At 40.0% G+C, this 207,720-nt stretch overlaps 14 protein-coding genes and 1 non-coding gene across 40 annotated transcripts; 8 read left to right on the top strand and 7 right to left on the bottom strand.

The window, feature by feature from the left end:
• Positions 1–399: 399 nt before the first annotated feature.
• On the bottom strand, positions 400–3,180 carry LOC113012597 (syntaxin-11-like). Its single transcript, XM_026152891.1, has 2 exons — positions 3,134–3,180; positions 400–1,571 (listed from the first exon to the last, which is right to left on the bottom strand). The coding sequence occupies exon 2, from the start codon at positions 1,567–1,569 to the stop codon at positions 718–720; it is 852 nt and encodes a 283-aa protein (XP_026008676.1). The 5' UTR covers positions 1,570–1,571; positions 3,134–3,180; the 3' UTR covers positions 400–717.
• An 8,669-nt stretch (positions 3,181–11,849) lies between these two features.
• On the top strand, positions 11,850–22,498 carry akap12a (A kinase (PRKA) anchor protein 12a). Its single transcript, XM_026152613.1, has 4 exons — positions 11,850–12,222; positions 13,941–14,040; positions 14,198–21,091; positions 21,171–22,498. Exons 1-3 carry the CDS (start codon positions 12,115–12,117, stop codon positions 21,061–21,063), a joined length of 7,074 nt encoding a protein of 2,357 aa, XP_026008398.1. The 5' UTR covers positions 11,850–12,114; the 3' UTR covers positions 21,064–21,091; positions 21,171–22,498.
• A 49-nt stretch (positions 22,499–22,547) lies between these two features.
• Positions 22,548–27,162, bottom strand: rmnd1 (required for meiotic nuclear division 1 homolog). Of its 4 annotated transcripts, none has more exons than XM_026152617.1 (12): positions 27,062–27,162; positions 26,297–26,720; positions 26,104–26,209; positions 25,950–26,025; positions 24,574–24,613; positions 24,375–24,475; positions 24,187–24,293; positions 24,032–24,096; positions 23,815–23,891; positions 23,520–23,640; positions 23,314–23,430; positions 22,548–23,190 (listed from the first exon to the last, which is right to left on the bottom strand). In XM_026152617.1, exons 2-12 carry the CDS (start codon positions 26,690–26,692, stop codon positions 23,158–23,160), a joined length of 1,239 nt encoding a protein of 412 aa, XP_026008402.1. In that variant the 5' UTR covers positions 26,693–26,720; positions 27,062–27,162; the 3' UTR covers positions 22,548–23,157. The 4 variants fall into 4 exon arrangements, with proteins under 4 accessions (XP_026008402.1, XP_026008400.1, XP_026008401.1 ...); XM_026152615.1 differs by having other exon boundaries at positions 26,297–26,723; XM_026152616.1 differs by having other exon boundaries at positions 26,297–26,723; positions 27,009–27,075.
• Positions 27,163–27,644: 482 nt separating this feature from the next.
• Positions 27,645–30,886, top strand: ccdc170 (coiled-coil domain containing 170). Its single transcript, XM_026152614.1, has 8 exons — positions 27,645–27,714; positions 27,867–28,040; positions 28,243–28,524; positions 29,023–29,223; positions 29,314–29,487; positions 29,639–29,881; positions 30,131–30,334; positions 30,517–30,886. Exons 1-8 carry the CDS (start codon positions 27,697–27,699, stop codon positions 30,766–30,768), a joined length of 1,548 nt encoding a protein of 515 aa, XP_026008399.1. The 5' UTR covers positions 27,645–27,696; the 3' UTR covers positions 30,769–30,886.
• Positions 30,887–30,970: 84 nt separating this feature from the next.
• On the bottom strand, positions 30,971–106,233 carry syne1b (spectrin repeat containing, nuclear envelope 1b). Of its 11 annotated transcripts, XM_026152602.1 has the most exons (148): positions 106,172–106,233; positions 104,860–104,941; positions 97,665–97,726; positions 95,111–95,206; positions 93,148–93,231; positions 92,153–92,245; positions 91,708–91,886; positions 91,409–91,605; positions 90,696–90,805; positions 90,263–90,313; positions 90,080–90,112; positions 89,702–89,809; positions 89,486–89,623; positions 88,872–89,036; positions 88,668–88,780; positions 88,399–88,567; positions 88,224–88,320; positions 88,089–88,109; positions 87,594–87,796; positions 87,275–87,439; positions 86,993–87,145; positions 86,766–86,909; positions 86,180–86,347; positions 85,900–86,058; positions 85,651–85,815; positions 85,356–85,490; positions 85,003–85,161; positions 84,609–84,817; positions 84,033–84,141; positions 83,699–83,863; positions 82,985–83,152; positions 82,693–82,869; positions 80,755–80,895; positions 80,447–80,607; positions 80,104–80,254; positions 78,974–79,201; positions 78,773–78,871; positions 78,471–78,658; positions 78,169–78,292; positions 77,909–78,075; positions 77,661–77,814; positions 76,129–76,754; positions 75,847–76,026; positions 75,550–75,700; positions 75,266–75,424; positions 74,816–74,998; positions 74,600–74,701; positions 74,291–74,494; positions 73,952–74,159; positions 73,685–73,797; positions 73,101–73,306; positions 72,869–73,018; positions 72,463–72,754; positions 72,173–72,345; positions 71,780–72,089; positions 71,457–71,621; positions 70,433–70,789; positions 70,214–70,350; positions 69,829–70,006; positions 69,561–69,743; positions 69,304–69,447; positions 68,655–68,810; positions 68,162–68,326; positions 67,892–68,064; positions 67,545–67,698; positions 67,271–67,414; positions 66,900–67,064; positions 66,476–66,793; positions 66,075–66,230; positions 65,726–65,896; positions 65,231–65,557; positions 64,960–65,112; positions 64,577–64,744; positions 64,275–64,451; positions 64,008–64,154; positions 63,803–63,928; positions 63,315–63,491; positions 62,772–63,037; positions 60,376–62,536; positions 59,924–60,261; positions 59,675–59,819; positions 59,370–59,588; positions 59,004–59,272; positions 58,725–58,890; positions 58,372–58,527; positions 58,111–58,263; positions 57,801–57,983; positions 57,567–57,704; positions 57,172–57,357; positions 56,890–57,012; positions 56,587–56,769; positions 56,194–56,337; positions 55,812–56,000; positions 55,430–55,570; positions 55,153–55,266; positions 54,783–54,944; positions 54,380–54,574; positions 54,077–54,253; positions 52,947–53,138; positions 52,580–52,711; positions 52,115–52,215; positions 51,816–51,969; positions 51,596–51,724; positions 51,328–51,483; positions 50,848–51,057; positions 50,527–50,628; positions 50,290–50,409; positions 49,961–50,161; positions 49,667–49,840; positions 49,098–49,229; positions 48,693–48,889; positions 48,462–48,594; positions 48,044–48,226; positions 47,745–47,894; positions 47,278–47,454; positions 47,008–47,163; positions 46,775–46,930; positions 46,451–46,621; positions 46,150–46,283; positions 45,839–46,043; positions 45,447–45,629; positions 45,214–45,360; positions 44,956–45,110; positions 44,599–44,746; positions 44,414–44,508; positions 44,085–44,319; positions 43,670–43,864; positions 43,320–43,445; positions 43,012–43,167; positions 42,260–42,418; positions 41,951–42,117; positions 41,700–41,862; positions 41,160–41,347; positions 40,910–41,060; positions 40,549–40,731; positions 40,196–40,333; positions 39,785–39,976; positions 39,370–39,697; positions 38,957–39,025; positions 38,147–38,274; positions 37,749–37,875; positions 37,386–37,597; positions 36,994–37,194; positions 36,750–36,878; positions 36,426–36,638; positions 35,665–35,757; positions 34,718–34,776; positions 30,971–32,071 (listed from the first exon to the last, which is right to left on the bottom strand). In XM_026152602.1, exons 2-148 carry the CDS (start codon positions 104,924–104,926, stop codon positions 31,828–31,830), a joined length of 26,430 nt encoding a protein of 8,809 aa, XP_026008387.1. In that variant the 5' UTR covers positions 104,927–104,941; positions 106,172–106,233; the 3' UTR covers positions 30,971–31,827. The 11 variants fall into 11 exon arrangements, with proteins under 11 accessions (XP_026008387.1, XP_026008386.1, XP_026008396.1 ...); XM_026152601.1 differs by lacking the exons at positions 104,860–104,941; positions 106,172–106,233 and adding an exon at positions 98,710–99,212; XM_026152611.1 differs by lacking the exons at positions 88,089–88,109; positions 106,172–106,233 and having other exon boundaries at positions 104,860–105,093.
• A 1,632-nt stretch (positions 106,234–107,865) lies between these two features.
• Positions 107,866–110,000, top strand: myct1b (myc target 1b). Its single transcript, XM_026152393.1, has 2 exons — positions 107,866–108,040; positions 108,901–110,000. Exons 1-2 carry the CDS (start codon positions 107,986–107,988, stop codon positions 109,395–109,397), a joined length of 552 nt encoding a protein of 183 aa, XP_026008178.1. The 5' UTR covers positions 107,866–107,985; the 3' UTR covers positions 109,398–110,000.
• A 445-nt stretch (positions 110,001–110,445) lies between these two features.
• tulp4b (TUB like protein 4b) lies at positions 110,446–124,378 on the top strand. The gene is made up of 16 exons (XM_026152575.1): positions 110,446–110,529; positions 111,140–111,420; positions 113,235–113,504; positions 113,992–114,120; positions 114,283–114,444; positions 114,616–114,796; positions 114,890–114,997; positions 115,093–115,259; positions 115,618–115,842; positions 116,103–116,337; positions 116,785–116,908; positions 117,032–117,176; positions 118,311–118,404; positions 118,496–118,639; positions 118,744–122,174; positions 122,401–124,378. Exons 2-16 carry the CDS (start codon positions 111,403–111,405, stop codon positions 122,515–122,517), a joined length of 5,550 nt encoding a protein of 1,849 aa, XP_026008360.1. The 5' UTR covers positions 110,446–110,529; positions 111,140–111,402; the 3' UTR covers positions 122,518–124,378.
• Positions 124,379–125,200: 822 nt separating this feature from the next.
• LOC113012577 (MFS-type transporter SLC18B1-like) lies at positions 125,201–131,949 on the top strand. 2 transcript variants are annotated; one of them, XM_026152862.1, is made up of 14 exons: positions 125,201–125,421; positions 125,620–125,780; positions 126,600–126,695; positions 126,799–126,872; positions 127,852–127,999; positions 128,172–128,328; positions 128,445–128,581; positions 128,675–128,776; positions 128,856–128,947; positions 130,260–130,355; positions 130,476–130,550; positions 130,633–130,726; positions 130,797–130,846; positions 130,975–131,949. In XM_026152862.1, the coding sequence occupies exons 1-14, from the start codon at positions 125,253–125,255 to the stop codon at positions 131,021–131,023; spliced, it is 1,500 nt and encodes a 499-aa protein (XP_026008647.1). In that variant the 5' UTR covers positions 125,201–125,252; the 3' UTR covers positions 131,024–131,949. The 2 variants fall into 2 exon arrangements, with proteins under 2 accessions (XP_026008647.1, XP_026008648.1); XM_026152863.1 differs by lacking the exons at positions 130,476–130,550; positions 130,797–130,846; positions 130,975–131,949 and having other exon boundaries at positions 130,633–130,693.
• Positions 131,950–137,617: 5,668 nt separating this feature from the next.
• On the bottom strand, positions 137,618–142,174 carry LOC113011935 (ubiquitin carboxyl-terminal hydrolase 29-like). The gene is made up of 15 exons (XM_026151812.1): positions 142,029–142,174; positions 141,775–141,830; positions 141,405–141,477; positions 141,211–141,294; positions 140,652–140,707; positions 140,351–140,410; positions 140,119–140,250; positions 139,904–140,027; positions 139,667–139,818; positions 139,462–139,561; positions 139,245–139,321; positions 138,957–139,065; positions 138,314–138,371; positions 137,987–138,144; positions 137,618–137,900 (listed from the first exon to the last, which is right to left on the bottom strand). Exons 1-15 carry the CDS (start codon positions 142,053–142,055, stop codon positions 137,895–137,897), a joined length of 1,272 nt encoding a protein of 423 aa, XP_026007597.1. The 5' UTR covers positions 142,056–142,174; the 3' UTR covers positions 137,618–137,894.
• A 1,664-nt stretch (positions 142,175–143,838) lies between these two features.
• Positions 143,839–166,531, bottom strand: ahi1 (Abelson helper integration site 1). 4 transcript variants are annotated; one of them, XM_026151807.1, is made up of 27 exons: positions 166,394–166,531; positions 165,997–166,075; positions 165,114–165,232; positions 164,264–164,844; positions 164,085–164,173; positions 163,798–163,984; positions 163,380–163,572; positions 163,201–163,296; positions 162,922–163,107; positions 162,672–162,824; positions 162,409–162,541; positions 162,091–162,214; positions 161,599–161,828; positions 160,906–161,015; positions 160,701–160,819; positions 160,441–160,571; positions 160,197–160,337; positions 159,906–160,099; positions 159,775–159,820; positions 159,637–159,689; positions 159,045–159,162; positions 158,683–158,741; positions 158,500–158,565; positions 158,253–158,415; positions 158,100–158,170; positions 157,444–157,532; positions 157,090–157,327 (listed from the first exon to the last, which is right to left on the bottom strand). In XM_026151807.1, the coding sequence occupies exons 2-27, from the start codon at positions 166,004–166,006 to the stop codon at positions 157,147–157,149; spliced, it is 3,642 nt and encodes a 1,213-aa protein (XP_026007592.1). In that variant the 5' UTR covers positions 166,007–166,075; positions 166,394–166,531; the 3' UTR covers positions 157,090–157,146. The 4 variants fall into 4 exon arrangements, 3 of the variants coding, with proteins under 3 accessions (XP_026007592.1, XP_026007590.1, XP_026007591.1); XM_026151805.1 differs by having other exon boundaries at positions 157,090–157,330; XM_026151806.1 differs by lacking the exon at positions 166,394–166,531 and adding an exon at positions 166,271–166,377 and having other exon boundaries at positions 157,090–157,330.
• On the top strand, positions 148,246–155,153 carry slc18b1 (solute carrier family 18 member B1). 4 transcript variants are annotated; one of them, XM_026151808.1, is made up of 14 exons: positions 148,246–148,465; positions 148,668–148,819; positions 149,356–149,451; positions 149,555–149,628; positions 150,587–150,734; positions 150,903–151,059; positions 151,182–151,318; positions 151,411–151,512; positions 151,600–151,691; positions 152,786–152,881; positions 152,999–153,073; positions 153,156–153,249; positions 153,320–153,369; positions 154,422–155,153. In XM_026151808.1, exons 1-14 carry the CDS (start codon positions 148,435–148,437, stop codon positions 154,468–154,470), a joined length of 1,353 nt encoding a protein of 450 aa, XP_026007593.1. In that variant the 5' UTR covers positions 148,246–148,434; the 3' UTR covers positions 154,471–155,153. The 4 variants fall into 4 exon arrangements, with proteins under 4 accessions (XP_026007593.1, XP_026007594.1, XP_026007596.1 ...); XM_026151809.1 differs by lacking the exon at positions 152,999–153,073; XM_026151811.1 differs by lacking the exons at positions 152,999–153,073; positions 153,320–153,369; positions 154,422–155,153 and adding an exon at positions 151,820–151,839 and having other exon boundaries at positions 151,600–151,708; positions 153,156–153,212.
• Positions 166,532–167,158: 627 nt separating the features above from the next.
• Positions 167,159–173,061, top strand: LOC113012459 (vacuolar protein 8-like). 2 transcript variants are annotated; one of them, XM_026152691.1, is made up of 13 exons: positions 167,159–167,420; positions 167,633–167,752; positions 168,393–168,512; positions 168,668–168,787; positions 169,065–169,184; positions 170,917–171,125; positions 171,211–171,256; positions 171,337–171,470; positions 171,682–171,813; positions 171,920–172,034; positions 172,130–172,264; positions 172,349–172,474; positions 172,579–173,061. In XM_026152691.1, exons 1-13 carry the CDS (start codon positions 167,231–167,233, stop codon positions 172,722–172,724), a joined length of 1,713 nt encoding a protein of 570 aa, XP_026008476.1. In that variant the 5' UTR covers positions 167,159–167,230; the 3' UTR covers positions 172,725–173,061. The 2 variants fall into 2 exon arrangements, with proteins under 2 accessions (XP_026008476.1, XP_026008477.1); XM_026152692.1 differs by lacking the exon at positions 167,159–167,420 and adding an exon at positions 167,427–167,518.
• LOC113012458 (ensconsin-like) lies at positions 172,914–179,351 on the bottom strand. Of its 5 annotated transcripts, XM_026152687.1 has the most exons (16): positions 179,284–179,351; positions 178,753–179,016; positions 178,023–178,118; positions 177,842–177,913; positions 177,560–177,723; positions 177,353–177,452; positions 177,050–177,166; positions 176,680–176,831; positions 176,444–176,577; positions 176,123–176,361; positions 175,860–176,037; positions 175,616–175,784; positions 175,415–175,519; positions 174,580–174,630; positions 174,203–174,431; positions 172,914–173,789 (listed from the first exon to the last, which is right to left on the bottom strand). In XM_026152687.1, the coding sequence occupies exons 2-16, from the start codon at positions 178,877–178,879 to the stop codon at positions 173,779–173,781; spliced, it is 1,944 nt and encodes a 647-aa protein (XP_026008472.1). In that variant the 5' UTR covers positions 178,880–179,016; positions 179,284–179,351; the 3' UTR covers positions 172,914–173,778. The 5 variants fall into 5 exon arrangements, with proteins under 5 accessions (XP_026008472.1, XP_026008473.1, XP_026008471.1 ...); XM_026152688.1 differs by lacking the exon at positions 179,284–179,351 and having other exon boundaries at positions 176,680–176,807; positions 178,753–179,257; XM_026152686.1 differs by lacking the exon at positions 179,284–179,351 and having other exon boundaries at positions 178,753–179,257.
• Positions 179,352–184,160: 4,809 nt separating this feature from the next.
• On the top strand, positions 184,161–202,756 carry LOC113012551 (otoferlin-like). The gene is made up of 42 exons (XM_026152828.1): positions 184,161–184,256; positions 185,301–185,370; positions 185,902–186,028; positions 186,415–186,469; positions 186,558–186,689; positions 186,784–186,846; positions 186,954–187,038; positions 187,128–187,287; positions 187,364–187,550; positions 187,669–187,855; positions 187,989–188,212; positions 188,513–188,621; positions 188,854–189,031; positions 189,172–189,292; positions 189,378–189,478; positions 189,563–189,653; positions 189,744–189,860; positions 189,972–190,124; positions 190,237–190,426; positions 191,139–191,263; positions 191,369–191,503; positions 192,396–192,557; positions 192,648–192,767; positions 192,864–193,025; positions 193,158–193,320; positions 193,408–193,481; positions 193,560–193,586; positions 193,703–193,834; positions 195,135–195,207; positions 195,798–195,916; positions 196,014–196,151; positions 196,264–196,395; positions 196,680–196,807; positions 196,919–197,089; positions 197,953–198,113; positions 198,429–198,571; positions 198,689–198,777; positions 198,926–199,024; positions 199,131–199,372; positions 199,539–199,717; positions 199,962–200,062; positions 202,408–202,756. The coding sequence occupies exons 2-42, from the start codon at positions 185,325–185,327 to the stop codon at positions 202,586–202,588; spliced, it is 5,382 nt and encodes a 1,793-aa protein (XP_026008613.1). The 5' UTR covers positions 184,161–184,256; positions 185,301–185,324; the 3' UTR covers positions 202,589–202,756.
• Positions 202,757–205,160: 2,404 nt separating this feature from the next.
• On the bottom strand, positions 205,161–205,233 carry trnaa-agc (transfer RNA alanine (anticodon AGC)). The gene has a single exon. It is a non-coding gene; the product is annotated as a tRNA-Ala (tRNA).
• Between the last annotated feature and the right edge of the window lie 2,487 nt (positions 205,234–207,720).

The raw sequence follows: 207,720 nt of genomic DNA on the forward strand, positions 1-207,720 counted from the left end.
GTATTTAAAAAGCTGAAGTTCTCGCAATGTCAAATTACAGATGATAAAGATCAAGCTGAAATGAAGAAGCGATAGTTACACAAGGGTTTTTTATTATTATTATTTTACTTAAGGGGGACAAGTCACACAGACTTAGTATAGGCTGATATCCAGACTGCTGACACTGTCCTTTGGCTGGTATCATACAGTTACAGGAGCAAAGGCTTTATCAACATTTGAACAGAAATCATTAATTGTTACAGTCATACCAGCCTGTTAATGGCTAAACTTTTATACTTCCATCAATAAAGGCCGCATTACAACTTCACATAAAATCACATAAAGTCTAAATATACCTAAAATAACAATCTAAAATCACCTAACTTAAGTATTTAAGGTTAAATATTAACAGTTCTATGAGTCTTTACATTAGCAATTGCCCTTTGCTTTTACAGATAAATGCCTTAAATAAATATTTTACTATAGATCTATTTTTAAGCACCTATACAATTCAGGCTTGCAGGAAGTGGAGCTCTTCCCAGAGAAACGGAGAGTCAGCCAATTGGTGGGTCTTGTTTTATGATGACCAGCGCAACTTGGCTTCATCACCATCAGTGTTCAAACCTTTCTATTAGTGGCGCCATCTACTGTGCTCCCATCTGTGGGTGTATCCTGGAAGCCAGTGCGATTCATTAAAAGTTTCACCATATTTCAGAATCAATAAAAGCTTCATAAGACCTAATTGTGATAACATGGAAAGCAGGCGCAAAACAGCTTCTTGAAGGGGTTGTTTTTATCAGATTTAATGGCATTATCCAAATAGACCCTGCTTTCCAGAATGATCACACCAACATTTTGAACATTTTTCTGGATATTTTCCACTCCTGTTCCCTGCTCCTCCATGAGGACAGCCACATCTAGGAACAGTTCCTGGATCCCCGCGATTCTCTTCTCCAGCTCCTGCAACTCACGGTGCCGGCTCTCTATCTGCATTAGTGCAGACCGGGTAGATTTCCCTTGTATCTGGATGCTGAACACAGTCAATTCTTCACCCTCCATCATCTCCTCCAGCTCCTCCATGCTAACCTCCTTACCCACTATCTCCATCTGTCTCTGGATCTGCTTTTTACAGGCTTCCCTGTGGTTCATCTCTGTGTCATTGTAGCTGAACATCACCTCCCGCAGAGCGTTGCTCAGGCAGTGGTACTGTGTTCGAGCAATGCGCACTGTGGGGTCCAAACTGCCGCGTTGGACCTCCAGTTCACCTCTGAGGTTATTTAGCATATGCAGCCTCTGCAACACAGCTTCACCTCTGCGTTTAATATCTGCCCCAATTGCGTTGGAGTCCCGTTTTATCACAATGGAGTCTGAAGTCTTATTCAAAGCCTGATAGTTTACGTCCTTCAGATCTCTGATGTCATTTTGGATCTGCTGGATTTCCAGACGTATCAGCTGGGCCTCCTTCAGGACATCATCCAGCTCATTATCTCCAGCTGTTGCTTCATGATCTGATAGGTTATCTAGCTGCACTGTACTAAAACCCTCCGTGTCAGTCTGTACCTGATGCAGGTGTCCCAGTCTGTCTCTCATGGCTGGAAGGAAACAGAAAAAAGGTAGATTTACTCATCTGGGAGAAAAGGTTCATCCGTGACTTGAAAAAAAAGCATCACATCCAATATATTTAGTGTTTAGCAACTTTTAGAGGCAATGAGCAACCTTATTCTTCATTTGTAGTCATGTTTGAGGCCAGTCTTCAGCTTCTAAGGGAGGTATTTGGCTCTTTGGCTGCTAAAGTTGAAATTAAACTATGTTGAACAGCTAGGTGTGTGTCTGTGTGTGTGAGCAGACTGCTTTTTCAGAAAAAAGCAGTCTGCAGCAGTTCAAAATGATGACGATGGGAGAAGTGAGTGTCTTAAAGTGAAAAAAAAACCCTCAGCGTTATGAAGCTGAGGAGATTATTATCATCTGTGGGTTCGTGAGTACGTGCAGTGCGTTGTGTAAATTGAAATAAATAAACAGTAAGCTTTGCAGCTGCTTTTAGTTTTTATTTTTCCAAAGTAAATGAATAAAAACATTTCAAATTGAAATTAAAAGAAATATTTACTCCTCAAACTTGGTTTAATTGATTACAACTAAACATCTTACTGCTGAACCGACCGCCACCGCCTGACCTTTTTACCCTGAATTGGCTGTAACATCCCTGCTGAAGACATAAATGCTTTCTGTTTTACAAGCTAAAACAGAAAAACATCAAGAGAAAGCTGTTTCCCAGCTAATGACTGTAAAGCTTTTATTCTGTTAAGCTCATCTTACAAAATAAAACACAAAGGTCTTGTAATCAGTGCATAGCACTGTGGCACATTTTCTACATCTCCAGTATCGAGTAATCTTAGATGAATTCTCCTGATCCACTAGGACGTGTAGTCTGTCAAAGACTTGCCAAACAAGTTCTCAAACAGAGAAGCTGTTGGATTTTTTCTTTGTTGCAATACTTTGAATTAAAGTGTTTTAAGCTTTGGTGACGGTTTAGCTCCCAAGCAGATCAGGTAAACATGAGCCTCAAGGCTGAATGCAGCAGCCCAGGTTTGATTTGGACTTGAGGAACTTTAACACTCTCATTTCCTACTTTCCTGAAAAGCCCCACCCCCCAAAAACAAAAATAATAATATTAAAATTATTTTAAGCTTAACTCAACAAAAACAACAGAAGAAAAGCAAATCATGTTACTGATCACCATCATACAAAGCAGACATGAACTCAGTCACAAGGAAGTCTGGTTGGATTTAAATGATTTTTACAGTAGATAATACAAATTTTACATTATTGAAACATATAATCTATTATTCTGAGCACTGAAAAAGCCTTATTGGGATGTGAATACTTTCTGTAAACATTAACAGTGTAAAGTACATGGACATAGCTGTATGATTTTGCCAGTACTGGCCCTTTTCTTTAAATCAGTAGTAAATCACGCATCATATGATTCATCAAGACAAATTCGCCCTTTCTATCAGATGCAGGATAAACTCACTAACAGTTTAATGTCTTGTATCATGATGCTGTGCTGACAACAATTGCACTAAAAAGGTCCCCTGAGCAAACCTAAAGAATATAAAACCTATGAAGCTATGATTATAGAATTATTATATCTTACTTGTATTGTTCTTAGTTAGCCGTAGATGAGTTTCAGATACTTCCTTGTCCTCTGTAGTTAAAGGCGATCATGAAAATGGGAGTTCAGTCCAGTTAGTAGAGCGACGGCTGCTTTAAGAGCAAGTGATTTTTTAAAACTGTTAACCATCGTCTCTGATAGACCTGCTTATGAGGAAAGGTTTTTAAAAACAAAACTTTCTGCATTCCTCTCGTGTCACGTGGAGACGTGAGGTGACGTACAGTAGGACAAAGCCATGCTTGTTAACGATTTAACATAAAGATGAAACACTCGTGCTTACATTTCACCTCTGTTATCATCACCTTTACCAAAGCAGTGCGGTTGTTTTCTATCAACAGAAATGGCAATGAAGGGGGTAAATGGCTGTGCTGAGGCCTTGACAAAGCACATATAAGATAACATCAGGGATAGAGGTCACTGACTTTGGACACACGACATGTTAAAAAAAATAAAGAGGAAGTATTTGAGATAGCTTATCTTCCAGAGGGGTGGGACCAAAATGTTCTTATATGATAAAAACTCAAGTCTAAAAAAAAAGAAAAAGAAGAAGACATGAAACACTGCCTTCTTTAGTTAATACTTCTACATCCTTTCCTGTTTCATGAAACACAATCTAAGTGTGAAGCCACCAACCATCAAGTGATTTTCAGTCATGCAGCCAGAAAAAGAAACTCAAGCTGAATAGATCATTCGGTGCATAGGCTGCATGTGCATGAGCAGTAATTTCCATCGGCCTACTGAGTTTCTGAGTCACTGGGATTGTTTCTCACGGGGGATTTTTTTTTGAAGGCCAACGTGTGCCCTATAGCTGTATAAGCATAACTGACACTTTACTCTTAAGACAAAAGCATAAATGAAACCATGTGAAGTTAAAAATTCCCCACTAAACCACAACCAGCAGTAGTGTTCTCTTTCACCGTTTCTGTTTTTAGCACATTTCTCACTCGCCTTCTTAAGACCTGGTGTCATGGGCTAATGGAGAGAGGACACAAATGTAGTACATAAAGAGAAACTGGGTATTGACTAAAAAAGGAATAAAAGAAAGCTAAACAAAGGGCAAAAAGATTACCCTAACACAGCACAGGAAGGACAATTAAAGAAAGACAAGGAGAAAGAGGAAGACTGGACTATATATAGACTGTGGACTAAATGGGGAATAACAGACAGAAGAGGAAAAAGACACAAGTGAAACACAATCACAACATCCTTTACTTCACAAAGGGGGAAGGAAAATTAAAAAGCAAACTGTTAAATTTAAGCAGAAGACAGCTGATACTAGACACTAAACATGATAACACAGAAGGTGGAAGAATATGGAGGGGAAACATAGACAAGGGAAACACTGTGGGAACTAAAAACCCCAAAAGAAGAACTTCCAAAAACCACACAGGAAACAGAACTCAAATAAAAAAAAAGAAGCTAAAGCTCAACATCATTAGAAGAAGACGCCAAAACAGGATTCCAGAATTAAACCTTCACACAAAATCCTAGAAAATCCTTAAAGACTAAGAAACCTGGTTCATTTTTTGTGGTCGATGACAAGAAGCAAATTCTAACACATGCATTTGTTGGTCAATTGTCTGTTCAAATCACAACAAAGCAAAAGACCAAAGGATCGACCCCTAGATGGCAACAAAACTAAATCGTTCAGTCAGAACATCTCAAATTAGAACCTGAACTTTGTTTTTCTAGTTTAACTGTCACCTACAACTTTGAGCAACGGAAATATTGACCACTTTATTTCAGTTATCTCTATACAAGAGTGAAAGGGAAGTTTTACAAGATGCTAGTGAGACCTGCTGTGATGTATGGTTTGTGACGGTGGCACCAACAAAAAGACAGAAGGTGGAGCTGGAGGTGGAGGAGCAGAGCTGAAGACAGACCAGGATGGACAGGATTAGAAAGGAGTGCATCAGAGGGATGGCTCAGGAAACAGAGTTAGAGAGCCATGCAACATCTATCTGGGTGGTGCAGAGAGCTATTTTCAATATACCAGATCAAATGTTTTTTACTTGACAAAAATTCACAGTCAATAAGTGTAAAATGATCCGATATTTCATGAAGAGCCAAGAAAGTAAAAAAAAAAAAAAAAACACATAAAAAAACAAGTAAAACAAAGATTAAACACAACTTTAATGAAAAAGCCCCAGAATGCTTAGGATTTAGTGGTTCTACTAGTGGTTTTGCTGACATGGTTATGCTCAGTTTGTCCAGTTAGAGGGAAGGGATGATCTTTTAAGCACTACCTCTTCTGCTCACTCACTTCAATCTTCTTCTTCTATCCAGCTTGCTGTGCCTTCTTTCTGCCACACCCTCACGGGAAGCAGAGCTTTCAGCTGCTCTGCTCCCAGGCTGTGGAACTCTCACCCCCCAGATATTAGAAGCACTGGTTCTCTCCCCCAGTTTAAATCAACTCAAAACCCATCTGTTCAAATCTGCATATTCACTGTGAATTTATTGTTTGTTTATTTTATCTTGTGCTTTTTGCTTTTATTGTTTTTCATTGTAATTGTTCTATTATGTGTTTTATTCTATTGTTAAGTGTCCTTGGGTGTCTTGAAAGGTGCTTTTAAATAAAATGTATTATTATTATGAAAATTTTTCTGAAATTGTATTATTTATCGTAAGAATAACAGTCTCTTCAGCAGTGTTACGGAGACTTGGAGACCTATGCTTTTTTGTGACATTTTTCTGGCCCGCTTTACTCCCCCTTTAACCATCACAGAACCCCTGGAATAAATCCTGAGACCCACTGGCTGCTCAGACATCTTGCATCTTAAAACGAGCCACTTTGAGGTGGTTTGGATGCCTCCTGGAGGCCTTCCTTTGCAGGTGCTCCAGGCAAGCCCACCTGGGAAGAGAATCTTGTCTAGCTTGGGAATACCTTGGGAACCCTCTGGAAAAGGAATATTAAAAGTATTGACTTTTTTAAATTTGTTTTTTCTGCATAACAATAAGTTCTTTTTTATATATCTTGTGTTTGTACTTAAAAGGCGACTTCACCCATGAAACACATTTCTTCTTACACATTTTTCTGTTTTGGATCTCTAACCTTGAGAGAAGTCTAATACTGAATAAATGATAAATGATATTAATGGCACTTAACTTGGTGGTGCTCAAAGCTAAAAAAAACAAAAAACAAAAAAAAGATCTGAAAGCCCCAGCTGCAATATCTCTTTCTAGAAACCTTGAGGGCAGTTTTATGTAGGAACTACTTTTATTTCTATTGAACTCTTCCCCCTGCGCCTGAGGACAGGCTAGTGTTGGTGACACTGTGGTATAAACAGTGATGGCTGAGCTGCACGTTTCTTTTGGTTCAAGTATGTAGAAAGAATGATGTACACCAAAGGAAAAACATATCAATTAGAGGTGAACTTCTGCCAGAGATTCACTTTTGCCACATTGTCTGTGCAACATGCCTCAAAGTCTATGCAATATGTTGAAGTATTTATTATATCCAGCAGATGTCAGTGATAAAACAATCAGGTCTCAGGGCCACAGATACAACAGTACTTTAATCTGCTCCAGCAAAGCTCATTAAGTTTCCAAAAAACACAAAAACAAAAACAAACAAACACATACACACAACCAGCACAAAACGAGCAACTAACTAAAGACTAAGCTTTATACTTCTCCAAGTCATATGTAAACATATGCAGCTTACATTATTGTTTTAACAAATTTCTGTTATTACCTTTTGAGACAGATGGTGATATTAAGAAACATCACATAAGATTAAAAAGCATGTGCATTATACTTATGGATCTTTATTTTTGTGGACAGTTTTTATTTTTAGATATTTTCCCAAAGATGTTCAGGCTTTTTATAGATTGCAGTGTTTAACTTATTTCCAGCACCAGATGCAGCTAATAAACAAAAAAAAGGGGGAAAAAAGAGAAAATACAAATTGAAAGTTCCAGTTAAATTCATGTAATCTGTTTTTTTTCAGTCAGCTGGTTCTAATTTAAGCAGCTACTAATCAATAAACCATGTTGCATGAGATTCATATGTACATTTCCCTGGTCACAAGTTGTGATCTGGGCATGTGATCAGCAAACTAACTCTTAACATCAGACTCTAACTTTGACACTCTCTGCACTGTTTCTCAAAGGTCCAGACCTACCAGGCTCAGTTAAAGAAACACTGGGAAACTGTTCATTGTGAACTAGCCAAGACTTCTTATTCTTAATGAAAAGCTGCAAATCTGCTAAACTCAATGACAAAGGTCTACTTTGTGCACTTGGACAGTTGAACAAACCATAACACTGTAACACTTTGCCACGTTCCTCTGCAAATTTCCCTTTTTTTAAATGGAAATGTGAGTTTTATCTACAGAACGTTTTGTTACATAACGGGATCGCAATGTAATGGGTCAGAGCATAAAAAAGTGCCTTCTAAATTCTAGGTTTTACTGATAAGATCCAGTAACTATAACCGTCTTAAAATATATCTGAAATTCCTATTTAAAGTACAAAATTGGTGTCAAATTAATCAAATATTTACTAACTGTGATAAGATGATTACCTCTGTAGAACAACATGCTTAATGCGATATATTACAGTTGCTGTCTCTGTGTGTTTTCCCCAAAAGCAAGCTGCAGCCATGTTTATAGTATACTGATTTACAGTTAATCACATTTTCTGCAGTTCTGTAACATATACGGTGCAACTGTGCAGTGCAAAGATTAAAAAAAAATAGCTGTGTTAAAAAAAAATTTTTTATACAGTGCAATAAATTCCGTTCAGACATAAAACTTGAGTCATCTGTTAGGTCTGAATTTTATACATAGTCCTTTATGATAGCACAAAATGCACAGGTAGATGAAGAGGACATGTACACACATGCAAGCTGACTCACGGAGACCCCCTGCACTTTTATTACATTATGTAGCATTAGGCCTCAACAGCTAGGCTGCTGTAATCAGTGGAGAAAACATCAGCTGTTTTCACTTATCCAAAGTTGTGACTCTAATTAAGTGAGCTTATTAACTTTGTACTAAGGTTCACATAACAGCACCAGTGTCTCAAAGAGTTTGATCAAATCAACATGAATGCCTGTCATGGGTTTGCAGAAGTTTCTCTGCTCTAAGCTTTCCCAAGGTCTCATTTTATCCACCTTGGTGACATATCATACTGCTTTTTCACTGAGGTGAAGAGAGGACGTCACTGCTTCTATTACAATATGAAGCAAAATTAGTGCACATATTTAATGCCTTTTAGGTTTAGAAGTTTAAAGGAAGATTTAGAGCATATGTTTAATAATCAAAAAGCTTTGCAAGAGGAAAAATCTCACTTCATTGTTGTGAATGAAGATGTTTTCTTTTTAAATTGATACAAATTTAATAAAAATAAAATTGGATCTGATCAAAAAAACCACAGACACAAATGATAGGATTTTCCTAAAATAATCAGCTAGAGACAAAAACAAGGATTTATGATACCACATCATAATAAGAAATTATGAAAGGAAAGTTCTAAATAAAATGTAAAAACATTAGAGAACCAATTATAAACTGTAAATACTGAAGATGGATTGTTTTGCTGAAATCTTAAAACTGATGGACAACTATGTAGCCGGGACTGTTTGCCAGCAGCAGTGTTAAACCGTCTGTCCAGCACGGGCAGTAACAAAGGTCAGTCCACAACAAATAATAGCAGAGAGATTCAGTGTCCAGTAGGCCAATCAGACCAATCAGTCTGGTCCTAATTCTTTTTCAGAAGAGCATTAACAAGTTTAATCTTTTTATGAAAGTTAAAATGTGGGGTAAACAAGGCAGGGTTTTTTTTCTTCCTATCTCCAGCATTGGCTGAGACTAATCTGTTTAAAGTCCCACAACAATAAAACCTCACCTCAGTCAAAATAAGCAAACCGTTTAGAGCTGGAATATATTATTTCATGCACTTGTTATAGGTGTAAGTGACTCAGCTGGTTCCTTTAAGGCCTCATTCCCCTTTAGCATGCTCTGTGTCTTGAAATCTATTTTTGCATTAGCTAATGATTTTCATCTTGTTTTATGTCTGCAGTTTCTGGCAGAAACAATTATACCTATGCTATATTGCACTTACAAACATGTTTTGTTTTGAGTGAACAATGCTGCATCTCCAACAAGAGCTGCTCAGCAAACACATACGCTACAGGTTGGTGAGGAAATAAATTGAAATCCTGAATGAGTGGAGTGTATAACAGTATATAACAAAGGCTACTACAGCTTTTCTGAAGACCTTCCTATATATGTTGACCAGACACTTTATTAGGCACAGCTTGCTAACATTAGGTTAGACTTGCTTTTGCCTTCAGAAAGGCCTTAAGTCTTTGTGGCACAAAATCAACAAGATGATAGCATCACACAGTCTTACATCCTTCATGCAATCTTACAACATTGCAAAACTGCTCTATTGGATTGCGATCTGGTGACTGTGGAGGCCACTTAACTGCACTGAACTCAGTGTCACATTCAAAAAAGCAGCTTTTGGTGATCTGAGTGTTGTGACATGGTGTGTTATCCAGCAGGAATCAGCTCTCTGAAGATGTGGTCATTAAGGGATGGACATAATCTGCAACAATATTTAGGTAGACTGTGATGTTTAAACAGTCCTCATTTGGTACTAAGGGGCTCAAAGTGTGCCCAGAAAATGAACCCCACATCATTATAGTCTGAAATGTTGACACAAAATCGGATGAATCTATCCTGTTCTAGGGTGACAAGAGTGGCACCTGGTGTGGTCTTCTGCTGCTGTAGACCATCTGCTTCAGGGTTTGTTGTGATTCCGAGATGCTCTTCTGGATACCTTGGGTGTTACGACTGGTTATTTGAGTTACGGTTGCCTTTCTAGCAGTCTGTTCAGTCTTCTCTGACATCTGCTATCAACATGACATTTTCTCCAAGAGAACTGCTGCTCGTTGGATAGTTTCTCTTTTTTGGACCCATTCTGCTTTTGTGGGAAAGCAGAAGATTATTTCAGTTTCTGAAATACTCAGACCAGTCTGTCTGGCACCATCAAGCACAGTCATTTAAATCACATTTGTCCTTTTTCTGATGCCCAGTTTGAACTACAGCAGGTCATCGTGACCATGTCTACATGCCTAAATACACGGAGTTGGTGTTGGCTATGTGATTGGCTGCTTAGATACTTACAGGTGTTCCTAAGAAAGTGAGCAGTGATTAGGGTGTGTTTTATTTATAGTTGCCTAAAATTCTGAGTTTGGCCTTACTCATTACTTTGGCATCTAAGTAAAAAATTGCCATGACCATCATAAAGCATATGTGTAATACTGAAGAAAAAAAAAAAGCTATGGAACAAAGACACCCCCCCCCCCCCCCCCCCCCCCCCGCCGGCCAAAAACAAAACAAAAACTAAACTAAACAAACAAAAAAATCATCTACCACATTATCTTGCCTAAACTGGCATTATCGTGTAAGCCCAAACACTGCAGTGCTAGTGCTCATAAAAGAAGTTTCAGCAAAACGCTTTAATGAAAGAAATGCAGCTTAACAGATAAACACATTATTAGTTTATCTTTTATTTTTTCACAGTCAGAAGTCAGACTGCAAGGGGTCAAGCTTTTGAAGCAGCCTTTTCTAAAACGAATCTTGTATTTTAGGCAGACTGTTTTGTGTTTGTCTGCCCTGCTCATGATATTCTGCCCACACGCCTCAGTTTAAACACCAAATCGAATTAAGTCTGTTTTGCTCAAGAGGTACATTTGACCAGTCAGCTGATTTTCATTTTCAAGAAAACTTTTTTGCCAGCTTTGAAATATTTGATCATTTCCATACGCTCTATGCTGTTATGAAATATTGTTTGTGTTGGACTGGTAACAGATCAGCTGATCAACACTAAATACCAAAAAAGAAACCCTCAGAATGACATGTTGTGCATTCAGAGATGCTCTTATGCATACTATAGTTGTAATGAGTGGTTATTTGTCTCCCTATCAGTCCTTCTCTGACCTATAGCATCAACAAGGCATTTTCACTCAGAGAACTGACATTCACTGGATATTTTCTATTTTTAGACCATTCTCTTTAAACCCTCAAGATAGTTATACAGGAAAATCTGAGCAGATCAGCAGTTTCTGAAATATTCAGACTAGCCAATTAGTACCAAGAAACATGCCACAGTCAGATATGCTTTAAATACCTTTCTTCCCCCATTTTGATGCTTCAGCAGGTCATCTTGATCAGGCCTACATTGTTTGGCTGATAAATATTTCATTTTACAAGCAATTAACATGTGTTCCTAATAAAGTGGTTTGTGGAGTGAACAGTAATTAACCAATCAATGAGCAATTGAGTAATTGGAGGAATACTATAACTATTATATATATAATAGCCAGCCAGTAGTTAATTTTAACTATTTTGAACTGTTAACCATTTCTATAAAGATTTAAATAGTTGTTTTTTTTAAAGAACATTCCTGGTTTCAAAATTCTTAGGTTTTGGGGGGTTTTTTGTTGTTGTTGTTTTTTTTTAATAATAAAACTAGTTATAAAATCCACTTTCCGAATAACCAAAGTGTTAAACAGCAACAGACTTTCTTATTTAATGCGGCATGCATTTGCAGCATCTGTTTCCGATGAAAATATCCTTTAAATCTTTAACATAGCCACTCGTCGTTCAGTGCATCTGCGGGCTAGTGCATCCTCACCAGTGCAGGTTTATGCTTGTTGCTGGGACATTCTCTTCAGTAATCTGAGAGCAGGCTGTTTTCTCTGCAGTTCTTTTTTTCAATGCAGAGAGAGGCGGGCCGAGCCGGGCCGGGTCAGCTGGCTCATATGGCTTCATGTGATTCTGCAGGGAGGTGTTAATCTAAGAGGAAAGAGTTTTTCCAGCATCCAGACTACACCATTTGAGAGCTGACCGCCTTCCGTGGCTCAGCTGAGCTACCGGCCTGTTTTTCTTGTGGGATATCCGTTTCACTCGTGTGGCTCATTCCGGATAGCGACGCGCTGCAGTTCAGATAATGGGAGACACTCAGTCTGCGCAACGTGCGGGCAAGAAGGATGCAGAGGAGGAGGAGGAGAGCGCAAAAGTGAATGATGTTCAAACTGTGCAGGATACTGAAGACAAGGTAACATATCCCAAGAGCCCCAAATTCTTCCTTTATGGCTGTATTAACTTTGCAACAAGGATTTAGCCTGTCCTCTTTTCCAATCAGTGGTTTTCATTTGATTCATTATGGTGACAGAGAACAAACAGTAGGCGCTTTGAAAGATTAAAAAAATGCTGAGGCTGGATTTTGTTGTTGTTGTCAGGACGGTGCACACGCTGCATGCCAACACATCAATTAACGTCAGAATAAAAGGAAAGTCCTTGTCCCTTCAAAGCGGATGAGTGCATCCAGCAATACTGGGACACTGACGAGCAATGTGATTATTTTTAAGCTTTTCTGTAACAGGAAGCATTATTGATTGCTTTATATATTGTGCTGGGTGCACAACAGCCTAGTGTCATTTCTCCTTAGACATAAAGACAAAGAAAATAAAAGGGGAAAAAGTCTTATATGTGATGCATTTCATATGTATATATGTCCCACATTGACTGAAACTCTTTTTGGCCCCATTTTCCTTATACAGCAAGATTTGCAAAATTGGAAAAAGAATAATAATTGTAAATCATAGCCTGAGTCTTACAACACAAAACTTAAACCATTTACTGTAAAAGTTGTTGTTGTTGTTAAATGGATTGTGTGCAGTGCCTCATGTTGCAATTGTGAGTAAATTTAATGGCCCTTGACTGCTGGCTTTTGGCTCTTGAGGCTACCTGATAACTTACATAGTATTACTCTTCTGAATAGTCGTTTTTCACTATTTCATTGATGGCGCAGAGGTTTTCATTTACTGTAGATGAAAGAGGAAACAGCATGGAGGAATGATGACCTTTCATTCTTGGAGTGAACCAAATAAAGCCCATGGGAGAGATGGAATTTCTCCCCTGCTGGACTAAGCAGAAAACAACATTGATTATTAGTGTACAACATTATAACAGCTCATGCCGATGAGGATGTCAATTAGCACTGTCCTGTAAGAATCAGTAGAGAAATTGATGCTTTTTCTTGGCGATGTTGTGTTGATTTGATGCTATATTCGAGCATGCTGATTGTTATTAAGGTGGAGACATGACACTGCTGGAAGAAATCATGTGCTTAAGCTTGGAAGTGGGGTGTTAAAAAGAAAGAAAAAACACTAATCCCAATAAGTTGTATTTAAATTGTGATAATGGGAGTTGATGATGATTATGGCCTTTAACTATCTAAAACTAGGTTGTTTTGCCTTCAGTTGTTATTATTTTCGGGCTCTTGGAGAGCTCGGATAGTCAGTTTAAATTCAGTTTAAATTAGATAAAGCACTTAAAATAAGGTAACATTATAACATGAGTAAAAAGATAAGCAAAACTCTGTACATCTAATAAATTGGTTTAAAAAGTTGAAAAATAAGCTTAACTTGGAAATAATATTACCGTCTGATGTATTTACAGTTGTTTATTTAGGTTTCTTCGGCACACTATTGGGTGCAGTTAAGTTTCTTATTCCCTAAACCCTGCTCAGACATTCCCAACTAATCTGACTCATGGATTTAGGATTGGAAAAATCAGGAGCGTTGACTCTAAGGCTGCCACAAAACCTAGCCAATAGTAACTGGTCTATACTGTTTCTATAGGTCTTTGGCATCCCTGTTAATTACAGATGGAAATTCTTCAGAGGTTCAAACTAGACTTGTTAAATTTTTTTCGTGCCATGCACACATGAGCAGAGATTTATTGTACATTCAGTTTTGTGCTTTTTTTCAGCCTCTCAAAACCAATGGGCAGATCTCTGAGATAAATGGAAAAGCAGACAGCTCTATAGCAGCACTCAATGGTCACTGCAAAGACGAGATTTCTGCAGAGGGTGGGTATTCATAATTTGTGTATTTCTGCCAGCATGGTTTCAATAAAAGCGCAAGTTGTTGGGTTCTAAGTGAAAGAATCTGTTAGCACACTAAGCCGATTTTTCAAAAGTATTTTAATGATTAATTTAATTGTTGATTTAACTATCCTTTCCTCAGACAAAGATGTTGCAAAGACAGAAAAGTCCCCTAAAGAAGAAAAAACTCCAGTGGAAAGTGTTGACATCAATGCAAAGACATCACCAGATGAAGCTGATGCAAATGAAGTTGAAAAAGTAGAAATTATCGAAATGGAAGAGAAGCAAAATGACATCAATGAAAGTTTTAGAAATTTTTTCAGCAACATTGGTTTGAAATTGACAGTTAAAAAAGGCTCTGGTGAAGAGGCTGAAACAGATGTGCCCGAGGAACTACCAAACATACCAGAGGAGGTCAAAGATAATGCACAAGAGGTCAAAAGTGAAAATGAGGAACAGAGTGTGGATGTAAACACAGCACAGGAAGCAAATGAATATGATTCAACAACATGTCCCAGTCTGACAGATGGAACATCAGAGAATATTGCAGAAAATGCAGACATAAAGAAAACAGAAATCAAAGAGGAAGCTGAGCGTGATAATGATGATGCAAGAACAACTTCACCTGCTGTAAATGAAGATGGACACCAGGATACCACACAGGAACTGCATCCAGCATCACCAATGATTACTGAAGAAAAGGTGGTTGAATCTCCATTAAAAAGGTTTTTTACCACAGGAATCTTTTCTAGTCTACGGAAGAAAAAGAAACTTGCAGAAGATGAGGTGACCGAGAAAGAACTGGTGGATATGGGGGAAAACGAGATTGCTGAAATAGCAGAGCAAGCAGTGGAAGAACAGGATAAGGAGGAGATTACTCTTGATACTGAGGCAGCTACAACTGAGAAAGGACTTGGAGAAGCTAAGATCGTGCCTGCAGTAACCACTCAGGATGATGTTAAACCACCTTCCATGAAGAGATCAGATGGTGAGGGTGAAATACTAAACTCTCAAGAAAAAGAAAAAGTTCAGGCGAGTCCACTGAAGAAGCTAATGTCAGGCTCTAGTTTCAGGAGTCTTTCCAAAAAACAGAAAACAAAGAAATCAAGTGACACAAAGATCACTGACTCTCAAGAACAAGTCTCTGATCAGCTGCTGTCTTCAACAGAGTCAGCTGAAAATCAGAAAGACGAAAGTCCTGCACAGCCCTCTGCCCCGGCAGCAGAAGAAGAGGACAGTGCATGGGCAACCTTCAAAAAACTTCTGACTCCAAAAAAACGTAACAAGACGCCTTCATTGAGCAATGAACAGGCACAAATCTCAGGTTCAGTAGATGAGGCTAAACCAAGTGAAGGGGGGGAAATATCAGATCACAGCACAGAAGAAGGGAAAAAAAGGAAAGACTCATCTGTGTCATGGGAAGCTGTTTTGTGTGGATCTGGAAGGAGAAAAAGCCGAAAATCATCAGACTCAGAAGAAGAAACACCCCCAAATAGCAAGCAAGACAGTGGACTTAAACAAGGTGCAGAATCACCACTAGAAAGATCTAACGAGGCCCAAGAAATTAAAGAAGGAAGTCCTCCAGAGAGTGATGGGGAGTCAACATGGAAATCATTTAAAAAACTTGTCACCCCCAAAACAAAAGCCAAGGATCTGGATGAAAGCAAAGATATCATTCCTTCTGACAATGATGTTACTCAAGCTGAGTCCACATTTTCTATTAAGAATCTCCTACCTGGAAGAAAAAAGAGAAAGCCTGCTGAAACGCTAGAACAAGTATCTTTAGATGAAGCTGACAAGGAAGCTTCAGGTGATGAAGACTCTGAGACTCCAGCTGTGATTCCACTGTCAGAGTTTGCAGATGAAATGGGAGAAACCAAGGCAGATGTAGAAAGTTACATACCAGAAGTAACAGACAATGAAGTCCAGCAGGACTCCACTCCACCTTGTGATAGTCTTCCACTCGAAACACAAACGTCCCAAGACAATGAGGAAGCTTTAGAAAATGAGGTTCCTAAAACACTGGCTACACCTGCTCCAGTTGAAGAACCAGATGACCTTACAGAATCAATCAGTAAACACCAACAACTCAGTGATATTCCAGAGGAGGGAGTACTTACAGAGACCATGGCCACTCCGGCTTCAGGCATTGAGGAAGCAGCAAGAGATGACACTATAGCAGAGGACCTGGTAGAGATCACATCTGAAGCCATAACAGCTCCAGAGCCTGCTGATGTTACTGTGACAGATGAAACTGAGATGATCTCTGCAGTTTCCCAGTTATCAGACTCTTCAAAAACATCTGGTAATGCAACACCTGTCCCAGCTGAATACAGTGTCAACAACACAGAGTTGTTGCTAGAACAAGTTGCTGAAACCATCTCTGTAAGCACACATGTAGTCCCAGTGACTTTAGAGGAGCCAAGTTCAGAAAGAATAGTTAGTTCTGTCTCGCCTCAATTACTTGAAACATTTGAAAAAGAACAGCCGAAAATCCTGGAAATACACAAAGGATCAGATGAAACAGTGGTAAACGCAGAGCTAAATGCTGAACCAATTGATGCAATTAATGAAGTTGAGGCAACAGCCCAAACAGAGAGCATACCTGATGTTAACAAAGCTGTTTCAACAGAGATTGTATCTGAGATTGTATCTGAGGAGATTGACAATGCAGAAGTCACTGAAGATGAAGTTCATGAGGTCAGTGTTACACAGGTGCAAGAAAGCATGAAAGAATTAGAAGTTACTGATGACAGCCAACATGTGCCAGAATGCATTTCTGAAGAAAAGGAAGAGTTACCTCAGGAGACATTACTTGAAAGTGATGAAGTTGCTCCAGATAAAGGTTCTCTAGTTGTGGCAGATCAAGTAGAAGAAGATGCCTCAAAAACTGAGGCTCAAGAAGCAGAGTCAGCTCTTTTTGTGGCTGATGAAACTAAAGATGGAAGCATCGAGCAAGAAGCCCAAAGTTTGTTCTCCATGGGGGATCAGATCAATCAAAATATTACTGAGCAAAGTCAAATTGAAGCTGAACCTTCTGTGGTGGTGGATGAGTTGGAAGCACTGGAAAATGTAGAAAAAGATGTAAAAGCTTCAGAAGAGGATACTGTTCAGTCACTTGAAGACGAAGCACCACACTTAGATGACATACCAGCAACAGAAATAGTTACAGACGATTCCAAGCAGACAGAGCATCTTGCTGAAGTGACTGTTGAGCCAGAAGATAGACACAAACAGACTGAAGCTCCAAAAACAGAGGATGATGAAGTGAAAGATGTAGTGGAAGTTGAGCAAAAAGCCACAGCAACTGCAGAAGAGGACAAAGTTCAATCACCTGAAGAAGAAGCACCGGCCTCAGAAGATGTTCCACCAGCAGAAAGTATATTTGAATCCAAACCGATAGGAGAGCATCTCACTGAAGATGAAGTTTCCATTGAGCCAGAAACTAAAGAGACACAGTCTGAAATTTTTGAAGTTACAGAAGTGCCAGAAGGTATTCAAGCCACAGCATTACAATCAGAAGAGGATAGTATTCAAGAAGAAATACAGCGCTCACAGGACATTCAGTCTGCTGAACCAGTAACAGATGAATCCAAACATACAGGGGAACATCTCATTGAAGTGACCGATGAGCCAGAAACTAAAGAGCGACAGTCTGAAGTTTCTGAAGTTACAGAGGTGCCAGAAGATGTTGAAGCCATAACATTTGAATCAAAAGAGGACAACATTCAAGAAGAAATACAACCCTCACAGGACATTCAGCCTGCTGAACCAGTAACAGATGAAAACAAACAGACATCAGAGCATCTCACTGAAGGTGAAGTTTCTAATGAGCCAGAAACTAAAGAGCCACAGTCTGAGGTTTCCGAAGTTACAGAGGTGTCAGAAGGCGTTCAAGCCACAACATTGGAATCAAAAGAGGACAGTGTTCGAACAGAAATACAACCTTCAGAGGACATTCGGTCTGCTGAACTAATAACGGGTGAATGTAAAGAGTTAGCAGAGAATCTCATTGAAGTGACTGATGAGATTAAAAAAAAAGAACCACAGCCTGAAGTTTCCAAAGTTCCAGAGGTACCAAAACTTCTTCAAGCCACATCACTGCATTCAAAAGAAGATAGTGTTCAAACAGAAATACAACCTTCAGAGGACATTCAGTCTTCTGAACCAGTAACAGATGAAAACAAACAGACAACACAACATCACACTGAAGTGGCCGATGAGATTCAAAACAAAGAATCACAGCCTGAAGTTCCAGAAAAGGTAGAAGCTGTACAAGCAGCCATATTAGATTTAGAAGAGGGGAGTGGTCAGTCATGGGAGAAAGAAGTAATATCAGAGGATGTTCCACATGCAGAAAAAGATCAGCCCCAAGAGGCTAAAATGTTACCAATCACTGAAGATAAAGGTGAAGCACTGGATGATTCCATAACCAAGGATGTTCAAGAACCAGCAGTGTTACAAGTGGTACAAGTCGTCACATTAGATTCAGAGGAAGGTCAACCTCAAGGAACTGAAGATGAGGTGATATCCAAGGATATGGGGGCAATGGAAACAGTTACAGGTGAACCCAAGCAGAAAGCAGTTGACCTAATGGAACCAGAAGCATCACTGCCTGATGCAGAAAACAATGTTCCTGCAACTGACCGTGAAGCATCCAAGTCTGCAAATGCAGTTGCATCAAGTGTTGAGGTGTTTAGCACTCAGGAGCTTGAAACTGAAGCATTGCTAGAAGATGTTCCGAAACCAGACACTGACCGCATTACAGATGAAACTGAGAAAAAACAACCAGGCCAGGATTTAGAAATAAACAAAGATCAGAAAACCGAAAGCATTCCACAAAATGATCAAGCTGAACACGAAGATAGAAAAGGTGAAGCTTTGGAAGAAATGGTACCAGCTGCTTATGTGCCTTCTGCAGAACAAGAAGAAGAACAAGCAAGTAATGATCAGGTGCATTGTGAGACTTGTGTTGACAGTGCTGAAGCTTCAGAAGAACCCAAATATGACGAGGATGTTAGTACAGCCCAAGTAAGTGTTGATGGAGAAAAAGCTGGTGAACTTCAAGGCACTGAGGTAATCACTGCTGCCACTGAGCACGCTGTAGTGATGCAAGTAATAACATGTAATCTAAAAGATGTTTCAGCAGTAATACCTGATGTTTTGATTGAGGAAACAACTGAGATTCGAGAACACTTGATAGAAAGAAAAGCAAGTGTGATGGAGGTAAAGGACACTTTTGAGAGCACAACACCATTAGAGAAGAACAATGTCATTAACACAGCAGAAGAAGGCAGTGTGGTTGTTATGATGCATGTTCCATCACTAGAGTTTGACGACAATCACAGATTCCAAGTGCAAGTGGTGGATGTTGATATCAATTCAGCAGAGAATATCGTCAACACAATGATTGAGGTAGGGGTTACAGAAGCCAAAGAAGTTATTGATGTTTGTCATGAAACTCTTGAAAAAGTAGAAAATCTATCTGCCTCTACTGCAATCGAAGAGGAAGTGAATAACGAGGAAAACAATCGAACTGTTCAAGAAGTTATTCAATATGTAAAGGGGAATTTACCAGAGCCCACTCCTGAATCTGTGCCAGATAAGTTGGAACAAGAAGTTATAAAACAACCAGATATTAGCGAGACAGTTCAAAGTGCACCAAGTGAACCAGAGGATGAAAAAATGATGGACAGTTCTGGGGAGCTCATAGAAGAAGAGGATGAAGGACATGGGATCCCAGCTGAGCAGAAAGAGTCTGAGGATCAATTGCGAATTTCTGATTTAGGTTTAGATATCTCTACCCATGATCACACAGAGGATCTGGAAGAAACTCAAGCTGAGCAGCAAAAATCAGAGGTATGTGTGACAGCGGAGGATGCAACATCTGAAGAATTAGCTAAGAAGAAAGATGGCGATACCACCACAGAAGCACAAAAACTACAAAGTACACAAAGCCAGATTGTTACACCAAATAACACAGGATTAGTAGCCCCCCAGAACACAGGTATGATCTCGTCAATAGGTAATGTAGAGTCTCCTTCAAGCCTGTCCTTAGAATTCAAACTTAACATACAGTTTGGGCAGCTAAAGGCACCAGCATCCCCACCACCTTCTGCAGAACCTGTGAAACAGCTTAATGTGTCCGAAGTTGCTGTTCAGGCAGTAGAAGCAGTGGAACCTACAAACCTGATAAATGCAATGCAAAGAGCTGAGAGCGAGAAACAAATGGAGCTAATGGAAGTCGCTATTCAGACAACAGAAATCACTGAATCAGAAGCTGTGGTCTCCCATCAGCCTAAACTTCAGGACGTTGCTGTTCAAGAAATGGAAACAACACAACCAGCAGAACAAGCTGAATCAGAGGAACCAATAATCTCCAAAATCCAGGCAGCAGAAACCACCAAACCGCTGAAGCAAATCACAGAGCAAGCAGAAAAATTAGATTTAACTGAAAGAGCTAAGATATCAAAACAGCCAGTACTACAGGCTGTTAGCATCCACACAATAGAAACAATAGAACCAGTGGAACAAATTCAGTCAAAGCAATCGATAATACCAGACATTCAGGCCACACAAACGACAGAACCTGTGATGCAAAAAGAGAAACGAGGCCTGTTGATCAGTCATCCTGCAGTCTTCAAGGCTCGTAGCAAAGAAAAAACAGCAGAGGAGCCCATTAAACAAATAGAGGAGGAAAATGATGACGTGTGGCTGGATGCTGAGGAAGACATTTACACCCAAGAGGAAAAGGGGGCATCCCACATCAAAGTGGAAGAACCCACGGAGCCTCAAGCTGGAAGTGCACATGAGGGAAGAAGGAGGGAAGAAGATCCTGAATCTGAGTTTGAAATGGCACCTGATACCAAGAGTGAGGATGAGGAATATCATCAGAGATTGCATGAAACAGGAGGAATAGGTGAAATTGAGAGTGAAGGTGAAGATTTTGCTGTTGCCCTGGAGTACCCAGTAATCACAACATGTGTCACTCAGGCAGAATGGGATTAACCTAACCCAGCTCAAGTGTTACTAAGTGGTAAGCCACATCTTATTCTAAATATTTCCACAATCAATTTCAATTAAACGTATGCCCTTTTTTGTATTTCTTTTTGTAGGTGGAACAATCAAAAAGTAAAAGGAAGAAAGCTTCATAAAGCCATCAAAGCCTTTTATTTCACATTATGTTGCACCAAAATATTCTGATATTTATTAGCGAAACTAGCCTTAATTGCTAAGATTATCTTATTATTATACAGTATATGACTTAAGAGAGTGTTTTGGAAAGTGTGCATTGAAAAAAAAGGTTAATCTTCTCAGGGGGCTTGAATTGTGATTTTTGAATGATTTTAGAAGTGTGACAATGAGCTATTTTACCACGCAGGGGCCTCAGTAAATTTAACTACCTGTTTGTCATGTAATGCAACTTCATTGCTAATTTTGTCAGGTCTCTCCACTCATAATTCATACATTATTATGCCTAAGTTTTTGAATAGAATGTATATGTCAGTAAGTCAATAAGAATATCATAATATATTTGTTGAATCTTTTCACCTTTTATGGTAAAAACCTTAAAAAACGTTCAGGTGTTATTCACAGACCACATTAAATCATGATGTATGTTACCAGTTACAGCACATAGAAACACCTTTTTATAAAAATTAGCAAAATGTAGATATTTCCACAACACATTTATTTGCAATTAGTATTTCACTTATGCCACATGATTTAAAAAGTCAGACCTGAACATACTGAGGATATATATATATATATATATACATATATTATTATTATTATTATTATATGTGATCTTGTACATAATGAATATTTTAGTGATTAGAATTTTTACTGTGAGCAGTTCGAAAATATAAGCATGGTGAGAGCATGGCATGAAGCAAGGTGCGACAGTGTTTAATTTAAAGCTCAACTTAATTAAATACGCAGTTAATCCAATTTTAATCAGCAGTGCCTTAAGCAACCATGTTTACTCAAACTTTTCTGTTCTCCTGTTCTTTAACAGGCTGTTTCTACCACTGAAAAAAATAAAAAGTGGAAATTTTGATTGTCTCAAAATTTCAAGTTAAGCTGAGAATTTGAGATACTAACCCTGAATTTAGACTTAGAGACAGGAAAAAAAAAAATCTAAGTGCCAGAAACAAGCCTCCTCACTAAGCTTGATGCCTGAGGCTCAGTAATCAAACTGCAACAGTGAGAGAAATAAGCTTGTGAAAAGGTATTTATGTTAGCTGTATGCTTTTACTTTGAAATCTCATTTCCATTACTGTCTGTTATGGACAATCCTTGCTTGTCTGATGTCACTAATATTGATTTATGTGTATTTATATGTTTTCTGATATATTTACCAGTGTTTAATTAATAAAAACTATTTTATTTGAATAAATTAATACATATAAATTAAAAGTACTTCAGTAATTATTTGTTTACTGCAAAAGAAAAGAAATCTGTTAATAATGTTTAACATCCAAACACAGAAATATTGTATATAAATACTTTATTCCCATCTTTTATAACAGAGTTACAGTTGGTGTTTGGGACTCAGTAAATCTGGATGCATTTCTACATCTCTCCCCCACCCCCCACCCCCCCTTTTTTTTAAATCAGCTGCAAGATCAGTGTCAAGGTGTGGGAGTCCCTGCCTTCCCATGCAAATAAGACCTTTTAAAAATGCATCTTTGACACTGACAAGAAAACATAGATGCTTTCTCATGACGTAAAAAGAAAATTAAGAACATAAAGACAAAAAAAGTCCCAAAACATAAAGGTCAGATCATCACAAAAGATTAAAAATCTTTTTTTGCCTACTTTGATTTTTCTTTGTTTGTTTTTTTTCACAGTAATAAAGAACAAATGTGTGTAAAATACTGCTCCCGCCCGCAGCCAAGATCCTCAGTAACAATTTGTGAAATTCTTGATTTAAAAATAATTCATGGTTTTCAGAAAGTTGCTGATGTAACACATGAAGAGTAAATACATTCAGCGTGATCTAGGTCCCCTTCATGACTCAGTGCCTTCGCACAGTGCAGCATTCTTCTTTCATAGCTGCTTGTGCCCTTTTTAGAGTTGTTGTAGCTTCAGAGCAGCAATTTAGAAGATCATTTTTGCGAGTTCAAACATAACCTACAAGAGAAACAAATGAGATGCACTCATTATTAAACATCTCCCTGTTTTTTTTAAAGCATGAATAAAGGTTTGTTTTAAAAATGCTGCATTCTTTGAGGCTTCTTGCTTGACCTCTTTTACCTCAATCGTAATCAGGATGACTATCATCCACTCCAACCTCAAGCTGTGCTTCTCACTCAGGTGGCTCCTCATCAAGTCTGTCAGCTGCGTGCAATGTTCCAGCTTCTCATTCACAACCTAAAATGAGATAGATTATGAAGCTACATGGGCAAAAAAAATGATTGAGTGTTAACACAAAGACCCAGCAGCGATAGTTTATCCTTTACATTGACTCTGCGGTTGATGCTGAGGAACTGGCACGTCTTATCGTAGAGTTTTTCTAGGTTTTCTCTGTCCCAGTAGAAATCAGGCGTGAGGAGAAGGTCAGATCTCAGGTTTATACAGTGTCTGTCAAAGCAGAGTGTAAATAAAAATACTAAAGTACGGTAATACTAGAAAAGCAAACAAACAGCAGTTTTTGCATTTAGAAATAACATGTATAATTACACAAAACTCAAGGTGTATTACTTGCTCATAAATAGTGAATACAAAAATAGAAAGGATGTACTTTCCTGAATTTACCTTAATGTGAAAAGCTCTCCTATCTTCTGCATAACCTCTGCAGAGGACAACTTGACTCTTTTCCCAGACTTGAGTGTCTGGGTGGGAAAGGAAAAAAAAATTAGCATGCTGGCATTAGCATTTTAGAAAAATGCTAATGCCACGTGCATCTCCTAACACACAAACAACCATTATAAATAATCAATTATTCATTCTTGCTGTTAATTGTCCACTGTACCTCTGGAATTGATTGAATGGACTCTACAAAGTTGTCTAATGCTACCTCCCATATTGCCAACTTCACTGGAAAAGAAAGCAAAGAGAAAAGGTTAGCAGTGTTCACAGGAAACAAATACATTTTTTATGATTCAGACTGGAAATACAGCTTCTCACCAGACAAACAAAGTGCATTTGAAAATGCAAATTTCTCCAAAACAGCTTCCTCTTGATCCATATCGTCACTCAGAATAAAGTTGCCACGCTCAAGCTTTGTATTTCCCCTGAGGTGGAAAAAAGTGTCTGTTTAGAAACGTTACAGAGTCTGAAAGTACTAACAAAACAAAGCTTGAGGCTCATCGTACTCTCCCACAGTGTAGTTAATCTCCTCATTTTCCCAGTGGACTAACGCTACTTCATAAGGCTGGATCTCATGGTGTTCCAGGATTCTCAAAATGTTTTTCATCTGTAAAGACCGAGGGGAAATTACAGAGTTTAACAATAGTATAGTAGAAAAGTGAACTGGAAATTAGATTAACTGCATTAATGGTGATGTTTGCTTACCGTTTTCTCCTCGACATTCCAGAAAACTACTGAGCCTTCTCTAAAAATTTAGAAAGTGGAACAAGTCAGTGTTTAGCCCTTCCTCTCATGTTACAAAACAAACTATCAGTTCAAGGTAATCATGAGGCAAGCAGTCAAACAAAAACTCTAGATGAACAAAACAACTTTTAAACTTAGAAACTTTAGACTGAGATCAGGCATTATGGGGCCAAAGAAAAAAGCAGCTGTACTAAAGAAGTATTAGTAACTACACTGCTGAAAAATGCTAAAGGAATGCTTGATTGTCAGCGTATAACAAAAAAGTCAGCTAAACTTCAGGGATAGCAACCTGTAAGTTAGAAAGCATAAACTATTAAGACTCAGTTTCACCTGCTCTGGTGCAAATCAAAGGGACAACAGGTGCAGGGGAAGACAACAACAAGACAACCCCCCAAAAAGGGAATGGTTGCCACAGACCGTTTCTATCTCCTTGTCCTTGCTACCACTAGTAACATGAGACACTATCACCATCTCAGCCAGGTTGCACAAATAGTCCAACTCCTCCAGGATGGCAAATCCACACGTGCCATGGCAACAAAGTTTGTGCCTCTCAGCACAATCTCAAGAGTGTGGTGGAGATACCACAGGGAGATACTACAGCAGCAGGACCAGTATCTGCTCCTTTGTGAGAGGAAGAACGGGAGGTGGCCTACAAAACCTCATGTGCATGTTTTAGATCAAACTGTCAGAAACAGACTCCATGAGGGCGGCATGAGGGGCTGACATCCATCAGTGGGACCTGTGTTCACATACCAGCAACATGCAGATCGAATAGCATTCACTAGTGATCAACAAAACCAAAAGGTCCATCAGTGGGGCTGCATTCTCTTTACAGATGAGAGCAAATTCACACTGAGCATATGTGGCAGGTAAGAGTCTGGAGATGCTGTGGCGAACGTTATGCTGCATGCAACATCCAGCATGAATGGTTTAGCAGGAGGTCAGTGATTGTCTGAGGAGGCATATCCTTGGAGGATTACATAGACCTTCACAGCCCTCCCTGACTGCTTAGACACAATGCAGTGGGGCCTGGCCTCACGTGGCAAGAGCATCAACAATTTTAAAAGGCACCACTGATTAGCCTTGTGTAATCCAATCGACAATCTCAGCAATTGCATGTTTAGATTTGTGTGTGCATCTGATGCTGAGAAATAGATCACTGATATAGGCATACAGGCAAACCAAGGTACGCCTGTATCACCGAGTACTGACCAAACCAATTATCAATAATCCTCAAATTAAGCCATATTTTTGACAATGTTTGAACAGAACTGACCTTTCTACAACAAAATAATACCATTGGAGACAAAGTCTAAACCAAAGCGCATCAGCATTACCTGAAGAAGAAGATTTGTGCATTATCATCTGGTTTTGCAGCCATGTCTGTGCTTATCACCAGAACATTCGAGGCATCTGAAAATAAAAACACGACGATCATGAAAGCCATCACTAATAATCTAATGCACAGCTGTATGACCTTTTCACTCATACCTCTGGGCAAATCTATCTCATGGAAGCCGTGGTTTATCAAGTCGTGAGAAAGTGTTGGCAAATGATACTGATCTGCTGTTGCAAAAGCAATGCACTGCATCATATCCTATGGAGACAAACAATTGAATCAACACATAAAACAATACCAGGCGCAGCTAAATAAAACATTTCACTACACTAAAGGGTAAATCACCTTGTCTTCACTGAGGGAAGGCTGGTTGGCTCTGGACGGCTGCTTCGTCCGTGGTCCCTTGGGTGCCCTCTTCCCAGGCACTGTGGCTGGTTTCAAACCTGGTTTCAACACTGACTTTACGAGGTTGGTTGAATACAAACTTGTTTGTCCTCTTGCACAGTTTGAAAGTCTCCCAGGGTCAGTCAAAAACCCACTGCTAAGACTTTTACATCCACTCAAAGCAGGCAAAGAAACATGTCTTTTCTGCTCGTGCTGCTGATGAATATAGTTTAAATGGCAGGTCCTGGAAAAGCTCCACGGAGCACAGTGAGTCCTGGCCGAAGTTAAAACGCAGCCTGATCTGCTCCCTGCATGCAGCTGGGCTCCCAGTCTGGACCACAACGTCCGGAGAAGCATCTTCCATTCACACTCACCTACAAATAACCTGCTGCCAAAGGAAAGTGCCTTTAGGTGACTGGAAGCACAGAACTATGTTAAACAAACAGATCAACTTAGCTAATGGACGTATAGTTATATTGTTACACGTTAAATCTAAAGTATAGACAACAACAGGAATCAAAAGTGCATCAGCAAGCAAAACACTCGTATATCCTGCAAACTAATTAGGATAATACATTCAGCAGTACTGCGGCTCCATGCCTGGAGCTAACTTCTGTATACATGCCAGCCGCAGACAATTCAGTGAGTAGAAAACGTCCGTTTCTTCGCTTACCAGGTTAGAAAAAACAAAATACGGTGTTAAATTAATTCACAAATTCCAGCTACCTTCAGTGTTTACAGTCTTGCATACATTCAAAGGCGGCGTGTTTGTTCCTCGTCGCTTGTTTCCTGCTCGAAGTGACGCAATACAAGTAGTCACATTAAGCTCTCAGCTCTGACTTGAAGGTAGAGCGTTTCCATTTTAAGCTGAACTATATTACTTACTAAAACTTCAAAACACAGCAGGAAGTACCTTAAAAATACTCAGTCGTTTATATTTAGACAAACTCGATCAGTTTATGAGTGGAAAATGTCCGGTAAGTGAAGCTCATACTGGGATTGAGCAGAAGGGCTACCTGACAGTCTAAACTCAGGGCTAACGTGGTGCTCATGGAATGACCTTCACATTGTTGCACGTTCAGCGTGACTTTGGATTTTTTTTATGTTACTATATAAATTAAGAAATCAATTTTACTAAACTAAACTAAACTAAAATAAAATAAAATAAAATAAAATAAAATAAAATAAAATAAAATAAAATAAAATAAAATTCCACCAACTTGATAAACGAGTTGATGCCTGACAGGCTCAGCTACATCGCCCCCTTCTGACTGAGCCTGTGTTTGCTGTTGCCAGGAGACTTCTTAAAACAGAGGCAACATCTACTTAAAGTTCACTTCTCACCTCTCTTATTTGGAGTTATGGAAAACTCTAACGAGGTAGGCCTTAAAATATTTTAAATGTCTACTGAATTCAGTCATAGCGGAGGAAAAAACTAAATTGATTCCTATGTTGGCAACTTTTAAAAATAGATTTAAAAAAAACATTTAATAACTATTTAGTACCTTTCTTCAACCTCTGTAATTAACAGTGCAATGAGAAGGAGAGGCTGAAGATGAGGGTTGCTGTTTTAGAAGAGAGTGTGAAGTCCAGTGAGGTGGAGTGCAAAGCCAGCAGAGAGACGGTGCTGAGGCTGGTGGCAGAGCTGGACCAAGAGAGGAGGAAGGCTGCAAGCAGTGTAGCAGCACTTGATTCACTCAAAGTGGTATATACACAACTTAAAAGAGTAGTTACTTTACAGTACAAGATTTCACATGTCTGGACGGCTTAACCCACGAACTAAAGGATTTAGTAGCGTTGTGTAAAAACTACTGACTTCTGTACGAAATTGTTAATTTAAAGATTTTATTACTTTAGGAGTAACTGCTAAAATTGCCCTATTGTTGTGGTGTTTGTATGTCATTTAGGAGCTTGATGGTCTGGCTGTTGGGAGAAGAAGTGTCGAGATGGAGAAGCAGACCCTAACTGAAAGACTTGAGGCCAGTAAGAGAGTAATAGAGGCAGCCAGGCGAGAGTCACACTGTCTGGAGAACCAGGTGGAGGAGCTTGAAAGAAGGATCCAAGAAGCTGAGAGCAAGCTGCAGGCATTCTTGGAAACGTTGGTCGGCCTCCTGGAGAAGAGGTGTGAGGACGTCATCCTGCCCACGGAGAGAGATGTTCTACAGACACTGGATAACCTCTGCAATAAGGTGAGGAACGTTGGGATTTCCAACAAAAAATGCTTAAAAGCTGCTTTAAAGCTAAATTTGTTCTCCAAGGTGCAAATGTGGCTCCAGCCAAACAACACATTTGCTGACAATTATAAATCACATTGTATTTTAGCTATTAGGATTACTTTTTGTTAATCGCTATATGTCATGAATGATCAGTTACTTGTGTAAAATGAAACATACTGGTTGATTTTTTTTTTTACCAATAAGCATGCAGGTAGCACTTTAATCTCAATACTTGCAATACAGCTAAATATTTTTTTTATTTTAATTTGCAGACTAATAACTACATCGACTGGATAACTCTGTAAAGTAGAAGAATACGTCCCAAAGCACAGCAATTGATGCAGTTACTTGTATCTTTATGTTAACTCTTCCTGTTCCATCTGTCAAGGACTTAGTCCAGCTGTAAGATAAAAAGGAGTGTGCACACAATAGTTTATGTTACCACACATTTTCACTATGCTGGTCTTTCAGAGCTTGCCAGAGGTGGAAATGAGGCTGTGTTGTGTTTCTGAAAAGCTGAATGAGCAGACAGAGCTTCATCACATTGCACAACAGAGGGCTCAGCTTGCAGAGCAGCAAGTCCAAGACCTGAGGGGAAGACTGCAATGTCTGGAGGCCGAACTGCTGACAGCAGACATGCATTGTGACCGATTGCAACACAGCAAACAGGATGTGAGTAAAGTCATGTGACTAAGCATATAAGTTACAGATACAGGTTGGTATAGCGACACATTCCTATGATTTGTCTCTTTTTTTTAACAGTATGAGGAATTCTTGGAGCAGCTGTCCAAGACGATGAAGGTTGAGGACTTTGACATTGATCTTGACTTCGAAATGAAGCTAAAATTCATTCTGTCACGTGCCGAACAACTTGTTAGACAAGAGGGAACTGCTTTAGTTGAGAGTAAAAGTCTGACTTACAGCTTACAACGGAAGGTAGTTTTTTTGTTTGTTTTTTGTTTTTATCATTCACAAGTTTATACAAGTGGAGAGTGGTGCTGAACAAGCAGATAATTTACCTCTAAATGCACAAATGCAGCTTAAAAAAATGTATACAGTTGATTTAAAATATTCCCATTCCCTGTAGTTGAAATCACAGAAGGAACAAATAGAGAGCAAAGGACTCCACATCCAACTACTGAGGAAAAAGGTTTCAGAGCTGGAGGAGGAGAAGAAGACCCGATCAGCATTGGCTGCGGAACAAAATGATGCACAACTGCAGGCTGCGAGGCTGCAGAAAAAACTGGAGTGTCTTCAAAGTGAACTGAAAGCAACCAAACTTTCCAACACTGAGCTCAAGGCCCAGCTCTCCCATACCAGCGAGCTCAAGGTAGAGGGGAGAAGGGTTTGGGCCCAAATTCACTCCAGAGGGATTTTCACTTCATAATGTTTTGTGTATTTGTGTTAATTTTGGGGCATGGGTTGGTGGGTCATTGAATCATATGCATATGCAATCAATGCATGCTTTCAAAGTATCAGAGTATCTTAGATTAATAATTTGACATAATTAAATAAAGTCACTCTTGTTTTACTAAAACCCGACGCTCACTCGAGTCTCTGCTGTGCCTAAAATGCCAAGCTGAAAGTCGCGCAACAGACTCAGACCATGCAGGAGCAGAAAAAGAAGCTGAATCTGGTGGCGGATGAGAAGGCAAAGGTGGAGAAAAAGCTGAGCGCAGTTAGCTCAGACCTGCAAAGCCAAGAGAAGAAGACAAGAGACGACCTACAGGAACTCCTCACCCTCAGACAGAGCCTTGCTCAGCTGTCTGAGAGGCAGAGAGAGGTAAGAGTCAAACGACAAATAGGAAAACTTGTTTACCATGCTTTCATCCACATCTCATGACCTTGCACAGCAGATGTTTGTTAGCGGTCATAGAGCTCATTTAATGTTGTTTGTTAATATAAATAAAGGAAAGGTCACAAGATTTCTGAAAACTTTTGAACCAGGTAAGTTTCTTTTTTCAGTTGGTGGATTTCCGCATGCTGGTTTCTCAAACGTTGGGCCTGGATGCCACAGCGTTGGCTCTTCCAAATTATGAAATCATCAAATTACTTGAAACCCTTCTTCATGGCCATTGTCACCGTCACCACCTTCATCATCATGCTAACATACCTCGGCACTACTCGACTCACCAGAGACCTCACCTGCAACAAGTCCAAGAACTATCCGATGGCTCCAACCTGGATGTTACCACCTGCAGATCTCACGAAACTTAAAATGTATTCACTCCATTCATACCAAAAATAAGTTGAAATGTTGAGAAATAGTAGAGATATTAATTACTTTTGAAACATAAAATAACAATTTAAAAGTTTTCTTTTATATTTGTGTTTTCATGGGAAGATCAATATAAGTATGATGCACAAAGGGTGAAATATTAAAAATGCTAACTCACAAATAAAATGACAACTTTTAGAATGAAGGTTTGGCATTCATTGTTTTTGAGAGTCGCATATACATACATTTCTCATATTATTTCTTTTTGCATTATATACATATGTTAAATAACTCTCGACTGTTATACATTTGATACTGAACTCACAGTCTTATAAAATATGCAATAATTCTATTGGTCATATTTCTCAATCTTAAAGACATATTTCATATCCTGAAAAAATAAAACAGCAGAATGTATAAAGACCATGGATGACTGTTAAAGGTTAAACTCCTGCGTTGCGTCTGACTTGGATATTAAATTCACTTGACTTGGCTTAAATGACTCTTGCATGAATCCATGTGGTTCAAGTTAAAAATGGACCGATTACCACAGACACAACGATGGATGTAAGTAAGTAAAAGCAAAGATTAAAACTGCATGCCAAAATACAGGTAAAAAAATAATTGCAATGTAAGATATATTAAATGTTTTTGCTGTTTACAAACTTTTAGTTACAAGCAAATTCACAGGCTATATTTCAGCGTTTAACTTTGGTGCTATCGGCTTGAGAGAAGTTACGTCATGTTTACACCACTGAGTCGACACGTCGTTTATCCAGCAGATGTCCACTGTGGGCAGAAACCTCCAGATCCGTTACACCAAAAATGCAAATTAACTGACACAGCATTACACAGAGTAACATAGTGAGATGCTTGATCCTATGTGCTACACACAAAGATATTAACTGTAGATGGCAGCTGTTATTCTGCAGTAAAAATGGACGAGCAGGATTTGTTTTTGCTCCCAACGTGATTAACCGTTTCAAGGATATCAACATGAATCCCACTAAGGTCATTCTGGCTCAAGAATACTAAACATCAGTGGTTTTTACGTCCATCTACACTGGAGGCGGTCCGTTGGTGTAGCTCAGCATCGGGTAGAAGGAATGAGCAAAGTTGTTGGACTGAGCACAGTAGTCCTCCTCAGACATTGGCAGCAGAAAGGCAAAAACCACTAACAGGAGCAGGAAGAGCTGGAGAGGCAGTGCGACCCAGAAGACGCGCCACAGAAACGAGGACCTACGAGATGATCGTGTCTCCGAGTCAGAAGGGAAGGAAGCGGATCCAGCGTCGCTGTGAGGCCTGCTCACACAAACACAAACATTCACAGCCCAGCAAAAACAGGATTAGTCAAACACAACTATGGATTATAGACTTTTAAAATCTCCTTCTCATCTGCACTACTGCAAATGTGTTTCCAAAAAGACTGTGGCCTGAATGTATATAAAAGCAGAATGCAATGGATTTTAAATCATTTAAACCCAACCTAAATTAATTATCAATTAAAGGTTTTTTTTTTATTAATTAAAAGAATTGGCAGACCTATGTCTAAATTTCCAGTTACTTTTCTTAATTTCAAGCTTGCGTTAATCAGTCGAAGTTTCAGACAATAACTCGAGCTTTTGACTCTGAAATGATTTTTTTCAGTGACAGAAACAAGCTTCCATCCAAAACATGTAACATGCTGGAACAGAGTTCTTTAAATTGTAACTTATACTATAGTCTAACCAATCAAAGTCTGAATTTCTTCATGGAAATGATGGATAGTTGGTCCTTTGGCATAAAGAGAACATGAGCCAACATCTATTATATGATAATAACAGTAGATGTAGCTTTTATAACTTGACCATCTGTGACAAAAGATACAGGATAAATGAAAAAAGATAAATGCAGGTTTTGAAGCAACACATGCTGCCATCTAGATATCAGCTAGCCTTGTTTATTTTAGCAAAACCACAGTCTCTGTAGTAGAGACAGTTTGGGTGATACTCACTAAAAACTCTTGATCACAATTATAAACATGCCCTGCACCACCAATTTGAAACATGGGGCTGCTTTCAAAATTGACTGAACATATATAAAAACATAGAACCGAATTTTAAAAATCAATTTACATGCATTTCATCATTTGATTTCTTTATATTAAATATAATTGAGTTTAAATGATCATTGCATTTTTATTTTATTTACATTTTGCACATACTCCCGTCTTTGTTGGAAACACTGTTGTACTTCCACGGCAATATAATAAACCAATCTTACATGTACAAAACTGCTTCTCTTTGCTACAGAAATAGTAAAAATTACAAACAAATCAAATTAGTCTAATCCAATAAACAAACTTCCCTTTAAAAATTATCCTAATTTAATATCCTTCTCTCCCCACTCTTAACTGTTTTAATGTTGTCTGCATAGTTTCAATCCAAATAAGATCTCAGTCCAGCGACAGTGGATGTAAGCACCATGCTGTGTTTGAAAGACATTGCCAACACAGTGTAAAGCAATGTTAGACAATGTTTAACATTGTGATCTACATGCTGACTGAGACTGGGGTGGATCAACACAAGTACGAATACGGTCACAAAACAGTTTTCACGGCATACATTCTGCAATCCTGTGCCAGACAAAGACATTTAATACGAGAGCTTGCATTTCTTTGCAAAAGGCGTTAGAGTAAAAGGCAAACAGCATGCTGCAAGTAACAGCTGAATTTGAGAATACTCTTTTTATTCATATAACAATGGAGTCTTTGAAAGTTTGTGTCCTGTTAAAAAATGCAAAGCAAACGGAGGCGGGAAGAGCACGGCAATTAGAAACAGCATCTTTGACCCTGGTAGTTAGCTGCGTTTTCTTAAATCAACAGTTTGGGAAATCCAGTTCACTTTCTAGATTTAGAGTTAGATGAGATGACTGAAATCCCTTTGTGAATTAAGATGTTAAGATGAAGCTGGGACAGAGCCTAGTTTAGCATGGACACTGGGAGGAGGAGGAAAGAGCCAGACACGCTGGCTGTTTCCAACTGCTTCCACGTCCAAAAAAGAAACATAAGGAAATAAGCAAATTCACAAAATGTCATACTATGAGTAGTAATGTGTCATTTTTCTGTCACCATCACCCTCAGTAATACTGTCTTCTTATAGCCTCAAAAAGTTAGAAGACACGGTCAGTTGAAAGCAGTAATATAGGGGTTTACATATGTATGTATTGTAAAAAATAAAGTATTCAGAATGTATTTCAATTAAGAAAAATCAAGGCTGCTTTGCTCTCTAAATGTATTTTTCCCTCAATCCCAGAATGCATGAACAAAGTGACTCGAGCTGCCCTGTGTTTTTACCGAAAGTGCCCCTTTACCATTTCCCAAATGGAGACCTGAGAGGCAAGACTCACAGATGACAGACTGAGGGGGGGGAGATGGTGGATACTCAGTGAGATAGCAGCAGCAGAGGGAGAAGAAATGTAACACACAAGAGAGAGAATCAGCGCAAGAGAGGAAGAGAGCGGCCTTTGCATTGTTCATTGCAGACATTTACTGGCTCGGCAATTTGAGAGCAAAAGGGTGTGTGTGTGCGCTCAGTATCAGCGAGGAAGTTAGATATAGAGAAATATTTGTGTTATTCATAAGAAACGCCCTCTGGTTAGCAATATTAAGCAGCCAAGGACATTGGCAGAGAGGAGGCCTTGCACCTTTCCTTGTGAAACTCCTGTCTCGGATGCGTGGGCTACCACTCACCTGATCGCCTAGCCTACACAGAGCATCTAGACTTACAGAAGATGATGGAATTCATTATCATGAGCTGCTATTCTGGCACGAGCGTTAAAAGCTGAAATTCTGAATATTTGTTCCTTAAGTGTTTCATTTCAAAGCTGAAATCAACTGATCTCCAAATGCATCATGGGCTGCTGAGTTCCATTATCTTCTGGGTGTGCTAGAAACCAACAGAAAGGTACCTGTGGTGTGGACTGCTCACAGAGGGTCCAGGCTGTGACAGACTACATTTGCCCCGTTGCTGTTTGCAATGAACAGGGGGGGGGGAGGTAAAAGAAAGAAAGTATGTTTAAGTCCAGGCAAATCAAGACAAAGCTATTGATGAAAAGAAAACCCAAAATGAAAGAAGAGCAGCAACAAAATCATACGTGAAAGTGACTGATTTTGTAACCTGTTATAATAAGGAATCTGGCTCTTCACAGAGCACAACTACTTTGAATTGCTTCAGCTTGGGAGTGCAATAAAGGGACTGCTACAATTATGCAATGTGATGCATGAATCTCTTTGGAACAAGGACATTTAGTAACATACACATAGTATAAGCAGGGACATGCTTATTTGGACTGATGTACAGTTGAATAATGAGAAAATAATGCTTTCTCATTGCTGTTGTTGATGCCATGCTTGCTCATTAAACCAGCAACAAGTTCTATGCTACACTTGAAATTAAGCAGCTGCACAATAGCCAGTAATCCTAGCTATAATACTACGAGGATCGAAACGTATCTACAGTGAGAAGAAATTTAAGGGAAGTCTGAGAAAAAGAAAAGGGTTTCAGAAATACTGGAAGAGAAAAAGAAACAAACTGGGCAGAGCTAAAAAGCCTGCCAAGAAAAGGAAGGAAGAAGTAGAAAAGTTAGAAAGGAGGACATCTCAGGAGACTGTCTGGAGATTGACAACATGCAAGAAGAGCAAAAGGCTGGAAAAAAGTTCAAAATCCAGAGGGAGGGAGCGTAACGCTGGTTGTGGAGGTGGAGAAAGATTTGAAGAGCGTGAGGAGAGATCTTGGGATGACAGGGGTGAATCTGGCCTTCACTGGGGCATTTGGGGCATTTACTCTATGTGTCTTAGGGGTTTCCAAACACCTGGTTCTCATATAGCAGCATGTACAGGTAGAGATAAACATTACCGATCGTCTGTGACTGGGAGTACTCCTTCCTGATACAGGACTGAGGGAGCCAGACGTGTCCAGCTCATCAGCAGACGACCAAGAGGAAAGATCCTGATGTTGGAAACAATCGCAGATACAAAGAGAGACAAAGCAGGTGAGAGTTAAGCAAATAGTGACCCCTTTTCTAAATGTGGCCACAGACTACACAGAGTGGTTGGCAGGTGATTAGTACTTAAAAAAATCTAACTGAAGGACACAGCCAAACAATATAATACACTCAAGTAAAATTAAGTGTATCCTGTGCTGAAACAATCGTTTATTTGCAAATATGATATTTTTTATTCAGTGCAAAAATATGCTCCACATGAGAGCTAAAAATGTAAAACGATTACACACTTACAAGATTCTGGCAAATTGCACCATCACAAGTTTGCTCCCCACCTTTGCTAATATTGTACATTAACGGTGTGAGTAACACATTTTTGACTAATGAAATATCACTGAATATGAACCTGTGAATTTTCAGCCTGTCTGCGTTTCACAGTTCTTTCTTTTTTGAGCTTTTTTTTTTAGATTATAGCCAAATGTATTCATTTTATTTTATTTTATTTTTACAAAAACCACTTTAAACTTGAAAATTCTGTTTTTAAAAAAATCTGACGATGGAAGAAATTGAAAATGTTTCTGTCAAATGCTTTTTGACTTTTTAAATGCAGGTGAATATAAAAGAAAGGTGTTCAGGTAACACATGACAGGTACACAAGTGACTGAGGCTCTACCTGTTGACTGCTTGTGATGTCCAGAATCTTGGCCAGCTCTCTGAGGTCTCGGGTTACTTCCTTTAGCAGGAGTTTTAGGCGGTTTCCTATGACGTGAACCTTCTCCTTAGCCTCCAAGCAATCACTGCCCTGCGAGTTGACCAGCAACTGGAGGGACATGTCTTGTAGTGAAGCAACTTTAAGCTGTGAGTCTAGCAGCTCCTGGCGGATTTGCTGGAGAGAAAATTTAAGCGATACATTCAAAAAAGAAACCTTTTACAGAGTGGATTTATGGAAGTAACACGGAAAGACGCACTTAAGTTTAAGAGTGTGACAGTTTGGTACCGTGAGTGTTTTGTGATGCTCATGGAGAGTATCACTGTCCTGGATGGGATCAATGGGAACCACCTCATTCCTCCTGCGATCGATGTTTTCCAGCCAGAGCAGCAGACCGTGACTCATCTCATGAAATTCCTATTGATCAGATGAAATTTGGGAAGGTGAAGACCCAACTAGCATATCATAGAAGGATATTCATACTCATGAGCAAGTCGATCTGTTCAAACAGTCCGACTTGATCAGCACTCACTTGACACTGCATCAGAGCTTCCTGTAACGAAGACCTCCATTCCTCCAGCGCGCTGCCGAGTTTATCCCAGTGGTTGTTCATGTCTTTCAGTTTGCCTTGTAGCTCTCGGGACTCGTCTGTCTCCGAATGCAGAAACTCCGCACTGCACAAGTTGATGGAAAGCACTATAGCTTTGCGCTTGTCATACGCCTTCTGCAGCTCCTGTAGACAAACACGCATGTCCATGGTGACGTACAAGTAATGCAAAAAATTCCCAATTTGATGACAAAACAAGGAAACAGCAGGAATAAAGACTATAAGGTATATATTTATAAGTATTCAAGTAAGAAAATAACAAGCAGAGTAATAAAAAAGTAAAAAATAGGGACTTTACTACTAAAAAAAACCTGTACCTTGAGCTTTTTGATACGCAGCTCAATCGTCTGGATGTCCGTGCCAAGCTCCAGTCTACGCTGCTGCTCCAGCTCTTCCTCTGTTTCTCCCAGCCAAGTCAAGATTTTGTTCAGGTCAGAATTCAGCTGCTGCCACTGCTGCTCGTTCTGCTTTGTTCTCATCTCCTTGCTGAGGTCCTGAGCCTGCAGGAGCTCCCAGCGCTCAATCACTCCTAGATTGATGGATGTGAGACCAAAAAGATTATGTTAACTGAATTTACCAGCACTGTAGCCCAATGGATAATTCATATTTTTTTCTTTAACAAGCATAAATTAACATAAATTAAATGCTTATTTAAGATGGGGGATAGTTATAGGTATTACCTGAAGTCTGGGACTCTGAGCTGCTGGGATCTGCCAGTCCAGACACCGTATCCTCTTCCTCCTTCAGCTCAGAGCCCATCCTCCTCACTGTGTCAATACTTCCACGACACTCGCCCATCAGTCGCAGCTACAGAGCAGTTAAAAGACTGGTTATTGCAGGCAGTGTAACAGGATTATACTGACTATTTCAAAATTGGAAAAAATATTGTTAAACTGAAGAACCAAGTGAGTTCTGCGAGGAGAAAATAGATTATTAAAAAAATGTGAGCAAAAATAAACAACAGCAGCATTCAAATAGACAAAGCAGAATTAATTGCAGTTAAATGTACAGTCCAGAGCAGAAAAGCTTTAAAGAATAGATTGTTCTGAGCTCTAAGCGTAATATGAGTAACACATACATATCCCATGTATGAAGAGTCCGTTTCTGTGCTTGCAGAAGTGCGGCTGCGGCTGCTGTCCGTTTGTTGCAGGTGGAAACGGCTGACATCCAGAGGGTGTATATGAGAGTCTGCAGCAGCAACCTCCCCTGTTAACACAATATTAGCTGATTATATTTCCATAATATATTTATGAAACATGTTTAACATCAGAAAAGAAGGTAAGCCCCCCTGATTTAAGAAAAATAAAATGTGGAGAGCGAAAAATGAGAAGTAGACAGGAATGCAGATTGTTTGTTCTGGCCTTTTGTCACAAATCACAGCACTCCCTTTGTGGCCCTTTGCATCGGGAGCTGCATCCCTGATTTGAAATAATACATTTAAACCCCGTGTTTTTTATGTGATTTGCCTTTTCGTGAGACGTCTAAACAAATCTGCAGTCCCTTCTATAAGAATCAATACATTTCTTTCAAAGAAAGAAAAAAAACATGCAAATCAACAAATCCAAACAGGTTAGCTACAAAGAACAAGTCAAGTTAAAAAAATGAATAAAGCTAGTTAGAAAGAAGGGTTAGGCTGAATTCCATTTCTGTTCTGCTGAATTAGAGCCCAAAGCAGAACAAGTGAATAGAAGGAATAAAAATGGAATTGACCCTATTCCCCAGGGTTAGAAAGTGTTGCCATTTGTGCCCAAAGTGTGTTTAAGAGAAGAAATGAACACAAATCAAATTCCAAGCTGGTGAACAGACTACTAGTGTTTCATCACTCAGAGTGTGTCTGTTATTTCTGGCCCCAAACACATGTGGCATGCTGGGGTCTGCTGTTGCCTACCAGTGGAAGACCTCAGTGTTTGTTCTGTTAGTTTAACAAAGGCCTCAGGGCTCTCTGGGATCACTACATCTGGAAGAAACATTATACAGTACACACATTTAGCAGTGGGCTTCAGAATGACTCAGTGAACTGATTATCCTGGTATTCAACGGCACCAAGAAAATCCTCGCCATAATGTAATCAGTCACAGATAAACCCTTCACTAACTTTCTTGTGTTCCTTATGTGTTTTTCTGTCCCCTATGGGAACTTTTGATGTCATTTTTTGGACTTCTCAAAAGATGCAGAAGCACAGTCGTTTAAGATATCGCTCTTCTAACGTTTTTTTAACAGCTAACAGTGATAAAGAAAAGTTATTATTCTGAAAAATCTCTTAAATTTCAAGCATAGTTTTGCACTGGTATGGGAACCTACCTGACAAGCCTGAGGCAGGGCGCTGAAGGAAGTCTCCCCCCTCACTCTGCTGCTCTCTGAGAGCCCTGCTTGCACTCTCAGACCCACGGCTCAGGTCGTAGTCGTGGTCCCATTCCAGAGGAATGGAGTCCACGCTTGCTGGGGTGTCTCTGCCCGAGCGCTCAGTCCGGAGCTGGGCAGCCAAGGAAGCTGAGCGACCGGAGGACGGCAGAGGCGACAGGAAGCCATCCCCCAAACGTTCACTCCACGGCAGACTGGACAAATCACAATGCTCATCTAGCTCCAGCTCACGATCGGACAATGACACTTCAGTGTCGTCATCTGCAAGCTAAAGATAAAGGACTTTAGTATGGGAAAGATTACATTTGGACCCAAGCCACAGATCTGTCAGATTCTCTCAATTTTGAGGTCTTACAGGAAGGCGAATGAGTTTCTTGTAGTAGCGCTCCACTCGACCAAACACCTCCTGACAGTAGCGCTGCAGCTCCTCCAGCTCTTCCTCGATGACAGCAGCATCCAGAGGCTCACTCTTCTCTATCAGCGCTTCCCCCTGGTGGAAGATGTGCTCGATCTTGGCTGTTGTTAGAGAAATCTCCTGCTGGAATGACTGTGAAGCCGGAGAGAGACAAGCTGTTAAAGCTAAACACAAAGTTGTGTGTGATGTGTATCTCACATTAATTATGAAATATCCATTTAGCTGCTCTTCACAAGTGCAAACTGACTCTAGAAATGAAGATAAAATGAACATATGTAAGAGTCAGTAGAAAGCAGTGTTTGAAAAATGCACAGTGGATTTTCTTGGTCTGAAATATCATGACAGGCTTACCCTGAGTTGTTTGATCTTGGCCTGAATGTCACATTCAGAGAAGTGCTCGATGTTGGTCAGCTGAAGGTCCATCTCTGTCAGCCAAACCAAAATGCCATCTCTGGCTGTCTCAAACTCCTCTCTCTGACTAATAAAGTGCTGCACGTGTAAAGAGGGACACTGGTGTTAGAGTCTATGCTTTCACATCATGCAAATGGAACAAACCTTTGTTCGGGCTTTATTAGTGAATAATAAGCAGTCACAGAAAAGTTAGATGAAAAGAAATGAATCCAGAAATGCATGACAGAAATTTAAATTAAAATATACAAAAATGAAATGGAAATAATATATAAGTACTAGTAGAACAATTGTACCTTAAGCCTGCGGAGGATGGATGCCACCCTCTTCTGCAGGTTGTCCCATCGCTGGTTGGCATCATGTGCCATCTCCTTCAGCCGGCAGGAAGAGTCAGTGCGGTTTTCTCTGGCCAGGCGGCGGTATTGCTTATTGATTAACTCCAACTGAGTCAGACTCTCGTGAACTTGTCTCTGGAAGGCCTACAAAAACACATTCATACATTTTCTCAAGAAATTTGCTTTTGTGTTTTAGCTTCGTGTTTCGTTTACATGTTTGCATTTGAGAGATAGAATTTTCTTATTTAATGCTGTCCTACTAGGTGAAAACAGTAGGTAGTTTGATCATTTGTACAGAGTACACAAAATAATTCTGCAATACCTCAAATTTCTTTAGTTCCTCCTTGGCTACAGTATACAGCACACCAGAGGAGTTGGGTAGAGCAGCTGTATTTTCTGAAGTGGCCAGCCACTCCTCAAAACGTGCAAAGTCGTCCAGGAACTTTTGCCATAAACGCCATGTCTCCTCAATCCTAACAGAGGGAATAATTTCAGGAAACAGTTATAACAGTTACCTGTTATCCATAATAACGTATGCATTTGATGCTTTCATCTAGTGTGTAACGTCTTACTTTAATCTCCTCTCCATAGACAAGGCACAGATACTCCTCCAGCGGCGATCAAGGCTCCGCGTTGCCTGCTGGATGGAGTCGCACTCTGCATCGGTGGCGCAGGCGTCACAGTCATGCAGAAGCACCTCACATAGATTCAGCACAGACGCCACTCCTGTACTGTGCTTCTCTATGTCACGCTGAAGCTCCTGACGGGCAAGAAAAGAGTGACACAGTAAGTAATAAGATGAGAGACAGAAGGAGAAGGAAGAAGCTTGATAGAAAGTTAGAGAATGACTTTTTGAAAGTGGTTACAAACTGTACAACAATAACTTTTACTAGTGTATTATATCACAAAACCTGTTTGCATAGAATTGATACTAATAGTTACATTTTCATTATATGATTACAAAAATGTGAATGTTTTTAGAAATTTCAGCTAAATGATTACAAAGCCCTGTTGCCTGTCTGCTATTAAAGAGCTTGCATTTGACACAGACTGAATGATTCCTGGCAAGCTGCACATATGTATTTTAGGTCCTGTTTAGTATATTATGTCACCTGCTGCAGATCGAGCTTCCTCTGAATCTCTTGGGCATCACAGGAGTCATAGGCGATAGGTTTGGACAGCTCTGTTTCGATGTGGGCGAGCCAAGAGCGCAGGCTGCTCATGTTTTTATCTAGCTGCTGCACAGCCACTAGAGTTTCTCTCAGTTTCTTTACTCTGTTAAAAGAATTTAACAGATTAGTTCCAAACAACCCAGCATGGGATAAAAACACAGCTGCATAGCTGTGACTGCACGTCTGCTCACCGCGCTCCAATGAGATTGAGGAGATGCTGCCAGCGGTCACTGACTTTGTTGAGTTTTTGTTCGATTTCAGTGGCTTTGCTCTGGTGACTGGCCCTGGCCAGGCGCTCTCCTAGCTGGTGCAAATGTAGCTTGTTCTCCTCTGCTACTGTGATCTCCTCCTGGTAGTCCTGGCATACAACGCAATGCAAACAGGAAATTTGAAAAAACTGCACTTGTAAAAGAAGCAGAGTAGGAAAAACACAACGTAACTGAAATACAACAATTAAATAACACTGTCAAACTTTGTAAATATCTGAGGTGTGTGCAAACCTTGCGAAGCTTGTCGATCATCTCCTCAATGCTGACGTCTCCATTCTGGGACACCTTGTTCTCCATGTTAGTGAGCCACTCGCAGAGCTCCTTATACTTCTCGTTGAAGACAGTCCACTCATTTAGCTTCTCGCTTACCTGCTGCCTCCGCAGTGACAGCTGTGGAAGAACAGCAATACATGACAAGTTAACTGCACCTCTCTGCAAAGCACATAAAAAGTGCCAACGAATGCATGGCAATTTAAAACAAAAGCTAATAAAGATCAAGAAGGCTCAAAAGGAAGCCGTTCAGACGCTTTCATTTGCATCACGCAGTGAGCGAGTGCTGTATTTCCTGTGTGTGCAGTTTATCCGCTGCACACAGGATGCCACTGTGAAAAAACGAAATCACCTTGAGGTTTCAGCTTTTCTTAACTGACTGACTGATTACATTAACTTGTCACGCTAACTGTTCCTCTCAGTGTATTCCTTTCTCAAAATTGTTGCACAATGGCACATTCAGCAAAATCGAACTACTGCTCCAACCATTTAAAAAAATGCTGAGCAACATCTACATATACAAATATATGCTTTGTATCGTATAGTGAAGATTGACATTAGTAACATTGTCTCCTGGGACTTTTAACTGTTACACAGTAAATATTGTGTAATATGTAGAATGTAGCTATAAACTAATTTTTGAGAATCAGACTTTTAGCACACAGTATATTCAGAGAATCCAAAATAGTAAGCGACTGTGCCAAGAGTTGTACCTGGTGGCAGATTTCATCCCACTGTCTATGCAGCAGCTCAATACGCTCTTGTAGGACAGAAAGGTCCTCAGCACTGATGTAACAAGAAAGTGACTCTCTCAGTAAGGTCAGATGGGCCAGATCGCCTGTCCAGCCGTCAAATGTATTTTCCAAATCCTGGAAAAACAACAGTGCCACTATAAAAACACTAAACAAGCACCTGAACAATGTAAAACATCAGCTCAACATACACTTAAATAACTCTACATATATGTCTTACACCTAGATGCACAAAGAAAAGTCAATTTTGAAAATGTTCAAGTTGTTACCTTGCAGCGGATCTGTTCAGCTTGCAGATCCTCATTGTGATCGGGAATAGGTTGAGAAAGCTGCTTTTTGAAGGCTCGAAGCTTTTCCAGTGATCCACAAATCCCTTTTTCACTCCTCTCCCAGTCCTGCGTTCAACAGATTACAAACACAGGCAAAATTACGAGTTGCTCTAGAAAGCTGTCCTCACTGAAACTACAAATAGAAGAGATTGGTGTATTATAAGGAAATCAATGTAAAACTTTATACATACAATGGAGATTGTCCATACAAATGCAAGAATTATAGGAGCCATCAAGGTATTCTGAAGTGGCCTGGAATTCAGAACATGCTAGCGTATTGTCGTTTTTACCTTTAACAGAGTGGAAAGCTCTTTCTTCTGTTGTTCCAGCCGTATGCTGGTTTGTTTCCATCGCTCCTGGACATCAGTGAGCTCTGCCTGCAGGGTCGCCTCTGCTCGGCTATCAGCTGATAAAAGCAATTGCCTGCCAGCCTCCACCGTCAAGATATAGCTGCCCTGCTGATGCTGCAGCACCTTTTCCTTCATCTGAAAAAGGAAGAAAGGATTCTTATCAAGCTACAAGCCTGTTAATTTACACAGATAACGCCCAACCCACAATTGCAGTTACATGTTTAAGGTTATCAGATATTATATTTTTGGTTTATTACATGAAGAACATCACATTGCAACAGCTTCTTAATGTTAGCTAGCCTTTGCTGTCACTGCTGTATTAATGTGTATTACAGTCAGGTTTGTCACTATGTACCTGGACCGCGTCCAGCATAGTACGCGCTTGTTGCAGAGGAACTGTATTCCCTGCCTGAAGGGTCTCTGTACGATGGGACACTTCCAAGAGCCATTTGCGCAGCTTGTCCACCATTTCTCTATACCGCTGCCACTGGCGGATGAGACCATCAATGATCCCGCGCCTTTGCTGAGCACGTCGCACTACGCCCTGCCACTGGTTACTCAGCAGAGCCAACTTCAGATTGAACTCATCTCTGTAGGTGATTTCAGAAAGACAGGAGACAAAGAAAGGCTTGCAGTGGAGTATGGTGGTAAACAAAGATCTACAGAGTAGTCGAATAGGTTTACCTGTCATCTACCTGACCCTGCTCTAACATTCTCTGCCCATCACTGATGATGGAGTGGAGGATCTGCTGCCGACTGAACATCTCAGCTTGGAATAACTGTAAGATAAAAAATATTAAATTTGTTATATGTGTTAACAAAATTAAAATATACTGCTTGAGGATCCTTTTCTTCAAATGGGCCCTAACCTCATGGGTTTTCTGCTGTTCCATTAAACTCTGGTAGTTCCCTGAAATTTCTACAGCCAGATTCTCTTCTGTTTGGACCAAGAACTCCATCCATGTTTCACACTTTTCAAGGAAGGTCTGCTGCTGCAGCAGGCATGACTGAAGCTTGCTGCAAGGAAACAAACAAAAGGTGATCTTATATCTCAGTTAGATGGGGAGAGTGGCCTTTACCGAACATTTGTACTGTTTTTTATGGTATTTGTGCCAGTCCTTCATTCATTCATTATTGTATTTATCTAACCTTGTTATTTAACAGAGTATCTTGAATTAGGATGGCTTTAAACCTTTTCAGACTGGCTTGTAATTTTCTTGTCTTACCTGAATCTCTCTGTGGTCTGTGCTGAGGCGGTGGACCAGCTTCTGTTGAGGTTCTGCACGCGCTTAATCTCAGAATCGTTAAGAGGGAGCCGGTAACCAAGCTCATTAAGACGCTCTAACTCAGGTGCCATACTGCTGAATTTCAACATGAGCCTCTGTAAAGCCCAGAAATTACAGAAACATTTCAGCTGTCGAACCAGTACGTGATATTCTGTAATTTTGTTCACCAAACTCAAAAAAGAAAACAGTAAAACAAACCTTGAGGTCCTCCATGCGGTCCTGGATGACCGTTAGGTCAGTAGAGCCATTAGGATCTTGTGCTTTCAGAGCCTCTTCAGCTTCAACTACCCAGGACCCCAGTGATCCCAGTTGATGGTTAAAGGTTTCATAGTCTTGAACTCCAGTCTAGTATAGAAGAATGCCAAAATACTGGCTTGGTAACTGATTGCCTATACAAAAAAAAAGTATGTTTCATAAATCTTTTTTTTTACCTGTAGAGCGGTGAGCTGTCTAGTAAGAGCCTGTTCCACCGCAGCTAGCCGCTGGGTGAGAGAAAGGTGATCGGACTGGATAGCAGACGCTGCTGATGTATCCACCTGCTGTTTCAGCTGCTCTCCCAGTTCTTGGAGAACTTGAAGTGAGGCCTGGACTGGAGCTTGGGACCTGAGCAACTCCTGAAATAAAACACCCATAACATTCAGGGCAATATGTCTTCATTATCAAAACTTAATCATAACATCCAACTGCACCAAACACGTGAGGGGATGTTTAATATATTAAACTTTTCCTTCATATCCATGTGGGTTTCACAATGAGGCTTTAGAAGTAAAATACTGAGGAGTTTTTCTGTTGTTGCAAGTTGCAAAGCTGTGGCTTGACTCACGCTGCATTCTTGAATCCAATCAGACACCTCATCGTCAGCAATGTCCTTGTTGCAGGTGGTCTTGAGGAGCTGATCTGCTTTTTCCTCCTGCAGCTGGATGCTGTTGCAGCTCTGCTCATAAAGCTCATTGTAGCGCTGCCACAGCTGAAGCAGTGCCTTGCTGCTTCTGAGACGCTCTCCAATCTCCTCCAGTAAGCCAGTCCATCTAAGTGCAATGACATGGTAATACGCTAATAAATGTCTTAAATTCGTTAAAGAAACACCAGTAGTAATGATAGTAATAAGCATAGCACCATGCTAATTAGGTTCACCTTGCGTTGACATCTTTCAGGGCATTGTTAAGAGAATCTGACACTGAAGGGTGACACTCCCTCAGCAGTTGGTGGGTAACAGCACCAAATTTTCTGAGACTGCTCTCCTGTTTTTCCAGTTCCCCTTGCAAATCCTTCACAGTGACAGATACAGTGGTTAATTCACCAGCAGTTAAATGATCACATTAAGAAACATACCCCTAACATTGCTACAAGATTTCAGAAACTCATATCTATACAGTTAAAGGCTTTAGTCAGTAAACATGTAAAATACACTGAATGCCCCTTTATCTTAATATACCTGCAGACTTTGCACTTGCAGATGAACAGCCTCCAGTGAGCCTGTGAGGAGGCGGAAACGAGACACAGAGTACCTTCCCTCCATCAGGTAGCCATTGATCTCCTCTGAAGCGTGTTTGTATAGAGTCCACTGGTCCAGCACTGACTTCAAGCTGATCTTTAGCTGCCCAATCTGTAGAAGGTGAAATCAAAAACATGCATCTACATCCAGTAAATTGCAAAATCAGGCCAAAGTCAGAGCACGAGAGGGATGGACAAGCGAGCATAGAATAAATGGGTCTAACCCGGGTAATAAAAAATAAACAAAAAAGAACAAGGAGATTACCAAGTGGTCCAGGTTAGCCCAGGTGTGATTGACACCTTGGAGTGTCTCCATGACGATAGCACAGGCCTCATCAGTCTTATTTTGAACAAGGGCACAGCCTTGCTCTTCGACTCGCTCCAGCTCTTTCTCTTTTTCTTTTACCAGTTCCTCCATTTCCTTTAAAAAATTGTTTTTATTTAGCAAATACAAACACAAGATGAAGGGCAAGAATATCTTAATCAGATCTACAGTACCTGGCAGTCTTTTAGAGCATTCTGCACAGATGTCAGATCCTCTATCCGGTGTTTCCTCTTCAGCCTTTCTTCTTGAGTTGCCATCCAAGACTTCAGGGCCTGAATGCTGCTCTCATAATCTAACCACATCTCCAAGAGGCTCTCAAGGAACTGGATCTTTAAGAATTTCATGCAAAAAAAAAAGTTAACTTTGGATGTTGCATTGATAAAGGACATTGGGTGAATATGCTGTTGGTTTTATTGTAACATTATCAATGATTACGTCCTCACCCTCTCATTGATGCGGCCTTGTAGGATCTGCCAGCGCCTGTTCATCGCTCCCAGACGCTCAGCAAAATCTGTTTTATCACTGCGCTTGCTCTCCACATCCTGACCACTGAGCTGCAGCACTGACTGGTTGACAAAGTCCACAGTCAGCTGCTTACAGCTTAAATCTACTCTGAATCCCTAAAGTGAGGAAACAACAGGAGATTTTATAATAAAAGATCTACAGTTAGAACCAGTAGTTGCATCACCATTATGATCAGGTTAGGAAAACTCCATGTTTAAAAATCAAAATTTTAGCTCTCAACACAAGAAGAAGAAGAATTTTATCTAGAAAAAAACCTTACTTGCAATGGCAAACCACAAAAAAACCAAAACCATTCAAACCAAAAGTTATATTTTTGATTTAATAAGAGTTCAGACCATACATGTAAACAAAAACTGTCATGAATCAATAAAAAATGCTCCACTACCTTATATTTTTGCAAATAGTCTTGAATCACACTTGATCCCACAGAACTCTTGAGGTTTTCTTCATCCTCGTCAATGACACTCTCCATCAGCGATATCCAGTTAAACAGCTCACAAATGGCATGACGGGAGGCCAGTTTTTCCATTTGGATCTAGAAAAAAAAAAAGAAACCGATATGTTGGTAGTTTAAAAACAAACTGCAATGAAAACTTTTGCATGCAAACTGGAGAAGCAGAAAGAGGTAATCCTATTTGTCCTGAAGCAGGTAAGCCTTTTTAGTCTGGCTGCATGTGACGATACCTGATGCAGCTTCTCCTGGACCACTGGGATGCGTGTGAGTAGCTCAGCCCACTGAGTGTCAATCCGTGCCAGGTCAGAGCGCAATACCACCGTGTCCACTTTCTTCAGCCGCAGCAGCTGGTTGCCCTCATTAACCACTGAGCTCTTAAGGCTAGACTTTCCCTCAACTTCTTTTGAAAATTCCTAAAAAAGAGAGAAGTGGAAAATCATCCAATCAAAACTATGTGGACCAGACTGCAGCAAAACAGTGCTACTGCAGAAGATAATAACAATATTAAACAAATACAAGTAAATTTGTAGTATATGCTACAGTTGAACTGAGGTGTTATGTTCATGCCTACAACTGCCATTAAGTGAGGCAGCTGGTTGGCCAGCAAAAACAAAACAAATCAACCAAATTGATTGTCTTTGGCCTCACAAGGAAAGCAGAGAGATGATCTCTGACTGTTTCCAGCTCCTGTGGCACTAACACCGCCTGCGTGTTCCAAAACTCCAGACGCTCCAGAGCAGACTGCAGCCATTCGCTCATCTCTCCACACTCCCTTTGATACCTAAAGAAAAAACAATTGAAATTAGACCGTGCACTCATTTACCGGATATTTATATCCAAAGCCTAAGAAACAGTCCTTATTTTTGAAGTCTTTCTGACCTGGTCCAGTGTTTCAGAATAGCCTCGAGGCGTTGTAACTCCTTGTTGACCTTGGCAGCGTTGTTGAGCCAGTGTTCCCCCAAGAGTGCGAGCTGATTCTCCAGCGAGGGGCAGCACACTGACAGTAACAGATGTTTACCTTCATCCAACACCTGGTAGAGCTTGTGCTGGTGCTCCGCTAGTCTCCCCTTCAGACCCTTTGCAAAGAAGAAGAAGAAAATGTGTTTCCAGCTAGATAAATATATTTTTCTACTTTGCAGCAAAGACAGGAAGCCCATTTTGACTTGAACCTTTCTTTAAAGCTTAATCAGCATGTAAGAGAATTTAAGTGGCTTCTTCCTTTGTCACAGCTAAACAATTAGCCCGATGTAGTAAATTTACACCTGAGCTCATGTGACATTGTACCTGGTATAATGATATTCTGTCAATAAGCCTTTCTTCAGTTTCTTCAACCAGACCAACAGAAGGAATACTTTCTTCAACAGCCTCCAGATGTTGGTTCAGACTCTGGTAGTCCTGCACCAAACGGCACCAAGTCTGAAAATAAACATTATTATAAATAAATATTTAAAATTCAGTAGTCTGACAAGTACATCTTTGCTCTTTTAATCAGCACACTTGTTACTATGTAACTATAATAATATTTTTTTAACTTTACCATTAATTTGATTTTTTGTCCTACAGTACAACTCCAACTCTCATAGCTACCAACTTTAATATGTAATTTTTTTCAAGGTAATTAAAAGGCTTTTAAAAATGTGTTTATATAGCTAGTGATGTTCTAATATATAACATTTAAAAACTAAGTAAATGTCTTTCATTAAACATGTCATATCTATTATATCTACATGTAATAAGATACAGTTAAACCAACCACACTTGGAACTGGTCACAAAATTATCCGTTATCAGAATTTTTGTGACTATGTTAACCTTCCTTTTACACAAATATGGCATATATACTCCTTCACCTACCTCTAGGATACACTCCAGTTCAACTCCTTTACTGTGTGCCTCTTTGAGGACTCTCTGAGCCTCAGCTAGTGTCTCTTCCAAGGCTTGGTTTTCTTTGGGAAGCATCAGGCCACTGATCTTCCTGAAGTATGTTTCCGTTAGAATCATATGGGACTCTAGACCCTGGAAGAACTCCTAAAAGAGGCCAGAAACAAAGACGATCAGCTCTATTTGTCTCCTGCATCACAACAAATTGGGTTCAACACGTAACCTTGTTGATTCTTTAAGCCTAAAGGATTTAGCAGGTGACTATACTTTATGTTTGTCCAGGTGATTCTGGACTTCCTCCACAGAGCTGGCAATAATTCTCTGATCGGCAGCCATCTTGTCTTTAGCTGTGTCCACCAGGTCTTTCAGGTCCTGCAGAGCACGTTCATACTGCTCCTTCAGTGCCATGTTCTGGTTCAGCCCACTGCGCCGGGAACCCACTGTCATCACCAGCTCCTCATAAGAATCCTGGAAAAACACAAAAAATCAGTTTCCGGTTGTGCATCTTTTGAATTTGACGGTAATTTCTTCACTGTACATTCAGAAGTAAAACCAAATTGATGATTTCTCCATGAGCCATCAATCATGTATGTTACCTGTAGTTTGAGCAGTTTGTTTGTTGAGATCTGATCCGCGTGCAGTGCTGATCCTCTGGTTTTAAGTTCTGTGATTCTTTGTTCAAAGTCTTTCAGGCTCTCCTCTGCACTGGCAATGACCTGAGAGAAACCGATTAGATGTATTAAAGACATTCACAGTAATGTTCTTGTTTTCTGCAAGCTTTAATGGAAGATGGTTAAAGCTTCAGGAGGAATATTAGTCAACTCTTGCATTACCTCCAGTTGTTTTGACGCTGGTCTATCCATTGCTCCAGCTAGGGCTTGCAGTATCTGGCATTTGGTCTCAATTAAAGCAGTTTGAAGAAGCTGCAATTCAGTCTGTGTAAGACACGAGGTCATTTATAGGAAATTAAGACAAAATGCAAGCATGTCTGGTTTCATAATATAAAGATATAAATGTTGTTTCCTATAGGCTTGTCTTTGTCTTCTGCAACAGTGGCTTAACTTAATAAAAAGAAGCATTTCCCCAGCGGCTGTCTCTTTAAATCGTCAAACATTAAAGGGCTTGAAAAACAAAAAGCACAATATGAGGCAAACCTGATAGGATGTGAGTTCATGTGCTCTGCTCCTCATTTGGTCACAGCGTTGTCCCAGAGCACAACCCAGAGCTCCTAATCTCTCTTTGAGGCAGTTAAGGTTGTCTTCCAAAAGTACTCGTTCTTCGTGCCTTAACGCTGAAGATGAAGTGAGCAGAGTTTGGCTGAGCTTCACCTCCTCCGTCATATGCCTCACATCGTTCTCCAAGGTCTGCAGAAGAGGTCAGAATCATCAGCTTGATTTATACTAAATAATTACAAGGTGAAATCTGTAATATGGGAAAGCATTTTGATTGACGGTGTAACACTGCAGTTAAAATGACATAGCTTTATTTTTATGCACCAGCACCATGCTTCCCACCCAGAACTTTAGCCGCATGCTGGTGTAGACGTTACCATTTAACCCTTCTGATCCTGTGATTTATTCATTTCAGATTTCCTGCAATATTTACTGAAGCTCCACAAATAAGGCCAATTGTACCTCCTGCTTTTGTAGCTGGGTCTCTGCATTTTCAGCCAGCAGCACTGAGCCAGAGAAGACGTTGTTCTCCACATTATCCAGCCAGGAGGCGGTGGATGACACAGCTGTGTAGAGCTGTTGTTCCATCTGCGCCACCTGTGTCTCACCACCACCAGGCTACATACACATGTACATGGGAAGAATGTACGTTTTCATTGAGACCACATGCTTGAAATAAAAAGTCGCATTTCCAACATTGCATTACAATATAATAACAGATATGCTAAACCTGCGGGGTGACGTCTTCTACTGTTTGCCTGAAGCTATCGTACAGAGTCTTCAGAGAGGACCTGTCAGCCTGGGTGTCTCCTTTAAACACCGGCCCAGATGTGGACACACGGGAAGCTCTCGAAAAAACCTAAAGGACAAAAAATACATATTAAACACTCTGATTTTTTTTTTTCTATTGAGTGTATGCTAACAGGAATTAAAAACACAGGGATATGTACTGGCTGCTTGTGGTCCTGCTCCAGGGTTTTCTGCAGGAGCTGGAGTTTAGTTTTGAGCTCCAGTCTCAGACTCTCCCATCTCTGCCTCATCTGCTCCCGCCCAGCCTGCGTTTCCCTTTCAGCCAAGGCTGCCGGTGAAAATGGTTCTGTCATACTGCAGGATGACAGAGAATAAATTAGTGCTCTGTTACATTACTTACATTTATATTCTGCCATAAGAATGAACCTCATACATATACTTCATATTTTATTATTCAGTTAATTATTATTCATGTATAATATAACTGTTATTAAGAGACCTGGCACTGCTGGGTGAAGCCTGCAGGATGAGGATCTCCTCTCCTCTGCTGGCAACTGACTGAAGAAGCTTTTTCTGCTCTGCAAGCTGCTCTTCCAGTTCCTACAGTAGAAAACAAGCAACAAAACAACAGTGTTAGACTGTATGTGGCATCACAAAGAAACATTTATGAAGTTATTTATACAAATGCTTGTTAGACCCTTAGGGATACACATGTTTTGGTGAGAAGCACATATTTTTGGCTCCTGTGGGGACATGTCATTTATTGCACACTCACTCCTTTTTACATTCAACTCACAGATGAGGACTGACCCAAAAGACAAATTAAAGTTTGTCATCAACATTAGGATAAGAACATTTATTGTGCATTCCTGGGTAATAGTCAAAGAAATCCAATGACAAACTATGTAAGAACGTGTATTTAAGTCTATACTGAATTTAATGAAGGTTAAAAAAAGAAAATCACCTTCTGTCTCTGAAGACTGTCTTGGTGCTGTTGGGTTCGTGTGGTTCGGGCCTGGGCCAGCCAATCTTGTACACTGGGACTCTGAGAGAGGCTGGAGTCTGATTCACTGTCTTCCTGCTCCTGCAGAGAACCCTGTCGGATCAGAAAGTTAGATATAAGACAAATGCTTCAGAAAAAGTAGTATTATCAAATACAACAATTCAAAATTTACATGTGCATTTGTTGTAGACCCATTGCTGATAAATACACCAGTGCAAACTTTGCAAATATGGTAGTCACAGTGAGGACCAAACACAGAGTCAAATATTCTGCACTACATGCACACACATTAGCAGATGACAACATTTAGCCCATGCAGCAACCTCACCTGGATGTTACTCTGTTTGTCCTGTAGCATCCTCTGCAGCTCCAACAAACCACCCTTCAGTGTGCGTAACTTCCTCGCCAAATGTTCAGCTTCCTCTCTAGTGTCTGTGCGGCCTCCCCGCAGCAAGTTCTCACTGTGAACTGACAGCTCTGAGAGGGCCAGCACCTTCTCTTCAATCTCCAGCAGCATGTTCTGCAGCAGTAGGAGGAGAGACGCCAGATCAAACATCGTGTTTCACCGCCTACAGGAGCTCCTCCATCTACACGACAGACTCTCCAGCTATGGATGAACCCCCTTCACCAGCAGCTTTCCCTGTCCAAAGGACAGGGACGGCTCTCATCCTTGGCCCACCTCTTCGGCCTTGCCTCCTGTGCAACATATTACCGCTAATCCTTCAGGCTCCGTGCTCTTCAGCATACATGCTCCCCCTCAACTTACAAACCAGTTTGTCTGTGTAGAACACCATTCTAATTCCAGACCAGCTGTCAGTGCCCATCAGTAAAGATTATCCAGATGTTTAAAGAAACATTTGTTTTTTGATATTACTGACATTCCTTTGCAATCGTTAGAGTCTGCATGTTATTCTACAGCAGAGAATCGCTTCCCACCCTGCTATCCTACACTCCCTGTACTCTAGGATTCCCCTACTTGGATATTCTAGCAGCTTTGTCCCGAGCACCAATCCAGGTAGCGAGCTCTGACTACACAGCCCTAGGCTTCTAACATGCCCCTGTCGCACAGAGAAATCTGCATAATCTGCTTAAGACTAGTGCTACAGTCACTTAGGTCCAGCCATGTGAAGGTCCCTATTACTCCTCTAATACGCTTGTTTACTCACTGAAAGGCCCCTGACCCCCTGAAATGATCCATGTGTAATAAGGACAAAATACTGAAAGATGAGACGTAGGTAAAAATCCACTGACAAATCTGATTTGCACTAGTGTGCTCAGAAAAAAATCCCTGAGCATCTAAAAAGTAATCCCAGACATCCACCTGTCATTTCTGAAAATTTCCTGTGACATGCATTATTAATTAACCCCACATTTATATTCACAAATCCATTAATATTCTCAAGTACAGCAGTGTTTGAGGCTGCATTACTGCAGGTGAACAGCAGGGGGAACTCTTACTTGACATTCAGCCAGTTGATTCTCCATATCTGTCTCCTCTGGAAGTTTAGGTTCAAGGAGGGACAATACAGCACTGCGCATTTTGCCCAACCACTGGTCCAGTTCATCTGCCTGGGTGTGATAGAGCTGTACGGCCTGTTCCTGAAGCTGACCCTCCAGGCGGTCACTGACACGCTCCTGAAGGATGCCACATCCAATTTGAGTTATTATAACAACTTTCTAAGTTGGTATTCGAGAAATAACGTTTGATTAATTAATAAAACAACTATTTCTACTATTTGATATGATTTTCGCAAAAAATACCTCTAATAATTGTTGTTTCCCTGAGGCTTTCATGTGGATGGTGGCCATCCTCTCAGCTAACACAGCAAGGGAGGACTGCATGGCCAGCTGGTCAGCCATGTCTGAGTCCACAGCATCAGTGGCCAAATCTTCCGTGAAGCTTGTCTGCAGCCGGTCTATTTCTTCCTGCGCACTCTGAATCTCTTCTATCAGACCCTTTACAAAACAACCAAAAGTTAGCCTACTCAGTTTACAAGCAAGAACTGAGATAGTGATGTAATGTTTACACAAAATACCATAATCCTATAAAAATAATATTAAAGATTCAAAACAAGGTGATAAATACATCTTCGACAAGTCTGACTTTCCTCAACTCAGCTCTCTAATCTTCACAATATGCAAGCCCTTTCTGTATGTGACAAACCTTATGTGCCTTTATGTGGCTATCCGGACTTTTATCTCCCTCCAGAGGCTCACTGAGTTTGGCTTCTAACGCCTCCATCTTGGAAGAGATTGATTGGAGTGAACCCTGGTAATGCTGCTGCTTCTCGAGAGCTTCATACAAAGATCTTTGCTTCTCACTGATCTGTAAGACAAAACAGAGTATAAAAAAGGTCTGAAATACCATTCATACACTAGTAATGATAACCATTAACAAGGAATAATCAAATACCAAATTCATAACATTGTTTCTAGTTGCTGAAAATAGTGTTTTATTAAAAAATGTTCAAATCTACGTGCTCGTAATCGACATTTTTTATTAAAAAAGCATGAAGATGAAGACTTTCACATACCACATTCTTTAAACTCTCCCAGGAGCGCTGCAGGTCATCTAAGTTGGCCACAGACTCAAAGGTTGGGTCATACAGTTCTTGAATGGGAGCTCTTGTGAGTGTCCCTCGTCCCATCTAAAGGGAAATTTAAAGGGTGTCATCAGAAGTTATGTTATTAAATGGATAGTAACCAGACAGAAATACTTGCACGAAGATGCAAATCTAATGTCATCTACACTACACAAGAGAATCTTTTTACTCAGCAACTTCGAACAAAAAGAAGAGAGAAGGCTGAAACCTTGGTTACAGTTGCTTCAGTGTGAGTTATGGGAGAAGGAGAACGGCACACAGGAGGAGAAGAGATCTCGCTGTTAGTGCCCTCCTCACCAGACTCCTCAGTTACAGGTGACAGCAGGGTGTGACAGCGTCCAGCTGTCATCTGGCACACCATGCAGGAAAACAGAAGAGCAGACATGCAAGGTAAATCGGAAAAGATGATGCATAGGAAAGGCGTAGATAAAAGTAAAAGCTCCACAATAGACCTGTCAGGAGCGAATTAAAGAAAAATATCCGGGCTATGCTAAAGCTTTAAACAGTAGAATAGGTCAACATATTTGTTTATTATCCAGCACAAACTTTATAGCCATCAGCACATTATGTTGTGCATGATGTTCTCTTACCACGACAGCTTGAGCTGCAGATTTCTTTGATTTCTCCCCATCCATCTCCTGGAGATCCTCAGGCAGACCCTCTACATCAGTCACTGTCAGGAGCATGGTGGCGTGCTTGGCCTTCACTGCCAGCATTTTGCATTTTGAGTTGAGTGAGGCGATTTGCTCCTGGTAACCTTTGATCTTTTGGGCAAGTTCCTAGTCAAAAATACAAAATACACACAGCAGTTATGGGTTACATATAAAGCTCAGTATGAAAGACAAGCAGATATCAGGATTTTTTTAATCAAAATAACAAATACAGCAGTGAATACAGCACATGTTCACACAGTAGGCTCCTGTTTTTCTTAAGAAGAAAGACGGGCAAAGTGAAAGAGTTAAAGTACTGTACTTCATGGTGTAGGATCTGGGCTTGCAGTTCCTGGATGTTGTTGGTGGGGATTGGTCTGTCCTGAATGACCCGGTGCGCTTCCTCTATCAGCCCCTGTAGATCTCTGACTTCCTGTTCATACTGCTCGTACTGCACCACTGCCTCCTGAAAAAAGTGAAGTGAAATAAGTTTTAATATTACATAATTCGTTAAATCTCAGAATGTAAAAAGAGTAAACTTTTCAAATCCAGTGCGTATTAAAAATTGAAAGAAACTTTGGTTACAACTTTGAAAGGACTCAAAACACACCTTAAAGGTGTCAAGTAACTTTCTATCAGTACCCAGCATTGTTGCATATTTTCTGTGAATACAGTGTTGACGTTATTGTGCTGCAGCAGCAGCGTCCCCCTGTACCTGTAAGATGTTGCACTGCTGAATGGCTACATGCTGCAAGTGACTGGCTTCTTGCTGCAGGCGCAGAGCTGTGCGACAGATAGCAAGGTTAGGCATCACCTCCTCTGGGACCTGCAGTGCACTCTGACACAGCTGCACGGCCTGAACCTGCTGCTTGAAGCTCTCCATATCCGCCAGCAGACGCTGTAAAAATGTAAAGTTAATATTGTATGAAAATGTTTAAAATACACAAGATGAAAAGTGAACATTTGAGGCTCTTTATTAACAATAAATAAATAAAAGGCATTCATATTTGTTGGTTACCTGTCTCTGAGCCAGCTGTTCTTTGAGGCTCTGGCGTGCCAACTCTGGTGAAGTCAGTGTAGCTTGGACCTGCTCCAGAGCAACATGGAGGGCCTTCACTTCATACTCCAGGGCTTCCATACTCTGAAGACAGACGTCCATAAGATAATTTTCACAAAGTGCTACGAGTATTAATGCTCCTTTGGGTAAATTCTACTAGTAAAACATGATTTTAAACTAAAATAGAGATTATCAAAAATCTTAACAAGTGAAACAAAAACAAAATCTTTTATTTTTCTGTACCTTGTCTGCATCCTGCAGACTCTGCAGTCGTGTCTTGATGCTTTGCTGAAGCTCCTCGGTGTGTCGACTGAGCTCACAAACCTGCTGGCTCATAGACTCGACCTGCAGCACCTCAGATAGAAGCTCTACTTTCTCTGCCATGGATTCAAGGTCCCCGTGGAGCTCTCGAGACTCACGCAGGACAGCCTGAGTACAGAAAGAGAAAGGTTAGTGGTCACAGCATTGTTTCGTACAACAGCTAACTTTGCCATAGACAAAAAAAACAGAACCCATTTATGACTAAATGTGACCACGTTTACGTGTATATGCATCAATCCAGCTCAAGCCATGTCCACCCATTTAGATTTTGCTTTTTTAGAGAGACTAATAACACTTTAAAAAACACGCCAACTCACCTGGTACATCCGTATCTGTTCCTGCAGATGAACAGAGGAGTTCCAGATGATGTTTGCCCTCACCAGGCTTTTGGCTTTTTCTGACCACCTCACAATGAAGTCCAGCATCTCATTATACTCATCTAAATAACAGACAGCCTGAAAAGCCACAATAAGAAAATGTAAACTCTCTTTACCTTTATTACTATGTTGGACTTATATAACTTATTGTTATATAAAGGTTTACAAACAAACCTTTTTGAGCCAGTTGTTTCTACAGTCTGCTAGTCTTGATGTGTGATGATGCATTTCTGACAGCTTGCTGATGGCATCACTTAGCTGTTTGGCCAGCAGGGGGTTTCTGCGGCCAAACTCTTGTACAGCTGCATCGAGCTCTGCAAGAGTGCGACCGCAGGTATCCAAGTCTTCAAAAAGACTCTGAGAAAAAAAATCGGTGCATAAAAGTTTATATCAATCATTGTTCTCAATGAAAAAAAGTGTAATTTTAGAGTTTCCTTTATCAACAACACATAAAATACGATCAAACACAAAGTAAGCATTCTACCTTGACCTCTTCTTTGGCATGGTCAACATCAGGAGATTTTTCCTTAAATTTAGTGGAGATGGCTTTGAGTTTCTCTGACATGTCATGGATTCTGGAGCTGAAGTCCTCCTTTATTTCTCTGGTTTTCTGATTTTCTCTCTCCTTGGAAAGAACCTGGAAAATAGATGAGAAAAGAAGTGACAGAAGTGACAAATGCTACAAATATGACCGATGCCCATTGATGTCTAGTTTATATTCAGGGCTGTGTGTGTTGTAGAGTACCTGATCCTCAATAGCACCCAGAGCAAGTGAGACCTCTGCTAGTTGCATGGAGATTTCTGAAGGGAGTATAGTGTAGAGGTCCAGGTACTTGCTCTGTTGTTGCTCTGCTAATTTATCCACATTCTGACGATAAGTGATCACATCTCCATGCACAACCTATGCGCAATAAAGAGAAGACCTATTTAGCCTTTTTTGGCATCAAACACTTTCACTGATATTGGCCATTAGAGAACAGAATATTTTGGAGACTTAGTCGAGGTATAGTGTGAGCAACAGTGTTCTTTTCAGACATATTTAATTCACAAATTGGACATTTCTCTGTGTAGACGACAGATTTTAGATGGCAGATATACCTCAAGCTCCTGCAACAGAGAATCAATGTCTGGAGTGGGATTGAGAAGAAGTTCCCTGGTCTCCTGTATCCAGGCTTTTACAACACTAAGTTCCTTCTCCACTTCCTCTCTGTCCCTCAGCTCCTGAGCTGCCTGAGCTCTTTTGGTCCTGGACTGTGTCAAAAGGCTGAAGACAAATAGATAATTAATTCATCTTATATTCTGAACAGCAACATAGATCGCACTTTTTCATCTCTGATCGCTACAGATGGACTTGTTTAAAGTTTCTCATCCTCCTACCTTTCCATTCGGTCTTGTACAGCTCTGATCTCCTTCAGGCTGGGCAGCTCATCTTGTCCATTTGTTGGTGAAGGCACTTCCACATCATGCAGCAGACTGAGTGCGTACTGGCGCAGCAGCATCAGGGATGACAGTTCCCGCTCCAAGTCTTGGCTCAACAAGTCATGCTGGTCTAACAGAGACTGCAGAGTGGCTTTGGAAGCCTTCTCCACAGCACTGTCAGGGAAACGACTTTGGAGCTCATCGCAGACCGCTTTAACCTTCACCATCTATATAAAGAAACATAAGTATAGATGTTTTCTACTGCAAATCTTTATTTTTCCATACTTAGCAAAATATTATTTCTCCCCATTGGCTGCAGTGTACCTTCTCTCTGAAAGTCCTCCATTCCTGTGCGGTGTCCTCAAGTACTCTCTCCCGTCCCCGTGCTACACTGCGTAATCGTGTCCACCGCTGCCACACAGTGGTCATGGAGCGACTGATGGTGGCCTTGCTGGCGTCACTCCCCACCAGCTCCAGCTGAGCTGCCTGTTCCTCTAAACCACTCAGCTTCTCTTGGAAGCCATTCACCAGAGATACAAGGGACTGAAAAAATTGAAAGAATGTCAGTAGCATGAAGCATTCACAGAAGCACCACCTATTGAATAAAATAATATTATAGGCTATCATACTCTGTGACTGCCTAGCTTGTCTTCAGCCTCTTGGCTTGTGGCTGCCTTTGCAGTAGAAAATTCAGTCAGTTTCTTCTCAGCCTCATTCATAAGCTCAATGACAGTCTGCCTTGCTTCCTGGTATGACTTCCACTGGGCCACACAGCTGAGAAAAACAGAATATATTCAAGTATAAAGTACCACTATAAAAGACCAACAATAAACTGCAGATAAAGGGCAGATTGCATGATCGGACTCTTTTCTTATTACCTGTGAAGGACTTCCTGGTGACACTGGAGCTGATCTCGAACCTCCACGCCTCTCTGCTTTGCCGACTCCACACTCACCCGTAGCTGCTCTTTAGCAGTAGGGTTGACCAGTTTCTCCAGCTGAGGAAGGAGGGTTTGCAGTTCCTCTAGGTGGCTGAGAAACTCCTGCTCTGTGGCCATGATATCTGCCTGCTGCCTCAGACACTCTTCATAGTTCTCCACATCCACACCCAAGCTAGCTTGCTGCAGGAAAGATACGGCATCTTCGAGCCACTCGCACGCTGCTTGCATCCTGAAGTGGTATTTCTGACACAACACCAAGGCTTCCTCCAGAGTAATCTTAATCAAAAAAAATCAAATGAGAAAAATATGAAAAGGAAACGTCGATCTAATTCACTGAACAGCTAACAACTTCAAAAATGAAACATTTACATTCACTAAAGATGTTCCCACCTGTTTGGCAGTCAGTGCCTTCTGAACATCTGCCTGTAGCTTTGCCATTTCTTCAAGACTTGTATCTACGTGGGCTGGGACAAGCTCATTGGCACTGATAAACTCCTGCTTTTCCCTGCTGCTGAGAGCAGCCACAATTCTCAGCCTGGACTGCACTTCTTCTTGCATGATTTGCTGCTTCCTGATCTCCTCCTGGACCTTCTCCACCCTGACATCCACAATCACAGCACAGTCAAGATCATCCCTGACTAGCTGCAGCCAGTCCAGGGTCCTTTTCATCTCCGTCTCAAAGTCTTTGCTTTGGATAAACCTGTTCTCACATTCTTCGATCAGCTCCCCTACTGCAGCTTGTAAGGATTGCAGCTCCTCTTGCCAGAGCACCACTTGCTCTTTCGAGGCATCATGGGCTGCTTGGTCCACACGAGGAGCAAGAGTGTCCATCTGCTCCATGAGTCTTGACAAATGAGAGTTGGCGCTCTGGAGACTCCCTGCCAGAGCATGGTAGTTCTTTAGCCTCTCCTCAGCAGACTGCGTTTCTGCATTCACTTTAACCAGCTGCTCTTTTGTGGCCTTTAACTCAGAGTCAACCTGCATAGCCATCGCCTTGTGGTCCTCAAACGACTCCAAGGTTTCGTCCAGATGCTCCACTTTCTGTTCCACCAACCTCTTCAGTCCATTGTACAGGCTCACGAGCTGGGTCATTTCCTCCGGGCGCCACGGCTGGCCAGTGCTACGAAATCCCTCTTTCTTCTGGTTCAGTTCACTCACTGCTAGACCCAGGTTGCTCAGATCTTTCTGAATTGCTTTGTAATCACTCTGCAGGCTGACAACTTCTTCTGTTTGCAAGCCTACCGGCTGAGTCCCCAGATTATTATACTGTTCCTCAAGTTCTTTCAGTGCTTTGTGAGTGATATCTATGAAAGACTTGTACTCGTTCCTTGTAATAATGGCCTGCTGGATTTTCTCCTGTTTCTCTTTGGCTAGTGCTAATATGCTGTTATACTGCTGAGGAAGGGTGTTAAGTTTTTCATCTAAATAGCAGTGGTCAACTTCATTCAGAGTCGGCAATATTTCCTGGCCAGCTCTTTGGACAATTAGGAGGAGGTTCTCATACTCAATTGCCTGCTCAACTATTTGTTGATACTTCAGCAACTGTGCTTCCAGTTCAGCATCTCCAACCATCAAGTTTATTTCAGGAAAGGTGACTATATCAGCTTGCTTCAACCACTGGCATATTTTCTCTAAATCAGCCTTGAAATACTTCCTAGAGATAAGCACTTTTTCAAGTTCTTGAAGTTTCTGGCCACATCTATGAAGGGTTTTGTCAAAGATACTTTGCAGCTCCTGCAGCTTTGTGAGAATCTCATTCCTTTCTTCCTCACTCGCATCCCTCATCAGGTCTCTCCCCTGAGACCAGAGGGATGTCAGCTCGCTCTGATAGGCCTTCAGACTGCTCTGGATGTTGCGACAGGTTCTGACCTGCTTGGCTAGGTCATCAGGTAACAAAGCAATGTACTCTTCTGCCTGAGCCTTCTTCTCATTCTGTTGGACCCAGGAGATGGACTGACTTACAGCCATCAGGAACTGTGTCCTCTCAGTAAAAGCTTTGCTGAGGTGTTTTCTGCGCTGCGTCACCTTCACACTCAAAGATTCTACCTCAGATTGTGTGTCGGAAATCAGCTGCTGCAGATGCTGTCGTTCACTGAGGCCCAGCCGCGCTAACACCCTGTCAGCGTCGGCCATGGCCTGAGCCAGGAGGAGCTGCTTCACCTCCAACTCACTGCAGATGCTCAGGTGATCAAAGAGAAAGCTCTGAGCTAGCTCAGGAGGAGGACTCATTTTCATGGCCTCAGACAGGGCAGGCTGCTGCTCTTCAGCCCAATCTCGAGCCTCTTTCAGACGGGCCTCCACTTGATGCATATCCTCTAGGGTCACGACTGAGTCTTGGATTTTTCTTTCAATTAGGTTTTGCATCTGAGACCACCGCTGCTCAAAGTGGCTGATCTGCTCTTTAACCAGCTCTTTGTCATCCAAGTTCAAATGCTGGATGACTTTCTGTTTCTGATCCTTGAGGTCCTCAAGAGTGCCTTTTTGCTCTTCAAGAGTTATTGCAAGCTTCCTCAAGGCCTCCAAATGCTGAGATGAACTTTCGGCATCCGTTCTGTGAACACACACACAAAAAAACATTTCCTTAAATTTGTGGACACATAAAGATTACATTTTCTTGATTACGGAGCTGAAATTCAACTCTAGGAAAAAAACTCTATTTTTGATGAACAATTATTCTCGACAGTTTCTGCCCAGAAGACAATATTTACCTCCCAAGTTAAATGTAAATTTAATTTTCAAAAGCTGTGTTATTCCTGAATTGAAGTATAGTTCATATAAAAACACACCTGGCCAAATTGTCCCACTCTTTGGACACCTGTTCAAACAGCACCTCCACTGCAGCGATACACTCATGGTATTCTTTAGACCTCTGCAGATCTTCCTCTCTCTGGCTCTGGAGCTTGTTGGCCTGGTGACAGAGCTCGAGCCAGGAATGGCTCAGACGGTCAAGCTCTGCATGCTCTGGAGACTCTTGGGCGCCTGTTAATCTGCTCACGGTTTCAGTCATCTTGGTCAGGATACTCTGCTTAGACTGAAGTTGCTGGCTGCATTCCTGAGTGAGTATAGGGAATGGTCACCGGAAATACTTCCAAATACCAAGCAGATCTCACTTTAATCCCATCAAAACCCAGGCCACAAATGTTGCAATCACAAGGGAACAGATCAAGATTCACTGTGCTGTATGGTTAAAAAGCAAGTGAAAACATACAGTAAAACCTAATTTAGAAATATAAGTACAGAAGCAAGGGATACTTGATAGTTATTATTGAAAAAGAGTAAACCTATCTGTGCATTAATGAAGGACTGATGATTATGATAGTGTATCCTACCTTGGCTTGTGACAGCATGTTTTGTGCTATCTTGGTCTCCAGCTCTGCTGGCCTTCTGGAGAGGCTGAGAAGCTGCTGCTCCATGTCCTGGAACAGGCTGGTTAGGTCTTGCTTCTGTTCCTTGATCTCTCTCCAGCCCTCTGAAAGCTCTTGAGCACTGGACATCCGTTCCTCTATCTGCACAAACACATGGTAAATCTTTCTATGGTCAGTACAATACTTGCAAGATGATTCATTTTAAAGTGTATATGTGTCTGCACTAGCACACTGCATGCCTTATTAAAGCATATACTGAGTAATTGCTTAATTAACAGCCAAGTTGCTTTAGTATGCTACAATATTTTGCACTTGGTCTGAAGTTCTTCAACATACCAAAAAAATTGGTCGAGCTTATTGCAAAATAGAGTGACTATTACCTATATTATGATTATATATCCACACTTTATATCCACTTTTATGTTGCAACAGGAGGTAAAAAAGATACCGACCGTGAGTTTGACTTGCTGGACCTCCGCAGCTGTCACTCTTACGGCGTCATCGGACAGGTCACACACAGAGCAAACCAGGTCTAGGTAAGTGCTGGCCTGCTCCTGAAGTGCTCTGTAGTGCTTCACCTGTGTTTGCAAAAGTAATAATCAAAATAAGTTATAGAAAAATAACTGAAAGACTGAAAAACTGTGCAGTGCTAAATACCTGCTTCAGTGCTTCCTGCAGACCAGATGGTCCCTGATCATTGAGCTGAAGCTCCTCTTGTACAGTAGAGAGCCACGTTTGACACTGCTGCAATGTGTCCTGGTGATTAACATGTTTCTGCAGTTCCCGATCCAGACTCTGGTAGACCTGTGGAATATGTTTTGCATTACATACTTTATCCTTCAGTTTTGATTTGCTTTCCTTTTTTTTTTTTAAACAAAACACTCGAGAAACAAAAGAGTATGGTCTTCGTCTTCAATTACTCACACGTTGGGCAGTACTGCAGATTGCAGAGTAGCTATCACTGGTTCCCTGTATGTGAGCCTGGACCTGCTGACTGATCTTGGTTTGAACTTGGTCTGTACAACTGGCAACAAGACCTTCTCCCTTCTGCTTCAAGCTGGCAAGACGCTCCTCAAAACTGGCTATTTCCTCCATTATAGCCTAAAAATGATGACACAAGAGCAAAGCTGTTGAATTAAGGAAAAGCAGAGCTAACTTTGGACTACTACTTTAAACTGTAACATCAATGCTTTGAAACTTTGAACAAGAAATACGAAGTTGATTACTTTGTGTCTGGCAAGCTGTTGAGTGGCCATCTCCATACTGCTGGTCTGCATGGAGTCTGAGGTCACCAGCCTACTGGACATCTGCAGAAGCCACTTCTCAGCTTCCTGCAGCTCACTGTTGTAATCCTCATGTTCTTTCACCCACTCCACAAGGTTCTGGACCTGAGCCTGAAACACAAAAAAACCCATTTCTGTGTATTTTTTTTAAATTACGCCTGAAAAAGTATAGGCTTTGGACCAAAGTTTGACTTTTTTAATGTTTGCTCATATATTATAATAAAAATAGCACAAGCAATGATTAAAATGTAGGATATTGGACCTATTTCACACCCTTCATTCCAAGTTATATTAGTTATATCTAAGTAGGAAACAGTTAAAAATACCTTAGCAGCCAGGCACAGATCCTGATAATCAGCCTGCAACCTTCTCATGTTTTCGCTGATAGTTGGATCGTTTACTGTATCAAGCAGCGCCTCTCCTTTCTCAGTGACAGATTTCACTGCTGACTCATGAGACTGGACTGTCTGCTGGATGGTCTGTGTGCATAACAAGGAAGAAACATATTGCATGTAAATCAAGCAGTTGTCTCTTTCTCTTTCAAGTTCATTCTCTCACTGGTGCAAAGCTAAAAAGGATTTAGCGGTATGAAGTTACCTTGTACTTTGCCAGCTGAGCCTTCTTCTGGTAAAGTTCAGCTTTAGGCTCTACATTTGATGCTAAAAGGTTCTTGGTCTCCATCACCCACTGGGCCTGGGCCTTGTACTTATCCATAAAGTCTTTGGAGAGGGAGATGCACTTCTCAAGGGAGCTATGCTCTGTGCGCAGAGCTGCCATAAGTTCCTCAAGCTGGAAGAGTCGTGTGCCCACCTCCTCTTTGAGCTGCTCAGCTTCAGGCTCTTCCAAGAATGCCATTGCTCGCTCTGTCTTCTCCCTCATTGCCTTTAAGTAAATGTGACCCTGCTCCATGTCAGCCTGAAGAGCCTGAAATGACATGGGCTAGCATGAGTGATCGATGTCTCTATTGTGACATAATACTTCCAGCGTAAACAGGCTTTAGAAAAAAACAAATTCATTTCTGTATTAGGTCTAATCCTGTGAACGTCTTTATAGATAGTATAAGCAGAAGAGATGCTATTTAATAAACTATACCTCTAGTTTCTTCATCTTTCTCTCCATGGCAAAGCGGTCCACTATATCAACACTTATAGCCACAGTGCTGAAGTTATTCTGAGCTGTGCTGAGCCAGTCTGAGAAGGTCGTGAAAACACACTGTGCCTCTTCGATGCAAGACACCTCTTCCTGGAGCTGTTTGATAGTCTCCTGCAAAGTAAAAAAAGAAGTAAACATAACAAAGAAAAAGTTAAAGAGGAGGCAAAAGCTTAGGGTAACTTAAACTAATCAAATCTTATGATTATCAGTCTAAATATAAATTCACAATGTCAATAAAGGCATAGTAATATTTGCAGTTCCAGTGACGTTGTGTTCAAAATCACGTTACCAGTAAATGCAGAAGCAGGGCGTGGTAGCGGGCTGTGATCTGGGTGGCTCTGGTACTGATCCTGCTGCTAATATGTGTCTCATCAAGAACCTGCTGAGCCAAAAGACTCAGGCCCTCCATTTCTTCTTGATAAACCAGCACTTCCTCCTGCCAGCTCTAATTAAAGAAGCATGCTATTAATGTCAGGACCAGACTTGGATAATTCGATTTTATTATATTCATTACTTGACTGCAGAGCAAATTAATTTCTTCAACATTCAGCCATGAAAACTAGAAAACCTAAATGACCTGATAGAGGAGACAATGAGTGACACAATAATATGAGCAACTAATTATTTACAAATAACACTGCAGATCTGTAAGATTGTCACAAGTCTACCTTTTGTGTATACTACACTAACCTTTATGAGCTGAAGCTGAGCATCTTTAGTGGCACGGTCAGATCGCCGATGACTACGCAGTTGTGCTTTGGTCTCCATGCCCTTTAGCCAGCTGTCAAGACGCTGGAACTTCTGCTCCATCTGCCGAAGTTTGGCTAGAGCACTGTTGAGCTGGGCTCGGGTGTCTGATAGCCGGGCCTGGTAAAGCCGCCACTCTTGCTGAAGGGTCTCTAGAGCTCTGTCTTCTAGCTGAGGCAAGCCCCAGGGAATGACCAGCTCTCGACTCACCAGTAGAGTGTTTAGTAAAGCCTGGCCCTCTGTGCAGTGAAGCTGTAGTTCCTGTAATTGTATAAACGCTTGCTTTCACATAATATACTCCATGCTAGTGTTTTCTAACCATTTAATCCTTATTGAGTGATAATTTCCACAGTAATAATTGCTGGACCTGTAGCTTTTGGAGAGTCTCTTCCAGCATATCAACATCACCCTCCAGCTGGGTGTAGCAGCCAAGCTTCTCTTGTTCCTGTTCTAGCCACTCTTCAAATGCATGAAGGCCCCGTTGATACTCTTGGTGGGCTTTCACCAGCTCCTCAGCTTTGCCAACAGCCCTCTGAAGAAGTGGAGAGCGATAAAAATTCAGCGTGAGCTATTATTTTTCTTAAATTAACCCACAGATGAGTCTCACTTGTAGTTTTTTATTAAAAAAAGCATTCTTTTGCAGACATCTTTAGGTTGATTTTTTTGTATCAAGCTGTAACACTGAAACTGAAATTCTGCATACGATTCTAGCACTGGTCAAATGTGTTGAGTTATTACCATTGCATTGTCTTTGACAGTGTTATAGCGCTCCTGCAGATCTTGGAGTTCCAGCTGAGTGACATAGTTCTCAGTGATGCTGGCACTCTTTGCTGTTATGGTGTCCAGTAGGGTGTTATGGGTGAGCACTTCCTCATACAGTAACTGAAACCCCAAAATTAACAATCCACTGAAAAAATATGCTTGTAAGACTATTAGAGCATAAGGTTAACACAATAAATTGTATATTTAGCACACAGTATGTAGTAGTTGTAATAGTAGAAGATTTCAGTGCCTTAGCTTTGCTCAGATTTGCAGTTTTATCTCTCATCTCTGGGCATTGTTTATCAGCAGGATCGAGACTCTCCTCAACATGCTCAATCCAAGCAACAAACTGGCGTACATCTTCCTGGTAACTGGTCCACTGAGACAGGGAGCCCTCCAATTGACTATCAAATTTAAAGATTAATATACCGTGAGACAGTGTTTGATGCAACAGCGGTAATACGACATGAAAAAACTGAAAATACAGATGCAGCCTCAAAGTAAATCATTTACACTCTCCATGGAAATACATTTACTAAAGAATGCACTATAAAGCAACCAAACAGTACTTGCTGTTACTTTTGGTAATGCACAAACCTTTTGCATTGAATAGAAGCAGAGAGCAGAGCATCCCAAGAATCTTTTAGCTCCTGTATTTGTTTTTGAACCGCAGGCACTCCCTCAGCTGAGGTGTTCCTCTGAACTGATTCTCCTCTTGTGATCAGCATCTTCAGCTGAATTTCCTTCTCCTGACGTGCAGTTAGCAAAGCCTGGTGCAAAATCCACCCATGTGCATTTATTAAGATCCTATACTGGTATTAAACATGGTATGTTTTACTTTTGAAAAACAATAGTGACTTGGTATACCTCCAGCTTGATCATCCTGCTGTCAAGAACATTTTTGTCAGCTGTGGGAGCACAGTAAGTCTGCAACATATGGCTGGTGTCAACCACCCAGTTCTGCAGCTCTTTTAAACCTTGGGAGAAAAGCTGGTGCTCAGTGACTATCCGATCAATTCGTGATGCCTTCTCCTGCAGAACCATAAGGCAGACACAACCAGCAAGTTACCAGACAGATGGAATCCACAGCCGCTTCACACTTTCAAACTTCAAAGTGCACATGCAGATTTAGATATCTTGCAAAGATACATTTAAATTAGTTTGTATAACCTCATTTAAAAGAGCTGCAATAACAAAACAAAGGAATCAGTGTTTAGTTAGGTAAGTTAGTACCATCACAGTTATGATCTGTAAAACATTATTAAGTCAGAGCTCTGTCCAGTCTAGTTCCTCTGTCTTCTCTCCACGCCTACCCCAGAAATACCCCAGTGCTCAAGCAGTTTGGTAAGCATTACTTTACCTTTGTCAGGTTGGTTAAAGCTAGGTACTGAGCAGAGAGCTGTGACACACGGTGCACAAAACCCTTGCCGGCAGCATGTTCGTCCCACAACAGCTTGGCCTTCTCTTTCAGCCTGCTCAGCTGAACCTCTTGAGAGGCTAACTCCTCAAGCACAGACTGGAAAAGCACAAGCAGGTTATCAAAGACACATGCAAGCTGGCGCACAGATATATAAGACAGTTAAATTCAGACAAACAACAAGGAGTTAGAGATGGGAACATGACAAAAAGGAAAGCGAAAGAGATATCGTGCCAGCGCTAGTCTCAATAAAGCTCTTGGTCATGACATGCAGTCGAGCCCTCAGAAAATAGTCAGTGGACAAGTTTAAATAATGAAAAATGTTATAAAAGGTCTTTTCATAGGTTAAATATATTAACTCATATTAAGGACACTGTTAAAAAGACATATGAGTAGCAAAGGAGCAGAAAGTATTTGCAGTTAGCATAAGCTCTTGGCAGTGCATCTAAAGTGAAGAGCAGCAATGCTTTAACTCTGTAACTTAGCTGGAATGGAGAGCTTCTGTCAATGGAAGTTAGGTTCACACTTAAACTGAGTGGCATAATTGGCCTTTATGTGTGTTCCAAGTCTGGTTGATTTTGAACATTAGTACCTGTAGCTTGTGAAGCTCCAACTTCTTGGCTGTGAGATCATGAAGTCTTGTGCTGCTCTCCTGTACAGCCAGCTCTGTGGCGTTTAGGAAGTCCTGAACAGGTTCTGCACTCGCCTCAAAGTCCTTCATCTGTGACACAAGATTCTGAAACACACAGGTAGACTGATGCATCACTTGGCATAAATCTGATTTCTACACTGATGGTTTTAGGGAATAAGATGCCCCCAGTTACTGACAAGGGGTGTTTGAATGCTCACTTGCAGACATGTCTCTCTGTTGTGCAGACTGGACATCATGTTTTTCCAGTCCTCTCTGGCAGTGTTCATTTTAGCCCGAACTGCATCAACTTTATCTTTAGCTGTGACACTAGTGACAAGCTCACCGTTCACAACCACAGCATTCAGCTTTGACTGACCTTGCTCCCTATCACTTAGAAACTCCTGTTAAGGAAAAAAGGAGATGAGAAGATCAATTATTAGGCTGAAATATTTGATATAGATGCTAGGTCTTTAGTTAGTTCTATACCTGAATTTTCTGAAAGCTAGACGAGGCCTCACTGAGATTTTGAGGTGCATCAAAGCACTTCGCCGTGTTGATCTTAGCATTAACCAACCACTGTTGGAACTCTCTGAAGGCGGAGCGGAAACCTTGTTCCAGCAGCTTCTCTTTGCCCTGGCACTCCCTGGAGGCTTGGAGACTCAGACTAGAAACAAATCATGACGAATTTAAGAATTTCTTTCTGTTAATGTCATTATTTCCAGTCAAATCTGAAATTGTTGATTGTATTTTCTTATTTTTTGTTATAACTTTCTTGATCAATCATTTTTAAATACATGAAAAAATGTATCACACAGTATAGTGTATAAAATAATGGTCTACATTGGAATAAAACATCATTACTTTTACTTACCTATTGTATTCCTTGATGAGAGCAGACACTCTCTCTGACTGTGTTCCCATTTCTCTGGAGAATCGGCACAGATCGTTTAGTTTAGTCTTCAGACTATCAGACATGGGCTCAGCTTTGACAAGTTCCTCCAAAGTGTCCTAAATGGAAAACAAATATGAAGTTATGGACCGTCAATTAATATTAACTTATCATTGGAACCAAACTAAAGCCAAGACTTGCCTTTGCTATCTGCCAGCCCTTAACAGCTTCTTCTCCATCATTTTTTCTCTCTGCTTGGGTCAGCCTTAGTCGCCAGTCCTGCAGCTGTCGGTTGAAGTCCTGCAGGTCCTGCTCCAACTGTGCTGACAGGCTGTTGAACTCTTGTTCAGAGCTTGCTATCTGTGAGAGTGTGGTCTCTAGACTTGCACGTGTTTGTAGTGCTGCCCGCTCCCACTGTTCCCATGATGACAACAGGGCTGCTTCCTCTCGCTCTATAGTCTCATATCCCCCCGATCCGGTGTAGTCTCTTGCCACTGCTCCGCATCTTTGAACCCGGTTCAGCCTCTCTCTGCCTCGCTGCTTAGAGTCAAGCAACTCCTGGAAAGATCCAAAGGAATGGCAAACAAATTAAATGCAAATTTCTACTAATTAAATCTGTAAACAGCAGCAAACTGTGCCCCCGCTGGATATAACGAGAAGATATCTGTCAACTGAGAAACCTGTAAACTCAGTAGTTAATGTAGCCCGCTTTTAATATTTGTTTTCGGGATAAATCCATGCGCTCAGTGAACCAGTTGTTTGCTCAGTCACACTCATGGTCTGACAAATTAAACAGTGTATTAATTCCTTCCATCTGATTCTAATTTTAAATATTTTTTTTCTGCCTGTAGGACCTTTTTATCAGGTTGACAATCCCACTCCATATTTTAGACACTTTTATAAATAAATATAAAATAACAATTTCTTAGGTTTTAAATGGCACAGCTGACTGGGTAACTTAATTATACTGAGCTCTTGACTGTGGCCAAAATCATAAAATTATTGCTACCTCTGGCACAAAAAACTGGGATTCATGTCCAGCCCTTATTTGATGCTAAGAAGCATGGAGGAAGAACATCTTGATTCCTTATGGTTGTCTCCCTAGTGCTTACTTGGGGAAGTTTTCAGGCTGGAATATGAGACGTGCATCACAGTGGAAAAACTAAATAACCTCAAATACTTTTTGCCTTGAATATAAGCAATTATGGTTATTAAGCTTCCTCACCTGCACTTTGGAGAGCTTTCTTTTAATGCAAACTGAGTCTCCTGACAGGTCAGACCAGCGCTGGAGTTCCTCTTTTGCTGAAATTAGCCAGTCGTTGAAGTCTCTCACAGCATCAAGATATTGCTCATGCTCAGACACGATGTTTTGCATGGACTGTACTTTACCCTTTGGGGGAAAAAAGACAATGAAAACACTGTCAGTTATGAATGAGTCAGCTTCCTGGATCCAGACTCTGTTTAGCTGTCCCGTTTTCCTGTACTGATGATCAACGATTCAGTAATTATTTGTAAGCACCATTTAGCCTATGCCTGAAGTTAAATCACCTTGACAACAGCCGAGATATCAGCAAAGTGTGCATTGAGCTCTGCCCTTGACTCTGGTCCAAAAATCTGATCACCAGTTTTTTCATGCAACTCCACCGCTTTGTCTGTTAGGCGTGACAGGACTGCTGCATGAGTGTCCACGTCAGCCTGGATGGCTCTGAGGCGCTCAAGTAAAGCCGACTTCTCTTTGAGGCCTGGCTGCTGAGGCAGAGTCATCCCCACCTCTTGCTCCACTGACTCCATCCACTGCTGCAGCTGGCTTTTATTTTCCTGATAGCTGGTCCACTGAGCCACTGTCCACTCCAGACGACTATAGAAAAATGACAAAATTTCATCACGTAATGTAGATAATGTAACTTTTATCAGATGCCGTGTAGAGGACATGTTTCCTACCTGTGACAACTCATAGATGTCATTAACATATTAGCCCAGGCATCCTTCAGGCTCTGGAGCTGCAGACAAATAGCTTCTTGCCCTTCCATTCTGTTGTGCTTTAGAACCTGTTCACCTTTTCCTACTGTCATGTTGAGCTTCACCTCACCTTCACCCTTCATTAGCAGGATATCCTGAACATATGAGAAAACAGTAAGGAAGATCTATGAGATCGCTTATGCACTTCAAAATGTGTCCAGACAACACTGTGAACCAAATAACTGCATTTCTGGTACACATTATTTACTGACCTGTACAAGGCCTAGTCTTTTTTCCAGAGTCTCTTTATTTCCTACTGTGCTGTTGAGTGAAGCCAGGCGCTCCTGGACACCATTGAGCCAGGTCCAGGTAGCCTGCAGTGTCTCTTCAAAGGCCTGTTGCTCTTGCAAAGTGAGCTGGCAACTGCGCAGCCTCTCTCTCACACGCCTCAGCAAGGCCTGGTGTTGTGATTGAAGCTGAGCAGAAACTCTTGTCTCACTTCCATCACCTCGCCCACCTTCATTAAGTGCCTGCCCCTCTTGACAGAGACGCTCAAATGAATCCCTGCATGTAGGAAGGTAGGATGTTTAATTGCTTTGAATCTTTTGGGCACATTCAGAAACAATGATAATGCACTAAGCAGTCTTTCCTTGGCAAATAAACGTGTATAGTTAGCACCTTTCTTTGAGCACTTCCTGCTGGTATTCCTCCACTTGTTCCAGGACAGCCTTTTCAGGACCACGTTGCTGGGCTTCAAGCAGATCGGTGGTCATTTTCTTTTCCATGTGTTCCAACCACCATCTGAGCTTCTTAAGGCGACCCTCAAATCTACAAGGAAATCAAAATGCCTCGCTTATAAATAGTGGGCTTACAAAGGGCTTTACAGATGCAGTTCAGCAGAGGTGCTCACCCTTTCATAAGAGATGCACTGTCTACCAGGATCTGTTGGTTCTGTCTGCACTGCTCCACAAAGCTGTCCCAGTCCTGCTGGATGGATGAAAGATGCTGCTGGACCTGCCCAGCGCTGGCTTTGGGAAGATGAAGTAGGAGCTTCTCTCCTTCCTCACAGACCTGAGTCAGACGTACCTCACCCTCCTCCACACGATCCATGGCACCCTGATAGATAATCCACATCACTTTTAGTTTCGAACTCCTTCACATGTGAATCATACCATTACACAAGCAGCATCCAGAGCCAGAGGAAAGACATTATGCTTTTAACCACAGATACTGAACATACAACCCCTTCCTGTGGATGCTACATCATTTAAATGATCAAGTAAAACATCATTGTAACATCCTCTAAAAACACTTCTTTGGCTGTTAGTCAATGCCAAAACTTATGAATACAAGTGGCAATTTTGTATTTGATCACATCTTGAATCAGTGACACCTACTTATGATTTTTACCTATTCAAAACCTTTAAAGTCTTCACTATTACTATATATTGAAAGATTAAAGATTATTTACTGTAGTGGTAGTAGTCACTGTACCTTCAGTTTCTGCAGTTTGCGTTCCACAATTTGAGTGTCTCCTGATCGGTCAGAGCATTCTTTCACTATCTCCCTCTGCTCTGAAAGCCAGCGATGAAACTCCTGAACTAGGTCTGAGGAATTGGGGGTAAAGAGAATTAACATCAGGTGTAGACTTAGACAGAATGAAATCTAAACAATTAATAAAATAATAAAAGTTTACACCGAGCATGGATTCCCATTAAAACGCAGTATACCTGTACATTTTTATCCAGCCAGCCTTCTTACCATTGAACTGCTGCTGAAGACCGTTCTGCAGTGAGGCAAGTGTCCTTGCAGAAAGCTGGTTTGCAGACTCATAAGTCTTGATAAGATCAGTGAGAGCTGAACCCAAACCAGCCAGCTCCTCAGATGGATATTTTCTGCACAACGTGTTGAGGCTTTCTCTGGTGGAGTCAATACTCCCTTGCTGATTTTGCAGCTCCTTCTGGAGATCCTAAAAAACATGTTAAAAATGTAGTTTTGATTATCACTGTAACTTCTCAAATTTATAGAAACACATTGCATTCACCATCAATATTTTTTGTAAGGGCTATAATTTTAAATTGCTTATTATTTAGACTGTACCTTCACTCTGCATATGTCCTCAGGATCTGATCCAGTTGGAGAAGAAACTAGAGAATCTTCCATACTTTTTAGCCATGCAGACATCTGTGAGATGTAGTCTTCAAGCTGTTTCCGTTGGGAACTGAAGTCCATTAGATTTCCCTTAGCCTGCTCATGTAGCTTCTGGACAGTGCAGATCTTTTTGCGCAGGTCATTCTCCAACACCTAATACAATCACAGTATTTACTGAAGAAAGACCAGTTCATCTGCAGCGCTTGAGCTAATATTTGTTTGTTCAGACCCACCATAAACCAGAGTTGTATTTAGTACCTGTAGTTTAGCTGGAGTCTCTTGGTTTTGACTGCACTTCTTCAACTCTGCCACTTTACTTTGCAGGGCTTCAAGTCTCTGCTCCTTCTCGCCAAGTTCCACCTGTGGCGTTGTCGAATGAGAAAAGCATGTCACGCACAAGCTCACCTACAACAACCAAACCCAGGTAAAACAAATCCTTGCCAGTTTTCCAAGACATCATATATCTTACTGTACCTTCAACTCTGTAAGCCTTGCTGATATCTTCTGGCTGTTGTTTAGGTTGTTCAGGCTTTCATTTAGCTCAATCACACTTGTGCCAGTCCAGCTCTCAATATCATCATTGATTTTACGCACATCATCCCACAGGCCCAAACACTGGTTTAGTCGATCAATGTTGTCATCTACCCTCTCAGACACCTGGGAAATGGAATACACTTTACCATTGTTGATTAAACTGGGTGGACAGTAAACCTTAATCCACAGTAGATTAAATTTATGCTCTGTTGTACATCTTACACAGAGTATAGCTTGCAAAGCTCTCTGTTAACACATAGACACAACACAGATAGAAGTCCAGTCTTTTTCTCCGATTTAAAAAAAAAAAAACCCAAGTAGAGAACTTTATTGTTAACAACAAGGCATAACATTGATGCTTCAGAAATGAACTCTTAAAGTCAGGCTTACATCCAACCACTGGTCAACAAGTGTCTCCATATCCTTTTTCATCATTTGAGAGTCACACTCGGGGACCTTCTTTAGTTCAGTCACCAGCTGTTTTCCTTTGCTGGAAAACTGATCTAGTTCATGCTGCTTGGCAGCCAGATCCACCTTCACTGCTTCATGCTACAAATGAAGTAAAGACAGCAAAGTACTTAAGTAACACAATGTAGTCTTGAACCTCAATATAAGAAATAGAATAGAAGCATAATTCCTAAAAGCGATATAAAATATATATATTTTGTTCCAACCTTGGTTAGTGACCTCCTAGTTTCCTCGTGGTCCTTCAGAACAGAGCTTATCTCAAGCAAAGGTTCAGCACTCTCAATAGTGCTGCTGAGGGAGGCTTTCAGGATTTGGTATTCTCTCATAAGCTCAGTAAGGACACTGCACTGCTCCTGTCTGTCAAACGGAAATGAGTTCGTTTCATTTTAACTGTAAATTAACTGGAAAATACAGTAAATTGAAGAAAAATGTGTTTAAAGACACTCAAACACACTTAAAAACATGTTAGAATGAAGGAATCCCCATTGCTTTTACTTCTGTACCTCTCTGCAATGAGCCTCTTGGTGTCTTCCCATGTAGTCTCTAGCAAGCTGATTTCCCTCAGTACCTCTCCAGCCAACTCTGCATCCCTCTGAGCCAGCTGGTTGCCTTTGTCCCTCAGCCACTGCTCCTCATGCTGGTGTGACTGGAGCTCATCCTCTAGCTGATTAAAGAACCGAAGTCTGACACACAGGGGGATAATATGTATAGTTATTGACTATGTTCAGTTGTCAATTTCACCACTTCACATTTGAATTACATCAGATATTGCTGGAATACTTTACCGTTGCTGTAAGCCATGCAGGCTGGGCTCTTTAAGGCTCTGACGGTCTGCTTTTTCTTCAATATCTTCCACGGCTTTCAGAAGCTGCTCTTTCCGCTGTCTAAATGAAGTCCACAGAGCCCCCAGGGCTTCTGCTTCACTCTGCTTAGTACCAAGCAAGTTCCTCACTGCATCCAGCTCAACACTAAGTGAATCCGCCAGCATGCGACATGACTTAGGAGAACCCTCATCAGCACCAATGTGAAGATGACTTTTGCATAGACTGCTGTCCAGACTGATGGCTAGAGTCTCGAGCTGACTAATGTCTGGGACAATAGTTGTCAGCTCTTGCTGCAGCTCCTCCACTCTTCCACGGTCCCAGCTCCCAGCACTTTCAACAGTCTGTCTCAGACCCCGCAAAACTCCAGTCACCACACTGTGGGTCTGCAAAAAAGCCTCGAGCCTCTCCAGGCACTCCAACTGGAGCTCGGCTATATTGTGGGCCTCCATGTAGGGCTGCAGACAGCTGTCTGCTCTGCTACGTAGGAGCTGTGCATCACCAGGCTCACAGAACTGACAGAGCTTCTCGGTTTGCTGCTCCAAACTCTCTCTCACACTGGACTGCTTCTGCAGGGCCCCCTGCATCTCCTGTAAGATGCAAGTTTTAGAGAATCAGCTGTTGCTCTGAAAGCTCAATTCCTCTGCCTATTTCCTTTTATCTTGGAGAAAAACATGTTGGTTTTGTCAGTCATAGCCTTTAAAAAAAGGCCATTGAATGTTACATTCAGTTCAATTCATATTTAATTTAAATAGCACCAAATCACAACAACAGTCGCCTCAATGTGCTTTATATTGTATGGTAAAGACCCTACAATAATACAGAGAAAACAGAGAAAACTGTTTGGCGACAGTGGGAAGGCAAAACTCCCTTTTTAACAGGAAGAAACCTCCAGAAGAACCAGGCTCAAGGAGGGGTGGCCATCTGTTTCGGGGTTGGGGGTTTACATCTAAATTTAGCAAAATTTGGGTATTTTAGAGACTTGAATTCAACTTTTTCCATAATATGTCTGAAGTACATCTAAATAGTAAATTAAGGGGGAAAAAAATCAGGTTAAATTTGGTTCAAAAGAAAAATTTTAATAGTGTTCAAGATTACACCTTGTATTTTTTTTTAAATATTTGACTGATTTGATTTCCTTTTTTTTTAATATGTATGTGTGGTTGTGACTTTAAGATCAAATAGACATACAATGTCACCCTGCGCTACACAGAAAAGGTATGCATCTTATACTTCAATAAAGACAGATAGCAGCATCAATAGATATTCAGTAAATGGAAAAGTTGGCATGGTGGTAAAATGGTCAGCAGTGTTGCCTCACAGCAAGAACAGCTTGAGTCCTTTTCTTTTGATTAACCAGAGTTAAGAGATAAAGTGATGTATTTTTGTGTCTTAAAGGGTGGCTTAACAATGTTTAGGTAAACCTGTCTTTTCAGCATGTCTTTGCCACGGGTGTATTAGGGATGCAAATGTAAGAAAAACATTTCAGTTCTTACCTTTACTTGTGTTGCAGCAGGTTGCAGTTTGCCGATATTGATTTGAGGAGATGAGTGAAGATTTGAGAGCATGTTCTCACTCCATTGGCAGAATTTAAGCAAGGCCTGGTCAAACTGCTCTACCAGTGAAAGGTGGCTCTGAAGCTCTGAGATTCTGGAGTAGAAAAAGGCTCCATGGTAACTCCACAATTTAGTTAGTGCAAGACAAGCTTTAAAATTTAATTTGCAGTCAGACTATTTCATTGTACCTTCGAGGGAGAACTTCATTTTGGACATGCAATCTCCTCTGCAGGGTTTCAAGCTCATCTTTCAGCTGACTAACTCTCTCTCCCTCTGCAGTGGGATACAATGATGTCCCCAAAGATGCCAGTTCAGCATGAGCCCTCTCAAGGGATTGAACCTCAGAGTGCAAGACCTGCAAGGAAAAAGTATTCATCCATGTTGTTACAATAATATATTATTAATTGAATTCTGTTTCATAGTTAAACTGTGTCTGTATAAATTGTACCTGCAAATCCTGTATCTCGCCGCGGAGCTTGGCTTTATCTGCTGACAGGAACGGACTTTCTGGTTTGGACGCAGATTCACTTCTCTCCAAGCAGGAAACAAAGTTTGAATGCTGCTTCTCATACCTGAAGGACATCAGAAACATTGGAATTGTAAGATTTATTTACAGAGTTGGGTGCACTTTGCTTCAAAGGGAGACACGGCTCTGTTTTGTCTATTGTCCATATCAAATGTAACTATCAGCATTTCTTAATTTTATCCTAAAGCTTTTAAAATTACTATGCTACATACAGTAATCCATACTTTTGCCAAAGGGAGAGCAGGTTTTCCAAAGTGCTCTGTTTGTCCTTTGCTTCCTGTACATGCTGGTCATAGGTGGTGTTTAGCTCTGTCACAGTCCGCTCTGCTTGCTCTTTGTCACTCAGTCGACGGGCGCCAGCCGACAGCGACAGCAAGGTTCCTCTCAGCCGTTCCAGACACTGACAGGCATCCTGGAGAATAATAACACATGGCAGTGACCAACAAAGCCTCAACCTGCACTCTAGTACCATTACTGGTATTTAAAGTTAACTCGCAAAATGAGCAATTGTAGAAAGAAATAATACCATGTGGTTTTGAAGGGCTTTGTAGGTCTCTGATGAGGAGGTGCAGGATTTGATAGGATGCTCCAGGTTTGTATACAGCTCACTAAGAGATGCTTGTACCTGACAGAAAATTAAGACCCGATTAACTCCATTAATTATTATGTCTCTAATCTTTTCTATATACCACTGTTACTGCAGCAGTATCAGTCAGTGAATATATACCTCCTCTAGGCTCATTTTGAACTTCTGCTGGTGAGAAGAGCTTTCCTCCAGCTGTCCATCAAGCTGCTGAACGCTCTCCTTCAGCTCCTCCCAGTACCTGCCGATTTGGGTCAAACGAGCCTTGATGCGAGCCGCCTCCCCCGAAGACACAAACTGAGCCAGGGCTTGGGAGTCTGTCTCCAGCTGAGAAAGAACCTCCGCTCGAGACTGAAGTCCTGCCGCAACAGCCTGAAAAAGCAAGACAATTAAACTGTAATAAAGTCCAAATAAGATCTTTATGACTCAATCAGTGTTCCTCCATCTAAAAAGAGGTCCTGCCCACAATTAAATCACCAGCAGTTACTGTTTTTTTTCAGTAAGGACTAATTAGCAAGGAAGCTCTTTGTTGGGCTAGTAGCTGTTAAACATAGTCAGACAGAATAAGGCATTCATTTTTATAATCCCAAATTAATAATAAATAGACGATGTGTGCCTTTTATTAAAAGTAATAAGTGACTAATTAATGGCGATACATGCTCGAATGTGAGTCATCAGATCACAATCTATTTCTATTGTCTCATCATTCAGATCTGATGTGTGTATCCTCAAATGTAGTAATCTTCTATCTAATGTGTATTTGATGCACATATATGATAGCCAGCATACAGTTTATAAAGATTTCTGACACCATCTTGCCATCACAATTTGGCCCCTTGTTAAAGTTGTTAGGATACTTAACCTCTGCCATTACTAAACTGTTCAAGTGTTGCCCAATATATCCTAACGGCCAATATTTTCTCTGGGGTTTTGTGCCTTAAATGCCATCTTCCAGTTTTTCAGGAAATATAAGTTTCACCCTCAAGGCAAATTTGTCAAAACTGTGACAGCTTGAGGAAGTCAGATACAAACCACAGACTTCATGAGTAGCTCTTTTTCTCATCTTATTAAAGACAGGGGGTTGCTGTGGGTGTCAACGAGAGAGACAGTCTCGATGGGCAAAGCAATATTGCACTGTTGCTTCCAATGGCCTCTTCAGACACCTTATCGATTTTAACTTTAATGTCTTGGCTTTGTGGTTGTTGTTTGCTGGCTAATATTACTTGGTTTTATGGTTTTAATGGGTTGGAGCGTTATAATACACACTACTGTACCTTGACTGTGTCGATCTGTTCCTCCAGAGGCAAAGTAGAAGACTTCATTGCATCCAGCTGTTTTTCCTTTTCAGATATCCATAAGGAAAAGGCTTCAAATCCAGCTCCAAACTGATCCCACTGGTCTTTCATTTCTTCCAGATTTTTGACACTGGGGGAGTAAAAATGATAAATTATATAACTTTTAGCTGCAAGCAATGCCTGATATTCATGTTAGGTGTAAGACAGCTAAATTTACTACTGCACATGTCAGTCAGCACATTCTCAAATGCACCAATGTGTGTATGCGTATGTGTGTTTCCGAACAAAATAAAAGCTTTAATCAATGAATCTATTTTCTTACTCTTTTTTCAGCCCAGACTCTACTTTATCCACTTGTTCGCTGAGAGAGCGGGCTTGCTGTAAAAGCAGAGTCTTGTTTTTGGGGCCCAGCTGGATTTCTGCTGATCTCTTCAGCAATGTGTTCATATGTAAGGCCTTTGCTTCACATTGCTTCAGCAGCACCTGCTCACAAAATGGCAACATTTAGTATAGTTTTCTACAGTATTTATCTAACCCATACCTTTCAGTTTAAATGTTAAGAGTCAACCAAAAGATATTTTTTGGTTTTGTTTATTTGTTTGGTTTTTTAACTTAAAAAAGAAGACTTACTCTGGCCTGATCAAGTTCAACTGCCAGACTTTCTGGACTGCTGAAGTTCAGGTCTCTCTCCATTGTTGAGCGTGCTTTGTTAACAAACTCATGAACTGCTTCCTGTTGGCTGTCAAACTCCTGCCAGGCTGCCAGTGTGACCTGGGAATGACAATCGTCAAACTCATTAAGGTCAGATCAGCATTATTTTTAGATCCATTCATTGTGTTTAGTGCTGTTATCAAACCTTCATATTTAAATGTTGTTGCAAGATAATAATCATCCCCCAGTGGCAGAAAAAACACGTAAAGATCACACTAACAGAACACAATGACACGGCACTATACCAAACCTGCTCGGTATGACTATTATGTATGCAAATGACACCATAGCGTCTGCACCTATTAGCAGGGGTGATGAGTCAGCACTGTTAACACTTGACAAAAACCACACCATACAAGGCAGCAACTGCACAAACATTAAATTCATCAGTGTTTACATTACTGATTATCAGTATAACCGCTAGCATAAAAAAGGCTGAACTTAAATTTCCATTTCAACACTAACCCCTCATCTCACAAATAGCAGCACCATTAAGAATAACATATCTGACTCACTGCAGCGAGGCATCCTTAGAGCTGTAATGCTTCTCAAAGAACAGTACTCCATTAGAAAATATCAGTCAGACCTTTCAATCCTCTATACATAACATTTTCCTTTACTTACTTCATTCATTTATTTATACGCAGCAACACACATTAGCTTATATAATATATAGTATAATGTAACTGTGTCAGAGTCCTGGAGAGAGTAAACATGCAAAACAATATAAAAACACATAAAGGGGAAGCACTGTGAATAAAAGTAAGCTTAGAAATAAAAAAGGCCTCAAACTTCACAACAACAGATGCTGAACTGAGCAATACTGAGGACTACGCAAGAGTAGAGAGTCAGTTAGAGCAGAGAGAAAATGAACAATTTGACTATCATCAGAAAAAACTTCTTACGCAATAAAGTTTACTTTGACTTTGACTCACACTTTAACAAAATAATATGAGAGCAAAGCAGTGGAGCGATAATGCGTGCTTCCACTTGGCAACCTTACGTGATATGATAACATTCATTACCGTAGTTACGCAGATGATACACAGATATATGTTTGATCTACTCATCTCATTAGCACTTGACATTAACAAATTGATGACTATAAACGCCTTAAAACTTAATAGAAACAAACTGGAATTTTCTTTTTTAAATTGGCCCTAAAACCAAACATGATCTGCCTTTTCATGAGTTGGGGACATCACCTGACGTAGTACAGCCACAAATTAAAAGTCTTGGGCTTTATTTTAGATTCTGGTTTGAACCATTATTGGTTCCACCATTCTTCCATCTTAGGATTATCGCCAAAGTACGAAGTTTCCTGCCATGACTCTGAAAAACACCTTCTCAGTAGACTGCAACTTATCTAGAACTATATGAAATATGAAGGTAATGAACAAAAACAAATCATTCCAGTTTTAGCAGGGCTACATTGGCTTCCAGTTTCTTACAGAGTTAATTTTAAAATACTCTTACTTGCATATAAAATCCATTTTTTTACTTCCTCCTTCTCCTCCCCCAAATATTTCTTAATATGGTTTTATGGGCGTAAAACCCTTACTTATACTTATACTAGGTTATACAAATTGAATCGAATTAAATTGAATTAAATTGAATTGAATAATACAATTGCTAAATTGATCACTACACCAGGATTAAGCTCAGATCCTGGGAATAACTTTTCACACCATATGCTCATTTCACCAGAATTATTCAGAGCACAGTGTCACAAAAAGAACTTTATGACTTTAGTGGGTGAAGAAGCATGCATCAAAAACACTGTTTCATCACTTTAGCCAGTGTATCAGTGTATCAATAGCTTTCGTTGCTTTCAGATCAGTCTTAAACACTGCTCACCTCAAGGCTTTGCTCCTGTGAATCCATATTCTGTTCCATTTTGCTAAGTGTGTTCTCTAAACTCTGCAGGTCCTGCTGCAGAGTCTCCCCCAATCCTTCCTCAGCCTGGAGTTGCTGGCCTCTGGTGAAAAGGTGCTGAACATCCTTCCTCTTTAGTTTCAGGCGTTTTAATAGTTGCTATTGGGAAACATTAAAATTGTTTGGTTATCAGAGTCAAATTCAATAAGAAAATCAAGCAAAAACAAAATCCAAAGCACGGTAATGTGGAATTATTTGTTTGGTCTAAGGATACCTGATGAACAAGCAGCATCTGTTGGGCTTCTCTAGCAGTTGAGCAGTCCAGTATTTTAGTAACCTCAGCCTGAGCCTCTTTCTGCCCCTGAAGCAGGTCTTCCAGTGTAGTTTGTACCTCTTCTCTGAATTGTACACAATCCCCAACAGCCAGCACCATCTTCTCAGCCTGATTAAAGACATCAGAGAAAACGCAACGCTGTCACAAACAATACTTACGCTTGGATATTGCTATTGTCTGCTTCTGTTGGCTGGAAAATGTCAGTTTCATGATGTCAACTGTAACAATATTTAATAACTCATATCTTAGACTGTAGCTGATGAGAGATATTTTGATAAAATTCAGTGGTCTCACTTATATGGTCCATAGGCCAGAGCCATCCTGTCAAGAGGATGACTGCACAGCATGAAAATTTATATCTTAAAATTGGAGGGAAATCATTTATAATCCCAATTTTAACTGTTTTTCTGTTAAAAAGTAAAATATGACTGTGATTTAGATCTACATACGAAGTATTTGTGCCTAATTTTTGAATAAATTACTGGTTTGTTAAAGACTAGTAGGTCCAACTCAAACTGGGTTGCATGTGGCAAGTTAACTAAAATGAGTTTCACACTCTTCATACTATATCTGTATTCACAGTTTATTTTTACTGTATGGTATTTTAATTGTTTTTGGCACCTTAAGATAAAAACATGTGAGAACATCACTTACCTCTAACAGAGAAGCGAGAAGACCCTTAAAATCAGTGGAGAGCTTGCTCAGTGCACTTCCTTGCCTCTGGGCATCGCTGTCAGCACAGATTTCAATCAGTACAGCCATACGGCTTTTCAGCCAGCCAAGATTCCCCTCCTGTAGCTCTGCATCATTCCTCAGCTCCTGCACACAACAACAGAGTGTGATACGACCCGTGTGGACAAGAGTCACCTGACCCGGAGTGTTTATACAGTAACAGCTTCAGACACGACACTGAGAAGATGTGACACACCACAGAAGAAAGTGGGAAAGGAAGTAAACAGTTTGGACTTTAGGAAGAGGACTAACTCACCGTTATGGTAGCCTTCACCGTGCCATATTTATTGGGGTCATTAGCTCGATTTCTCAGCATCCTTAGTTGGCTTTCTTTAGATATAAGCCAACAGGAAAGTTCAGCGTATCTGTTTGACACCAAAAACAAATCTCATGAAAACCTTGAACAGCACTTTAAATTCATACAGAAAATGAGTACTTCTCTAAAAATATATATATATAATTAAATATCAGATGCACTATGGAAGCTGGGATAGACTCCAGCCCCCCGTGACCCTGATAAAGATAAGTGGAGGAGAATGGATGGATGGACATAATTTGGAATCTGTGATCTTTGCACCAAAAACTGAATACACTCGTAACTGCTACAACTACTGTTCTTTTTCTCAAGTGAATGAAAAAATGTTAACATGATTACATCGGGTATGCCAGGAATGTGTGGCACTGCACGGCAATGACAAACACACAGTTTTATTGCTGCAGCGCCACAAAACACGAGGTTAAATTCTAAAGTATGTGCGTATGTGACATTTACAGAAAGTGTTTACACTGAAAGAAATGAATCATAATGACTAATTTTATAACATTATTGCACCTTTTGTTGTACTCCTTCCATTTATCTTGGTGCTGCATTAGCTTCTGGTGAGTGTTCTCAATCTCCTCCCGGACCTCAGCAAAGTCCTTTCTTGCCGTCTCCAAGGTCTGGTGAGCCAGGTCACCCTCGGGGAGTTTTTGACAAAGTTCCTCCATCAGCTGCAGCCTTTTCTCACATATAGACTGTGGACCCTTTTCCCTAAAGAAGGCCTGAAGGCCATTTATATAAAGCAGAAAATGCATGTAAATCCAAGGCAAAACAAAATGCTGCTAAGCTGGGTGACAGGAAAGAGCTTCAGCTCTTGACACACTTACTGTGCGAGGCAGTGAATTGATTCACACTGAGTTAATCAATACATGTAACCAGGCCAGCCAGCCATCTACACTGTGCTTACCCTGTGCTCCTTAATGAGCCTTTCGCTCCCCATGCTAGCCAGGTGGCGGTTTTCCCTGGTCAGCTCTGCCTGGCACTCTTGCAGTGACAACATCAGCTTGCTTCTTTCCACCTCCACCTTCAGATGCAGGAGATGAAAGGGAGCATCTGTCTGTATATCCTGAAAAAGGAGAAAGACAACAGCAAAGCTGTCAGACTCTGAGCAGCACAGTTTGTTTGCACCAACTTTTTGAAAAGCTGCAGAGAGAGTTTCAGTCATTCCAGTACATTTTAAGAATTTCCTACTATCTTATAAAAGTCATATTGAGATTGAAAACATTTCAAATTAATGGATTAAACATCCTTGACACCAACCTTCCAGTGTTTATGCAGCTTTCTAACTGTTTCCTGCAGTGACTGCTGCTCCTGCTCCGGCAAAATGTCTGTCAGCTCATCACAAGCTTTCAGGAAAGTGTTCAAGACCCGCTGGTCGAGCTGTCCAAAGAACTCCTGAAAAAACCCATAACTGCTCATCATGTTTAACACTTTGCACAGACTATACTTTGTTTCATTGTTGTACATGTTACTGCACTGGGATTCAATACCATGTATACTGTCATAAACTGATATGAACGATCTAAAACATCTGAATCTGGCAAAGTACACTCACAGTGTGTTTCTTCAGCAGCTCTTCTGGGTTGCCTCTTTCTGTCAGAAAGTTCTGTGCCATTTTAAGAACCTTCTCCAGCTCTATCCGTGACTCATCAAATCTCTTCATTAGACTGCTGTTGGCCTCCACATGTTTTCTCCACTCTGTGGACTCTTTAATCAAGTTCTAGGCACAAAACAAATCATTTTTAGTGCTAAAATAATTCAGTCACTGATTACGGTGGAGAAGACAGCAGGTCTTGATGTTTACCTGTGATGAGGTCTGCAGGTCTGCTACCCGTTTCTGCAGTAGACCCATATCCATATGCTCGAGGGTTTTACTACTGTTCATTATTTTCTGGATGGTCTGGTGGTCTTTCTCTATTACTGTCAGACACTTCTTACAGCTATGTGTGAAGGTTGCCAGTTCCTGTAGAATTAAATGACAGGTAGGGTGTTAGCTTAGGTTAGTTAGTTTAGGCTAAAACATACATAAATCTGCTCGAAATCCGAACTACTAAAATGCCTCAGTGTATTTCACAGTTACTCACCTGGCATTTCTGTTTAAAGTCTACTGGTCCCTCCGAGTCGGTGGTGCTGGTGATATGACTAGCCTTCTCCAGAGCTTGGTAGAAGCCTGTGATATTCTTCTCCATTTCCTCCAGTGGAGGTAAAAGCGATTGAGACTCCCGAAGCAGAGGCAAACATCTCTCCCGTATCTGATTGGAGGAGAGAAATGGTAATAATATTTCATCATAAGAAACTTCATTATCCTTAAGTTCAATACAGGTTATCCATCCATTATGATTTTTTAAAAAAAATGTCAGTATGTAAAAACAAAATGTTCTATTAGAGTAAAAAAGCAGTTTAGCTTTTATTTTCTTAATAAAAATGGTACATTTGATGTTGTAGGAAGTGGCAGTTCTTGATTTAATTTTAATAAACCATGGGCTAGAAAATCTAAGAGGTTAAATCTCACAGCTTGGATTTCATTTAAAGACCTCCTTTGCTCAGGAATACAAAGTAGTGCAAAAAAGCTAATAAAGTAAGTAAGATGCAGTGGTGTTAAGCAGCAGGATTTCTATTTTAATCACACATTAAAGTAAGGCCATGTAATCTATATAGACTTGTACACACGTTACTCAGCTGCTCTTTGATTGAAGCCATCACAGTCATCATCTGTGAAACTTCCTCTTGTGGAGTGTCTTTGGTTAACAGCTGAGCTGTGCGGCTTGCTGCCTTACAAGCTGCTTCCATAGCTGGCAATTTGTGCTTAATTTCCTAGAGGAAGTTGAAAAAAATTATGATATATCATATAATAGAGAATACATAAGGATTTATCTAAGTTGAGAAAGCAGATTTACCTCAACATCTTGGACAAAGGCTCTGCAATTTAGAAAAGATACTTGGATAGGAGCTGTCATCTTCTCATTGGTTGCATCCATGAACATCTTCAGTGTATTAATCCCGTCTTGGTAGTCTTGCCTCAATTTATCCACCTCATCCGCTCTTGCATACTGCAAGTGAAATAAAAGATACCACAATATTTTTGTCCAAATCGTTAAAACTTGCAGCTGTTTGGATAATAAGTACAATTCGATATTTTTTGGTGGTGAATGTGTTGTTCCAAAGTGTGTTGCATTTACATGTTTGACTTTAACAAACAGTTCCCTCCATCTCCCGTTCAGCAGCAGAAGTTGCTGCTTTAGATCCCGTGAGACCGTATCGTCACACGTCTCAATGAGAAAGTTCCCGGCATCGTTCATGTCCATGTGCTGCTGGATCCAGTGGGAGAAGTTTCTGAAAAAGTCCTGTAACAAAGAAAAATACAAAAGGCAACACAACTTTAACTGTACACTCCTTGGCCAAAGAGAAAAATATGCTTTTCTTTCTATTCATGTTTTTAAAAAATCAACATAAATTGTACAGAAAATATTGTTTTTTCTATTATCTGAATGCACTTACACGTTTGGCATTCTCTGACTGGCTGAGCATCTGCTCTGCATCCTCTAGCCAAGCCTGCAGAGCTGCCACTGTGCTGCTGTACTTCTCCCAGTTAGCGATCACCTCCTCCAGCATGCTCCGTACACTGCGCACCTCCAAAGCCAGGTTCTTCCACTGAGCTGTGGTATCACTGAGGAATTTACTCACCCCCTCTGCTTCATCAACTTAAAACAGAGAATAGAAACAGTAGTTCAGTTAAACCAAAATCTACATGGTTGCCACCTGTATACAAAGCATTTGATTATGTCCGCTGATGATTTGGCCTCATGGTTGATGCTGGTGTGTTAGGTCAGAAAAATCATGCTAAAAAAGCATTCAAATTATTGTTACTGCATGCATTATGCATGATTTCATAGTTTGGGGATTTTAAAGAGAGAGAAACGAGAAGTGCAGCCCCCTATTTGCAGACAGAAATGGCTCAGGATCAGGCAAAGTTTGGACTGTTTTTGGACTTACCTCTGTTACAGGTCTTAGACCCTGTAACGTGAAATCAACAGTAAGTCTGTTTACTAGAAGCCCAAATTAAAACACTTGCATATAGTATGCACAAATAAAAAAGCAGCTTAGAAATAAAAATGCAAAGAGACTTACTTGAACTGTCAGATTTAACATAAACCTCTGCAGCTTGCTTGAGACCTGTGAAGATTGTCTCATACTGCTCAAAAAATCTGTGGCCTTCAACGAATGTCTGAAACAGAAAGAGAAACGCTCGTTGGTTTGATGTCTTTTAAAAACCCAGACTACAATTCCTATGATTTCAACTTACAAGGTAGCTTTGCAAGAGGAGTTCAACTGAATCCCGTCGGCCGTATTTAATGATCCACGACTTGAGTTTTGATTCAGCCAACATAAGAAATGCCATCAGTCGATACTTCATTTCCCAGAATTCCAGCTTAATCAAGTGAGCGTGTGATGATGTAGACACAAAGTTGAACCTGCAAATTAAACAAATGGTCTGTTATTATTTTGAAAAGTGCAAAAAAAGAAATCATGAAACGGTAAAGAAAAATGCACTTATCCTGACAAAGATCTTACCGTTCTGCCATATCCTGGAGCTGCTCAGGTGGGACAGGTACCCCATTCACCGATCTGTCCCTGTGGATCTGCTGAAAGGTTTGCCTGTGGGACTCCAAGCTTTTCAATACCTCCTGCAAAATTAAACAAGCGCCTGTTTCTTCATACCGTCCAAAACAAAGTTAACCCCACAACACGTAAAGGCTAAAAGGTAAGCTATGCTACCTTATGCTGCTCTAGTTTTCTGTGAAGAACATTGGCTGTCTCCTCATGAGCATGTTGGATGGGAATGTCCTCTCTCAGAGCCATCTCGGCTCTGTGCAGCCAGGCGCCAATCACTCCCAGAGGCCCAGGCAGGGACTTGTCCAGATGGATGTGCCAGTCGAGCAGCTGCAATTGACACTCATTAAACAAAACCACTCTACCAAAGCAAAATCCCACCGTACAGGAGGCTATGCTGGGCATAACATTTCCACATGGTCACAAGCAATCAGGCCACAAAAGAGTGTTATGCAAGTCTAGACAAGCTGTGGAGGTCTCGAGGAGTAGACCACCCCGTGAACAAAATCGCCTCTGTTCCCATCTCCTCCCCCTCTGAACAAACCGCTTGCACCCCACTGAACTTTCATTGGCAACGAGTAAATAGATGAACCCTGACTGGTGTTTCTCAGAGCCTCCAGTGCATCAATCCAATCTTTTTAGCCAAGAAAAGGACAACAACTAAAAAAGAATGATTATTGCTAATCATCAGGTTTTATTTAATTCATGTGTGGTTAATTATCACAAATTTTCCTGCTGTCTATGTGGCCCATAATGAATTATTCATGCAGTACAATTACCCTGGTAGACACACGGTCCCAGGCCTGCTTGACCAGAGCTTGATCCACAGAGAGCTTGCCATCCTTTTGGACTGGCTGTAAGAGTGGATCTGTCTGCTTTTTCTTCATTTCATACTGGACACGGAAGTTCTTAAATGCCTAAAAAAAGGAGACACACATTGCTAAATGAGTTTTCCAAAGAAGAATGCTACAGTCCATTTGCCACACCTCACTAACCTGGTACTTGTCAGCAAGGCTTCCCTCTGTTCCTTGGGCCCGGAGCACATCTCTCTCCAGCTGATCTAAAAACACCTTTAGTTCTCTCAGCATCTTCCGCTCCTCTCTCTGTCACAATCAGCACACATACAGCTTAGATTGGGAACAGACCTAATCTCTTTCATTATAAGCAGGCCAATGGGAATCTCAAGTAAAAATGACATGCCGAACACACACAGTTAAAGATTAGACTCAAGACTCAACTTGCAAAGAGACCCACACGCAAACACAACCTCTAAATTTAAGGACTAAATAGTTTTAAAAGTTAAGGTAGAAGAAAAGGGTGTACAGACAGTATCTTGTTAGAAACTCTGATTTAGTCTTTTAAGTTGAACATACCTCAAGCATTTGCTCTATATCTTGGGGACCAAACTATCCAGGAAAGCGGAGAGATGCAAATATGTGATAAAAGCATTAGAACAGCAAGGGAAAAAGAAATAAAGTGGATAGAAAATGGAACAAGATCGAGGTGGACATTCACTCCAAACAGGAAGCATGCAGCGCCGTGACCTGAACGCTCACCTGGAGCACTGGCACTGACAGTGCAAAAGTTGGAATTGAGCCAAGAAGCAGCTTAATGTGCACAAAAAATAAATTAAAGAACGAAATTAAATGAGCCCATGTTGATGGAAAACTATATTGATGATTATATTTATGCTGTGATCATGCAATGATTGCTTTATCTCACTTAAGCTTTATGTGATAAAATGACAAGAATCACATATAAGCAGACACAGCTATTCAAAACTTTTGCTCAGCAGCAGATGAAGCAACTTTCATTAAGTATGGACTGTTCTCTGTATGTCGGCAGTTTTTGGAAAAACTGTAGGCACTAAGTACAAATTTAAATGTAGTAACGTATGTAGTTACACATTCATTCTAATCCCCATTTTACCCCAAACTATCACTGCCTACATACACTTGAAAAATAAATGATAAATTTAGGGTTAGCTACCTCATCTTGCTGACCGTCAGTCTCAGAATGATGGGGGTTCGGATAGTGCTTCAGAAACTGCGCCACGTATGTCATGATGGATTTCTCGTCTGGCTTGTCTACGTCCACATCTGCAGATTAACATAAACATTGTCCACTGCACTTGTTGAAAGAATACAAAAAGAATCATATTAAAAATGGATGCAAATATATTGAGACGTTTAATAATCCTGTCAGTATTAAAGGTAAAATGTGCTCTGATGAGGAGGATATCTGACATAGTCATTACTTTTGGTATTAAGTCAGTATGGCACATAAATACTTTGTGTCCTTAGGATAACTCTCCCAAGGCCTGCCGGCTAATTATACATGTCTTTTTCATTTCCATCCTTGACCTGATGTTTCTAGAAAACGGGGTCAAGCTCCTGTAAAAGCAAAGGCATTTCAATGTGTAGCTGCAATAAAGCATCACGACTCTGCTACAGAAGACAGGACTGCAGAGCTGCTGCAGACTGCTTCTACACAGACTGAAACTCAGAGCTACAGATAGCACAGAATATTAATCCTCTGTAAGGTGGTATTTTCCACCACACAACTTAGCAGCACAATTTCCTGTGCTAAAACACTAGCAAACATACACTCAACAGTTAAGCATGCATGCTCAATACCACTTTGCAAGAATAGCCTGCAACTCTGGAATAATTAATGCGAGCTGTTGAAAAGGTCAAGGACACCTTCTGGATCCAGCAGACGGGGAATGCCCAACTCGTTTTCTGCGAGTGAAAAGGCCTCCTCCAAATTCTCCCTGTTGCTTCTTCGCCGTACCACCTCCATGTCCACCAGGTCAGGTCTGATGGCGTGCACCACTGACTGGAATGCAACGCCATCACGCCAACTGGGACCAAAGTCCTTCACCTCAATTCCAAAATTCCTTAAAAAAGAAAAATGTGAAAATGTTCATTTTGCAGACTTTGCATACACGAACCTTTCCGATATGATATATATCATGATGATGATTTTTAAAGTGACATACTTGGCTGCTGTACACTGCACCCATTGGAGCAGTGCCTTCTTGGCATTGCCCTTAAATTTGTTGACCACCTTTCTCTTCATTGGAGGGCTTCCTGTTCCAGAGCTGGTAATACTCTCCACAGAAGAGTTGCTGTTGGATAGAGCCTGAAGGGCTGGCAGGTTACTGGTTAGCTCTTCAATCTAGTTGAGAGAAAAGAAGAGAAAACAAGGAGAACATGGCAGCATGTCTTGAGATTTCCCTGCATCTGTAATTTTTAACATCACCTTTAAGCTGCTTGACTTACATACTTTGTTCTTTGTAAAGGTTAGACAGCATAAAGATTAGCAATACATTAAATGTTGACCATAAAAAATGATCAGAGGGTGTTACTTGCAGGAGAGCAACTCACCTTGGAGAGAGACAATGTAATAAAACTTTTGGGATTTAAAGAGAGATGAAGTATTACCTGGAAGTAGAGGATAATAGTCCATATCAACCCAAGGACAATTGATGGTCGGCCATCTGCGATGTCAGTTGCATGAATGTTAACAAGTTTGATCTGAAACAAAAGCCAAGCGAAAGGTTATTATGAGAGTTAAGTCATATTCAGGCAGTCTAGAAGTGAGACGTTCAACCCAAAGGAACCCTTTCAGTTACACAGTCCAAAGAAATCTGCAAGCTTTTTTTGTTCAAAGTCATCAAAGCCACGTCTTTGATGCAGTTAAGTATTGTCACTGGCAGAAGGCACAAACAGCCACAATGAAGAGTCAACCAGATGAACAAAAGAAAAGTATTCAACTAAAGGTTAAAGCGAAAGCAGATGCAACACAGCGTTTCAAACCCTGCATTGAAGAACTGCTACAATTTGTCATGTTCGCATCTCTGCTTTTGGAATTTAGGGAGCCAAACATACCAGTAATCAGTGGTGTAGTCAAAATGCTTTAAACACACATCAGTAGAAAAGCTTAATGGCTACATTTATAGAAAACAAATGATTGTATCCAAGCATTGCATAGTCTACATCGTGCATCAAAAGAAAAGGATGCATACAGCATATGATCACACAGGGCGTTTACTGGCGACTGACCGGTGATCCTCGATACACAGACTGAAGCCACACGTGATGGGAGAGAGATCACAACAATAGAAGTCTCAGTCCTGAGGGAACTCCAATGAAAGTGGGACACAGGCTTCAACAGAGCCAAGAGATTTAGAGATGGCTTATGTAATCAAGAAGTCCCGTTTCCTGCTTCTCTAAACGTAGTGCATTTTCTACCGACAGCTACCTCATGCATACTAACCAAATAGCCAATCAAAAGCTTTTTCTCGGGGGTTATTAGCCATACCTTGACTTCTTGAAGACATGTCACATATTTCAAGTATTATATTCAGTTGTGGAAGAAAAATACTTGACAAAATTTACTGTGAAAGGTCAAATTGTCATTATGACTGCATGCTTACCTTCCTGCCTTCGAGGAATTTGAGTGCAGTGCCGATGTTGGAAACCCAGTGGATCCTCTTCAGCTGGCGGCCTTGCTCACGAGGCTTAAGACAGAAAGGACAGAAAGTCAAAATTTAGCTAGCTCATTAAAGTTAAGGATATCTTCATCCAACCATCTGCCATCTAATTTGTAAAATTCAGATTCAGATAACTTTATTAATCCCACAAAAGCTGTGTTTGTTTGCAGCTACCCTTGACTCACTGTAACACACAGGGAGTGGTCTGTGAGAATTAGCAGGACTTTTCGTATATAAATTAACAGCAGAGTGCCAAAGTTGCTTTGAGAAAAAAAAGTACAATCCCAAGCTTTAAAGCATGAGTTAGAACCAATCATATCTGTCTATATTAAAATCTTGGCTGATCTAATACGACCAAAGCGGTAAGTGAAATCCTCAAACACTGTTCACCATGAAAAGAGTGAATGACTCATTTGCCAACCAACAGCTTTACAGATGACATGGAAGTCTGTATCAAGACAGGTCTAATCAGAACTTGCAAAACAGAATCTGGGTCAGCGCGTGTGTGTGTGTTTCTGTATTTCTGTGTCAGGAGAGAGTGAAATAGCGGCACTGTAGTACTAACAGCTCCTCACAGCGGGGAGGCTGAGATCAAAATTAAGTCCTTGTACAGTAATCCACGACTAAATGTTTACCTTTTCAATGAAACTTAGTTGTCTAAGTTTACAGTATAGTATATACTACTAGATTTGCTTGTTGCTTTAAACACAGGACAAAATAAATCATTACGTAGGTTTTGCTAGCATCTTCATTTAACAGAATAGAACATTAACATTAAAACCCCACATACTGTATGGTCCTGTAAAATCCTAAGTACACGCTTAGTGGTTCCATATTAATTACAAGGTAAGTAGCAGTCAATTGCTGCTAATCAAATCCACTTTATTAACTGATTATCAGCAAGTGTGACCACCCCAGTAAAAGCACATATTTTGGCAGGTTGCAGGTCTGGAGCATTCAGATGTGTGTTAATACAATGTCAAGGAGGAAAACATTAATAACTACATAAGAGAAGCAATTGTTGCTGAACATTAGTCTGAGAAGGGTTATAAGGCTATTTTGAAGCAATTTGAAGTCCATCATTACACAATGAGAAAGTTTTTTTGCAAGTGGAAAACATGCAGAACTTCCCAGAAGTGGACTTCCCTGCAAATTCAGCCCAAGGTCAAACCATGCAATCCTCGGAGAAATCCCAGAACATCCAAGAGCTACAACTCAGAATCTACAGGCCCAATTCAAGAAAGACCAAACAAATAAGGCTTGTTCAGAATGGTTGTCAGACGAGAACATGGCAGCACAGGTTAGGTTTGAAAAGTTGGATCTGAACAACCTAAAAGACTTTTAGAATAATGTTCTTTACACAAACGAGACCAAAGTGAAGAGTTCTGCCCACAATCACATAAAAACAAACACAGTATTTAATTTTGAAGTACAGTGGCCATGAACTCCTCTGTATTTTAGAGTCAAATGTGAAACCATCTGTCCAACAGCTATAGCTTTACCGAAAATGGGTTCCATCATAGGACAATGATCTCAAGCATATCTGCGAATCTACAACTTGAATGGCTTAAAAATAAAAGCATCAAGGTGTTGCACTGGTCCTGACCTCAAGGTGACTAAAATGCTGTGGTGGTACCTTCAGACAGAATGTCTGCAACCCTCACTGAACTGAAGCAGGATTAAAAGAATGGGCCAAAATGTTCTCACAACAAAGTGAGAGATGATAAAATCATAGAGAAAGCAATCAAAGTTATCGCTGCTAAAGGTGTTACAAGGCACTGCATCATGGAGCGCAATTAGTTTTTCACAGGACTGTAAATTGAAAGTCCTGTGCAATCTTTCTTTTTCACATGAATGTAAATTCATATAATTTATGCCTAGATCCTGAAAAAAAATAAATACTTACAAGTCTTTGGCCAGACAGGACCTCAAGCAGTGCCAAGAGCTTCACCCCATCTTTGATGTCCTCAAACAGGTCATTTACCTCCAGTGGTGGTTTATGCTGGAGGAGAGAAGACGGTTTTAATGTGCAGAAGCAAAAATGTCATGAAAATCTGCAGTAATTAGAAGCTAAACCATTACACTATGAAGTCTGGCATATCGAAGGATACCAGCACATTACAGCAAAGAGGAGAAACCAAAGGCTGTTTGTGAGAAACAAGCTTGTTAGCAACAACTACACAGCCTCCCTGCAGCTGAAAAGATGGTGCCTTTTCCTCAGCAGTGGCTTGGTGCCCAGTCCTGAGGCGATGGTACTCATTTAACCCTAACCGGTTACTGTCTCCTGATAACATATCCACACTTTTACAGAACTGCAGATTCTCCAACATGAATGACAGCGTTATGACGTACTGTTTTACACGTTCAGCACAGAATAAATAACCAGAACACATGTTTATTTATTCAGCACAGTGAAGCTGTAATTAAAAGCAAAGCTCACCATGGGAATTCTTTATTTGGCACTGTATACGGGCCATTTCACAACTCAACATATTCCATGACAGGATGCTGTTGGCTGCCTATTTGGGGCAAAGCAGCATGAAGAAGCAAGCTACTGTCTTGTTACTGGTTGCATGTACTGTTTTGTCTTTTTGTCACAAAACAACATTAGATAATCTCTTATTGTGCTCAGCTCTGTATGATCTAAATGAAAAATCTCAGTAAATGCCCAGACAGTATAACACTGCGTGGGATCACCATTTGGGTTTTTCCTGTGATTTTTCACCTCTTTATACAACCTAATTAAAATGCACATTGTTCCTTCAACACTGCAGCTTAATATCCACATTGAAGTATGAGACCCAATTTTAGGAATGTAAGTTTAAAGAGTTTTATCTATATGTCGTGATCTATTCTATTTCTGTTAGATAAAAAGAAAAAGCAGCCCTTCAGCATAAAGCAGCCTTTGTAGTTTGGAAAATCGCACGTACCCTGGAAACTTAAAAATTACTGCGCTATCAGCAAACGCTTAGCAGTGGAAAAACAGTGAGAATCACTGGAAAGTTGCTTAGTAACACAATATCAGAGGAAATGGGCACAAAGGCTGAACGGAAGTGTGACAACTCGAGGAAGTTCAAACTTTGATAAACTTTGTTCAACACTCATCTATAAAAAGCTAATTTAATTCAAAGCGATTCTTAAATATTTATACACGAGTGCACCAAATCTTTATGTAGAATTTTTTCATGACAGCAAAAAAAAAATTGAGAAGAAAAGTCGCCACTGTTAATTCTTCTGGTAAATCAGGCGGTTGCTCAGGAGCTGCTTGCAGTGCAAACCTGACTGTGTGAAATGGCTTTCATGATGTGGCTTATGCTACATTAGTCCTATTGGTATGCGCAGTGTGTGAGCTTGAGCGCAGTGCATGAATAATGATGAATAGACCAACAGCGCATCCCAACTCTGGCCCACCACATTACTCAGATTCTTCTAAAGTTTTAGAAGCCAAGCTTTGAACTATCGTGGGCAGATCAGGCTCAACAAAAGGCCCCCTCTAAACCAAATCCTTTGCCAGATCCCAGACTGAAAACAAGCAGCGTTGCCCCATGCTACACATTTTGCTGTGTCATCTGCAGTTACATAAAGATTCCCAGCTAGTTATTTATATTTTGAGTAATTTCTGGTATGCAGTACATCAACGGACGCAATCTAATTTAGCTCCTGACGCATTCCAGTCCCACTGTGATGCAATACAGCATGTGGGCATGTGTTATTGTTGTGCATTAGGCCCTTGTAATTTACATGCATGAACCTTATAAGCAGACGACGGCCTGCAGGGAACAGTCCTCACCCTCTTGCTCTCCATCTGCACACTGCATCACTGTCCCTGCCAATCCTCTCCGCAAACACACACACACGCCGACGCACACACAGAGTACATGAATAGCCGAACACCAACACACATACTTACGCACTCTTAAACAGAAGACACACAAATGCTAAAAAAACTACAAACACATAGCTCAAACGCCAGTTTTTAGTTAATCCTTAAATCCATTTCACTTTGACTATAAATATTCCAAGTTTGATTCTTTAAAACTGAACTGATCTTTGTCTGATCTAACCTGAAGAATCACAGGTTTGTATGTATGTGGAGTTTGTCCCTTCCCCTTCATTAGACCAATTGTAAAACAACAGCCCAGTCTCATTAAACAGGATTTTGTTTTGAGTGCTTAAGCATCTTGGTAAACGATGTCATTATTTACAACTAACTGGATAAATTCATTTGTCTTGTGCAGTGTTATAAAGGCTGGTGTTGTCACGTGGCAAAAATCATTTCCTTTTATAGATCTGACAGGTCAGCAGCTTGAAAATAGAAGCTACATAAATATGACAAGTTTGACAGGTTGCTTTAAGTGAGTTTGATCAGCCTGTAAATTACATTTCCGATAGTTTATAAGTGATTTAGGTTAGTTAAGTAAAGAAAGCAGTGAACTGCATGGATGGAAACTCACACTTACCTTGGCTAAATGAGAATTGATCCATTTTGTGAAGGTTCTCTTCTGCACTGCCTCTTGCTCATCTGGAAATTAAAGGAACATAGTCCATGTCAACACATGATCGCTAAATCGCATGCTCCGATACATTATGCTCCAACGTTAGGCTCACCAGAAGAACTGGTGATATTTATAGTGAACAAACCACCAGATGAAACAAACACACATAGTAAACTACTAAAAAAAAATCATAAAACACATAAAATAATAATCTCGCTTAAACTTTTGTGACTTGAAACCATTTTTGGACTTCCACGGTCAGAATAATATTTTGTCATAACTTACACTATATAATGTCTGGTAGCATTGGAGCACTCCTGCACCGTGTATGTCCGCATGCATAATTTGTGGACTATTTAGATGTGTGCGGTTGATTACCAGGTCTAGTATAAAGGATCCTCCTGGGAAGTGCGCTCCAAAGGAGGTCACACCAGGAGATTAGAGGATGAGTAGAGAGGCAGTTTCTCACCCCGCAAACCCTGCATGTCCAGCGTTAACATGTGTGATTGTTTAGGTCACCCTCAGCCTCTCTTGTGGCCTATTAATATATTCATTCCAAATCCCTCATGCATTATTCAGGATGTGTAATAAAAACAACACATTTCTTTGCTTTGGCTGTTGACACGGTGAGAAGTGATTTCTAACACTCTGTCAAACATACCAGTTGGCTAATGCTGCATGCCACACAGAGTGGCCATTTTCAAATATCCACCCTTGGAGATATAGACAGTGGTCACGTGTTTAAGGAGGCATTGCGAACACTATAGAGGGAGCAAAGATATCAAGTTAACCCACAGGCAAATGCTTCATCACTGATGCACTAGGGATGCCCACTGAAGCATAGCAAGTACATACAGATGTGAACATGCAAGGATGCAACACTGAGCTGTGTTTGGGCAGCAGGCTAACTAGTTCTCAAAGCAGGGATTCACCTACAAAGCATTAGGATATATTATGCCCCATATTAGCCACATACGACCACACAGACAAGAGATGATGCCCTACTTACCACGAAGATACTGAAAAAATCCAGTCACCAGATTTAAAGAAGTCTTCCTGACAGATACATCCTTATAGTGAGCCATTCTACACCCCACTCTCCGGCTCTCGCCCTGTGCATTTCATGAGTTCCAGTGTGCATATATGTGTGCGCGAGAAAATAAAATCCAGAGTGGAAAAACTGACACAAAAACACCCAGATGTCCTTGCACCCTTTTTCCAGCAGGAAGCAAAACAGATCTGGCTGTCTGGTTTCCCAGTGAAAGCAAAAGAGCTGCTGGAGGCTGTGATGAATACGTCCCCTCCTCCCTGACACCCTCAACCTGACACACACACACACTCACACAAGCACACACACATACACACGCGCACACAAACGGCAAAGCAGAAAACCCTAACAGAAAGGGTGATTTACAATCCCATCCTTCCTTCTTCCTGTGTTTTTCCCATCCAGAGGAGCCATGCCTGTGTGGATGTGCACAGCCCCCGCTCTACTGCCTCGCTGTATCATCGTACCATCTGAGGCTGGAGGGAGCTCAGCTTGAAGCATGGCTCCACCAATCAGCATGCGGGAGGCGGTGATGTCACAGCCCTGGATGCATTATCCCGATTTAAGCTTGGTTTGTGTGTGTGTGTGTGTGTGTGTGTGTGTGTGTGTGTGTGTGTGTGTGTGTGTGTGTGTGTGTGTGTGTGTGTGTGTGCGTTTGGCTGTATTTGCCTCTTAGATTTGCCTAATCCTCTATGAGACTGACACATTTAAAAGCATTAAAAAGCCAAGACAAACTAAAACTAAAACTTCAACAAGTTACTTTCTTCACAGCACAAATAAATAAATTACATTTAGGTTTATTTATTAAAGAGCAAAATTAGACTTCTTCACAAAGCTCTCTATGCTACAACTAATCTTAATAATTAATGCAGTCTAGTGAGTGATGTCTACCACCTGCTCTCTCAGTGTCAATGCTATTGTGACGTCAAAGCAGACACACCCACGCCGGGATCCCCTTTGTACAAAAAGAAGCATGTTAAAGCTCTCAAGCGTGCCCGTATTGTTCTATTAAGACCTCGAAGAACCCCCTCAGCTCTGACCAGTCTGACTACCACTCAACTCTCCTGTATATAACATACAACAGTTACTAAGTATGGCACATGATACCTTCTCAGCTCCTGCAGAAAAATCCCTTTATTCTTTCAAGACCACCAGCATGCTAAAAGCCTCTCTGATATGTTAAAAATAGGCCTGAGGTTGCCGTTCTATTATTATCGCTCTATAGACTGCTGGTGAAACTGGCCCAGAAAAGCTATTTGGGTGAAAATGTTTTTCTGTTTTTTATCTAAACATCAAAAGGTTATCGGTACTCTTAAAATGACGCGTAAAGCTGCCCATACTGAGAACAATAAGCTTTTAGAGGTACTAAAACTATTACTCAGCTCAGCTAAATACCAAACTCTCCATATCAGACAGGTCCAACCCAGGAAAAGATCTCAACTGCAAAGGAAGTGATCTGTTTTTGTTCCTATCAGAGGCAACTAGGGCAGGAATCATGTAAAAAAAATATTGGATACTAGTGCCAATATGGGTGTGGTTGAACAACTTAACATATAAAGATGTTTTTTCTGCTTTTTTCTTCAGTCTAAAGCCGCTCAAATTATAAGTGTTGTTTAAATGAAAGGCACTGTTTTCGATAAACTCCTGCTTAGGTATGAGTCAAACAATAACTGTATCATGTTAAGAAGCCAATCATGTGTGACCAATATTATTATGATTATTTGTGGAAAGAAAATGCCATATGGAGTGGAAAAAGACTTGGGCCTGAGACTGGGGTTTGGGAAAGGCATCAGTGAGACTGGCAGCAGCTCGCAGGAAGGGCAGACCCCTAGTACCAACCGGAGAAGGTGAACAAACCGGCATGTGGGGCAGGAAGGTTTGCGAAAACATATAACCAGATGCGGAGCCTGGGAGAAATTCAGATAAATTATCTTCAGTGAGTTAAAACAATAAAAATCTGGCAATCAGTAGCAAGTTCTTGTTATTCTATGCAAGGAAACAAAAGTACTGATGTTCGATATCCCACCCCAAAAAACAATGAGAACATCAAAATGAACAAAACAATAAACTTAAGACTTATTGAACTTTTCCTGATGTTCCAGCTGTTCGGTGCAATGCTCAGCATGGTATTAAGGAGCTGTCCAGAGTCCTGAACTCTCACCCCAACCGGTCGCAGCAGATGGCCGCCCCTCCCTGAGCCTGGTTCTGCCGGAGGTTTCTTCCTGTTAAAAGGGAGTTTTTTCTTCCCACTGTCGCCAAAGTGCTTGCTCATAGGGGGTCATATGATTGTTGGGTTTTTCTCTGTACCTATGAAGCGCCTTGAGGCAATTTTTGTTGTGATTAGGCACTATATAAATAAAATTGAATTGAACTGAATTGAATTGTTTAAAAGGCTCATTTCCTGTAAAAAGATGCAGGTAGCGGGTAGCTCACACCTTACTATCTGGATTTAAAAGCTCTGCCTAGGACTATTTAAAACAGCATGCAATCATGAGTCGTTATGTTTGTGTCATACTTAATCATCAATGACATAATACTAATAGATAAGTGGCAAATAAAGTGCATACACTCAACTGGAAATAGCACACAACACATCAAACCACTAAAACACCTGCAATTCATGTGAGTAATGAGGTACTTAAGGTGATCTTAGGAGAGATGATACCACTGGAAATACTGTAGAGTCGGTGCTCAGCTTCACTGGCTAACGGTGGTCACCTGGGAGCACTGTAAAAGCTTACTTTTGTTCCATTTAGTCGGCAGCAGCCCTAATTGAGCTCCAACAGGCCAACAACAATCAAGTAGGCCAAGAAATGATGTGCAGTTGGACTCAAGCCAGCCAGCCCCATATGAAATGCATGAGTGAGAATGTGTTACTTAGAATGGCTTACTTATCTTCATAGTAATATGGCAACGGTGTAATCTAATTTTCAAAAACAAAGACATATAAGCATAATACAAGCTGTTGCAGAGAAATAACTAGCTTCTACAATGTTAGGAATCTAAAACAGCCTGATGCGGAGAGTAATTAGGCTCCTTGTTCATGAGGTAAAATGAGTTTGATGGCTGTCTGTTTGCACCAGCTGTCAGTGACGCAGCAGAGTAAAAGCATCTCTTACGGCTGATGACATGCATGCTTCTCTTTCTTTCTTTTTCATTTACTTGCCGTCACTCTGTTGATGATGTAACGACAATCCACTGTGGTGCACACAACGGGTGCACTCTTACATCAAAGTGTGACCACTGGCAACATGTAAGCTGTGAATATGTTTTAGCAAAAAGTATGATTTTCAGAGCTCAAAGAACGCGACACACGCTAAACATTTATTGCTCTAATGTTACTCACTGGTTGCAGTCCTTTACATGTGAGCATTTATATCTAATTATATCTTTTAATCTGGATATCTCTACATTTTGGGCTGCTGATCTGACTGAAAAATAATTTGAAGACATGTGTTGGTGTTGTTCCTGCATAATCATCATAATGTTGGTCCAGGATCAACATCGCAACTGACCAGTCACCCTGTTGTGATGTCATAGCTTTGAAATTTGGAGTAAAAAAGAAATATTTTCCTTTTTTTTTTAAATGTAAAACTCTCTTCTGGAACAAATAACAGGCATTTCAAGTATGTTGTTTATTGATTATTGGAATGTAACAAATATGTTATCAAGTTAGTGTTACTGTTAGTCAAAATTAGTTACTCATGTTGGTTTGCTGGCGACAGTTCTAATAGTATTAGCTAACGTATTGGCTAATGCTAACAGAATGCTGAGACAACATGATTGGTCAGTTGCAAAGACGATACTGGACCAACATAATTATGGTGATGCAGATCGTGCTTGTTACAAGTTTTTGTTTCCACTCTTGATATTTGTGTTTGTGGCATACATGTGTTGCCAACAAACACATGTATGCCAAGTTGCAAAATGCTCCTTGGTAAACAAACTTTGCAACATCAATATCCACAACATGATTGAACGGTGTTTGCTCTTCATTTTTTAAATGATCATTTATCCATCCACCCATTTTCATCTTCTTCTGCATGTCTTCAGACTGTGATGAAGCTAGAATACCCTGTGAAATCCCACAGTACATGCAAACTACACAGAAAGGCCGAAACCTACGCACGCAATTCACTGCACACAATTTACCAGCTGTGTTTCCGCATATCCTGTTTGACACACGGTCTCAACTAGAGTGAAACCCACAAGAAGTCAGTGAGCGTATTATGAAAGGAACACGCCTGTCACGAATGCTCCACCTGGCAACTAACAGGCATCAATTATACCCCGAGGGCATTTAAGGTTGCAAGGTGAACCATCATAAAGATTTTGAATGAAAGCGACAAACAGCAGGAAACCATGATAGAAGCAACACGTTCTTAATCTACCTTTTTACATAATGGCTTTGCTGTCAATAATGCATCTGTTGCTCCATTCAAAGTGAGTGTGCAATAATTGTCTCTGTAGGATACTTTAATTGACAGGAAGCTGCATATGATTTCCAGTGGAAAAACCAAGAGCACCTTGCCGATTGCCATCTAAAATCACCGGCTCGCTAATGTCTTCCAGATGTGACTAATATACACTTCCTGGCATGAAACACAACAGCGGCTGGCACTTTGCAGTGCAGATCGTGCCATCTGTGCACTGATCATGTGAACTTTAACAGGATTTTTATCATTTTCTTTGTAAGACCTAAGAGATCAGGGTACAGCTCAGCCAATATGAAGATATCAAAACAGCCACACAAAAGTGTTCTTTGTCACACATTTATAACCTTCTTTTAGTTAACATACTTTACCATTAAGCAAAGTGAAATAGCTGTGCAATGCACAGGAAATGAGGTTTCTCTGCAGCAGGAACTGGGCAGCACTGGCACAACCACAGACAAACCTTTCATAACAGTATCTATGGCGACACGCCATAAGGTGTGAAATTTCCTAGTATACTGTATATCTGAAATACAACTAAACCTGTGCCAGACTTGACCAGACTTGTGAAATGATGGTTGTGGCCTAATGCCCTTGTAACAAAAGGGGGACGCCAACAAAAAGAGACTCGCGTTATCGACCTATTCTCTTACCAAGGACAGAAAGGGTGTCAGGTTTTAGTCTTGTTCAGTGCATTGTCTGTGCACTTGTGTAGGCACTGTTGTTACGATTCAGTATCTCCTATCAAGACTCGAGGGAGATTAAATGTTTCTTGCAATCATTATCTTGTCTCAAAAAATAAACAACAACCAAAATAACCTACAACTAAAGAGCAAAAATCAGTTCACTGAAAGAACTTTTCTGACTAAATAGCATTCTAGCACTTAAGAAGCACAGCGTTCTCTGCATTGGTGACAAGACTTGATGCTACTTGACATGACATGATGTCAAAATGTGTGCCTCTTTACTAAGAGTTTGACCTACTAATACTCACATGAAATCTAACGTGAAGATGTGAAGACAAACTGATAAAAGAAAATGAATCATGTGCTTTATTTCACCGTATTCACAAAATAAATCAAATTGTGTTCCTCCAAATAACTTCTTAATTACCCAGTCTGGGTCACCAAACAACGCACTATGTCTTCTTGTAGTGTGGTCACAAGATTTGCAGGAATCGACATTATTTTTTCTTGATGCTCTAAATGTGATTACGTACTACCTGGAAAAAAAGCCTTGGACAAAAGGGACCATGTGCACACTATATCAAATTAGCCAAATGTGTGATTCTGTTATGCTTTCAAAACCTACAAATGCTTGAGAACAAGTCAGCTGCAGTGTAGTGTAACTTTGTACTGAAACACATATGTTATAGTGCAAACTTTGGGCATTTTAAAACTATTTAAATCAACCGGCAACACAGTTTGCAGAGTGCCAAGAAATTTATTTTAAGAGTAGGTTTACTAACTGTAAGCACACATGCTCACATACTACTTTGTAAGTGTGTGAGCATGTATAAATGTAAGCCTGCATGTGTGAGCATCCTGGATTGCAAATGTTGGCAAACTTCAGATGGGCGTGCAGCCAGACTTTGAATCAGCACAATATTACAGTGCAGCAGTGCAGGAGCAGAGGATGTTGTGTCCGTAAACCAGCTGAGCAAAAGAGTGCCACTTACCCTGCAGTCTCTGCATCACATTAGCTATGTCCACAGACGATCGACCTGGCTGCCTCGGAGAAGCCATGTTGTCTCCTTGCAGCTGTAATGACAAGGTGGTGTCACTGATGCTGAGAGCAAAAGATCCTTCACAACTGTCCCGTGTGGGACATCCCCTCTGCTCCTCCCTCCTCCTCTCTGCTTCTTTCTAATTTCACTGCAGGAGAAGGCCCAATTGAATCTCAGGTTTCATGAAGGGACAAGCAGGTCTACTGTCCAATAGAGGCACTTCTTCCATTCACCGCCTTGGACAGAAAGGTATATCACTTGAGACTGAACAGAATTATTTTGCTGTATTGTTCTACTTAAAACCTAAAAGATGAAACGTCTCCAAAGATTTCTTTCACAAGAGCCTGTTAGTTAGTTACTTTTAAGTTCTTAGTGGTCTTAATAAGATAGATATTTGCAACAGATCAGTCAGTAAATGATTGTGATCAACAGTAACTCATCTCTAAGTGCTATTTACTCCTTAATATCATTCAAGTATCCTTTGAGACAGGCAAATTCATTCAAAATAATACTTGATTGCATTTAGTTTCCTATGTTTTCACAGATAACTAAACATATTATTGCATCACAGCCAGGAGGGCACACGTATAAGGACAAGAGAGCCATGGTTTATGGTATTAGTGACACTTGTGCTTTTCTGACTCTCAAGAAAATGCATATATAGGATCCTATAAGACTACAGGTGTTACAAATGGGGGGGGGGGGGGGGATGATGACACAGTCTAACAGTCAAATATTTGCTTACATGATAGGTAAGCTACAGACTATGAAGACATTTGACTGAATTTGACTGCACTTAGAAACTGGCAGGAAGTCATAGATACAGATTTAGATATAACGGCTAAAAACGGTTTCTCCTTGGCTGATGCTTTCATTTATCTAAAGCAAAGTTTTTTTTAAAACAAAAAAGGAAGTTAAACTGTCGACTGAGGAAATGTAAATTAAGATTAGCTCAAGTAAATTCTGAATTTAGCTGGACACCAAGCTTTGGATCCAAAGCTCCCATGCGTTACTAATCCTACAGGCAAGTTACTTTACTCTTAACTAGTGTCTATCAAAGTAGCAGAGCTGTAGAGCTATCTGATGTATGTGCATGTGCGAGTTCGACAAGAGAGGAAGTTACTAACATTACAGAAGCAACACACACAAGACCGAGCACGAAAACGCCCGAGCGCACAAAATACAGGTAATTAAACAGGAGGATAAATGAATGAAACAAAAACAATCAAGAAATCTGCAGCAGCTTCTTGACATTTCATCTTACCGCATTGAGCACTGAAGAGCACAGTAACTTCACAGGGGAAGTGCCTGTGTGCTGCGCGTGTGTTGCCTCGTTGCCATTGGTAACTCTGAAAATGAAACATGGTGGCGTGAAGCGCTGCAGCCGCCAATAAGTTCGCGACCGCAAGAAGCTGAGCGGCAAACTGCTGGCAACAAGCTGCACCACACGCTGCAGGAGGAGGGTTCGGGAAAGTGTGGTCAAGCTCCTGTCATTCCTATTCTATTCTAATCTATTTGTTTGTTTGTTAATTAATAGGAACAATGGGTTTGTTTTTCTGCAGAACACAGATGATTCCCGGGTATATAGCCCTTTAAATATAAATTACTTTTGATGGCAAAGTGATAACATTTTAAAATGTTTAGCAAATATGGTAAATGGTAAATGGCATAAATGAAAGAAACACACTGTGGTGGTTTAATACAGTGCATGCACATCAATAAACAAGGCTATTAAAGATCATCTGTAATCTGTAATTAATTACTTTATTAATATTTAATGTGCTTTGCTTTATATGCTACTAGAGCTATTTTCAGGTTGCCAGATTGTTAAAAAAAAAATCCTCCTCCAGCGTGAACCTTTAGAGGGACCTCAGTAGACTGTTTAATCACTTCTGCTCTACAAAAGGGCTGCTTATTAACATTTACAAGCTTAAAGCATGAGCATGTATTGGTTTACATGTATTACATTTAATTCATGATACAAACACACACAGAGCTCATTACTTAAACTTAGCAATCAAAGTAAAGAAATTAATTTGTGTTTATGTCTAAATTTTGCGGAACACCACCTTGAAGTTTTCCTAAACGTGGCATGCTTAGAGCAGACACCCACTACAGCCAAGAATCATTGTCACTACAAAGAAATAATCGACCAAACACACATTTGTGCTAAATTTAAATTTATCTTTATTCTCTAGAGACTTGCACGAACCATTGCTTGCCAAAGTTGTTTGTCCCCTAAAGGAAAGCAAGTCTGTACACTATCATACCTTAATATGTTTCAAACCCTATGTGCAAACCAAGTGCTCGAAATAAAACTCATTACAACTACTCTGGCGTCACCTACTGGAATTTTCTGTGACATGACAGTCTTACAAACGAGCATCAGCTCATTTACCTAGAAACAACACGTTTTAACTAAATGAAAGCTTGAAACGAAACCTTAGAAAACAAAACAGAGGAACACAAAAATACAAAGACGTGCTGAGCTCCAGAGAGCTGTGGTTCAGGCTGTGCTTTTGGCCTGAAAGCTCTTAGGGCAGGAATGAAGTGGGAACACAGCAACAATTGAAGGAAATCCCCACAGAGACTCAGAGCTTGATACCCTGCAGACTCTTAAGCGGATGGTTAGGTTTTCATTATCCAGAACCTTGTCAAGACACTTGAAAACTTTCTCAGGCATATGAGGAAAGACTATTTATTCTGACTTGCCTGAAAATCCATGAAAAACTTTCTATATGATACTGAATGATCTGAATAAAATTGTTACATAAGTAATAGATCTCTTAAACATGGCCTGCTTTTTAAATGTAAAAAAAAGTGTCAATAATGGCTCGTTAAAAAGTATTGATCGTAAGGAAATGATGTAAAAGGAAACGAGCTTGTTTCCCTGTGTTATGTCCCACACAGATAAGCAATGCATTTGCTAATTTTAAAGACAGAGAGGGAAGGAAGCATGACAGCAAAGTTTCCGCCACAGCAAACACTGTAGGGGGGAAAAAGCAAAAAGTCTGTCTTGGAAAAAGCTCAGTGTTTCTCCGTCTGTGTGGAATCTAGAACTGGGCTCATAGTGGAATAATGGCACAAAATAAAACGGATCCCTCTTTGGAAATAGACAAATCATTCAATCTGGGTGAGTGTATCTGCATTTCTTTCCCAAAGCTGTAGCCTACACTGTGTAAAAGTACAAAGTTTTGTATTTTAAAATATAGATGTGATAGTTCTTCACTTGATTCAACACATACAGTCTCGCAGTAAAAAACCTGCAATCCAAAATTAGATCACTAGAAAATACTAAAATGCACATTATTTTTGGATCAGTCAAACAAGTACTGAATGGTCTGGGGCCAAAATAGAGTCCTGCTGCTACTTCAGTACTATTCAAGTATCTTGGATGCAATTCTTTACTGCAGACAGAGTCAGAACAGCAAGTATACAGCACTTAAAATACCCCCTTTGAGTTTCTTATATTTTCTTCTATAGTAGAACATGTTTTTATCTGTGATAGGCTTTGTTTGCCATAGCTGTCTTGATGTCTTACATAACATATGAATTGCTTTCTATGCGGCTGTCCAATTTTAGTATGTGATTTTAAAAGTTTCCATTGTTTCTGGACAAGAATGACGATGGAAATGTTGAGTAAATCTTTTATACATTTGACATAAATGAAATGGTCTGTTTGCACTTCATCACACTGACACTACACAGACTAAAAAACCCACACACCAGGTATGATGTAAGGTTTTATGTAACATTGTAGCCCAGTATAGCGTTTTCCAGAAACAATAAATCAATACACCGGAGGAATATTTCAAAACAACTCTAAGATCTTAGCTGTTCCTCTCCTGAAACTACCATTTGGATATATAATTTACCCATTATGAGAACAACACAATCCATCCTATCTCCCTCTAAACTAAATATTTCCAGCCATTTTTTTTTATCCCTCTGCAGTCCCTTTTCTGAGACTTTGCATGATTTCTCTGTTTCCAGGCGATATGATTCTAGCCTTCTGTTTATCTGTGCTTGTGGGCCTGCTGCTGGGTGCTTTGATCTACGTTCTGCTGACCTGGGCATCCAGGCGCCGGGCTACAGCCAGGATCACCAGGCACTCCAAAAAGAAATCTGGCGCTTCACAAACAAACGATGCCACGAGCAGCCAGCTGGGCCTGTACCGAAGCACTTTTTTGAGCGTCTACAGACAGCCCTCTCTCGAGCCAGTTGGCCCCCTGGGGAGTAAGCCAGGTGCAGAGACATCCACGTTTCGCCCACTGCCCAAGAAGAGCAGGCCTGCCCTAGATATGGGAGATGACACCCAGGTGTCTGAGGATGCAGCGCCTTCAAACTCATCTGATTCAGCATCGCTTGTGTCAAACAAGAGGCATTCCTTCTGGCTGGGCAACAATGGGCTTAAAGGTTTTCTACCCTCGCAGACGCCCCCTCCTGCATATGACACTGTTATCCATGCCTTTGAAGAGACTTGCACCTGAAAAACTCCACATAAATACAACAAGAACTGAAGCAGTTCGGTGGATAACAATAGACTTTCTGGCTTTACGTTGTTTTTAAAGGGACAGCTGTCTGTGCACGATTCACTTTGAAGCAGTGTGAAGGGGTTAGAGACATGAAGTGTTAGCTCAGCTTTTGTTTAAAGACACGAATAAGTGTTGCAGTTTCCATAATTGATACATTTGCACATTATTTTCCCTGTAATTCACTTTTTTTCATAAAATATCAGCAAATGACAAAATAATAATGGCCATCTTATTTTGTCTTCTCTAAATGTTACATATCCATTTGTGATGACCTATAAACGGACACAAGAGGCACATTTGCACACCGAGGAAGATTGGGGGAGCTGTTTTCGCTTTAGCTTGGAAGTGGTTCACTGATTAGTTAATTATCAAAAACAGTCAGTGGGTGATTTTCTTTAAACTGGTTAATTGTAACATGACCTCTCATAACCTGTAAACTACCAATTGTGTTTGTTTTCTTTTTGTTGTTGTTGTTGTTGTTTGTTTTTAAAGGGTCTGAGAGCAGATTCTGCCCCTGATTGTGTGTCCATGAGAGCCAATAAAGAACAAAAATAATTATTTTTAAATGTCTGAATCTGTTGTTATAGAATTCACACGCATGTGAATTTAATGAAATTCGTGTCTCTTGTTTGTGATGCTGATCATGAGGCAGAAAGGTGGGACAGTGGGTTACCAGCGCACGCATAAAATCAAGGTGTTGTGTCAAGAATGTCGCCTCAACTTACGTCGCAAATATCGGGTGCGCCTTGTGGGGTTGCCATCATGAAGGATACACGCTTTTGAAGTGCAGTGTTGAATCTAATGTTTATTATATGCTAACAGCCGGTGGACGAGCCTCCATGTCATAAGATACCTAAATGAACTGCACATAGTCACCTCCAGCGCTTGTTAAGACGATTATCATGGGTGTTGACGCTTTTATTTTGTACTAACTTGAAAACATTGGTCTATTTTACGTGCTACCTGCCTCATGGCAACCCGCGTTAAAGCCACAACCCCAAAGTGCGCCAGCGGAAAAGTGCCTGGCAACACTACCGCACTGTGCGCCGACTACATTTGGATTAGTACGTGATTACAGCGGTGTCAGGTACGTACAACATATAGGATATATTTTTCTCCCCACAGTCGCTTTTATAAATGAATACATTCATTTACCACCGCAGTTTGTTTTTGTCTCGTAAGCGCTTAATCATTCAGACTACTGCATGCGGTGAGACGCCTTTGAATGGGAAAATCATTTGATGTAATGTGTCATGTAGTGGGAGACCTTTATAAAGGAAAGGATGGGTAATTTATTTCGACTGTAATCGGGTGCTAAAGTCTCAAACCTGAGTTTGAGTCATAAGATGCAATTATATTATTGTTAGCTACACTATGATATGTTTTGGGTCTGCTTCGTGTAAAATATTGGGCATTTTAGTTCTTATGCTTGCCTGGCTGCTGCTGCTGCTGCTGTGGTGGAAAGGAACAGACAGTATCAGTACCCATGGAGACTGCGAGTGCCTTGGTCTCCAATGCAGTGTTGCTGTTGCATAGAGACTGAGAAACACTGTGAATTTCAAGGTTGATGCACTGAATGACAAGGATGCTATTTAAAGCAAAAACCACCTCTCTCTCTCTCTTTCTCTCTCTGATTACCTTACTTGTTGAATAACAAAATTCCTCTTTTCCTCTTTTTTTCATCTTCACTGCAACAGGATTGCACAACTCTCTGGAGCCACATCAGGAAGACATGGGATGGGCTACTGGCACAGAAGCCTCAAGTCATTTAATGGCAAACTCTGGAGCGTAGAGCTGCTTGATTTGGGTGAATGTAGAGCTGGACACCATTTGGCTGTATGATGCATTTTACTTCCCCGTAGATTTTATTGTAAGTATCAAGAGCAGAGCAGCCACTACCCTCCAGTGCACCATCTGAATGGAAATATGGACACCTTCAATGGAGGAATTTTGACTCAACATGTCCAGGAACTATGAGGTATTTTTTATATTTATGTGCTGCCAGACTAACTTGAATGTCATTTTTCACTTTAATTAGCCATATTATAAAATGCTATTACCTATTATGTAGTGTGCTAGACGATACCACGTAGGATCTAAACCGTTCATAAACAGATCTTGATTTTAAATTGCAGAAGAGACACCCAAAAACTAAAAGCAAACCAGACTAGATTTGTTTCTGTCGTACTTGTAAAACATTGTGTTCAGTGAAATTAGTATTATAGAATAGCATTGTTTAAAAGCTACTACGGGGACCTAAAAGAGTTAAAATAGCATTTTAAAGGTCCTCCAGGGCTAATGTGGGAAATCTTTACGATATCTATGTGAGTGAGCTCTTTCAGACATTTTCATGTAAATCCAAATGAGTAGGAAGGTTGCAAAATGAATGCACCCAAAAATGAAATGTGTCTAACCTACGTTGTGGAGACAGGATTTAAAAATACACTGTGGTTTACATATTTGTGCCCTAAATTGCAATTCACATGTTTCGTCTAGTCCTCCTCTCATTTTCAGTTTGAATATGAAGAAATAAAACACAGACTGTCGTGATGATGTAATCTAGAGACAAATCCTGGAGCCACTCCACGGACAGTGAATAATAGAATAACAGCTAGAACACTATGAGCAGCAGACATCGTGATTTTACTGGTGTCAGAGCACATTTGGTGATTCACTTGTGTACTTGCGTAAAGTCTGTTCACAAATGAAAATCATTAGGATGGAATTTATCAAAGAACCTGTAAATGATGTAAGTGCCTGGTTTCACTCGCCAGTCTGGTACCTGCACATAAGCTCAGGAAGATGATGCCCACTGATATCCATGAATTCGTTAATTGGGTGTTTTTTCAGGGGTTTTCTCTTAACGTGCAAATTTACGCCTCTGGGAGGCAACATTTTAAAGCTGAACCAACTCTCTGCTCATAACTTGATAACATAGGTGACTCATCTTGATGATCTCTGTGTAAAAGGAACATACACAAAGCTGTGTTTTTATTTTTATACAGAAAAGTCTCACCATATTTGTGATTATATCACTAGCCCAGGGGTGGGCAATCTCAGTCCACGAGGGCCGGTGTCCCTGCAGGTTTTAGATGTGTCCTCGAACCAACACAGCTGATTTAAATGGCTAAATTAGCCCCTCAACATGTCCTGAAGTTCCCCAGAGGCCTGGTAACGAACTAATCATGTGATTCAGGTGAGATCTAAAACCTGCAGGGACACCGGCCCTCGTGGACTGAGATTGCCCACCCCTGCACTAGCCCCTTGTTTATCTTTGTATATATTGAAAATCCGTTTTTTCTCTCTTTACATTAAAGACTTCTTTCCAAAATCACCCTTAAAGCTGATGTTGAAAGTTCAATCTTTGTAGCTGCTTTGATTAAACTCCACCCTAAAAAGGCCTTTGAATGAACTGCCAAGGTCCAGAAGTGCTCAGAAAAGAAGGAAATTTGTACCGGGCAAACAGCAACTGCCCATTAAGATTGTATGATATGACTGGAAGCATCAGGAAAGCTTGGATCTTGTATTGAGATTGTTCTGTCATCTTGTGTTTCAAAGGTCAATAAGCTTTTAATCTAAACTATTTCATATTTTACATTAGTAACCACAGCCGAGCTTCCTGTTGACCATGACAGTGTTCATACCAGAATGCCCTGAGCTTCACTGAAAAGGCAGTTTTAAGTAAATGCAGAGTCACACACTGACATAAACTGAAAACGTTCATTATCTAGCTTTATTACAATTGAAAGCATGGTGTTATTTGAAACTCTCTTTCTTTGTTTCGCTTGCCAGCCTGGTCAATCAGTAGGGATGTTGGCCGCCGTGGAACATGGTCCCATCCTCTGCAGCGACTCCAACATCCTCTGCCTCTCGTGGAAAGGCCGGGTCCCCAAGAGTGAGAAGGACAAGCCAGTGTGCCGGAGACGGTACTATGAGGAGGGTTGGCTCGCCACAGGGAATGGGAGAGGAGTCGTTGGGGTGACGTTTACATCGAGTCACTGCAGGAGGGATAGAAGTACACCTCAGAGAATCAATTTTAACCTGCGAGGACACAACAGCGAGGTGGGATTTTCTCTTTTTTTGCAATGAGTTGAATGTATAAATAAGAATTTGACCTCTGCTCTTTCATTTTACACAACTAAAACAATGATCTTATTACTGATCCAGCCCACTCGTAAAGGAACTTTTGCAACAGCAGAGTAAAATCAAGAAATTACTGTTTGAATAAATAAATTAAAACAAAACAATCCTGCATATTACAGAACTAAATTGGGTTAAATGCACACTATATTTACAGAGACTATGCATTAGCATACTTTGTAAAATGATTCATCTCGCTGAAATGCTAATTTTTATTACATTTAAATAAATTAAAATGCTATATGAACAGAGTGCATTTTCAATATTGTGTGCCATTAATATTTAGACACATTTACATTATTTTTTTCCTCTCTGTAAGTTGATTTTTCTTTGAACTACATTAGCTTTTATATCGATGAATGTTCCTCTGCTAGTGAAAAAAAGCTGATGGTGTTTGGGGTATTTGCAGGTTGTCTTGGTGCGCTGGAATGAACCCTTCCAGAAGCTGGCCACTTGCGATATGGAAGGAGGTATATTTGTGTGGATTCAGTATGAAGGAAGATGGTCTGTGGAGTTAGTGAATGACAGAGGAGCCCAGGTAGACATGAATTTTTTTTGCAAATATGAGCTAAAATTGCTTTGTTTTCCATCTTTATGGTATTTAACACCCTTGTACTCCAACTGATGCAACAGAAAGGCTCTATCTTCTTGGCGCTGACCTCTTGTGTAATTACACTAATGATACAAATCTTTAAATTAGGTGAGTGACTTCACTTGGTCCCATGATGGCACTCAAGCCCTCATTGCATACAGAGATGGGTTTGTGTTAGTCGGCTCGGTCAGCGGTCAAAGACACTGGTCCTCTGAGATTAATCTGGAGAGCCAGATCACCTGTGGCATCTGGACCCCTGACGATCAGCAGGTACCTATGTTTGGCTGAATTTGTACTACATAAAAGATAATTACAATTACGTATAATTCAAAAATGTAAAGGTGTTGTGGAATAATGTCATAATCTTGAAGTGAGTGAGTGAAATGGGTTTGTTTGTTTATCTAATCAACTATTAAAGTTTAATGTGCAATGTCCCCTCAGGTGTTGTTTGGAACAGCAGATGGTCAGGTAATTGTGATGGACTGTCACGGAAGGATGCTTGCCCATGTTCTGTTACACGAGTCTGATGGGATTGTGAGCATGTCTTGGAATTGCCCCGATTTCCTAGTCGAGGACAGCACGGAGAGCGACACAGACTCCGATGACAATATTCTGCCTTTAGGTACTAAACCGGTTTGCCCTTCGGCTCATGTAACTTAGTTAAAAGTGTTGCCTGAGGAAGACTCACATGTGTACTTTTCTTTCTTCCTCCAAGTGCGGCGAGTTAAGCCTCTGTTGACTGTCACCTTCTTATCAGGAGATATCAGTTTGATGAATAACTATGATGACCTCTCTCCTAGTATAATTCGCTCAGGGCTTAAAGGTATGAACTCTGAACATAAGTATGTTAATTTGCAACTTTAGTGATATATACTGTTAATCATGTGAAGTAAATACCCTTTTTTCTTTACACCAAAGACGTCGAGGCCCAGTGGTGCTCCCAGGGAGACCTCCTGGCTGTGGCTGGCATGGAGAGACATGGGCTCCCTTCTGACTCAGCTTGTGCATCCATCATGAGGAATGCCCTTGTTAAGTTTTATAATGTCCAAGGTGAACACATCTACACTTTGGAGACACCGGCGCAGGTTAGTCCTTCATAAATTAAGGGATAGATGTCTTGCTTAAAAAAATTATAATAATAAACATAAACCTTGTGTCATATTTCATGAAATCCACACAAGTGAGGACCAATTAGTAGAAATTGTCTTTCAATTGTTAAACATTCTCAGACATTCTTGAAAGCAAACTACAACAAAGATTAGGATTGACACTTTGCCAGATACAAGGGTGTAGATTGTTTGTTTTGTAATCTAACCTAAAGGGTGTTAATCTTTGTTCCAGCTCTAAGTCAACAATAGGAAGTAGCATAAAACAGAAACTAGCGAACCTGCTCTGCTATTGACGCCTGCAGGAAGTTTCTTATTCTCAGTGGTTCTTTTTCAGAGGCCCATCACCACCATTTGTTGGGGTCACAGAGATTCCCGTCTGTTCCTCGCATGTGGACCAGCTCTCTATGTGGTCCGTGTGGAGCACAGGGTGGCCAGCCTCCAACTTTTATGCCAGCAAGGCATTGCCAGCGCCCTGCGAGAGGAGAAAGATGTCGGGAAACTAAACATGCCCTCGCTTCTCTGCTCTTATGTCACCACTGCTTTTATCCCCACCATCAAGGTATTAAAGTTTAATGTGCAATCCTGCATCAGGTCTTTTTTGGTACAGCAGATGGTCAGGTGTTACTGATGCTTTTCACCACTGCTTTTCATATACACCGTTGCAGTGCAATGATCCCTGTTTCATTAGTGTGCAGTGACTGTCAGAGATAGGTTTCTTACCAACTTTATTGCACAGCGAGTAAAGGAAAATTGCTGACAGGGGCATGTTTTCATTTGAGTGTCCAGCAGTCTTACAGCTCCTTCCTTTCTTTGTTCTAGCCCCCAATTCCTGACCCCAACAACATCCGCGACTTTGTCAGCTATCCCACAGCAGGGAACGAAAGGCTCCACTGCACCATGAAGCGAGCTGAGGACAGTCCTGAAGCAGGCGGACCCTGCTACACGCTGTACCTAGAATATTTAGGAGGACTGGTGCCTATTCTCAAAGGAAGGCGCATCAGTAAACTTCGGCCCGAGTTTGTTATTATGGATCCAAAAACTGATGGCAAGGCAGGTGGGTTTAGACCTGAAAGAAAGCACTTCACCTAAATCTTTTAAAAGTCGCTATTCATTTTGTCTTTAGCTGCAGTGAAAACTCTGCACAGTTTGGAATGGTCATGAACCAAAGTAACCACAAAATGCATTAGGGGTGGAACAGAAAATAGACCTGCCCAGGGTCATTCTGTATGCACCTTGTTTTTGTGCATATTTGTGCTGTGCGCTCGTCATTCACCTTGAGGAAGAACAAGTACAGAGTGTGGTGATGAGTGTTGTTTTCTGATGCAACATGGTCTGGGGCCTGATACAGGAATAGAGTATATCGTGACCTGGCTGCACTCGTGTTACATTTAATGTTATTCATGCAGAGCTTGCCCACTAATGGCATGTTAGTTGGTGTATTGTAGATATTTTGTTCAAGCTCAACTTTATTTCTTATTTTTCTTTGCTGTGCTTCTTTCAGAGGAAGTTTGCGTCAATCCCATGATCTCATACACCGACAGCTGTAACTGCTCTGACTCCAGTGACATTGAGCTGAGCGATGAGTGGGTCGGGAAGAAGTCACCAAAGTTATCTCGCGGAAACAGGTCACCAAAACACGTCTGAAGTTATATAAATGTTTTTTATTTTTCTGCACATTTTCTCCAGCAATGTTTTTTCATCATTCCAAGTGATTTTATGAGGTGTAAAAATGTGTCTTTGTTTCAAAGGTTGAACATGGAATCAAGAAAATCTCCCAAACTTTCACGTGCCAATCAAGAAGGTCAGCGATCACCACGCCTACCAACAAAGAAGCCTCCCGTTCGGTCACCCAGCCTGACACGGCGTGAGTTTTCTATGGATGGAATTACGGAGGTAATGACCTGCCAAGTATATGTACTGCCAAGTATTACAGCTCATGCTCATTAGCTAGTAATACTGTAGTACCTGCATTATCATCACTGTGTAATTCACAGAAACTTATGTTACAATATGTTTTCTTTGTTACTGGGCTGCCATATTTCTTTAAGATCCTTTAATGATTGGCAAACTCACAGTTACTGCCATAGTGGAAATACTGACTTTGAATTTAAGCTTTAAAAAAAAGAAAAATATTTGTTTATCTAGGGCAGCATAGGCCAGTTATCCCTGTTGCCTTACAGCACAAATCCATCATCTGGCCATGGCCTTTCTGTGTTTGCATGCTCTGGGCTCTTTCCAGGTACTCTGGCTTCCTTCTGAAGTCCAAAGACATGCATTTAGCGGGGTTAGATTAATTGGTGATTCTGGTGAATGTGAGCACAAATGGTTGTGTGTCTCTCTGTGTTAGCCCTGAAACAGATTGGTGACCTGTCCAGGGTGTACCCTCTCGCCCTGTGGCAGCTTGGATAGCCTCCAGCCCCCTGAACTATCAATACATCCATCCATGGGTAGAAGAAAAGCATTTAGTTTAGGCAGCCAACTGCTATGATGAAGTTCAGCACTCAAACGGATGATGGCCACTGTGTAACAAATGATTTGACTGTAGAATATATGCTCACCTGTCAGAGGTAAAGAAAAATACAGACTGTGATTTATTGTTAGGTCCACATTAATCTTGTCTCTACTTCAGCAACATTTAAAGTAAGGTACACAAATTTAAGTTTCTGCTGATGTGCCAAGTGAGCAGATGTGTGCAGCCTTTAAGGACTCTGCTCTGCTGTAGTTAACTCTGTGAAGCTGCAGATAATTAACTGCTTTAGCTTCTATTTAAGTTTTTTAAACCCAGATTACACTCTTTACTTGATTATCTCTTACATGTAGGTGTGCATTTGCTCCATGATCAGGCAGCAGGGCAGGGGAAAATCAGGAGGGAAAACTAGCGAAGGGGCACTGTCATCAGTTTAATTATTTATCATGGACTATAACAGTCAATAGTGTGCTGGAAGTAGGTTCACATGTGCTTAGCAGCAAAGCTTTCACACTTATTATTCACTTTTCCCCCTTTATCTTCAATTTTCTGCCTCACAGCACAATTACCTTGCACAAGTGACATCTAATATTTGGGGGACAAAATTCAAAATTGTGGGACTTGCTTCGTTCCTCCCCACGAATCTTGGCGCAGGTAAAAAACAAAAGCAGCACATATACATGACTTTACTCAAAAGTTACTTTCTTTTTCCTTCTCGAGTCAACTCTATTTTCCTCTTTTTCAGTCATCTATAAGACCAGTTTGCTTCATTTGCAACCGAGACAGATGACAATCTACCTTCCAGAAGTGCGAAAGATTTCTCATGACTTTATGAGTCTGCCGGTGTTCAACCCCAATGTGTTCAGCGAGGATGAGGATGACTTACCAGGTAAAAAGGAAATCCAAAAAGATGCAAATAAATTAGTTTGCATGCCCATCAGTTTATTATCATCCTAAGTCGCTTATACTCTTCTTCTCTGTCTTCTTATATAGTGATGGGGCCGTCTGGAGTGGCTGGAGACAATCCTCCATGTACAGTCAACATTCCCATTGCTCCCATCCACAGCCCAGCTCAAGCCATGTCCCCAACTCAGAGTATTGGTCTGGTTCAGTCTCTTTTGGCCAATCAGAATATTCAGCTTGATGTTCTGACCAACCCGACCGCCACTGCTGCAGCAGCAGCTGCAGCAGCAGCAGCCTCTGTCCCTGTCACTGATCATGGTCAGGATGCTGTTGCGTCACCATATCCCGTGCCAACTAGATACACCAGCCCTGGTCAGATGATCTTCAACGGGTTGGAGATGGGTCCTCTTCTCCCTGGCACTTTACCTCCCCCACCTCCACCTCACCATCTCCCACCACAGCCTCATTCACAGCGTTCTCATTCACAGCAGCCTCGCCAGCAGCCATCTAAACAGTCACAACAAATACAGACACAGCAGCAGCAGAAAATGCACCATCATCAACAGCAGCAAGGGCAACTGCAGCAACAGCAACACCATCACCCGTCCCAATCACAGCAGCAGCTGCAGCAACACCAGCAGCTGCAGCAGCAGCAACACCAGCAGCTACAGCAGCTGCACCACCAGCAGGGGCAACAGCAGCAACAGCAACACCATCACCCATCCCAGTCACAGCAGCTGCAGCAGCATCAGCAACTACAGCAGCTGCACCACCAGCAGACGCTACATCAACAACAGCAACATCAGCAACACCAAGTTCAGCAACATCAACAAATGCAACAAGCGCAACAGCAAGTGACGAACCAACAGCTTCAGCAACAGCAGATCCAACAGCAGCAGCAGCAGATGCAGATGCAGCACGAGCAAATGCAGCAGCAGCAGCAGCAGATGCAACAGCAGCAGCAGCAAATCCGACAACAGATCCAAGAGATGAGGCAGCAGCAGCAGCAGCTCCAGCAGCAGCATCAGCAGATCCAGCAGCAGCATCAACAAATGCAGAGGCAGCATCAACAAATGCAGCAGCAACTGAAGATCCAAATGTCATTGCCCCCTCCTCCATCTGGCTATCCAACCATTTCCTTGCAACAGATTCATCTTCTTCCCCAGATGCCACCTCCCACCACTGAGCCAGGGCTCGACAGGGGAGACCATGGACACACTCTGAAGCCAAGTCTGCCACGTACATTACCTCCCTCCTTTAACGATACAGATGGGTCTGTAGAGATTCAGATGAGGAAAATAAATCCCCCTCCTCCGTACCCTGGGACTGTAGTGTCTGCAGCAGCAGCTTCAGCTGCTGCTCCTCCTCAAACTCTCATCACAAACTGTGACAGCCCAAGTATCCTGGCACCGGACCCCTGCCTGAAAAAGGATGAATTTTTGCTTCATCCTGTCACCTTACAGTACCCAACACCTCTTGGGTATGAAAGGATCACGACCTTTGACAGCAGTGGCAATGTGGAGGAGGTGTGTCGGCCACGAAGGCGCCTCATTCGCAACCAGAATGCATACGCTGTGCACAGCATTGGGGGCTCAGCTACCCTCAAAGTCACTTCCTCAGAGAATAAAAAAATTCAGCTTCCATACAGTTCAGCAACATTAAGTCGTCTTTCTGTCCCTCGATACACAATACCAAGTGGAGACCCCCCTCCTTACCCTGATCCAGCCAATCAGGTAACAGCTACACTTCCTCCTCCCCAGAGAATTGATAGCAGCCTCATTCATGCCACTCTACGTCGTGAACGAAGGGATGTGGGCCTCAAAGTGCCACAGATGATGGACAGCTCAAGGACACTACCGACTAAAGCTAAAATCAACAGTGCATTAGCCCTTTCCTACCAGCAGAGGGTGCCCACTGCCTTATACACATGCACACAGTGCAGTAGTAACAGCAGCAGCACCAGTGTTAGTGTCAGTGGAGGTGGAACTACCAGTAGTGGTATTGCAGGTGGAACGGTGGTGAGGCAGGACTTCCCATCAGGGAAAGGTGCGCATCACAGTACCATTATAGTGCACTCCAAAAATGCCTCTCCAATGGCATCTCAGTCATCTTACAGTCTACTGGGTGGCGTTGACAACAGTCGGGACAGAACAGTGTATGTTAACTCTGCATTTACTGAGGACGAGACTTTAAATCAGCAGTGTCACCTTGAAAAATCAGTACGTCAGCTGACTCTTGGTGATGTCAGTTTGACAGTAAAACGCCCTCCGCCTTACCAGTGGGACACCTCCGCCACAGAAGATTTCTGGCTCACCCCGGATCAAACAATGTTAGCTCCCCCACCTCATAAACCGCCTCCCCTTATTATCAGTCAAGCTCAGCACCTTGATGTGACTCGGCTTCCCTTTGTCCTCACAACTAAACCTCCAACCAGTCCGAGCACAAGCACTCTTACTTTTCCATCAGGTTACCAGATATCCCTGTCACCCTTTCCTCCAGGGGTGGGTCACAGTGGACCCCCACTTCAGACTTTGCAAAACCCTCCGCAACAGTGTTCTCCAAATGAAGTGGTCGCTCCTGTCCCTTTTGCTCAGCAGGACCCCAATTTGGTCTTGCCACCGGGCTACCCCCCAAATCTGGCCAACTTGGCCTGCTGTCCTCTCCCTCCTCTGTACCCAGGAGCAAGCTCATGTGCCGGACTCCAACTGCACCCGGTCAGCCTCCACCCTTGGAACCCTTACCCCTGCCCACCGCCCATGCAAGATCCTCCCGCGCCTCCACTCCCAACCAAAACTCACCAGATTTTGGAGAAGCCAATACTGTCCCCGCCTCCTCCTACTGCACCACCTCCCCCACCTCCTCTTCCCCCTCCTCCCCCACCTACCGAGTTGCCACCATCCAAAAGTGCCACAGAAGATCTCGCAGAATCTGCCAATAACTTTCCAGAGCCATCATCCTTAAATGAAAGCCCTGTCCCACAAGAGTCAGAGCGCTTCAACAAGAAGAGCCGCAAAAGGCTTGACAGCCGGGCAGAGGAGGCCAACATGCCCACTGTGTCTGAGGGCAAATCCAGAAAGGAAGGGCGTGCACTGTCTGATTTCAACACTCTCATTGCGAGCCCGAGGCTTGGTAGCAGAGAGAAAAAGAAGCCAAAGGGGCAGAGAGAACAACTTAATAAAACAAAGAAAATGAACAGGACCACGAATGAGTTTCAGGATAGCTCAGAGAGTGAGCCAGAGCTCTTCATTAGCGGTGATGAGCTAATGAACCAGAACCAGAGTAGTAAGAAGAGCTGGAAGAACAAGCGCAGCATGCGTATGGCAAGTGAGCTGGAGGAGATAAAGTGTCGCAAGGCAAATGAAAGGGAGGACCGTAGTTTAGGCAGCCAAGGGTTTGTGTACGTTATGGCCAACAAACAGCCACTGTGGAATGAGGCCACCCAGGTGTACCAGCTTGACTTTGGAGGTCGAGTCACCCAGGAGTCAGCAAAGAATTTTCAGATCGAACTGGATGGTAGACAGGTAATGATAAGCAACATTAGTGAATTTAAAAATGATTTGTCTTTTCATCTCACAGGGGTTTCTATTTTTCTATTTTTGCTTCAGCCCTTAAAGCAAAAACACCAAACACGTGTGACATCATCTTGTACATCTTTGGGCTTTAGCTTTAAAAAAAGCAGCTTCACGATGCTTATGTTTTGGTTACTGCTTTCTTTCTGAAATATCTTCTTCTTCTACAATTTTTTAGGTGATGCAGTTTGGGCGGATAGATGGAAATGCTTATATCTTGGATTTCCAGTATCCTTTCTCAGCCGTGCAAGCATTTGCTGTTGCCTTGGCAAATGTGACTCAGAGGCTGAAGTGAAAAGGTCATTTGGTGTTGCTGTGCACTAACTCAACAGAGCTGAGTGGTCTTACCTTCCAACGTGTGGGGCTACGATGGAGAAAATGTCCTGTTTTACTTAGAAGAGATTAATATATGTACAAGCTAGTCTTGCACATGGAGGCAATTTACAATCAGTGTGTTTAGGGCAAAGTCACTCCAGGTTGGTGTTGATGAAAGAGATTTAAGTGAATCCATAATTTCTAGTTCATATATTAAATGTAGTCATGTAGTCAAAGTATTATAATTATTATGATATGGTATATATTAGATTAAAGAAAACAAACCTAACTAACTTATGTTGCAGTGACTTTTAAAAGCTGTCTGGAGGTTTAGTGCCATCTGTAGTATCAAACACATTATCTCGCTATCGAACTGCAAATTAATAACCTTGTCGTGTTTATAAAGAAATAAGCACAGCAAATATATAAGTCTGAAGTGGCATTCAAAATTTATATACACGTTCACTAAGCCATACCGTGTGTTATATAAAGGCTGCACTATTTTAAATCCGTATTAAGAAATAAGTAGATATATTATACAGTTTTATTATATCACACTTATAGGTATTTAATTACATTTATTTATAATCTCATTTGGAATTTTTTTCAGTTGAATGTCTTCAACATTATGTTCAATTTGCTGAACATGCAATAGAGGGATATATAAATTTGGTAGCTGCAACATGAAAAGTTGAGTACAGTTTGCCATAGTTTATATATTTTCTCTTCATGCTACTTCCATGAAGTGCTGCAATGAACATAGTTAATCGTATTATTTTGGCCTCTGTACATTCAACCCATTCAACACCTGACGGTGTGTTCATTTTTCCACTTGTAAATTGAAACACATTTCGATTGAAGAAACATTATTCTCTATTTCCTTGTTGATTTCAGAATCAACTATTGTGGATACAGTTGTCAGTAATCGTGTACAGTAAGTCTATGGGTGCCATATCTAGCCAAAGGCATTTGGCTGAAAGGATGCCTGCTAGAAAATTAGCAGAAAATGATGTCATGTAGATCTCATGTCACCCAGAATAAATCTACACAGTAACGATTAAGATCTTTTCAATCAAATTCACTTGGTTGGCTCTGTTTTGTTTCCACTGGGTGTTTATGATGCTACTTGAATTCTGCATTTGAATGTGAAGTACAGTAGTTTGCCTATTTTGGAAACCAGTGCTGCTTTAGATAGAGCTTGTGTGCAATAATGCTACCTACACAGAACTTAATGTCGTACTTGCAAAAGAAAATGTAATGCTGCTTGCGCTGTGTATTTAGTGACCTAACATTATTATGTGCTTAGAAAAATATGTGTGTATGTTGCTAATTTGAATAATTTTGTATTTCACCTTTGCTTTAACATTGCACCTTGAGTTGGGGTTTTTTTTGGGTTTTTTTGTTGATGTTACAGAAAAAAGAATGAGAGCATAAACATGCAGAGCTATTAACTACAACATACTCATAAGTTGCTAGAGATGACCCGTTAGTGGGAGTCAGATTCATGTAGATTTGGTGCTATTGTATAAAGAAAAAAATGTGATCATATCTGGAAATCTGTCACTTGTTTTTAGAAGTTTATTTTAACTGGAAAGTATTTTGCAAAAAGTTACAGAACATTTGGTGCAGATGTTTTCATTTCAGCTTTTTTTATTCAGTGCAGCTTCAGAGATTTTAGCAACAGTGCGTGTCAGTTATTATCAGCAATACTGCCTAATAACCGAATGGTTTGCTGCCTGATTGTTTTTCTCTTATTTTGTGATGAAAAGAAAAATATGACTGTAGGTTTTCTGGGGACCTATAAGCTGGCCAAAATGGAATAAAAATCTATGGTTCCAAAATGTTTTTTGTTGTTTTTATTTTATTTCTTTTCATATTAGATCTTTTACTAACTAATGCAATGGAAGTGATTGCAAAAGACCCCTCTTCACTTTCCATTAAATGTGAGAGAAATATTAATGCAATTGTAGATATAAAACATTTAAATTTGTTTATTTACTTTTACATTTACATTACATTTCGCAGAGAATCACTAATTAATCTAAAACGCATGTCTTTGGACTGAGGGAAAAACCTGGACTGAGGGAGAAAGACATAGAGCATATGGAAACTCCACACAGAAGGGTTCCCGGCTAGTGGCTTCAAACCCAGGATGTTCTTGCTGAGAGGCCAAGGAGTAACCTCCATGTTGTGCTTTGATAAGCTCCATCAAATTAAGTAAATAGGGATCTAGCCTAAAACAAAAACACAACTTACCTTTAAAATACATTATAGTTGTGGTTATAGTCATTGTTGTAGGCAATAGCATTAAGCTACAGTTTGCATTAAAAAAGTACGCATATTTATGTTTTAAAGGGGTCTTTAAAAATGTTAAAAGGTACAAGCAATTTGCTGTCAGATTCATCAGTATTAGCATCAGAGATCAACTGTAGTCGGAGATTTTAGCATAAACCTAAGTGATGCTTAACATAAAGGTTTGTTTGTATATATTTAAACTACATTTATAGATTTTTTTTTCATTTTTTGTTAAAACTTTGTTTGGCCATCATAAAAAAAACATTCATTGAGTTTCTACTTTAATTGTGCGACGACTATTACAATTCGAGTTTCCAATAAAATAGCAGTTTAATATGTCAAACTGCGGAGGGCAGTGATGGGATGGGACTAAGTTATTACTAAGAAGAAGAAGAAGTCTGGAAATGCTCCGGGTAGACCATGCACATGACTCTAGTCGCTTGTAGCGGAGGAGGCTGTCAGAGGCATTTACTTCGCGGCTGGTGCTTTCAGGATTTACCCTATCCTTTTTCACTTGTTCTGTCATCGTCTGCATTTCTCAGCCACCGGATGTTAAAAATGGACCAGAATCCCGATCTTCCGACGACAGGTTTGTGACCTTTGTACGCTGTGTAAAAAAATTAATCAATAAAATAAAACTGTTGGCAGTCACTCAGCTCAATATAGCTGACTTCTCTTGACTTTATTCCCTTACCACTGCGATAATTTTAACCACGAACTTTATGTTCTTTCAACTCAGCATGGCCTAATCGCATTATTCATGTTTCTCCTCCCGTTTTCTCTTCAGAGATGTCAGATAACAACACAGATAACAACACCACAGCTGAATCAACAGATCCTCCTCAGAGGTTCACAAGGAAAGAGATTCTCACCTTAATATCAATGGCGTCTGTCAACTTTGGCTCTATGATTTGCTACTCAATATTGGGCCCATTTTTTCCCACCGAGGTAAGCTCAAGGAAGCCAGCATCATAGGGTACAAATCACATGTTACAGCACAAGAGGTTAAAGGTTCAAGATATTAAAAGTTTTAAAACTTAGCTTATGAATGCAGCTTTTGACTGAAGAAATAAAACACGTTCTCTCATACATGCAAGTCCTATATCTGCAAACAAATCTTTTCTTGCAGTAGGAAACGTATTTGTGCTCCCATGTAGTTGTACAGTTCACAGATTATGCTATTGTTTACCTTAAGAACTCAGTAATGTCTTCTGAAGGGAATGAATGAGTAGTCATGCGCTACCAACAGACATCCTCCCTGAAGGCCAGTGAAGACTGGCTCTTTTGTAATCAGCCGTTCAACTTAAGGTCTGTCAGGAGCTAGAAATGCAAATGTCTGAAGAGTGGCACAACAAGCTGGCTAGTTAAAAAGACATTTGTCACCTTAACATCATAATGCCTACTTTATCATATTTGATACATGTGCGGGGGGACATTTGATACATCATCAGTGTGATTTCTTTTCTTTTCCTCCTCAAAAAATCTAAAATAAATTACACAATACAGTTTTAAGCAATAAATTAAATGCATTAAATAAATAAAAATACCAGATGTAGCAAATGTAATAAAAATTTAAACATATTTAATTTGTCAGGAGGTTCAATAAACGCTCGATTGTTTAAAAAAAAGTTGAATTTCATGTCAGGGTTATTCATATATTTATAGTTTATACGTTATTTTTGAGATTCACTTTTCATTATCCTTGTTGTTTTTGTTGCTGTTATGTAAATCCCCTAATTTTATCTGTTGTCCTGTTTTGATATTTAGGCAGTGAAGAAAGGAGCCAGTCAGACTGTAGTTGGCCTCATATTTGGGTGTTATGCTGTCTCCAATCTAATTGGTTCATTGGTACTGGGAAAATATGTAAGTATAGTGTTTGATTTCATGCCATATGCATGGCAATTTGGAGCACAGGTGTAACCAGAGAGTCTGTAACAGTGCAGCTGACCCATTCTTTGTGTATCAGATTGTCCAGATTGGTGCAAAGTTCATGCTTATTGCAGGACTTTTTGTATCTTCGTGCTGCACTATTATATTTGGGTAAGTGATCTGTGTTTCGTATTATGATAATATTATGCTAAAAATAATAACTATGACAAAGATGAAGCTGGAAAAAACATTTTCTCGTTATTATTTCTCACAGATGTTTATTAATGTAACAAACAATATTTTTTGTGCTGAATGAACAGAATGAAAACACATTAGCCACAATGTTTTAGTACAGAGTTGTGTATTTAGTGTTATCCCCATATACATGTTGGGCTGCTGTAAATATTCATCACTGTAACAAGTTTTTATTAATCCACAGGAGAAAATAGATCCAAACTTGTGTAGGCAAATTTTCTAAAAACTACTGTGCCACGCCGCTTAAGAAGGAGTCCAGGAATTCACCGATAATTAAAGTACACAGTTATAATCCAGTATAGCAGCTCTCAAGCAGGCAGATTGTGGACCCAAATCTAAGACTCAGGAAGCAAGGCATAACAAACTAAGACAAACTGTGACAATATAACAAAGTTCAAGGGGAAAGATAATGACATAAGATAGCAAGGGGAGAAGTAACAGGTGGAAAGAGAGATTTAATCACCAATCACCAACAATAATCACCAAAATAAAACAAGGAAAGAGATATAACTGAATCAGGAGAAAATAAAAACAAATACAGAAATAAGATCGGAGGAACGGAATCAAAAGTGGATTAAGCTAAGAACCGAGGGCATATAATAACAATATAAGGAACATCAGGAAATAAATAGGACAAAAACAAAAACAAAGAAAATAACAATGTGACTAGAAAGCTAGAATACAGTAAAAATAGCAAGAATACAGAACCCTAATCCAAATATAGCCCAAAATACAAAATGAGAAAAACCGTAAAGTGAAAAACTAAAAACTACGAGTTTAAGACCCAGAGACCATGGCACAATCACCTTTGTTTCAGATCACACGCAGTTCCTCTGAGCTTCTTTATTTCATCTGCATTTCCTTTAATCTTGGCTGGCTCTTGTCTTCTTTGCAGATTTCTTGATCGGGCTCCTGCAGGACCTATATTCATCAGTCTGTGCTTTATTGTGAGGTCGCTTGACGCTGTCGGCTTTGGAGCTGCTATGACATCTGCTTTCGCCATGACTGCAAAAATATTCCCAAACAATGTGGCAACTGTTCTGGTGAGGGTGGACAAACTTGTCAGACTGGCATGCTGTTTAGACATTAGAATCACGAGAAAACAGAACGACCGTTATAGGTTTAAGTTGTTATGTATCTCCAGAAAACAACTGGCTCTTGGCTATGATGTAAGAAATTCCCACAGCATAGTAATCTGGGTCACTACTGTTTTAGGGTAGTTTGGAGATTTTCACAGGACTCGGCCTTATCCTGGGACCACCACTGGGAGGGTGGCTCTACCAGTCTTTTGGTTACGAAGTCCCTTTTTTAAGTCTTGGATGCTTGCTGTTGATTATGGTTCCTTTCAACATTTACGTCCTGCCGTCCATTGGTATGTAAAACATAAGATTTGGGTGTATTATTTGTCCATTTGAAAATTGCCATTTTGTGTTTTTTCATTTTTCTCACATTATAACTGAGCCGTATTTTGTGCTTCCCTCCTCTCAGAGGCAGTCCCATCGAAGGATTCATTCTTTCGACTACTCACCCACGTGAAAACAATCCTGGTTTGCTACGTGGTATTCACTCTGAGTGCAGGTCTGGGCTTTTTGGATGCCACTTTGTCACTGTTTGCTATTAACAGGGTAATGATATCCTTTATAATCAAATTAGCTTACGTTTGGTAGAATTTTATGTGGATTGCATGAACAACTTTTTTTCCTATCCATCATCCTTAGTTCGGTCTCTCAAATGGCTACGTGGGACTAATAATGCTTGGTTTATCTTTACCATATTGTCTGGCATCACCGCTGATTGGGTATTTCACAGATAAATATCCTGTATGTATCCAAGCAATCAAAATGATAAAATATAAATGAATATGTTGATTTTGAAATTAAATTTGATCTTGTGCACCAGGCCACTAGGATGGCGGTCTTGGTGACAGGTGGAATCGCTGCTACAATTGGCTTCTGTCTTCTTGGTCCCGCCCCTTTTCTTCACATCCAGAGGTTAGTGTGGGATTCAGGTAAAACTAACACTTCTGTATTTAAAAATGATGGACATTTTAAGAAAGATGTGTATCCCATTCTGAGCCAAGAGTCATATCAGAGGAGAGATTGGAGTAGATTTTCCCAATCTCATTTTTACAGTAATGTAAACAGTCGCACCTGCCAGGAAACAGTCCCACTCTGAATAAAAATGTGATCTTACCATTTGAAGGTGTTTTAAACCTGCACTCTTTGTAATGGCCAGCAATAATATGTGGTTAAATATCCTCAACCAGACACTTCTGGTTGCCATCAACATGCTTCTGGGATCATTTTAGTTGCATTCTTGACCAGTTTATAGCGTTGAACTGGTTGGTTTCCTGGTATGGATCTGGCTTTCAGTTGTAGTCAACAAATGTTCAATAGGGTTGAGCTTAGGGCTTTAAAAAAGCTTAATGTTAGCTTCTTTATCTATTCCAAAACCAGTTTAGCATCATTGTCCTGCTGGAACACACAATTGTGTCCAAGTTTCAACGATACAGCTGTTGATTTGAATTAATGAATGAATTTGGAGGCACACTTATTAAAATAGCATATGTACATAATTGGCTCTGTGTAAATGAGGAAAAAACCTAAATAAATCCAAACGTGTACACCCAATTTATATTTTTTCAAAGTCATAAATATATATCTATACTATATATATCTATAGATATAAATATCTATACTGTACCATCATTCTGCCCTGGAAAAAGATAGTTAAAAGCCCTAAATTGCCATGACATTCATGCCCTTCAGTGTGGTTAAACGTCAAATCCCAATGTAAATCTTTACTTTGCAGTCATATGTTCATAAGACTTCATAGTATCTTACACCATTTCTTCTTTTTTTCTTCTTCTTTTGGCTGCTTCTTTTAGGGTTCACCACAGCAAATCGTCTGCTTCCATTTCAGCCTATCCGTAACATCTTCCTCTGTCACACCAGTCCTCCTGCAGTACACCCATGAACCTCTTCAGTGGTTTTCTTCCTTTCCTCCTGCCTGGCAGCTTTATTTTTAACATCCTTTGTCCAGTTTATCCACTATTCCTTTCACTATTTCTGTCACAAATCACCCCTGAAACTCATCTCCACCCACTCCCTCCTGACTGCATTCTTTTCTTCGCCTCTCTTGTGCACTGTGTTCCTTTCGATGATTAAGCCCAGATATTTAAACTTTATACCACTACTAGGGAGGTATTCAGTGGGACATATTGACAGCTTATACACTATTTCATCTCTTTGCCTTAAAAAGTCTAACTTCTGTATCTTTTTCTGTATTTCTGTTTTGATTTAGTCACCTGTGGTTGCTGGTCGTCATGCTTGGTCTAATTGGGTTTTCTCTGGGTATGAGTGCAATCCCCACGTTCCCTGAGATCATCACATGTGCATAGTGAGTTGCTTCACATAATGCTCAACATTCATGAGCTGTATATTGTTTTGGGGTTTTTCTTCTTTTCATAAATACGGATGGATGAAACAAATGTTCTGCAAATTTTGTTTTTCCTCATAGTGAAATAGGATTTGAAGAGGGGCTAAGTACACTTGGAATGGTGTCTGGGTTATTTGGTGCAGTGTGGTGCACTGGGTGAGTCCCTAATATATTTGTTTCCCGGCATTTTTCTTTTTAGCGCCTTGATGTTGGTTCTAATTTTGTGCTCGTTTTTAAGGATGTTTTATGGCCCCATTGTGGGAGGAATTATTGTTCAACATCTCAGCTTTGAATGGGCTGCTACAGTTCAAGGAGCGTTGGCATTTTTGGGTGTAAGTATCAGTGACTGCAGCGTTTAGATATTTTATGTCAATACAATGTTAATGATCACTCTGTCCTCAGGCATTTCTCATCTTCATGTACTCTGTCTGTCAACGGACAAAACGACAAAGGTAGGCCTAAACTTTAAGTTAACATAATAATATTTGTCATTTCAACCACATAGAAAATTTTTTTTAACCTTTGTGCTGTCTGCAGCAACAAAAACATGGTAACTCTTTTTTTAACGTTTAAATTTAAGGGTCCAAGAAAACAGCCAACAAGCAGATGAAAGAACCCCTCTCCTATGATCCTGTGCTCCAGCTCCAAGTTAAACATCTTATCAGCCATTTTTTGTTATCAGGCTGATATTGTATTAATGTTGTGAGTCCTTTGGTTATTTATATGTGGTTCTAGGGCATGCGTTGTAGTAGGAACTACCAAACAGGTATTTTAAGTACTTTTGCAGGTATTTATAACTCTATAGCCTGCTTCTTATCAATGCAGTAACACTGTGTAATGTAAAATGGAGTGGGTCCAAAAATAATTTGGGGAGCAACACGGATATTAAAAATGAAACCAGAAGTTCACTACACGAACCCAGCTTGATTGTGATCTAAGTTAGAGCCCTGTGCAGGTAGGAATCCACAGACACAGACTCCTGCCAAAGTATTTAAAACTGCCTGATAATAGTTTCTTCAACATTGCCACGATGACTCACACACAATGACACCAGCCACTTGGTTAGTAAGAGTGAGTTTTATAAACAGTGGTTTAATTGTAAAGTAGTGCAAGTGTACTGATTTAAGGTGGTGCATCTGAATGTAAGTGTTTCATATGGGTGTGTGAGTATGACTTTTTTTACTATACTAAAACAGTGCAATTTACCTAATAATCACAAACTATTGCCGACCACAATTGTGCCTTTTGTAGAGATATTCATAGGATTTCTACATCAACATAATATCAACCAATATCAACATCTGATTACCTCATTCATAGAAATGTGAAGAAAACCATGTGATATAAGGATATCTTTGCTCATAATGAACCTTTCATACTGTACTAATTCTTCAAACAGGGAATTTATTGCAGATTTCACTGCAGTTAGAAATGTTGAATGTTTTGCCTTCTTTTCTGCCTGCATTATAGATTTATTTAACACTGATATTGAGATTTTTTTTCACTCACTGACAATTTAAGGGACTGCAAAGACTGATTATGAATAAAAAATGGAAATAAAACTATAAATTAATTGTTTTTGTTTTTGTTGTAGAGAAATGAATATATATATAAATTCTAGCTCTCTTACAGGGTATTCAAGTAGAATTACAATATGACATAAGTTTTCTTACATGGATAAGTTATTCAAAAAAACTAAATTACAAAAAATATGCTCATCAACTTTACATAATTACAATAATTTTGTTTTTCCCAATTCAGCTTTTTAACTTTTCAGTACTAAAAATATATCACAGTAATAATAATATCACAGCAGCACCACGGTGAATGGTCAATTCATCAGAGACATAAAGAGAAACAACCTATGAATGGAACAGAAAGGTAGGACCGTTGAATAAGTGTGAAATAAGGCTGCGGCTGAGCTTTAAATTACACTGGATGCTTACTACTTGCTGAACAGGGGCAGAATCTGTTTCCACGTGGATCCCTGAAGAGTCTGACAAGGAAAAAAGGACATTATTTAATTCTTGTAGCAGCAATTTTAGAGAGCAGACACCACTGCAATCCTTGCGTATCTTAGCAACATTAAAATTAATTGGAAACATTACAAAATCTTGCCGTCTGTAGCCTAAAAAACGAAGCACCTTTTAGAAGATAACCGACAGGACTGAAACCACCTAAAAGTATAAGAAAAAACATCAAGAATTGACACTGCAGTAATATTTTATTACAATTGCCAGGAGTCCATCTGTGTTTCTGTTCATAGCATACATGCTGCACAGTGCTGAAAGGACTTGGCCCATGTTGTACGTGGCGCAGTTAAAATCTTCATAACTTTTTGCATTCATTAAACGACTCGGCTTTCCTCCCATTTCCCAATATGCTTGATTAATGCGAAATAAAGCGTATTCTGCCTTTCTGTTGTACAGTACATTCAACTTATATTTAACTTTAACAATTTTATTCAACGTAACTCCGTCTTCTGTATGGGAATGTACTGCCTCAAGTGCCTTTAATTTGGCTTCTAACGTAATGATATTCTTGTTAGCTGCCTTCTTTTTAAAGGAAGCGTAAGAAATTGTCCTCCCCCTTAAGTATGCCTTCATAGCATCCCACCAAGTAGCCAATGTAGTGTCCTCTCGATTATTTGTCTGTTTGTAAAATTGTATTTCATCTCTTATCAATTTAATAAACCCAGAGTCTTTAATTAAGGACACATATAAATGCCATCTGCGGCTTTGAGGAATCTGTCAAATATTTCCAAGACATAGAAAAATTGGCACATGGTCCGAGAATACTATATTACCAATACTTGAATCTATAGAGTTATTCACTAAGGCTTCAGAAATAAGAAAGTAGTCGATTCTAGTATAAACATTATGAGGCGGAGAGTAAAAGGAATATTCCCTGCCTTCTGGATGCATTGTCCGCCAAATATCATTCAGACCTAAATCTGAGGTCATCTGCCTTATGGCAACTACAGATTTACTCTCTGTGCCTCTCCTAGGAAGTGATCTATCTAGGTCTTGATCCAGTATTTGATTAAAATCTCCTCCTACCACTATTTGTGCACCTTCTAATTCCAAAAGATACTGTGACAGGTTTTGAAAAAAGGCGAGTATGTCTGCATTAGGTGCATAGATATTACATGAAATTATTGGTGTGTCTAGTAGTTGTCCATAAACCAATATAAATCTACCTTCCTTATCTGTTATTATTTTTGTTTCAGTAAAGCTAACTGCTTTATGAATCAGAACCGACACTCCTCTACTTTTACCAGTTCCAGGACTGGAAAAGACTTTACCTACCCAGGAACATTTAAGTTTTAAGGCTTCTGACTTACACATGTGCATTTCTTGAATAAAGGCTATATCAACTCTTGATAACTTTAGATATGTTAATATTTTCTTCCTCTTAATCCCGTTATTCAACCCCTTAAAATTCCAGCTGGCTATTTTGAAATCTGTCTGTCTATCCATGTTATATGTTGTCTCCTTGACCTGGAGACAACATATAAGATGACACCGCCATAGACCTCAACCAGCAGGCTTTGTGTTACCTGTTTCTTTATACAGGAGCATGTCGGGGTGGACTGCCTTTTTATTTGATTACCCTTTTCTCATGTTTTTCTTAGTTAGGGACATTTTGGGGACATTATACTCTTACTTGTTAAACACATGCTCCCATCCACTCTCTTGGTCCAGAAGCTCCATAATCCAAGTGTCCCAACTCAGGTCTGATAGCATTTTTTCAGTGGTGTTTTTAACCTCTTGGGAACTTTCACTACATTCCTTACTTGATGCAGAAAGAAGAAATGAGTCAGGGATGCATAGCAAGCACAACAAGACACCAGCAGCCCAGACCTTTCACCAACTGAAGACATTTGCAGCACCATAAAACATGACAGAGAAGAGCTGGGACTATGCGAAAGGGTGAAGTGCTGCAGTAAAGTTGCAATGGTCCTATCTTTTATACAGTCTATGGTTCACTCTATTAAGATGTGATTATTTCCAAGGTCCATTTAGTTTTAGTTAACCAGAAGTTAAAACGAGATGGTGAAAAACATTTTTAGTTAATGTTACGACTGTTGTCATAATGTTGTCTCATATGTAAATCTGAGTGTGCAGGTGCCTTTCCGTGATTGGTGCATCCATGGGACGGCCCATACAGATTGGCTAATGACCTGGAGACAACATATAAGATGACACCGCCATGGACCTCGACTGGCAGGCTTTGTGTTACCTGTTTCTTTATACAGGAGCATGTAGGGGTGGACTGCCTTTTTATTTGATTACCCTTTTCTCATGTTTTTCTTAGTTAGGGAGATAAGACATTTCATTTGGTTTTATTCTTTTCATAAATAAGTTTTGTATATCCTTTAGATACGGTCCCTTTTGTTTGTTGTTTTGGGGTCCACCCCGAAGCTATAGTTCGCTCCTTTCCTTTGTTAGAATTCAATCACTGTGAAAAAAAATCACCATCAAAATTGTACTGGTTGTGTGATGTGCTGCTTGGGGTCAGACAGGGGTGGATCACCCTTATATTAGAAAGGCCATAACACTAACTAAAATGAAAATGAAAACTAGACTTATAACTGGCTGGTGTCCTTACCAGTGACCTTGGGTCTGAACTGTAGGCTCCTCTTTCCAGGTGTTCGTACTGCCTGAGTGGGACCAAGATATGCTGTCTTGCCTCTTTTGGGTTTTCTGCATGTTTCTGGCTCTACATGCAAGTATCCACTTCTTGACGTTCGTTGTTGGTTGCAACCACTTGAGGTTTTGGGCTCATTTGGGTTCTCAACACTGGGTGACTTTGATGGGAGTGAAAGCATCCTCACAACATAAATCACCACACTACCTGCTTTTGTTTCAGATTTTTTTTTATCCTTGTTAACATGTTTAGGTACTGGGTTTACCTGTAATGCATTTTGTGCTCCAAAAGCTGTTATTTTGTGCAGCTGTGCTCCAAAAGCTGAGGGCATGACCTTTTTTATCATTAGATTGTGCCACACCAGCACCTGAGAGAAAAGCTTTGAGTTTGATTTTGTGTTTGTGTTTTGCAGGCACTCAGGAGAATAAGTCATGATGTTTCTTGTGTTTGTCATGTTAGTATCTCAGTGCTTGTCAATCACCAGTCAACAGTGTCACCACTGTGAACAACATCCTTCGACTGTTCGAGCCAAAACCTTCGAGAAGTCCCTGCAGCCGCTTCAAAACTCATCACTGAGCTCGATCTCTCTTTTAACACGCTGGAGACAACAATGAAAGATGACTTTCTTTATGCTGCTTTGAGGGCTTTGTTCGTGAATAACAACAGAATCAAAACCATCCATGAAGAGACATTTCACCCGCTGATTAATTTGGAGAAACTGGACTTCCACAAACCAGTTGGAGACTTTGTCTTCTGGATGGTTTCAGAAGCTGATTTCTCTCCACTATTTCAATCTTTTGGGAAACAAATATACAACACTGGGTCCGGGAAACCTTTTCCTGCCACTGAGGAGCTTGAAGACCCTCTATTTTTGAGGAGCTTTCCTTCAGTCTGTCAGTGAAAGGGATTTTGTTGAACCTTGAAACTGCCGTGACCCTGTCCAAAGACCAGCTGGCCACCTGGCCGGGTCAGTCATGGATATTCACAAATACCCCATAGTACTGGTGGAAAAGAAATATCGAGAGAAAATCCATGTTCAGACCATGTTCAGTGTGTCGTGACACTTGCACGAAGGAAGAACACACCCACTTGTTGGTGCCAGAAGAGCCACTGAGAAATTATTGTTTTAGCTGGCTCATTACAAGTCGATGGCTGGTCACCTGGAATAGGATAAAACTCTGGAGCGAATAATTGCCTGATTTTACTGGCCAGGAAACTGTTTAAGACTTAGAGCTTTTTATTGTCATTGTGCAGTTTCTTGCACAGTGAAATTGGGTAAGTGGAGAGCATAGAGCCGCTGTATCTGTGCGCACCACCATCTTGCATTTTTTGCATGTTTGGATATGCGCCGATGGTGTGCGTCCAGTGGTGTCAGCTGGTGAACCAGCTGGTCATTCAAAAAGCACCTTTATGCCCCTCACCATTAATGGAGGTCCCATTTGAGCGCTTTGGCATGGACCTCATTTTATCGATGAGAAAAAGAAAGTCTTTAGTTCAGCTGTTGTTAACTGATCTTGACTTTGTTAATTAAACATTGCAAACCTACCTTCAGTGTGTCCTGTACATGAGGCCATTTAGTACACCACAGCACGGTGAGTTTTTTTGAGCTGATGAAGTTCAGCCAAAACAGGAAACTTGCAGCAGGAGACAGTAACTTGTTAAAATGTTATAAAAGGTACAATTAAAGATTTTCACTCTACAGGGTTGTCAATGATCCAAGGATAAATGTCTAATTTGGTCAACATTTTATAAGCCATTTCTGGAGAGACTGCAGTGGAAATGTTGTCACTTTTGGACTTTGCTACCTGCAGCTAAACATTTGCAGCTAAATCATTTATTTAAAAGCAGAAGCTGCAACTGATCGAGGGAATATTTGTCTGAAAACTTAAACTGAACTCCAAGGGTACCATTGCTCCAGCTTACCATCTTTACCTGAGTGAATCAGTTTGTTGAACAATCTAAATGATTCAGAAACTTCTGTGACATCAACTTAACTAAGGCTCATTACAAATTTCACAAAACACTGCTGAATACTTTTAATATTTTTTTATTAGTTATTTTTGTTTTTGTTGTTATTTTGATTTTAATCAAACAAAATAAAATAAAGAATTAAATCATTTCTTTGTTTTTTTTAATTTTATTTATTTTACAAATAAATTAATAATAACAACAAATTAGTGCTGTCAGCGTAAACGTCATTGGGTAAAATGACGTTAACACTGACAGCACTAATTTGTTGTTTCCAGAGAGCAAGCCAAACACTGGTCCAGAAAAGGACGATCTCTAGTAGTGCTGCACTACTAGTAGATTTTGTTTTAACCTCCTAGGACCTGGTGTCCACATATGTAGACATAACATTTTGGGTTGTCTAGACCAAAATACAAAATTTTGCTCTTCAAAAACCTGATATCCACTTATGAGGGAGGACATTACACTGCCACTGTTCAATCGAAATTTAAAATGAATGTCCTCATATGTGGATCTCATTCTTTTGAGAAACAAAAAAAAGATAGTCCGAATCTGATGTCTTTGTTTTTACATTCATCAGGTCCCAATCAACCCAAATGGCACAGAGAAATTAAAAATGCATGCCATGAAAGTTCAGGTCTTAGGAGGTTAAAAATGTCCCTGCTGATGAGACCAGTGAATGTGGGGCGACGGTGGCAAGAAAAAACTCCCTCCTGGAGGAAGAAATCTTGGGAGGACCAGGCTCTTTGGGAGGACCCTTCCTCCTAAGGGCAATACTTACTAATATTTGTCCTCCAGTCAGCGATGGTGGACTGGGACGACTGCTTTTCCTTCTCAGCATGATGATGACCTTAACTTCCTTCCTTCCTTCCATTTCCTGTTTCAGAACTGAGAACGAAGACAAAACTGGTTAACAAGGTAACAGGACATTTAAAAATTCTCTCACTTCAGGATGAGATGCTGTGTCTTCTTACGTTTCTCTTGTAAAACAGGATGTAGGCCGATTGCTGCTGTTCCTCACAAACTGCAGATCCAGTTGTGTGGAGCACCTGTGCGTCATTATAGGTGAGCCAGCGATCTGATGTAGAGTGCTGACTCTCCTCAGGATGGACAGAACTACAGATGTAGTGTCCTGAAATCACATTAAGACAAATGAATCCAACTTCTGGAAGTCAACTGATTCAAGCAAACAGTGATTTTGACTTAGTGCTTCTTAGAACATCAAAAGCTTTTGTGTGTGAGTCCTTCACTGAAAAGTAGCAAGTTTTCATTTTCTGTTTGTCACAAGTCTGTTGTTTTACCTGACTCTGTGCCTCCATAATGACTGATGCTGCTGACAAGACTATAACAGCCACCACCCTGAGAAGGAACAAATTCAAAGAGTGTTAGTTTCATAAAGTCTCACATCAGTGCCATAATTAAGCTGATTTGCTGAGGCTATGTCCACACTCGTTTTCTCTCCACTTTGACCTCCCGTCCACACTGAGACGGCGTTTTCCTCAAGGAAAAACACAGCATCTTGAAAACGCTCTCGAAAACGCATACATTTCAAAACGGAGTTGTCCCGTTGCAGTGTGGACACTCGAAAACGCAGACTTTCTAAAACGATGACGCATTTTAGTCATGTGATGCAGTCATGTGAGCAATTAAACAAAGATAAACTGAGTGCATTATACAGCAGTTGTTTTGATTGCTCTCAACTTTGACAGCCCTAAAAAAGATTAATATCAGTTTGTACATGCTCCGGATAGCTTTTCTTCAAATTCTGTAATTCTCACTCACTTTTGCGCATGCGCAGGACTGGAACGTAAGCGTTTTCGGCCGTTTCAATGCAGACGCACAACTATTTGAAAATGACTGAAAACGCTAGTGTGGACACGGAGTTTTCAAATCTATCCGGGCTAGTGTGGACGTAGCCTGAGACGTTCTGCAGTCTGTTTTTACCTGATTGGATGACACCACCAAGTCCCTCTGCAGCCTGACGGGGTCATCCACCTTCTTAATGTTGTAGGTTTGTGTAAAGCCAAACCTCTTCAGATGCAAGATCAGGACTCTGGCAGAAAAGAAAAAAAAAACACAAACAAGGTAGAAAATAAGAAGAATGAGTGTCAAACACAAACAGAAGATGGGAGAAAACGACTGCTCAAATATTGTCTCGAAAAACTCTGATATTTGATGCGCCACAGTTTGGAAACCTGGTCAGTCGATCAATTCTGATGTGACCTTACTCACCTTGGCAGTGTATCAAAAGACGACTTCAGTTCTGAGGCCGTCCCTCCACAATCACAGCGAAATTCTATTTCTTGTTCCTGAACAACAGCACAGAGAAAACAGGCTTTATGGTAGAAAGAAATCTCAACATATGCACACACACATACACACAAACACTAACAAAAAAGGTGTGTTAAGATCGCTGATACGACAACTCTATTGGAATTTGTGATCTTACCTTCAAGTATGTCTCTAACATGTTTATAATAGACCCCTCTGGAACAAGGTCAAGAGACAAGCTGGTGAATTCCTCTTGCTGTGTTGATTGGTGACCGCAGCTACACATTTCAGGAGTAACGTAGTTAAAGTAAAGATCAGGTACGTGGAAAAGAGGTATATGAAAATATTGCAACCAGCTCTGCGTTTCTGAAAGACAGGCTTACCTCTTGCATGTCCTCATGTTTTCCATTTTAAAAATGTGATGCTCTTCTACTGGGCAGGTATAACTTTGGCCCAGGAGAGCTGCGTTCCTCTCCAGGTGAGGTGTGAGCCTTTTGACCTCATTGAGGAACAATGTTAGGAATTCATGAGCGTCCTGAAAGAAAAGCAGAGAGATTTAAAACAGTACATCAAAATCAGAAGGTAAAGCAAAAAACGAAATGTCCAAATAGCTGACGCACTTTCTGTGCACTGCCGGTGTATTCAGGAGCTTGACTGCTGAATGCCTTCTTAAAAGCTCTTAGGTGGTGATCTTTAAGGCCATAATCTGTTGACTCGTGACAGTCCCTGACATCAATAAGCCTTCTGTAGAAAGGAAGGGTAAACAGACATTTCTGCTGTTAGATCTCTTTGTTCTTCAGGTTTTTGAAGAAAGTAGAAGGTTGACGTAGCACACCTTAAGAGCTGAGCTTCTGGATCTGTGCTCCACAAAACCCCCTGACGTCTGATGTCTCTTATGAACTCCTCAATGTTGAGGAGGCTCTGCAGGCAGGAGTTCATGTAGCAGGTGTTTCCGATGTTTGGAAACCTGACACACACGCGCAACGTTTACAGTATCAGTGTAAAATAATTCATTTTCTCCACTTTGACAAAGTGAGCTTTGGTCTTTGTGCACCACGTGTACTCACCCGAAGCGGTCTATAGTCCCAGTTTGACTTTTTATTTTTTTCCCACCGCGTGCTACACTGCTCCAAAAAGGTAAAAACACAAACACAAAATTAGGAAAGATGTCAAGATTCTGAGCAGTGTATGTGCATGTATGCATGAGCTTTGAAGTTGAAACATTTTGGAGGACGTCCAAAAGTAGTAAAAAAGATGTAAATACACAAGGTGGAAGAAAAATGCCAATAAAAGGGAAATAAAACAGCTCCAACTAAACCACTGCTATAAATATCTCCAGCAGCATTAAAGAGTGGCGCATTTCTTTACCTCTGATGAGACGTAGAAGGAATTTCCTTCTCTGCCACATTTTGTTTGTGTAATTTCTGTTTAGAAACAAGAAAAGCAACATCAGTAATGGCATAAAACAAACATACCAAGGGAGTCTCTCCATGAAAAGTGTCCAGTTAGAAAATTTGGTATTATTTCATATTATTTATCACTTTAGTGAGCTGTCAGCTCATGAAGCAGATATATAGGAATATCTTTAAATAAAATAAAAACAATTTATTCATGCTTTAAATTGAGTTTTAAAGTTTGTCCTATGAAATACAAAATCCTTCATTTGGTTCTGATCAAAATTCTGTTTTTACAGAAATCATCCATGAAGCTTCATTAAAAGATTCAAAAATGCTTATTTACCATAAAAAATATTTAGAGAAACATCCTGCAAGTCTCTTCAAACTTACCTTTCTGTGAAAAAAAAAAACCGTTTAAACATCTTTGAACTTAATTTGAGGACATAGATGTGCTAAATTGCTCTTAATTCTTCGCATTTAACTGTGATGAGTAAATGCTTGATGACAGTGACTCTTTCCATAAAACATACCTTCCAGAATTTAAAAAGAAACCAGCGACACTTTTTTTGTGTCTTCACAGTGTTGCTCTCTGTCTCTGCATCGCTGTCAGTTTGCTGCAGAGGACGAACAAACATAAGTTTATTAAAAACAGTAAAGTCACTTTAAATTAACAAGTGCAATTTAAAGAGAATGTGCATTTCATATGTTTTGTGTAAAAGCAAACCGAGGAACAGCAGAGGTGTCTCCATTTTCTCTTCTTCTTTTGACCATTTTCAGCAACACAAGCATCCGGGATGCTGATGAGGACAAAAGTGTAAATGTTATTTTTCAAAGTGGAAATTTTTAACAAGGAGTACATGCTGAGATTGCAGATAAAAATTAATAACTGTAATGGAACAAAATCATGTATTTTGTACATTTACACTCTACATTTTCAAACGCTAATCTCTGAATCAATATAAATTATAGACAAGACTAGAAGTAGTAAAAAAGATGTAAATACAAAACACCAATAAAAGGGAAATAAAACAGCTCCAACTAAACCACTGCTATAAATATCTCCAGCAGCATTAAAGAGTGGCGCATTTCTTTACCTCTGATGAGACGTAGAAGGAATTTCCTTCTCTGCCACGTTTTGTTTGTGCGATTTCTGTTTAGAAACAAGAAAACCAACATCAGTAATGGCATAAAACAAAGTATATGGTAAGAAAATACAATATCCTTCATTTGGATTCAAAATTCAGTTTTTACAGAAATCATCCAAGAAGCTTCCTTAAAAGTTTCAAAAATGCTTATTTACCATAAGAAAATATTCAGAGAAATGTGCTGCGAGTCTCTTCAAACTTACCTTTCTGTGAAAAAGAAGTTTAAACATCTTTGGACTTGATGAGATCAGAGCGAAAATCTCCTCAGCTTTGCAAAAGTTCAACTGAAAACAAGCAGTCAAAGGTTGTATATTTATAAACTTTCAGCATAGAATGTTCATACCCTGAACAGCAAACATCAGCATTATGATGTATGGGACTAATTTGCATATTTTGGAATGTATGCTCATTTGAACTGTATGGCACTCGTCTCCAAGCAACTGCTACAAAATACAGGTCAAGTCAAGTGGCTTTTATTGTCATTTTAACCACGTGCAGAGGTACTGTACAGAGTGAAATGAGACAGCGTTCCTCCGAGACCCTGGTGCTATATATGACATATACGGACAAACCCAGGACTACATAAAGTGCAGTGTGCATAAATTGCAAAAATAAACAAGACAAAACAGTGCAAAACTAGACAGAACAGGACGATACAGACACAAGACAATGGAAATGTGCAAAATGCTGCAAAAGTAACTTGGTGTCTGTATGTATGTGTATGAGTGTGAGATACTGCAGATAAGTGCTTGGTAGTGGCGTGTGTGAAGGTGTGCGTGTGCCAGTGCAGTCACTGAGTGTTCAGGGGTCTGATGGCTTGTGGGAAGAAACTTTTCCGTAGTTTGGTAGTGAGGGCCCGGATGTTCTGGGACCTCTTTCCAGAAGGCAGCAGGGTGAAGAGTGTGTTTGAAGGCTGTGTGGGGTCCTCCAGCAAGCGGGTGTTATAAGGAGGGGAGAGGGACTCCAATGATCTTCTCAGCTGCTCTCACAATCCGTTGTAGGGTACTGCGATCTAATACGCTGCAGTTACCATACCAGACAGTGATGCAGCTACTTAGGATGCTCTTGTTAGTCCCACTGTAAAAGGTGGTGAGAATGGATGGTGGGAGATGGGCTTTCCTCAGCTTCTGCTTGAAGTAGAGACGCTGCTGGGCCTTCTTGGTTATGGAGCTGGTGTTGAGGGAGCAGGAGAGGTTCTCCGCCAGGTGGACACCAAGAAATCTGGTGCTCTTGACGACCTCCACAGAGGATCCATTCATGTTAAGTGGGAAGTGATCCCACTGTGCTCTGCTGAAGTCAACAATCTCTTTTGTTTTGTCCACGTTCAGAGACAGGTTGTTGACTCTACACCTCTACAGATGGCCCGCAGTGCAACCCTTCAGCTTCCTAGGAGATTCACCTATATACAAATTTAAAGACCTAGGAGACTTACTTCTCGTCACGGAGTTGTAGCATTCACAAGATTTTCAGAAAACTTGAACTCAAGGTCAAGGTCACTGATATTCAAACTGACCCCAGAACTTTAGTAGATGCACCAATGGTATCAATTCAAAATCCTACGCTTCTCGTTCTTGAATTACTGTCTTGACCAAGCTGAGTATACAATTATGAACCAATCATTTTCCATTTTTATTTCACTATCTGTAACTAAGACAAATAAACAGTATTTGGGACACAAGTCACTATTAAAGTGGTTAGTGAGACTCCACATCTGATAACAGTATAACACACTGCTTATTTATGTAAAATTGTCATCAATAAATGTGTTCAAAACAGAAGCTACACTGGCTTTAAAAGTTTTTGTTAACTCTGACTACCTGTCTGCTCTTACCAGTTTCTTTTGCTCTCTGCTGTCTTCATCCTCCATCCAACTCTACAGCTATTGTTAGGGATGACATGATGAAACTGAAGGGTGTCTGGGCACCGAAAAAAGAAAAAGAGAGAGAGACTGGATTAGGCTGCAGCTGGCGTGCCATTCTCTCACTTCAGGATGAGATGCTGTGTCTTCTTACGTTAATCTTGTAAAACAGGATGTAGGCTGAGTGCTGCTGTTCCTCACAAGCTGCAGATCCAGTTGTGTGCAGCACCTGTGCATCATTATAGGTGAGCCAAGGATCTGATGTAGAGTGTGGACTCTCCTCAGGATGGACAGAATTACAGATGCAGCAGCTGTTTCCGATATATGGAAACCTAACACACAAACAAAAGTTTACAGTATCAGTGTAAAATAATTCATTTTGTCCAGGTTGAGAAGGTGAACTTTGGTCCTTGTGCACCACGTGTACTCACCTGAAGCCGTCTGTAGTCTGAATTTTATTTTCCATTATTTATCCACCGCCCAAATGTTTCACTACGCTACTGCAAAAAGACAAACAAACACACAATTAGACACTGAGCACTGGATGTGCATGTATGCATGAGCTTTGAAGTTTAAACTTTTTTTTATCATCAACAATTTTTATTTATTTCATTTTAAACTTCAATAACAGAGCTTAAGGATAACTACATAAATAAATAGTTTAAAAACAAACAAACAAAAACAAAACAACAACAAAAAACAAAACAAAACAAAGGGAAGTTATCCTATTCTTTCTTCGCACACCAATTCCCACACCACCACTCTGTCATTACTGCTCTGTTCTTCAAGTTACAGAAAGCCAGCTTGTAAAGGGGGACCAAATACAATCATATTGATGCAATTTGTCTAATAAACCATAAGTCACTTTTTCGTAAGACGCCAACTTAGCCATTGTCTTTAGCCACTCTTCATAGGGAGGGGGGGTTCTTTTTCCGCCAATGTCTTAGCAGGACCCATTTGGCCGTAGTAAGAGCCAAAATAATCCATCTTTTTGTATAACTGGAAAAATCTACATCAGAAATTTCTGTGGTTATACCAAGTATGGACTGTTTTGGTGAGATAACAAATCTCCTTTTTAAAACACTGAAAATTACCTCCATTATATTTTCCCACCAATCCCGAAGTGCCGAACAGCTCCATAAGATATGTAAAATCAAAGCATTTTGACCATCACATCTCCAACATTCGTCCGTAGAGGCCAGGTTCCATTTATACAATTGTTGCGGTGTTCGATGCCACCTATGGATTATCTTAAATTGAATCAATCTACTGCCTGTTTCTTTATACATAGTATTAATATTTTGAAAACATGAATCCCATTCAACTGAAGATATGTCCAATGCCATGCCCTGGGCCCAGTAGCCCTTAACTTTAAGGAGAGGGTCAGCTGACCGTTCTTGCAATAAGTGATAAATCTTAGAGGTAATGCCTTTACCCAAGGGTGATCTTGAGAGCAGGACTTCCACAGGGCTGCTCACAGGACAACTCAAGGGGGTTCCCAGCCACTTTGATAACGAACTATGTATTTGGACATATCTTCAGAATTGATTACGCTGCAACTTATATAACTCCACAATTTTATCAAAGCTTAAAAAACATTTAGTCCCACAGTCAAATAAATCTGATACATTAAGGATGCCTGCTTTACGGCACTGTAACCAGTCAACCGATGTCCCTCCAATTAAAATTATTTTATTACTCCATAAGGTTGCCGAAGGTGATTTAATAAAGTCCCAGCGACCTGCCCTATGTAATTTAAACCACAGTATCTTTGCAATTATAGGATGGGTAGTTTTATGACTGGTATCAAACAGCTCCCTCCAAGGAGAAATACCGCCATTAACTTCCGTCTCTATATGGGACCAGATGGGTTTAACTGGTGCAGTAGGTAACCAAGCTCTAAGTTGTTTCACGTTCATCACCCAATAATACCATTGGAAATTAGGCAATGAAAAACCTCCTTGTTTTGCACTCGCTTGAAGTTTCTTAATACTTAAACGATGTGGTGAGCTATCCCCAAATACGTCAAACCATTCACGGACCACCGAAATTCCCACTGTTTAAATAAAGTATGGGGGCAGTGTCCTGACATAGGCATTGCCTCTGATTTATCCCAGTTGACGCGATACCCTGAAAGCAGCGTAAAGCTTTCTATACATTCTAATAGGGCTGGAATTGACTTCCCAGGCTGGGTCATAAGTAACAACATATCATCTGCATATAATAGAGGCTTATGTTGACTATTACCCATCGAAATTTCAAATATATTTACATTATTTCTCAGTTTTTGTGCCAAAGGCTCTATAGCAATTACAAAAAGACCGGGGCTAAGGGGACAACCCTGTCTTGTAGATCTCTGTAAAAGGAATAGGTCTGATATGAGCCCATTCGTCAATACTCGCGTTGAAGGCGAATCATATAATATCTTTATCCACCTAATAAAATTGTCACCAAAACCAAACTTTTATAATGTCTTAAACAGATAATCCCACTCAACACAATCAAAAGCTTTTGCAGCATCCAGCGATAGGGCCACTGTTGGATATACTGAATCATATACATAATTTTGCAAATTAACCAACCGCCTAATATTATCTGAACCATAGCGGTTTGGAACAAAACCAGATTGGTCTGCATGAATTATTTTCACCATTACTACTTTTAATCGACCCGCTAAGACCTTTGCCAAGATTTTTTGGTCAGAATTCAGCAAAGATATGGCGCGGTAACCACTTGGGTCTAAAGGGTCTTTCCCAGTTTTAAGAATAAATGTTATAAGTCCAGAGTGCATTGACTGAGGTAATGAGCCTACTTTGAACGCCTCATTATAAACATCGAGCAACAGGGGACTTAACATATCCTCAAATGCTCTATAGAAATCCAATGGTAACCCATCTAATCCTGGAGCTTTATTAAGTGGCATACTGTTAATTGCACGGGTAATCTCCTCCACTGTAATTGGAGCATCTATAATCTGCTGGTCAGTAGTAGAAAGCTGTGGCAGGTTTAAATCAGTAAAGAATGCTTCGAATTTCTGTTCATCTAAACTCCCTTGTGTAGAATAAAGATTATTGTAAAAGGCCCTGAATCCATCATTTATATGTCTAAAAGAAGTTAAAATAACCCCATCTGATTGTCGTATGCCTGGGATATGGTTCATACTGTCTTTCTGTTTAAGAGGGTATGCTAATAAACAGAGATGGGCAGTAACGCGTTACTTGTAAAGCGTTACTGTAATCCGATTACTTTTCAAGTGACGCGTAAAGTAAGGCATTACCATTGCAAAAACGGTAATTAGATTACCGTTACTTCCCGCAGGAACGCTGCGTTACTACATTACTAAAACCGTGATTTTTTGCGAGAATGTCTCATGACAGTGACGTAAGCAAGTGCGACGTTCGTGACAACAGCTGTGTGCAGATCAACAATGGATGGACTGCAGGAGAGAGTATGAGCGTGTAGCGTTTAAAGCTTGGAAGTACTGACCTTACTTTAAGTTTGATTCCATAAAAAGTGACAAAAACATTAGTGTCCGCTGTGCGTGGGAAGAAAACTTCTTTTTACAGCGAAAAAACCCCCTAAACTTCCAAGCAAGCACCAAGTGCGCTACAACGTAACGGGAAATTCACAGAGAAACTCGCGGATTCTTCCACTGACCGCTGCGGCACACCTGCACCAGGGTAAACCTACGCCTACGCCACTCCTGCTTTACAGGTGAAAATAGAGCAAAAGGACCGCTAGTCTTTGACTTTATTTATTTTCTGCTGTGTTTTACTAGCATTTATTTGAAAGACTGAGTGTAAACACACAAAAAATATATATTTTATGTGCTGGAATGTGCAGAAAATAGGTTTAAATAGGTTTAAAACAAATTTCTTCCAGTCAGAGAATGTTGCATATAATTACATTTTTGCTTGATGCATAAAGTTAAAAGATTAAAACTAATAAAACAAGTTTTAAAAAGAGACTTTTCCATTTGATTACATTTTGTATGATGGATTGTAGAAAAAGTAGAATTGGGCTGAAAGATCTATCGCTTTATCACCTATTCAGATTGTAAATCGTGTTTTTAAAAAGTAACTAAGTAATTATAAGTAATCAGCAAAGTAACGGGATTACTTTTTTGGGGAAGTAATCAGTAATTAGTTACTGATTACTTTTTTCAAGTAACTTGACCAACACTGTCAGTTACACAGCTCCATTGAAGCCATTCACTGGTTAAATACAAATAACTGTGATTAACTGAAAAAAGCCACTTACGGGGCTGAGTGCTCAGAGAAGCCTGTGGGATAAGCTGCTCAGCCAGAGCACCAGTGAGCTTCAGTCGGGAGAGTGGTGACAGGAGAGATGGAGGTGGGAGTGAGGCATTTAATCCTGTCTGTAAAATAAATATAACAACACTTAAGTAACTTGCATAATAATTCAAAATGGCAATAATTTAATAGATTATTGAATTATTTGCTCATGCTAAAGTCAACATAGAAAGACTACATATTTCTACATATATCTGGTTTACTTTAATCTGCCAGACTGCAGAGGGCAGTAATGGGATGGGACTAACTTAGTTATTACTTAGAAGAAGAAGAGGGTTAGTCTGGAAGTGTTGGGTAGTCCATACTCATGATTGTTTTCACCTAGCGGAGGAGGCTGTCAAAAATATTTACTTGTCAGGATTTATCCTCTGCTCTTTCAGTTGTTCTGTCACCGTCTGTATTTCTCAGCCACTGGATACAGACCCCTGAATATTGAAAATGGATCAACATGCCGATCCTCCGACGAGAGGTTTGTGACCTTTGTACCCTGTGGAAATTAAATTACTGTGTAAAATAAACTGAGAAGTGTTGGCAGATACTCAGCTCAACATAGCTGACCTTTTGACTTTTTTCCTTATCTCTGTCAAAAGTTTAACCGCAAACTTTATATTCTTTCAACTCAGCGTGGCCTAATCTCATTATTCATGTTTCTCTTCCCGTTTTCTCTTCAGATAACAACACAGATAACAACACCACAGCTGAATCAACAGATCCTCCTCACAGGTTCACAAGAAAAGAGATTCTCACCTTAATATCAGTGGCATCTGTCAACTTTGGCTCTATGATTTGCTACTCAATATTGGGCCCATTTTTTCCCACCGAGGTAAGCTCAAGGAAGCCAGCATCATAGGGTACAAATCACATGTTACAGCACAAGAGGTTAAAGGTTCAAGATAATAAAAACTTTAAAAAACTTAGCTTATGAATGCAGCTTTTGACTGAAGAAATAAAACACGTTCTCTCATACATGCAAGTCATATATCTGCAAACAAATCTTTTCTAGCCAGAGGAAACTGGGAACAAGCATCTCCTTCTACTAAAATGTATTTGTGCTCCCATGTAGTTGTACAGTTCACAGGTTAGACTATTGTTCACCTTAAGAACTCAGTAATGTCTTCTGAAGGGAATGAATGAGTAGTCATGCGCTACCAACAGACATCCTCCCTGAAGGCCAGTGAAGACTGGCTCTTTTGTAATCAGCCGTTCAACTTAAGGTCTGTCATGAGCTAGAAATGCAAATGTTGGAAAAGAGTGGCACAACAAGCTGGCTAGTTAAAAAGACATTATATTATCCTTGCTGTTTTTGTTGTTGTTATATAGATCCCCTAACTTTATCTGTTGTCCTGTTTTAATATTTAGGCAGTGAAGAAAGGAGCCAGTCAGACTGTAGTTGGTCTCATATTTGGGTGTTATGCTGTCTCCAATTTAATTAGTTCATTGATATTGGGAAAATATGTAAGTATACACTTTAACTTCATGCCATATGCATGGCAATTTGGAGCACAGGTGTAACCAAAGAGTCTGTAACAGTGCAACTGACCCATTCTTTGTGTATCAGATTGTCCAGATTGGTGCAAAGTTCATGCTTATTGCAGGACTTTTTGTATCATCGTGCTGCACTATTATATTTGGGTAAGTGATCTGTGTTTCGTGTTAACTATGATAATGATAAAATTGGAAAAAATCCAGAATCTCATTGTGACAAAAGGACCCAACAACTCCAAGGATCATGCTGACGTTCTGTCACTTTATTTGTTTTACACACACCTTTTCAGTGTGCTTTTGGAGTTCGCTTTTCAGCATGACTCAGCGAGTTGCTGCTGCTGCTTCTGCTCTCCGACTCTCCACACAGCGTGCTGCTTAAATAGGGGAGGCATGATTAAACAGTGGTTACCAGCTGTCAGCCATCCTCCCCTGGCACTGCCTCCTGAATCTGCTGCTCTATCCCTCTTCAGTAGCCGAAAAACAAACAACACCCCCACCACACTCCCACAAATTTCCTGAAAATACCAAACTAACAATGAATTTATTCATGTAAAAAATAATGTTTTGTGCTAAATAAACAAAATTAAAACAGCTGTGTAGCAGGCAGATTGTGGAAACAAATACAAAACTTGGGAAGTAAGGCGTAAACTCAAAATATAGCTTTAATGTTGCCCACTCATAAGGACACAAAAGGTTCAAGATAAACCATGACAGAAAATATAACAAAGTTCATGGGGAAAGATGATACGACAACACAGAAAGAATAAGACAAGAAAGACAAGACTGGAGGAACAGAATCAAAAGGAGATGAATGAACTTGGAGAACTGAAGGTATATAAAAAAGGAACTTATATGAAGCGTCAGGACATAAACAGGACACATAAAAACAAAGAAATCACAATGTGAATAGAAAGCTAGATTCCATGAATACAGAACCCTAATCCAAACATAACCCATAATACAAAACGAGAAAGAACCCCTCTGGGGCCAAGGCCCAGAGACCATGGCACAATCACCTTTGTTTCAGATCACACGCAGTTCCTCTGAGCTTCTTTATTTCATCTGCATTTCCTTTAATCTTGGCTGGCTCTTGTCTTCTTTGCAGATTTCTTGATCGGGCTCCTGCAGGACCTATATTCATCAGTCTGTGCTTTGTTGTGAGGTCGCTTGATGCTGTCGGCTTTGGCGCTGCTACAATGTCTGCTTTCGCCATCACAGCACAAATATTCCCAAACAATGTGGCAACTGTTTTGGTGAGGGTGGACAAACTTGTCAGACTGGCATGCTGTTTAGACATTAGAATCACGAGAAAACAGAAACTATAGGTTTAAGTTGTTATGTATCTCTCAGAAAACAACTGGCTCTTGGCTATGATGTAAGAAATTCCCACAGTATAGTAATCTGGGTCACTACTGTTTTAGGGTATTTTGGAGATTTTTGCAGGACTCGGCCTTATCCTGGGACCACCACTGGGAGGGTGGCTCTACCAGACATTTGGATACAATGTCCCTTTTTTAAGTCTTGGATGCTTGCTGTTGATTATGGTTCCTTTCAACATTTACGTCCTGCCGTCCATTGGTATGTAACACTTGAGATTTAGGTGTATTGTTTGGGTTTATTATTTAAAAATTGCCATTTTGTGTTTTTTCATTTTTCTCACATTATAACTGAGCTGTAATTTTGTGCTTCCCTCCTCTCAGAGGCAGTCCCATCGAAGGATTCATTCTTTCGACTACTCACCCACGTGAAAACAATCCTGGTTTGCTACGTGGTATTCACTCTGAGTGCAGGTGTGGGCTTTTTGGATGCCACTTTGTCACTGTTTGCTATTAACAGGGTAATGATATCCTTTATGATAAAGTCAGCTTACGTTTCCTAGAGTTTTTGTGCATTCCTTGAACAACTTTTTTTCCTATCCATCATCCTTAGTTTGGTCTCTCAAATGGCTACGTGGGACTAATAATGCTTGGTTTGCCTTTAGTGTATATTCTGGCATCACCGCTGATTGGGTATTTCACAGATAAATATCCTGTATGTATCCAAGAAATCAAAATCATTAAATGTGTATAATTATCTTTTTTCTTTTCTTTTTAAATAAAATTTGATCTTGTGCACCAGGCCACTAGGATCACTTTCTTGGTGACAGGCGGCATCGCTGCTACAATTGGCTTCTGTCTTCTTGGTCCCGCCCCTTTTCTTCACATCCAGAGGTTAGTGTGGGATTCAGGTAAAACTAACACTTCTGTATTTTAAAATGATGGACATTTTAAGAAATATGTCTATCCCCCTCTGAGCCAAGAGTCATATCTAACGTCATTTTTACAATGTCTAATTCCAGGAAATAATTGCACCTGCCAGGTAACAGTCACACTGTGAATAAGTGTCTTAAACCCTTAATATTTTTCACGGGTAGCAGGGAGCGACTCCTGTGGTAGCAAAAAAGAAAGCCCATTGTGAGGAATAAACTCTACTTTAAATGTTATTATATAACACTAAATATTGTGCTAATTACTTTAGGGTCTCAATTTCCAGGTTTAAGTTTAATATTGGTTACATGTCCCAGAGTAACTGGCACCTCGACCAGACACTTTTGGCAGCCATCAACAAGCTTTAGGCATATTTCAAGTTGCATATTTGACCAATATTTTGAAGGCGTTGATTTTGGAGCACGAGCTTCTTTCTAGGTGATTTAAAGCTTGTTTCACCGCAGATGCTGGTGTTTCAGGAGTTTCTAGTTAATGGCATGTTTGAGCCTTGGTTCCTGGGCTGTTCATGAACATCCTAACCAATTTCCTCTCAACTAAAGGTGACAGTTTGGGTCTTCTTCCAGACCTTGGCAAAGTGGTGACATATTTTGATAAGAGACCTTTCCACCTTGTGTAAATCTTCAACTCTCCTTGTTAGATGTCACTGAGTTCCTTGGACTTGCCATTGTTCTGAGTATTGGTCAGTGCTTCTCACCGCTCTCCTTCTGTCACAAATCACCCCCTAAAACTCCTTTCCACCACTCCCTCCTGTCTGTACTCTCTTCTTCATTGTGCATTGCTTTGGATGGTTGAATCCAGGTATTTAAATTCATTCACCTTCACTGCCTCTGCTCTTGGCAACTTCACTATTATGTCTGTCTTCCTATCATTGACACATAGGTCGGTTACTTTGGATGGTTAAGCCCTGGTATTTAAAATCTACACCGCTGCAAGGGGAGTGGGACATGTTGCCTCGACAAGTCATATACTGAATTAATCCCTTTGCCTTAAAAAGCCAAACTTCTGTATCCTTTTTTTGTTTTTTTTTTTACATTTAGTCAGCTGTGGTTGCTGGTCGTCATGCTTGGTCTAATTGGGCTTTCTCTGGCAATAAGTGTAATCCCCATATTCCCTGAGCTCATTTCATGTGCACAGTGAGTTGCTTCACATAATGCTCAACATTCATGAACTACAGTTTGTTTTTTGTGGAGTTTTTTTCATAAATATGGCTGGATGAAACAAATATTCTACAATTTAGTTTTTCCTCATAGTGAAATAGGATTTGAAGAGGGGCTAAGTACACTTGGAATGGTGTCTGGGTTATATGAAGCAGTGTGGTGCACTGGGTGAGTCCCTAATTTATCTCTTTTCTGGCATTTAGCTTTTTAGTGCCGTGATTTTTGCTCTAATTTTGTGCTCGTTTTTAAGGACGTTTTATGGCCCCATTGTGGGAGGAATTATTGTTCAACAGCTCAGCTTTGAATGGGCTGCTGTAGTTCAAGGAGCGTTGGCATTTTTGGGTGTAAGTATCAGTGGCTGCAGCGTTTAGATATTTTATGTCAATACAATGTTAATGATCACTCTGTCCTCAGGCATTTCTCATCTTCATGTATTCTCTCTGTCAACGGACAAAACGACAAAGGTAGGCCTAAACTTTAAATGAACATAATAAGTTCTTTCATAGTATTCATTTCGTTTCTCACTATGGGAACGCCTTCTATGTGACCTCATCAGAAGCTGAAATGCCATTACGTTAGCTCTTACAGGCTTTTTAAGTGACGCTCATGTCAGGAGGGGCTAGGGCCTCCCCATATAATAGACTGACATAGTGTCAGATGTCATTCAAAAACTCTTCTCAATTCTTACAGAAGTCTGTCGATAACTGTGCTGTTGGGTTTAAGCTAAACTGTCCACTGTCCTTGCAGCAGATTTTCTGTCCAGGGGCAACCCACTGAACGCAGACTAGAGGCTTCAACCCTCCGCTATACTTTCCCACCAGTGGCCCTCCTGACAGCCCTGTGCTGGGAAGAGAAACATTGACTGGCTGAGATTTTTTTAGCTGCTTTCCAGCCCATCTTGACCTCATCTTCATCCCAAAGGTTATCAGTACATGTTCCCCAATAGTATTGCCTGACTTTTACCAGCTGGCCTCCATGCACATTCCACTAGGGGCCTGGCTACCTTATAGGCTCTAAGGGAGTTTTATCCAGGAGGTGTGTGCAACTCCATGCTGGGCCTCATCTCACACATTTGTTAGGTTTTATAAGCTAGATGTGACAGCGCCTAACCTAGCGCATTCAGTCCTCAGTACAGGTTCTTTGTTCACCAAACAAATGCTTTGAAAAAGAACTTAAGGTTATGTATATAACCCTGGTTCTCCAAGTAGCATGAGTGTCTCACCAGACCATTCTCTCTATAAAAAATGAAAAGGTGGGCTTGTTTTGAATGACATGTGACACTATTTCAGCCTATTATATATGGAGGCCATGGCCCCTCCTGACATAGGCAGGTGGCATTTGAGCTTCTGATGAGGTTCTACAGGAGGCGTTCCCATAGTGGGACACTCATTTGTGCTACTCAGAGGTTATACATGTATAACCTCAAGATCTGTGATTTATTCTAAATAGATTTCTTTTTTTAACATCTGCAACAACAGCAAAAATTGTACCTCTTTTTTTAACTTTTACATTTCAGGGTCCAAGAAAACAACCAACAAGCAGATGAAAGAACCCCTCTCCTATGATCCTGTGTTCCAGCTCCAAGTTACACAACTTTTTAAACATCTTATCAGTCATTATTTGTTATCAAGCTGATATTGTTTTAATGTTGTGTCTTTTAGTTATTTTTATCTGGTCCTAGGGCATGTGCTATAGTGGGAATTCCCTGAGAGGTATTTTAAGAAAAAAGCTAGATACATTCATGGAGTGGGTCCAGCTGCATTCCCAACGGGTTCCCAGATATATTTGAGCATTTATTTGGGGAGCAACATGCACATTAAAATTTAAACAATAAGTTAGGATCCCATGCAGGTATCCACAAACACCTGCCAAAGTACTTTAAACTGCCTTGTAATAGTTTCTCCAACACTGCCATAATGACTCACACAATAACACCAGCCACCCACAGTTTGGTTAGTAAGAATGAGTTTTTATGGCCAATGGCTTAAAAGTAAAGCAGTGCAAGTTATACAGGTCAATATGAACCTTTCATACTGTGCTAATTCTTCAAACAGGGAATTTATTGCAGATTTCACTGCAGTTAGAAATGTTGAATGTTTTACCTTCTTTTCTGCCTGCATTATAGATTTATTTAACACTGATATTGAGGTTTTTTCACTAATTTTTTGTACATTAGCATTCAAATGTGACAATGTAAGGGACTGCAAAGACTGCTTATTATAAAGATGGAAATAAAACTATAAAGGAATTTGTTTATGTTGTGAAGAAATATATATATATATATATATATATATATTAGGGGTGCAACGATACACAAAATTCACGGTTCGGTTCGGTTCGATACTTTGGTGTCACAGTTCGATATTTTTTCGATACAAAAAAAATGTTCATGCCTTCTTAATTTGTCATTTATTAAAATTATAAATATATATTTTAACTCAAAAGTACAGTTTTTAAATTTAACCCTAACCCTTGTACGTGTTTTTTATTTTGACAGCGAATGCGCACCTGCGGACCACTTATGTGCAGCCCTGGTTATTTAGCTCGTCATATTGCAGCCACAGAAATTCTTTTGTCCATGAAACCATAAAGCTGCACTTTCTTTTTGCCTTATAGTCTCATTTGTCATAACTTCTCCGTTTTGTGGTAAGCTTTTCTTTGGCTGTCACTTCTTCACCCTGACCTGTCTTATTTGGCTCAGCAGAACTGAAATGCTTTTACACACTCACTCACATAAGCTCAGCGATTCTCTGCGCGATCAACCTCTCACATGTTTAAGCTGCGGGAGATTTCACTTGTCATGTTTGCATAGTAAGCTAACGATTAATAAGACGATGTCAGAGGAATTGGTGCACAAATTATCATCACTCACAGATCAGTGCTGTCGCTCTCTATACACAGTTCGCACGATTGCAAAGTGAAAGCAAAAAAACAAGCGCAAATTCAAACGCGATTTCAATATGTCACATATTGACAGTGGCTCACCGATGCCAATGACATAATTACCCAGCTACATTTCCGAAAGAATGCAAAAGCATTGACATATATTTTTCTTCCTACAATAGCCCGACTGGAAAAATCGCTAGCTCCGGGACGTCGGGCTAGCGATATTGCAAGCCCTGTATCTGATTGAGGAATCACTCATCTTTGGAAAAGAGAGTTTATTACAGAGAAATGTCTCTTTCCAAAATAAAAGCTATACTATCCGCTTCTTCTGGGCTATATTCTCAGCAGCATAAGGAGAATCATGTGCTAACAGCTGTCTAAATGACTCGGCTAAAGTTAGTAGCATGCTTGTTGTTTTTGTCTTTGCACTAGGATGATGTCGGCGTAAATGTGCAGTCATATTCGTTGTGTTCCCACTAGTGCTTTCAGGTTAATCTCGTTGAAATGACCTTAACGCCGCAACACGGCAAATCTCCGTTAACGAGCTACCACCGATCGCCCCGTGCATGGGGCTAGACGGCCAACACGTTAACGAGCTAACTGTGCTAACACACTAGTTCCCACCCATGTAATTGAGCATTGTGTGGCACATCCAACATACTGTTTTACTTTAGTCCATGACTCGCTTACCTTCAGGGTCATATGCCACATGAAAACCAAAATAATTCCAAACACCACATCTGAATGAGGGTGGGGGAGGTGCCCTGTGCTCTTCCTTCTGACGATGCTGTCTGTGTTGAGCGCTCAGTGGATCTGCGCTCGACAGTGCAGCCTAGGCAGAGTAGTCGAACGCAGATTCACTGAGCGCTCAACACAGACAGCATCGTCAGAAGGAAAGTTGATAAAATAAATTACAAATGTTGTATTGTTCGATACATATGCGTACCGAACCGAAAGCACTGTATCGAACGGTTCAATATCGATACGAGTATCGTTGCACCCCTAATATATATATATATATATATATATATATATATATATATATATATATATATATATATATATATATATATATATATCACATATTACATACGTTTACACAGTATTATCTGTTTTCTTACATGGATAAGTTATTCAAAATATTCAATGTACAAAAAATATGTTTATCAGCATTATACAATTACAATATTTTTATAAACATATTTAACAAATTTAATCTGTATTAGGTGCAATATAAACTGTGACTCTTCAAAACTAAAAAAATATTTACAAACAAAAAAAAGTGAAAAATAGATCACAGCTGAAATAAAAATCAGAATAAAGCAGACATACGGTTGCTGTTTGTTTCCATGAGTTTATGGATCAGGCTCAAAGGCACTGTTTGTATTGTCTGTTGGCCTCTTTGGCAGAGGTCGCCCTGCTGATCTGCCTATCCTCCTGGTGCTACTGGTCGACGCTGATGCGTCTGCATCTGAAAACGTGGCTTGAGAGGAAGCTGCAGGGACTCGTGGCTTTTTCACCTTCTTTTTTCTTCTACTTCTATGTGGGAAACGTATTTCACAATCAGCACTTAATATCTCTCCACCACAATACAGCTTCATCAGCCTGTGTAGTTAGGAGTAGTTCGGAGTGAAGCAAAGAGAGCCACTTACCTAGTAACTGCCATCTCAGGTTCCGTGTCGGAAAGCGTCGGCTCGGAAAGAAACCTAAGTTCTCCAGAAGAACTAATGGCAGCAGACACCTTGGAGATACGAGTATAAAGAAAAAAGTGATGGCCCATGGGAACAGGAAAATCACGCATATATAAAACCAGACCACATTTGTGAATTTATGAAATGAAAAGCAATCAAAGTGACACTTGCCCACTGTAGGCTTTAAAATGACTCACGGTTTGTCATAGTTTCGCCAAAATAGCTGCTTACAGCAGAACATGGAAGTTGTAGCTACAGCTAGATTTGCATCAGAAGACTGAAAAATACAGAAACTGATATTTTGTTCCAAATCTCTTATTTTCATGCACAAAAGGTGGAATGACAAAGACCACTGCTGTTCAAAATATTGTTGTAGCTGTAGTATGTAAAAGGAGAACCAGGAACCACAGAGCAATATATTGATATTTTTCAGTCTTCTCTTCTTTTTTGTAACTGACATGAAATCAAGCTGACAATTTTTTTGACAAAAGGCCTACAGTGGGTATAAAAAGATTAATTAATGAGATGTGAACTCCACCCCCACTTCACCTTTTAGCCAAAATACATTAATGAACACGTCCCAGTCAGACGCCACTCTGATTTTTTTGTTCTCTTACCCTAGTAGGTGTTGACCTCTCATCAGGCTCTTTAGACAAAGGCATGTGAGTCCCCTCTTCATTGTAATCCCCTACAACAATAACATGTTTTTATCATTTTTATAAACAATTTTTTAAAAGCATATCTACCACAAGAAAAGATAATCCACCTACTCTGATCTGCTACGTAAGAAGCAAGAAAATATCCCTGCTGCCCATTTTCAAGGCGTCCAAACCACCAGTTCTCGTTGTCTTTGTACAGTACTTGGATGACATCACCACGGCGAATGGTCAATTCATCAGAGCGATTTGCTTTGTAATCATAAAGAGAAACAACCTATGAATGGAACAGAAAGGTAGGACAGTTGAATAAGTGTGAAATAAGGCTGCGGCTGAGCTTTAAATTACACTGGATACTTACTACTTGCTGAACAGGTGCAGAATCAGTTTCCACGTGGATCCCTGAAGAGACGTGGTCAAGAAGAGTCTGACAAGGAAAAAAGGAAATAATTTCATTCTTATAGCAACAAGCAGGCAGACACCACTGCAGTCCTTGCCTATCTCAGCAGCATTAAGATTAATTGGAAACATTACAAAATCTTACCGTCTGTAGTCTAAAAGACGAAGCACCTTTTAGAAAATGACCAACAGGATTGAACCCACCTAAAAGTATAAGAAAAAACATCAAGAATTGAAACTGCAGTAATATTTTATGTATTACCACGGTAAATATTGTACATTACTGCAGTAACTGCAATTTGCAGTAGTCACTTCAAGAGATGGGTAACAATTGCCAGCAGTCCATCTGTGTTTCTGTTCATAGCATACATGCTGCACAGTGCTGAAAAGACTTGGCCCAAGTTGTACGTAGCACAGTTATAATCTTCATAATCATTTGAATTCAGTTACACAGCTCCACTGGTTAAATACAAATAACTGTGTGATTAACTGAAAAAAGCCACTTACGGGGCTGAGTGCTCAGAGAAGCCTGTGGGATAAGCTGCTCTGCCAGAGCACCAGTGAGCTTCAGTCTGGAGTGTGGTGACAGGAGAGATGGAGGTGGGAGTGAGGCATTTAAGCCTGTCTGTAAATAAAAGAAATAAATAAATACATAACAGCATTAAGGTGCAATAAATCAATTAATGCAATTTTCTGTTTTGTATTATAATAAAAGTAAAATTCACATTTGTGTATTTCATGTAAACACTCTAATACAATTCTCACTGTCAGGAACACAGATTTAAAATCAAGGTTAAATAGAAATCCATACATTTCTTTGAAATATGAAAACATAAATTAACACAGAGCGGGATTGGCATATTACACAAAGGGGAAAAATGGCTGAGTTTACAATTAAAGTATATAAACCCGGTTCTATGCTGTTTCCCTTGTCAACACATTGAGGGCAACTGAGCAATAAAGCGATTGGAGGCAGATTACAGAAAACAAAATCAATATTGACAGAAAAGACTCATAAAGCTTGTTCACCATCTGTGACCTCAGCAATGCTTCAGTATATAAAGGTGTGTATTTTGATATAGTACTGATAAAAACTCACTGTGCCGACATCTGATGTGAAGCTCCGGCCTGTGTGAGTACTGCTTAATTTATCTGCAAACCAGAAAAATAGGTTAAAATACCAAATCTAATATAGCTAATTATATAAAGTCCTTCTCATCTAAACTGCTTAGAGTACCTTGCTCATAAATGAATCCAGTAGCAGAAGATCTTTGACGTGGTTCCTGAAAAAAATATGTAAAAGAATTTCAGTTAATTTAACTGCACACTTATTTCACTCTACATTTAAAAATTAACATGAGCATTTACCAGAACTGAGTCCAGTTGTTCCTTCACACACTGCATTTTCAGTGCAAGTCTTGTTGCTTGGGCAAACTGATCCATGGCTGCAGAAATAGATGTGTCCTGCAAAGCTAGAGGGTCAGGTGTGTTTAAAACAGTTTTGATATCTTCAGAAGCTGATCTGCTTGCTGCTTTCATACTGTGCACCTCCATCTGGGAAACTAGAAAAAATAAGAGAAAAATAAGGCAGATATGAAGCCGTGCAAGTCTGTACAATACTACTGACTAACTTCTTCTTTTGTCAAACAAAACACAAACCTTTGCGGTCATACAGGTACACGTGGACGGGCTGGCTCTGACCGAAGGCACAGAAAGCTACCATGTTCTCGTAGGGGTGAAATGACACGCCGTGGAGAGCCGTGGGGTAACAAAGCTCTGAATATACTGCAACTTGATCACCTGGGAAAAGAAACGGCTGGAGCAACTATGCAGAATACTGTCAAAAACATTAAGAACCGACTAGTGTCTTTGTTACGGGAAAAAATAAAAATTTCATGCTCACCTGTATCAGTATTCCAGACATACGCCATCCCATCCTCACTGCCAGAAAAGATGAAGTTCCCACATGGTGTAAAAGTACTGTAAATCCTCTCTCTGTAGTTAATGGCTCCAGTGTATTTCTTTACAGCCAGACTTAAAGAGGGAAAGCCAAACACATATTCAAACACACATACAATAATATAATAATCACTCCTCATTTATATGCAGAGTATAATACAATACTTTAATATTTGTCTTTGCTTTATTATAATTTCGTCTTACATTCTCAAATCCATCATCCTCAGCACACTGTCTTTGGCATGTATGAGCAGGCACCGCCCATTCGGATGGAGCTGCAGCATGTTGATGGGGATACCACTGAGATGACTCTCATCAATTTTCTGCCAAAAGAAAACATGGGATTTTAAAATGACCATAAACTAACATTAGCTAAATAAAGTGCAGTGAATAGTATCAATTCTTGTACCCTCTCTATACACCAGTGGCGACATGGCTGCTGCTGTTGCCTGCTGTCATTTACTGAGGTTTTCCACACAATGATGAGGCCCATGTTGTCTCCAGAAAACATTCGTCGACCTATTTACAATGAAAACAACATCAGATATGGCATAAGATATACAAGAGAACAAGCCTCACATTCATTATAAAAGACCAAACACAACACCCCTTCACAGAAAGGCACACATGTTCCTCATAGACACAAAACCAGAATTAGTTGGCTGGCTTTGAGTTTTTCTTTGCTTTAAAAAGAGCAGCTTTCCTTCTCTCTGAACTGGGCCTTGAAGTAAATGACAGTGACCGTAAACAGTCTAAGACAAATTTAAATCTCAGTTACTCTCTCTAATAATGGAAAAAAATAGTCCAAGGCAAGTCAAAGCAAATCAGTCAGTCTGGCATAAAGGTTATACTGGCAGGAATGTTTGGGGAAAAATTGGAGCCAGTGGATTTATAAAAACAGAGCTATACATAAAGTTCACATTAACCACCATTTTATTTACAGCTATTAATAACAAGATTCATTAAAACATATACAAGAGACATCATTCTTTAAGAGACTACATTTACTCTTATCTTGTTCCAAGTTTTCCTAACTCACAGTAGCTGACAACACAAACACACACATATCGGGGACATGTTTCCATAACAGGGCTTACAGTACCTTCGGAGTCAAAGCAAACTGTGTTAATGAAACTGCCGTGACCCTCAAACTCCTGCAGCAGCTGGCCATTCACATCACCGACATCAACTCTCCACACTCGTATCAGGCAGTCGTAGCCCCCAGTTACCACCAGGTTCTGGGCTGTAGGATGGTACCGAGCACTGTACACAAACGATGGATGAGGGAGCACCTTCTGGGCTGTTACTTGAAGCCTCTCTACATTCCACTCCCTGAGGGAAACAATGTAAAAATACAAAAACTATTTTATATAAAGAAAATGCGTTTGCTAGTTTTTAAATCAGAACATCACCAGTATTGTTGAGGCCGTTTCTCAAAAAAGCAATATATTACACACACTACAACTTAGGTAACTTTATTTAGAGCTAAAATATAATAGATTATACAAAAACTGAGTCACTACAAGAAACAGTGAAACCTCATTCACTTCTAATCACTTTTATTTAATCTTACATTGTACAATGACAAAGTTACCTGACAGTTCCATCAGAGGAGGCAGACAAAAGGCTGCAGTCATCTCTGGACCAGCAGAGATCATACACTATTTTGAGGTGACCATTGAAGGCAGCCAAAACCTTGCCAGAGGGAATCTCATACACTGAAATAAAAACAGCATTTTATTTTATTTATTTATTTTTTACCTGATTTTTTAAAAATATATATGCACAGACAAGGAAGAATCCAGATGTCATCAAAGAGGTGTTCGTGGCATACAAACAGCAAAGAAATTACCTGGTTGGAGTCAACAAAGCATTAGAAGGGGGACTTTTACACCGATGAGATGTGACCTACCTACAACAGGGAACGCATCTTTGTCAGCACAAGCAGCAGCCAGTATGGTTCCAGCGTGAGAAAAGAGTACTGTGAAACAGCCCATCTGACCACCACGAAATGCCAGCATTGGCTTGTTAGGAATTCGACAGATCTGCAACAGTAAAACTCTCTTTAGTTCTTTGACTGCCACTCTTTGCTACTTACCCATGTTCAGGCTAAAAATATGAACATGTATATTTGTATGTAATATTGATAGGAGCAGTTTAAACCCTTCTACAAACCTGACCAGGCAGCCTGCTCCATCTCAAGGTTAGAGGTTTGCTGTCTAGAGGTTGTGTCAGACTTCTCTTGGTGATCTCATTCTGCAGTTCACTATAGGAGGTGCTGCCTCTCTCCTCCTGCAGTGCCATCATAGACCGAATACTAGGGTCCACCTGAAGAACATAACCAGCTCAGCTACAACATACTCCATCCATGTACATATGAAGATTTATTAACCTTCCAACAACTAGACAGTAGCAGCTAACTTACATGCTCAGGGAGTTTAATGCCTTTTACTGTAACATAGAGGGTAGATGCATATTTGGTTCTTGGGTACTTTCTCCACCATTCAACCACCTCAACTGTTTTAGGTTGGCTCTTTGCCCGATGTGGAGGGCAAAAGAGCTGGAGACGAAGTTTACTGTCAATATTCAAGACACCATTTGTGCCAACAAGCTGAAAAATGGAGGGGCATACATATTAACAGGGGAGATTAAAATACAACCAGACTGATCTTTTCTTTCTAAATGATCAGATTAAACACATTACCTTCAGAAATGCCCAGGCAATCTTTCGGAAACCTCGATCATGCTTGTCAACATCAATGTTGGCTCTTGCTTCTTCCATAGTCACAAAATCAAGGATCTTTGCAAAACATTTCAATAAAGGAAATTACTGTCACAAATGTTAAAATATGGTTTATTAACTGTTATTGAAATAACTCTTACTTCAAAGAACAGTATGACTTTGGGGCCTTCGTCATGTTGTTGAACAAAGTAGCCAAAACGTTCATTGAAGATGATCTGCTCCTGCCACTCAGGGACGACTGATTTGTTCTTCTTGAAGTCATAAGGCTGGGTCATGATGGGGAGAACATGGTCAACGTTTTCCTGCTCATAAAATGAGGATACGGGGCGATGACTACAAAAAAGAAAAACAAATTTGAACTGAAGGCAAAATGTGTTATAATTCAAAGGTTTTGGCACAGTTAAGTGGCTTATAAATACAAATATCTATAGATCGTGCCTAAATTTAACTGAAAAACAAGTAACCATGGTCCAATTATTTTAAGGTAAAAATTTCTAAATAAAAAATGTGCCCAGAAATTGAAACACACCACTAAACTTAATAGCAGAAATGTCTCACCAGTCTTCTTTCTTCACATATTGCCCTGTGGCTTCATCAACAACGTGGATCTTCACCATGGGGTGTGAAATCATCAAGTCGGTCTTGAGGCGGTCTGTTCTGTGAATGTACACTCCAAGAACAAGGTTGTCATCAAAAACTGGTTTCTGAGGTGCTTCTGACTCCGCTTCACTCTGGTCTTTGACAACTACAAGGGGAGAAAACAAAATATGAAATGCATCACCATCAACACCTTTCTTCACCTTTAACTGGAACTTGGTGAATCCTGAGAATTATCGTGCAATCACCATGTTTTTTCTTCCTCTTTTTCTTCTTTCCCTTGGATTCTGTTTCATTTTCCACATCAGCATCCAGGTCTGTATCTTCATCTTGATCCCTGGAGGCAAAAAAAAGAAGTAGAAAAAAATCAAACACTGTTGCTTTATCACTAAATATAACTCCATAGTACACTAATAGTTATACACACCCTGCATCTGAATCTGTGACTACAGATTTCATCTTTTTCTTTTTCTTCTTCCCCACATCATTACTAAGCGTAACACTTTGTGAGACAGCACTCTCATCTTCTCCTTTGACCCTTGTCCTCCTTGAAGTCCTCTGGTCCTCCTTTACTATCTTTTGCTGGTATTCATGCAATAGGTTATCTTCTGTGTCCTCCTCCTGGCTTGCTTCTTTAACCTCTGTATCACCTTTGCTTTTTCCCTTTTTATTTTTCTGCTTTGGGGCCTTTCCACCTACAGAATCATTTGGATCCAATGGAATTTCAGACTTTGATGCATTTGCATCCTCTTGGATGTGACTTCCGATGTCCTCGGGCATAGCAGGAGAGGGAAGGTCCCTCTTACTTTTTCTTTTAGATTTTGATGTTTTAATCCCCTCTTGGTTTCTATTGTTGTTAAAATTAACCTTCTCTGAAATTTCTCTCTCCCTTCTTTTATTCTTTGTGTAGCGAGGGCTGCCCTCTTCTGGGTCATATGTGTTCTGGAGGATGGTCTCATTGTCTTCTGTGTCCTTCTCAAGGTTGATATTTTTTTTTAGATTCTGAAGCTAAAGAGGAAAAGGTAAAGAGGTGTCAGTACTTACAGTCTTTTTATTTTGTTATTTATTAAAACTTCCGCAATTAAAATATGTCCGACATGTTGTCTGTTTTGGAAGAAGGGCATCATGACAGCCTTGTTTACATAAAATGCAGAATCCACAAGGATTCGGAACTATTCAGAAATAGTTTTAAGACATGTCCTGCAAGTTCTATATGTTTTTGCCAACATATAGAGCATCTGATGTAAAATTATCAATAGAACACAAGAATGACATACCACAATAGTCTCCGGAGTTTCAGTGCTTTTCTTTTTCAACTTTTTCTTCTCAGATTCTGTGTACTTCTTGAAGACTTCATTAAATCTTTCCCGGGTTTTTGCCCGGTCTTCACTCTCACCTATAAAAGGGAACATTTTAAATAGATTACGTGACAATGCAGATTAGACTTTATAACATAAATAAGATTAACTACACGTTGTTGATAACACTTCTGTAGATTGATCAAATCTTTTTGCAAAACTTGTAACTGCATTTTTACGCTACTGCATCACACCAAGTAAGAGAAGTAAGAGTAGCAATGCAACAGACAGGGGGCAAGTGAGGTGAAGAAGAGAGTGCAGGCATGGTGGAGTGGGTGGAGATAAATATGAGAGGAAAGAAGGACACCAACAACATTTTGCAACATTTTAGTGAGACCTAATATGATGTATGGTTTGGAGATGGTGACACCAAGAAAAAGACAGGAATCTGGGCTGGAGCTGGTGATGGAGTTGAAAATGTTAACAATGTTAAGGGAGTGACCAGAATGGACAGGATTAAAAATGAGTACATCATAGGGACAGCTCAAGTTTAAGAGCTTGGAAACGCTACCGAAGTTAACGAAACAAGACCGAGGGGGTTTGGGCATGTCCAGAGGAGGGGACAGCGGATAGATTGGAAATATGTTAAACATAAAGCTACCAAACAGGAGGAAAAGAGAAAGACTACAGAAAAGATCCGGGAATGTAGTGAAGGAGGAAATGCAGAGGGATAAGGAGAGATGCAGGCAGATGATGTACTGTGGCGACCCCAAATGGGAGCAGCCGATACAAAACGACATTGCTACTTTAATTTAAAGAACCTTCCACCATTGGAGTGAGGAGGGAACAGCAGGAAACGTACCTGCTGGCATTCTCAGACAGCGTGATGTTTCTCTTTCCGAGCGCAAAATGAGAATAATCCAGGATTTAAGACTCTCATTCTAAAAGAAATGCATGACAACGACGTTAAAGTTGCACAACAAAACCTCTACTGGGTTAGCTAGGTTTTGCTAGCCAAGCGTTTAATTATATAGTTTAGCACTCTAGTAAAATAAACCCGTATTAAGTCTCCCATGGTGTTTTTATTTGCTGAAGTCAGAGTATAGGAAAAAGTACAGTTTGTGTGAACCACTAACCTTAGCCACTTTAGCAGCTAGCTTGCTAAATGCTTCTGATAGCTCACTGACTTTACAGGGTTACTACATTTGGTAAGATAATATTTAGGAGCTTCAACGAACAGTCTGAGTATTAAAACAAACCTCGCCCCACAGAAGCAGTCCGTAAAAGTATGTATAAGAAGCAGAAGAGTTGGCCGAGGGTCAGCGCATGTATCTACTCTGCAGTGATTGTCCTGTCCTCCATCTTTAACAACAACGCTTCGACGGTTTCCAAGTCAACAAATCTGAAAAAGAGAGGCGGAGCCGGTCAAACGTAATCTGACGTACATACAAAAACAATAACCAATCAAGCTGAAGACAGAATTTCATAACAGAAATACATTTTCATGTTTTTTCTGTTATGATTAACTTCATTTTCTTCTTATTTTATGTCTACCTCTAAAAGCCTGATGTTTATCTGTCCATAATGTTAAAAATAGAAAAATAAGTTATTGCATTAATACAATTGCCACAAAAGAAGTATCCTATTAATTTATTCAAGTAATGTAATATTTTTACCCGTGTTGCACTTTTTTTGTAAGCTGATATATACTTTACGCAGTTCACATGGAATATCATACAATTCTACATCACAGTCACAAAGGCTTGCACACAAAGACAGAATACAATAAATTTGTAGCCTAGAACAAAAGAAACGCAAACGAAAATACGACCAACTTAATATGAAGGCTGCACAATTCCACAAACTTGCACAGCCACGAAACGCCTAAAATATTTAGATATTAATAGTTATTAAGTGTCACAATAAGTTTTACTTTTAAAGTTGTGTCGAGATGCAAAAAAAAAAAAAAAGCTAGAAGAGCAAGATACTTTCCATAGTCTAAATTTACCTTGCAGTCACGTGACACAGCAGTAGGCGTGTCTACGTGCAGGTTGTGTAAAATAGACAGGTGTGGGGACCTTGTGCAAGATGCAGTCATGGCTTCAGGGTTTTGTAACACCTGCTCGCAGTTGTTGAAGGAATTTGCGGATCACTTGAGGAGCGCTTGGAGAGAGCTGGAGATCAAGATAAAGGAAGCTTTCAGAGAGATTGGACGGTGCAATTGCTTTAGGATTTCATCCGAGAGAAGGACGGCTTTTGATTTGCCTTCCTTACGCCTCAACTGTGGTAGGAAAATTGCAGCCATGCGTATTTTTTTATGGAAATCGCAGTGGAAGAACAAAAACCGAGGCAGTGTGTTATTTGGAAAATTGAAAAGCATCAAAGTAAACGTTTAGACAGCAACTTCTTTAAACTTTCATACTGCATGTGCTATTACTCTTCAAAGTTGTACACAAGTTTATATGATCAATTCAATTAATCTCTTTCCTCCCTCCCAGACAACGAAACTCAACTTCTCAGCCAGGAAAGTCTGCAAACACTGAACAAACTTGCAACCTCAGAAAACACTGATCTACAAATGACTTCAGCCATGTATTATCTACACCTCAGTCATCATCGTGAGTATAAAGATTTCACGTTTTTGTTTCATCTGACAGTATTCCTGATAGCATTGGCTTGCAGATGATCAGCTGTTGTTTGCACTTCAGGTTTCTTCATAGGCCTCTATCAGTTACTGCAGAGATATTTTCTCTAACGGGTGTGACCAGCATGCAAATTTCCAACTGTATTTTTTCCCCAAGGTTGGCAGATAAAACGCCCACTTATGGACCCATGTGTTACAAAGAAGGAAGAATAAGAGGATTTTACTGTGGAATTCACAGTATGCTTTATTATAATCTGCCAACCAAGAGCCCTATCGTGCATATTAGGCTGAGGCTTCTTCTTTCAATACAGCATAGACAGTGTTGTGTAGTATGTAAATGGGTGACCAGGTGTTTTGTGTATAGGTGGCAGTTGACAGATTGCTGTGTTTAGATGCTTGAGATTATAGCACAACTCATGAGGGATATATCTTTTGAATTCATAATCAGCTACAAGTATGTAATTCAAATTTGTAACATTTAGCTTCTCCCAGTAAGACTGACTGACATACAACTACTATAAACTGGTCTCAACTCGAACATTGTTCATTCTGACAGCAAAAAATATGACTTAAGTTTCAAAATGTGTTATTTTTCCCTTGTTTGTGTGTTACAGTGAACTGTCCATTACCAGATGCCTTCATGGAGCCCATCGTGGCTCTACTTTTATCATCTGATCTCGATGTTCAAAAGACTGTCTCTCTCGCCCTTGTAAATCTGTTACTAAAGAATAATGGTAAGAGATAATAATAGTAAGATATTTACATTATTATAATTTTTTTTTAATTAATCCAGAATTTTAGTGATTTTGATAGTATGATTCTAAAAACTCGTGTTCTTTTGGATCAAATGGCTTATTTATCATTTGCCATTCATAAAATTTGATTTCAGTGTGTAAAGAATTGGTGATAGAAATGGGGATGCTGGTGCCCATAATTGAGTTGTTCCGGTCAGGTGATCCCACTGCTCAGTGTCACTCCTGTGCCTGTGTTGCCATGTTGGCCTCCTCAGGTTTGTACAGACCTTAATTTTTAAAGTATTTTTCGACACGGTTTAGAAAGTACAAACACTTAATTTTAAAAACTTATTATGTATTGCAAAATAAATAGCAGGACTTTCAGGATGGCAAGAGAACTGAAGCCTTATGAGAAAAGTAGTTATTTTGTTCCATATGCTTCTTGAAATGACCTCTCCTCTGTCTTGCTGAAATTCTGCTAATTTGTTTTGGGCCACTAGCACTCCAAAATTGTCCCTGCATGCATGGTTGCTATTTCATCTTTCTTTCCAGAGTCAAATCGAGATTCTTTGATGGTTGATGGAATCATACCACTCTTGGCTTTAGCAAAATCTTTTGATCCAAAGGTCCAACGGAATGCAACTTGGGCTCTATTACACCTCACGCAGTCAGGTGGGACCATTTCATTTGAATGTCACTGTGCACTTACAGTTGTGTTTAGAAGTTTAGATACACTCATCATTGGCATCAATGCCATTGTAATTTAGGGATTACTTTGAACTGTTCTTTTTCTAGGAATGATTGTGCAGTATACATGTTTATTGAGTTTAAAAACAAAACAAAACAAGGAGTCTGTGCACAGTTTTGAATTTATTTGGGGTTTTGTCTAATCGACCCAGGGTCAAAAGTATAGATACAGGCTCAGATATACACACATCCTTACATTAGTGGAGGTACTAATGTTTTGTTAGATGCCCTTTAGTAAGTTGCACCTCAACCAGATATTTTTAGTAACCATCAACAAGCTTCTGCAATAATTCTGGATGGATATTTTACCAATTCTGCCAAGAGAGGTAGTTGAGTTTTTATTTGTTTGATTTCTTGTGGGGTTTGTTTGTTTGTTCGTTTTTGTTTTTAAATAGGGTTGAGGTTTGGGAAACCCACTCCAGAACCTTAATCTTAGCCTCCTTCATCCTTTCCAAAAACCAGTTTTGATGTGTGTCTTTGAGATCATTGTCCCTTTGGAAGACCCAACTGACTCCAAGTTTCAATCATCAAGTTGTTAATTTTAGGTGAATTTGAAGGTAGTCCTCCCTTCTTTATTATTCCACCCACTTTGTGCCATGTACCAGTACCACTGGAAGCAAAACAGCCCCAGAGTATGGTGATACCACCACCACCATGCTTGACAGTTGAGTTGATAGCCTCACCTTTATTGCTCTAAGCACACCTCTTGTCTTTGTGGTATTCTCTTTCTTGGTCAGCACCCCCTCAGCCCAACTGATGTAAAACTTGCTTCACATGAACAGTGATGCTGACGTTCCTGCGGTTTTCAGGCAGGCTTGAGCCTTGGTGGTTCCTGGGTTGCTGAACCAATTTCTTCTCATCTGAGGGTGATAGTTTAGGTCTTTTTGTTTTCCAGAGATGGGCAAAGTGGTGACAAATCCTAATAACTTGTACTTATGTACAGTTGTTTGAAGTAATGCTCTATAAACCCGCAGTTGACTCCAAGAGACCTTCCTAACTTGTGCAACAGTTCTCATTGTTTGTTCTTCACTGAGTTCCCAGGAGTTTCCATTGTTCTGAGTATTGGTCAGTCCAACATATGCTCTCAAACAAATGCTCCTTATGCAGGCAAAAAGAAACTGAGTTGTAGTCAATCATGATCACTAACAAGGAGTTAATTTGCCATGGCCTTAGGCCTAGAAGCTTGTTGATGGCTACTAAAACCATCTGGTCGATGTGTAACTTAGTAAGGGAGGATGTTTACCCATTACCAGGAAAGCAGCAGGACCAGACCTAAGCATTTCACTGCATATCGTACTGTGTATGACTGTGTACGTGACAAATAAAATTTGAATTTGATTTATTGGGGGTGTAATTATATATTTGAGACTTTATCTATACACTTTTTTTTTTTCTTGGTGTGGATTAGAGAACTGCACCCAATTTGTGTGTTTTTTATTTATTTATTTATTTTTTTATATAAATCATTAAAGACGTATGCTGTACAGTCTTTCCACCCTGGAAAAGAACAGTTTAAAGAATTAAAAAGCCAAAGTTCCCGTGACATCCATGCCGATGACGAGTGTATGTAAATTTTTAAGCACAACTGTATTTTCCAGAAACTTCTCAATTTCTTCCAGTGTTACATTTCCTTTTATTTTATGTTTTTACTCTTCAGATTGGTCAACAAGGCTGTTATGCCAAGCAGGAGCGATTCCTGTTTTGCTTCTTCTCCTACAGTCCTCAGATTCAGAGGTTCAGTTTTATAGCTGCACTGCTCTTTGCAACATTTCTGCTATCCACGAGCATCACCCAAGATTGCTCAGAATTGGGGGTCACTATTTATCAAGGTCTCTTTTGACTCTTATGTCTTCACCTGTGAAAAAGGTAACTCTGAACATGAGTTATTTTAACTTAGTTTAAAGAAAATATATTTTTAAAGAGGGGAAAAAAAAACCAACTTCCTTTTCAGAATTCAGCCCAAGCGTGCCGGTGCCTGCAGACTCTTTCAAAGAATGGTAATAAAAATGGTATAAAAAGTAAATTCAAAAAAGGTATCATACCTCTGGCAGATGGTGTTTATTACTTTTATGTGTAGTTCTCATTCAGGACCAGCTGATGGAGCTTGACTGCGTGTTGCCTCTGAAGGCGCTGTTAAAAACCTCTACTTCAGTGTGGATTGAATCGGCACTAACGCTACTGTCTACACTGTCGGCACACCCGTCAAACACCGTATGTTAGCCTAAATAAATAATTAACAATAAAGCTGGAAGCAGTCCTGGTTTTATTATACAACTGCTTAGTGGTTGAGTATGGTTTTATTTTTGCATTGTGCCAATATTTATTGAAATTTTACTTTAGTGGCATTCAGTGTCACCTAAAGTAATTGCACAGTTTTTATTTAAATTCTAATATTGACAGTAGTTTTGTAATTTGATTCCAGGACATCCTGGTAAGTGAAGGACTATTGGAGGAAATTGGTCAGGTGCTTCATCATCCCAGATCAAACTCTGTTATAGTCACATACAGCTGCAAGATAATCACCAATCTGTGCACTTCCCACGTTGGTGAGCAGGTACTTGCAGACTACAATTCTTTTTTTCTTTTTGTTTTCCTACCTCTGCTTTATTGATTTGTCCAAGACTGATAAAGTTATCCTAAATCCAACCATTGTAATCTAGGCTGTGATGGAAAGTCTGTGCTTACCAGGACTCCTCTGTGCGCTTGTGTCTAACACCCTGTCAGATGAGACATTGCTTCATGTGACATCATGCTTGCATCACCTGATGGCCTGTGGTGAGAGATCTTGACTTGAAATAATGACTTATTTATTTTGAATATTTGCGGTGGAAAACTTTTTAATAATCTATTACAATTACTCACTGTTTCAGATGTACTCCGGACAAAATTGTCAGCAACCATAACATCAGAAAAAGTTTCAGGCTTAGTGAAGCTGTCAGAGCAAATCAGAAATTCCCAGCTGGCGTACAACTCTGCAGCTATCATAAGCGAATTAGAAATGACTGGTAATGCAATGTGGCAAGAGAAAAGAATACCTTCCTTTTGTGTTTTTACGCTGGATGTATTAAATGTTTCTGTTTTCATTACAGAAGAGATGATCCGTTTGTTGAAGCCACATTACACTTCCATATCCAAGTACCTGTTGGGATTCCTCAAAAAGAAAGATGTTAAATTCCAGCAGCTTGGCGTAGTTACCATATTTAACCTCAAGAAAGGTTTGCATTAATTGCACATTTATTTAAGAACTGAAAATACTGCATAAAATTTAAACAGTCTGTCATTGTAAGAGTTCAGAGTTTCTTCCTGTCTTCCTCTGCAGATGGAGACTTTTCATCTCTGTTGACTAACAGTGAGCTAAAGGTTCAGCTATTGAAGGTGCATGCACAGACAGAGGAAACTAGACAGCTGCTTCAAATGATTCAGCCCCTTTCTCCATCTCCTGTCAACTCTGGACTTTCTCAGTGAAGTTACAAAGAGACGCGCACAGACTTTGCATGAACATAACCACGTTGCATGTAAAAGCTACATTTTTATATAATGTGTTGTTTTTTTTGTTTTGTTTTTTTGTTTTTTAGCCTGGGGTTTTAAAATGCTTGGTAGTTTTTATTTTTACAGTTTATTTATGTTTTCAACTGGAAAAACAAGGCGAAGACGTGGCATAGTATTAACTTTAATCAAATATGGCATATAATAGGCTAACGTGATAGTCATAAGCAGTACTTGAACTATAAGATCAAATATTGTGGCTCAGATACATCTGGTTTTGTTTTATGCTTTTATATTAATAAACTCTTAAACTCTATGCATCAGACATTGCTTGTAAAGTGATTATGCAATATCAAACAAAGCAGTCAGTGCAAAAAAAAAAAAAAACACACTGTGCATTGTATCCTCTAAATTGGCACAAATACACACACACACAACAAAAATGAAGCACAGTCTTTGGAAACTATATTCCATAGCAGCTTTGAATTACATGATTGCTATACTTTACAAAATCCAAGGTTAAGGTACAGTGGGAATGCAGGAAGTCATCTTTTGCTAAGACATTAAACTCTTGTATTCTCTGAGCAAACTGCCACTTTTGCTATTCTAACTCCACAGTGACAAAACCGAGGAAGAAAAAGTGCAAGGGTGGCAAGAAATATCAGGAATAAGCAAAAAGCATACGGCATATTGTGACTGTTTAGAGTTCCTATTCCTAATATTTCAACAGAGGCAACACTCTCCTTAACTGATACACTACGTTTGCCAGCACAGTCTACATCTACTGCTTTTTGGATAGTTATTAGATCAGAAAACTGCTGTACTGAAAAAGCTCATATGCGATTCGCTTTATGCTTGTGCCACTGGTTACACACAGAAAAGTGACCAAATGCTGACATCCTCATCGGGAGGCAAGGTTATAATTTTACATGCTCTTTCAAAGTGCCGAAGGGGAGCAAAATAGCTGTGCAGCAGTAATTCTTGTGTATTCACCGGTCTCCAACAAAGGCTTTGAAAGTCATCCTGCAGGCATTCAGATGACCTCTAAAAAAAGCAAAGGAAGACGACGAATGATAGATATTAAATCAAAAACAGCAAATATAACATTTTGAAAGCAGCATTATGAGCATAGAACTGTTCACCATCAACCTGAATACGTTTTTTTCAAAGCTTGCATAACTTTCCCCCATTTATAACTGAGTTTTTATGAGTTGGTTGCTGCGGGCCTGCCTGCACAAATCACTGTGGATCATCAATCACGAGTGAGTGAGCCTACCTGTGTGGGTAGTACAGCCAATTGGGAATTAATATGGCAAATTATAACATGTAAATGAGTAACTGGTAACTTAAGGTGGGTGATTCTACAAACACACTCGCTGATTATTAGACTGATGGTTGGTTTCGCTTTCCCACCCTGAGGACAAGTGTTTTTAAATACTATGCTGGTTGTTTCTCACCTGCACGTTGGTGGGTCTGGATTTCCTCCAGGCCAGTGAGAGTTCTAAGAGACCTGCGTTCTTTGAAGGCCACAACAGGTAGCATATCCTCCTGACTGTTCAGGCCCAGCTGTGTGGTTTTATTTCCCACTGGCACCTTGGCTGTATCTTCTATCGTTCCATTGTGCACAGGCTGCGTGTTTTCCTTTGGTTGGGCATCATTTGACATAATCCTCACTGGAACAGATTTCTGTGATAAAAGACATTAATCATTTTAGTCAAGGACAAGTTGTGTGGCTTTTAAAAGTTAAACAGATTGTTTAATAGCTGATGCAGAATGTGCGTCATGACAGACCTGAGGCAGTAGACTTTTTAAAAAACGAAACACTTAATCTCACCGTATCTGGAGAATCAGTCCTTCTGGTTCTCCGCATGATCTCCTCAAGTCGCTGCAAAAGAAAACAACATTCACTAAAATACTTTCACTCAGAGAATACATTCAGTGTCTTTCATAAAACAGATTTTTCGGCACATCTTGTTTCCATAATAAATTTAAAAATGCTTACAAGTTAAAGGTAAAATAGTAAAACATCCACTTTTAAAAATACTGTTTGTAATATATTTTTTTGACAACCGTGGCAATGGCTAAAAGCTAAAATGAGGCAACTTTTATTGCAGAGTCTCCTGATGTTCCAAGGAACAAGGGTACCGATTTTCAGCCTCGTCCCTTGTGTACAGAAATGTCTTCGGGCTCTGTAAAACTCTGAAAGATATTAGTGATCACAGTGGATGAAATCTCCAAATTATTTAGAATTAAAAAGGTTCTTCTTAAATGGCTGAAATATTTTGTCCATGCAGTCTTACACAGAGTGATGAACCCCAGTCCAGCTTTATTTCTCAAAGTTTCTTGCTCTTTTTATACTCATTGATTTTTCTTCTTAACTTTATAAGTTGTCAGATTTTGGTATTTCGTTTTTTTTGGGGGGGGGTTAGCATTATACAACAGTGCCATTTTCAACATGTTGCAGGAATCAAGTTCAAACAATGAATGGAAACAATAAAATCTCAGTTTTTTAAGTCTTTTAAATATTTTCAGTTGCACAGTGTCCATTTTTATCATTGTAACTTCTTTTGCTAAGTGGGGTGTATTATTATTTTTTGATTAATTCAGTTAATGTGTGGCCCGAGCTGTATACAGAAATGACGGCCGTACTTTAAAATCCTAGTTGTCACCTTTTTCCTTGCTTGGCGCTCTGCCTCCTCTTTCTGTGCGAGCATTTCCCGCTCTTGTTTCAACTGCTCTGCTCGTGCTTGCTCTTTGGCTAGTTCCTCCTCTCTCTGCACAGACGGGTAAAAAACATTAAGTAAGAACGTGAATAGAAAACCTATCTACGAATATAATGCATGATAACAACAAACTTTTCTGTTTCCCACCTGTTTCTGCAAGAGGGCAGCTTCCCTCATAGCCTGAGCTCTCTCTTCCTCAGCTCGTCTCTGCTCTTCTTGCTCCCTTCTCCTCTTCTCCTCTATGAGACGCTGAGCCTCAGCCTGCTGTCGTGCCCGCTCCTCTGCCCTCCTGCGCTCAAGTTCTTCATGGCTCTGCCTGGATGTTATTTCTAATGTTCTTAAAAGCTTGCTAATGAATATTGTTACCATATACTTGGATGTGCTTTTTTACCTTTCAGCCTCCTCCCTCTGTAAGCGCTCCTGCTCCTCTTTCTCCCGCTGTAGTCGGGCCTCTCGCCTCTTTTCAGCCAGGAGACGTGAGGCTTCCTCTGGGTCAGTAGTTCCAGCTGAGGGGCGGGACATGACTTCAGGAGTCTGTGGAGCTGGACAAGGAGGCATTTTGGAGAGACCTAAAGAGAAATAATTTACACTTCACTATAAATATCCCAGAAACACATTGACACACTTTGTGCTAGATACATTTTTCTAGCTTACCTCCATCTCCTGCTGTTCTCTTTGATGTCACTTTGTCTTTGTCAGGCAAGTTTGAACTTGGAGTCTCCTGTGGATTTTTACCCCTCAGTTTCTCTTGCTGAGATTCAACTGATTTCCTGACAGGCCTGGAGTTAGCAGGAGAGAGGGCAGAGTTGCAAGCAGCAGCATCTTCCTCAGGGAGTGATGGGAGCTCAGGCTGGAGCAGGGTTGGCTGTTTGATGACTGATCTTTGTGAGGTCCTTTAAGAAAAATTAAAAGGGAGCATTTTGTTCACATTACTGCCGCTCTGTCTCTGATGCACAGTTGTGGCACTTTACCTACCGTTCTGATGATGGAGAGGATGTTCTGCTCGGCATCAGAGCTGATTTTACACAGACGCTGATGGTATTTGATTGAACGTTAGAGAGAGTACTTGAGGTCCTCTTAACAATGTTTTGCTGCTTTGCTGCTTTTATCTAGATCAAAAGAAAATGTTATTTCCGATTCAAAACTGACTGAAAAAAGAGACAGCTGGCTGATCGTAAAGATTTCTAATGAAAAGAAACAGCTAGCTGTACCTGTGCCACACTGATGCTTCTGTGCTGGCTGTTGTGAGAACCAGAGGAAGCAGATGGCCTGTTGTGGACTGAACCAGAGTGATGCCGGGGTTTGTGAGTGGTGGTGGTATTCATGGAGTGGAATGAAACTGCACGGCGACAAACATGGACAACTGAGCCAGTGTTTTGCGCCATAATTATGGCAAATTGGAGAGCAATGCAGAAACGGTGGGAACAGTGAAAAGGGTGGAAATATGAAGTAGTGTATCAGCAGAGAGAAAAACAGCAGCGTTAGAGACCAGAGGGCCCTGAGATATTAGTTGTTGTAGCAACAGAAGTTCCTTAATGTTAAATTAAAATAAGTACATTCTTCTGTTATGGGGGAGAGTACCTTGTTCTCCTGACTGACAACCAGCACTCTTGCTCCTGGCCAGATAAGAGCATGTGGGGGTAAGGAGACGACTGACCAGGTTCTTCTCCCATGTGGTCAGTGGCAAGCGATGTGGAACTAGTGTATTAATCAGTGTAAAGTTTTAAATGCAGCAAAAACAGAAGATAGGGTTTGCCAAGAATTGTTGTGTTAAGATATCGTACAGAGACAACAGATACTGCAAGCAGGTTGTTATGAGTTTAGTAAGATTATGTTAGAAAAAAAGAAAGGAGAGAGAAATGAAAGCACATTCGCCTAGCTTACCATTTTTAGTGAGTTTCCTTCCTCTTGCATTTTGACTGAGGCTCTGCTGGGCCTTTTGGCTCTTCTCGAGTGTCCTACGCACTGCAGATTCATATCGTTCCTTAATTCAGAAACACCTTTGAGTTAATTTTACTGAATTTAGCCTGAACAGTGAACTCATCAGCATTGCTGGAAATAAAATACTCGATATCCACCATCAAAACTCACTCTCTCCTCTTTGAGCCTCTGCTTCCGCTTCTCTTCCACAGCAGCACGCCTCCTCTCCTCTTTGAGCCTCTGCTCCAGGAGTTTCTTCTTGCGCTCCTGCAGTTGTTGTTCATAGTAAAGCCTAGCCCGCTGCTCCCGCTCTAACCTGCTCAGTTCCCGAGAGGCTAAGAATGAACAAAGCAGTACAACATGGATTTTTGTTTATGTAAATATTATTAGAAATTGAGGTAAGTGTACTTGCAAGGACATGTGAATATTACCATCATGTAGGGGCCCACATACCAAGTAGCTTCTGGTGCTCTTCTCTTCTTTCTCGTGCGGCTTTCAGCCTCTCGTCAACATTTTGTCCATTACCTGCCAGGATGCAAGGATACGATATAATAGCAATTTTACTTACAGAAGTAAAAAAACATGGCCTGACATCCTAAAAATATGACAGCGGGGTGAGTGTGCTCTCAAAAACCTGCAGCAGCCCGAGGAGTAACTGTGTTGCAGATGTTGACAGAACAGGTTGCTTTCTTCACTGTCGCTGAAATCGGTTTGTGATAAGAGCCATTTTCTGTCAGAGAGAGGAAAAAAAACTTATTCTGTAGAATATTCCTTCATCAAGGCTTTATTTTTTGTAATAAAACTCATACTCATTACACAGATACTTGGAATTGTCTCCGTCTGTAAACAGACACAAGTTTATAAAACTAAATTGTTTGAGGTGGCCCTTGGACACAAACTCAAATCAAATCAGCTTTTAAGAAGCTGTCCCAAACAGTGGTGGTTCAGGACTGTTTGGCCCCAGGGTCAGCTCCACATGAAAGAGCCTTTATAAATTGCCTACATATAAAAGGCTAGCACCTGATCAGTCCTCATGAGTGCAGCTGAATCAAACACTGTAAAAGGTTAAGATGGAGTGGCACACGTAAGACTGAAGAGTAATTAGTTTAAACAAGGTGTTTCTTTAGGGCTGTACCGTGTACTGGTGTTGTTAGTTTATTTTGTAATATGTACAAACAGATGCCTTGTTATTTAGTTCACGGTAGTCATGTGCAAAGATTTCTTAAGAGAGATGCATAATCTATACGATCAACTAATAATCGATATGGTGCAATGATCCTATGGTTCTAATCTACAATCTCTGATTCAATGAAAAGGCAGGTTTGATAAGATAATCATAGAAAGCGCAGAAAAAGGCTACCAACCTTCTGTTTTTTCATATCTGTTTCTCTTCCTTTGGCTTTCGATGGTACGTGTAGAAAGAGGTCCCTGCGATGGAGGGATGACACACTGTTTCTTCTGCACAGCCATGCTATGTACTGAACCTGGCATACCAATGCTCTCCCTTAAAAACCCCCTTCCTTTCTCTCCTCCTCCTCCTCTTTTGAATTTCTATTTCAAGATGCCTCTGGGTCCTCGGTTAAGTGTGCTGTGCATGGAACTGCCTCCTGCATCAGCTGCTTGTTCATCTGTGCCTCACAAATAAACAGGGAGAGAAGCAAGAATACAAAGCCTTTAGTTATACCCGTGTCCAATGGATTCGAAAATATTAAGGCAGGGTTGTTCACATTGAAAATTTCCTCCAGTCTCGTTCAGGATTACGAAAGTCTGAAGAGATTCTGAGCCTCTGTGAGTCTCATCTATAAAAAGGCTACTCCCCCTTTAAAGATCTCACCCTTGTGAGCTGCTCTGCTTTACTTTCACATAATATAGCTGTGTCACTTTAATTCCCCCACCTCACTGCCTGTTTGCTGGATGGAAGCAGGCAAAGGGATGCAGCATTTCCTGGAGGCCGTAAAAAATTGAAGCAAACCTCAGAGCTTGCCATCATGCATAATTACCATTGCATCACGGCTGCAATATCCAATGACATATATTGCCTGGACATTAACAGGCAATATAGTGATGCAGTTAGTGTTCATAACAGATGAGACGAAAATTGCCTTTTTCCCTATGATTCATCCTTGGCGAATGAAATAGTCTGGCCACTAGATGGCGGGCTTTCTTTAAAGAAACAGATTCAGCTATAGCCACCCAGATTTGACACGTGATATTTTTACATGTGACATTTTTACTTAATGGTTTGTTGTTGTTAATTTATGTGCTTTACCACTTGGATTTGTAAACAGTGCATTATAACTTAGCTGACCAGCAGTCCCTGTGCTACACTTATTTTTAACCTTAACCTGTCACCTCAATTTTTCTTACAAGTTTAAAAGATAGCAATGCCATTCAATAAATTTTCAATCTACTTAGAAATCGACTGAAAACTGAAAGTGTGTATATCTCACATGGATATTTAATTTAAGGCTACAACATGATTTAAATGCAAAGTTTGATACCAGAGTGTTGTTTTCTAATATTCTTTGTAAAACTGTTATTTATGACAAAGCTAATCACAAATGTATGAAAGCTTAGTGGCATAAAAATTGCTTACACGTTTTTATGCATTTAATCTTTGATTATTTTGCAAAGTTTATATGCTGATATGTAACTTTTTTAAAGTATTATTACAAAACAATAAATGAGTACAATCAAATGAATGCATTCATTTTACATTACAGCCTTGTGTTCAATAATCAATATTAGCTGAGAACAGGTTGTTTAACCTGCTCATTTCTTCCTTCCTAGTTGCCATCATAACATAAAACACCATTAAAGATGGAAATCATCTGCCAGCTTAAGCAAGAGATAATTCTCCATCCATGGTTAGCTACAAAAACACTAAGCTAGCATGCCTATTAGCTTACTTTCTTCATGAAGCTAAACTATCAGCTGAACTTTTTCTAAAAAGTATAAAACGTTTAGCTTTTTATTAGCAAATATCTACTGATAAATAGTTAGTTTTGAGAGAAAAGAAAACATTTTATAGGCATCTTACATACAACTGTTAGCATTAGATTTAGCTAAAATAAAGTCTATACTGTCTCTGAGTAAACTTAGAATGACCCAATCAGGAACCAGAAAAGAACTGTGCTGGTGCAGTTTGAGTTGAACTGTTAATACTACTACTACTACTACTACTACTAATAATAATAATAATAATAATGATATTGATAATAATAATAACTAGACAATGAAACTGTTTTTCACTAGGGTAAACTAATCCATATCTGTAGGAAATAATTACTAATAACACTAACAAGGCTGGCAATGTTGTGTTATGTGCATAATTACATGCAACTCCACTCTTTTAGCTAGAAGGAACGACTGCTACTAACAGCTGCAATGAAAACAACTTTACAGCTTCTCAAAATGTATTTTTCTTTTCAAGCCCTACATACTTTATGGTGAATGTGTCCCCGTCTGGCAGCTTAAACATATAAACTTTCTTTTGTGCTCACTATAGAGACACAAATGAGTCCAAATTATATGTTATCTTGTATAACATATCTTGATTTGGATCAGAAAACCTTGCCTTTTGACTCTCACTCCAAAGGCTTTTAAAAAAAAAGTCAGGTATGTTTAACAGTCCTTCTAAATTCGGTCTCCTCTGCACTGTGAGCAGTATTTTGGGTATCAGCTGACTGTTAAGAGTAGTGAAAGGATATTTGTTCCTTGTCTTTAGTTCCCTTCCAGGTATGGTCCTCTTTTTTTCAGCTGTGTAGTGAGCCAAACACAGTACAGCCAACTGCAGTGACAGTTCTTCGGCCACCAGGTGGTGTTTCCATTCCTTTCTTGGGGATTAAAGAGAGAAACATGGTAAGATGCAAAAATGTATAGACTCTCCAAGCACTGTCCATGATGTGCTCACACAATTTGACAACACAAACGCTCTCACATGATTTTTGTTTGCCCATTATATGATAATAGGGTGTTTTATTATATATAGTACACATTTCTATCCACAGACATTAAAAATAATCACTCAGATTCTGAGTATTTCTTTAGTTTCTGAGGTCATATAGGGTCAAATACACCCAGGCCCTACGTGCTGACTAGTTAGCACAATGCCAACTCAACACCACCACCAACAATGCCCTGTGGCTGTGTTTCACTGGTCAAGCTTGCCAGAGTCGTCATCCAAACAGTCTGAAATGTGCCCCAACGATATAGTACACCACAGTCAGCTGGTGTCCCCACAGAGTCAGTGGAGCATGAATAAGATGTTGATAACCAATCTACAACCAACAGCCAAAAGAGGTCTTTGGACACTGGACCTACATGGGATAAGGTTGCATGATTGGTATCAATTCATTCTGTGACTCATCTGTGACTCATCCTAGACGACATTGTCAAAGGTGTCACTTTCTCATGCATATTCATAAGTGTTACCTAAATATTCATCCATAATATAGATAATGCTTTCTTTTATTGCACAGATATTGTGTTTTGAAACTCTTATGTTGTATAAAGAAGTCCACTTCAATCTGATTTTATTCAAGGCGCTTAATATTGCAAGGTCAAAACCCTACAAAATTAGCGAGAAATGCCCAACAATCAGATGATCCCCTATGAGAAAGCAATTGTGACAATGGGAAGGAAGAACTCCCTTATAACAGGAAGAGACACCCAGCAGCACCTGGATTAGCCCTCTGCTCTAACAAGCTAGAAGGTAAGAGGAAAAAGAAGAGAAAAAAAGAAGAGCACAGAGACACTAGAACAAAACAAAAACTATAGGAAATTATTAAGTCATGTTAATTTTTGTTCTTTGTCAAAACAGAAACACCAGCGATGGCAGACTGGTTTGGTCCCTAGAGTCATCTTCTGTGCTTAAAGTTGAATTTGATGACAACATCCATCAGAGAATGAGGTTAGTATATGAGACAGCAGGGGCAACCAGTAACTTTGCACTATTGGTGACACGGTTAGCTCTCCTGGAGGAACTAGGACATCTCCTCAACCCCTCTTAGCTGGTATTGAATCATGTAATTAACAGCAGAATCCCTCAACAGACACCAGTGACACCACAGGCTGGTGTCACTGAGCTGACACTTCCCACTGCGCAGGTGGGAAAAGAATATATCTGTTACGGATCTAGGTAAAAACAAGGAAGCTACTGCACAAAGTTAAAAACAGTGTTTTGTTTGAAATGCATTTACCCAAAATAGTTTCATACATGCATCACTTAAAATAGTCTTTGCATCATTTAATTAAGAGTGTTATCCATAGGCATTTTCCCTATATGATAACAAAGATACTGTGTTTGTGTTATTTCCTGCAAGCAAATCTATTTCTTTTATTGTGAACAGCGATACTGCCTCTTAATGAGGTTGCCACATGCAACACTGACTGGGCCATCTAAATAATTTAGGGACTTGTTTCATCGGATACTAGGAACTTTAGACTTTGACGTATAGCTTACAGACTGGCTGTATGTGTAATTGATGAGATGATGAGTTGTACTTCAGCATGCAAGAGAAGTTGCATTGAATAGAAGTTGCTAAAGCATATCTCAGCTCGGCAAAATAATGCAACACAATCAAGGCTTTTGGCAAATACTTCTACTCCCCCTGTTAAAAACACATGCTGGTTCCTTAATCTTTCAAGTAAATAGCCCTAATGGTAAATGGCCTGTATTTATATAGCGCTTTACTAGTCCCTAAGGACCCCAAAGCGCTTTACATATCCAGTCATCCACCCATTCACGCACATTCACACACACTGGTGATGGCAAGCTACATTGTAGCCACAGCCACCCTGGGGCGCACTGACAGAGGCGAGGCTGCCGGACACTGGCCCTCTGACCACCACCAGTAGGCAATGGGTGAAGTGTCTTGCCCAAGGACACAACGACCGAGACTGTCCAAGCCGGGGCTCAAACTGGCAACCTTCCGATTACAAGGCGAACTCCCAACTCTTGAGCCACGATCGCCCCAACAACAGAAATAACAACAGTGACTCAAAATTCAGGTCATCTTTGAAATTGCTCAAACTTAAATGGATTTGAAACGCAAGGCATTGCAAATATGGTTTGACATCATTTGGCAATTTCACGATGATGATAAAAGAAAATGCATGTGTGCCCCAGGACCAAATTGGGCGCAGCACCTTATTAATGATTAAAGGGCAGCATTCTTTCGGCTAGGATGGGCTGACATTTTGGTTACTTCCATGAAATCCTATCACTCGTTACACAGCAATATACTGATTACCCAAAGTTCACACAGTTTAAAGCACTTCCAGTAGATTTTTTTATACAACCCTAACTTATGGTAACACTATGAAAATCTTAGAATTGTCTTTATCTTCACATTGTAGCAAACTTGATTATTATTTAGTGCAACATACTTTCTAAATTGTACTTAAAACATACTTTCCAGTAGTGGTATTGAAGCTTTGCAGGCTATGTTAGGAAGATTCACTACAATAGAATGATCATGAACTATCTCGTTCATTTGAAATATTTTAGATATATTTATATATATATTTAAAAAAAGAAGCTTAATACATATATCCTTTGTAGCAGACAGAGCTTGTGTGGATTGGCAGACAGTGACGTCTCTCAGCGGTCCCTAGTTATAGTTACCAGTCTCGGGTTCAACACTCATGCACTATTCATTGGTGTATCACATCACTCCTGCCCAACTTTAGACTTAGACAAACCAAATTCTTTTCTGCGCAACTTTACTTTGTAGCCTTATTCTTTGTGCTGCGCAAATGTCTAAAATGTTTACGTAGTGTTTCTGCCATTTCCAGAGGGAAAAAAAGAGGAAAAAATAACAGCCTGCTTAGAGGAAGGACACAGGGGAATCATTCCTTCTGTATGGTATGTATGATCAGATTATTTGAAGTCCTTAGCAACACCAATTTAAGTGAAAGATCAGCTGTACTGTGCAAATAACTTTGGCAATTAGGCCTCAGTGTTTTTGCAATATACTTGAAAGACTGTTTCTTTGATGAGGAACCCTTTCGTGGCTTGGTAGATTAGATTCAGTTGAGTTAAAAAAAAGTTATGTTTCAGAGCTGCAAAAATATTCATTCTTTTAGTTATTCTAAATTTTCTAAGTGTGCATCTCATAAGAGTGCTTAAGTTGGTATTGGTTTGAGCAGTTTGAAGCATTGATGCTTGTTTTATACATTCAACAGAAAGTGTTGTAATATATTGCTTTGTTTTTGGATATTAGTGAAAACTGAAAATATAAAAAAGCAAAATTCAAAACAGCTAAAAAAGGTGACACATGCTAGTTAATTGACACCACAGAAATCCAATTTTCCGTATATTTTTTTAAATCTCGGATAAATGAGGGGAAAATTGAATTTTCCATTGTCCAAGCTGTTAATCATGTCCTTACGTTTTCGTTTATCCTGGCACCTGCCCCACAGTGTGCCACTTCCAAAATTAATTATTTTAAGTGTATTATTTTTCACAATGCATGTGAAATGTATCCCCTCCAATTCATGTATTAAGGTCAGCCAATCTAAATAATTGAAAAGGCCCTTTTAAAGGGTAATCCGGGGTGTGGTAGTATGGTGACACCCTTCTTCTTACACACCTTCTGTGCTGTGTTCTGTCCTTACACTTGCTTTTTGTTTGCTGTTTGTTTTAGCATTTAATTTAAACAGTCCTAATAATTTAGCCTCTATCTGCAGCACAGGCCAATAGTAAAGTGCCATGGTTTATTCTGCTGTGGTTTTGCAGGTGTGTTACTGAAGAATGGGTTTGGTTGCTGTTTCTGGCAACAGAACATGCACAGAAAATATACAAAAAACAAAAAAAACAAAAAACGCACAGACCATTAGTTCACTCATATTGATAAAAAGAAAAGTACAAAATTGTTATGAAATTTTTATTGTTTTATTTTTTTCACAGAGCACTCGATGATTGTTGTGAACCATGAAGCGCAGTAAGAACCGTGGACAAAAGGAGGACAGAAATGGAGGTATTGGCCATCATGGATGATTAGGTCAAAATAACTCAAAACCCAGCAACCACTCAAAATGTATTAGTATCCTGAATATAAAATACAAAATATCAGCTTTTATATGCCAATCTTGTTAACATTTCAATAGCCTAATAGCTATTTGGATATTAGATAATTAATCCTGCACTGTTGCTTCTAATTGGTAGATGTATCATATCAAAAGGTCAGCAGGATGGGTTTCAAATTATGTTCTATGGTTTCATCTCTCTGTGTCCTCTTGGTGAAAACAACTAGTATAATGTCGCTACTATTAATGGTGTAAGGAATTGGTATCAATCTGGGAAGGGTAGTATTTTGGCTTTATTTCCTGAAGTAAATACTGGACTGCCACTGTCACAGCAGTCAGGCTACCTGCTGTATTCTCTTTTGTCTCTGCTGGGAGAGGCTGAAGGTATTTTGGGGTCTTCTCTTGTAATGACATTCTTGGAATTAACGCTGCTACTAAAATAACACGTTTTCCTCACTCTGTGTCTTTTATTTGATCTACAGATGAGCCAGCAATTTTGGAGACAGAGGACCTGGATCGCCAGGGCATGTTCATGGGAGGAGGCGTGGACCCTGACACCATCTCACTGGCCTCAGTCACAGCTGTCACCACCAACGTGTCTAATAAGAGGCAAGAGTTCTGTAGTGCATGAACAGCAACAGAGATACACACCCTGGATCTCTGTTCAAACTGTTCAAACTGCTGCCAACCTGCAAAACCATTCAGAACAATAAAAATGAGAACGAGTGGACTGAGGAACAGTTTATCCTAGCATTTGCTTCCACTACTGAAGTTTCCACCTCACTACACACTTGACTATAAACACTTTACGCTAGCTAAGTTGTGTACAATGCCGCTGTGTTTATTTTTTATCTTTAGTTACTTACCTATTTGTATTAATTCTAATTCTAATTATTTATTATTTTTATTTTAATTATACATTGTATAATGACAATGAAGATCATTTATTTGCGTCTGTCTCACTCTACATTAACCACGTTCACATTGCGATGCAGGTCAAAGCCAGACATCAAGATGGAGCCCAGCTCTGGAAGACCAGTAGACTATCAGGCAAGGGAAAGTTGTTATTGAGTGTTTTTATATTTAATGTAGTGCTTCTTAAACAATAGCAGACAAACATTTGATTATTTAATTCCAGGTCAGTGTGACAGTGATTGAAGCCAGACAGCTGGTGGGCTTGAACATGGATCCAATGGTTTGCGTGGAAATCGGAGAAGATAAAAAGTACACCTCAATGAAGGAATCAACCAACTGCCCATATTACAACGAAGTGAGTCTGTCATTACATCATGTATAATACTTTATTAAAGTTTATTAAAAGGGCAACTGTGCATCATTGTCATTAAAACTCTTTTAATCTCCAGTATTTTGTGTTCGACTTCCACGTCCCTCCAGATGTTATGTTTGACAAAATCCTGAAAGTGTCTGTGAGTCGTCCCGTTCCTTATAGTTAAACGTAAAAGTCACTGATAGCAGTTCCTTTTCACAAGCGCACTAAACCCTGTGTTGTTTACTTCCCTAAACCAAACTATAGGTAGTGCACTCCAAAAATCTTCTGCGTAGTGGGACCCTGGTTGGAAGTTTTAAAATGGATGTAGGCACAATCTACTCCCAGCCTGGTAAAGAATTAATCGAGATCAGCTTTTTAAAAATATCACTACGTTAATGATACAAATGCATTAATAAATATGTCTCCCTTGACTTGTAGATCATCAGTTTTACCACAAATGGGCTCTCTTGTCTGACCCTGATGACATCACAGCTGGCTGTAAGGGCTACGTTAAATGTGATATTGCAGTTGTGGCTAAAGGGGACACTATAAAAACTCCACACAAGGCAAATGAATCTGAAGAAGATGACATAGATGGGTAAATAAAACACAGATGTATTCTTTTTTTTAACATTTGAAACTAGTGAAGAAAATATATTAACTCTCTATTTCAGGAATCTCTTATTACCTGAGGGGGTGCCTGCAGAGAGGCAATGGGCTCGTTATTACTTGAAGATCTACAGAGCTGAGGGGCTCCCCAGAATGAACACCAGCATCATGGCGAATGTGAAAAAGGCCTTCATAGGAGAAAATAAGGACCTGGTTGATCCTTATGTCCAAGTACAGTTTGCTGGGCAGAAGGTGAGTGCTAACAAAGCTGCCATGCGTTCGTTCCCCTATGTAGCATTTTTTTTCTCATCCAGCTCAAAATCTAAATCTCACTGACATAACATAAGTTTACAATGTGTGATTGCTACAGGGGAAAACATCAGTTCAGAAGAGCTGCTATGAGCCTATCTGGAACGAGCAAATTGTTTTCACTGAGATGTTTCCACCACTCTGCAAACGTATAAAGATCCAGCTCCGAGATTCGGATAAAGTGAATGATGTTGCGATAGGAACGCACTTCTTAGACCTGCGCAAGATTTCTAACGATGGGGACAAAGGTGATGCAACTTTAAATGTTTGAAGAAATATCTTCTCCACAAATTAACTGCAGAAGATTTTCTTTTGACATGTCAGTTAGTTTTGCTCTTGCAAATTATTAGATTAAAATCCCCTTTTCTCTTTGTTTTTCAGGCTTCCTTCCGACTCTTGGGCCTGCTTGGGTGAACATGTATGGCTCCACTCGTACCTACACCCTGATGGACGAATACCAGGAGTTAAATGATGGACTTGGAGAGGGCGTGTCCTTCAGAGCCCGTCTGCTCATCAGCCTTGGCATGGAGCTCCTGGACACCTCCTCCCCTGAAATTACCAGCTCCACGGACGTGCAGATGGAGGGAATACCCAACATCTCAGAGGTGAATGCCTGACTGGATGGGCAGTCATGCAGATGGAGCCAACTGTTTCTCCTACTGATGGGTTATGTGCCTGCAATTACTGTGAATTATTAATAGTACCTGGTGTATTATTAATAGCTGTTTGCATCAATGTGGCTAAACTCAGTGGTATCCCTCATAATATGGGATAAATTGATTGTTGTCAATATGTAATGAATTACAGTGCTTTAACCTTTTTTTTTGTTTTACATTGATGCCACCTTTATATAAGTCTTTATTCTTAAACAGATGATTATACTTGTCCATTTTTTGATTTCACAGACCGCCACTGGAAAGGTTGAGGAATTTTTCCTCTTCAGTTCCTTCCTGGAGGCCACAATGGTTGATAGAAAGATTGGTGATAAGCCCATACACTTTGAGGTCACCATAGGTACTTTCCATCACCTCGTTGTCAGTTTTAGTGTTTAGCAGACTTTCTTTTGAGAAATTAGCATGTCTAATGACCTTTATTAAATATCTTTACACTGTTTTATCCTTTACTATATTAGAATAATAGCTGTGTTGCTGTAGTTTTTAAAAAATATAGAATCATATATATACTATTATTGTAGTAAGTACCGCATCTTTTATGGTTTAACTGTTAACATCATGGTTGTTGCCAGGTTATTATGGAAATGAGAACGATGGAGTTGTCAAACCAAAAACAAAGGGGAAGAAGGGTGATGGAGATGAAGAGGAAACTGAACTGATCAACAATTCCAGTGAAGAGGAGATGGACGACGATGGAGACCTGCAGTCAGTGGCAACAACCCCACCCATGAAACCTGTCATCACAGACCGGTCAGAGCAATAATATCACATACAATACAAAAGTTTTTAGTTCTTGCTTTGATTTAAAAGATTGTAAAAACAGTTTAGAAGTATTGATTTAGGTATTTTAAAAAACAACATGTTAGATACGCTCTAATTTTAATCCACAGAAATTATTTCCATCTGCCATATTTTGAGAGGAAGCCGTGCATTTACATCAAGAGCTGGTGGCAAGACCAGAGAAGGAGGCTGTATAATGCCAACATCATTGACAACATTGCTGATAAACTGGCAAGTCATGCATTAACTTAAAGCTAAGTTTGTCTAAGTCAACGCCAACATAATTTAAATCATTATCGTTATGTTGCTTTCATAGGAGGATGGGCTGAATGATGTGCAAGAGATCATTAAAACAGAGAAGGCCTATCCCGAGCGCAGGCTTAGAGGTGTTCTTGAGGAACTCAGCCAAGGATGCAGGTCCGTGGTTACAAACCTAAGCTGCACATGAAGTGTTTTTAATGATTGTAAACATTTGCACTCACCAAACCTTAACTCTTTCAGTCAGTTTCTTTCATTGGCAAACAAGGACCAGAGTCAGTCGGGCAGAACCAAACTTGACAAGGAGAGACTGAAGCTGTGCTTGTCGGAAGTGGTACGTAAACTCAAAAGAGTAATCTTTATTGTTCCCACCTATTGATTATATTTGTACTGTGCTAACTGCTGAACCTCTTCCTCCTTTTAGGAGGCCATTGGTCAGCAAGCTAAGACCATGAGGTCACAGGTGAAAAAAAGCACAGTGAGAGATAAGCTGAAGCTGGCTCAGAACTTCCTGTCGAAGCTGCGCTTTCTGGCTGAGGAAGTGAGATCTATGTCTATGTCTTTATTTACAAATAATCTTTTTTGGTGCATTTGTATGTTCTATAGTGGTTATTCAGTAACATATTTAAATGAGGACTCATTCTTATTGCAGCCTCAACACAGCGTTCCAGATGTTTTCATATGGATGATAAGCAATGGAAAGCGTATTGCTTATGCACGTGTCCCCTCTAAGGACATCCTTTATTCCAGCATATACGAGGAGAAGGGAAAAGACTGTGGGAAAGTCAAAACAATCTTTCTCAGGGCGAGTACCTAATCTATTCTGATACAAACTCCCAGTCTATAATGAAACTTTTCCTTATCTGTATTCTGTGTTCTTCAGCAGCTAAAGTGTTTTGTATTTTCCTCTTGTAAAGATTCCTGGTAAAAAGGGCTTTGGACCAGCTGGGTGGACAGTGCAATCCAAGATAGAGATTTATCTGTGGCTGGGTCTGAGCAGGCAGCGCAAAGACTACCTGAGTGGCTTACCTAATGGATTTGAGGAAAATAAGTTGTCCAGAGGACCCGGCTTGCCAGCCTCACCACCCATCAGCCTCACCTACATGAGTAAGGCCATTTTGCAGCTCACCTTACACCAGCTTTTCTCATAACAAATATCTACCATTCACACTGTGGCTAAAGGGACAAATTATACCCATTCACAGCTGTGTAAATTTATTCTTCAACTTTACTAGATTAGCTTTGTGAGAATCTCAGTTCAAAATTATCCTTTACCATATAGTTATATTTACTCTTTTTATGGCCTTCCTCGCTTTAAGCCAGCTTTCTTCTGATTGGCTGCAGGTGGGTGGACATGCTATGCTCACAAAATAGACTCTGTTTAGATTGTCATAGTCACTATGCTGTCACCCACTGGATAGTGAGGTCTTGTCATGAAGCCTTAGAGAGATTTGTATCTTGGTGTAAAACTGGTCTTTATGAGTGAGAGGTGGCTGTGACTGACATTAATCACCCATTCAATAGAAACTCATCAATCACAAAGTTTTCATTTCTTTAAGGTGGCCTTTATTGTCTTTCTGAACCTTAATAGTAACGAACAATCACACATAATTTCCAAACCATAACAGCACCTCCTGCTGGTCATTAGAGGGATTTGCTACTTGGCTTCTTTTTTTTACACCTGGAAGCTGCAACCTGTCTTTTATATGGAGTGCATGGCAAAAAAAGAAAAAGTATATCTCTAAATCTAACGTAGGCAAGAATTACATATACTGTTATATACTTCTATAGTCACTTATGAGACTTTACTTCTCTGTAGTGAAACAAATCTTCCAGCTGAGGGTCCACATGTACCAGGCTCGCAGCCTGTTCGCCGCTGACAGCACAGGTCTGTCCGATCCATTTGCAAGAGTTTTCTTCTCATCGCAAAGCCAAGTCACTGAGGTGGGCAAGATCAAAAGTTGTTTTAATGAGATCACCTGTTAGCATGAAATTTTATGTACTTGAAAACCTGTCCTCGATCACTTTAAACGTTTTGTCTTCTTGCAGGTGCTGGCTGAGACCCTCTGCCCCACGTGGGACCAGCTGTTGGTTTTTGAGAATGTGGAGTTGTTTGGGGAGGCCAGTGAACTGAGAGATGACCCTCCTATTATTGTCATTGAGCTCTATGATCAAGACACAGTGGTAAGGGTTATTTTGATATACAGAGGCCTCTCTGTTTATAATAATGTGGACAAAACCTCGACAGCAGTCTTACCATGATCCTTCATCTTTATATGTTGAAATGTATGACTAACCTAGTCACGAGAGACTAAAAGTAGCATGCGGTATACCCGCAATATTTTTATTTTTATGATTACATTTTTTTTGCATAAATGGTTGTGGGTTGATTTCATTGAGTTTGTCTTTGTCTCCATAGCAACCTGACATGAATTATATCTGAAGGAATTTGTTTGCTGACTGACTATTTTATATTATCTCCTGACAAAAACACCATTGTTTTGGATGACCCTTTGGATAAGTAGAGTGTGGATTGGCTTGATGTACTGTAGCAGCACTGTCATGTGTGCAGAGTAGATTCCTTTGAAAGGCATGCAAGAGGAATAAGGACCTGATGGACCCTCGTGATTAACTTATCCCTGTTGCATTCCTTTAAGTAAAACTTGTGCTTTTGTATGTGACCAACAGGATTTTTGACTTTTTTATAACCACTAACTGCAAGAAAGATTAAGTTGCTTTTGTTCTTTTTTTTCTTTTTTTTTTTAGAAACAATGATTAGATATTCACTCATTTTCTGAATGTGCATAAATGCATATCTGTTTTGCAGTTCACTGGTTATTTTAGGGATCTTTCATTGTTTACTTTGTCTTTTATCTTCAGTCCTTTTTATCTAGTGTGAAACATGTGCACCTTGAGCCATGTTTCTTCCTGCTAATGGGACTACTTACTTCACAATCAGCTCTCTAATTGCTTTTTTAAATGCACTCATTGTAATATAAACACTAATAGGGTAAGCCAAGAAGAGCATTTTTTAAAATAATCAGATTTTTCACTGCGTCTGGTCCTTTGCTTTCAGGGTAAAGCTGACTTCATGGGCAGAACCTTTGCTAAGCCTGTGGTCAAAATGGCTGATGAGCACTACGGTCCCCCACGTTTTCCTCCCCAACTGGAGTACTATCAGATCTACCGTGGAAACTGCACTGCTGGAGAAATGCTGGCAGCCTTTGAACTGCTGCAGGTTAGCTTTCCAAAGTACAGACAACATCAACCCGTGAGCTTATGCTTCCATCACTTCATTTGCTTCATAGTTCTTTATATCGTCCTTTAGATTGGCCCCAATGGAAAAGCTGACCTACCTCCCATAGATGGTCCTACAGATATAGACCGTGGCCCAATCCTCCCAGTACCACTGGGGATCAGACCAGTGCTCAGCAAGTACAGGATTGAAGTAAAGACTTCAGAATAGCTTTGACTGTTAACTGATGGACATTCACTGAAAGAAAGTAAAACATCTGTAATGTCAGCTAACCTTTCTTTTCTTTAGGTTTTGTTCTGGGGCTTGAGGGACCTGAAGAGGGTGAATCTCGCCCAGGTGGACCGGCCTCGTGTGGACATTGAATGTGCTGGAAAGGGAGTTCAGTCTGCCCTCATCTCCAACTACAGGAAAAACCCCAACTTCAGCACTCTTGTCAAGTGGTTTGAAGTGGTACCGTACTGGCACTATTGATATATTTTTCCGTTATGCATTTGCGTTCAAACATAGAACTGAAGCTTGGGTTGACTCATGTCAGCCACCACACCTGCTCTGCAAGAACTCACTCTGGATTTTGTGTGTCAGGACTTGCCTGAAAATGAGTTGCTTCACCCGCCGCTGAACATCCGAGTAGTGGACTGTAGAGCTTTTGGCCGCTACACTTTGGTTGGCTCTCATGCTGTCACCACTCTGCGGAAGTTCATCTACAGGGGAGCTGACAAGCAAGCCAACAACTGGTCCACTACAGGTATCAAATAACAGAAAAGTAGAATATATGTTTGCGCCACACAGTATTGTCTGACAGTTTGTGATGATGATTTTTTTTTTCTTTCAGAGGAAATTATTGTTGTCAGCATGGATTCTGAGCCTTCTTTTAAGAAAGTGGAAACTGTTGTCAAACTTGACTGTGTAAGTGTAACTTTTGAAAATTTGAAAATTATAGAGATAAAAAATACAAAGTAAACACAATCTGGTGTTCCTTTGTAGGGCTCTGATGCTGTGGTCAAAGTTGAGGTAAGTAGAGATCTGTACTTGCTTGATTTATAAATCAAACTGCATTATTTTATTTCACGGTGAATCAAGATGTCTCAAAGCCTTAATCAAAAGATCTGTGTTACTTTTATACAAAGGATGATGACAAGGATGGCAAAGGGAAGAAAAAGAAGAGGAAGAAGGGTGATGAGATGGAGGAGGAGGAACTTGACGAGAGCATGCTGGACTGGTGGTCCAAATATTTCGCTTCCATTGAAACTTTGACAGAGGTAACAAGCCTTCTTTTGACTGATTATATAATGTTAACAATGTTGCAAAGTATGATGATGCAGTACTACACGAAAGTTTTGAGTTGTGTCTCATTTCTTTATGTTTTGCTTACTGCCTGTCTTTTAAATTTTTTTTAAAGTGTTCTTGAGCAATAGTGCTCCAGGATTTCTGTGGGACTTTCAGAGTTTTTCTTTGGATATTGGCTGCTTTTTCACTTATTTAGAGTCCAGTTCTTCTATGTGACCATTTTCCGAGAAACTGCTTTTTCTTTATTTGGTATCAATGACCTATATAACATAAAAAGACCTAGGGTGGAACGAGGGATGAACAAGTGTTTTGAACGAAAAAGGCGTTTCCCAAAGAGTTATTAGCCAAAAACTTTGCATATATCGCCATTATGTGCAATGTGTCCTTTAAAAAATTAAAGAAACTGGTAAAAGTGGAGGACAAAATCAAAAGCAGCAGGCCTAAAGACTATCGTCATATCATTAAGAAGTAGGAAAAAAGGCCAGCAAGAAATCACACAGAATCTGCGAGATGCATCTCCTTAGGTCTATCTATCTACTGCTCATTCAAGCCTCATCAGAAATGCTCTCGGTGGAAGGATGGCTGTCAAGAAGCCATTCTTAAGGAAGAGAAACAGGGAGAAAAGGCTGCGGTGTGCCAAATAACACAAGACCTGAGCTGAAAATCAGTAATAATATGTCTAATAGGGTTATGAATTCTAATTTGAAGCTTTTGGATCAAATCATTGTCAGTATGGATCAAGGAGATCGGGAGAGAGGTACAACACTGAGACACTATCAGTCATGGACTGGCCTTCCCGGACCTCAACATTACTGATGCATTGTGGGATAATCTTTGCAAAGAATGGAACAAAAGGCAGTCAACATCCAGAGAAGAGCTTTGAATGTCCTTCATAAATCCAGGAGAACTATTCCTGAAAATGATTTAAAGAAATAACAAGAAATCTTGCCTAAGAGAGCTTTGGCTGTGTTGAAGAACAAAGGTGATCGTATCAAATATTAACTTTCAAGCTCATTCAATCTTTACAAACAGTTCTTTCTTTATATACAACATTTCTGTATTTGTTTTCATGTTTCAGTAAATCATTGCAACTATTTTCAAATTTCCTTTCAAAATAAAGGGCAGCTAAAGACTTTTGCACAGTGCTGTAGATTGAATTTTTCTTCAAGACATTTTTTTAGACTTAATGGATCTTAACCTTGATACTATAGCTGATAAGTAGGAGGTTTTGTTTGGTCTAGACAGTTAAGAAATAGAGCTTTACTCTTTCAGTCACTCAAGGCTCAAGAGGCAGCTCTCTCAGACTCAGAGGACAAAGATGACATGGACATTGCAGATGGTGGAGGTAAAAAAAAAGAAAAAAAAGAAACCTTAAATTTCTTCTTTTTGTCATCAGTTTTAAAATCCACTAATTGCATCTCCATATGTTTTTGTGTTTGCTGAATATTGTTTTTATGTGCTTTAATAAAAATCTGTGATGTTCATAGTTTGACACGTGTGCCTAAGTTTAAAATTCATCCTTTATTAGCTCACTAACTCTGTTGTTTTGTTCTACAGTGCAGTAGTGAACCTCATAGCCTTCATAGCCCAAGAATGCCTCCATGTAGATGCTGACATGAATCCAAATTTCCATTCGTAGGACAATTGCTTGTTTTCTTCTCCCGTACATGCATATTTGTCATATGCTAGCCATGAAAGTTGTCAATAACAAGACAGTGACTAAAAACACAAAGATGATGGAGCATGGCACACAATAAAGAATTAGCCAATACCTACAGCGTCACAATACCAAGCATTCTCACTGAACTCTATACTTCAGGAGTTCAATGGCATGCTTGCTTTGTACCGTAATGGCAACTTTCATGTGGAATTCATGTCTCGAGCGCTCTGCTCCTTCTCCCTGTCCCTGTGTCCTCACCACTAACCTGTACTCAGATATCAAACCTGATGACTCTCCTGTGAAAGGCACAAAGAAGGGAAAAGGAAAGAAAGATAAGAAGAAACCGGCAGTCGACCCTTATGAGAAGAAAAAGCCAAAGCTGGATGAGCTGAAGGTATACAGTTGTGACTGCGACATACAGACACGGTCTTAGAAAACAAGTCATTCCAAACCTAATTTATGTGTTTATATATACACTTATCTGTGTTCAGGTGTATCCTAAAGAACTGGAAAGCGACTTTGGTAACTTTGAGGACTGGCTGCACAGTTTTAACCTGTACAGGGGAAAAGCAGGTGATGATGATGATCAGAATGTGACAGATGAAGATAGGATTGTTGGAAAATTCAAAGTAAGAAATTGTCTCTTCTTTTTCATTGATGATGAAAGTCAAAGCTCTTTAAATAATTCTTTCATATTTTCCTCTGAATGCCCATTTCATTTGTATCGCTGTGTCAATTCAGGGTTCGCTGTGCATGTACAAAGTGTCGGATGATATGCCAAGAGACATGAACTTTGATTCCAACATGGGAATGTTTAATAACATTCCTAGCAATGATCCCATTAACGTCCTTGTTCGGATCTATGTCATCAGGGTAAGCTATGTGCTCTGCTGTGAATATTTATTTCAATATCCTGGGAAGAGGTCCTTTAGCTCCTTTGAGTGCTCATAGTCAGGTTCATACCAAGGGTGCTAGCTTGTGGATGGTTCTGAGCTCTGCATACGTTAGCTTTAGCCACTTTGCCTTTGAGAGTTTCTTTCAAATACCCACCCACATTTGGAAATGTTTAAGGCTGACTGGCTGGTTACCGGTCATAGCCGAGAATGCTAGACTTACTTATTATTATCATACTCAAATTTATCCATTTTTTTTCGTAGGCAACTGATCTGCATCCAGCAGACATAAACGGTAAAGCCGACCCCTACATTGCAATAAAACTGGGAAAAACAGAGATAAAAGACAAAGAGAACTACATCTCAAAACAGCTGAACCCACTGTTTGGCAAGTAAGTAATTTTAGAGCATGGCCTTATCTATACGATCTTACAAGTTTTTATTTTTTGTGAATATACTGAATTTTAATTAAAACCTTAAAACTAAAATCTGTCTCTTATTAGATCTTTTGATGTGGAGGCCACATTCCCAATGGATTCCACATTAACTGTGTCAATTTATGACTGGGACTTGGTGGGAACTGATGATCTCATTGGAGAAACCAAAATTGACCTCGAGAACCGTTTCTACAGCAAACACAGAGCCACGTGTGGTATCACACGCGCCTACGCAATGTAAGGATCACACAATCTGTTTGACTCAAGTAGCATTAGCCAACATGAAAGCAAAAACAAAAAAAAACAGTACTTTAATTTGTTCATTTTCAATAGATGCACTGCTCTTCACCACAAACTTTACTACAAATTCAATCAAATGAAAGCGTTCAGCTAGCTAACATTAAAGCTCACAGCCACCATTAATAGTTAACCTGTTGCTAGTCTGTCTCCATAGATGTCAAGAAAAACCTAGTTCCTGTTGTACTTAAAACTGCTTATGATAAAGTTTGGAGCAAAGACATCATGATTTCTCGAGAAGCCCAACTGGGTAACAAGGCAATTAAATTCATCTCCAGAACTGGGCAACTTACATCAAATCAGTCTGGATCAGGGGTGTCACAAGCCAAGGCTCGGGGCCCAGAATTGGCCTCGCAAAGGGTCCTAATCTGGGCCACTGGATGGGTTTGTAAAATGTGAAGGAGGCATACATTTTGTACTTTTACTTTCATACGTTTTACAGCTTTTTCTGCTGATAAAGACATCCACATGGCCAGTTGTACTTTACCAAAGTAGTTAAGTCACGGTTAATTAACATAAAAGTGGGCTGTGGCCCATGATGTAAAATGAGTTTGACATCCTGGTCTAGATGAATTTGATTTGTGTTAAAGTCTTCCTTTAATATTAAACCCAACATATCTGTGTGTGTGTGTGTGTGTGTGTGTGTGTGTGTGTGTGTGTGTGTGTGTGTGTGTGTGTGTGTGTGTGTGTGTGTGTGTGTGTGTGTGTGTGTGTGTAGGTTTTTTACAGTTTTAAAATGTCACCATTTACTTTCATTTGATTCTAGTTTTAAAAATGTTGTTTTTTTTAACCCTTTTTTGTAGCCATGGTTACAATGTGTGGCGTGACCCGATGAAACCCACCCACATCCTGGCTAAGCTGTGTAAGGATGGCAAACTGGACGGGCCTCACTATGGTCCTGCAGGAAGAGTGAAGGTGGAGAATCGTGTCTTCATGGCGCCAACAGAGATAGAGGATGAAAATGGTATTCAATGACCTTCTGTTTCTTCCACTTCATTTTCTCAGTAACTTACTAAAGAAAGGCAATATTGCTGTAGTGGGACATACTCTCTCCAATACTTGTTGTGTGCTTGTTTTCATGCTGGTACTACTGACAAACTGGTCTGATAAATGCCAAAAAAGTTGATTCTGTTCATCAACTTTTTGGCATTTACTTACCTTGATGATTGAGCACGCATCAAGTCTGATAAATGCTTAAACAGTTTAAAGGGAAAGCTTAATTTCATTTGCTAGCATTTGCTTTAAAAAATACATATATTTTTGTGATGATGTTTGTCAGGTCTGAAGAAGCAGACAGATGAACACCTTGCCCTTACTGTGCTGAACCACTGGGAAGAAATTCCACGAGCTGGCTGCAAGCTCGTCCCAGAACACGTGGAGACCAGACCGCTGCTCCACCCTGATAAACCAGGAATTGAGCAAGTGTGTAAACTTATTTAAATATAAAAACTTTTGATGAAAAAGGCTTGTATGTTGGAATTATCTTCTACAGATTATTTGCATATTGAAAAAAAAATCTCATCCTGTACATTTTTTTAGGGAAGAATTGAGATGTGGGTGGATATGTTCCCTAAAGATATGACAGCACCTGGTCCTGCACTTGACATTTCACCAAGGAAACCAAAGAAGTATGATTTCAACAGTCATCTTGCAGCTTTAACACACACAGTATAAAGTTCAAAACCATCTTAATGTATTTGACTAAATTATGCAGTTTAATTTGAGGTTTTTACCAATCACTATTGATCATTGATTAGTGTTTTTGCGTTTGTACAGGTTTGAACTGAGGGTCATAATTTGGAACACAGATGAAGTCGTTCTGGAGGATGATGACATCTTCACTGGCGAGAAATCTAGTGATATATTTGTGCGAGGGTAATAATGTATCTTTTGTTTTTTGTTTACTTGTTTATGAGCAGAAATCAGTCAAATCAGATTCCCGATACGGAAACATTTACAAACCCTCCCCCTTTTCTCACAGTTGGTTAAAAGGGCAGCAGGAGGACAAACAGGACACTGATGTTCATTATCACTCCATCACTGGGGAGGGGAATTTCAACTGGCGCTTCATCTACCCGTTTGATTACCTCATGGCAGAGGAGAAGATCGTCATCTCAAAAAAAGAGTCCATGTTTGCTTGGGATGAGACTGAGTACAAGATCCCTGCTCGTCTTAACCTGCAAGTGTGGGATGCCGACCATTTCTCAGCAGATGATTTCCTGGGTATTGTCAAAAATCATTAAGCTAAAAAACATCGCTACTCATAAGAGATTGTTTGTGAAACACCACTAACACAGCAGGCAACATTGTAAATTTAGGCGTAATGACATTAAGATGGCTTAACCTTCGTACTTATTCGACATTTACTGTAGAAAAAATGTCTTCATAGGTGCAATTGAGCTGGACTTGAACCGTTTCCCACGTGGCGCCAAGACTCCCAAGCAGTGTACCATTGAAATGGTGACAAATGAAGGAGAGATGCCCATGGTCTCCATCTTCAAACAGAAGAGGATCAAAGGCTGGTGGCCCTTTGTGGCCAGGAATGAAGATGATGAGTTTGAGCTTACGGTCAGTCACACCAAAGCACCACCTGAAATTATGGTTCTAAATAGGGAATGACTCATTTTTGTAATGCTAATGCAAGCAGTAAAGCACACTGTTTCGTAACATATCTCCAGGATTAAATGTGTAGTTAAACCTTTGTATGCACTGGTTCATACTGGTCTCACCCACGTTATTAAATGAGTTTGACATCTTTGCTTTAGGTAATAGCGTGAATCCACATCACTCATACTGTTTTTTGTCTTTACAGGGAAAAGTGGAAGCAGAGCTGCACCTTCTGACAGGAGAGGAGGCAGAGAAAAGTCCAGTTGGTGAAGGACGAAATGAACCAGAACCACTGGAGAAACCCAAGTATGAAGGATGTTTTCCTATCATCCATTCTTTTGATCTAATTTTTTCAGCGGCATGGTCCAGTATATTCTTTTGGCTTCTACATAAACCCCTCCTATAAACAGAAGCAGTCACATACTAAATGTTGTGTCCATGTACACATACCTTACATGCACAGATACATGCAGGTTTAAAGGTTGACAGTCCGAACAAACATCATTCAACAGGTAAGCGGAAAAAAAGAAAAACAGAGAACATAATAGATATAGTGGTAAATTGAATTGTTAAATCAATTGTTGTAAAAACAACAACAACAAAAAAAACCACCTGTTACACAGTCATTAAAAAAAACATAAAAAACAATATTAAACTTGCATAAAAAGCATTAAGAAATTTCATGAACTGAGGAAAGACAGTTGAAGGAATTTGCTTCAGTCAAACGCTGGACTTAGACCTAGGATCTTCTTTCTTTACATGGTAAGTTGCTGTTTCTTATCCTTATTTCTAACTAGAATTATTTTTCCCCATCCTGCTTTCTGCTTTATTGTTGTTTCAGGGAGTCCACTAACTTTCAAAGCATTAATTTAGTTTGTAGTAGAAAAACAGTAAAATGCTCCAAAGTCCTTAAAATCTGTAATACTGAACGTGCACATTTCTGTCCTTCTAGCCATCCTGACACCAGCCTTCTGTGGTTCCTCACTCACTAATGAGACCATTAAACAATTGTTCTGCACACAGTACAAGTGGCTGGTCATCAGGATTGTCACTGCTCTCCTGCTGCTGGCTGTGCTCACTCTTTTTCTCTACAGCATGCCCGGTTACATGGTGAAGAAAATGCTGGGAGCTTAAGATGTTCTGCACATGGTTCCAGCAGACTAATCTTAGAACCTCTGACTCACTCTCTCCTCCAAACTTCCTGTGCACTTTTTCTATTGAGCCAGCACTTTTAAACTAAATAAAAGCAATGAAGCAATACATTAAAATGTACAAAGTTATACCAAGAAAACAACATGCACTAAGAAAAGGATTCAGAAAACCATGTTCTTTAAGAAATCTACCAAATTAACTTTCACACACCCACGCTACAGTACTGTTTGGCCTGTTCATGCTGTTCATAAATCAATATCTTAATAATAGTGAAAAAAGTTGGTTGCCAGGTGGTTGCTAAGCATGTAAAATGCAATTTTTATGGATTTAAATGAGATGTTATTGTCATGAAAATAAAAGGATAGATTGGAGTTGCAGGCTTAATACACGTAAGTTTAGCTCATTGCTAGGTTAACAGGCAATGTGATGCGTCATACAGTAATATCTGGTGTAGATAAAAATCTGCAGGGGCACTTATGTAACAAATTTGGTTACTCGGCTCCTGATGATGTGTTTGTGGACAAAGAAAAACACACACACACGGATTTCTTTCAATATAGAGTTTTATTCCTAAAGTAGAGTTTTAATAAAAATGCTTTACAATGGAAAAGAAAAAAGAAGTATAGTCACTGGAAGAACGATAATCAAAAGCACCACCTCAACAGATGAAACAAGTTCATTTCTTCTGAGATATAAGAACTAAGCCTTGTGATGGATTGGCAGCCTGTTCAGAGTGTGGCAGCTGAAATTGGTTTCAGCAACGCTCACAACCTTAAACTGGACAAGCAAAGGAAAATGGATGAGTGGATCCATGGATAAGTACTAAACATATAATGCACCTGAAAAAATAAAACAGAGAGGTCAGCAGTCACTTCAGAAAAGCAGAAGCTCATTAACCCCCACCTAATACCTTTAGCAGTTGCTTAAGTATATTTTACTATGGTAAAAGTGGAAAGAAAAAGGCTGCTAAATACAATATGTTGAAAAGGTAGAAGAATTATTTTCTAGTGTTTCTATTGGTGGCTCAGGAGGTAGAGCAAGATGTTGACTAAGTAGAAGGTTGGTGGTTTATTCCCTGGTTGAATCTGTATGCCAATATATACTTGTGATACTGAAGCCCAAGTTACTCCTGATTCATTCATTGGAGTGTGAATTGCAGATGGCCCCTCCTCCCTGAGTCTGGTTCCTGTAAAAGAGAGTTCGTTAACAAACACCTGAATGCTCCAGACCAGCAAACTACCAAAATAATGCTTTTATAGAGGTGCTCACATTTGCTGATGATCAATTAGCCAAGTGCATTTTGACTAGCATCACCTGGCTGCTACTTAACTCTTAATTCCTATGGAATCAGTTATGGTGTTAAACAGGTAACCAGTAACATTTGCTTGTTATATCATGTGGGTATTTCCATCATGCAAGTAATCGATTATTTTGCATATATGTGGGCCACAATGGCTTTGGCTTCTTTAACGTCTTTTTACATCTCTGTACTCCACCAGCCGTCCAGATGTTGCCCTCCTCTGGTTCCTCATCCCCTTCAAAGCTGCGAAACACCTGATTTGTGACCAGTACAGGTGGCTTACCATCAAGATTGTCACTGCTCTTCTCCTGCTGGCCATCTTTGCTCTTTTCATATACAACATGCCTGGATACATGGTGAAGAAGATGCTGGGAGCTTAAGAGAAACAGCTGCGGTTTTTACCTTGTATTCTGTTGTGAATGGTTTCAGCTTTACAATATCATAAACTAACCACCGCATTGTTAAACAGGCGCTATCACAGTAACACTACTGATAATACTTATTACTTGAGTGTGTCTAATATTGTGTATTAATGTGTACAAATCATATTAGAGGGTTTTTTTTGTTGTTGTTGCAGTTTTTCTTGTTTGTTGAAATAGTGTTTTCTGTATTTTTAGTGCTTGTTTTTAAAATAACTGAACATTAGTCACCTTCATATGTTGTACTGGTTTAAAAGTGAGTATATTGTGTTTGAATTCAGTTTTTTGCTTTGCATCTGTGTATGATATTTTAAATTTGTGAATAAACTGAGATCTGGACAATCCATTTATCAGAGGGTTATGTCATCTCTATATGAATGCCTTCTTTGTTTAGTGCTCAATAGAAAACAAAAAAGAGTGCAGTGTTGTTTTGTCATCAGTGAGTATGAGGTTCAAATATGTTGGTTTTTTCTCATTTATATTTTTAATGTAGTACAAGCCAATTGGTGACAACCTCTAGATGTTCGGAAAGAAAATTGGTTTGTCAGTTATTTGATGTTATTTGTCTAACGCAGTGTTTATAACTCTGTACTCCACCAGCCGTCCAGATGTTGCCCTCCTCTGGTTCCTCATCCCTCTCAAAGCTGTGAAACGCCTGGTTTGTGACCAGTACAGGTGGCTGACTATCAAGATTGTCACTGTTCTCCTGCTGCTTGCCATCATGGCTCTTTTCCTGTACAACATGCCAGGATACATGGTGAAGAAGATGCTGGGAGTTTAAAAATAAACAAATAAACACGGTACTGAGTCTGTAATCCAGTGTTTTTGTATTTGGACTCTCTGGATTCTCCTTTATTTAATATTCAAAGATTTAGTGTATACACCTGGTTTTGCTTTTAGTTGTTTTTCTGGTTTGTGTACTATTTGTAGTTTCTAGTCTTGGCCTTGTCTTCATTTTGTTTGGTGTTCTCTTTCTGTCTCCCCAGTCAGTCTTGTTTCCATGTCTGTTTCTCTGTGGTTATCGTACTTCCTGTTTTATTTTGAAAATATTTCACCTTGTGTTCAGTGTGCTCAGTTCCACTTCCCCTGTCATGTTAGTCTGTATTAGTTCCAGTGTGTTTCCTCCTGTTTCCCATCCTCTCGTTATCCTGTGTGTATTTAAGTCGTCTGTCTTCATCTGCTTGTTTTTGCGTTGTTCTCTCTCTCCCTGTGTCTTTTCTTGTGTGCTGTTTCCCTTGTAATCTAGTTGTTATCTCTTAATTTCTTAGTTCCCAATTCCTAGTAGTTCCCCTTTTGCTATTGGGTCCTACCTCCACCTGTCACACAGTAATACAATGACATTTGACATATTATAAAGTTTTGATTACAAGCATATATACTATATATCATCCCCTTTTGCAAAAATTATTCTCATACCATATAATCTAATCCATTACTGTGGTGTGGTGGTGTAAAATATCATTGTTTCACAATGACGGTTATATTTGCTGAAATGATTACCATTAGTTTTAGTGTTGTGATTGTTGCTTCTCCAAGGCAAGACTGTCACATTTGTTCTGATTTATTGTAATATGAAAAGCTTGTTAAAGTGTGCAGTAATTTGTGTAGTTACGAAACAACAATAAACATTATTATCATCATCTGTCAGCACTTCTTTCCCTGGAGGATTAACTCACCCTTTCAAGAAAACCCTCGAAGTTTCAGCATTTTCTTTCACTGCATATACTGACCTGCATGTGCATGATCCTTTCCAGTCTATAACATTTTAAAATCTAAAATCTTTATTGTAAAACACTTTTAAAAGAGTTTAAAATCTCGCCACAATAGTGTTCCATAGCATGCAATGCGTGTCCAAGGAACTCTAAAATTATCAGTTGAGAGAGGATTCTGTATTATAAAGCTTCTGGCCTGTTTGCATCCATCCTGTAATGTGTGTAAATGCTCATATTTATTAATGGTTTCAATTCTTTCTGCCTTCTATTTCTATTCTTTTACCATATTTAGGGCAAATTTTTAGATCCAGGTCTTTATTTCCATTTTTCTTTCAGAATAAGAATCAGCACTTTATTCACATTTCATTTAACAGAACAGACAATCAATACCAAATTAATACCAACAATAACAAAATCACACAGATAATAAAAATACATAAAGCATATTTGTATTTCTTTGTATATAATCTAATTAATTAAACTACTTTGGCCATGTTGGTCCTCCATTTGACGTGTTCGCTCCTTATAATAAAAAAAATACACAAACCTACCTGAACACGTGGCTCTAAATACACGCTCATTTTAAACTAAATGAATATAGACAGAGGAGAGATCAATCGTTTATGAGTCTATGCTGCCATCTTCTGGTTTTCTGTGGAATTAACAGTAACAGTGCTATACACGTGCGACTGCTCCGCGTAATTCGCTGATCATTTGACACAGTTTGTTAAGAGGTCATCGGTTGCTTATAGTTAATGTATGAATGAAAATGAAAGAACAAATATTCAATAACAAAATTTAAAAAAAAAAAAAAAAAACATTGGAGGATGCGGGCATCGATCCCGCTACCTCTCGCATGCTAAGCGAGCGCTCTACCATTTGAGCTAATCCCCCTGGCTGTACGAAACCTCACGTCACTTTCTTTTATCATTGCATCCACAGCCTCGTCTGCTTCCTGTTTTGAATCATCGGGTGTTTAACTCTTTATACAACACGTGAACGTTAGTAAACACCACAAGATAACTTCTGCAGAACTTCCTCACTACTCTTGTTATTATCTTACTTAAGTTTTCTGCATACCATCCTTTTTGGTCGTTTTTTCGTAGTCAAGACAAAAAATGCTAACAGTCACTTCAACTTTAGTTACATCTATGATTCATATTAACCGAGACACAAATCTTTAAGGCTCACCTTTATTATAATTTCTGCCGAAATTACACACGTTTTTACCGCATCAAGGATATGTTACAAGCAACGTTTCATTGTTTCCAGTCGTTGTCTAAACTTGAACTATGAAAAATGAGGTAGTAGAAGCCAATCGCAGCTGTTATTCCAATCACGCTAAAACAAACACTTTTTTCCCATTTTATTTCTAAATGATGCCTAACACAGGTCTGAGCATCTCAGGGTTCTCAATACATTATATGATTTTGAGGTAATATTTTATAATACGGCCATAATTTCTAATACTACAAGAAATTATATTTTCTAATACTATTATAAATTATATTTTCTAAATGAATACTTATATAGCAATTATATTTACCTACACATACTAAGTTAACTACACTAGAATAAGAGGGTAACAAATCAGGCTTTTACAGGAGATTTTCAAAACGACATTGTTGGTCAGAAACAAAGAAATCATTGTAATGTAAGTAAATTTAACTATTTTGTAATGAATGAAAGAAGAAGTAGTGCATACATAATTTGAAGTGCTCCTTAAATTTCAAAGGGAAGGAGACTCAAATTACACGCTAAGTACTGCGTAACTTTTTTTTGTAATCGTTGCAGAAAAACTATATTTCCCCATCTGACACTGTAAGCACACTTTAGTTTTGGGCGTGTGAGCTAAATTATGAAGTGGCTTAACCTTGTTTAACATCCAGTCATTTTACAGGAAAGGAGACATGCCTTACACTACTTTTCAAAATTACGTTTGAACAGTTTTTGTGAGAAAAAAAAGACTTCATCATCGAGCTTACATAAGCCTGCAATTATTGATGGTATTTATTTTTTCTTGCAAGTTGGTAAGGGAGAACAGTTCTCATCACATGTATTTTGGTAAAATAAAAGGATAATAGAACATCCATCATGCAACATCAACATAATGAGTATTAAATAAGGATGTAAAAAGGCAAGATTAATCCACTCTATAATACGGCCCCACCATGAAAAGTACGATGGGGAATCGCTGTTTGTCAAATTGCACACTGCCTAAACTTAATTATTTAACAATTTCTTTGTTTCTTGTAAAATTCTGACTGATTGCCCTCATATTCCAGCCTACCAAGCTATCTGGATCCAACTATAAGTATTTTTAGGTAAATAGAATTATATTGTAATTTCAAATAAAAAACACTAAAATTCCTTTTAATTACAGGTGAAAGACACCTTTAAATCGTGGGCCGTATTATATAGTGTTACTAATTTCTGAGCTCATAATTGCACAGTTCAGGAAACCAATGATGAGTTGATAAACAAGAAAAAAATTCTGGAAAAAAAACCCCTGAAATGCTCTTCTGTTATGTTAGTTACAAATATAAAACAATGTACATACTAAAAGCTGTTCACAATACAAGACACTACACAAATATACAAAATGTAAAAATAAAAAAAATCCTCCAGTTTAACGCTGTCAAACAACTGCATACAGCATTTCTGTTGCACTACTACCAACAATAAGGCATCAATTAGAAAAGACAAAGAGAAACAAAGAAAAAATGACGACAAAGCTTTCTGAGAAAAAGTGTGGCTGAACTGATAAGCTAAAAAGTATTGGTGATGCAGTAAACAGTGTTCAGATCCATAATCTGTAGGAGATCCTGCAGATGTGTTTTCATGGCAAAGCTGTATGCGTAATTTTGTTTTTTGGTGCCTGCAATACCCCCAACTACCAACAGAGGGCCGAAACATGAAGTGTGGACATTATTCATCTTCCAATTTAAGATAATTAAAAAAAGCAGACTGCAAACAAAAATATATAACAAAGACCCGACTTTACTGGAATGGGAATATTTTCATTCAGATACAGTACACTGGCCTTGTTTTTCACTCCATAAAGACTGCATTGTCCCATCCTCGGCCACAGTTTTAGCACACCATGATTTTTAAATGTCACATTTAAAAGTTTTGGATCCAGTTAGTCACAACGCACATGTGCAACCACAGCAGAAATAACCACAGAAACCAGCTGCATGGTCACATGGTAGAATGATAAACAAAACCATGTTGTGCTCCTGTCATAACACTGAGATCTAAAGAGAAGAAAATAATTTAAACGCGAAGCTCCTGGCATTTATTTTTCCATTTTAATTAGGATATGTCACTTTACTGACACAGTGTTCACAAATAAAAAGATCAATGTAAAGATAGCAATTT

The sequence above is a fragment of the Astatotilapia calliptera genome, chromosome 19 (genome assembly GCF_900246225.1).
Source record: "Astatotilapia calliptera chromosome 19, fAstCal1.2, whole genome shotgun sequence".
Taxonomy (NCBI): Eukaryota; Metazoa; Chordata; class Actinopteri; order Cichliformes; family Cichlidae; genus Astatotilapia; species Astatotilapia calliptera.

Coding starts and splice junctions, on each gene's coding strand:
- LOC113012551 (XM_026152828.1), top strand. CDS start 185,325: ATGAAGCGCAGTAAGAACCGTGGACAAAAGGAGGACAGAAATGGAG. Junction 191,504..192,395: donor TCTATGATCAAGACACAGTG/GTAAGGGTTATT, acceptor CTTTGCTTTCAG/GGTAAAGCTGACTTCATGGG. Junction 196,808..196,918: donor CTGAACCCACTGTTTGGCAA/GTAAGTAATTTT, acceptor GTCTCTTATTAG/ATCTTTTGATGTGGAGGCCA.
- LOC113011935 (XM_026151812.1), bottom strand. CDS start 142,055: ATGTTTAAACTTCTTTTTCACAGAAAG. Junction 141,295..141,404: donor GACACCTCTGCTGTTCCTCG/GTTTGCTTTTAC, acceptor CGTCCTCTGCAG/CAAACTGACAGCGATGCAGA. Junction 139,819..139,903: donor ACACCGGCAGTGCACAGAAA/GTGCGTCAGCTA, acceptor CTTTTCTTTCAG/GACGCTCATGAATTCCTAAC.
- syne1b (XM_026152601.1), bottom strand. CDS start 98,785: ATGGCTCACTATAAGGATGTATCTGTCAGGAAGACTTCTTTAAATCTG. Junction 87,440..87,593: donor AGTCAGAGAATGCCAAACGT/GTAAGTGCATTC, acceptor TCTTTGTTACAG/GACTTTTTCAGAAACTTCTC. Junction 57,705..57,800: donor GAAACAACTGGCTCAAAAAG/GTTTGTTTGTAA, acceptor GTGGCTTTTCAG/GCTGTCTGTTATTTAGATGA.
- myct1b (XM_026152393.1), top strand. CDS start 107,986: ATGGCACAAAATAAAACGGATCCCTCTTTGGAAATAGACAAATCATTC. Junction 108,041..108,900: donor AGACAAATCATTCAATCTGG/GTGAGTGTATCT, acceptor CTCTGTTTCCAG/GCGATATGATTCTAGCCTTC.
- tulp4b (XM_026152575.1), top strand. Junction 114,998..115,092: donor AATTCGCTCAGGGCTTAAAG/GTATGAACTCTG, acceptor TTTACACCAAAG/ACGTCGAGGCCCAGTGGTGC. Junction 117,177..118,310: donor CTATGGATGGAATTACGGAG/GTAATGACCTGC, acceptor TCTGCCTCACAG/CACAATTACCTTGCACAAGT.
- ccdc170 (XM_026152614.1), top strand. Junction 28,525..29,022: donor TGGATAACCTCTGCAATAAG/GTGAGGAACGTT, acceptor CTGGTCTTTCAG/AGCTTGCCAGAGGTGGAAAT. Junction 29,882..30,130: donor CCCATACCAGCGAGCTCAAG/GTAGAGGGGAGA, acceptor TAAAATGCCAAG/CTGAAAGTCGCGCAACAGAC.
- LOC113012458 (XM_026152687.1), bottom strand. CDS start 178,879: ATGCCAGGTTCAGTACATAGCATGGCTGTGCAGAAGAAACAGTGTGTC. Junction 175,785..175,859: donor CAGAGGGAGGAGGCTGAAAG/GTAAAAAAGCAC, acceptor AATAACATCCAG/GCAGAGCCATGAAGAACTTG. Junction 174,631..175,414: donor AGCGCCAAGCAAGGAAAAAG/GTGACAACTAGG, acceptor TTTCTTTTGCAG/CGACTTGAGGAGATCATGCG.
- LOC113012597 (XM_026152891.1), bottom strand. CDS start 1,569: ATGAGAGACAGACTGGGACACCTGCATCAGGTACAGACTGACACGGAG.
- slc18b1 (XM_026151808.1), top strand. CDS start 148,435: ATGGATCAACATGCCGATCCTCCGACGAGAG. Junction 148,820..149,355: donor GCCCATTTTTTCCCACCGAG/GTAAGCTCAAGG, acceptor TTTAATATTTAG/GCAGTGAAGAAAGGAGCCAG. Junction 151,060..151,181: donor TTACGTCCTGCCGTCCATTG/GTATGTAACACT, acceptor CCCTCCTCTCAG/AGGCAGTCCCATCGAAGGAT.
- ahi1 (XM_026151805.1), bottom strand. Junction 164,174..164,263: donor GTCACAGATTCAGATGCAGG/GTGTGTATAACT, acceptor TTTTGCCTCCAG/GGATCAAGATGAAGATACAG. Junction 159,821..159,905: donor AACAACTGGACTCAGTTCTG/GTAAATGCTCAT, acceptor TATTTTTTTCAG/GAACCACGTCAAAGATCTTC.
- akap12a (XM_026152613.1), top strand. CDS start 12,115: ATGGGAGACACTCAGTCTGCGCAACGTGCGGGCAAGAAGGATGCAGAG. Junction 12,223..13,940: donor TGCAGGATACTGAAGACAAG/GTAACATATCCC, acceptor GCTTTTTTTCAG/CCTCTCAAAACCAATGGGCA. Junction 14,041..14,197: donor AGACGAGATTTCTGCAGAGG/GTGGGTATTCAT, acceptor TCCTTTCCTCAG/ACAAAGATGTTGCAAAGACA.
- LOC113012577 (XM_026152862.1), top strand. CDS start 125,253: ATGCACATGACTCTAGTCGCTTGTAGCGGAGGAGGCTGTCAGAGGCAT. Junction 128,582..128,674: donor CACTGTTTGCTATTAACAGG/GTAATGATATCC, acceptor CATCATCCTTAG/TTCGGTCTCTCAAATGGCTA. Junction 128,777..128,855: donor ATTTCACAGATAAATATCCT/GTATGTATCCAA, acceptor CTTGTGCACCAG/GCCACTAGGATGGCGGTCTT.
- rmnd1 (XM_026152617.1), bottom strand. CDS start 26,692: ATGCTTCTCCGGACGTTGTGGTCCAGACTGGGAGCCCAGCTGCATGCA. Junction 26,210..26,296: donor CTTCCCTCAGTGAAGACAAG/GTGATTTACCCT, acceptor TTGTCTCCATAG/GATATGATGCAGTGCATTGC. Junction 26,026..26,103: donor TGAGATAGATTTGCCCAGAG/GTATGAGTGAAA, acceptor TTTTATTTTCAG/ATGCCTCGAATGTTCTGGTG.
- LOC113012459 (XM_026152691.1), top strand. CDS start 167,231: ATGGCTTCAGGGTTTTGTAACACCTGCTCGCAGTTGTTGAAGGAATTT. Junction 168,513..168,667: donor TCTGTTACTAAAGAATAATG/GTAAGAGATAAT, acceptor ATTTGATTTCAG/TGTGTAAAGAATTGGTGATA. Junction 171,471..171,681: donor CGGCACACCCGTCAAACACC/GTATGTTAGCCT, acceptor ATTTGATTCCAG/GACATCCTGGTAAGTGAAGG.